Source organism: Pongo pygmaeus, chromosome 21 (genome assembly GCF_028885625.2).
Source record: "Pongo pygmaeus isolate AG05252 chromosome 21, NHGRI_mPonPyg2-v2.0_pri, whole genome shotgun sequence".
Lineage (NCBI taxonomy): Eukaryota > Metazoa > Chordata > Mammalia > Primates > Hominidae > Pongo > Pongo pygmaeus.
Genome location: NC_072394.2, coordinates 34,234,768 through 34,517,370, shown reverse-complemented (window position 1 = coordinate 34,517,370; position 282,603 = coordinate 34,234,768). Strand labels below are relative to the sequence as shown.

Genomic DNA, 282,603 nt, shown 5'->3' with positions numbered 1-282,603 from the left:
AGTGGGCTTGGGGGCCTGGGGTATGGTGTGGAAGTTCACTCTAGAATCCTCCTCATTGATTCAGCTGATACCCCAGTTAACTACAACTCCAAAGAGTGGAATCCCAGAGGTCACAGGTCTTTGGGGACAGAAGGACTTCGGGGGCCTTGAGTCCAGGTTGCAGCCGATGCCTCAGTCCTCTCATCCTGGGCGATGGGAAAAGTGAGGATTCTGGCTCTCAGCCCATGAGGTTCCCACCAGTCACTGTGTGTCTCTCCCTTTACCCGCCCCACCTCCCGCCTAGTCTGACATGGGTTTAGTTAGCCTTTTCATTTTTTTTTTTTCTTTTAGAGACAGAGTGCCCAGGCTGGAGCCCAGTGGCACAATCATAGTTCACTGAAGCCTCGAACTCCTGACCTCAAGCTATCCTCCTGCCTCAGCCTCTCAAGCACCTGGGGTTACAGGTGTGCCCCATTATACCAAGCTAATTAAAAAAATTTTTTTGGCCAGGTATGGTGGCTTGCGCCTGTAATCCCAGCACTTTGGGAGACTGAGGAGGAGGATCACCTGAGGTCAGGAATTCGAGACCAGCCTGGCCAACCCCATCTCTACTAAAAATACAAAGTTAGCTGGGCATGGTGGCAGGTGCCTGTAGTTCCAGCTACGGGCTGAGACAGGAGAATCACTTGAACCCAGGGGGCAGAGGTTGCAGTGAGCCGAGATCACACCACTGTACTCCAGCCTGGATGATAGAGTCAGACTCCGTCTCAAAATAAAATAAAATAAAATAAAATAACATAAAATAACATAAAATAAAATAAAATTTGTAGAGACAGTGTCTTATTATGTTACCCAGCCTGTTCTCAAAACTCCTGGGCTCAAGTGACCCTCCCACTTTGGCCTCCTAAAGCACTGGGATTATAGGTGTGAGCCACTGCACCTGGCATAGTTATCCTTTTTAAAAAAGTGTTTAGTTTAATTATATCATGGTTGGTGAACATGGTCTGTAGAATATATGTTCTTTGGAATTTGTTGAGACCTGCTTTATGACTGAGTACACGGTCAAGTTTTGAAAATGGTCTATGTGTGTGTTTGTGTGTGTGAGAGTGTGTGTGTGTATATGTGTTTTCTCCCTTCCTCCTTTGGATCTACAGACTTTTATTGATTTCCTGCTTATCTTCTTTTGGTTTAGAAATTATACATTCTACTTTTATTCCTTTAGTCATTACCTTTATTATTTATTTATTTATTTATTTATTTATTTATTTATGTTTTGAGACAGAGTCTTGCTCTGTCTGCCCAGGCTGGAGTGCAGTGGTGTCATCTCGGCTCACTGCCAGCTCCGCCTCCTGGGTTTCACGCCATTCTCCTGCCTCAGTCTCCCAAGTAGCTGAGACTACAGGTGCCCGCCACCACGCCCAGCTAATTTTTTGTATTTTTAGTAGAGATAGGGTTTCACGGTGTTAGCCAGGATGGTCTTGATCTCCTGACCTTGTGATCCTCCCGCCTTAGCCTCCCAAAGTGCTGGAATTACAGGCATCAGCCAACGTGCCCGGCCCTATTTATTTATTTTTTTGAGACAAGGTCTTGCTCTGTTACACAGGCTGGAGTGCAGTGACATGATCTTGGCTCACTGCAGCCTCAACCTCCTGGGCTCAAGCGATTCTCCCGCCTCAGCCTCCTGAGTAGCAGGGACCACAGGCTCACACCACCACGCCTGACTTATTTTTAAATTTTTTGTAGAGATGGGGTCTTGCTATATTGCCCAGGCTGGTCTTGAACTCCTGGGCTCAAGCAGTCTGCCCATTTTGGCCTCCCAAAGTGCTAGGATTATAGTCATGAGCCACTGGGCCCGGTCTAAATTTTTTTTTATCGAGTTATAACATACATGAAGTAATATGCACAAATCTTTAATATCCATTTTGCTGCAGCTTTATATATGTATATACCCTTGTAATCACCATCAGATTGGGCTGTAGAACACTTTCAGCATTTCAGAAGGCTCCTTTCTGCGTCCTTCCAGTTAATATCCCCTTACTTAAGGTGACTGCAGCCTGTGCATGGTGGCTCATGCCTGTAATCCTAGCACTTTCAGAGCCTGAGGCAGGAGGATCACGTAAGTTCAGGAGTTTGAGACCAGCCTGGGCAACACAGTGAGACACTGTCTCTACAAAAAATTAAAAAATTAGCTGGGCATGGTAGCATGTATCTGTAGTTTCAGGTACTCAGGAGGCTGAGGCTGGAAGATTGCTTGAGCCCAAGAATTGGAGGCTACAGTGAGCTATGATCTCACCCCTCCACTACAGCTTGGGCAATAGAGCAAGCACCTATCTTTTTTTTTTTTTTTTGAGACAGAGTCTCGCTCCATCACCCAGGCTGGAGTGCAATGGCACAATCTCGGCTCATTGCTGCAACCTCTGCCTCCCGGGTTCAAATGATTCTCCTGCCTCAGCCTCCCAAGTAGCTGGGGCTACAGGCACCTGCCACCACGCCCAGCTAATTTTTGTATTTTTAGTAGAGACAGGGTTTCACCATATTGGCCAGGCTGGTCTCAAACTCCTGACCTTGTGATCGGCCTGCCTTGGCCTCCCAAAGCGCTGGTAATACAGGCGTGAGCCACTGTGCCTGGCCGCACCTGTCTCTTTAAAAAAATAAACAGGACTGGCGCAGTGGCTCACATCTGTAATCCCAGCACTTCGGGAGGCCCAGGTGGGTGAATCACTTGAGGTCAGCAGTTCGAGACCAGCCTGGCCAACATGGTGAAACCCTGTCTCTACAAAAAATACAAAAACTAGCCAGGCGTGGTGGCAGGTGCCTGTAATCCCAGCTACTCGGGAGGGTGAGGCAGGACAGTCGCTTAAACCTGGGAGGTGGAGGTTGCAGTGAGCTGAGATGGCGCCAACGCACTCCAGCCTGGGCAGCAGAGCCAGACTCTGTCTCAAAATAAATAAATAAATAAATAAATAGGCTAACAGAAAATAAAGGTGACTGCAATTCTGACCTCTAGTGCTATAAATAAATCTTGCCTGTTTCTTTCTTTAACGGCTTTATCGAGATAGAATTCACAGACCATACATTTCACCTATTTAAAGTGTATAATTCCGTGGCTTTCAGAATATTCACAAAGTTGTGGATTTTAGAACACTTTCATCACATTTCCCTGCAAAAAACCCACAGAAGTCACTCCTCATTTCTCCCAACTCCCCACCGCCAGCTGTAGGCACCAATAATCTACTTTCTGTCTCTTTAGATTTGTCTGTTCTGGGCCGGGCGTGGTGGCTCACGCCTGTAATTCTAGCACTTTGGGAGGCCGAGGCGGGCGGATCACTTGAGGTCAGGAGTTTGAGTTCAGCCTGGCCAACATGGTGAAACCCTGTATCTACTAAAAATACAAAAATCAGCTGGGTATGGTGGTGCACACGTGTAATCCCAGCTACTCAGGAGGCTGAGGCACAAGAATCGCTTGAACCTGGGAGGCAGAGGTTGCAGTGAGCTGAGATTGAGCCACTGCACTCCAGCCTGGGTGATAGAGCAAGACTCCATCTCAGAGAAAAAAAAAGATTGCCTGTTCTGGACATTTCATAGGAGGGGAATTATACAACATGTGGTCTTCATGTTGGCTTTCCTTTAACAAAATGTTTTTAAGGGTCATCTGTGTTCTAGCCTGGTGTAGTACTTCACTCCATTTTATGGCCAAATAATATTCCATTGTATGGATGTATCATATTTTGTGTTTGTCTGTTCATCAATTGCTGGACATTAAAGAGCGTTGTTTCCATTTTTTGGCTATTAGGAAGAAAGCTGCCATGAATGTCCAGTTACGTGTTTTGTCTCTTTTAGAATTTCAAAAAAATGAAACCAAGTGGCATCTACTCTTTTTTTTTTTTTTGGTCTAATTTCTTTAATTTTGATATTGTACCTGTGAGAGTTACCCATTTTGGTGCATTTAGCATTGGTTTGTGCTTTTTTCTTTCTTTCTTTTGACAAGATCTTGCTCTGTCCACCAGGCTGGGTGCAGTGGCATGATCATGGCTTACTGCAGCTTCAACTTCCTAGACTCAAGTGATCCTCTCACCCTAACCTCCTGAGTAGCCACAACTACAGGCATGCGCCACCATGCCTGGCTAATTTTTTAAATTTTTGTAGAGACTAGGTCTTCCTGTGTTGCCCAGGCTGGTTTTGAGCTTCTGGGCTCAAGCAGTCCTCCAGTCTTGGCCTCCTAAAGTCCTGGGATTACAGGCGTGAGCCACTGAGCCTGGCTGGTTTGTGCTTTTTCATCACTGTGTGGTATTATATTGTGTGAATATACCACAATGTATACATCCATCCTCCTACTATGGACATTTGGATACCCTCCCCATTTTTGTCTGTTATGCACAAAGCTGCTCTTACCCTTAATTTCAACATGTATTTGCCTACTCCCTCTAAAATCTATCAGTACTTCTCAATCTGATCTAAAATCTCCTCAAAGTCTCTGGGTGAGACTCTAAAGTTCAGGACATTATCCAGAAGGATCCACCAAGCTCAAGAATGCACAGCTAATACTGGGGCAGACCCTTGCATTTTACCAATCGCTCTCACAAGTATCAACTCTCAACACTCACAAGCATCCAAATGGGCAACGTGGGGCTGCTTGGCAGCGTTCCCTACCTTCCCGAGCCGTGTACTCGTTGTCCTCAATGACCCGGGCCAGGCCAAAGTCAGCAATCTTACACACCAGGGATGCAGAGACCAAGATGTTGGCAGCTCGGAGGTCTCGGTGGATGTAGTTCCTCTGCTCGATGAAGGCCATGCCTTCTGCAGTCTGCACCCCAAACAGAGACACCTTTGTCCTCAGACCTGGCCTACGCCAAGATGGTCCCACCCAAAAGCAGCAGAGAGGTGTTCAAGTGAAGAAAATGCAAAATGTCTGCACCAGCCCTCCCTCTTGTGTCGGGAGGGCCCCAAGGCTCAGGGTGGCATTCCTCCATCAACCCATTCAGGTTAGGGGGATTCTTAAGGAGGCCTGGGCCAGTTTGGGGGATTCTCTAGAATTCCAAGACTTCCAGAGAGCACTTTGAAATGTTCTCAGGGAAAAAGCAATGGGACTATTTCTCCAGGACCTATTCTTCCAGGAGCACACATACACACACACATGCACATGCGCACACGCGCACACACACACACACACACACACGAACTCTAGGATACTATGAAGAGCTTTCACCTTCAACTCTCTTTCTGGGGACAACCCAGGTTCGTGTCATATTCTGCTATACCTCTCATATCTTCCTCATGCCCCAGCATGGGTAGGGAAAATTCACTTATTTATTCAACAGAAATCCACTGAGTGTCTTGTGGGTGCCAGACATGTTGCTTGAACAGGTGATGAGCCTGGCAAAGCCCCTGCAGGTGGTAAGTACCATAAAGAAAAGATAAAACAGGCCGGGCATGGTGGCTTACACTTGTAATCCCAGCACTTTGGGAGGCCGAGGTGGGTGGATCACTTGAGGCCAGGAGTTCAAGACCAGCCTGGCCAACATGGCGAAACCCCGTCTCTACTAAAAATACAAAAAGAAGATGAGCGTGGTGGTGCACGCCTGTAATCCTATCTGCTCAGGAGGTTGAGGCACGAGAATTGCTTGGACCCAGGAGGCAGAGGCTGCAGTGAGCTGAGATCGTGCCACTGCCCTCCAGCCTGGGGGACAGAGCAAGACTCTGTCTCAAAAAGAAAAAAAAGATAAAACAAAGTAACAAAATATGACCTGTACAGAGCTTTTTTGGATTGGGCGTTCAGGGAAACCTGCTTTGAGGGGGTGAGATTTTAGCAAAGATCTGAATGATGATAATAATAAGTGTGTCATATAAGAATATTCTAGGCAGAGAGAACATGAGGTGCAAAGGCGTGGAGGTAGGAAAGAGCTTGGTGTTCATGGAACAGCACAGAGGCCAGTGTGGCCAGCAGAGATATCACAGAGAGAGTGGGGAGAGTTGAAGTTGAGAGGGAGGCCGCCAATCATGAACTGTCTTGTAGGCCAGGAGAAGAGGGTGGATTTTATTCTGAGCGTGTTGGGGAGATATTAGAGGCCTTTGAGCAGGAGCGTGACATGTTCTGATGTACATTTAAAGATCACCATGGCTGCTGAGTGAATAACAGACTGCATGGAGGATTCTTATTCACACCAGGGGCCCTAGAAACCTCTGATGAAAACACAGGGATTATATCTTGCAGACATTTTTACTTACAAGGGTTTGGACAAACGAGGTTGAAGATGAACCCTCAGATGCCCAGAAAGCAGCACTTTTGGTTTACAAACTGGGCTTGAGCTCTTTGAGGCAGGAATGATCATGATCTCTGTTTTATAGACATGGAACCACTTGTTCCAGATCACACCACCAGGAAAATTCTGAATGTCAGGCTCAAACCAGTCTGAGGACTCCCAATCCAGTGCTTCCTGCTGCCTCTAAATAACCCAGCACTCCAGTGCTCCGGCAGACTGCAGCTGGATGCAGTCTGATGAAATTATTCTGGAAGAGAGGGCGTCTGACTAGACAGAACAATCAAAGCACCACCGGCCGGCTTCTCAAGGTCTGAGGCAAGTGGGTGGCGCACTTGCAAGGAGTGGACAGCAGGGGGCACCCGAGGCAGTTAGAATGGAGACCCATGCTTTGCTTTTTTCTTTTCTTCTTTTTTTTTTTTTCTTTTGAGACAGGGTCTTGCTCTGTCACAGAGTACAGTGGTGGGATCACAGCTTACTGCAACCTGTGCCTCCTGGGCTCAAGCAGTCTTCCCACCTCAGCTTCCCAAGTAGCCGGTACTATAGGTGCATGCCACTAATGCTAGACTAAATTTAAAAAGAATTTTTTTTTTTTTTTAATAGAGAAGAGGTCCCACTATGTGGCCCAGGCTGGGCTCAAAGGGTCCTCCTGCTTCAGCTTCCCAAAGTGCTGGGATTACAGGCCTGAGCTGTCATGCCCAAGGGAGACCCAGAGACCCCAATTTTTCAATAAAAACTTGGAAGAGACTCTGATTTTGTTTAGAATAGTGGAGGGTGGGGATGAAATAGGGATGAGGTTGCCAGGGTGGAGTGAGACAGCATCTTGGCCCTGGGAGTGTGGGAAATTTATGAGTCCTTAGATGAACAGTTAACAAAAATTATTATGCTAAAAGAAGGCATCATAGCTTATTTATAAGATGATACTTAAACACTTATGTGACATTTACCATGTGCTTTGGAGGAGGCACTTTTGCTATCAGCTCCATTTCCACAGATAAGAAAACTGAAGCCCAGAGAAATAGTTAAGTGGCCCCAGCTTACACAGCTTGCAAATTGTGGAGCCAGGGCTGGAGCTCCAAAAGCGCTGTTTGGGGTCCACGCACTTATCTGTTACTCGGCCCAGGTTTTTTGCCTTGCTTTTCTTCTGGAGCAAGCACTAATGCTGGTAGTTACCACTGTTTGATCCTCACTGGCAGATGCTCATATGCTACTGATTTTCACAGGAGCTCGATGGGGCAGGGATGACACCCCACTTAGGAGACAGCAGAGGGTAATTGCTAAATGGCTCTGGAGCTGGACCAACTCAGCTTGAGCGCTGCGGCTCTGTGATGTCAAGCAAGTTGTGTCATCTCTCTGTACCTCACTTTTCTTCTCCGTAATAGCACCTGGTTCCAAGGGGTCATGTGAAGATGAATCCCCTAAGCCTACATCAAGGGCTTAGTAGAGTGTTTGGCACATAGTTAAGTATTTATTTCAAGAGTGGCTCCCAGTGCTCCCAGTGGGGGAAAGTGGCACTCAGAGAGGTTAAGCAACTTGCTCGAAGCTACACAGGCAGAGCTGAGATCAAAACAAAACTCTGTGTGACTCCTAAGCCCAGATGCTAATAGTGTTGCTTCTCAAGGGTCTGCTGACTGAATGAATAACCAGTAGGTTTATTGGGCCCAGGTGTAAGCACTGTGGGTTGATAAGGTGGTGAGATTTCATGACCCCCAAATAGGGTGCCATGAGGTTGGGCATTGGAACTTGGGTTTGCTTCCAAAGGGTATCAGGGAGTCACAGCATCAGAGCTGGAAGGACTTGTAGAGCTCTTCAAACTGAATCCTATGGATGCCTCAGGTTATATGGGGGTGGGAGAGACAAAAGAAAGGCCACAGATAAGCCCTCCACCCTGCTTCAGTCAGAGCAGCTCTGTTTTGACCTGTTTGTATATATGCAGCTACTGCATAACATTTCATGTCACCCACAAAGCTGTGACTACAAAAACACCACATGTGTGGTCCAGTTCTCCACCTGCTGCTCCAAGCTGCCTCTCTGAGTCTGGAGGTGAAGACCAAAGCCCCAGGTGGGCTCCTTTCTGTCCCTGGGCTCTGAATCTACCTCTGCTTCTGGACAGATGAAGGCCCAGAACCTCTTTTCCTCCTTTGGTTTGTTTTCCTCTCTGTGAAACGAGCAGAGTGGCTCTTGCCCTGGTCGGTGACTGCTGCCCAGCAGGGTTTCTGCTAGCTTGAAGATGATAATTTAGCAACAGACCAGTCTATTGTCTCCCAGAGGACCTGGCCCATTGGAGTGAAAACACATTTCCATATGCCTCTGGCATTCCAGACTCCGAAAGTAGAGTCTTTTGTTACACTTTGTGGTGTCCTCTGGGCCCCTGAATTTGCATACTCAAATGAACCCTGCCCTTGGTATCTCCAGCAGGCCCAAGTGAGGCCCAGGCAGGGTCTCACTCAACTCCCACCACCCCTGGGCTCCTGCTGAGTAGGCTGAACTCCTTCACCTACTTTTGCACAGGCTGTTTCTTTTGTCCAAAAGACCTTTCTCTTTCCTCTTCATCTACTGAACTTCTACTCATCCTTCAGGCTCAGCCTAGAGGCCACTTCCTCCAGGAAGCATTCTCTGATTGCTCCTGGACCAGGCTAAATGCTCTAGCTATGCACTCTAATACCACCCCGTCCTTACACTCTGTTTTCCCATACATCAGAGAGAGCATGAGAGAGGACAGAAGTGAAAAAACTGCTTAGGCTGGGGGTGAGAGGAGCTGCAAGAGGCGTGGGGAACATGAGAAAGAAAATTAGGTTTTCAGCAGTGTTTCTGCGATTTGCAAACATTATTTACTTTGTTAGATACTGTACTCTTTTGATTCAGCCAGGACCACTTGGGTCATGGTCTCTAAGAGATTTGGTTATTTAATACTCATCTTCCCATCTGGACTGTGAACTCTATTAGGACAGGAACATTTTCATTTTGTTCACTGCTATATCCCTCATAATTAGCACAGTAACTTATGCAAGCCACTTAACCACACTGGGGCTCAGTTTCCACATCTGTACTTTACTTCTGCTCTATGCTTCAATTTCCTATTCTGTAAAATGGGATGATAATTACCTACTCTGTGGCCAGACTGTTACGTTGGGGGGGGTCCCTGGGATTTGTGTTCTTGGTCAGTCCCCTCCCACACTGATTCTGGGCATGGCTATGTGACTTGGCCAATGGGCCATTAGCAAGCCTGATGCAGGCAGAGGCTTAATGAGAGCCTGCTCATGAAGGCTTGGCCCCTGGTCCAGCTCCATTTTGGAACCCAGCTGCTGTGCCGTGAAGAAGCTCAGGCTGGGTGATCGGGTGGTAAGGGGCCATGTGGAGAGACCCTGGAGGCTGAGCCATGTCTTGGACATTCTAGCCTGGGCAAGTACCAACAGTATGCATCTGTACCTCACTTTACCATGACGAGCAGAAGAACCACCCAGCTGAACCCAGGCAACCCACAGGATCATGAGAAATAACAATTGCTGTTGTTTCAAGCTACTAGGACTTGGATGGTTTGTTATACCAAAATAGATAATAAAAATCCCAGCCTATAAAGCTTACAGGATGATTAAATGAATGAGTACATGTATAATAAAATATATGCAAAAAGCATAGTTTTATATTGAGCTCTCAATACATTTTACCCATTATTATTACTGCTATCATCATAGTATGTGGTCAGTAAATATTTGGCAAATAAAAAAATTGAATTCCTGTTTCCCTTCCCCGTTTCCTTGTTAGGCTCTCACCTGGGCTGAGAAGTCAATGAGTTTTGGCAATGGCTGCTTGCTGCCCTCATCACTTTTCAGAAAGTCCAGCAAGCTTCCTATATGGGGGAGAGGGGAGGAACATTTACTACTTTTACTATTTAATGGCAAAAACCACAATTACTTTTGCACCAATCTAGTACTTTAGTGTGTGGTGAAGATTTTTCATAGTAGTAGATTTAAATACGAATATTTGTTTGCAATTCCTAGTGTTTGAGAAAGAGAATTTGAGTTTTAGTGAAGTGACTTTTTGATTGCTAGATGGATTCTGTGACAGAGACAGCCCCTGAGCCTGGATGGCTGGGATCATGCCTTCACAGGACTGGCATAATTGCATAGTTAAAATGAAAAAGGCTTGAGGTTTCAAATCGCACTAAATGGGATTGTGTGAGATGATTCTGTTTATCAAAAAATGGGCAGAGTGGTTAGGCACGAGGCTCACGCCTGTAATTCCAGCACTTTAGGAGGCCGAGGTGAGAGGATCACCTGAGGCCAAGAGTTTGAGACCAGCATGGGCAACATAGCAAGACCCCATCTATAGAAGAAATTTACAAATATATATGTTAGGCCAGGCTCAGTGGTTCATGCCTGTAATCCCAAAGCTTTGGGAGGATCACTTGAACCCAGGAGTTTGAGACCAGCTGGGGCAAGATGGTGAGACCCTGTCTCTAGAAAAAAATTTTAGAAGTTGGGCGCAGTGGCTCACGCCTGTAATTCCAGCATGGTGGGAGGCTGAGGCGGGCGGATCACGAGGTCAGGAGATTGAGACCATCCTGGCTAATACGGTGAAACACCGTCTCTACTAAAAATACAAAAAAAATTGGCCAGGCATGGTGGCAGGCACCTGTAGTCCCAGCTACTTGGGAGGCTGAGGCAGGAGAATGGTGTGAACCTGGTAGGCGGAGCTTGCATTGAGCCGAGACTGCACCACTGCACTCCAGCCTGGGGAACAGAGTGAGACTCTGTCTCAAAAAAAAAAAATTTTTTTTAGAAATTAGCTGGGTGTGGTAGTGCATGCCTGTAGTGCCAGCTACCGGGGAGACTAAGTCAGGAGGATCCTGGAGCCTGAGAGTTTGAGGCTACAGTGAACTATGATCACGCCACTACACTCCAGCCTGGGCAGGCAGAGGGCAACCCTGTCTCTAAAAATAAATATGTAAATAAATAAATAAAATTAGCTGAGTGTGGTGGCATGGGCCTGTGGTCCCAGCCACTCGGGGGGCTGGGGTGGGAGGATCACTTGAGCCCAGGAGTTATGATTGCACCACTGCACTCCAGCCTGAGTAACAGAGCAAGACCCTGTCCCTAAAGAACAAACAAACAAAAAATGGCAGGGGTTGAAAATGGTTGTGAAACAGTGGCCTAAAAAAATTCCCCGAGAAATCCTGAGTTGTGGCAGGGTGGGGTGGGGGGGTGCAGAACTGCTGCTTTGCCAGCTCCCTCTCCCAGGGCGTTGGCAAGTACAGGGAAGGTGGCTGATGCGGGAGAGTGACACCCCCACCACCCGCGCCACACCCTGGCCTCTAAGGCTCACTGTGAACCATAAGCCCCTTCTCCCATTGCCCAGGAGTATTCTGGCCCCATTCCCTTCTCCTGGTAGCCCCTTGTTCTCCCTTCCCCTTGGTGACCCCTTAACATGATTTCACCCCACTAACCAGGAGGGCTGGATTGTTCCACATTAGATTCTCAATGAGTACTTGTTGGAAGAGCTCCTGGCCAGATTGGGGCCATCTCAAGGGCAAGAACCATGTCCAAGCCACCTTTGAGCCCGCAATTGACCAGTATAGGACACAGCCTGCATCCCCAGCCCCAGCACGCAGCACCTTTGGCCATGAACTCCGTGATGATGTAGATGGGCTCCTCGGTGACCACCGCATGAAGTTTGACCAGCTTGTCATGCTGCAGAGTTTTCATCACGTTGGCCTCTGCCAGGAAGGCCTCCACCGACATGCTCCCTGGCTTCATCGTCTTCACTGCCACCTTGGTGTGCTTGTTGTAGGTGGCTGGAGGGGGATAGAGAGCAGGGAAGGTGATCAGAGCCCACTGGTCTCCCGTACCACCCTAGAAGGCCTAGCTGCAGACCCGCCTCCTCCAGAAAGTCTTTCCTGCTCATCTCAACTCTCAGAGAGGGAAGCGAAATCATGGGCTTAGGCCTCAGACAAATGTGGGTTGAAAGGCGGGTTCACCACTTCCCAGCTGTGCACACTAGGGCAAGTGGCTTAACCTCTCGGAGCCGTGGCTTCCTCAGCTTCTTCATCTGTAAAGTGGAAATGATAAGCCTTGCCTTTGAAGTGCTGTTGCAAGGATTTAAAAATAGCTTTAAGTGGCTCACGCCTGTAATCCCAGCACTTTGGGAGGCCGAGCTGGGCAGATCACGAGGTCAGGAGATCGAGACCATCCTGGCTAACACAGTGAAACCCCGTCTCTACTAAAAATACAAAAAATTAGCCAGGCGTGGTGGTGGGCGCCTGTAGTCCCAGCTACTGGGGAGGCTGAGGCAGGAGAATGGTGTGAACCCGGGAGGCGGAGCTTGCAGTGAGCCAAGACTGAGCCACTGCACTCCAGCCTGGGTGACAGAGCGAGACTCCATCTCAAACAAACAAACAAACAAACAAAAAACCCAAACAAATAAAAATAGCTTTAAAACACTACTCAGGTTATGTCACACACATACACTGCCCACTTTAATCTTAACACTGCTTTTAAATAAATGCCAGACTCCCCAGGCCCTGCATGGTCCAGCCTCGTCCACCTCTCTAGCCTCATCAGCCACTAAACTCCCCTTGCCTTTTATGTGCCAGTCACCCTGCAGGTCACTCAGTCCCTCAAGCACTCAACTCCCCTTCCACCACAGGGATTTGGCACATGCTGTTCCCTCCCCTCACCCCACCCTGCTTCATTTGGTGGGTCCTGTCAATTTTGTAATTGCTTGTGTTTCCATTTTGCCTTGGCTTACGGGAAGCTCCAATCCAGAACCGTGGGCTTCCTGTAGTAGGAGTCTAGCGCCTTATATGACATTTTTGGCTTTCGAATCTCACCACTCAGCTCTGTCTTACCTTCCTCTCCATATTTTCTTTTTTGTCAAATTCTTTTTAATTTTATTATTATTTTTTAGACAGAGTCTCACTCTATCTCCCAGGCTGGAGTGCTGTGGTGAGATCTCGGTTCCCTGCAACCTCCACCTCCTGGGTTCAAACAATTCTCCTGCCTTAGCCTCCCGAGTAGCTGGGATTACAGGCTCCCACAACTACGCCTGGCTAATTGTTGTATTTTTCGTGGAGACGGGATTTCACTATATTATCCAGGTTTTTCTCGAACTGCTGACCTTGAGTGATCCACTCGCCTCGGCCTCCCAAAGTACTGGGATTACAGGCATGAGCCACTGTGCCTGGCCTTGCACGCAGCAGAATCTCGATAAATACAGTCGAAATACATGGATTTTAAACTTATTTTATCTGGCTGAGTTGTTTGCATCCCTGTAAGTTGTCTTCACTCCCATTTGGAATGCAGTGGGGTATTAACACAGCAGGCTGCCCCACACTGGGTTGGCACTGCATCTACCCCACAGCCCTGCAAAGCAGGCAATGTTGTTCTTAAGTTCTTGGGGAAAACCAGCAGGTGTGAGATGTGCCTTTCTGATTTTCCCACAAGATCCTAACAGTGCTGGGCACACAGCAGGTGCTCAGAATAACCTGTTCATCAGTTGCCTGGAAATCTCCAAGCTGCATTTCCCCATTCTTAATTTTCATCATCTGAAAAGATCTCTGGTCATCTCAATCCCAAACTGTTAGGCAGTCCCCACTCCGTATGAGGGAGGGACTCCTCATCCATGACACCTGCTTCCCAGAAGGAAGTTTTTGACCCCTACAGGACTGGTCTCAAAGGCAAATCAGTGTTTGCACAGCAAGACAATTTGGTTTGCTATCAGGGAACTGCTTCTTTATGGCTATTATTTAAATCTCCCCTTCTGCCTTGGGTAGCATTCCCGCTTTGCCATAAGGTGTTCCTGGAAGCAAGTGACCTCCCTCTCCCCTCCACCCTCTGGCCCTGTGGGCTCTGGCCCTGGGTCCTTACCCATCCAGACTTCCCCAAACTGCCCAGCTCCAAGTTTCTTCTCCAGCTTGAGGGATTCCCGAGGGATCTCCCAGGCATCTTTCTCCCAAGGCTTCTGGGGCTTGGAAGACATGCAGGGCACCGACAGTTTCTGGCAGAGCCCATCGTTCCCCTCTGGAACAGAGTCCCTGGTCAATTGAGAGCAACAAGCACCGAGCCAGCCAGAGGTTGCTCCTTGGAGGCCGCCCTGCCTGGTCCACTGGATGTCTCCAGTGTTCCACCTGGTTGCCACCATCAGAGACATTCCCAAGCAAGCAGAGTTTGACGGGGTGCCACCTCTACATCTGGGCCACCCCACCATCCTGCTCAACAGTCCTAAGCCTTCAGAAGCATCCAAAGCAACTATCTGTCTAGGGGATGGCCAGGAAGGACTCAGGAGGTCTCAGGGGCCACAGTGCATCCGTGACTAGGAGTCTCTGGGCCCATCGTGGTGGGGATGTCACCCCCGGGGTGGGACTCACTCTTGTAGTGGTCCACCAGCTCCTGCAGAGTGCTGAAGGTGCTTCGGGGGGATATGTAGAAGCCCCCGTTGTCTAGGGTCCGGATCTTGTAATGTTTCACAGTATCTCCCTGCCGAGGGTCGTAGTCTCGCACGGACAAAGAGTAGCTTCCTGAATTGACCAAAGAGAAACCCCTCAGAATGGCATCTTGGAGGCCTGCCACCTTGCCTTAGCACTCTGACACCCTGTAAGGCTACCGCTGGCACCGTCCTGACACCTGGGCAGAAGTGCCCGAGGGTCTCAGTGGGCTGTGGGAGCCAGGCATCCTGGGCTCTCATCCAGGCTCTACCACATCCACCCGTGAGACCTTGGCCACGCGACTATGTCACCTCTCTATGCCTCAGTTTTCTCATCTGTAAAATGGGAATAGTTCTCTTGCCACCCTACCTGATCCTATTGCCTGATGGCTAAAAGAAGTAATGCCTGTAAACTACTTGGAAACTGACCACTCTGCAAATGTTGGCTATCATCATCATCATCTTCATTATTTCTGATCTATTGTTCCATCTTTCTATCATCTACCCTACAAAAAGCCAAGAGAACACAGTATACTTTTTACTTTTTCATAAAAACTCAGGCTATGACTTTTCTGGAAAAAAATCCAGAAATCCAGTCCAGTTATTGAAATGTGAACATGCTGTGGTAGGCTGAATAATGGTCCCTCAAGATATTCATGCCCTAAACCCTGGAACCTGGGAATATGTTACCTAACATGGTAAAAGGTACTTTAGAGATGTGATTAAGTTAAGGATCTGGAGATGGGGAGATTATTCCAGATGATCCAGGTAGCCCCAGTGTAATCACTTGGGTCCTTGTTAGAAGGAGGTAGGAAGGTCAAAGTGGAAGAGGTGAAGACGGAAACAAGAGCTTGGACAGACGTCAGGAAGGGACTATGAGCCAAGGAATGCTGTAGCCTCTGGAAACTAAAAAAGGCAAGAAAATGAATTCTCCCCTGAAGCCTCCAGAAGGAACCAGCCCTGCTGACATCTTGAGCCCAGTGAGGTCAGACTACTGATCCCCAGAACTGTTAGAGAATAGATGGGTGTTGTTTTAAGGCACTAAGTTTGTATTAATTTGTTACAGCAGCAATGGGAACCTAACATACATATTAGGCTGGTGCAAAAGTAATTGCAGTTTTTGCTATCAAAAGTAGTGGAAAAAACTGAAATTACTTTGGCACCACCCTATATTATCACATAGAGCAGAAACACGTAAGTCTTTCAGCTCATGACCACCATTTTGCCATTTGTGAGCTGTGTGCCCTCGAGCAAGTTATTAGTCCCTCTGTCTCAGTGTTCTTTACCATGATGATAGTACAATGTCATAGGATTTGGGGAAGCTTAAACTTTTTTTTTTTTTTTTTTTGAGTCAGAGTCTCGCTGTGTCATCCAGGCTGGAGTGCAGTGGTGCAATCTTGGCTCACTGCAACCTCTGCCTCCCAGGTTCAAGCAATTCTCCTACCTCAGCCTCCTGAGTAGCTGGGATTATAGGCGCCCGCCACTACGCCCGGCTAATTTTTGTATTTTTAGTAGAGATGAGGTTTCGCCATGTTGGCCAGGCTGGTCTCCAACTCCTGAGCTCAGGTGATCCACACGCCTCAGTCTCCCAAAGTGCTGGGATTACGGGCTTGAGTCACCTCACCTGGCCAATTTATACTGTTGAATGAATAATAGCTTACCATACATACCAGGCAAGTTCAAAGCACTCTGGGTAAATGAACAATGAATGAATAAGAATAATATTCATTATAATGAATTATAACTATATAAATTATATTATTTATTCAATGAATGAATAACCTCATGGGGTAAGGGTTTTATAATATCATCATCCTCATTTACGGATGAGGAAACTGAAGCCCAGAGAGGTGAAGTAACTCACCCAGAGTCACACAGCTGGTAAGTGGCACAGCTGGGATTCAAATCCAGGCAGCTGGCTCCAGATCCCCTCTTAGCCACTCTGTCCCAGTCAAGGGCGAGACTGGCTTGGTTGCTGCTGGATGGGGTGTGGCAGGATCCAGGAAGCAGCAGGGTGGGATTCACGGGTCCCATGCTGCAACTTTTATTAAATCGGCTAAAATTCCCACCATGCCCCATCTCAGAGAGCTGTGAAAGCTGGACCAGGCTCATTTTCCTGCCCCACAGATCTGTGATGGTTTCTTTGATTCCTCTGCCCTTGTCTGCAGGATGGACTAGCCCAAGCCAAAAGCTGTCCTGGGCACAGCTAGAGAGGAGAAGCTCGGGGCTGTGCACAGCTTTGTCTTTTTATCTCCTTTTTTTTCCCCTGGGGGCTTGAATGGGGCTCATTGGGTGGGAAGAGACAAAGCCCAAGCATTCACTGAGCTGCCACACTGGTTGTGAGTAGCATTACCCTAGCCACATGAAAGCTTCGCCAATTCAGATAGCTGAGGGTCAAGTAGAAGGCCACATGGGGAACATGCCTTTAATCAATGTCCCCAAATCTGTTTGCTTCAGGGCATCGTGAGGTCACATTTTATACAACATACTTGGCTTATTTGAGTCAAGCAGTTGTGAACCTAAATGTATTAGTAAAAGTGCACTTAGCGCATGAAATCTGAAATCATAAGAATCCTACTGATGTTCATTCCTTTGAGGCAATGAGCCTTAATCAATGCCAGTTTGAGCTACACGATGTTTTCCAGGCCTGTTCTTGCCATCCATGCACCCAATCAGCATGAATCCATCCTTGCAGCACAGAAATTCCAGGAAGCTGGTCACCTGACATTAAAACTTCCAAAAGCTTCCAAGGAGCATTTTCAGCAGAGTCCCAGAGAAGGCTGGCTTGAGTCTCTTCTGGCGACCTCATCCTACCTCATTTCCTTATGGAGGGAGGAAAGGAGGAATGAGGCTTGTGGATAAGATACATTGTAATGGGTATTTTATTTTATTTTTTTAGAGACAGGGTCTTGCTCTGTTGCCCAGGCTGGAGTCCAGTGGCTCCATTATGGCTCGCTGCAGCCTTGAACTCCTGGACTCAAGAGATCATCTGGCCTCACCCTTCCGAGTATCAGGGAGTAGATGTGCACCACCATGCTTGGCTAATTTTAAAAATTTTTCATAGAGATGGGGTCTCACTATGTTGCCCAGGCTGGTCTCGAACTTTTGGGCTTAAGTGATCCTCCTGTGTTGGCCTCCCCTACTTGGTCTGTTATGGGTATTTAAAAAAACCAAAACAAAAACCAATCCTGACACTTTGTAATCCTGACACTTTGGAAGGCTGAGGTAGGCAGATTGCTTGAGTCCAGAAGTTCGAGGCCAGCCTAGGCAACATGGCAAAACTCCATCTCTACTAAAAAGAAAGAAAGACAGAAAGAAAAGATTAGTCAGCGTGGTGGCATGTACCTGTAGTCCCAGCTACTCGGGAGACTGAGATGGGAGAATCATTTGCGCTCGGGAGGCAGAAGTTGCAGTGAGCTGAGATTGTGCCACTGCAACCCAGCCTGGGCAACAGAGTGAGACCCTGTCTCAAACAAAACAAAACAGGCCGGGCGCAGTGGCTCACGCCTGTAATCTCAGCACTTTGGGAGGGCGAGAGGGGTAGATCGCAAGGTCAGGAGATCGAGACCATACTGGCCAACATGGTGAAACCCCGTCTGTACTAAAAATACAAAAATGAGCTGGGCATGGTGGCAAGCACTTGTAATCCCAGCTACTTGGAAGGCTGAGGCAGGAGAATCGCTCAAACCTGGGAGGTGGAGGTTGCAGTGAGCCGAGATCGCACCACTGCACTCCAGCCTGGTGACAGAGTGAGACTCCGTCTCAAAAAACAAAACAAAACAAAAACGAAAGCAAATGAAAAAACAAGTCAGTGAAGATCAAGCTTCAGCTGGATGTTCCTTTGTTTTCAGGACCTAAGCCACCTGGCACTAGTTCCGCTGACCTAAGCTGGCAGCTATGGTGGATAAGAAGGGCAGAGCCAGGCACAGAGCCTCAACCCTCCCCAACTCAGGTGGCCAAGAGCAGGAGAAACCTGGCAGCCGCCGCACCTGGTTGGGTTTTTCAGCCTTTCCCAGGGCATTTTCCAAGGGAAGGGTGGTGGCCAGTCCCACCTGGGGCACCTCTGCAGGGAGGACAAGGTGGGGAGGGCTGGTGTCACCTTTAGTAGTCTCGCTATCCCGGATCATGAAGGAGCCCAGCATGTTGCCGGGAGCCAGGAGTTGGCGCTCTGCGTCCTTCCGGCTGATGCCCTTGAAAAACCACCTGATGGAAAAGGGAGTGGACAAATGTGAACCTGGGGTCGTGCAGTCCTGTCCTGCCTACACAGGATGCCTGTGGCCATGCAGGTCCCAGGGGAAATGTCAGGCTACAGAGGGTCTGGCTTCCTGCAGCATCAGTTTTACTCAAGGATTTTTTGGGGGAGAGAAGGGGAAGGAGTCATTCTTTTGATATCAAAATAGACATTTTACCCGAGGTGAATCCTGTTTGCTGAGACTGAAGCCTATGCAATTTGGAGTGGGGGAACTTCCTTTAAGAAAAATAATACAGCATTACAAGTGCAAAAAGCTGATGGGTCATTCCAGTACCGCTCGCTGTGAGGGACAGGGAGATGGACAGGCAGACAGGGTGGAAACAGACAGCAGTCTTAACCAGCTGTGGTCAAAGTCTTACTTTTGCAGGTTTCACAAGCATACAAGACCACGGGGAAGATCCTTCTTGGGACCTTGGAAGCTTGTGAAGGGCCTGAGTTTTGTTAGCTTTACAACCAATCCTCCTCCGCATATACGGAGTTGAATATAAAGTTGGCATGAACTTCTAAGCTACAATGTGAGATTGGAAAGAATTTTATACTTAGGATCATATCCTGGGACATTTTCTTCATTCTTCCTGAATATTGGAGATATTTGGGTGGAAAAGTTCAAGCAGCAGCAGCTGAATCCATTCCCACCTTCACTAGGGTGAGGAGCAGTTGGAAAAAAGCCGCAGACCTGACCTCAGCCCAACTTGGCCCTGACACAAACCTGCAGTATGACTTTGAGCAAGTTGCCTTCCTCTTTGGCCTTTGGTTCCTCTGTTATCAACTGGGGAGAAAGTTAACATCTATCTTGCTATCCACCCAACAGCTCTATGGAGTTGTCACCTTTATCATTCCCATTTTTTTTTTTTTTTTTTTTTTTTTTTGAGACCGAGTCTTGCTCTGTCACCCAGGCTGGAGTGCAGTGGCGTGATCTCGGCTCACTGCAACCTCCGCTTCTCTGGTTCAAGCGATTCTTTTGCCTCAGCCTCCCAAGTAGCTGGGATTACTGGCACCCACCACTACACCCAGCTAATTTTTGTATTTTTAGTAGAGACGGGGTTTTACCATGTTGGCCAGGCTGGTCTCAAACTCCTGAACTCAGGTGATCCATCCACCTTGGCCTCCCAAAGCGATGGGATTACAGGCATGAGCCACCGCTCCTGGACCCATTTTATGGATGATGAAATTGAGGAACAGAGAGAGCAAGTAACTTGCCTAGAGTCACACAGCTGGGAAGTTGTAGAGGCAGGATTTGAAGCTAGGCAGTCTAACTCCAGAACCCAAGCTCTGAATCACCATGCTATGTTGCTCACCTACCTTCTTTGCTTTCATGTTGTAAAGTGACTTGTGCCATGGTAAAATATTCAACAATGTAAGAGTAAGAACTGTCTCCCCCGGCCGGGTGCGGTGGCTCACACCTGTAATCCCAGCACTTTGGGAGGCTGAGGCAGGTGGATCATGAGGTCAGGAGATCAAGACCATCCTGGCTAACACAGTGAAACCCCGTCTCTACTAAAAATACAAAAAAAAAATTAGCCAGGCATGGTGGCAGGAGCCTGTAGTCCCAGCTACTCGGGAGGCTGAGGCAGGAGAATGGTGTGAATTCGGGAGGCGGAGCTTGCAGTGGGCCAAGATCGCGCCACTGCACTCCAGCCTGGGCAACAGAGCAAGACTCTGTCTCAAAAAAAAGAACTGTCTCCCTGACAATTCTGCTCCTAGGAAGTTATCCCATAGATTGCACAAGGGAGAAATGACATATACACCAGGAGATTCGCTGCAGTACATGACTGGAAACAACTTAAGTGACCACTGTATAGGGCAGAGGTTAAATGGACGGTAGGACATCTACAGGACAGACGCCCTGTGGTATAAAAAGGAAGGAGGTGTCTGGGAGCAGTGGCTCACACTTGTAATCCCAGCACTTTGGGAGGCTGAGGCAGGCGGATCATGAGTTCAGGAGTTCGAGACAAGCCTGACCAACATGGAGAAACCCTGTCTCTATTAAAAATACAAAATTAGCTGGGCGTGGTGGCGCATGCCTGTAATCCCAGCTACTCGTAAGGCTGAGGCAGGAGAATCGCTTGAACCCGGGAGGTGGAGGTTGCAGTGAGCCGAGATCGCACCATTGCACTCCAGCCTGGGCAACAAGAGTAAAACTCCATCTAAAAAAAAAAAAAAAAAAAAAAAAAAAGGAACTAGGTGCTGCATGGAAGGTCTGAACGAGAGGTATGGAACAGTGTGTGTGGTATCTACCACTTGTGTGAGATAAGCAGGAAAAGATGTCTTTTCTTATATAAGGAGGAAGCGTCTGGGAGGACTCACGAGAAACTGGTTGCTTCTGGTAGGGGAAGTGGCTGGTTGGGGACAGGTTGGGAAGAAGACTTTTCACTCTCTCTTCTGCATGCTTCCCCACATTTGCATTTTGAAACATTTGAAAGTATTGCCTATTTCAAGGGGGCATGAGAGAAACTAAGATTCCGTCCCGCCCTGATTCCCAAGGTCCCAGTTGTGCTCCCCAGAGGCAACCTCTGTTAGCAGTTTCTTGATTCAGGCACAAGGACCCCTGAGTGCCCTGAAAGGACACATATGTCTATTCATTTTTTATTTTTATTGTTATTTTTTGAGATAGAGTCTCGCTCTGTTGTCCAGGCTGGAGTGCAGTGGCGTCATCTCGGCTCACTGCAACCTCTGCCTCCCAGATCAAGCGAATCTCATGCCTCAGCCTCTGAGTAGCTGGGATTACAGGTGCCTGCCATCACACCTGGCTAATTTTTGTATTTTTAGTAGAGGCAGGGTATCACCATGTAGGCCAGGCTGGTCTCAAACTCCTGACCTCAAGTGTTCTGCCTGCCTCGGTTTCCCAAAGTCCTGGGATTACAGGTGTGAGCCACCGTGCCTGGCCAGATATGCATATTTATATCAGTGGTTCCCAAGCTGGGTCCCTGAAGCAGCAGCAGCAGCAGCAGCTGCCTCACCCAAGAACCTGTTACAAATGCATATTCGGAATCTGACAGTGGGGCCCAGAAAGCACTTGTTAGCCAGCAATCCAGGTGATGCTGATGCTGCTCATGTCTGAGAACCCCCCACCCAGGTTATTTTGCCTTTGTTTGCAAATGATAACCCCCCATTCATGTTGTCTACACCCTGCATTTTCCACTTAGCAATTATGTTGCCTTTGAGAAATAATACCAGCCATGCCTCCTCCATGGTTGCTGCAAGGACCACATGAGGTGACCCAGGGATTCTGTAAGTGTTCAGACCTTGGAGTGGAGAAACAGAGCATGGGATGACCTAGGGCAAAGCCCAGAAGAAGGAGAGAGAAGCAGCTAAGAGCCCCCAGTTCCATGATCACTAAGAAGGGGTGGCATAATTGTTTTTATTTGTTTGTTTGTTTGTTTTTTGTTTTTGACAGAGTATTACTCTTGTCCCCTAGGCTGGAGTGCAGTGGTGTGATATTTCAGCTCACTGCAACCTCTACCTCCTGGGTTCAAGTGATTCTCCTGCCTCAGCCTCCCGAGTAGCTGGGACTACAGGCACGCACCACCACACCGGGCTAATTTTTTTTGTGTTTTTAGTAGAGATGGGGTTATACCATGTTGGTCAGGCTGGTCTCGAACTCCTGACCTCAGGTGATCTGTGTGCCTTGGCCTCCTGAAGTGCTGGGATTACAGGTGTGAGCCACCATGCCCGGCCAGACGGGGGTGACTTTATAATGGGAAAAGCCTAAGCGTTTTCATTTTTAACAGACAAGCATCCCAAACCCATAGTACCATCTAGCTAGAAAGAGGAGGTAGAAGAGACAAAACAATGGGGACTGTCATTTGTCAACTTTTGATTGGCTGGTTTTTAATGGGATATATTGCCACCCCACAATGTAGTCATCTTTTTACTCATCAACCTCATCCACCATACAGAGAACATCTCCAGCAGGGAGACCTATCTGAGTCATCTTCTGTTCCTGGAATAGGGAATCAACAGGTATCTGTTGGATGATGGATGGATGGATGGATGGATGAATGGATGGATGGATGGATGGATGGATGATTGAAGTATATTTTTAGAGTCAAGCTAGACCCAGGAAGAACCCACAGCCAAGAACGATGGGTTACGGAGAGCTCCTTGAGGGTAGGTATATATCTTATTTGTTTCCACAGCCCCTTAGGCTGGCACAGGGCTTGAAGAGTCATGAGCATGTGTTTGTCGAATGAATCAAATGAGGGATGGGCCAGGTGCGGTGGTTCAGGCCTATAATCCCAGCACTTTGGGAGGCTGCGGCGAGAGGATCACTTGAGCCCAGGAGTTTGAGACCAGCCTGGGCAACATAGGGAGACCCCCTCTCTACAAAAAATACAAAAAAGAAAAAAAAATAGCTGGGCATGGTGATGCCCACTTGTAGTCCCAGCTACTTGGGAGGCTGAGGTGGAAGGATCAACTGAGCCCGGGGAGGCTGAGGCTGAAGCGAGCTGTGATGGTGCTACTGCATTCCAGCCTGGGCAACAGAGTGAGACCCTGTCTCAAAACAAAACAAAACAACAAATGAGGGATGACTGGCCAGGTGTGAGCTGTCTCACCTCTCCAGAAACCCTCCTTGGTAAGACCATGTGGTTCATTCAACAATATTTATTGAGCACTGACTGCATGCCAGCCTGTGCCGAGGATGCAGCAGCAGACAAAGTCCCCGCTCTCGCCAGCTCTCTTCCTTGCAGGGCAGGCAGAGAATGCACGTGTAACCAACCAAAGAAACCAGGTCGTTTTGCTAGTAAAACATGTTCAGAAGGGATTAAAACAGGTTTCCACAAGACAAAGTCATAGCTGGGACCCACTTTAGCCTCTCTTCCCTGACCGGAAGGATGAAATCTGAAGGAAGAGAAGGAGCCAGCCGAGCCCAGAGCCCTGGGAAGAGTGTGTACCAGGCAGTGGTACAGTGTGTGCAGACGTCCTGAGTTGCAAACAAGGCTGGCTTTGCTCATGCCTCTTTCTGGAAGGTAGGAAATAGGATACTTACTCCTCTGTCTCCAGAGAGTCAACGCGGGCGACATAGTTGCTTGGGATGTAGCCCTCCTTCCCGGTGGCCAGGGATCGAGCCTTCCACCACTCCCCGGATCTGAGGGACAGGAGGGAGTAAAGGTGTTAGGGACAGAAGGATCATCCTCCAGTCTCCTCAAGCTGCCCAGCCTTGACCTAGAAAACTCCCTGCCTCCAGAAAGCCAGTAGGGTGAGGGACAGGGCCGTGAATATGTCAGCCCCAGCATGTGCCCATGATTAGGGTAGGGATCCTTACAACAGTTCCTGTTGTGCATCTGAGGGTCTGGAATCACCCTGTCCACAGCCCAGAGCCCTGGGTCTCTGGCTCCACTCCTTTTCCCTGGACTTGCAGCTTTGGTCTTATTAGCTATACCCATGGCAGGGTCCTGTGCCCATGGAGACTCCGAATAGCTCAGCTGGGGCTGAGAATAGGGGAGAGTGGGCTTGGGGGTCCGACCAGGCATGATCACTCCCGTTCTCGGGCTTCAGCACATCCTGGACACTATACCCACGATGGTGAAGGCTGTAGGAGATCGGAGGTGCAAACTCAGAGATCCAAGGATTTCCAAATGCAAGTTCAACTCGATGGGGCCTGGTCCACAGGTAAAGCCGGTGGCTTAATCACAGGAGCCCTAGAAAGGCTTCCCTGAGAAAGCTTCACCTGTTCATCCCAGGCTGGATGTACACTCTTAGTAAGTGCACAGTCCCCTTCACCCAGGTTGACAGCAAACCCTTCCTCCACTATTGTGATTAGCTTCTCATTAGACATTTATACCCAGGATAAGATAGCCCATCTATCAGGTTCTTTATGGAAGCACAAAAGAGCACGTAGTTGAGTAGAGGAGGCAGGTCTGTCTTAGGGGGAGTGGGATGGGGACTCACTCCTCTAGGACCACCATCTTGTCCCCCTTCTGGAAACTGAGGTCTTCATGGTGAATGGCCTCGTAATCATACAGGGCAACCACGATGATGTCCTCAGAGCCTGTTGGGAAGGGAGACACACGGAGGGTGAGGTTTCATCTAAGTGCATCCACAGCCCTGGGTGACCCTCACCCGGCACCTGGAACAGCTCCGCACCCATCAATATGTGGCTCCTAGTATAAGCAGGCATCTCACCATGCTGGGTGTGATTCTCAAGTTTAAAGCTAAATATGTTTTGTTCATGTTACTAAACAGCATTCTAGAAACACAATAGCCTGTGCAAAGTACTTCAGAGGAAATTTTGGAGATTCTCGACAGGGGTTTGACTGTTTGGGATTTATGCCTCAAGCTGAGGGAGAACCTAGCTGAACCCTCTGCAGGACATGTGACTCCACTGCATCTGCTCGTAGATACTTACCCTCCCTGATTCCTGGTGTGTTGCTGTTGTTGCTATTAGGCCCCTGTGGGGAAGAAATGGGAGAAAAGAATGAATCTGACCAATGTGTGGGGACCCATGGAAGGTCTGTGTTGAGAAGGATACCCAAGAGCATCTTACCCTAGCCCTGCATGTTGTGGGAGGAGGCCCACGTAGGGCAGGGGACATGCCTGGCACCACACAGCACATTAGGGGCAGAGCCAGCAAACAAAATGGTCCAGGTTTTTTGTTGTTGCTGTTGTTTGCGATGGAATCTCACTCTGTCACCCAGGCTGGAGTGCAGTGGTGTGATCTCAGCTCACTGAAACCTCCACCTCTCGGGTTCAAGTGATTCTCCTGCCTCAGCCTCCCGAGTAGCTGGGATTACAGGCACATGCCACCATGCCCGGCTAATTTTGTATTTTTAGTAGAGATGGGGTTTCACCATGTTGGCCCAGCTGGTCTAGAACTCCTGACCTCAGGTTACCTGCCCACCTCGGTCTCCCAAAGTGCTGGGATTACAGGAGTGAGCCACCGTGCCCAGCCAGGATCCAGGTTTCTTGAGCTGTGGCCTCAGTCTTCGGTCTTGGATGTACCGGGGAATCCTGCTTGACCCCTCCCCCCAACACACAGTGAAGGGGTTGGTCCAGATCAGTGTTTTCCGAACTAAGTTTGAAGAAATCATAGGCCCACCAGTGATTTATATTCCATAAACAAAGGCTCCGTTATATATGTGAAACAATCCAAGTGCCCATGCAAAGGGGAAGTGACACCTAAACTATGGTGTTCTAAGCAGCTCTTTCTTTTTTTTTTAAAGAGACAGGGTCTCCCTGTATTGCCCAGGCTGGAGTGCAGTGGCGTGATCATAGCTCATGCAGTTTGAACTCCTGGGCTCAAGCAATTCTCCTGCCTCAGTCTCCCAAAATGCTGGGAATACAGGTGTGAGCCACTGCACCTAGCCTGTGTTTTTATTTTCAAGAAGAATGTATTTGTGTGTCACACAATAGGATTATTGTGAGCATTAGGGTGCTAATAACCGTAAAGGCTTAGAACAGTGCTTGATTCATAGTCAGCTCTGTATAAACATAAAAGAAGTTGGTAAATACCTCTCCTAGCATGACTGCTTCTCTTTTTACAACTCTTGCTGTTGTTCCTGCTGCTACTCTTGGTCTTATACTCACGCAATTATGGTTGGTACTATTGCTATGACAATTGTTACTGTATTTTTGCGATGCTGCTGATACTACCATTACATTGTCACTTCAGCTGCTATTATTACTGGTCACTCATTACTCTCAGCACTGCTTTTGCTTCCACCCAGGCCGGAGGCCTGAGATGCTCACTCACACCTGTTCGGTGGAGCCCAGGCTAAGGGGCCAAGCCTGGGCTGCAGGAAAAGAGAGGTGACTTCCTTGCCCCTATGCATGCTGGTGCTGCATCCCGGAGAGTCGAGTCAGGGCACTGTTGGTAGCCAGTCAGCTCCCTTTCACCTCAAGCTCACCCTGCCCAACCTTGGGAGGACAGGAGGCTGTTAGGGCAATGTTGGGGCAGCATCCGGCAGCCCCCAGGGAAACCGGGACCTCCCGTACTCACTGGCTTGATGGTGGATGTGGGATCCGGCACGTACACAGGGCAGTGTGGGTTGGCGCTGGTTTCACTTTTTGAGAATGTATTGCTTCCGACCTGGAGGAACTTGGACCTCATGCACCCCATCCTGCAGCAGACAGAAGGGAGGTGAGCCCCGGTTACCAAGAGCCTCATGTGGGGAAGTCTTCTGATGCTGGCGTTCCAGGTCCCCTGTCCCCGGCTGGCTCCCACTGGCCTTCCCAGTCTTAACTCCCCTGCCAGCTTCATGCACCCTCATCCTCCCCACACGGCACCCACTCCATCCTTGCCCCCTCTGGGCTTCCCCATGTCCACGTGCCACAGCACTGGCCCAGGGCTGACAAGCTGTCATTGTCATGGGTACCAAGGACCAGCGTGATGGGTGTTTATTCAGAAGATGGCATGAGGATAACAGAAATGTAACAGGTAGAGCTGTTGGGAGGCAGAGCGGGTGGTGGGCACTGCCGGCTCTCAGGTCAGAAAGCCTCAGCTCATCCTTGGCCCCTCCACCCCACCAGCACCTCACTGACCACTTTCCTGCCCCCTACCCACCTCTCAGGTCTTCATCGGCAAAATGGGGACAATAATATGACCTACGGTGGTGAAATACTCAGTGCAATGTCAGGCTCAGAGCAAACACTACAGAAAAACTACAGTATTATCAGAAGATAAATTGCCATTTTTATATTAAATAACAAGATGAGGTCACATAACATGGCTCAAACAATCTAGTTTGTCAAGGCACCGTATTACTGGTATCAATTTATAAATTGCTTATAACTCCTTCCCTCCCTCCCTCCCTTCCTCCCTTCCTTCCTTCCTCCTCCCCCTCCTCCTCCTTCCCCCTCCTCCATCCTCCCTCCTCGTCCTCTTTCTTCCTCTTCTTCCTCTTCCTCCTCCTCCTCCTCTTCTTCTTCTTCTTCTTCTTCTTCTTCTTCTTCTTCTTCTTTCTTCTTCTTCCTCTTCCTCTTCCTCTTCTTCTTCTTCTTCTTCTTCCTCTTCCTCTTACTATTCCTCCTGTCTTTCTCTCTGTCTCTCTCTGAGTTATTTGGTAATTCATCCATCCATTTACACAGCCAGCATTTACTGGGCACTTTTCTAAACTGTGAAGAAGAGAAGCAAGTTCACGCCCTCAGGAACTCAACTGCAGCCAAATGGGAGACAGAGACAATAAACAGGCCAACAAATAAATAACAGGACAAATTGAGTTAACGAAAAGTGTGAGGACAATAAGAGAGGGTGCTGTGGGGAACAACAGGTCTGGCTCTTTTAGGCAGGGCATTTGGGGAAGGCCTGTCAGAGTAGGGGATACAGAACCTGCAGTCTAAATGACACAAAGGAGCCAGTGAGGGGACACTCTGGGGAAGAGTGTTTCAGGCAGAGGGAACAGCAAATGCAAAGTCCCTGAGGCTGGCATGTGCTTGGAGAGAAGTTGGAGGCACTGAAAGCAGGAGAGTGTGGCTGAAGCTCATGGGCAGGGAAGAGGGTGGTTGTGATGAGGCCACTGTATCCTGTAGGGCCAGTGAGGACTTTGGATTTTATTCTAAGGATGATGGAAAGTTTCTGGCAGGAGAATGATGGGATTCAATTTGCACTTTAAATAATCCCACCGGTGCCTGAGTGAGGCGGGGACAGTAGGGAGCAGGGGAGGGAGCCCTGTGAGAAATCTGCCGAAATTGTGCAGGTATGAGATGATGATGGCCCAGGGCGGGGTAGGGGCAGAGAGGAGGTAAGCACTGGACAGGTTTGGGGGACATTTTGGAGGTAGAGCTTGCAGACTTTGCTGCTGTATTCAATTAATTTAAGGATGCTTAAACAAAACACATTTACTCCAAGTAGAGTCAAAACATAATTGTAAATGTGGAAGAAATGTTTCATTTCTTTTCTCAAAATGTGCACACACATTTGCTGAGAAGGCAGGCTGTGACAACCACATAAGGAAGTGCTTGCTTTTCTCATCTCTGCACAATTGCCATTTTCTTCTAAAGCAGTTAGAACTCAGTTATACTTATCTTGTTAAAAATAAACATGTATTTGTGGTTTAAGAAAAAAACCCCCAAATTCCTAGGCTTAGATGAGTTACTTTTAAAAACGAAAAAGGATTCCTTTTATTTACAAGGATTTGCCTCTTCTGGTGGGAACTGGGAAAGATTTGCCACCTCAAGACTTGAGCGGTTTTGCTTTGTCTTTTGGAAATAAAATAAGGAACACATTCAGACTCTTGGAGTGCTGGATCATTAATTTGAAAAATTATCACAATTAAGCACAGATTTATAATGTACTTGCATGCATTTAAAACTGAAACCAGCATCTCTCTTTGAGATAAATGTGTATTACAGTTCTGGGAAATTAAACAGGCATCTTGTGTGGCATATATGACATAAAATTATATCACATTTCGTATGTTTTGGTCAGCATAAAGATGTTCTGGGAAGAGCAGCTCCGTGTGAGGTAGGGCAGCTCACTCTACCTCTCTGGGCACCCACTGATCTGCAGCTGTGAGTCTTGTGATTTCCAATTCACGTGTGTTGAGCACCTTACGTGATCAATGTACATATTCAAGATGGCCACAGGGTCCCGAGGGAGGGGTCTCAGAAGACCTGTGTTCATTCACAATCCAAGGCCATCTCTGAGAAAGGGTGACGAGGGTTCTACCTCACAGGGTGGTGGTGAGCACTGAGCAAGTTGATGAGTGTAAAAGTGCCCAGCATGCAGTAAGCGCTGCAGAAACATTAACCACAACCATTTCTGTTTACTGGCAGACATGACACTGCCCCGGATCATGAAGCAAGCACAGTTTGCAATTCCTCTGGCCCACAAGCCTAGAGATACTGCAACACTGGAGAAGTTCGCTTTTTTTAAAAAATAGGGAATTCCCATGAGTTCCATTTTTGCACAATAAAGTGTGATTTGTTTTCTCAGAGACAGTCTCGCTCTGTCACCCAGGCTGGAGTGCAGTGGTGTAATCATAGCTTACTGCAAACTCGACCTCCCAGAATCAAGTGATCCTCCCACCTCAGCCTCCTTAGTAGCTGGGACTACAGTTACAAACTACCATGCCTGGCTAATCTTTTAAAATTTATATTCTGAAGAGACAGGGGGCAGAGAGGGGGGCAGGTCTCACAGTGTTGCTCAGGCTGGTCTTGAACTCCTGACCTCAAGTGATCCTGCTACCTTGGCCTCCCAAAGTGCTGGGATATGAGCCACCATGCCCAGCTGAAAGTGTGATTTTTCTAAAAGTGATACACTGGCAGGAGTCAAATTTGTGTAAAATGTGATTGTCCCCCTAAATGAGAGAACCATGTCTACTGCCTGGTGTGGACTGGGCATCAGAAATGTCCATGTTCATGGTCACTAGGCCCAGAAATGTCATGTGAGCCACAAATATAAGTTAAAATTTTCTACAGCCAGGTTTTTAAAAATTAAAATGGAAACTTTATTTTATTTTTTCCTTTTTAAAAAAAATTTCTTTATTTTTATTTATTTTATTTTTATTTTCATTTTAAATTTCTTTTTGGTTTTTATTTTCTTAAATTTTTATTTATTTATTTATTTTTTTGAGATGGAGTTTTGCTCTTGTTGCCCAGGCTGGAGTGCAGTGGTGCGATCTCCACTCACTGCAACCTCTGCCTCCCGGGTTCAAGTGATTCTCCTGTCTCAGCCTCCTGAGTAGCTGGGATTGCAGGCACGTGCCACTACGCCTGGCTAATTTTTGTATTTTTTAGTAGAGACAGGGTTTCACCATGTTGGTCAGGCTGGTCTTGAACTCCCAACCTCAGGTGATCTCTCTGCCTCGGCCTCCCGAAGTACTGGGATTTCAGGTGTGAGCCACCGCGCTTGGCCTATTTTTCATTTAAAAAAATTTTTTTACATCCAGGTTTTTTAAAGTAAAAAGAAACAAGTGAATTAATTTTAAGATGTATTTATTTTACCCAATATATCAAAATTATTAACCTATAATAAATATAAAAATTATTAAAGAGATACTTTACTTTTTTTTTTTTTGTACTAAGCCTTCACATCTCAGTGTGGATTTTACTCTTAGAGCACATCTCAGCTATGACTCCATCTGTGCTCAGCAGCCGTCTGTGGCTCAGAGCTGCCATATCCAAACACGCAGAGAGAGAATGCTCCCATCACTGCAGCACAGGAAAGGCTGGTGCTCACACCTGCATTCCTCAGTGCTTAGCCCAGTGCTTCCTGGCACACAGTAGGAGTGTCATGCACAGTGAGTGAATGGCTGCATGCCTGGCGTGCCATGCTTTATGTAGTAGGAAGTAAAAGTGTCTGTCAGCACCATAAGACAGGGCAAAAAAAAAAAAAAAGTAAAAGCATCAGGACATTCCTGCTCTATGACTCAGTTGAGAAGGGGAGACTGGACACACAATTACATCCCGAAGCCACATACTAAGAAGCTATTAGGACATACAGAAAGTAGAATGGTGGTTGCCAGGGGCTGGGGGAAGGGGAAGTGAGGAGTTAGTGTTCAATGGGTGTAGAGTTTCAGATGAAATGAGTTATGGAGATGGATGGTGGTGAGGGTTGCACAACATTCTGAATGGATTGAATACCACTGAAGTGTACACTTGCCAATGATTAGGATGGAAAATTTGTTATGCGTATTTTACCACAATTTTAAGAATGAAAGAAAAATAAGCTACTAGGGAGTGCTAAAGATAGGAGGGGCCATGCAAAGATTGCTAAAATACTTAATGGGTGAAAAACACAAACTGCAAACATGTACATCAAACCACTCTTGTAAAATGAATTTATGTGCCAATGTGTATGTTAGTAAGTTCTTATAAAAAGCAACCTGATTATAATAATAATTGAGCAGCAAGATAATGAGTTGGGTTTTGAAGAACAGGGAGGATCTGAATAGATAAAGATTGGGGGAAAGTCAAGAATATTCCAAAGAAGAACCAACTTCCAAAAAGGATTTGAAGGAGCTTATAATATTAAACCATATACAGAGCACTGCAAGACTCAAAAAGTGTTACTCTACACCATATAGACGGGAAAGATTATTGAACCAGAAGCCCAGGGTGGGACTGCTACTACCATTGAGTACTAGATTTATCTCTGAGCTTCCTAGTAGCCAAGATAAAAATGGAAGCTTGTATAACATCACCATAAGATCCCAGGAAGCACAGCAATTTGTCTGTTGACAGAAACAAATATTTTTTGAGTATAAATTCAAAAGAGAATTTGTTCTGTGGCTCCTCATAAAAAGGTCACTGGGGCTGGGTGCGGTGGCTCATGCCTGTAATCCTAGCATTTTAGGAGGCTGATGTGGGTGGATCACTTGAGGTCAGGAGTTCAAGACAAGCCTGGCCAATATGATGAAACCCTGACTCTACCGAAAACAGAAAAAATTAGCCAGGTGTGGTGGCGCACACCTGTAATCCCAGCTACTTGGGAGGCTGAGGCAGGAGAATCGCTTGAACCCGGGAGGCAGAGGTTGCAGTGAGCCAAGATCGTGCCACTGCACTCCAGCCTGGGCAACAGAGCAAGACTCCGTCTCAAAAAAAAAAAAAAAAGAAGTCATTGGAGGGCACAATGGACAATTTCTTCGACTGTGATTTGTCAGCAGAATCTATAGTATGTTGGTGAGTGGTTGCCAAACAGATAGTGCTGATATTATTCGGGTGGGTTTGGGAACAGGGGATGGGGTGAAGGTGGGGAGAGAATGATGGAAGAAAGAGGTTTATGTAGCCCAGGGCCTCTCTGCAGAGTGCCTTGTGACAAAGTGGCTTGAGTGAGTTTAGAAATGCAATATGGTGCTCAGAGTGTGGCTAGCGTGAGAACCAGCAGCCTCAACCTCACAGGGGAGGTGTAAGAAATGCAGAATCTCAGGCCCCACTTCCCAAATCAGAATGTGCATTTTAACAAGGTTCCCAGGCGATTCATGTGAACATTCTAGCCAAGAAGGCTAGAGAACCTCTTTTGCTCCTGCCTCCTCAGCATCTGTCCCTCTTCAGATAACAGTACCTGGATTTTCCTTTGGAGAACCAGCTTTCTCCCACTTAGTGCATGAGGTTTGGTGGGGCCGATCCCACCCTTGCCTTCAGGGATTGGCAACTTGACACAGGCCTGGCCAATCAGAGAATCCCGTATCCTCTGGCCCCCTGGCTACAGAAATTGGTTCAGCTATAGGCATATACGTCCTCCTCACTGAGGCAGTCTGCCCTGGGATTTTGCTGGAAAAATTAGGGAAAAAGCACCCCCTTTCTATAAGGATTGTTGAGATGTAGGAACCTGGAGTTCTTGGAGGCCACCTCAACATCATCAAGGTAAAAGCTGCTTTAGAGTGAAGCCACCAGAGAGGACAACAGAGCTGAGATATGGAGATAAAGTAATTCCTGAAGATAAATTGAGCACCTGGATCCAGCTATGCCCGAAGCCTATACACCTCAGGATTTTTCCAGTCCATGAGTAAATAAATTATCAATTTTGCTCAAGCCAATTTGAGTTGGGTTTCTGCCATTTGAACTCAAAAAGTCTTCACTGATTCTTGCATATTGTTGGGTCACACTCTGGATTGAATGAACCAGTATCTGGGAGTGAGTGCCTGGAATCTGTAGTTCTAACAATTCTACAGGAAATTAGTATATACACTAAAATTTGAGATCCACCAATGTAGCAGAATGAAGGCTGAACTTGGGAGTCAGAATACTTGAGTTTGGATCGCAGTTCTGCCACTGACTGGGTATGTGACCTTGAGCAAGTCATTTGCCCTCTCTGAGCCTTATTTTTCTTTCCTGCTAAATAGGAGGCCTTGCTTCTCAGGCTTGGCCTGAGGTCCTATGTGACTAGGGATGTGAAGGACTGTGTAAAACTTCTGCATACACATTTCTCATCTAATGTGCTTCAAAAGCAGGCTCTGAGAGCAGAAGTAGCCTGCCTGCTTGCACACCCACTCAGAACTGCTGATCCCTGGTAAGGATACTTCCTCGGGCCACTGCCGACCCTGGGAACCTGAAACCTGCTCCTCACCACCTCAGCCTCTGCTGAGGGAAATGAGAGAGGTCAGCTAGCTTGTGCCTGGCTGCTTCCCAGGGTCACCATGCTGGCTACAGAAGCCTCAGAGTCTCGGCCTGTGCGCTCAGAGTCAAGCTCAAGGGGGAGAGGCCGGGGCCTGCCTGATCATCCATCCAGTGGGCTGGAGATGGTTTTCTGGGAGCTTCTATGCTTAAGCAGAAACCTGCAAGGGCTGAGGGTGTGAAGCCCTGGATTGTGGTCCCATCTCTGCCATAAGCTCATTGTGTGACCCTAGGCAAGTCTCAACTTGTCTCTGAGCCTCAGTTTCTCCAAATGTGAAATGAGATGTTGGATGAGACGTTCTCTGAAAGAAGAAGCTGCAGTTCTTTCCTGCATAGAATCCATTCCCCCCTTCTTCTAACAACAGTTCTCCAATTTTCCTTTGGGAATTACTCCTCCCCTAGTCTCAGTTTATGGATTGGGATAGAGTTGACTCCAACCCCTGGCTGTAGAGGTGGGTCTGTGACCAAATCAAGCCAATGAGAGTTGCAGTAATAGAAGCAGAGATGGGTGGATGGGCGCGGTGGCTCATGCCTGTAATCCCAGCACTTTGGGAGGCAGAGGCAGGTGGATCACTGGAGGTCAGGAGTTCAAGACCAGCCTGTCCAACATGGTGAAACCCCATCTCCATTAAAAATACAAAAAATTAGCCGGGCTTGGTGGCAGGCATCTGTAATCCCAGCTACTTGGGAGGCTGAGGCTGGAGAATTGCTTGAACCTGAGAGGTGGAGGTTGCAGTGAGCCGAGATTGCATCATTGCACTCCAGCCTGGGTGACAGAGCGAGACTCTATCTCAAAAAAAAGAAGCAGAGATGGGCATGTGATTCAATCCTGGCCATTGAGAGCCAGCCCTTGGTTTCTAGCTCGAAAAAAAGGCCTGCAGCAGCAAGGCAAACCCAAGAAATAGAGAAATACAGACTCCCAGCCTTGGATTAAGCCTTGCCTGAAGCTGATATCTCAGGGATTTTCCAGTAACCTCCTTCTTCTGCTTGAGCCAGTTTTGAGTTGGATTTATTCCCCCTTAAACATCAAAGAGTCTTGCCCAGTGCAGAGGGAATTCTTATAAGGGATTGTGATTTGCACTCAAGTGCAAATGGCTGATGGCAAAGACCTCCCTGATACCAGGTTTTAGTAGAAGAGAAGGTAAGATGGTACTAGACCTGTTAGAGTAGGTGAGGATGGGAGGAATATGGACCTCATTAAGCTGATGGCACTGAAGCCATGCCTTAAAAGAACCTGGTTATAGAGACTGGATGCAAGGGCTCATGCCTGTAATCTCAGCACTTTTGGAGGCTGAGGTGGGAGGATTGCTTTGAGCCCAGGAGGCTGGTCCTGACAACATAGCGAGACCATGTTTCTACCAAAAAAAATTAGCCAGGCATGGCGGCATGTGCCTGTATTCCCAGCTACTTGAGAGGCTGAGGTGGGAGGATCACTTGAGCCTGGGAGGTTGAGGCTACAATGAATTGTAGTGATGCCACTGCACTCCAGCCTGGGTTACAGAGAAAGAATGTCTCAAAAAAAGAAGTGCCTGGTGTCTAATAGGCCCTCCATACACATTCGTGTAATGGATATATTATGTTCTACTCTCTATGGGCCTCATCATACTTGGCTGAAGTCAACAGACCAGAATTATGAAGTTATTTTTCAGATAGGGAAATGGAAGCCCATGGGAGAGTGGGTCCCCCGGCTAGTCAGTGGTAGGTCAAACTGGCACTCAGCTCTCCTGCCTGTCATCATCCACTGAGGTCAGCCCCAGAGGCTGTGGGCGATGAAGGGGAAGGGGAGAATGAGGAACCCAAACAGAACTCTCAAGAAGGCAGACCGCTGGGGGCCCAGTGCTTAAGGCTGTTCAGTTACAGGAACTTTCCCTTCTCAGAACAGCTCAGCAATGGGGGTGGGGAAAAAGTATTTCCCCAACAGGAGCCAATTCCCTGAGCAGTGCCTTGGGGGTGCAGAGCCCAGCAGCTCCCTCTCCTCAGGTTCCCTGACTGTCTTCTGAACGAACTGTCTTTATCCCCGAGTGACTACTGTCCCTAATAGACAGTTAGGGGTCACTCCTGACTTCTCATGTCTTCCCTTTACTGAGCCTCAGCTTCTTTCTCATAGAGCTCAAAACTTTGATTTTGCAAACAGGAAGAAACTTGGGAGATCAAAATCTTCGTTGGACAGGTGGAGTAACAGCCCCAAGAGGCTGTGTGGGCCCTGGCTCACACGATGGCGAGCGACAGAGCAACACACTGAAGGAGAACTCAGGGCCTTTGATCATTTGCCTGGCTCAGCCATAGGGTTGGCTCTGAGATGCCTGTGTTCCAAACACTTATTCAACCACATATAAAACTCATAGCATGGTCAATGTTACTCTTGGGTCACTTGGTCAATTTCAGAATTCCAGAGCAACTGTGAACCTTCTTGGAATGATTTTATCTCTAAGGCAGGCAGGAGGCAGGGCAGTTTGAAAATAGAGCATGAGATTTGAAGTCAAATAGAGCTGGGTTTGAATCCTCATTCTGCCTCTTACAAATAAGTGAGCCTTTTAAAATGCAAGTCATCCTGGGCATGGTGGCTCACACCTGTAATCCCAGCACTTTGGGAGGCTGAGGCGGGCAGATCACCTGAGGTCAGGAGTTGGAGACCAGCCTGACCAACATGGTGAAACCCCATCTCTACTAAAAATACAAAAATTAGGCGGGCTTGGTGGCGCGAGCCTGTAATCCCAGCTACTTAGGAGGCTGAGGCAGGAGAATCGCTTGAACCTTGGAGTCAGAGGTTGCAGTGAGCCGAGGTCGCACCACTGCAGTCCAGCCTGGGCAACAGAGTGAGAGTCCGTCTCAAAGAAAAAAAAAAAAGGTAAGTCAGATCTCATTCCTTCTCTGCTCAAACCCCCCCAGGGTTTCCATCCCACTTGGAGTAAAAGCCCAAGTCCCCTCCAAGGTGGGTAAGACCTCCACAATCTGATCCCCTCCTCAGCCTCTCAGATCTGTCTCCTTCGAACTCTCCCTTGATCATTCCACTGGAGCCCTCCTTGCTCTTCTTCAACTTACCAACTGTGCTTATACCTCTGGGGCATTGCATGTTCTGTTTCTGGAATATTCTTCACCTTCACCCAGAAAGGCTCCATCACTTCCTTCAGTCTCTCTAATGATTGTACCTTCTTAGAGCAACCTTCCCTCATCACCCTGGCGAAGACAGGATCCTCTGCCCCCCAACTCCCATCACTGTCTAGCCTGTTCCCAGCTAGTCTTCATGCCCCTAATCACCTCTTAAACGTGGCGGCCATGAGGATGCACCTCTCAGATCTCCAACTGCAAGAGTACGATTGGAGAAATTAATCAGCGGCTCAGCTGCTGTGCTCTGAAGTCCATCACTGCTCTCATGGGCTGCTCCCAGGCAATGACTGAGTGTGGCAGGGAGACTGAAGCCCACCCATGTCTGGGGGACCTCTGTCAAGAGACTTTGGCCAAGGGCTCCTTAACAGCCTTGACAAACTTTCCTTAGAATGACATGGCAGCCGGGCGTGGTGGCTCACGCCTGTAATCCCAGCACTTTGGGAGGCCAAGGCAGGCGAATCACAAGGTCAGGAGTTCAAGACCAGCCTGGCCAACATGGTGAAACCCTGTCTCTACTAAAAACACAAAAATTAGCTTGGCGTGGTGGCACATGCTTGTAATCCTAGCTACTCAGGAGGCTGAGGCAGGAGAATTGCTTGAACCTGGGAGGCGGAGGTTGCAGTGAGCCAAGACTGCGCCACTGCACTCCAGCCTGGGCGACAGAGCAAGACTCTGTCTCAAAAAAACAAAACAAAACAAAACAAAACAACAACTACAAAAAAAAAACAAAAACAAACAAAAAAACACGGCATGGCAGTCCAAGACACGTCCTCCTTTTATTCCTTTTTTCTTCCTTCCTTTCTTCCTTCCTTTTCTTTTTCATTAGTGGACAGAGGTGCCCCACTATCTGATGGCTCTCCTGTCCTCTCCTGGTTTCTTCCCATTTTCTCTCATAGCCGTTTCCTCCAATAAATTTCTTGCACATTTAATGCTATGGGAGTCTGCTTCTCAAAGGACTTGAACTGTCTCAGGGTATGCTGAAGTTAAGTATAAAAAAAAGAAAAGAAAAAATAAAAAAGGACCTGGACTAACGCACCTAATGTATTACCTGTTGATTTGTTTATTATCCATCTGACCATTAGGATATAAGATATGACAGTAAGGACTTTGTTGTGTTCACTGCTATATCCCCAGTGTGTAAAACTAGAACACAGTAGGTGCTCAATAAATTCTTATTGAATTAAGTCCCCATTTAGCCTGCTGGATGCCCCCAGATTGCCCATCTAAACAATAGCTATAAATAGGCCAGGTGCAATGGCTCATGCCTGTAATCCCAGCACTTTGGGAAGCTGAGGCAGGCAGATCACTTGAGGTCAGCAAGCGGATCACCTGAGGTCAGGAGTTCGAGACCAGCCTGGCCAACATGGTGAAACCCTGTCTCTATCAAAAATACAAAAATTAGCTGGGTGTGGTAGTGGGTGCCTGTAATCCCAGCTACTTGGGAGGCTAAGACAGGAGAATTGCTTGAACTCGAGAGGTGGAGGTTGCAGTGAGCCAAGATTGCCCCACTGCACTCCAGCCTGGGCAACAGAGTGAGACCCTGTCTCAAAACAAAAACAAACAAACAAAAAGAAAACCAATAGCTATAAATATATGTTTAAACTGAGAAGGGTGATGCACGTTTGCTCGCTTCTGCTGGGAGAGGAGCAGTCTTTCCCTGGCTGCCGCTGAGTGGAAGTTTCCCCCTCCAGACAGGACACGGTGGCCAGTTCACCACCAGGGCCACTTTTCACTTTAACCTGCTGTGGTACTGAGAGGTCAGCTGCCCCCAAACCTGTCCTCCACAAATGGAATCCTCAAAGCCTCAGTAACACAGGCGCTGATCCTTTTACATTTTTTTAATAACTGACAAAGCTCCAGGTCTCAGTTTCTTTTAGTTTTTGAAGGGTATGTATTTTATTTTTAAAATGACCTTTTACCACCTAGTAAAACATTAGTACATCCTTCTTGTTAAAAATTAAACCATTAGAGGCCAGGTATGGTGGCTCACATCTGTAATACCAGCACTTTGAGAGGTCAAGACAGGAGGATCATTTGAGCTGAGGAATTTAAGACCAGCCTGGGCAACATGGCAAGACCCCATCTCTACCAGAATTTTTTTTAATTAGCTGGGTATGGTGGCATGTGCCTGTGGTCCCAGCTACTCAGGAGGCTGAGGTGGGAGGATCGCTTGAGTGCAGAAGGTTGAGGCTGCATGAGCCATGATAGCGTCACTGCACTCCAGCCTGGGAGACAGAGCGAGACCCTGTCTCAAAAAGAAAAAGAAAGAGAGAGAGAGAAGCAAGAAAGAAGAAGGAGGAGGAGGAAAGGCAAGAAGAAAGAAAGAAAGAAAGAAAGAAGAAAGAAAGAAAGAAAGAAAGAAAGAAAGAAAGAAAGAAAGAAAGAAAGAAAGAAAGAAAGAAAGGAAGGAAAAGAGAAAGAAAGAAGAAAGAAAGGAAGAGAAGAAGAAAGTGGAGGAGGAGGAGAAGGAGGATGGGGTAAGGAAAGAAGAGAAAGAAGAAAGAAAGAAAAGAAAGGAGGGAGGGAGGGAAGGAAGGAAGAAAGATTAAAACATTACAGATACACTTAAGACACTCTTGGATTACTCATTCTATAAGCCCTCCATGGCCACCTCTTTCCCCACCCAGATATCATCTGCCAGCATTTGGCCTCAGCCTCTGCCTCTGCATTTACACACATGTATGTTGAAGCAGAGGCTGTCAGTGCCCTGCCTCTATCACTCCGCCCTTTACCATTTTCGCACATTCTGGCTGGACTTCCAGCTGCCGGTACCTTCATCTTGTTGTCTGAGAGATTTCTCTGTGGCTGTTGGTGCCTGCTCTGCCCGTGGGCTTGGCAAGCCGAAAGTGCTAGAGAATTATCACATCCCCAGGAGTAGTTTTCAACAAAAGACAGGAGCGAGACCAGGGTAGACAAATACCCCTGTTCCCTCACCTCTCGAGCCTGTTCTACCCTGGCTCCCAGAGCTCCTCAGTGGGATTGAGCTCCAGGTGACCGCAGTGGTAACTGGGCTTAGAAGACACCTTTAATGACTGCCTCCTGTTCCCTGCCTTACTTCCTTACTCCCCTAGAAGGGTCCCTGGAATCAGCTCTCAAACAAACTATTTGCGTTTGAAACCTTGCCTAGGGTCTGCTTCTAGAGAAACTCAAACTAAGACATATATGCCATGATGGACTAGTGTGTGTGTGTGTGTGTGTGTGTGTGTGTGTGTGTGTCTGTGTGTTTTGACATAAAAGGAATTGTGCTGCAGGAATCATGAGTAGTATCCTTCTCAGTTCCCCACCCCCTTTTTTTTTTGACAGAGTCTTGCTGTTGTCGGCCTGGGCTGGAGTGCAGTGGCAAGATCTTGGCTCACTGCAACCGTGCCTCCTGGGTTCCAGCAATTCTCCTGCCTCAGCCTCCCAAGTAGCTGAGATTACAGGTGCCCGCCACCACGCCTGGCTAATTTTTGCATTTTTAGTAGAGACGGGGTTTCACCATGTTGGCCAGGCTGGTCTTGAACTCCTGACCTCAGGTGATCCACCTGCTTCGTCCTCCCAAAGTGCTGGGATTACAGGTGTGAGCCACCGTGCCCAGCCTCAGTTCCATTTTTTTTTTTTTGGATTTGGGAACTGAGGCGCAGAAAGGGAAGAAATTTGCCCAGTGCATCACAACCTGTCTTTGGCAGAGCTGGCGCTCAGACTCGGGGTCATCTACTGTGCTGTACCCACTGTTCTTCACTTCTGTGGTAGAGATGAGGCTGGGACTCCTGTTCTCTTGGCTGCATTTACATCTCCTGGGCCAAAGGATTTCAGGGTGATGCCTGGAACTCAGGGAGGTGACTTGAGGGGAGAGTCAGGAGCGCATGTCCTAGCACAGTGCCATCCAGAGGATGCAGCATGTGGGACCACAGCCGGGGGCCAAGACCAGGGCACATTTACACTTAAGCACAGGCTACTTCTGCATCATTACCCACGCCTCTGAAAGTACATTCAAACTCCCAGTCCTGTGGGGGAGGAAACTGGAGAAATGGGGTGGGGACAAACATGTGGTTGGTTTGTTTAGAAAGGCAGAAGTGATTGCTTGAAGACTTGTGGTATAAAAAAAGAAAAATAAACTAAAAAAAAAAAAGATGTAAGAAAGAAAGAGGCTGAGTGAGATTGTGCTACTAACTTGCTGTGTGACTTTGGGAAAGTCAATTACCCTCTCTAGGCTTCACATTCCTTTTTGTTTCTTTTATGAGACAGGGTCTTGCTCTGTCACCCAGGCTGGAGTACAGTGGTGCAGTCTCAGATCACTGCAACCTTCACCTTCTGCGCTCAGACGATCCTCCCACCTCAGTCTCCTGAGTAGCTGGGACTACAGCCATGTGCCACCACACCCAGCTAATTTTTGTATTTTTTGTAGAGACAGGGTTTTGCCATGTTACCCAGGCTGGTCTCGAACTCCTGAGCTCAGATGATCTGCCTGTCTTGGCCTCTCAAAGTGCTGGGATTACAGGAGTGAGCCACCGCACCCGGCCCTTCATGTTCATTTTCTATAAAGAAGGAAGCCTTGTCATGACCCAAAGGGTGGGGTTTGAAAACTCAAATGACTATAGGGATGTGGAGGGTTCTGCGGATGAGGAAAGTGGGCCTGGCAAGGGCTGTGCAAGCTGGACAGCCCAGGTGCAGCCCCCAGCGCAGCCCCCAGCTCCACTGAGGTTGTCTGAGGAGCACTCGAGTCGTGGGTTCTAGTCTCAGGGCTGCTAATTCTTCTAATGTTTTAGGAGACAGAAATCCAGATTATGTGAGCTCTCCTGAGTTTAAATGTTAGCAACTAATTAAAAATAATCGCTGTGGGTGGAGGGGTGTTTGGGGAGGGCAGCTGAAATATCTCAGGCAAGGGAGGGGGGAGGTTGTCCAACATTCATTACGTTTGTCCCATCAGTGTTTTTTTGAGGCCCTACTATGTGCCAGGTGCCAGATGTTAGAAGATACAGTGGTTTATAGGACAAACATGTTTGTGCTCTTGTAGAATTTACTTTCTAGAAGAGTTTAAAGTCCAAGCCCTAGCTAGTCCTTAGAATGTAGACAACTTTCTCCTTACTTTCTGAGGTAAGAGCCCTCACAGGGCAGCCTGGTTTGAATAAGATTGAGATTCATGCCTTCTGTACCCATTAGAATGGTAATAATAATAATAATAAAATATAAACATAGTAGGTATTGGCAAGGATGTGAAGCCAATTGAAACCCTTGTATATTACGGTGGGAATGTAAAATGGTGGAAAACAGCATCGCAGTTCCTCAAAAAGTTAAAGATAGAACTACTTTTTTTTTTTTTTTTTTGAGAAGGAGTCTTGCTCCGTCGCCCAGGCTAGAGTGCAGTGGCTCAATCTCGGCTCACTGCAAGCTCCGCCTCCCGGGTTCATGCCGTTCTCCTGCCTCAGCCTCCCGAGTAGCTGGGACTACAGGCGCCCACCACAATGCCCGGCTAATTTTTTTGTATTTTTTTAGTAGAGACGAGGTTTCACCATGTTAACCAGGATGATCTCGATCTCCTGATCTCGTGATCCGCCCGCCTCGGCCTCCCAAAGTGCTGGGATTACAGGCGTGAGCCACCGCGCCTGGCCACAAAGATAGAACTTTTATATGACCCAGTAACTCTACTTCAGGTATATATCCAAAGGAATTGAAAACAGGTGCTCAAACAAATACATGTATGCACATGCATGCTCATAGCAGTATTATTTGCAATAGTCAAAATGTGGAAACAACCTGAATTTCCATCTGTGGATAAATGGGTAAATAAACTGTGGAATATCCATACAATGGAATATTATTTGGCCACAAAAGGAATAAAGTACTAATAGTTGCCACCATGTGGATGAACCTTGGAAAACATTATGTTAAGTGAAAGAAGCTAGACACAGAAAGTCACATAGTATGCTTCTATTTATATTAAATATCCTGAATGAATTAATCCGTAGAGGCAAAAAGCAGATTGGTGGTTGCCAGGGGCTGGGGGGATGGGGGAATGGGGGTAATTGCTTAATGGGTACAAAGTTTCCTTTTTCAGGGGTGATGGAAATGTTTAGGAGCTACTGAGAGGTAGTGTTTGTACAACATTGTGAATATACCAAATACCACTGAATTGTTCACCTTAAAAATCATATAGTTAATTTTATAAAGTTATGTGAATTTCACCTCAACTGAAATATTTCTAAAAAATTTGAACTATATAAAAGATTGCTCTGCTAGAAAGGTTAAGCAAATTATAATACAGGCAAACAGTGGAATATTATGCAGCCACTAAAAATTTAAGAACATTTTAAAGACCTGGAAAATGCTACAATGTAATACTAAGCAAATAAATAGGATAAAAATAATCTATGTGTAGCATTATACTAATTATGTTAAAAGTGCATAGAAAAGACTACATAAAGATACATGAAAATATTGGTTATTGTTCCCTCAAAAGGTTCATGTTTCCATTTTCTTGAACACTTACTAAGTGCCAGGCACAGTGAATAAGGCAAATGAAGCACCTTACAGCAGAGAACATGAGGCCTGGAAGAAGGGCCATTGATCCAGAGACAGCTGGGAGATCAACAGAGCAACATTCTTCTCTCTTCTCTGCCCCAGAGTCCCTGGGTGACCCTTCTGGGCTACAGTACTCCTCTCACACAAAGGGGAGGGTGACAGGTGCCCTCTCTGGGGAGCCATCCAGCCTTTTGGTGTTTTCCTCAAGAAACACCTGTACATGGGCCGAAACCTACACATCCCGGATGCTCCTGTCAATATTGTTCATTGTAGTGAACACCTAGGAACAACTTGAGTATTTATCCACAGGGGAAAGAGAAATACTGTAGAGTGGTTACCTGCTGGGATATTCCACAGCAGCTGGAAGGAATGAATGAGGCCTCTATTTTCTATTTTTCATCCTGGGTAGATTTTGACAACTTAATGGTAAGATGGGGCAAATATGCTCCTCTGCTATCCCCATTGTCAGAATTGCAGAAAAGTCTCACAGTTAGATAGTTTGTTTGTTTTTTTTTGAGATGGAGTCTCTCTCTGTGGCCCAGGCTAGAGTGCAGTGGCACGATCTCGGCTCACTGCAAGCTCCACCTCCAGGGTTCACGCCATTCTCCTGCCTCAGCCTCCCCAGTAGCTAGGACTACAGGTGCCCGCCACGATGCCCGGCTAATTTTTTGTATTTTTAGTAGAGACGGGGTTTCACCGTGTTAGCCAGGATGGTCTCGATCTCCTGACCTCGTGATCTGCCTGCCTCAGCCTCCCAAAGTGCTGGATTACAGGCGTGAGCCACTGCGCCCGGCCTTTTTTTTTTTTTTTTTTAGGTGGAGTTTCGCTTTTGTTGCCCAGGCTGGAGTGCAATGGCGCAATCTCGGCTCACTGAGACTTCTGCTTCACTGGGTTCAAGTGATTCTCCTGCCTCAGCCTCCCGAGTAGCTGGGATTACAGGCATGAACCACTGCATAGATAGCATTTTTAAAGCACACAAAACAGTCCTACGTGTTGTTTATGCGTACATTTATATGCAATCCATTTTTAGAGGCACATCCTGGAAGGACTGTAACTCATGACAGCGGTTGCCCCTGGGGAGGGAGAGAAACAGGACTGAGAGTGATACAAGGTGGGGAGACTTCAATTTTTTCTGTTACTTTTAGTAAATTAATTTTTTAAAATCTGAAACAAACACAACAAAATACTATTATTTGTTAATTCTGGATGGTGGATTCTCAGGACATTTAATATATTATTATCTTCACTTTTCTGTATTTTAACCTGTCACCCCCTCCCCTAAAAAAAAAGGACCATAAAGAGGAAACCATGGGCTAAGGCAACTGATATGCATTGAGGCCTTTCTCTGTGCCAGGCATAGGCTACCCCAGTGGTTCTCAAAGTGTCCTCATTGGATCAGCAGCAGCAGCATCACCGGGGATGGAAGTTCTCACTGTCCTGCACAGAGCTACTGAATCAGAAACTCCAGGATTCGGCCCAGCGATCTGTGTTTTCACAAGCAGTCCAGGTGATGCTGATGTAGGCTAAAGTCTGAGAACGCGGGGCCATATGTCTAGCTAGGGCAATGTTAACATACATTAAGCCTGTGTACTGTCAGACAGCACTCTCAAAGCTTTCCTTCAGTAATTTTTTTTTTTTTTTTTTTTTTTTTTTTTGAGACAGTCTCTCTCTGTCGCCCAGGCTGGAGTGCAGTGGTGCCATCTCGGCTCACTGCAACCACCGCCTCCCAGGTTCAAGTGATTCTCGTGCCTCAGCCTCCCGAGTAGCTGGGATTAAAGGCATGTGCTACCATGCCCGGCTAATTTTTGTACTTTTAGTAGAGACAGGGTTTCACCATGTTGGCCAGGCTGGTCTCAAACTCTACCTCAAGAGATCCACCTGCCTCGGCCTCCCAAAAAGCTGAGATTACATGCATGAGTCACCCTGCCCGGCCCCTTCAGTATCCAATTAATCCTCTAAACAACCCTGTGAAGGAGGTACTATTACTCTCCCCATCCTGCAGTTGTGAAAACAGAGGCAAAGAAAGGCCAAAACCTCTACCCTAGGCCCAACAGGCAGTTTGCCCCTAGAAGCCCCCTCCCCTACCCACTAGCCTGTCTCTCACAGGCACCACCTCTCGCATACTCCAGTTTCCTGCATCCTTGCAAGAAAGACTTCATAGCCCCGTTTTACAGATGAGGAAACGAATTCGGAGACGGAGAATTCGTCCAACAAGGAGGAAAGTGACAGGGCATGCGTGCAGTGCGGTCTTGGGCCAGGAGGTTTGGGGGTTTGACCTAGACCTGTTGTGGGAGGAGGGGCAGAGAGCCGACCAGCTGCAGCCGTCCTGGGTGTGGCTGGCACGTCACGCCTCCGCCCAACTGTCCCCTTCCCCAAGCTGGCTGCCAACCCGGCGTGACCTGGCCGCCACCGGGAACCGTAAGGGCCTTCCCCCTCCCGGGCTCTGTGAAGCCCCATCCCTTCCTTCTTTTTTTTTTTTAAATTAACCCCCCCCGCGCCCACGCCTCAGAAGGGGAACCTGGACGGCCCAGAGAAGTGGTGGATAAAGTCACTGCACGGGCCCGAGCGTCCCCTTCCCCGGGAATCCAGCAGTCCGCAACAGTGCCGCCCCTCCCTAGGGCACCCTCCACCCGCTGTTGACCCCTCATCCCCCGGGCTACCCGCGGCTCCCCCGACTTTCCGTCTCCCCTCGCTGCCCCCAGCCGCACCCGTAGCCAGCCCTCCCCAGGCTCCTGTGCTCCCTCCGCCTCCTGGGACCCCTCGCGGGCCGGGTATTCCCGGTCCCCTGTGCACGGCACTCACCTGGGCGCCCGCTCCTCGTCTCGCGGGCAGCCCGGATCCTCGCAGCTTGAGCGCCCCCCCAGCTCGGCAGCCCCTGAGGTTCCGGGGTCCCAGTGCCGGGAAACTGACTTTCTAGAACTAGAGGCGGGGGCGACGCTCCGAGGGGCTTTGGTGCCGCGGGCGTTTCTCGTCCTGCACTGTCTGAGTCCCTTCCCACTCGCTTCTAAGCCTCTGATGTGCTCCCGAGCTGGGACCAGGGACGTGGTGGCGCCCGCAGGCCATCTGGGCGCCTTAGCCGCGCCCTGAGCGATGCTAACTCCGCCCCAAGTGTCCTAACACCTCCCCGAAGATTCAAACGCCACCCCAGGATCCTAACCGGCTCCCCGAGGGTCATAACCTCCGTCTCCCGCAAGAAGGGTCATAACCTCCTCCCAAACCCGCCACCAAGAGAGAAAAAAAATTAGCACCATCCGTCGGAGGTTTCTAACGCGTCCACCAAGGATGCTAACCCCCATCCTTTCCGCTCCACTTTCCCTAACACCTCCCCATCCCACCGCCCAGCGTCCTACCCCAGTCTCCAAAGGATCCCAAATCCCACTCCTAGGGATTCGAACCCACCCGTCTAAGAACCCCAGCACTCGCTCCAAGGCTCCCCAGATACTAACCCCGCCCCGCCAAAGGATTTTTAATCCCACCTTTGAAGGATTTTTGAACTCAACTTGCCCCCAAAGATTCTAATCTGCCCAATGGAAGGATCCGAACTCTCACTTCAGCGGATTCTAACCCTGTACTAAGATTTAGAACACTAACCCCAGGGTTCCAATACAGCTCCTGCTCCTGCGCGATCCAACCTCCCGCCGCCTAAGAGTTTTAATCCCCAGGGGTCTATCCCGCCGGTCCAAAGATTCCAACCCTGCCCTTCAGAGATCCTAACCCCACCTATCAAAGGATTCCTGCCACAGTCTTCAAAGATTCCAACCCCACCCTGGAAAGGCCTTACCCTACCCCGGAAGCATCGTGATCTCTTTTCCCCACCACTCCGACCCCTCCCTTCTGGCCCGGCCCTCCCCAACTCCCCGGCCCGAGACTTCCAGGCCGGTCTGTGGTCAGCGGTTTCCCTTCCGCAGGCCTGCTCCATTCAAACACTATGCAAAGTTCCTCTCTCGAAGGAACCACCATGGCCACGCGAAGTTCCTTGCCCGAAGGAAACACCCTGGCTTCCTGGCAGCTCAGAGGACTCCCAAGCTGGGGGAGGTGGTCGGGGGAGGCGAGGAGTCGGGCTGGAGGGTGACTGAGGCCCCAAGTGGATGGGATTGTGCCCAGCTCCAGGCAAGGGCAGAACACACCCTCTCTTGGAAAAGACAGGGGCTATCACCCTAAATTCTGTGTAACATACCTCCAAAATCTCCAAAACTACAAGAATTCTACCGCGTCTCTCTATTCCCGTTGCTACCAGCTGATCAGGACCACCGTCATTTCTTCATTCATTCATTCATAATTCATTCAGCAATGCTGTCCTGGGGGCTGGGGAATGCAGGGGTTCTTAAAGTTGGCACTATTGACATTTCGGCCAGGTAATTCTTTGTTGTGGGGGACTGTCCTGTGAATGATAGGATGTTTAACAGCATTCCTGGGCTCTACCCACTAGTTGTCTATAGCATCCTCTTCCCCAGTTGTGACAACAAAATGTCTCCAGACATTTGTAAAATGTCCCCTGGTGGGGATGGGGGGAAGAACCATGAATGAGAAAGACAATGACCCTACTCTTATGTTTTTGGTATATGTACCTGTATGGGCCTTTTTTCCTTCTCTTTAGCCTACAGTGCTAACTATTTTAAGGGGGTCTCCCATCCAAGTACTAACCAGGCTTGATCCTGCTTAGCTTCCAAGATCAGAGGAGATCAGATGTGTTCGGTGTGGTATGGCATAGACAACTTAAAAAAAAAATAGAGACGGGGTCTTGCTGTATTGCCCAGGCTAGTCTTGAACTCTGGGGCTCAACTGAACCTCCTGCCTTGGCCTCCCAAAGTACTGGGATTACAGGTGTGAGTCATTGCACCTAGTCTGCATGTGCTTTTTATAAAAACAGATAATGTTCTGATTGTATGTTTAATGTTACTTATTCACTTTTGTACATTCCCTCCCACCACCCCCATCACTGTTGTTAATATCCAGCCATGTTGCCAAAGGTAGCAGCCATACGTGTAGTCACTGTTTACATCCTTCACATTTTATTTATCCATTCTCTTAGTCATGGACACCTAGATCGCACACAATTTCCCACTACTGTAAATAGTGCCACAGTGGACATCCTCATACATGTCCCCTTATTTTCCTACATTAGAATTTTGTAAGGACTTGCTTTGCCAAGAATGACAGGTGTTTGCAGAATCGCCACTGCCCCACTCTTTCTCCCATCATTTCCCCTTATCTTTACCAACCCTTGGTATTATCCACTGGTCTTAATTTGAGTTCCCCAGAAGCAGACCCTGGACATGGATCCAAGTGAAAATAGTTTATTTAGGAGATGCAGAAGACACTGGTAGGGGAGTAGGCAGATGAGACAGGGAAGGGAGGGAAGCCAGTTAAAAGGAGTATCATGAAGCCAGTTAGCATTGTGGGCAACTGGAGTTCAATTCTGCAGGGATCTCCGGAGATATACCCACTTCAGAGTTACCCCACCTGTCAGGCAAGGGAGCTGGGGCATTTACACACCAACTCCTGTTGGACACCGGATGAGGGGTACTTCAGGGGTACTGACCCTCCAGCATTTTGGCCTCCCTGATGCATGCTTCAGTCACCAGAGGGTCTCCAGGAAGAGAAGTGCAGCTCTTAGTAAAGGCCCAGGGGGCATTAGAGGGTCCGCATTAGCATCAGCTACATCTCCTTTCAAAAGTTTGCCATTCTGATAGTAAAGAGCCAGAGAGCTGACACGTGTTCCTGTTCATGGACAGTTTCCCAAATGTTTTGTCCTGACAGTAATGCTGTAATTGAAATCCTTGTGTATGTTCCCAAACTTCTGTCAAGTTTATCATGGCATAATTTCGTGAATAAAATCTACCATCATAAATATTCAACTTGATGAGTTTTGGCAAATATATATACCTGTGTAACCACCACCCCAATCAAGATATAGAACATTTCTATCACCCCAAAAGATTCCCTTACGTCCTATTGCAGTCAACTCCTCCCACACTTAGGTAGCCTTAGGTAACCACCAATTGGCTTTTTGCCATTATACATTAGCTTTGTCTTTTCTAGAATTTCTCATAAATGCAGTCACACAGTATGTTTCTTTTGTGTTTGTCTTCTGTTACTCAGAGATTTTCCATGTTGTTGCATGTTCCAGTAGTTTGTTCATTTTTACTGCTGAGTAGTATTCCATAGTATAGATGTAACACTATTTATTTATCCATTTATTTGTTGAGAGACATTTGGGTTGTTTTCAATTTGGGGCTATATAAATAAAGCTGCTATAAATATTCATGTACAAGTTTCTGTGTAGGCATATTTTTATTTCTCTTGGGTAAATACTTAGGATTGGGATTGCTGGGTCATATAGCAAGTGTATGTCTAACTTGCAATACATTGCTAAATTGTTTTTCTTTTTTTTTTTTTTTTTTGAGGCAGGGTCTTGCTCTGTCACCCAGGCTGGAGTGTAATGGCGAGATCTTGGCTCATTTTAACCTTTGTCTCCTGAGCTCAAGTGATTCGCCCACCTCAGCCTCCTAAGCAGCTGGGACTACAGGTACACCACCATGCCCAGCACTTTTTTTTTTTTTTTTTTTTTGTAGAGATACAGTCACACCGTGTTGCCCAGGCTGGTCTTGAACTCCTGGGCTCAAGCCATCTACCTGCCTCAGCCTCCCAAAGTGCTGGGATTACAGGTGTGAGCCATTGTGCCTGGTCTAAATTGGTTTTTGAAGTGGTTACATCATTTTGCATTCCCTCCAGTGATTTATGATTTCCAGCTGCTCCACATCCTTGCCAACATTTAGCATTATCATTCTTTTCAATTAAAAAAAGTTCCCATCTAACCCATATTTGCATCAAAGAACATTTATACAATTACAAATTGTATTCTAAAATACCCCCTTACCAGTCTTTGGGGGTGGCAAACATTTTGTCTACTCAATTATTCATTCGTTCATTGTCATGGAGACCATAGCTGACCACAAAAGTGGTGCTAAGGGCCAGGTGTGGTGGCTTACACCTGTAATCCCAGGACTTTGGGAGGCCAAGGTGGGCAGATCACCTGAGGTCAGGAGTTCGAGACCAGCCTGGCCAATATGGTGAAACCCTGTCTCTACTAAAAATACAAAAATTAGCCAGGTGTGGTAGCGGGTGCCTGTAATCCCAGCTACTTGGGAGGCTGAGGCAGGAGAATTGCTTGAACCTGGGAGACGGAGGCTGCAGACAGACGAGATCGTACCACTGTACTCCAGCCTGGGCGACAAAGCAAAACTCCTTAAAAACAAAACAAAACAAAACAAACTGGTGCTAAATGCTCCATTGTAGGAGTCCAACTAGAGTTCAAACCTGGCACTGCTGTTACCAACTGGGTAATGTTGTGCAAAGAGGTGACTTAATCGTCCCCTCTTTGAGTCTCCGTTTCCTCATCTGTCAAGTCGGTATAATACTACTACTTACCTCAGTGGGTCATTTTGAGAATGAAATATAAGTGCTTAGGTATGCTATATATAGATGGTCAATTTCATTAGTACAGCCTAATCATTAAGATTTCAAACTGCTGCTTAGGCACTGATTCAAGTATAATTTGGAAATCACCTTTGTTACACTCTGCCTTGTTCCAAAGATAAAAGAAGGAGCATATGACTTTAAAAATGAGATATTGCCCTGGGGGTAGTGGACCTTTTTCAACATGGAATAAAAGGAACTCTGAAATGAGGGTGGACTTTGCTGTGACTGAAGTCTGGAGAACCAAATGAGTCCTGGGGCAGGAGGCCAATTCCGGATCAGGAGTAACAAGGCCCAGATTCTAGTGCTCCTTCCACCTCTAGACGTGTAGCCTTGAGCAAGCCATTTGATGTCTCTGATTCTCTCACTTGGTCAACAAACATAATAATGGGCACATACTGGGTGATGAGTCTTGAGTGTTAGGGAACACAACAGAGAATGAGGGTGCCGAAATCCCTGGCCTCATGGCATTTTCCACTTACTGGAGGGCATTCGACAAATGGTTGCACCAATAAGGGCAGGTTGGAATTTTGCAACAAGCACTATCGAGGGGTGGGGCTCCATACAGGGGCTTTGAGAGGTTAACAGGGGAAGGTAGGGAAGCCTCCCCAGAACAGGTAACATCTTTTTTTTTTTTTTTTGGAGACAGAGTCTCACTCTGTTGCCCAGGCTGGAGTGCAGAGGCGCAATCTCAGCTCACTATGACCTCCACCTCCCGGGTTCAAGTGATTCTCCTGCCTCAGCCTCCCCAGTAGCTGTAATTACAGGTGCCTGACACCACGCCTGGGCTAGTTTTTGTATTTTTAGTAGAGACAGGGTTTCACCATGTTGGCCAGGCTGGTCTCGAACTCCTGACCTCAGGTAATCCACCCACCTCAGCCTCCCAAAGTGCTGGGATTACAGGCATGAGCAACCGTGCCCTGCCAATAAATTCTTATTGTTTCAAGCCTTTAAGCTTCGGGGTAGTTTATTATGCAATGTTGATAACTAATACAATACACAAAGGCCTCAAGGAAAGTAGGTGCTTTGTGTGTCTGAAGAACCCCATTGTGTCTAGCAGAGGAGGGAGACCCAAGGTGAGGTCCATGAAATTGGCCAGGCCACTGAGGACCTTGCAGGCCTCTGTGAGGAGCATAGGTTTTATTCTAACATACACGGGACGCTGTTGGATGGTTATAAACAGGGGAGTGGCATGATAATTCATTCACTCAACAAATATTTATGGAGCACCTACTACGTGCCGTGTGCTATTTTTGATGCTGAGGATACAGTAATAAACAAAATTAATTCCTTCCTATGTGCTTAGAATTTACATTACTGAGGGGAAGATGGATAATAAACAGATACTGAAAACTCATCCCATGTTTGGGAATGATATGGGTTATAAGAAAACTAGGGAGGTCAAGGGGAGAGGTAGTGGGATGGAGAGGAGCGATGGTATAACTTGAGACAGGGTGGTCAGAGAAGGCTTCTCTGAGGAGGTGGCATGTGAGCAAGACCTTTTGAATTGGAGAGATAAGTCATGTGATAATCTGGAGGAATTGTGTTCCAAGCAGAAGCATCAGTAACAGCAAAGGTCCTGAGAGGCAACAGCACATGGTGTGTTTAGGGAATACAAACAGCCCATTGTGGCTGGAACACAGAGGGTGCAGACAAGAGTGATGGAGACAGTGTTGGAGAGGTAGTGAGTGGGGTCATATTGTGAAGGCCGCAGACATCTTGGTATCCATATTAAATTTTAATTAACACAAGATGGGAGCTGTTGGAGGGTTTTGTTTGTTTTGAGACAGAGTCTCACTCTGTTGCCCAGGGTGGAGTACAGTGGCGCAACCTCAGCTCACTGCAACCTCCGCCACCTAGGTTCAAGTGATTCTCCTGCCTCAGCCTCCCAAGTTTCTGGGACTACAGGCACCCACCACCACACTTGGCTAATTTTTGTATTTTTACTAGAGATGGGGTTTTGCCATGTTAGCCAGGCTGGTCTCGAACTCCTGACCTCAGGTGGTCCGCCTGCCTCAGCCTCCCAAAAGTGCTGGGATTACAGGTGTGAACCACCACGCCCAGCCCCGTTGGAGGGTTTTGAACAGAGGAATGAGCCAAACTAGCTTATGTTTTCACAGGATCTGTCTGGCTGCTGGGTAGAGAATGAATTGGAGGGGCAAAGGGAAAGGAGGGAAACCAGTGAGCAGGGAGAGAGTCATCCAAGGGCAAGATAATGGGAGCTTGGGTCAGAGTGGTAGCAGCTGATGACTAAAGGAGCTCAGAGAGAGAAAACATCAGAGTGCCTAAGAGAATTCATAGTATGTACTGGAGAATCATCGCAGCACTTCTTTTACTAGGAAAAGACAGAAAATAACCTAAATGCCCATGATATGGGATGTGGGAAAATAAATCTTAATAAAATAATTGAATACTAAGCAGTTGTCAAAAATAATAAGGATACATAACAACCAATCGTACCTGGGCACGGTGGTGAAACCCTGTCTTTACTAAAAGTACAAAAATTAGCTGGGTGTGGTGGCGGGCGCCTGTAATCCCAGGTACTCAGGAGGCTGAGGCAGGAGAATCACTTGAATCCGGGAGGTGGAGGTTGCAGTGAGCCGAGATTGCACCATTGCACTCCAGCCTGGGCCACAAGAGCGAAACTCTGTATTAAAAAAAAAAGGTATCTCTGTACACTAGTAATAAACAATCTGAATATGAAATTAAGAAAACAATTTTATCTATAATATCACCAGAAGAATAAAATACTTAGGAATAAATTTAACAAAAGTAGTACAATATACTCTGAAAGCAAGAAAACATCCTTGAAAGAAACTTAAGACCTAAATAAAATCATCCCATGGGTTGAGAGAGACATCTCATGTTCATGGATTGGAAAACTTAATAGTGTTGATGATAGTACTCCTCAAATTGATCAATACAATCCCTATCAAAACCCCAGTTGCCTTTTTTTTTTTTTTTTTTGGAAGGAATAAACAAGTTGGTCCTAAAATTCATATGGAAATGCAAGGGACCTAGAACAGCCAAAATAATCTTGAAAAGAACAACAAAGTTGCAGAACTAACACTTCCTGATTTCCAAAACTTACTACAAAGCTACAGTAATCAAGACAGTGTGATATTGGCATAAGACTAGAAATATAGGTCAATGGGACAGAATTGAGAGTTGAGAAATGAACCCTCATATTTATGGCCAATTGATTTTCAAAAAGAGTGCCAAAACAATTCAATAGTGGAAAAAAATAGTATTTTCAACAAATGGTGCTGAAACAACTCAATATTCACGTGCAAAAAATGAAGTTGGATCCCAAAATGGATCGTAGATCTAAGTGTATGAACAAAAACTATAAAACTCTTTTTGTGCGTGTGTGTGTGTGTGTGTGTGTGTGTGTGTGATGGGGTTTCACTTTGTCAGCCAGGTTGAAGAGCAGTGGCGCGATCTTGGCCACTACAACCTCCACCTCCCAGGCTCAAGAGATCCTCCCACCTCAGCCTCCTGAGCAGTTGGAATTACAGGCACACACCACCACACCGGCTAATTTTTTGTATTTTTGGTAGAGAAGGGGTTTCGCTATGTTACCCAGGCTGTAAAACTCTTAGAAGAAAACGTAGAAGTAAATTTTCATGACCTTGGGCTAGGCAAATTCTTCTTAAATGTGATACAAGTGACAAAAGGAAAAAATAGATAAATTGGACTTCACTGAAATTAAAAACTTGTGCTGCAAGTGATACTATCCTGAAAATGTAAAGACAACCCACAGAATGGGAGGAAATATTTGCAAATCACAGATCTGAAAAGGGACTGGGGTCCTGAATATATACATAGGATGGCTCAATAATTTAAAAATCCACAATTTAAAAGTGGGCAAGAGATCTGAATAGATAGTTCTCCAAAGAAGCTATACAAATGGCCAATAAGCACATGGAAAGGTGCTTAATATCATTAGTTATTAGAGAAATGCAAATCTACCCCACAATGAGATTCTACTTCACATCCATTAGAACTGCTATAATTTAAAAAGACAGATAATAACAACTGTTGGTGAGAATATGGAGAGAATATGGAGAGATTCCACCTCATACAATGATGATGGAAATGTAAAAGGAGCAGCTGCTTTGGGAAACAGTCTGGCAGTTCATCAAAAAGTTAAACATAGAATTACCATATGACCCAGCAATCCCATGCCCAGGTATATACCCAAGAAATTTGAAAATATATGTCTACACAAACATCTGCACATAAAATCTTCATACCAGCATTATTCATAACAGCCAAAAAGTGGAAACAACTTCAATGTCCCTCAATGGATAGATGTAGCATATCCATACAATGAAATATTATTTGGCAATAAAGAGGTATGAGGTACTGATACAGGCTATGATATGGACGGACCTTTGAAAACGTTATGCTAAATGAAAACAGCTGATTATAAAATACCACATATGATAAAATCCAATTTATATGAAAGGTCCAGAACAGGCAAATCTATAGAAACAGGAAAGAGGTTGGGCACAGTGGCACATGCCTGTAGTCCCAGCCACTCTGGAGGCTGAGGTAGGAGGATCACTTGAACCCAGGAGTTCAAGACCAGCTTGGGCATCTTGCTGAGACCTCCATCTCTACTTAAAAGAAAAAGAAAGGAGATTATTGGTTGCACTGGGCTGGGAGCTGAGGAGAAATAAGAAGTGACTGCTAATAGGTACAGGGTGGTTTTGGTGGGTGGGTAATGAAAATGTTCTAAAATTGATTGTGGTGACAGTTGCACAACACTTGAATATACTAAAAACCATTGCATTGTAAAACTTAAACAGGTGAATTGTATAATACGTAAATCTATAATTCAATAAAAATGCTTTTTACAAAAGAAGGAGGAAGCCCCTTATGTACTAATAGAGAACAATGCAAAACTATAGCTGTAAATAGGGAAGAAATTGAGGCGTCCAACAGCTTCTATTGTATTTCACTATTTGTGCAGAATAACAGAACAAACACACAGCATATGGCTGGGCCAAGTCAAGAAGGGCACACATAGCAAACAGCCCCAGTGGTTTCTTCCAGAAAGGGGAACTGCATAGTATCTTTTGTACTCTTGAATGTTGAACTACTTAAATGTATTAGCTATTCAAAATCAAGTAAAGTCAATTGAAAATACAATCAGAGACTTCATGGATGAGATAGAATTGACACTGGCTGGGATTTTTAGGGGATGAAAAGTCAAGAAAAGTGTTCTGGGTGTGCACTTGACTCTGGGGCCAGGGGTGGAAGAGTGTGGGAGCAAAGGCACAGAGGCTGGACTGACCTCCTCTCGCTAGCTGTGACTTTGGGCAGGTTCTCTCTGCCCATTTCCTCCCCTGCATAGTAGAATAAGAGTACCTCCTGTACCAGGTGGTTGCCCCCACTTACATCATCTCATTTTCTGTCTTATAAGTAGGGATGACTATAAAAGGGTTGCTCAGAGAGGTAAAGACAATTGCCCGAGGTCACACAGCCAATAAGTGCCAGAGCTGGGATTTGAAGAACCCACATGGACATGCCTCCAGTGTACCTCTGACAGCTGTGTTTGTAACCATTACACAAAATGCAGTAATTGTGCCCAGGAAGTTGAGGAGTATAGAGAGAGATGCAGAATGCAGGAAGGGACCCAGGGCTCTGTCCCGGAAGGAGGGCAGGAGCTAGAACACAACGTAAGCTTCGCTTTACAGTGGGTCAGAGGTTGGCTCTTTCAAAAATGTATTTTCCTATTTCCAGAGATCATTTGCATTTCATATTTCAAATTCTTTGGGATCACTGTTGATTGTTCTATATTCAAAACATGTTGAAGGATGGGAGAGAGAGCCACAATCATTATTTCAGAGCTCAACCATTTCCCCTTTTATTTGTAAAGTAGCCAGCGCTTATTTCATAGCTACACCCTCCCAGGCAGGAGCTCACTGCTCCCCACCTTTTCTAAAAGGGTCAAATGAAAATCAGAGGAGACTAACCCTTGAGAAACGCCCAACAGCCCCTAGGAGGTCCCTGACCCCCTTAGAAAGCTCCTCCCTCCTCTAATCTTCTTTAACTCCCACTCGGCCTTATTTTTCTCCAGAGAATTTGTTGCCACCAGGCACTATGGTACATATTTGTATGTTCACCTGTTGATTCTCTGTCTCCTCTGCTATATTGCAAATTCCATGCAGATACTATTCACATCCCCATTTTACAGAGGAAGAAACTGAAGCTCAGAGTTTAGGAACAGCCAGTGAGTGATAGTGACAGTGCTGGCATCTAAACCCTTCATTCTTTGATTAATTCCATTAATACGTATTAAGGGCCTACCATGTGCATTTCTGCCAAGGTCTGGGAGCACAAAAATGGATGAGAGGGTTTTGGCCCTCAAGCAACTTTCAATCCAATTATGGAGACAATCATTTAACCAATAACTTAGATACAGAGTGGAAAATGCTGCTAGAGCGAGAGAGAGATAGGTCCATGATATTGTAGGACCAAGTAGGAAGGACACTGAGTGCAGCAAGGACTTCTTGAAAAAGGTGATATGGGCCAGGCACAGTGGCTCATGCCTGTAATCCCAGCACTTTGGGAGGCCGAGGTGAGCGGATCACCTGACATCAGGAGTTAGAGACCAGCCTGGACAACATGGCAAAATCCTGTCTCTACTAAAAATACAAAAATTAGCCAGGCGTGATGGCGGGCACCTGTAATCCCAGCTACTCGGGAGGCTAAGGCAGGAGAATTGCTTGAATCTGGCAGGCAGAGGTTGCAGTGAGCTAAGATCGTGCCACTGTATTCCAGACTGGGCAATGGTGTGAGACCTGCCTTAAAAAAAAAAAAAAAAAAGTGATATGAGTTGAGGCTTAATGGATGCCAGTGGAAGATCAGGGCAAAGGGTGTTCCAGACAGAAGGGACAACCTGACAAAGGCTTGAGAGGGAAACAGTCTGACCTGTTTGAGGAACTGCAAACATTTCCATGTTGTCAGTACCTGAAGCCCCATGCAGATACCGTATTTGGAAGAGGAGGCTGGAAGAGGCAGCAGCAGCTGGTAGGCACTGGGGCCAGCTCATGTAGGACTCGGGCAAGACTGCACAAGGCTGGCCTATGGATGCCTTCTAAGCTTACCTACCCCAAGTACCATCCTAGAGGCAGCAGACCTCCTGCTCAGGGGCAGGGTGAGACTGGGTGGGGACGGGGGTGGGGCGGGGGCGGTGCTGGGGGAGTCCATGAAATTGTTTTTCTGCCCCCAGCTGCATGGCCACCCCCAGCTGATGGGTCCCCCCAGGGGGGTTGGGGGACTGTAAAGTTTCACAACACCCCCTCCTCTTCCCCCAGTGTCTCTGGAGGCTAAGAAAAGAGGAAGCACTTTGCGGACTTCCTCCTGAGTCCGGTGCACCCAAGCCCAGGCTAGTCTTCTCCCAGGGGCAAGGCTGAACCTGCCCACTGTATTCTGCCAGAAAAAAAGGGCCTGGGCGTGGCCCTGCCCCTCATTCAGTGGTGGACACACTCAAGCAGGGTGCGCCCAGGCCTGGGACTAGGAGAGTAGGTTGGAGTCCCAGCTCTTCTAACTTGCTATGTGTGTCTGACAAATTCTTCTCTGAGCCTGAATCTCAAAGAGGAAGACACATCCTTACTCAGCAATTTGAAACTGGGGAGATGTGTATGAATTAACATGGAGAGATCCCCAAGACATTCTTTCAGAATCGCAGAGTACATTCCTTTTTAAAATAATAACATGGTTTTGTGTTTACCTCTACATGTATATAAATGCATAGATAAAAGTCTGGAAGCTAAACAGCCAACAAGAAGCAGAGGTTGTCACTGAAGAGGAAAGGAACATTGAAATTGGTGGTAGGGAAGTGTTTTTCTACGTTTTTTTTTTTCTTTCTTTCTTTCTTTTTACTTTAAATTCTGGGATACATTTGTAAAATGTGCAGGTTTGTTACATAGGTATACATGTGCCGTGGTGGTTTGCTGCACCCATCAGCCTGTCATCTAGGTTTTAAGCCCCGCATGCATTAGGTATTTGTCCTAATGCTCTCCCTCCCCTTTCCCCCCGTCTCCCAACAGGCCCTGGTGTGTGATGTTCCTCTCCCTGATTTTTTCTTTCTTAACTAGAATGCATTGTTTTTATTTATGGAACTAAAATAATGATAATAAATGAGGGAATTGGAATATATCGTTACCAAGGGTTGCTCCTTCTGAACATTTCATTATGAAAATGTCCAAATACACAGCAAAATCGAAAGACTTTGGCAACAAAATACCTACTCCCACCACCTACATTCTACCATTGACATTTTACTTGCTTTAACCACGTTTGTCCATCTATCTGTCCATCAATTCATCTTTTAACATGCATTTTAAAGAAATTACCTCAACACACATATTATTAACTGGAGTTCAATTTCAATATTTGTTTACAGTAATTTTCTTTTAATATAAATTTACAGGCAAAGGGCAAAAGATTACGTGTTCATTTGCTGAGTTTTTACAAATGCATATATATTTATGTAACTTAAACCCCATTAAGAGATACATTTTTATCACTCTAGAAAGTTCCCTCTTGTCCTACAGTATATATACACATTTTTTTTTTTTTGAGAGCAGGTCTCGCTATGTTGCCCAGGCTGGCCTTGAACTCCTGGATTCAGGTGATCCTCCCACCCCAGCCTCCCAAGTAGCTGGGACTACAGGCCTCTATGGTGTATTTTAATTGCTGACATCCTATGGGTCAACAATAAGCACGGAGCCAGGTATATAGTAAATGCTCAATAATGTTGGTTGAAGTAAGGAATGAGTCTAGGAATGAATGTGCAGGTGGCTTGCTCCCCTAAGGTCAGGACCATGTCTTCTTCTTTTACAATCACCATGGAATTGATACACATCAAATGTTTAATAAAGGCTTATTGATTGTGCCTGGGCAGGGTGGCTCACACCTGTAATCCTAGCACTTTGGGAGTCTGAGGTGGGAGGATTGCTTGAGCCCGGGAGTTTGAGACCAACCTACACAACAAAGTGAGACCCCATCTGTACAAAAATAATAATAATAATTTAAAAATTAGCCAAGCATGGTGACGCATGCCTATTGTCCCAGCTACATGGGTGGCTAAGGCAGGAGGATTGATTGAGCCCAGGAGGTCGAGGTAACAGTGAGTTGTGTTCACCCCATTGCACTCCAGCCTGGATGACAGCACGAGATGGTCTCAAAAACAAAAACAAAACAACAACAAACAAAAACAAACCTCTGGTGATTGTATTAGTTATATACTGCCATGTAACAGATTACCCAAAATTTAGCAACTTAAAACTGTATAATTATACAGAAGGAGCAGGATTGAGATTTAAAAAATTGTAACTATTAAAAAAATAGAGACAGGGTCTCACTATGTCACCCAGGCTGGTCTGGAACTCCTGGCCTCAGGCAATCCTCCCACCTTAGCCTCCCAAATTGCTGGGATTACAAGTGTGAGCCACTGCACCTGGCCAACATTTATTATCTCACACAGTTTCTGTAGGTCAGAAATGTGGAAGTAGCTTAGCTTAGTGGTTTTGGCTTGGGATTTCTTACGAGGCTGCAGTCAACATGTCAGCCTGATGAGAAGTCATCTGAAGGCTGGACTGGGGCTGGGGGATCTGTTTCCAAGATAGTTCACTCACATGATTGCTGTTGGCAGGAGGCTCTGTGCTGGGTGCTGTGCTGAGCTCCAGGGAATGTAGGAATGAGTCAGAACCAGCCTCCCTTTCCAAGATTCTCTCTCTCTCTCTGTGTATGTGTGTGTGTGTAAGTGTGAGTGTTGGGAGTAGGGGTGGGGTTGGAGGGGTCAGACAGATATGGAAACAGATGGTGTCTATAGAGTTCAGTAAATACCACAATACTGGAATAGTGGTTTTTGAAAAAATTGCTCTGCTGTAATTCATATTCATGACATAACATTTAGGACACATCATGCAGAGAAAGTCTCCTTCCCTTCTTATTCTATAGCCACACACTCCTCCAGCTCAGGGGCACAACAATAACTTGTTTTGTGTAACTTCCAGAACTATTCTACACTTATAAGACATTTCCTGCCTCCTTAAACAAAAAGACAGCACTATTCAAAGTGCGTTGTTCTGTACTTTGCCTTTTTTTTTTTCAATTACTCTATCTTGGAAATAATTCTGTATCAGTACACAGAGGTACCTTGTTCTTATTTATGGCTGCATGGTATTTTATTGCCTGCATGGACCACAGTTCATTTAACGAGACTCCTATCACTGAACATTTGGTTTATTTCCAAACTCTTGTTATTAGAGACAAAGCTGCAATGACTCTCCTTGTACATTGGTTTCCACTCGTGTGGGTATAAATGTCGGAGAAATTCTTGGCAGTGGAATTGTTGCATCAAAGGGCTCATGAATCCTGGTAGATGTTGCTCAGTAGGGTTTAAACCAACTTGCTCTCCCACCAGGAATGTGTGAGAGTGTCTGTTTCCTCACACCTACACCCACATAGTGAGTGATCACACTTTTTCAAACTTTGCCAGTCTCTTAATTGAAAAATGGTTGCTCGGTGTTGTGTTAATTTGCATTTATCTTATGAGTGAGGTTGAACATCTTGTCACACGTTTTAGAGCCGTTTGTATTTTCTGTGAACTGCCTGTATAAATAATTTGCCTATTTTTCTATTAGGCTGTTGGTCTTATTTACTTGTAGGTCTTTACACATCAAACGCACTACCCCTTTGTCCGCATGATAGGCTTTGAAAATTTTTTTTTTGAGGAGAACAGGCTGCTTTTAGATATAAACGAGAAGTTTCTACAGATTGCATCATTTTCTGCACATTGCTGCAGGGCTGCCCAATGGCTGAGGCATCAGGAATACCGTGTAGGGCTCTTAAAGGTGATGTTAGAAGCCAGGTGGGGGCCCTGGGGATGGCGGGCAGGGAGTTGGGGGACAAGGAGGTGGATGTTAGCTCTTGCATTGGATAGAAGGGGCTGTCACAGGAGACAGTGAATTCCCCAAGGTAGGAAGTGGGCAGAACAGGCTGGCCTGGTTTTAAGACCCCTCTGCCCCTGCTCTGAAATACCTGAGGATAAGCAACAAGTCAAGTGGGAGGACCCACCAAGAGGGCCATCAATTTCTGGCCATTTAGGCCTGATTGGGTGGTTACTGCATCTGGAAGCTCCTAGTAACATTTAATAGTAATATAAACTCCTAGAATGTAAACTCCAAGAGGCCAGGGTTTAAATGCTAAATAAATGGTTGTGGAATGAATGAAAGAATGAATGAATGAATGAATTTGGTCAAAGAATGTGAGGGGCTACTATTTCTGAGTAGGGATGGGGGTAGGCAGAGTTCTCTTTCTCTCCCTTCCTCTTTGAACCTACTCTCTCCTCTTCCTTCCTCTTACCCCAGCTCAGTCAGGTCTTAGCATCTCTCACGTGGTCCTGGTTCCAGCCTCCTCCCCACTTCCCTGCTTCCAGACGCTCCTCTGTTTTCCTATTGATCCTCCTCTCCAGCAGCTTGATTCGTTTCAAGAAAATGCAGGTCCCCTGGCTTGTTCCCAGGCGGGGCACCGTTGTTCACGCCTGTAATCTCAGCACTTTGGGAGGCTCAGGCAGGTGGATCCCTTGAGCTCAGGAGTTCAAGACCATCCTGGGCAACATAAAAAGAGCCCCGTCTCTACAAAAAAATTTAGAAATAGCCAGGCGTGGTGGCGCACACCTGTAATTCCGCTACTTTGAAGGCTAAGGTGGGAGAATGGCTTGAGCCCAGGAGCTGGAGGCTGCAGTGAGCTATGATTGCTCCACTGCACTCCAGCTGGGTGACAGAGTGAGAATCCGCCTCAAACAATGATAACAAAAACAACAACAACAAACATTAGATTGCCTCCCATTGCCTATGCTTCCTAGCCTGCCCTTCAAGGGCTTCTAATCTATCCACTTGTCTGGTTTCCTCTCCTGCAACTCCTACCCACCCACCTTGTCTCCCACCTCACACACTCTGTGTTCCTCCAGCTATCACAACGGTCACTAATTGAGCACTTTCTACATGTACTTTTACGTGAAATATCTTGTTTAAGACCCATAACAATCTATGGGATCTACAAGGGTGAGGCTATTGTCAACCCCACTTTACAGATGAGGCAACCAAGACCCAGGGACATTTTAGGGGCTTTCCGAAGGTCACCCAAGAAGCAGATGGCAGAGTTCGGATTCAAAACCCTCTGACCCTCTGGCCAGGGAGCCTAAGTGCTGCACGAGTGCTAACCAGTTGCCAGTCCTGGAGCACGCCATGCTCCTTCAAGCTCCTCTGCCTTTGCTTGTGCTGGGTCCCCATCTGGAGGGCTCTCTCTTCTATTGTTCACCCACCAAAAACCTTGTCCTTCAAGCTTTCACTCATGGGTCACCTCCCCTGTGAAACCTTTTCCGGCTTCCCCAGAAAGAGCTGGTGTCTCACTCTTTGACTTTACAATTGAGAACTTTGTGCTGTGATTATCTGGGAACTGTCTTCCCCATCAGTGTGCCCCTCAGTGGGCAGACTGTGCTGTATCTCCCTCTAGTGTCTTGTGCAATGCCTGGCACACAGCAAGTGCCCTCTAAATGCTTGGCGGCTGAATGACAGTGGCCCCAGGACTCCTTCTCCTGAGCACATAGTTGGGAAGGACAGCTGGGAGCTGCCAGTGGAAGTGGGGAGCGGGTAGGAAGTTTCAGGGCCCCACCTTGGGAGAGGCGTCCATCTACGGCAGCTGGAGACAATTTTACCACTCACATTTGGGCCAAGACTGTCCCCAGGGGATCCAGCTGGTGGGGAAGTTCCATACTTGCACTACCCCTAGAAGTCCTCGGGAACCAGCTATCCCACCCCTAGGGGGGTTTCCCCTCTTGTGATGTCAGGAACTGAACCAACAAGGGAAGCAATTCTTGGCAGGGTCTCTGGATGCTACAGGAGGTAGTGTGGCCAGAGTCTCCAGGCTCAGTGCCTGGGTTGCCCCAGCCAGTGTCCTTTGGGCCCCAGGAACTAAGGGGTTACATGGCTTTGGTAAGAAGGTAGTTCCGGAGTGGGTGGGGACTTCCTTGGGGTGTGAGGGAAATTACCCCATCCCCAGAGCTGTGGGGTAAGAACTGTCTGTCCCAGTGCCTCTCAGCAGCCCTGTCACTGTGCTGTGGCTAGGACTTTGGGCAGTTTCTGAGCTTTTCTTGGAAAGCCCCAAGGCCTTTAAGAGGGACTTCTATATCTTTGGCCCCTGTCCCTACCCAACCAACTATTCCCTCTCCAGTTGCCTTGCTCAGGAACTTACTAAGGCTCCCTGTAGCCTCAGGTCCGAATGCCTCAGGCTACGGCCACTACATCCCAGAGTCTCAGAGACAGGACAGTAGAGAGGCTAGGGACATGGGCTCTGGGTTAGCCAGATATGAGTCCAAAGCCCAGCTCACTGTGTGACCTTGGGGTATTCACTTCACCTCTTGAACTCCAGTTCCTTCATCCAGAAAATGAAAATAAATAAAATCGACAACCTCAAAATTAAGGAATTTGCTCAATAGAACAAGTTTGCCCAATGGAAGCCATCACAAATCAGTTGTTCTCAGAGCGGTCCCTGGACCATCAGCATCACCTGGGTACTTGTTAGAAATGCAAATTATTGGCCGGGCACAATGGCTCATGCCTATAATCCCAGCACTTTGGATGGCCGAGGAGGGCAGATACCTGGGGTCAGCAGTTTGAGACCAGCCTGGCCAACATGGTGAAACCCAACCTTTACTAAAAATACAAAAATTAGACAGGCATGGTGGCGTATGCCTGTAATCCCAGCTACTCAGGAGGCTGAGGCACAGAGGTTGCAGTGAGCTGAGATTGCATCACTGCACACCAGCCTGGGTGACAGAGCAAGACTCTGTCCCCCCAAAAAAGAAAAAGCAAAATTTCAGGCCCTTCCCCTTCTCTTATGGAGAATCTCTAGGAGTGGGGCTCAGACATCTGTGTTTTAGCAAGCCTTCCAGGAGATTCTGATGCCTGCTGAAGTTTGAGTACTGTCACAGATAAACTCGACAGAAGGCAAATATATTAGGTGAATATACCTGGAACGTCAACATCCAAAAGGGATTAATATCTAAAATTTATAAACTACTCTTGCAAATCAATGAGAAAAAGACAAGAAGCCCAGTAGGAAATGAACAAAAGATATGAACAAGGAAGTCACCGAAAGGAAAGCTCAAATGGCTGACAAGTATAGGAGGAAGTTATAAATTTCAGGATTAACAGAGAAATGCAAATTAAAACAACTTGCCACCTTACACCCACACTGAAGGCAAAGTTATAAAATCAGATGATGAAAAACCTGATGAAGATGTGGGGAAACAGCATCCTTCACTCACCATTGATGAAAGCCATTCTGGAAGAAGTTAATGAAATTTAAAACCTGCCCTGTGATCTAGTAATTCCACTCTTGGGTTTAGAGCCCAAACAAATGCTCACATAGGCCCATAAGTTTCATGTACAAAAATGTTCATCACAGTGTTGTTTGTGGTAAGAGGGAGTTGGAAGCAACCTGGGTGTTCATCTCTGGGGAGATGGATAAAGAAAACAGCAGATGCTCAACTTGAAATATTTTGCAGCAGTTGGATGCAACAGCAAGATTTTTCAACAGCTACATAGGTAGGTATTTAAAACATTATAGGGTGGCTGGGCTTGGTGGTTCACGCCTTTAATCCCAGCACTTTGGGAGGGCGAGGCGGGAGGATCACTTAAGCCCAGGAGTTCTTGCAGTGAGCTGTCACTGCACCATTGCAGTCCAGCCTGGGCGACAGAGCAAAAACCTGTCTCTAAAAATTTTCTTAACTTTTTTTAAATTAGAAAAACATTACAGAGTAAGAGAATGAATAGAGTGAAATCCTTATATAATATCATTTATACAAACACACACACAAAGCACTGTGTAGTTTAGGTCCAGGGACATATATCAGCACATAGGGTTAGGTGCTCATAGTAAAGAGGGAAAAGGAGTGTGGGGAACATGTGGATCGGGAGAGGGTAAAATAAAACATCAGAAGGGTCCTACATGGACCAGTGATGAAGGGATGATCATTTACCACAAACCAAGTATGAATGATGGAACTCTTTGGACCTGGAGCCCTAATAATATTTTTTGAAAATTGCTAACAGTACCTATTTTATGGTGTGCACAATGTGTCTGGCCATGGAAGCCTTTGCAGGGTTTTACAAACACATTTTGGCTCTCTTATGTGAGTCTCTGGCCTCCTCTCAGGCCTCATCCCTTTTAGCTTTCCAGCCTTTACTCAGGCTGTGCTGAATGCTGTCCTTATCCTGACTTCTCTACCTCTCCAACCTTTCCTTCCCATTTCTTTGACTATCCCAGACTCCCAGATGGCTGCCTGTGGAGTCTTGGCTACTTCTTGTTTGGGACTTGAGCACAGAGCTAGGCTGTAACAAGGCTGCAAGGGGACAAGTACTGTTTCTTCTTCCCAAACAGTGAGCTCCCCTGAGGGTCTTCTGAATAGCTCACCACCACCTCATTTGGGGTAGGATGCACCCAGGCATCTTTTGCTTATTACCAGGCAAGAAAGGTAAACTGAGTCAGAAAATGTTTGATGTGGAAAGGAACAACATTTATTGAGCACTTATCGTGTGCTAGACCCAGTTCTAAGGTCTTAACCCTCAGTAATCCCTATGGCCACCCTGTTAGGTGGATGGGGGCTGAGCTCACTGGACAGATGGGGAAACGGGAGGCACACAGAGGTTATGACACTAACCAGATAGAGGCTCCAGATCCTGGAGCTGAACAAACCCTTGTTTGGGGTCTTAAGGCCAGAATGGGACCCAGATCATCCCCCTGAGTCAACCCTGGGTGGAGGAAACCGTCTACTCCACACTGACTGTACAAGTCAGGCATCAGGGAACGGGAGACCCTGACATTTAGGGCCTTAAAAAGACCTTCTACACTATTTAGTATGGTCAGTTTGAGGTCATATAAGGAGAATCAGGACATTCCCTCAAGCCCCTTCCCCTCTTCTTGAACCATAGTTTCTCAATCTGTAAAATAGGACCGAGCTCTGGAAATTCTTTTCTCAGTCTGCCAGCAGGTGGAGCCCACTCTTCATGCCTTCCTCAGCCTCTAGAAAGCTGCGGCGTCCCGGCGAGGAGGGTGTGTTCTGGGACTGATCCTTCTGGGCTTCCGGGACAAAGCAGGATCGCTGCCCAGCCCGAGCCCGCCAGAGCGGCCCGGGAGCCCCGGGTGACTGCCCCGGACTTTAGGGCCCGGCTTCGCTTTCCCCCTGCAGGACACTGTCGGTACTGCATGGCCCCGGGCCCCAAGGGCAGGGAGCGAGACCCTGGAGTGAAGACGCCCCCGGCCCCGCCAGGTGTGATGGGGGGGCCCTGGGGATAGGTCCCCGAAGCAAAGCTGAGACTCAGAGGTGGGCTGCGGGGCCACGCCGTCCGCAGGGGCGGTGGCTACAGGTAGTTGTCTTCGGCGGCGTCGCTCCCGCCCCTGGAGCCCCGGGGCTCATCCTCGTCGTCGTCGTCATCATCGTCGTCATCGGGGGCCAGCGCCTCGATGTCGTGCGTGATGTCAGCCAGCAGCCGGTGGAAGGCCTGTGCCTCGGGCCGCTGCGCCGCGCCATCGTAGCTGCGCACTGCGGAGGCCGACGTGGAGCTCATGCTGCGCTTGATGCGGCCGAAGCTGTCAGTGAGGATGCCGCCCTCGCGGATGCCCACGCCCTCCAGGAAGCCCTCGAAGTAGCCGATGTCCTGGTCCGGGATGAAGGGCCGCATCCCTGCGAGCCGAGGGGCGTGGTGAGTCCCCAGGGCAGGTCCCCTTTCCCTCCCACAGGGGAAGCGTCCTCTCTGCAGATCTGGGTGCAAACCCCTGCTGTCACTCACTGGCTGTGTGGCTTTGCCCAAGGTCCTTAACTCTCTGAGCCAGCGAATAACGACACAGCGCTCAGCACACAGTGAATGCTCACTACATACTAGATTACTGTACTTTTATTATTATAGCCTCCGCCTCCCGGGTTCAAGCGATTCTCATGCCTCAGCCTCCCAAGTAGCTGGGATTACAGGCGCACACCACCACGCCCTGCTAATTTTTGTATTTTTAGTAGAGACAGGGTTTCACATTGGCCAGGCTGGTCTTGAACTCCTGACCTCAAGTGATCCGCCAGCTTCCCAAAGTGCTGGGATTACAGGTGTGAGCCACCTCGCCAGGCCTATTTTTGTTGTTATTATTAGTACCATCATTATATTCCCATTGATTAATTATGTTGAACCTCATTTTCCTCACCTGTAAAACTGAGATAATTGCACCTGTTCTCTGGGTAGGGACGTGAGGATTAAATAACAAGGTACTCAGCACATACTGAGCGCCCTGTAAACAGTTTGTTTTATTTCCATTCCTACTTACTAGCTATGTGACCTCAGTCCTTTACTTTGTAACTCTGAGTCTCAGTTTCCTCACCTGCAAAATGGGGACCAATAATAGCATCTACTTCTCAGAACTGGGAAGCATCATTCAATGAGATGATGCTTGGCACAGGGTAACTGCCAAGCACATGTCAGCTTATTTGTATTATTCCTCCTGTTATTATTAGCCCTCCTTACTAGCTGTGTGACCTTGGACATGTTCCTTAGCCTTTCTGAGCCTCAGCTTCTGCGTGGGGTAAGATGGGAAGAATCAGTCCCTCTCCCAGCTTTGCTGTGAGGATGAAATGGCCACACCACTGCTTAGTTCTTCTTATCAACAGTGTCTCCCACCTCTGACAAGTCCTTTCCCTACTCTGCACCTTGGGCTCCTCATCTGCCCTGCGAATCTCATGATCTGGGTTTCATCAGAGGCTGAAAGATAAGGAGAAAACATTTGCAGCCTGGTGCCTAACTGGGATGGCATGGACCAAGCAGGGGCCCTAGCTGACCTCTGGGGGTACAGCGGGGGCTCACCAAGGAGGAGGAACTTGCGCCGGTCTCCGTAGAGCTTCAGCAGGCCTGTGCAATAGTCCTGGATGGGCAGCCCCAGCCGGTACTCCCGCAGCAGCAAAGCAAACTGCTGGATCTCGAGGGGCCCCAGCTTACTCCGCAACTATGTGGGGGACACCATTCGAGATCAATCCCATGAAGTTGTGCCACCCAACCCCTGCCTGAAAGGCCCAGAGCCTTCCCTAAGGGCATGTTTGGCCCAGCTCTCCTCTGAAAACCTTCCCATGGGCTACTCAAGAGGACATCTAGATCCCTTAGGCTGCATTTAAGAATAGGATGTGGACTCAAGCTGCCTGAGTGCAAATCTTGACCCCTTCACTGGATCAGCTCTGTGATCTTGGGTAGGTGACAACCTCCATGATGCTTGCTTTTCTCATCTGCAAAGTGAAGATAATGGTGGCATTTTCTTCTTGGGGTTGTCGAAAAGATTAAAAGAAATAATGCATGAAAGGTGCTTAGAATGGTGCCTGGTATACAGCAGGCACTCAATTAATGCCAGCTGACATTAGTTAAGGCCTTTCACAAGCTGGCCTCAGTTTACTCTCCTAACCTCATCTTCTGTTCTGACCTCTGATGTCTTCTGCTTAGGTTATGTCCAAAGCAATGTGCAATTCCCAAAATGTTTACTCCAGCCTCCAGGCTTTTGCTTGTGCCATTCCCACGACCGGCCCCAGCTCACCGTGACCATGTAATCCTGTAACTGCTCCAAGCCCAGACCGCTGTGGTCGCTGCCGCTGCAGTGGGAGCCGTGGAAAGAAGGTGTGGACGTGCCGCTGTAACATGCTTCAAAGGTGTCCTGGGAGCCATTGCTGCAGGCATGGGAAGAAGGGCCTTCACTCGCCTCCCTCCAGCTCCTCGCCCTCAGGCAGGCTGAAGGTAGGAGGCCTCATCCTAGACTGCATGCTGGCCTCCAAGGCTTTGCACACCCTGGCCCCTGGCACCTCTCAAGTCTCATCTCTCACTGTGCTTGCCCTTGCCTTTGCTCTTTGTGCTTTGCGCCCCCCACCCCCCTTCTCCTTCTTCCTCTACTATCTCCTTACCTCTGGATGTTTGCACCTGTTGTTCCCTCTGCCTGGATTGCCTCCTTTCCCCTCCCTTTTGCTCAGCTAACTCTTACTCATCCGGTGATCTTAAATGTCATCTCCTCAGGAGAGTGTTCCCTAATTCCCCTAGGTTGGGTTAGAACCTCTGTCGAACGTGCTCCCTCAGTCCATGGCCTACCTGTGACATGCATGGCCTTTCCAGGTGCCCCCAAGCATCCTCTCTGACCACTCTCTCCCTCACACCATTTGCCACAGCCACAGTGGCCACCTGCTGCTCCTCAAACCCACTAAGCTCTATCCTGTTCAGAATTTTTTTTTTTTTTTTTTTTTTTGAGACAGATTCTTGCTCTGTCACTGAGGCTGGAGTGCAGTGGTGCGATCTTGGCTCACTGCAGCCTCCGCCTCCCGGGTTCAAGCAATTTTCATGCCTCAGCTTCCTGAGTAGCTGGGACTACAAGCATGTGCCACCCAGCCAATTTTTGTATTTTTAGTAGAGACAGGGTTTCACCATGTTGTCCAGGCTGCTCTCGAATGCCTCACCTCAAGCAATCTGCCCACCTCAGCCTCCCAAAATGCTGGGATTACAGGCATGAGCCACCACGCCTGGTTAGTTCAGGATTCTTACATTTGCTGTTCCCTCTACCTGGAACACTCTTTCCCCTTTCATCCTCCAGGCCTCAGTTCATGTGCCATCACCTCTGAGAGGCCCTCCTGACTCTCCAGCTGAGTTGTGGTCCCCCTCAGCCTCTCTTATAGCACCCTGAGCCTCCCTTTAGTACTTATTACCATTAATGATTGTTACTGTTAAATTGTGATTTCATTGCCTCCCATGCTAGACTGTAAACTTGACAAGAGCAGGGACTTTGGTTTTTTTCATTTGTTGAACACCTACTACGTGCCAGGCCCAGGTTTTGCCCTCTGTCTTGTGTCCATCTGTATCCCCAGCACACAGCACAGTGCCTGGCACATAGAAGGTACTCAAGAAATATTGCTTAATAAAAACTCAACCTTGGGCTCCTGCCTCCTTGTCTCTAAATTGTTCCAGAACCATCCTCCATTATTACCTACAAAGAAGCAGTGTAGCTTTGTGGTTAAAGGACTGGATTCTGGAGCCAGTCTTCTTCTGTTCAAATCCCAGACCTAAAACTTACTAGGTGCTTGACCTTGGGAAAACTAAACTTAATTTCTCTGTTTCTCAATTTTTCCATCTGTAAAATGGGATAATAATAATTAGTGTCATCATGAGAATTAGAGGAGTTAATATTTGTAGGACACTTAGAATTATGGGCTATAAGCAATAAACAGTAGCTGCTGTAATGTTACTATGTTGATGAAAAAATAAAGTGCTTTATGGAACAGCACTTAGTACATAGCAAGCTCAATGTTCAAATGCTATTATCACTATTTTACCTCTTCAGTAGATATCTGGTTGTTTAAAGACTAGCCTAAGGGCATACAGTATGAGGAAGGCAAATCTATTGCCACTAAAAAGGAAAAAAACAGTAAGGCATATATCACTGGCAGAGACTGCTACATGCCAAACCGAAGCCCTTAGTAACATGACTAGGTGATCAACCAGTAACCCAGGACTTTCCTGGTTTTAGCACTGAAAATCCCATATCCTGGGGAACCCCTCATTCCTGAGCAACCTGGGACGGCTGGTCACCCTAAACAGAACCCTGGGTGATGTTCCCAACTGAACTGTTTAAAATTTTATTTATTTATTTATTTATTTATTTATTTATTTAAATAGAGACAGGGTCTCCCTATGTTGCCCAGACTGGTCTCAAACTTGTGGGCTCAAGTGATCCTCCTGCCTTGCCCTCCCAAAGTGTTGGGGTTACAGGCGTGAACCACCGCGACTGGCCTGAATTTTTTTTTTTTTTTTTTTTGAGATGGAGTCTCGCTCTGTCGCCCAGGCTGGAGTGCAGTGGCACAATCTCAGCTCACTGTAAGCTCTGCCTCCTGGGTTCACGCCATTCTCCTGCCTCAGCCTCCCAAGTAGCTGGGACCACAGGTGTGCGCCACCATACCTGGCTAATTTTTGTATTTTTGGTGGAGATGGGGTTTCGCCATGTTGCCCAGGATGGTTTGGAACTCCCGGGCTCAAGCGATCCACCTGCCTCAGCCTCCCAAACTGTTGGGATTACAGGTATGAGCCACTGCATCTAGCCTGAAATATATTTTTTGAATCCTAAATTTTCCAGCTTTGCTTGCAGCTAGTGATGGCTATGTGACCAAGTTCTGGCCTTTGAGATATAAGCAGAAGTCATCAGGTGGGAATCTGGCAAAACTCTTTAAAGAGGCCCCTTAGCATGCTACTGTGATGGCTGGATGTACAACCACCATCTCGGTCCATGAGGTGACCTTGAGGATGGCTGCAAGTCCTGAAGAGGGTAGGGAAGGAAAAGAGAAGCCTGAACTCCTAACAACCATGAAATGTTGAATTGCTGCTCTATTTTATGTCAAAGATAAGAAAAAAAAGTTCTATCTTGTTTAAGATACTCTTTTTGGGGGTTTTCTATTACATGGAACCAAAATTAAGCCAAAATAATTTTTTTGGCATGTAGCTATGATTTTGGTTTCTGCAGACCACTGTGCCTGGATGACTGGGAGAGAACCACAGGACTGTGTGGACTTACATCTGAGTTCTGGTGTCTCCTGGGTCTCTCAAGGGTCTGGATCCTGTGAGTTTCCAGAGTCAGGGAGCTCAGTTTACCTCCCCCTCTTAGTGCCCAGTGTCTCAGCACACATCAAGGTTGGTTCACCTTCTCCTACCCTCTCTAGTCACCCTGTTTGTGCAGGGGTAGGGGAGGAGGGTAGAGTCCCTGACAGGGGCTGTACTCACAAGGAGCTGCAGCAGCTGAAGTCAGCGTCATAGGCATACGTCCCATCTGTGTGGCAGCTCTCACCTGGGACCAGCAGACAGAGGGACTGTCAGAGGCAGCAAAGCAGGGATCAGCATCCCCTGCTCCCTGAGGCCCCACCCTCAGTCTCAGCCTGAAGTCTAGTCCTGCCCAACACCAACACACGGCAGACCCTGGGGAACTCCCCTCCCCTCTCCTGATCCTCAACTTCCCTGACATGGGGACAATACCACCCCCTGCCTACCTCATGGGGGCCTTGGGAACAGCAGATGAGGAAACATGTGAGGGAATATTTTGTAAACTGTGTGTTTCAGGCAAGACAAAAAAAAAGAAAAAAAAATTGTGGCTCATGCCTGTAATCCCAGCACTTTGGGAGGCCAAGGCAGGAGGACTGCTTGAGCCCAGGAGTTCAAGACCAGCCTGGACAACATAGAGCGACCCTATTTCTACAACAACAAAAAAATTAGCTGGGTGTGGTGGTGCATGCCTGTGGTCCTGGCTACTTGAGAGGCTGACATAGGAGGACTGCTTGGGCCTGGGAGGTCGAGGCTGCAGACAGCCGTGATTGCACCACTACAGTCCAGGCTGGGTGACAGAGCCAGACCTTGAAAAAAAAAAAAAGAAGAAAAGAAAAGAAAAAGAGGAAAGGAAAGGAAAAAAGAAAGAAAGAGAGGAAAGAGGAAAGGAAAGGAAAAAAGAAAGAAAAGAAAAAGAGGAAAGGAAAGGAAAAAGAAAGAAAGAGAGGAAAGAGGAAAGGAAAAAAGAAAGGAAAGAAAAAGAAAAAGAAAGAAAAAGGGGAAGGGGAAGGAAAAGAAAAGAAAAAGAAAGAAAGAGAAAAGAAAGAAAGAAGAAGAAAGAGAGAAAGAAATTTGTGAAGGGGAAGGATCTGAAAACCTTCAGAGCAAAGAAACACCAAGTACGGAGAGCCTGCGCTCTTCCAAGTCCTGTTGTCTCATTTAGCTGGTTATTAGCCCTACCCTTTCTGATCTCTGATCAGTGTCGCTTCCTTACCCTCCAGGTGGGGCCAGTTCCCCATTATACATTCTCCCAGCACAGTCTGTGGTTATTTATTTATTTATTTTGAGACAGAGTTTCGCTCTTGTCGCCCAGGCTGGAGTGCAGTGGTGCGATCTCTGCTCACTACAACCTCCATCTCCCAAGTTGGATCAATTCTCCTGCCTCAGCCTCCCAAGTAGCTGGGATTACAGGTGCCTGCTACCACGCCCAGCTAATTTTTGTATTTTTAGTAGAGATGGGTTTTCACCATGTTGGCCAGGCTAGTTTCGAACTCCTGACCTCACGTGATCCACCTGCCTTGGCCTCCCAAAGTGCTGGGATTACAGGTGTGAGCCACCGTGCCCAACCTGTGGTTGTGTATTTATTTGTGTACTTATTTAATCACTGTCAGCCTGCCTCCACTAAGTAAACTTCATGAAGACAAGGCCACCTCTGGTTTTGCTCACCAGAATAACCTACTGATTAGCACTGGATCTGACCTACTAGGTGCTCAATAAATATTTGCTAAATGAATGAATTTGTTGAAATATTTGTTGAATTATCTCATTTATTTGCCTATCATCCTTGTGAGAGTTGAATTAACCCAGCTTCCCAACAAGCACAGCTCCCACAGATGCGAGGGTCTTTGGAAGAAAAGAATGAGGACTCTGTTGCTGGTACCACGCTGCGGGAGACAATGGCTGGGGGAATTCACCCATTGGCCTGAGGACAGCATAGGGAGTAAGGTTGTTGCTGATAGAAGCTTCAGAATCAGACAGACCTGGGTTTGAATCCTGACTCTGCCACTTACCAGCTGTGTGACCTTGAGTAATTTATTGACTAATCTGAGCCTTAATGTCCTCATCTGTAAAACTGGAATCCTGGCCGGGCATGGTGGCTCACACCTGTAATCCCAGCACTTTGGGAGGCTGAGGCAGGCAGATCACGAGGTCAAGAGATCCAGACCACACTAGCCAACTAACATGGTGAAACCCCGTCTCTACTAAAAATACAAAAATTAGCTGGGCGTAGTGGAACACGCCTGTAGTCCCAGCTACTCAGGAGGCTGATGCAGGAGAATCGCTTGAACCGGGAGGCAGAGGTTGCAGTGAGCCGAGATCGCGCCACTGCACTCCAGCTCAGGCGACAGAGTGAGACTCCGTCTCAAACAAACAAACAACAACAACAAAAACCAACCAACCAAACAAAAAAATGGGAATCCTAAGGCCTCAGAGAGTTCTTTCATCCATTCAGAAAAAATACTTCGTGAGTATCTGATGTACCCAGTCTCGTGCTAGGCACAGGGGATACAGTGACAAAGAGGACAGGCAAGGTTGCTATGAGGACATGGCACATTGGTACGGTGCTTGGCACACAACTGGTGCTCAACAAATGTCTCCATTAGTCTCATTCTCCTTCTAGTCCTTGAGTGCATCCAAGGACCCATCTGGAAATCTTGGTTTTGCGTTAGGGTCCTAGTGGGACAAATGGCTCAGTAAGCAGACAATACATGTGCTTAGGTTGCTGCAATACAGGGACACAAAAACAAAAGGGAGAGAGAAGAGTTCAGCTCTAGGGGGCTTGTTCTGAATTTGACAATCTAAACATCTTTGAAGAAGCTAAGTTTGAGATCATCATGAAAACTGATGGCTGGGTGCAGTGGCTCACGCCTGTAATCTCGGCACTTTGGGAGGCTGAGGCGGGTGGATCATGAGGTCAGGAGTTCAAGACCAGCCTGGTCAAGATGGTGAAACTCTGTCTCTAATAAAAATACAAAAAAAAAAAAAAAATAGCTGGGCGTGGTGGCACATGCCTGTAATCCCAGCTACTCGGGAGGCTGAGGCAGAGAATTGCTTGAACCCAGGAGGTGGAGGTTGCAGTGAGCCGAGATGGCGTCACTGTACTCCAGCCTGGGCAACAGAGGGAGACTCTGTCTCAAAAAAAAAAAAAAAAAAAAAAAAGAAACAGAAAAAGAAAAAGAAAATTGACATTTCACCTACAATTGTGGGGTACACTGTAATTATGGCAGAGATCAGGAACCCTAAATACCTTCATCAGCCCCAAGTCCTGGGACATCTTCCCTCCCCTGGCCTTTTTGGGATGTTTCACAGGAGGGGAGGCCAGGAGTTCTGGTACTCACTGCGGCTGCAGAGCCATGGCCGTTCAGGTGTGGATGTGTAGTGGTAGCCAGCCCGGTCCACACACTCAATACTCTGGTCCCCGTAGATGATCTGGAAGACCTGACAGATGAGTGCGCAGGACTCCTCTGCAGCGTCCTGGCCCAGGGAGGAGGAGAGAGAGCTCAGGTCCTCACCAATGACCAAGATGTTACCCTGCTTCCTAAAACACAGTGTGAAAATGCGCACAAAGATACACACCTATAGAGCCCTTTAAATTGGCTTTCAAGACTTTTTCCATCAAAATTCTATGGCTACTCTCTGGATCTTAGAACCCCTTTATAGAATTCAGTGACAACTCTAACTCTTGTGCCACGAAAAATGTACCCCAGATTTGTGGAGGATTCATCAGCCTTCCTGATGCCCTTCTAAGATAAGTCCTAACTTAGTTTAATGTATAGTTACGGAATCTGAGGCCCAGTGAGGGGAAGTGATTAGTCAGGATTAGAATCCAGTTCTCCTAATACCTAGTAGGAGAAGGGATGATTAAATGTATCAAAATTTTAGGCTCAATATAGTTACTAATACTGGAAGCCATATTTAGATATGAGCTTCCTAGCATTCAGTGTGAAAATGGAAGCAGGATAAATAAAATTCAGTCTCTGATAGAAGGAAGGAATTTAAGTTCTTGGGTAAAACTTTTTTGAGACTGCAAATGTGAATAGGAATTTAGCTCTTGAATTTACCTCTTTATGCCTTAAGCAAGACACACAGAAAACCAGTAATTGATGAAGAGAGTGTCTTTATGAACCTTTTCTCTGTGTTTGTCTCTAAAAAGGCCCAAGACAATGGATGGTTGGATACAAAAAATAAAAATAAAAAAGCCCAAAGAATAAATTAAAATGTAACTCAGGATAGGCATTTTGGGATAGTAGGTGTGTCCTAATAATTAAACCAGGTGATCCTTACCATAAACGTACAAAATGGACAGACAAAGAGGATCCTTGTTTTATAATCAAAGATGCTGAGACTTAGAGTGGTTAAGTGCTTTGCCTAGGCTCACACAGCAGGTTCATGGCATTAGTACCAGCACCCAAGTTGTTTTTTACTCTAACTCCTATATCCTTCTTGGGACCAGGCAACCCTGGAAAGCAACTTTTTTTTTTGAGATAGAGTCACACTCCAGTCGCCCAGTGGCACAATCATGGCTCACTGCAGCCTCAACCTCCTGAGCTCAGGTGATCCTCCTACCTCAGCCTCCTGAGTAGCTGTGTGACAGGCACACACCGCCACACCCAGATAATTTTTTGTATTTTTAGTAGAGACGGGTTTTGCCATGTTGCCCAGGCTGGTCTGGAACTTCTGGGCTCTAGTGATCTGCCTGCCTCAGCTTCCCAAAGTGGTGGGATTACACTTATTTACTCACTCCACAAATTCCAACTTAGTCCTGTTATGTGGCCAACACTGGGCCAGGTTCAGTACCCCAAAGCCTTCACAGTCCAGTGGGATGACTGTTGACTTTGTCTGGAATCCTATTTCCAGCCACAGAGGAAGTGGGCATGGTGGCTGGAGTACAAATGGCCTTGTAAGCAATTGTAAGGATGTTAGCTTTTACTTGCAGTGAAATGGGAAGCCACCGGAAGATGTGGAGTAGTGACATGATATGACTTTCATGTTAATGGGACCACTCTGATTGTGTGGAAGAGACTGTCAGCAAGGGCTGAACTAGTCAGAGGGTGACCACATGATTCAGGTGAGAGAAAATGGGGCATGGACCTGGGTGGGTACAGGGGGAGGGTGGGGAGAAGTAAATGGATTTTGATGTTTTTTTGTTTTGTTTTGTTTTGAGACGGAGTCTTGCTGTGTTGCTCAGGCTGGAGTGCAGTGGCATGGTCTTGGCTCACTGCAACCTCTACCTCCTGGGTTCAAGTGATTCTCGTGCTTCAGCCTCCCAAGTAGCTGAGATTACAGGCACCCACCACTATGCCTGGCTAATTTTTGTATTTTTCGTAGAGACGAGGTTTCACCATGTTGGCCAGGCTGGTCTTAACTCCTCAACTCAGGTGATCCACCTGCCTCGGCCTCCCAAAGTGCTGGGATTACAGGCTTGGTTATGTTTTAAAAATAAGAGCCAACAGGATTTATTGACAGAGTGGATATAGGGTGTGTGTGGGAAAGAGAGAGATAACGAGAGCCAGCCAAGGCCCACAGCAAGGTTTTGGCCTGACCAATGTAAGGACACAGCTGCTATTAATTGTGACAGGGAAACCCAGGTAGTGACGGGTTTGGGGGAGGAGGTTGGAGCTCAGCTTTGGATGTGTTGGGTTTGAAACAGTCGTTAGATCTTCAGATGCAGATCACCTAGAAATGGGTAGAAGAAGGATAGATGGAGGAGGGAAGAATATCAAGGACAAAGTCTGGGGCACTTCAACTTCTGGAGAAGAGGAGGAACCAGCTTGGTAGGAGAAAAGTCTGGAGAAAGTGGAGAGCTGGAAGGCAAGTGAGGAAGCGTTTTAAGGGGAGAGAGACAGCTGTGGTGTCTGAGTTTACTGGTTATTATCCGCCTCACCATCTAGACAGGAACTATGTCTGTTTCGTTCACCACTGTTTTTATAGAGGGATCTGGTGGTCCAAGATCAGAGGAAAAGGTTAGAATGCTCAGAACTTGAAGGTGTCTGCTCGACTGTGAGCTCCCTAAGGGTGGACACCAGATGTCTTTTTCACGTCTGTATCCATAGCACCTAGCCCATTGCCTAGCCCAGAGCTGGCACTCAAGAAACATGGCCGGATGAATAAAAGCAAGGGTGAATGAAGAGGATGGGGGAGGCAGAGGGGAAGACGGAGGGGAAAGGAAGAATGGCAGGAAGACTTCTGCCTTGGGTGACCATCTTAGTTACCAAGAGTACTGGTTCTGAACTTCCTGGATTTGAATCTTAAAACCACCACGTGCTTCCTGTGTGACCTTGCCTATGTTACTTCACCTATGGATCTCGGTTTCCTTCTCTATAGAATGAGAATACAGTAGTTGTAATATTTGCCTCCAGAGGTTGCTGTGAGAATTAAATAAGTTGATGCAGCCCTGTGTCTGGCATGAGCTGGCCCTCGATTCACGCTGGTGATTAGTGTCCTCGTGAATGTTACTGTGGTGAGGCCAACACTGACAACGTTGGAGAAGGAACGGGCTGGAGGTTAGATCTAGTTTGTTTTGGCCATTTTGAGAGTTTATCCCATTGAGGGAGTCAAGGGGAGATGCCCTGGAGGTGTCCAGGTCCGGAGTTTAGGAGCCATTAGGTGGGGCAGGTGCAGGGAGAAGGCAGGGGCAGATCCTAGGAACCTGGTGGGTGGGGCGGGGGCAAGGTGGGCGGGGGGAAGCAGCGTTCCCAAAGCCCGGCATTGGGCGCAGGCTGCCCTCGGGCTCACCCTGTTGGCTACAGCCAGGATGACCAGGTTGCAGTAGGCGTCGGGACTGGGGTCCTGCGGGTCGAGCGGGTTGGGGCCGGGGTGGCGCCGCTCCCAGCTGCCGCCGCCGCTGCCCGCCTGCCTCCGCTCCCAGCTACCGCCAGGCTTCCCGGCGCCGCCGCCGCCGCCGCCTCCGTGCCGCCGCTCCCAGCTGCCGCTGAACGTCTGCCGTCGCTCCCAGCTGCCCGACGCCCGCGCCCCGGCGCGTTGGCGCTCCAGGCTGCCGCCCCCGCCTCCCCCGGCCCGGGCCTCCGCGGCGCCCCCACCCCACCCCATCCGCCAGTCCAGGCTGCAGATGGTGTGGCGCCGCTCCGCGGTGCCCACCCGCCGCTTCTCGGGCGCCGCGCCTGGCGGGCCGGGGTCGCGTCCTGCGCCGCCTGGGCTGGCGTCCATGCCGGCCGGCACCGGGTCCACGCCCAGACCTAGGAGAGTCCGGGGGACAGTCAGCCGCGGGGATCGGGACTCGAGACCCCCTCCCGAGGCCAGCCGGCCACCTGACCTCGCGGCTCTGGGGTTCCACTGCCGCCTCCCCCCCGGCTTTAAAGTAGTGCGGCGGTTCCCCGCCCACTCCGCTTCCATACTTTCGGGCCCGCCCCCGGCCTCAGTCTCCACCCTTGGCTTCTGAGTGGTGTGGCCAGGTGGCTTCCACGCTCCCCACGACGCCTGCGCCCCTGGCCTCAGACCTGCCCTCTGAACAGAGGGTGGTGGTCAGGCTGTCCCCTCCAGAGGGAGCCTTAACTGGGGACCCAGTCCCGGGTTTCAGGGACCGCCCCCTTGGATTCTGACTTCCCGCCTCTCCTCAGCCCCGCCCCCGGACTCAGGCCCCGCCCCCAGCCCAAGGGTCCACTCTAGCCTCAGAGCCGGGTGGTAACTGCGGGTCCAGCCCTGGCCTAGGTCTTGGGCTTCTCCACCCTCTCAGTGCTCCACCACCTGGCCTCAGTGTAGTGGCTCAGGCCACCCACCTTCATCCTCAACCTCAGGCCCTATCTGCTTTCCCAGAGCCTCTTCGGCCTGCCCCTAGTCTCAGGGTAGTATGGTCACACTTTTTCCATTTCCTCCGCCCCCGCCGCAGGTCCCTCTCCTTCTCTACCCGCACACCTCCTGCCCCTGCCCCGCCCCCACCCCTCCCCCTCCCGCCGCACCGGTCTTGAGCACTAGCAGGTGCAGCGCGTCGTCCTGCAGGTAGGAGGCGGCGGCGATCTCGTGCGTAGGGATTCGCAGGATGAGCTCTTCATTGTCGCGCCAGGTGAGCAGCAGGCAGCGGGCAGACAGGCTCAGGATGCTGTCCTGCTCCGCCGTGGTCTTCAGCGGCAGCTCCTTCAGCTGCTGCAGGAAGGGGCAGATCTCGAGTTCCCGAGGTCCGCAGGTAGAAGAGGGAGAAGGGGGCGAGATCCTGCCCTCCTCCCTCCCCAGAGTCTCACCCTGGCGGTGTCTAGCAGCTGCAGGAGCTCGTCCCGACTGGATGGGTTCAGCGAGGAAGTCACCCAGGTAAGGTGGCCCAGGAACTGGATGGAAATCGGGGTGAGAGAAGGACACAGAGATGTCACCCTGAAACTTTGAAGAACCCTGGCCTTCTCATTGATGCAGTGCGGATAGATTGAGATAGAAATACGTGAATTAATATAACCTGATAATAACTTTTACTGAGCCCTTAATAGAAGCTAGGCACAGTTCTGAGCGCTCTATATATATTCACTCATTCACCCTTGCTTTAAGGATGAGAAAAACCAAGGCAGGGTGTGGCTAACTAAACAACTTGCCCAGGATTAGATAGCTAGAGAGGATCAAACTGGGATCCACATACCAGAGCCCACACTCTCAAATGCTGGCTTATATTGCCTTAACACATAACCATCTAGCTATAAGATTCCATAGGGAAGCAAAAGTTATTATAATAGCTTGAAAGAACTGACCACCTGTAAATTTCCTCTGGCCTGAGTGGCTCTCTCTACCCCAAGCATCATTGTCAAAGGAATTGCAAATCACTTGCCTTCCTTATGGTATTGTTGCAGAAGTCAAATGGAAAGGGAAGAATGTTGGATCGAATTACAAAATTACCATTTTGTCAGGAAAAATGATGCACTAAATCAACAAATTTTTCCTTTACTCTTATATCCTAATGTTAGCACTTAAATGTTATTCAATATAATAATTAACTTTTTTTTGAGACAGAGTCTCAGTGTCACTCAGGCTGGGGTTCAATAGCAAGATATCAGCTCACTGCAAGCTCTACCTCCCGGGTTCAAGTGATTCTCCTGCCTCAGCCTCCTGAGTAGCTGGGATTACAGGCGCGTGCCACCACGTCCAGCTAATTTTTGTATTTTTAGTAGAGACGGGGTTTCACCATGTTGGCCAGGCTGCCCTCAAACTCCTGACCTCAAGTAATCAGCCTGCCTCAGCCTCCCAAAGTGCTGGGATTACAGGCATGAGCCACCATGCCTGGCCAACCTTTAAAAAATTATTTTTAGTTGTATTCCTCTAGGTGAATCCACCAATCAAACCTTTTCTCTTCTTTTTATTCTTTATCAAATTTCAGTCCTCAATTTTTAAGCAGATTTATTTGTTAGTTTTTCCCTCCATATAGGGTTGCCAGATAAAATATAGGATGCCAGTTAAATTTAAACTTGAAAACGACAATTTTTTTGGGGGGGTGGGGGGACTGGAATCTCGCACTGTCGCCCGGGCTGGAGTGCAGCAGTGTGAGCTCGGTTCACCGCAGCCTCCGCCTCCCAGGTTCAAGCGATTCTCCTGCCTCAGCCTCCCGAGTAGCTGGGATTACAGGCGCCCACCACCACACCCAGCTAATTTTTTGTATTTTTAGTAGAGACGGGTTTCACCATCTCTACTAAAAGATGGCCAGGCTGGTCTTGAACTCCTGACCTCGTGATTCACCCACCTCGGCCTCCTAAAGTGCTGGGATTACAGGTATGAGCCACCGTGCCCGGCCATTGATCAACAATAATTTTTAAGTTGTTTAGTATTTTTAGTCCCTTGCAATATTTGGGACATAATTATGCTAAGAAAGTATTCATTGCTTATCTGAAATTCAGATTTTACTAGGTGGCTTGTTATTTGCCAGTTCGGACAACCCTACCCCCATATCAATCTTCTTAGGCTAAATGAAGACCCATCATTGCCTCTTCATGGTGTTCATGCCAGGTGTGGTGGCTCACACCTGTAATCCCAGCAATTTGGGAGGCCAAGGTGGGCGGATCACCTGAGGTCAGGGGTTTGAGACCAGCCTGACCAACACAGTGAAACCCCAGCTCCATTAAAAATACAAAAAAATTAGCCGCATGTGGTGGTGCATGCCAGTAGTCCCAGCTATTAAGGAGGCTGAGGCAGGAGAATTGTTTGAGCCCGGGAGGCAGAGGTTACAGTGAGCCAAGATCGTGCCACTGCACTCCAGCCTGGGTGACAGAATGAGACTCTGTCTCAAAGAAAAAAAAAAGTACAGCTCCTAAGTGGTGGAAGTCCTTTGTGCCTTGCTGTTAATCTGGACACTGTCCGAGTAACAGCAAGGTCACTGCAGTAAAATCTCATGGGAAATGTCAAAGTTGTCAATCAGAATGGAGTCACTTGTGTTAAAAAAGTCCTGACAAATAGGAGGGAGGATTCTCTTGCATGAACGCCTGATAACAAGAACTGTCAAAAAGACTGTAAAAACTACAACTTTGCACAAAGGCCATCACAATCTTACACACACACACATATTCCTGCAAGGACAGCAACTGCTCATCCAACTTGGAAATGGTGCCATCCTTGTTATTGATCCTTGCAGCCAGGGATAATTATCTGAAAACAATTATGTAATCCTCCTCACTTTTCCTTTAAAAACCTTTGCGTTCATTTACCTCCTGAATACGCAGAGTTTACTGTGGCACACATATTCCCATTGCAATGCCTATTCCTGAGTAAACATCATTTTCTTTTAGTGAGTCTCCCTTTCTGTTATGTCAGTTGACAAAAGATAGGACTTTTCCATGCACAGAACACTCTCCCATCCACTCTCCACTGGGGGTAGGTTTTGAGCCTCATGTTGAGATGGGAACACTGAGGAGATTCAGCAGATGGAGGTCACTTGCTGAAGGTGGGGGCAAGGCTGACATGAACCCGGGCCTCTTTCCCATGAGCCACAACTTCCCCTTTGTGAGATAGGGCTGATCAGAACTTGGTGTCAAGGAGAAGTGAAGGTCTCCTCACCCCCAGGTTTTCCCACCCCTTCTCATCCTGCACGCACCTTGACCTCTTTCTCCAGGTAGTCACACAGCAGAATCTGGGGGTCGATGAGGTAGTCAGGGGGATAAAGGGGCATCGAGTGCAGGGGCCGGCGGCTCACGCTGCTCCTACAGGCTGCCCGGCGCCCGGCCTTGGGGAACACCAGCCTTCGGATGGGGGATACAAAGCCCTGGGGAGGAGAGGAGGAATGAGAGTGATAACAGTGGCTGCTTTTATTGAGCTCTTACTACGCTCACTTTTACTTACATTACCTAATTTAATTCTCACCAAAATTCTGCAGAAGGGGTACCTCTCTAAGTCCCATTTTACAGATGGAGAAACTAAACCCTAGAGAGGAACTAACTGATAAAGTCACCAGCTAGTAGTGGTGGAACCAATAGTTCACCTTGGGCATTCTGGATCCAACGACCTTCTTTCTAAACACCCAGGTGACAGTGTAGCTCCTGCCAAACAGGTTTGAGGAATGAGTCTAGGCTGGGGCAAATACAGAAAAATGTTAGGATTCAAGGTCAGGCGTGGTGGCTCACACCTGTAATCTCAGCACTTTGGGAGGCTGAGGCAGGTGGTTCACTTGAGGTCAAGAGTTGGAGACTAGCCTGGCCAACATGGTGAAACCCTGACTCTACTAAAAATACAAAAATTAGTCAGGCGTTGTGCCAGGAGCCTGTAATCCCAGCTACTCGGGAGGCTGAGGCAGGAGAACCACTTGAACCCAGGAGGCAGAGGCAGAGGTTGCAGTGAGCCAAGATCGAGCCATTGCACTCCAGCCTGGGCAACAGAACAAGACTCTGTCTCAAAAAAAAAAAAATATATATATATATACACATATATATATATAAATCATATACATAGATATATATAATATAGATTAGGATTCAATGTGGTGGAGTGGTGGTGGGTGCATAGCTATTTCTTAGGCTATTCTCTGTGCTTTCCTAAAAGTTATAAATTATTAATAAGTACATTTAAGTAGAATCCAGAGGCACCTGCATAAAAATGGCCTGGATCAAGGTTAAAGGTGCAAATTCTGGGGCTCAGCCCAGACCAGCCATCTGAATCTCAAAAGAAAGTTTGAGTTCCATCTAGAACAGCATTTCTCAACATGAGATTCCTGGACCAGCAGCACCACCTAGGAATTGAAAGAAATGCAGATTATTGGGCCCCATCCCAGACCCACTAAATTAGAGACTCTGGGAGTAGGGCCCAGCAATTAGGGTTTAACAAGCCCGCCAGGTGCTTCTGATACATGCTCAAGTGTGAGACTGCATTTAGAGCAGTCGCTCTCAGCCCTGGCTGTCCTTTAGAACTACCTGGGGAAGGCCAGGCGCAGTGGCTTACGCCTGTAATCCTAGCACTTTGGGAGGCTGAGGTGGGAGGAGAGCTGGAGCCCAGGAGTTCGAGACCAGCCTTGACAACATGGTGAAACTGTCTCTACAAAAAATATACCAAAAAAAAAAAAAAAATTAGCCGGATGTGGTGGTATGCACCTGTAATCCCAGCTACTTGGCAGGCCAAGGTGGGAGGATCACCTGAGCCTGGGAGGTCGAGGCTGCTGTGAGCTGCGATTGCAACACCGTACTCCAGCCTGGGTGACAGGGTAAGACCTTGTCAAAGAAACAAAACAAACAACCCCCCCTCCTCACACACACACACAAACTACCGGGGGAGCTTCTAAAACTTCAGATGTCCAGGTTACACTCCCAACCAAATGAATAGGAAATTCTGGGACTGAGACCCAGGCATAAAATTTTTTATTTTTTAATTTTTTTGAGATAGTGTGTTGCTCTGTTGCCCAGGTTGGAGTGCAGTGGCACAATCATAGCTCACTGCAGCCTTGATCTCTTAGGTTCAAGTGATCCCTCTGCCTCAGCCTTCCAAGTAGTTGGGACTACAGGTGTGTGCTACCATGACCTGCTAATTTTTTAAATTTTTAGTAGAGATGGGGTCTCACTGTGTTGCCTAGGCTGGTCTTGAACTCCTGAGCTCAAATGATTCTCCTGCCTTGGCCTCCCAAAGTGCTGGGATTACAGGTGTGAGCCATTGGGGTTAATGAGCTCGGTCCATTAAGATTTTTTAAGCCTTCTTAGGTAATTTCAAAAGGCAGCTCAGCTGAAAACCACTGAGTGAATGTGTGGTGTGATTACTTAATTGTGTAATGAGGCAAATGTGAGTAAGACAACCTCCCTGCCCGCAAGGAGCTCACATTCTTTTCAGGTAAACAGAACACAAGTCCACAAATACATCTGTTCATTTACTCATTCATTCAGTAAACATTTACTCACACCTGTATGGCTGGACTCTGCTGGGTGCTGAGGATTCAGTGGAGACCTGGACCCTATCCTTGCCTCCAGGGCTTGTGATAAATGACCTAGACTAGAGAGTTTCCAACTTTATCTTCCCTGGAGTTTTGATTCAGTAGGGTTGGGCTGGAGCCTGAGACTCTGCATTTCTACCAAGCTCCCATCTGGTGCTGATACTACTGGTCTGTGCACCACGCTTTGAGTAGCCAGGATCTAAACCGGTGGTTCTGAAAGTGTGGCCCCACAGCCATTAGCATAACCTGTGGGTTATTAGAATTGCAAATTCTTTCTGGCTCACCTCTGCCTCACAGTAGCTGGGACCACAGGCATGCACCACCACCACACCTAGCTAATATATATTTTTTAAAGAGATGGGGTCTTACTATGTTGCCCAGTCTGGTCTTGAACTCCTAGGTTCATGCAATCCTCCTGCCTCAGCCTCCCAAAATGTTGCGATTACAGGCATGAGTCACTGTGCCTGGCCAGAAATGCAATTTCTTGAACCCCATCCCAGGCCTATTGGCCCAGAAACTGGGGGTAAAACCCAGTGATCTGTGTTTTAATCAGCCCTCAGGTGATTCTTATGGGTACTCAGCTTATGTTAGAACCAATATCATGGAGCCAGGATGGGGTATGTAGCAACTTTAAGGAATGAGAAGAAACTATCAGGGAGAAAGCATGCCAAGCAGAGGGCACAGCATGTGCAAAATTCTGGATGTCTCAAAGGCTGGATGAGGGTGAGCCTGGAGAAGCTGTGTGCAGTCAGTCTGCTGTGGCTAGGTTATGAGATGAGCATATCTTGAATGCCAGCTATGGAGCTGGGACTTTGTCTTGCATATGTGTGTGTATTAGGGGTGGGGAGGGGTAAGTATTTTTGTTGGTGGCCCTGAATGGCTCAGCTCTGCCCACCTGTCCAGCCCCATCTGCCTCACACTTGTCCCCTGGGTCCCCACTACACAGTCCTCCTTCAGTCCCTCTGGCTTGCTATGTTACTTCCCACTGTGGGGCTTTTGCACATGCTGTTCCTCTGCCTCAAACACTCTTTCCTACTCACTTTCCTTCCACCTGTCAGCTCGCGACTCAAACTGATCAGACTCCTCCAGCGCTGAGTATGGGACCTCCTATGATTTTTTTAAATTTTTATTTATTTATTTATTTTAGACAGTCTCACTCTGTCACCCAGGCTGGAGTGCAGTGGCACGATCTCGGCTTACTGCAACCTCTGCCTCCTAGGTTCAAGCCTCAGCCTCCTGAGTAGCTGGGATTACAGGCATGTGCCACCACGCCCAGTTAATTTTTGTATTTGTAGTAGAGACAGGGTTTCGCCATGTTGGCCTGGCTGGTTTCGAACCCCTGACCTCAGGGGATCCATCTGCCTCGGCCTCCCAAAGTGCTAGAATTACAGGTGTGAGCCACCGCACCCGGCCCTTCTATGCAATTTTACATTAATTTATTTATTGCTTTAAAAAAAGAAATGAAATGCCTGGTGCATAATAGGTGCTCAGTAAATATCTGTTAAAAGAACAAACTAAGAGAAAACATGCACGTATGTCTTGGCTCCCTTCTGAGCCCTCTGTGATTCATGTGGGCATCTTTTAGAACAGCACGGACACATGTTTCTGGTGGGGGTGGGGTAGAGCGGAGGGTGGAAATGGGGGTAAGATGGAAGTTAAAATCAGAGCGGCTCCCTGAACTCCAAAGACAACCAGGTGAGACACCCAGAAAAACATACTAGAAAACTTCAGAGTCAGAAGGGGTGAGGATCTGGGGGTGGGGGGAATGGCTTCTGGCTGACGCCTTACATAGGCCCTTGTAGAAAGGTGGGAGGGGCAGGGGGGCAGGTGGGAGACTCAAGCCTGGGTAGGTAACCTCCTATCGGAATTGCCCTGACTGAGTCCTTCTGTCTAGGGCAGTGACGAGCAGGAGAATGGATCTGCTGGGTGTCTGTCTGTCCCTCTGTCTGAGAGGCTGCAGGAGGGAGCTGCGGGGAACACCAGGGAAGCAGGTGTGGAGAATCTCCCAAACTAAGTCCGTCTGGCCAGGTTTCCTGGGAAGGTCCCTGTCTGTCCGTGTTAGGGATGCCAGAGGCCACTGAGAGTGGAGAAACAGGGAGTTTAGAGCCTGAATGTCTGGCTGCTCAAGAGTGGGAAGGAAGTTACTTCCAAATGAGAAGAAAGGCTCCACTTATGCCCCTCACTACCGACCCCCCACCCCGCCCCAGTTTGCCCCCTTCCCCAGCTTTGGGGACATTCCTCTCCCTGAGTCCCTCCCAACCTCCCACCTACCTTCTTCCCTTTCTTGACTTCATATTCCATGGTGAAATGTCCCCTCTACTCCTGCCACCCTCCTGGCCATCCCTTCCACCCCCCCACCCAGTTCCTTTGTTCTTTTTCCTGCCTGGTCGGAAACTCCACCAGCCCTGGAGTTCCTGCCCCTCCCATCTGATGGGGAGGGCAGGGGGTGTGGAGGACACAGACTTGGGACCCTGCAGCTGAAGGGTGGAAGCCCAGGCAGAGCTGACCTGAGGAGGGAGGCTCAAGGCCTCTAGCCAGAAGGCAGGTTATTGGGGGAGCTTGGGAATTGGCCAAGGCTGGGGAAGGGCCCTCCACATTTGAAGTCCTAGTTTGGAAAATTCCAAGTTCCAGCCCTACTTCTGCCACTGACCTTGTTGTGTGACCTTGGCAAGGCAAGTCAGTTCCCCCTTTCACAGCCTGTTTCCCCCTCCCCTCTATAAGTTGGGAGTCAACACTGCCTCCCTCCCTAGGCTGCTGTGGTGAGAAATGAAAGAGTGGGTGGAAAGTGCCTTATAGAAAGTATTGTAGCCAAGCAAGTTGTGATTTTAAAAAATTAATCATTACTATTAAGGGAGGCAGTATGCATGGGCTTTGAAGATAGGCTGCTTGAGTTTGAATCCTGGCTTTGGCACTTACTAGGGTTATGAACTTTGGGAAGTCCCTTAACCACCAGTGCCTCAGTTTTCCCATCTTTAAAATGAGCATAATACTAGTTTAACCTCATAGTGACCTTGCGGAGATGAAATGCACCTAGAAGAACTTCTGGCACATATTAAGTACTCAGTAAGGCTGGGCGTGGTGGCTCACACCTGTAATCCCAGCACTTTGGGAGGCTGAGGCAGGCGAATCACCTGAGGTCAGGAGTTCGAGACCAGCCTGGCCAACATGGTGAAACCTCATCTCTACTCAAAATACAAAAATCAGCTGGGTGTGGTGGCACATGCCTGTAATCCCAGCTACTCGGGAGGCTGAGGCAGGAGAATTGCTTGAATCTGGGTGGTGGAAGTTGCAGTGAGCTGAGATCGAGCCATTGCACTACAGCCTTGGTGACTGACTGAGACTCCATCTCAAAAAAAAAAAAAAAATTGAAAAAAAATAAGCGCTCAGTAAATATTAACTGTTTACCTGCCTAGTCGTTGTCAAATTAAAGAACAAACAGAGGCTCTCTAAAATAAAAGATATTTCACTTAGGAATTAAGCATTGCAGTGGGAATTACCCATATGCCATAGTAAGCAATGCGCATTTTCAGGAAGGTGGAGGAAGACAAAGATTTTTAAAGGAAAAAAATAAGGATTACGTTATTGTTTTTGAAATAATTATCCTTGACTACAAAGATCAATAGCAAGGGTGACGCCAGTCTAAAGTTGGACAGGCAGTTGCTGGGCAGATGTCCTTGCGGAAGTATTTTTTGTGCAAGGTTTCGATGGCCTTTGTGCAAGGTTGTGATTTTTGTAGCCTTTTTTGTTATCAGTCTTTGTTGTTATCTGTTTTGCTATCAGTCTTATTTGTTATGCAAGCATGAAAACCCTCTATGGCCTTCCCCAGCTGTATTTGTCAAGGTTTTCTTAACATTAGTGACTCCATTTTTATTCTGACCATGTTCATAGGGTCTTGAGCTGTTTTACTCTCTTGGGAGTATATTAGGGAGGCAAGGTCCCCTTTGCGGTTCTGTGCTGAACACTTTACATATTTTAACTTACTCTCAGTGTTGAGTACCATGATAGTACCTATTATACAGATTTTTGAAACTGAGGCTGAAGTGCAGAGCCTGGTTCAAGGAGGTCACACGGTGAGTAAGAGGAGGACCTGGGATTTCTGGCTGGTCTGGATCTGAGCCTAGCGTTCCTTACCTCTAGGACCTATGCATTCTGCATGCCCCACCCAGGACGGATGGAAAGGTTCCGAGTGGCCCATCCACACCTTGCCAAGACACCTGGGTTCTGGAGACCTAAGCTCTGGAACTGATTTGCTGTATATGACCTGGTCTAGGTTGCTTATTGTAACCTCTCTTGGCGTCAGCTTTCTTATCTTTCCAATGGGAACAATAATTTCCCAAAGCCCTGCCCTGCTCTGCTCTTCAGAGCTGTGGCCAGAAAGACACAGGCCATGGATGGAAGAGCAGTTGGAAACCGTAAAGTACCAATGCACTGGATTCTACTGAAAGGCTTTTTCTGAAAGCCTGGTGTTCAATATCAGTGCCTTGGAGGGAGGGTCAGAGCTCCCCAACACTTCTGGGTGTGAGAGCTACAGGAGACTCCTACCCACTAGCCCTTCCTCTTCCTACCCCTCCCTTGGAGGGGAAATGGCCCAGGCTGCTTAGTGCTGGCTCTCAAAGCCACTCCCTCCTGCTCCCCTGCATCCTGCCAGTCACCTCCCAGCTCAGGAAGTGAGATCTCCACTCAGCCTGCCAGGGGAACAGGAAGAGGCCAGGGTGTGCTAGCCAATTCCTGACTGTGCTCTGGATGTGAAAGCTCCAACTTAACCCCTTGAGCCAGCCCAGAATTCCCACCCTTGGAGCAGCAGCAGGGCATTAAAGATGTGTTCTCTTGCTCTGGCATCTCCATGACTGGCTTTTGCAAGCCTTTTCCTCTCTCTGGGCCTCAATTTCCCTGTCTATAAAATGGAAGCTTATATTATTCCTGGACTAGCTCCAAACATCACTGAACTGCTGGGAATCTCAAATAGGACAATAAGTGTTTTGCATGCTACTAAAATTAGAAAACTATCTCTGTATTCCCTGCAGTGCTCCCTTCAGAGCCATAACAGATGAAGTGCTTAGTAAATGTCAGCGGAAGTGGTCAGAGATGGTGGATGTAGGCTCAAATGTATATGACCTTGAACACATTACCTCATCTCTTAGCGCCTCAGAGCTCTCACGTGTCAAAAGCAGGATAATGGCAGTACCTGCCTTGGAAGGCTGCTGCAGGGACTGAATGGGAACAGAAGTACACAATGATAACATATTATTAAAATCAGCTTGTGAATCAAAGAAGAGTTGAGCAAAACAAAGTCCCTGCTCTCAAAGACTTAACAATTGTGGCAGATAGGATTCATCTCTTTTGAGCCACCTCCAGTTGATTGGCAGGGGCTGCCTGGAGGGCTGCGTAGAAGATTATAAAAACCGGATCTACTCCCAGCAGGAAGAAGCGATTGATTATCAATGCCTGCCATGGGCAGGAGTGGGGAAATTAGCAGCAGGTGGTCAGTGCACATGCTGACCGTGATCTGGTTAGAGACAAAGACACACAAGCCAAGAACTCTGGTATTAGGCCAGCAACTTGTTTGGGAAAGGCAGAATCAGGAGCCATTCCCCAGGCCGGTGGCATTCAAGCCAAACCTTGAAGGGTGAATGGAAGGAAAGTTACTCTGGGCAGAGGGAACAGCTTGAGCAAACACAGTGCCAGAGTTCTGCCTGCAAGGAACAGACAACCCCGCCAAAGGTGGCTTAGACAAGAAGGAACATTTATTCTCTCTTAAAACAAGTCCAATAATGAGTGTTTTCAGGTTATTTGAGCAGCTCAACACTAGCATCAAATTCCTTTATATTTTTTACTTTGCTGGTGTTATTGTGTCGCTCCAATTTATTTGTTGAAGCCCTAACCCCCAGTACCTCAGAATGTAACAGTATTTGAAGATAGGGTCTTTAAAGAGATGATGAAGTTAAAATGAAGCAGTTAGGGTGGGCCTTAATCCAATCTCCCTGGTGTCCTTATATGAAGAGGAAATTTGCACCTGTAATCCCAGCACTTTGGGAGACCAAGGCACGCAGATCACCTGAGGTCGGAGTTCGAGATCAGCCTGGCTAACATGGTGAAACTCCATCTCTACTAAATATACAAAATTAGCTGGGCATGGTGGCACGCACCTGTAATCCCAGCTACTCAGGAGGTTGAGGCCTCCTGAGACTCACTTTAACCTGGGAGGCAGAGGTTACAGTGAGCCGGGATCACGCCACTGCACTCCAGACTGAGTGACAGAGTGAGACTCCAATAAAAATAAAAAAAGAAAAGAAAGAAAAGAGGAAATTTGGACACACCGAGACAGCAGGGTCACTTGTGCACAGGGAAAGGCCGTGTGAGAACACAGTGGGAAGACGGCCATCTGCAAGCCATGGAGAGAGGCCTCAGGAGAAACTGTCAGAAGTGTTTGAACCAGAGCAACTCCATCCTGAATAGAAGCTAGGTAGAATGAGGCTGAGACCTACTGGGCTGCATTTCCAGACAGTTAAGGCATTCTAAGTCGTAGGATGAGACAGGAGGTCAGCACAAGATACAGGTCATAAAGACCTTGCTGATAAAACAGTTGCAGTAAAGAAGCCGGCTAAATCCCACCAAAACCAAGATGGCCACGAGACTGACCTCTGGTCATCCTCACTGCTACACTCCCACCAGCACCATGACAGTTTACAAATGCCATGGCAACATCAGGAAGTTATCCTATATGGTCTAAAAGGGGGAGGCATGAATAATCCACCCCTTGTTTAGCATATAATCAAGAAATAACCATAAAAATGGGCAACTAGCAGCCTTTGGGCTGCTATGCATATGGAGTAGCTGTTCTTTTATTCCTCTACTTTCTTAATAAACTTGCTTTCCCTGTACTGTACAGACTCGCCCTGAATTCCTTCTCGTGTGAGATACAAGAACCATCTCTCGGGGTCTGGATGGGGACCCCTTTCCTGTAACAAAACCAACTCTGCCAACGCCTTGATCTTGGACTTCCAGCCTCCAGAACTGTCAGGAAATAAATTTCTGTTGTTTAAGCTGCCCGGTCTGTGGTATTTTGTTATGGCAGCCCGAGCAGACTCACGCACCTGGCAAGATGGCTGCAGTGGCCTTGGGAACGGCACATGATGCCATCCCGAGATAAGCCCAAGGGTTTCCCCTTCTTGTGTGTCTTTCTTTCATGGAGAAAAACCTTTCCCAGGAATCTTCAAAAGATTTCCCTTAAGAAGCCAGGGGCCAGATGCATTCGCCAGGACATATTTTGGCTGCATCAAAGACTGAATAACGGACCTAAACAGGAGAGTTTCTCTCTTCTTCAGTTAACAGTCAAGGGTGGGTGTGGCAGCTCCCTGGGTCCTGGACCTTGAAGTCTCCTATTTCGTTGTTCCACCAAGCAGTGGTTCTGCTATCAACTGCAAGATGGCTTTCTCCACCCAGCTGGCAGTCCAGCCAGTAGGGTCAACAAAGCAGAGAACATGATCTGTCTCTTTAAGGTGATGTAAGCACAAATTTCTTCTTGGCCAGAACTTGGTTCATAGCTGAGCCTAGCTGCAAAGGAGGCTGGGAAATGTCGTCTTTTATTCTGAGTGGCTATGTGCCTAGCTAAAAACTCTTTATAGAAAAGGAGGAACATGAATACTGGGGGACAATTAGCAGTCCCTACCTAACCAGAATTGGGTCACATGCCCCTGCCCCCATCAATCCCTGGTCAGGGGAATTATCTTAGACCAATGGTCCTCAAACGTAGGCATGCATCAGAATCACCCGGAAGGCCTATCAAACAGATTGCTGTGCCCCATCCACATGGTGGCTGATTGAATAGATCTGAGGCCTGAGAATCTGCATTTATAACAAGTTCCCTGGTGCTACTAGTCTGGAGATCACAGTTTGGAAACCACCGTCTTTGGTCAATCATGATTTGCCTCCTGAGGACAGGTCAGGGTTACATTCCCTGGGCACTTTGGAGGGGGACCCTTGAAAAACTGGGGCTCCACCTGCATGCAAGCATGGTGAGAAAGCCTGTTGGATGGCAATCAGGAGAGTCTTATGGAAACAGGAAGATGGGTGGTTTGGAGAGGCTATGGGGGCCAGGTGGGGTATGTCAGAGATGAGACTCGAGGTGGTTTTAGGCCCAGTTTCTAAAAGTCAGAGTCTGGCAGAAGAGTTTGACCTTTATCCTGAAGGCACTGGGGAGCCATGGGAGGTTCTAAAGCAAGGAAATGCCATGATCAGATTTATGAAGGGTACATTAAAGTAGTGGTCCTTGGCTGGGTGCAGTGGCTCACATCTGTAATCCTACCACTTTGGGAGGCCAAGGCTGGAGGATTGCTTGAGACTATGAGTTCGAGACCAGCCTGGGCAACCTAGGGAGACCCTCATTTCTATAACAATGTTTTAAAAATTAGCTGGGCATGGTGGCATGTGCCTGCAGTCCCAGCTACTCCGGAGGCTGAGGCGAAAGGATTGCTTGAGCCCAGGAGTACAAGGCTGCAGTGAGCTATGATTGCATCACTGCAATCCAGCCTAGGTGACAGGGTGAGACTCTGTCTCTGGGGGGGAAAAAAAAAAAAAAAAAAAAGATCTGCAAGGTCCAGGTCCTCAGATCTGCTTGCACCAGAATGCAGGATTCCCAGGCATGTTCTTTAAACATGTCTGAAGAACTTTAAAAATGCAGATTTCCAGGCATGTTCTACCTATTCCCTGATTACGGAGGTGGAAATATGCGTTTAAAACATCCCCTCTTCTCCAAGTGATTCTCATGCACTTTGAAGTTTGAGAACCACTGGATTAGGATGGAAGCCCTGGAGACAGAGGCCCTCTTAGAGGCAATACCCCCTAGGATAGGATGTAAGCTCCTTGAGGGCAGGGACCTTGCCTGTTTTATATCTTTCTTGTTCACTATGCCAAGAACTGCCTGGCACCCAGTAGGTTCTCAATAATTATTGGTTGTAGTGGAGTTAGGAACTTCAGTCTGGGCCCTGATTTTGTCATGGACTCATTCTGTGATCTCTGACAAGTATCCCCACCCTTTATCTCCCCCCACCCACTTTATCTGTAAAATGAGTTTGGAGATAATCTGTAGAACTTTTGGCCTTAGGATTCTGGTTGATTGATTGAAACGCTGTCCAATAAACGGGAGATGTTATGTAATGTCCCACCCTCTCCCAGCCAAAGGCCTTTCTCTCTTAAGCCACAGAGATTGTGGCAAGTGGTACCCTACCTATCCCTCCTTCCTCATCTCCTTCCCCTGGCCCAGAACAGCCAAAACAATAGGACACAAGCAGCACGTACTGAAATGACTTTTAATATCTCATGTCGCAGCAAAATTAAAAATATACAAAAAGTTTGTGGTGTACAAAAGAGTCTCAGTAAAGAGGCCCCAACTCGGGGCCCCCTCCCCCTCCCCCTCCTGGGGGAAGCTCGGAGGGTGAATGGGGGTCGGGGGGATGGGGGATGGCACAGATGTAGTAAATACCAGGAGGTGGGACCAGGAAAAGGAAACAGAAGAGGACAGCGGTGAGGGCCCGTTAGGGAGGAAGAGACGACAGGGAGGGGAAGAATCACTCGGAATTGTGCTGACAGAGGGAGATTAGCCCCTCAGGCATGGCTAGTGATTCCTAGAGTTCCAGGGGCATGGAGGGGAGGATCAGGGCTGGGGATATTCTGGTGGGACCCTCAAAAGAACTGGGTTCTGGTCTCACCCTGCCACCAACTTGCTGTGTGACCTTGGGCTGGCCATCTCCCATCTCTGGGCTTGCCCCTTCAGTAAAATAGGATGCTGGATGTCTAAACCATTGATTCGCAACGTGGGGTCCCAGACCCTGAGGGCCTGTGAAGGCAGGAATGGGTGCCCACGAGTGCTTTTGAGAATTTTGTATTAAGCAACTCAATAAAATACATATATTCCCCCACCTTCAAGCCCTAGAAGTTGACTTGAGGCCTTGGAAGCATTTATCAGCAATCAGAAGCTCAGCTTGAGTTAATTTAATATGGGAAAATGAATTCTTCAAGAAATGAGGCTGGTTTGGGAGATTTTTCTCCCAAACCACAGGATCCTCAGGGAAGAAAATAATGAGGGAGCCATGGGAACGGTTCAGATACCTTCCAGCTGTTTCATGATGGGTTCGGAAAGCCAGTGGGGCTGGGGGCTATGTTTATATGAGGCTCCTCCAAGTTCGGTGGTTTAGCCCAATGGAGACCAGGCAGAAAAGGGTCAGATTGGATCTGGGGGGATTTGGGTGAGAGAGAGAGATGGAGGAATTGCCTTTTCCCCCCTGGCACCTTCTGTACCCCCTCTTTGTCCCAGGATACCCTCCATTCTGAGATTATTGCAGGTGCCCCGGGACAACCCACCCGTTCAGCCTGGCCAGGGGTGCCCTTGCAGTGGTTATGCATAGAATAAAGGCCAGGGTTGCTGAGGAGAGGGCAGCCTTCTCCTCCAGAGAAGGGAAAAGTGGCAGAAGCTAAGCACAAGGGGCAACCTCTCTGTCCCCTGGGGAGTTTTCTGTCTCCAGAAACCAGGCCAGGCCTGGACGGGGCCTTCCTTTTCCACTCCCACATCCCCCGCTCCAGAGTTTTTCCTCCCCATACCTCTACCGGCAGCAGCCAAGGACCCAGAAATATCCTATCCTCTCCCCAGCCAGAATGGCACATTGCAGCTCCTTTCCTCCCCAGTCCCGGGTCTCAGAAGCCTCTGTGGTTGGTTGGGAAGGGGGACTCAGACCCCAACCCTACTACTGCCCATGTGGCTTGGCACCCACTCGTTCCCTTCCATTGAGACACTGCAAAGCACTTTAATACAGAAACTGACAGCTCACCCTACCAACCTCTACTGCAGGCCCCAGCACAGCTTGAAGTGGGAGGGAGACAGGTGCCAAAGGTGGCAGGGGCCAGCACAGAATGGGACAGTTGGGTCCTGGGTTTCAGTCCACGTCCTGCACCTGGACTCCCCTGAAACCCAATGTAGATTCCTCCTAACCAGGGGCCCCCAAGCTGGAGAAGACTCCAGCAGCCTCTAACCCCCTGAGGCACTGGAGGGGCCTGTAGCCCTTATCAGATGATGATTCCCAAACCAGGGACCCTGTGGACCCCCAGACTTCCCTATTCAGCCAAGAGGGCAGTGGGCTCGTTCTCAGATAGCCAGGTGATGGGGATTTAGGGTTGGACTAGCAAAGTCTCAGAGGGAGCCACAGCCTCTGTCCCTGACTTCCGCTGAGGGGTTTCCAGACTCTGCAGGACGCTCCAGAACCTTCTCAACATTTTGAACCATAAGTCTCAAACTGGTGGCATGTGGGCCAAATATGAGTGGCCAGCAGTTTCCCAAACATTTGAATTTTAGTACCTACAGGCAGGGCACACACTCTCCTGTTTGCCAGAGTCCCCAACACTCCCTATTGTCCCCATTACTCTTATTTTCATTATCTCAAGGCATTTGAGTTTGCATCCCATGCAGCCTTTGTCCCAGAAAACCTTCTCCCTATTGTCTGAGGCTTCTGTGGACTCCAAGCCCACATTAATTCCAAGGGAAGAACCTGCAGAACTCGAGTACTTAGGAGGGTGTTGACCGCAAGCAAGACCTTCCCTGGATATTCCCAGCTCCCTCAGCCCTTATCCAGAGACCTGGACTTTCCCCAGGCCTCACCTTCCCTGCCCTCTGTCTTCCCCAACTCTCATGGGTGACATGCCTCTGTGGGACACAGGTGTAGCAGGGAGCTGGCTGGGGGTAAGGCAGATTTTGGGGAGACACAAGAATGAGGCAGATGACAGGAGGGGATCAAGCAAGGCTCCCTCATTGGGGAGCCCTCTGTGGGGGAGTGGGGAGGTCTGTGCTGTTCAGCTGGGGTGACAGTTACAAGACACATGGCACATCAGTGCCAGGAGGCGCCGTGATGTGGGCATGTGTGGTGCCTGCAGAGGTTTGGGGAACACAGTCAACAGCCTGGGGATCAGTTGTAAGAAAACAGGTAGACAGAAGTCTGCCCTGAAATGGGGACACTGGTCTCCTGGGGTTAGAGGTAACTGAGGGCAGGGCCTGCCATATTTGGTACCCAAAGCATTCCTGTTCTCTTCTGTTCCTGGCAAAATTAAGATGCACCCAACTACTTCTCATCCCCAGGGAAATCCTAACTGCCACTGACTTCCTGTGTGGCCTTTGGTGAGTCCTTGGTCCTCTCTGGGTCTCACTTTCTCCTGTCTAATGGATGTGGAGGGCAGGTGGCTTAAGGAACCCTCAGGGACCCTCTGGGCTGCAAGGACCCTGGGAGGATGGGAAGGACTGGGAAGGACTGAGCATCCAGACTGGGGTGGGGGTCAGGGGACAGGAGGCAGAGGACCAGGGGGGTCAGTTCTGCCAGGGGAGAGACTGGCTGAGGTAGATTGTGTCACAGAAAGAAAAACAAAACAACAGCTCTAAGGGGATGGACCCCTCCCTCATCTGACTCCTCTATCCCAGTGAAATGAAGGGACAAGCCAGTGGAGCAGGGGGCCTCAGGCCTGGTCCCGAGCTCCTGGGTGGAGAGTCCTTTAAGGGCTGAGACTCTTCTGAGGGTGAGAAGCAGGAGAAGGTGCCTGCAGCCCTCTCCCCGGGCCCCTTGTGCCCAGATGTCCCTGCAGGCAGAGGCCCTGAGGGAAGGGTGTGTGGGGTTGAGAAGAGGTGGGGAGTGGGGGTGGAGTAAAATCCAAAAATGTAGCCATGGCTTCCCTGCGAGCCTCAGACCATGCCAAGCCCTGCCAGCATATCCCTGCCCCTTGGGAGTCTCCTGGAGTGTAAAGGACCCCAGCTAGGACTTTTCCTCTAGAAGGCAGCAGCCAGATGGGCCACTCTGGGATACTGGGGAGGAGAATAACTTGCCAAGGGTGACCCTCATGCTACCTCTCTGGGCCTCAGTTTCCTCATCTGTAAGATGGGTTGATAATACCTCTCTTGCAGGGATGTCGTGACCAGCGGAGAGTGTAAGTGAAACGACATGGGGTGAAAATTCCTGGCACAAGTCAGCCCTGGAGAAATAGTCTGTTTCTGGGTCTGGGTCCGCATCTTCAAAGCTCCTGTCTCACAAAGGCTTTGTGTGTGAATTCAGCCTCCGAAAATGGATTTGGGCAGAGAACAAGCAGGATGGATGAACCCAACAGAGCGGGCCTGGGTCAGCCTTGGGCTTTTCCCACCTCCCATCACCCTTGAGGCCTGGTTCCTGAGGGTGCTTAGCAGCAGAAAGAAGGAAAAGCACTCTTGCTGTGTTGGCAGGAGGGATGATGCACACACCATCTCGGCCTGTGTGCTGGTTGGGAGGGTGACTTGTATCATGGTTGTGCTTGTGCTTGTGTCTATGTGGGCAGTCTGGCCCTCTCTGCCTTTGGGGTTACCCTGCATCCCCAGCAATTCATCATTACCCATCACCTTTTGATGGGCAGCCCAGAGTCTGGGACCTTGAGAGAGTGGCTGCCACTCTGGGCCTCAGTTTCCCATCTGTAACCCAAGAGAGGCTGAACCAGGGAGGGCTAAGCACCCCTCTAATTTGCATAGTCTAGGATTCTCATGGCCCACCTCACTCCAGGATCAGGTTTGCATCTGTCCTTAACATCCCCTGCTGTCCTCTCCCACCAATCGCACCTAAGTTGCTGTGGGAGTGAGAGAGAGTGTATGTGTGTGTGTGGGGGGGGGGGGGAAGGGGTAGGGTTACCAGCTCTGCCAGAGGCTCTGTCTCCTCACCCCATGGAACTGCCTACTTCCCCTCTCCTATACGCCCCCTCAATCCAGCACTGGCTGTCCTAGGTGGGAGGAGGGGCCCTGGGTGAGTCCCCTGGGCACTCCAGGATGTTCAGGCCATGGGAATAGACCACAGGTCCTTGGGAGTCAACAGATCTAAGGCAAAACAAGTCAGTTTCCCAGATGCCGCCCCAGGGAGCCCCATTTGCAGGGTGGCTGAGAGCCAGGATTCATGTCACGTCCCCAGAGCTATTTTTTTTCCAGCTGGGAACCAGTTGGCAGCTGAAATGTCTCAGGGGTTCTGAGGACAATTTCCTTTTAGAAAGATGGCTATGGACCAAGGTAACAGGGGCCTAGAGCTCCCATGAGCCCCAGAAGTCTAGAATCAGAGCACCCTTTCCTAGAAAATTCCATTCACACTGGGCTCTAGAACCTCTTCTCCCCCACCACCATGACAGGTGCTAGAATCCCCCACAGCAGAGCAGCAGGGCTCCAATGTCCTCCTCCTCACAACAGAATACACAGATCAGAGTGGCTCCCTGGGACATTTTATCAGCCTAGCACTCTAGAACTCAATCTAGAACTAAGCGTGCTTCTGGATCAGTTCCTCTGATAAATGTGCTAAAACCTCACCTGCACTTGAGCCCAGAGATCTTTCCAGACATCTTATCTGCTGTGTCGAAGACCTGTATCTAGAAGCCACGTTCCAGGTGCTCATCTAGAACAAAGAATGGCTCCTTCAAACATTTCACCCGAGGCTTGTGGAACCTCATCCTTCACAGAGCCCACAACAAGAGACGTCTCCTGAGGAGTTCATTCTTGTTCGCTATGCTCTGGATTGCAGGTTCCCCTCCCCCAAGTCTTCCACCCCTCCATGCTTCTGCCAGCCTAGACCCGCCTAGTTCTTTCTCCTATCCATCTCCAGCACTGCCAGCCCCCCACCCCAACACCCTGCCCCACCCCAACTCCCTTCTTCAGCTCCCTCTTGCCCTGGCTCCAGGCCTCAGATGCTACAAGAGCCATGCCATCCCTGTCCACACAATGCTCCAACCTCACCCCATCCCTTCCACGGCCTCCTCCATCCTTCTCAGAGATCTTTTCCCACCATAGAGGCAGCCCACTCTCCACAACCCCTGAGGAGCACAGGGTCTAGGTCATGGACCCCAGACAGTGCCCTTTCTCTGGCAAGTCCAGCAGGGGCAACACATGGGCAACAGCAGGCAGGGGAGAGGTGTGGAGGCCCCATGAAAGCAGGGCAGCTCAAAAAGTGTAGCACCAGATGATTCCCCAGGCCCTGGGTCAGGGGAATTTAGGGAATGGGCCACAAGGCTGAAAACGGGGCCCAGGGCTGGGGCCTCTGCAAGGCTGTCCCCTCCCCTGAAAGAACCCAAGAGTGGGGCCACTCTACCCTTGGACCAACAGATCCACTCCCCCTTAGCCTGGTGGCCCTGAAATTCGGGGCTCAACACTGTGGCCGATGTGGGATCAGCCAAGCCTGTCCCTTTTGTTCGGGGACACTGTAGCCTACACTGTGGTCTCATACTCCAGCAGCTCCTGGGAGGTCCCCACACTCCGGTACTGCAACCGGGGCGTGGCAGGTGAGGAGTACTCCAGTGCCAGGATGGTCTTCCGGAGCCGGCGGTCAATAAAATGAGCATCCCACGCCGGGTACTTCTTGCGAGGCAAGTCAATCCGGATGACAGGCCCCTCTGTCCGCAAGGTGCGGGCCACTGGTGTGGGAGGCAAGCCAGGCCGCACCTGGAAGACAGGTGGGGTGGGGGTCCCCGCACGCTCTCCCGCCGAGGCCCCATCCCGCTCAGCACCTGTAGTCCTCGGCAGGGACCTGGGGGGACTCGTGATGGCGTCAGCGGGTGGGCCACAGGGCTCCGAGGCCTTACGGAAGATGCAACCAGGTGCCTGGGGACCCAGCATGGGCCCGTTGGGGTGCAGGAGACAGTAGTAGACACACATGAAGAATATGCCCAGCGCAAAGCTGGAGGCCACTACGCAGACCATGATGAGCGAGTAGAAGTCGGTTGAGAAGTTGCGGCTGGAGTACCAGAAGCCGGTGAGCGCGGCGTTCTCCAGCAGGACGATGCAGTGGTAGAGGGTCATGCGGCGGCGGCTGCGGCCCTCCTTGACGTTGAACCAGCAGAAGATGTAGATGATGCCCACCACCATGTTGTAGATGATCTCCTCCCACTTGGACATGCAGAAGTCCGTCTCCCCTTGGATGACCCAGAAGGTCATGACGCACCAGTGGGCCACGATGAAGATGCCAAAATAGAGCTTGTAGACGCTGGCGAAGAGCGCGAAGGCCAGGCCGCGGGCGGCAATGCTGAACAGGTGCCACAGCACCTGCGCCACGGCGCCCTTGTAGGACAGCGGCCGCTTGTCGTCCCGCGAGTCCCGCAGCACCTTCTGGTAGGAGGCCAGCGTCCAGGCCAGAGACACGAGGGAGGCGGAGGTGGAGAGGGCTGTGGAGACAGGGCAGGGGCGGGATGGGCTGGGTTAGGGGCGGGCTCGGGTTGGGGTCTAGGGAGAGGCGGAGGGTTCTGGGTCAGGAGCTGGGTTTTGAAGAGGCGTGAGGAAAGGCGCTGCGGATCAGCAGGGGTGTGGGGAAGGTCTGGGAGGTGGGGAGCTTCAAAAGCCATGACGAGGTGTGGTGAGGGTGCACGGGACTGGGTACTTCTATAGGGTGGGAGCATAAAGGGAGACGAAGATGGGGGTTTGGCCTCCATCTAGGACTCTGGTGTGGGGCTGTTAGGGTTCAGGGGTCTTGGTGGGAGGGTGGGAAATGAGGGTCCAGGACTCTGGGAGTGGAAGAGGAGGTGAAGAGGAGGTCATGATTAGGGTGTGGAGCAGCCAGGAGGGGGCCATTAGAAGTCGTGGGCCACCAGGAGGAGGCCGGGCATGGAGAGGAATATCTAGAGCTGAGCTGAGCAGAGCTGAGGGGCGGGGACGGGGAGACCCAAGGTGGGAAGCATTGTGATTGGGACCCCGTAACCGGGCAAGGGGTCCCCAGGGCCCTGAGGGGTGGTAATAGTCTTTTGGGACACTGAGGATGGGTTGGGCAGGGACTGGTTTGGGAGAGCATGGAGTGCTTCAGGGAGACAGGGGGATGCGGTTTTTCTCTGATATTGAGGGGCTCTGTCATTATGGAAGGGGCAAGGTGGGAAATTAACAGGGCCTGTAGGGAGGAGGAGGCGATGGATACCAGGACTAGGCCTGGGAGGGCCCTCCGGGGCCCCCCAGTGAAGGGGTAGGCTCTCTGGAAACTGATGGTGATTGGTCAGGTCTATGAGGCAGGGGGTCCCCAGGAGACGCAGGCTGGGATCAGGTTGGGGAAGGAAGTGGGCAGGGGATTCCCCAGAGGGTCTAAAGTGTTTGGACGGGAGATGGGGTTTGGTTGGCTCTGGCAACGGGGAAGGGAGGAGGGCAGGAGCGCCCAGGAGGGCTGATGGGTGTCGAGGGAGTGGAGGGGCCAGGTCCCTCCTCACTCTGAGTGTAAGTGGGCCATCTAAGGGGACGCGGGGGTCTCGAGAGGCCTGGAGGGTGGCGAGGGTAGAAGGGGCAGGCCTCCCTAAACCCTGACTGAGTGAGCCCTGAGCTGGGGTGGGGAAGCGCACAGGGCATCCCCAGGGAGCCTGAAGCAGGGAGAAAGGCCCGGGGGGCGGTCCCAGGCGCGGAGGGTGAAGGGGTGGGCTCACCCGGCAGCAGGTCGGGCGCGCCACCGCGTTGCACCAGCAGGCTGAGCTGCAGCACTAGCTGCGGCGCGCTGCGCAGAAAGGTCTCCAGCAGGCGCAGCATGCTCACGTCGGCGCTCTCGAACAGCATCCGCCAGTAGAAGTGGCGCCGCAGCCGCTCCCCGCGCCAGCGGCTCTGCAGCCCCAAGTACAGGGCGCGCAGGTACCTGCGGGAAGGACGCGGTGCTCAGGCTCCCGCACGCTGGTTCCTCTCGCTCTGTCCCACCCGCCCCGAGCCGCTCACAGGCGCAGGGGGCAAGTCACTCCCTACGCTGAGCCTGTTTCCTCAGCTGTGAAATGGGCATTTCGAAAGGATCACCTTATGAGGTTGCTGTTGAGGAGCACTGAATGGACTCATTAGCTTAGAGAGAGGACTGGCACTAAGTAAAGCCTTTAATACAACAGCGGCATCGCCATTGTTCCTACAACGCTTAGGGCGTGCTTTCTTTGGAGGGTTACTGACACCTTGAAGTGCGCTGAGCTTACAATAGCCCTGTTACCCGACCCTTATTTTGTTTTATTTTACAGATGGGGTCTCATTCTGTCACCCAGGCTGGAGTGCAGTGGTGCGATCTTAGCTCACAGCAACTTCAAACTCCTGGGCTCAAGCAATCTTCCCGACTCAGCCTCCTAAGTAGCTGGGACTGCAGGCATGTACCACTACACCAGGCTAATTTTTAAATTTTTTTCTGGCTATGTTGCCTAGGCTGGTCTTGAACTCCTGGCCTCACCTCAAGCGATCATCCTGCTTTGGCCTCCCAGGGTGCTGGGATTACAGGCATGAGCCACCGCACACGGCCCAATCCCCATTTTGTAGGTGAGCAAACTGAGACCCAGAGAGGTATGTCATTTATCCAAGGTCACACAGCTAGGAAGCAGTAGAACCAGGACCCAAACCCAGCCATTCTGGCCTCAGGGCCGGCACTCTAACCATTAGGCAACACTGCCTCTGACTGTAAACCATAAAAAGTTTTGCTCACATAGGTTCCTTCCAGGAACAGTCCCTACTGCCTGGTGTCAGCCCCGGTTCTGTTGCCAGCAGCAGCTCCCTGGCCTGTTCCCTTCTCAGTGCCCAGCTGAGGTGAGATCCTCACAGCTCAGGGCCCAGCTCTCACCCCAGGGTGCAAGGAAGGTGCTCACAGACACTTTTCCTTGGCATCTGAAACTGCTGCTTCCTCTCATGCCACTTCTCCCAACAAACTCTATGGCTCTTCATGGCCACTCTGCACAGGTCACAGAGCCAGAGCTCACAATGTTCTCCCACCTTGCTGAGGAATTGTACCTATTGTTTCCTCTCCCTAAAACACCCTGCCCTATCCCCTAACCCCATCCTGGCCCCAACCCGCGATGACTCTTGCTTTTCTTCCAAGGCTCAGCTTTTGAACACAATTTTGTCCATAAAGCTTCCGCTGACCACCTTCCACCTAGGGTAAGGGCCTCTCCCAGGCTTCCATCTAATCTAGCTAGCACTTGTCACAGTGGGTTGTAACTGCCTGGTTATGTGCGCATCTCCCTCATGCTGTGAGTACCTGGAGAATGACTAGGCTGGCTTGCTAACTGCTGCATCCTCAGTTCTTAGCACACAGTAGGTGCTTAATCTATGTGGGCTGAATGAATGAAAGTGTGAACAACTGCAGGCTTGTTGAACTGAATGGAACTCTAGTAACCCTATAGGGGGTATACAAGGGACTCTGAAGTCCTGAGATCAATCCCACTTGGCTTCTAATTTACTGTGTGATCTTGAGCAAGACCCTCTCTGAGCCCTAGTTAATCCCTCCCAAAGTGGCGGCGAGGATTAAATGAATGAAAAGAAACTTTGCACACTGTGAAGTGCAGTGCCTATGTAGGGTGAGAGGGGACCTATCCACACAGATCTCTGGGTCTGATTTCCCTTCTGCCCTGGTTCCTTGCCCAGAAGCTCCACTCCTGCAGCTACAGACCCTGCCACCTTCCCAGCGCCCCCCACTCCCGCTGGCTCCCCAAAGTCTCTGATTCACGGGGCAGGCACACTCTTTGCTGCAAACCAGAGGACTCTTCCAAAGTGGCTTTCCCAGGAAACTGGGGGTGGTGTGTGTGTGTGTGTGTGTGTGTGTGTGTGTGTGTGTGTAGGGGGAACCCTAACACAGATTCTCTGAACCCGCTGCCTGGATCTGAAACTGGGGAGCCAGGGATTTGGGGTCTATTCCCAGGGTGAAGAGCTGGCACTTCCAGGATGTTGTTTGGGAACCAGGGGACTCACTCTATTCACAGCCCAAGGGAGGAAGTCACAGTTCTCCCTGGATGTGGGGCCAGCTGATACCAAGTTTCTTCAAATGAGTATACTGGTCTTACCAGCTGTGTAGCCCTCTCAAAGCCTCAGTTTCTCCATCTGCCAATGAAAGGGATGAGTTTGATGACTCTGGAGATCTTTTCAGAGTGAATATTCTGGGACTCTTTCTGCAAAATGAGGCCAGGAACATCCCATTTAGGACCATCCTCCCCATCCCTGGGTCATCCTGGCATCAGTCTATGGCGTAAACACACTGTCAACATAACACATGACAGGATTGGCAGCCAGGATGGGGAAGGGGGCTGTTCCCTCAGAAGCTGACTCTGGAGATGCAAAGCCCCCTCTGGCCAACTCTCCTGTGCCATGCTGGAATTCCTTCAGCCATTTCCAGCATGGTGCATCTATACCCACTGCTCACATGCTCCCCAGGACAGGGACCTCAGCCTGCTGCATCTATACCCACTGCTCACACACTCCCCAGGACAGGGACCTCAGCTTCTGAGCAGCTCCAGGGCTGGATTGTATTTCTTCTGATAAGCAGAAATTTGTCTCCCTGTATCTTCCATTTTCTGGACTCCTGCTTACCCCACACATAAGGATCCCTGCAGCCAGAATGATTCATTCATGTAGCAGGTGGATTTTGACCACCTGCTCTGTGCCAGGCTGTGTGCCCGTATGTATCTCCCAGTCCCATGGAAGAGAGACAAGATAGGAGGTAAAATAATGCTATAAGATGCCTTGGAAGGAAGAAACATTTGATCTCGGGTTTTTTATTTGTTTTTCGTTTTGTTTTGTTTTGTTTTGTTTTGTTTTGTTTTGTTTTGTTTTGTTTTGAGACAGAGTTTTGCTCTTGTTGCCCAGGCTGGAGTGCAGTGGTGTGATCTTGGCTCACCACAACCTCCGCTTCCGGGGTTCAAACGATTCTCCTGCCTCAGCCTCCCGAGTAGCTGGGATTACAGGCATACGCCACCATGCCTGGCTAATTTTGGATTTTTAGTAGAGATGGGGTTTTTCTATGTTGGTCAAGCTTGTCTCAAACTCCTGACATTAGGTGATCTGCCCACCTCAGCCTCCCAAAGTGCCGGGATAACAGGTGTGAGCCACCACGCCCGGCCTGATCTCAGTTTTAAAGCATGGGTTGGCATTTGAAGGCACGCAAGAGATGGAAGGTCATTCCAGGTGGAAGAATCAGCTGAAGCAAAGGCTCAGAGGCCTGAAAGAATTTGGCATTTTAGGGGAATGGCCAGAGGTTTGCTGGGCCTGGACAAGGGGTTTTAATGGGCAGGGACATGAGACTAGAATTGTGAAGGGCATGAAATTCTGGACTGAAGAGTTCAGATTTTATTCTCTATCTGAGTGCCATCCCAGAATCAGGGGTGATGAGCTTGGCTCAGTGGCTTAGAAAGCTTGCTGTGGAGGCTGGCTTGGAGGAAAGCCAAGAGAGGATGGGGGTTTGGTCCAGGTCTGAAATTACAGGGCTGAGCTAAGGCAGGGGATACAGGAAGGGCAGAGAGAGATCTAGAGATGGCCAGAGGTGGGGGCTGGGGGAGAAACCAAGATGGCCCTTAGAACTTCTGAGGGCCTAGAACACAGGCCATCTTTCCTAGCCTCCATCCCCACTGCTGCCACATTCCCTTCCCCTTCCCGCGGCTCTGGCTTTGCCTAGGAAGGAGAGACCAGCTGGTCCAATGTGAAGGGGCCTGGGGAGTTGGGGGGAAGGTGACACCCTGGAAGTTTCTCTCAGGCTGGAAGACCATCTGTTTCCGGGCCCGGGTCAGCATGAGAGAAACCCTGGCCCCCGGCCAGCATCCATCACTACCTGACGGGCCACCTGCCCACCTCCCTGCCCATTCCTGCCCCCTCCTCTGCCAGCTCCTAGCTAACCACAGACAAAGGGCTCACACAGCCCAGGGACACCGCGGGCAGGAGCAGGGATGGAGGAAGAGAAGAGAGGAGGCCTCTGAGTCCCAGGAATGTGGGGTCAGTGGGCAGTGTGGAAAGACCACACTGTGTTCTGGGGATAAAAGGCCTGGGTTCTGCCTCGCTCTGCCCCTTTTGGCAACAGGACCAAAACTGTGGCTGTTCCTTCCAGCCAGCACGATAAGCTCTCTGCCAAGGGCCTGTGAGATTTTCATGGGCCTAGGAAAATGTTTGAAGCCTGAAAAAAAAATTGGCTCCAAAACACAGGGAAAAACTACAGAATCAAAATTAATAAATGTTTAATTAAATGTGTGCAAAACAAAATATGATGTCAGCCAGTCAACTACAATTTGGCTTTTATCTGGTCATGTATAATTTACATGGGATGTTTGATGTAGCTGCATTTTAATATGCTTGATAGATGTGGTGCCCACAAAGGTCTTAAAACAGTCCATGCCCTAAAACAGGACATGCAACCTAATTTCCCTGGCCCTCAGTTTCCCTTCTCTAAAATGGGAATGGCACTTGCCATTCTGCTTATACATAGCCACGGGGGTAAGGATGAGGGAGGAAAGGTAGCAATGGCTGGCATGTGGGTTTGATTCCCAGCCATGTCCCGGACCTGCTGTGTGACCTTGGGTAGTCTCTCCACTTCTCTGAGCTTTATTTTCCTCCTTGTTGTGAGCATTAAATGAGTGTGATGGGGCAGGCTGCAGTGGCTCACGCCTGTAATCCCAACACTTTGGGAGGCCGAGGTGGGTGGATCTCCTGAACCGGGGAGTTTGAGACTCACTGGGCAACACAGTGAGTCCCTATCTCCACACACAGACACACACACAGACACACACACACACACACACACACAATGAATTTTAAAATAGTTTATAAACTATAAAGGGTGTCCATAGAGGGAGCAGCATACACTGGGCAGGGGCTGCTGGCTCCTTCTCACCACCAAGCAACCTCTCTTGAAACCTCCTCCAGGAAGTCCACCCTATCCCACATCCCACTCTATTTGAAATGAAGTTGAAAGAAGCTGATCTTCACCCAAGGGAAGAACACCACACCTCAGGGAAGGGAATCCAGATTGGGGGTGGTGTACATCTGATCTTCTCCAAAATTATCCCCAGACCAGGTGTGGTGGCTCATGCCTGGAATCCCAACATTTTGGGAGGCCAAGGTGGGAGGATCACTTGAGCCCAGGAGTTCAAGACCAGCCTGGGCATCACAGAGAAACCCCGTCTCTACAAAAAATTTAAAAATTGGCCGATGTGGTGGCGTGTGCCTGTAGTCCCAGCTACTCAGGAGGCTGAGGCGGGAGGATCGCTTGAGTCCAGGCGTTCGAGGCTGCAGTCAGCCATGACTGCACCACTGCACTCCAGCCTGGGTGACAGAGTGAGACCCCATCACTAAAAAACAACAAAATCCCCAGTCTGTCCATGTCTCCTCTGCTACCACCTGTGCAGGCCACAGTCATCTTGCCTGGGTGACCACGTCAGCCTTCTGTGTGGGCTGCCCGCATCCACTCCTGCCTCCCTACAGTCCATTCTCCACATGGCAACCAGCGGGATATTTTTAAAACCTGTCAGATCATGTCATTCCCCTTCTCAAAGCCTTCCAAGGGCCTCCCATCACACTTGGAATAAAACCCACGCTTCTCCCCTCGGCGTGCAGGCCCTAAACCATCTGGCCCTGCCTGTTTCTCTCACCTCATCTCAAACCACTGTCCCACTTGTTCCTGACACTCCAGATGCGCTTTGGGGGGCTCCTAAAACTCAGCCAGACTTGTCCCTGGCTCAGGACGTCTGCACTTGCTCTGCCTGGAATACCCCTTTCCCAGATCCTCCCGTGGCTGGCTCCTCATCAGCTCACACCTTCTCAGAGAGGCCTCCCAGGCCACGCTTGCCAACTCACTCTAGTCTACCACACCACCCTGTCTTATTTTCATCTTAACCTACACTATGAAATCACCGTTTATTTATTTATTTTCCATTCTCCCACTGTGAATCCATGAGGGCAGGGATCTCGTCTGTCTTGGTCACCCCTGTGTCCCCAGCATCAGTGCCTGTAGAATAGGCACTGATGCATTATTGAGTAGGCACTGACTATTTGCTGAATGAATAAATGTGAGTATCTGTGTGCATCACCCTCCTGACCTTACAGGGCTCTGGGGTGTCTCTGCTTGAAGTTGCAAAGAGCCAGGACACCTCACAGGCTCCTCCTGCCCTCGCTGACTCATTTTTGTCCTTCTTCCAACAGGAAGTCCTCCCTGATGCCCCTCTAGCCCAGTTAGGCCTCACTTTCTCTAACAGCTCTCAGGCTTGAACTGCGTGAAGCCTGAAGTGAGCCAGACACTGCAGTCCGTGCTGTTAACCTAACAGGCAACTTCTGCTGTCCCCATTTTATAGATGAGGAAACAGAGGCCCTCAGTCTGTTTGGAATCTAACTTACTGACCCCCAGTCTTGTGTTCAGAGAAGAAGCTTGTCCGGGAAGAAACTGGAAGAGCAGATGAGTGTACATCTCTAAAGTGTACAAGAGGGAGCAAAAAAGCCATACCTAGCGAGAAGAGTAGAAGCTAGAGAATGAAATCCCTCCTGTCAGGGACCCAAAAACCTGTCTCTTCTGAACCCTACTGCCTCCGTGAACAGGTAGCAGGGTCGAGAAATGAATAGAAGCTCATTCCCTTCTCCCCAGGCCCATACTACCCTCCTCACAGGAACTTTCCAGTGTCCCCCAGTCCCCCAGAGTTTGGGGGCTTCTCTCTAATGGGCAGGAGGGGAAAAGGACGAGGGGATCCCATGTTCTTGAGAAGCCAGGAAGCTTCTGGCAACGTCTGCATCACCTCATCTCTCTCCTGTTCTTTGTTCCTGAGTCACCCCAAGTCTCTGGTTCTAGGTCAGAGTTTCTGGCCTGCACCTCAGTCCATTCAGACAGTCAAACCTGGGCCCAAGCCTGAACCCATCCCTTTGACCTCAGATCCTGAGTCATTGTCTCTGTCTGTGGCTCAGATCAGCCTGTCTATTGTGTCTGTCCCTTGAATGCAGGGCCAGCCTATTTATCATTCCTGCATTTCTGTCAGGAGTCTGTTAGTCACTCAGTCTCACCCTGGAATCCTGGCTCAGTCCCCGGCTCAGTTCCAAAATCCTGGAATCCTGTCCCTTGGACTGTGGGTCACATAGTCTCTCAGATATTATGTCCTATTGGTCTGACCCTGTGATCCTGGGTCAGCCTGTCTGCCTGCCCTTAGAGGCCAGGAGCTTCAGTCTCTGTTCCTTGGATGCCAGACAGCCTGTCTATCCTGTGAATACGAGGTCTGCTTTTCTGTGTGTCTTGATACTGGGTCCGCTTGGTGGTCTGTCTGTCTGTGTCTTGAATGCTGGATCTGTTTGGTGGTCTGTCTGTCTGTCTGTGTCTTAATACTGGGTCCTCTTGGAGGTCTGTGTGTCTGTGTCTTGATACTGGGCCCGCTTTGTGGTCTGTCTGTGTCTTGGATGCTGGGTCTGTTTGGTGGTCTGTCTGTCTGTGTCTTGGATGCTGGGTCTGCTTGGTGGTCTGTCTGTCTGTGCCTTGGATACTGGATCTGTTTAGTGGTCTGTCTGTCTGTCTGTGACTTGGATGCTGGGTCTGCTTGGTCATCTGTCTGTCTGTGTCTTGGATGCTGGGTCGGTTTGGTGGTCTGTCTGTTTGTCTGTCTGTGTCTTGGATACTGGATCTGTTTGGTGGTCTGTCTGTCTGTGTCTTGGATGCTGGGTCTGCTTGGTGGTCTATCTGTCTGTCTGTGTCTTGGATGCTGGGTCTGCTTGGTTGTCTGTCTGTCTGTCTGTGTCTTGGATGCTGGGTCTGCTTGGTGGTCTGTCTGTGTCTTGGATGCTGGGTCTACTTGGTGGTCTGTCTGTGCCTTGGATACTGGATCCATTTGGTGGTCTGTCTGTCTGTGTCTTGGATGCTGGGTCTGCTTGGTGGTCTGTCTGTCTGTGTCTTGGATGCTGGGTCTGCTTGGTGGTCTGTCTGTCTGTGCCTTGGATACTGGATCTGTTTAGTGGTCTGTCTGTCTGTCTGTGTCTTGTATGCTGGGTCTGCTTGGTGGTCTGTCTGTCTGTCTGTGCCTTGGATGCTGGATCTGTTTGGTGGTCTGTCTGTGTCTTGGATGCTGGGTCTGCTTGGTGGTCTGTCTGTCTGTGTCTTGGATGCTGGGTCTGCTTGGTGGTCTATCTGTCTGTGTCTTGGATGCTGGGTCTGCTTGGTAGTCTGTCTGTCTGTCTGTCTGTGTCTTGGATGCTGGGTCCGCTTGGTGGTCTGTCTGTGTTTTGGATGCTGGGTCTGCTTGGTAGTCTGTCTGTCTGTCTGTGTCTTGGATGCTGGGTCTGCTTGGTTGTCTGTCTGTCTGTCTGTCTGTCTGTGTCTTGGATGCTGGGTCTGCTTGGTTGTCTGTCTGTCTGTCTGTGTCTTGGATGCTGGGTCTGCTTGGTAGTCTGTCTTTCTGTCTGTCTGTGTCTTGGATGCTGGGTCCGCTTGGTGGTCTGTCTGTGTCTTGGATGCTGGGTCTGCTTGGTGGTCTGCCTGTCTGTGCCTTGGATACTGGATCTGTTCAGTGATCTGTCTGTGTCTTGGATGCTAGGTCCACTTGGTGGTCTGTCTGTCTGTGTCTTTTAGTCCCTCAACTGCTTGGTCCATCTGCTGACTTGTTGCTCAGCTCGTGGCTTGGCGTGACTGCCAGTTTTCTGGCCATCCTCCCCTGCCTGCTCCTCCTCTCCCCGACTCTGGGTCTCTCTCTGTCTGTCTGTGTCTCTCACATCCTCAGCTCCTCCATCTGTCGGTCTCAGTGTTTCCGAGTGTGTGTTCTCGCCCCTCCCCACTCCCCCTCACAGTTCTGGGCCAAACACACAGCAGCTTCCAGCGGCTCCCCCGCTGCCTCTCCATCCAGGAACCACCCTCATGCTGGCTAGCTCCCTAGTCTTGATGCGGGCCAGGGTCTGCAGACCTCTACAGAGTGAACAGGGTGGGGCTGGGAGGCAGATAGGAGAGCCAGGGCTGATGGGCAGGGGCAGGACATCCCCCCAGCTGAGTCCATAGTTAGTCTGTAGGTCTGCAGGGGGACAGTGTGCAGTGGTTACTAATGAGGATAACAGCTCACGCTTACTGAGTCCCAACTGGATGACAGGCTGTGCTGAGACTTTTTATACATATGAACGTATCCATCCCTCTTAACAAATCTTTGAAGTGGGGACTACCATTATCCTTATTTCACAGATGAGAAACAGACCTAGAAAGGGAGCAGGACTTGTCCCAAGTCACACAGCAAGTTAGTGCCAGATCTAGGACTCAGCCCTGGCTCTTCATGGCCTCCTGAGCCAGAGCAGGGATGAGGAAGGACAAGTCTCATCCCATGGGATGCCCCTGTTGCCTCGGCTGCCTACGTGGCAGCTTCCCTCACGTGGAGGGTGTGCAGTATGGCTGCCCAGCAGGATCCTGATAGGACCCCGGTAAGACACAATGGACCTCAGGTTTCACTTGGGATTATATGAGTTTAGAGAAAACTGGGAGACAGGCAACAATAGTAAGTGGAGAGTCAGGAGACCAAGGTGATTCCAGGAAAGCCCAGCTCCTTGATGGGCCTCAATCTTCTTCTATAAAATGGGCTCAAGTAACTGATTCTTGTCTACATCAAGCGGTGTTCATCAAGCCCCTCCCCACCCATCCAACTCTGATAACATTAATGCTCCACAGCTATGTCCTGAACCCAAGTCCTTCTCTCTACCCTGGTGTCACCACCCTGGGCCAAGCCACCTCATTCCAGCAGCTTCCCTGGGGTGCTCGCTTCCATCCTTGCCCTCTTCAAGCCTGGTCTTCACACAACAGCAGAGGGATCTTGTAAACTCCTAGGTCAAGGCAGGCCACTCCCCACTACTTGTTTTTTTTTTGAAATGGAGTCTCGCTCTTGTCACCCAGGCTGGAATGCAGTGGCATGATCTTGGCTCACTGAAACCTCCGTTTCCCGGGTTCAGGTAATTCTCGTGCCTCAGCCTCCCGAGTAGATGGGATTACAGGCATGTGCCACTAGGCCTGGCTAATTTTTGTATTTTTGGTAGAGACAGGGTTTCACCATGTTGGCCAGGCTGGTCTCAAACTCTTGACCTCAAGGGATCCACTTGCCTCGGCCTCCCAAGTGCTGGGAGTGAGCCACTGTGCCTGTCCACTGCCCGCTGTTTATTGATTGATTGATTGATTGATTGATTGATTGATTGAGACAGAGTCTTGCTCTGTCACCCAGGCTGGAGTGCAATAGCACGATCTCGGCTCACTGCAACCTCTGCCTCCCTGGTTCAAGCAATTCTCCCTCCCTCAGCCTTCCAAGTAGCTGGGATTACAAGCGCCTGCCACCATGCCTGGCTAATTTTTGTATTTTTAGTAGAGACAGGGTTTTGCCCTATTGGCCAGGATGGTCTCGAACTCCTGACCTCAGGTGATCCGCCTGCCTCAGCCTCCCAAACTACTAGGATTACAGGCATGAGCCACCACGCCCGACCCCCACTACTTTTAAAATTAACTCTTCACCATGACCCTTGAGGCCCAGGAGGACACTACCTTTGTCCCTCCCGAGGACCCTCTCCTGCCACCCTCCCTCTCTCCCATGCTCCAGCTCCTGCTTCCTGAACACACCAAGTTCACTCCAACCCCAGGGACTCTGCCTAGAAAGGTCCTCACTAACGCCTGTCAAACTCTCATTCTCTCATCTCAGCTCAGTGTCACCTCTTCAGAGAGCTTTCCCAGCCATCCCCCTCACCACTGCCTGTAACCCCGCAAAGCACTTCTGCAGCCCCTCTGGTCACTTTCTGTCGTGTTACCCTGTGTTTTTAAGTAACACATATCACAACCTGAAACCATCTCATTTACTTGTTTACGTATTTATTGCCTGTCTTTCCCCTAGCACTGCAGGCTCCATGAGAGTGGGGACCATGTTTATGGTGTCCTCTGCTACATGCCCAGTGCCTGGCACATTGTTAATACACAGTCATTTGTTGAGTGAGTAAATGAATGAAGAGAGTGAATATACTTTATAAACTCTGCTTTGTAAACTCCTTAAGTAAAAGCAGCCAAGAACAGAGGGAAAGAACCCAGGTGAGGGAGTCAGGCCTGGGCTCAGATCCTAGCTCCATCTCTTACTATGTAGCCCCAGGCAAGTTGCCTCCCCTCTCTGGACCCATCAGCCCAATACCCATTTACAGGGTAGCTGTGAAATCAGAAAGTAGTAATGTGTGTAAAACGCCCAGCTCAGTGTTGGGCACTTGATCAATGGAAGGTTTCAAGGAGCTTTTTGAATCAGAGGCCCCATCAGTAAGAAGGAAGTTTCGTTTCTGGCACAGCTGAGACCCAGTCCTAGGATGGCTTTCCCCTGGTGCTCGTCGAACCTGTCCCCAAGGGACACTGGGTCAGAAAGCACCTTTGGGACAGGTTCACAGGGCAAGTATTCTTTGGGGTCTCCGTCTGCCCCCCAGAAAATAACTACCACTCATCAAATACCTTTTATATGCACTTTGCTAAAATCCTCACTGTAGTCCTGTGAGGTTCGTGGACATAATCTCCATTTTCCAGATGAGGAAACTTAGTGTCAGAAAAGGGAAGGTTCATTTGACATTTATTCACCAAGCCCTATTTTTTTTTTTTTTTTTTTTTTGAGACAGAGTCTCTCTGTCGCCTGGGCTGGAGTGTATGGCTCGATCTCAGCTCACTGCAACCTCCACCTCCTGAATTCAAGAGATTCTCTTGCCTCAGCCTCCCGAGTAGCTGGGATTACAGGCATGCGCCACCACGCCCCAGCTGATTTGTGTATTTTTAGTAGAGACAGGGTTTCGCCATGTCAGCCAGGCTGGTCTCGGACTCCTGACCTCAGTTGATCCGCCCACCTCAGCCTCCCAAAGTGCTGGGATTACATGCATGAGCCACCATGCCCAGTCCACCAAGCGCTTTTGAGTACCTACTATGTACCCCAAACTGTGCTAAAATGGCTCGTGGACACAATGGTGTGCAAGACAGACCCAACCCACCGGTGGAACTGAGTTTAATGGAGACCTGAAGATTAACTAAATCATCATGTAAACATGTAACAACAAGCATGTTCCGTGGGCTCCAGAAATGCTCCAAACAGAAGTCCCTGCTTCAGCACTGTGGATGGCAGTGCTATTGGAGGAGAGCCAGGCCCAGCTTGGGAAGGGTGTGGCAGTCAGGGAAGGCTTTCTAGAGGAGGTGACTACTGAGCCATGATCTGAAGCAGACATAGGAGTTAACCAGGTAAAGGAGGCAGGGAAGGGAGCCTCTGGCTGAGGAAACAACACAGGCAAAAGTCCTGAGGTGGGAGGGAGCGGTAAGTGGTCAGAATGGCTGCTGTCAGAGAAGGAGGGAGAAGGAGGGAAGAAAGCACGACATGAAGTGGAGACGTGAACCATGGTGAAGTATTTGGTCTTTATCTTTTGTTTTTTCTTTGTTTGTTTGTTGGTTTGTTTGTTTTTAGACAGAGTCTCGCTCTGTTGCCCAGGCTGCAGTGCAGTGGCACGATCTCGGCTCACTGCAACCTCTACCTCCCAGGTTCAAGCGATTCTCCTGCCTCAGCCTCCCAAGTAGCTGGGATTACAGGTACATGCCACCATGCCTGGCTAATTTTTGTATTTTTAGTAGAGACAGGGTTTTGCCATGTTGGCCAGGCTGATCTCAAACTCTTGACCTCAGGTGATCTACCCATCTCAGCCTCCCAAAGCGCTGGGATTACAGGCGTGACCCACCGTGCCTGGCTGGTCTTTATCTTTTTTGTTGTTGTTGTTGTTTTTGAGACAGGGTCTTGCTCTGTTGCCCAAGCTGGAGTGCAGTGGCGCCATCTCAGCTCACTGCAACCCCTGCCCTCTGGGTTCAAGTGATTCTTCTGCCTCAGGGGCATCCCAAGTAGCTGGGACTTCAGGCATGGGCAACTACACCCAGCTGATTTTTGTATTTTTTTTTTTGTAGAGACAGGGTTTCACCATGTTGACAGGGCTGTTCTCAAACTCCTGACCTCAACTGATCACCTCCCTATGCCTCCCAAAGTGCTAGGATTACAGGCATGAGCCACAGCACCCGGCTTTTTTTTTTTTTTTTTTTTTTTTTTTTTGAGACAGGGTCTCACTCTGTTACCCAGGCTGGAGTGCAGTGATGAGAGCACAGCTCACTGCGGCCTCAACCTCCTGGGCTCAAGCAATCCTCCCACCTCAGCCCCCTGAGTAGCTGGGAACATAGGCATATGCCACCATGCCAGGATGTATTTTTTTAAATTTTTAGTAGAGATGAGGTCTCTCTATATTGCCCAGGCTGGTCTCGAACTCCTGAGCTCAGGCAATTCTCCTGCCTTGGCCTCCCAAAGTGCTGGGATTACAGGTGTGAACCACCATGCCCGGCCTGGTCTTTATCTTAAGAGTGATGGAGAGCCATAGGAAGGTTTTAAACAGGGAAGTGACAAGATCAGATACCACTTCTGCATATTAGAGGAAGCATCCTGGCTGTGGGGAACAGATTGCAGGAGGACAAGGGTGAAAGACAGGAGACCAGTTGCCAGGTGAGAGGTAAGGATGGCCCGGACACAAGGGAATAGAGTCTAGAGCCATTAGAGAAATGACTTGCCCAAGGTCACATGGCCAGAAAGCATCAGAGTTGCAGCCCAAACCAGGGCTAGCCAACTCCCCCGTTTCACCATGGGGCATGGGAACCCAAATCTGGTCTATAGGTTCTCTAGGAAACATTGGGTTCCCAGCTGTATAGCCTCCTCACCTGCAATGAAGCCCAGAAGCTTTTGCGGGGGGTTAGGGGGATGGCCCTGAGGCCCCCTCCCCGTCTGCCTACCCCTTAATGTTGAGTGCTCCTGCAAGAATACAAAATAGGACCTTCCTGGGGTTGTCAGCCAAATGAGTCATAAATGTCAGTAAAGAATGTGATTTTACACGTTTGTCTCCCATTTCATGTGGTGCTGGGAGCTGGAGCTGGGCTGTCTCCCTCCTCCTTAGCAGCCCCCTACAGAGTCACAGCACCTCTTTTTTTTTGTTTCGTTTTCTGGGCTAAAGCCAAACATTTCCCAGCCACTAATTTTAGGCCCTAACTGAGAAGCTGAGACCCTCTCCCATCCCACTCACCCTCATCAGCTCCCAGCCAGTGTCCCTCTTTTGCACAGCAGAGGAATGGGCAGCCCCTCTTCAGCAAAGCATTTAGGGACTAGCTTCTTGCCTCCCACACCCCTCACCGTATGAGTGCAGCCAGCTCTCCTCTCCTCTCTGGACCTCAGTTTCCCCATCTGTGAAATGGGTGCAGAGCAGAGACTAAAACCCAGGACCCCATTCTCTAGCCCAAGGCCTTTTGTCCTCCTTTTCTCTCTTTGCTTGATATCCTCATGTGGAGTTGGTATGTCATAAGCCAGTGGGGGAGGGGGTTAGATTCCATCCTCCTGATGGCATCTGAAGGTATCACGGGACCAAGGCAGGGAGAAAACATCACTTCTATCTGCCCCTAGTCTGGGTGTGAGATTCTGCATGGTAGCCAGGGTCTCAAATGCCAATGCTTAAAGGGGCTCAGCTGCTATCATTATGAGGCACTGGGGAACTATGTGGCCTGTCTACAGAGGCAGCCACCTGTCAGTTCCAGCCAACTGATGCCCTGGGAGAATATGAGCCCAACATGGCTGGAGTTTCAATTTTTCAAGAATAGGTGGATATTAGGATATTTATGCAAAAAGAAAAACAAGGGAAAAATCTCAATTTGGAAATGTTCACAAGAAATTAAAGAAATACCATATGAATTTTTAAGAAATTAGGCTGGTGTAGTGGCTTATGCCTGTGATCCCAGCACTTTGGGAGGCCAAGGTGGGAGGATCTCTTGAGCCCAAGAGTTCCAGGCTTCAGTGAGCCATGATTGTGGCACTGCACTCTTGCCTGGGTGGCAGAGTGAAACCTTGTCTCTTTAAAAAAAAAAAAAGAAAAAGAAAAGAAAAAAAGAAATAATTCCATTTTGTAGGTGTGATAGCAGTATTACATATTTTAACAATTTTTTTTTTTTTTTTTTGAGACAGAGTCTCACTTTGTCACTCAGGCTGGAGTACAGTGGTGTGATCTCAGCTCACTGCAACCTCCGCCTCCCAGGTTCAAGCAATTCTCCTGCCTCAGCCTCCTGAGTAGCTAGGACTACAGGCGTATGCCACCATGCCCAGCTAATTTTTGTATTTTTAGTAGAGACGGGGTTTCACCATGTTGACCAGGCTGGTCTTGAACTCCTGACCTCAAGTGATGTTCCCACCTCGGCCTCCCAAAGTGCTGGGATTACAGGCATGAGCCACCATGCCCAGCCACTTAGCGATGTTTTTGAAGTGTATCTTTTTAGAGATGTTTGAGATTTGCTTGAAAATAACACGGAAGGGAAGGAAATGGGGTGGGGCCTGCAACTATGCTCTCCAACACCTACATGTTCAACGCTTGCCATGTATGATTATTTAGATTTTGATTAATTACAAGTAAATAATTACAAGTAAAGAATTTAAAATTTAGTTCTTCAGTCATACTGGCCACACGCCAAGTGCTCTACAGTGGCTACTATATTGGATAGTGCAGATATTGGACATTTTCATGACTGCAGAAAGTTCTACTGGATGGTGCTGCCCTAGATAAAACAAGGTTGGCCAGGAATCAATAATTGTTGAAGAGAGGTGGTAGGGGATCATTATCCCATTTCCTCAACTTTTTCATGTGTTTAAATTTTTCTGTAATAAAAGGTTTTAATAAAAAGTAGGAGAAGAACCAGCACAGTGGCTCACGCCTGCAATCCCAGCACTTTGGGAGGCCAAGGCAGGAGGATCACTTGAGCCCAGGAGTTCAAGACCAGCCTGGGCAATATAGTGAGACCCTGCCTCTACAAAAAAATTGTTTTAAAATTAGCTGGGCATGGTGGTGTGCACCTGTAGTCCTAGCTACTCAGGAGGCTGAGGCAGGAGAATCGCTTGAGTCTGGGAGGCGGAGGCTAGAGTGAACTGAGATCGTGCCACTGCACTTCAGCCTAGGCAACAGAGCATGACCATCTCAAAAAGCAAAAAAAATAAAAAAAAAAAAGTAGGAGAAAAAAATCCTTTGCGGACCAAACCAACACTCTTGAGGCTGGATTTGCCCAAAGGCCACTGATTTGCAACCAGTGGTCTGGTGGTTAAACATCATGGAAGCGAGTATCATAAAGTCCCAAGGATAGAGCTACAGATACTTAGAACTAAGGGGCTTTAGAGATCATCTAGTTTATCCTCCAGACTGAAGCAGGAGTCCCTGCTACAGCATCCCTGCCAAAGTTAGCCAATTCCATCTGGACACCTCTGCTGATGTGGAGTTCACACCCTCGGGAACAGCCTGATTGACAGTGTGTTCTTGCTTCTATTCCAAAAACTGTGCCTCCCTTTACTTTGAGTTCGCATCTGCCCTTACACTATCACTGGAGCCATAGAACAACTCTCCTTCCTCGATAGGGGGTCCGTGGGTGAGAGTTAGGACCCCTTATGCCCCTGTCCTAACCCCATCTTGTTACTAAGCAAGTAGGATGGGCTGTGACTTGGGCCAATAATAATAGTCATTGTAGTAGATGTTTTCTGGGCATACACTATGTGACAAGCCCTGTGCATTTACATTATCTCAAGACATCCTTATAAGAACCTTAAGATGCGGATACTATCACTATCCCCATTTCACAGGTGAGACAGGAGCTGTGGCTGGTGGAGCAACTTCCTCAGGGTCACGCAACTAGGATGTCATGGCTCCTTGATCTGCGCTGGTGCCCCAAGCTCTCAGCTACTCTGCTTTCTTGTCCAAGTCCCAGGAAAACTCACCAGAATTCTGAAGTTACTTTACAGATGGAGTAACTGAACCCTAGGTGGCGAAGTGACTTGTCCAAGATTCTGATCTCAAAGGTTCAATCCAGTTCACACCAACATTTATTGAGTACCTACTGCATACAAGGAACTTGACTTCCTCCATCTCCTAAGTCAGCCACATCTGTATCATTCTGCGAACCCAACCCAGGGTTGTTCCTATTACCTCCTCTTTCCTTAGCCTTAGGCCGTGGACAGTTTTAAAGGCTGTGGATGTAGGCCTAACAGACCTCAGTGCTGTGTCCACAACTGCAGAAAGCCCGCACATTCAGCACCCTGCACTTCATCCACAGAACCAAAGCCTGCTTCATGTTGCATAGACCTCACCAGAGCTGGCTGGGTACAAGACCACCAACAGTAACAGAGGATCCACTCTGGGCTAGTCACCGTGGGAGACAGAGAGAAAAAGGGACAAAGCCTCAACTGCCCAGGGGTTTGTGATCCAGTGGGAAAGCCAGGCAGGTGGGTAGATGATCACAACAGAATGTGATCAGCGCTGTGGGGTAAAGAGGAATGAGTAATTATGCCTGGGGAGGAAGTCTGAGGGGAAGAACCCAGAATGTTAACAGTGGGGACTTTACATTAAAATACCAATTTAAAAATACTTTTCTGGCCAGGTGTGGTGGCTCACGCCTGTAATCCCAGCACTTTGGGAGGCCGAGGCAGATGGATCACCTGAGATCAGGAGTTCGAGACCAGTCTGGTCAATATGGTGAAACCCCGTTTCTACTAAAAATACAAAAATTAGCTGGGTGTGGGGGCGGGCACCTGTAATCCCAGCTACTCGGGAGGCTGAGGCAGGAGAATCGCTTGAACCCGGGAGGCAGAGGTTGCAGTGAGCCGAGATCGAGCCATTGCACTCCAGCCTGGGAGACAGAGCGAGACTCTGTCTCAAAAAAATAAAAATAAAAATAAAAATACTTTTCTGATATTTTTTCTTCTGCTTTTCTAAACGATACATGATTGATTGTTTGTAAGAATACACTTAACTAGCAGAAGACAGTATAGCTTGGTGGTTCCACATGTGGGTTTGGGAGCCTGACCTCATGGCTTCAAACCCTAGCTTTGCAACCTTATGAATTGGAAGGCCACTCTTCTCTGTGCCTCAATTTCCACATCTATAAAATGGGGCCAATAATGCTAGCAAACACTAACTGAGCACCACTATATGCTGAGTACTGTGCAGAGCACATATATATTAATTGAATCAGCCTTCACAATGGAGACCTGGGTAGGGATTGTTACGACGCCCATTTCACAGATGAGAAAGCTGAGGTCCAGAAAGGTTAAGTGACTTGCTCAAAGCCACACAGCTCATATGTGGCAGAGCCAGGGTTTTGGGTCTACAGTTCTTCTTCTTCATCCTCGCAGTCTCTACCTGGCAGGATTGTCAAGAGAAAGGATCGAATCTAAGTCTTAATAAACAGTAAGTATAATAAATTTCATTTTTTATACTGATTTTTAAAAAATAGACAAATCTATACATGCATTTTTTTAGCTAATTAAAAACCAGAGGCAAAATCTTCAAGCAATGCAGGAAATATCTACTTAGTAAGTGGAAATCTCCCCTGACCTCACCCCTCCTGCCCCAAGAGATAATGAGCAGACGGGAATCTCTTTATGCCTTTTCTATATTGCCTGAGGTTTCAACAAGAATGTATAGCTTTTTGATCAACAGACAAAACAGCCAAACATTTTCCACTTTAGAACAATGACTTTTGCCTGGTTGAGCAAGTGGGAGGTGGTTTCTGGGGGGCAGAGGGTAGCATGTGTGGGATTTGTTCAGAGAAAGCTTCTTAGAAGAGATGGCATTTGAGCTCAGCCTGGAAGGACGTGCAGAATTTCACTGGGAGGAGACTGGAAACTGGTGTTGGGTGTTGTTGGAGGAAGGATGCAGGCAGTGGAGAGCAAGGGGGTGCGGAGCAGGTTGTCATGTGGGTAGAGCAGGGAGGAAAGACAAAAGATCAGGGGGCAAAGGGCCTCAAAGCCAGGCTAAAGCACAGGGACTTGCTCCAGGGACAGAGGGGAGCCATCGCTCTGCCTGCAGGTGGAGGCGGGATTGGGGGTTGGGGCTGATAACCGGAGGCTGATAGGATTTCCCAGGGGAGGAATTTGGATGCCCTAACAAAGGCAGGGTGGTGAACAGAGAGGCCAGAGAAGAACCCAACCATCCTCCCTCCTCTCCCCAGGGACCTGCACCCCAGCTGCTGGGTTCAAAGCCATTTCCTGGCAGCCCTCCGCCCTCCCACTCCCCAGAGCTTCTCCTGTGTGGTCTTTATAGATCAAACAGGGGACGCTGGGCCCAACCGCCGCCGCTGTGTCTGTTAGGAGCAGCTCTAATGGTCCATGGCAGCTGGATGGGCAAGGGGAGGAGGCAGGGTGGGGGTGGAGAGCCTCCTGGAGAGGGGTCTCCCAGGAGGTGAGTGGTGAGGCCCAAACTGGAACAACCCTACAAAGGCAGAGCAGGGAGGAACCTCATGGATGGTCACTGAGTTCAGGGGGCTGTAAACAAGTGTCAGCTGTAGGACAGATTATTCAAAACAAAATCTTAGACATGTAACCAACATGTCATAAAAGAGACATTCAGAGATACTTGGGTTAAAATGATGGAGACAGGGCTGTAAAACACAGTTTGAAAATGATGGAATCCAACCCCTGACCTGTTTTACAAATAACAATGGCTAACGATCATTGTTGAGCACTTCCTATGTTCCAGGCGCTGTGCTGAACACTAAACATTATTTAATTTTCTACTACCTCAAGCCCCATGCAATAGGTGCTATTATTAGAGTGTCCATTTAGCAGATGAGAAAATCAAGGCACAGACAAGTCATGCCACTTGTCCCAAATCACAGAAAGTGGCAGTTGCAGGATATGGCTGATTCCAGAGAGTGGATTCTGAACCATTAACTCTGGCCTCAGTGGAGAGACTGAGGACCAAAGAAGGAAAGAGGTCGCATTAGCTCAGCCTGAAGCAGACCCCCACCCCTGTTGCTACAGCTTGATCCAGTCTCCATTGTCTCTCTCCTGCATGTTTGTAGCAACCTCCTCATGCATCTCCAGGCTTACTCTGACTCCCTCCAGTCTATTCTCTCTCTTTTTTATTCTTTTTCTCTTGAGATGGAGCCTTGCTCTGTCACCCAGGCTGGAGTGCAGTGGTGCACTCTCGGCTCACTGCAACCTCCACCTCCCAGGTTCAAGCGATTCTCCTGCCTCTGCCTCCCGAGCAGCTGGGATTACAGGCGCACACCACCATGCCCAGCTAATTTTTGTATTTTTAGTAGAGACGGGGTTTCACCATGTTGGCCAGGATGGTCTCAATCTCTTGACCTCGTGATCCGCCTGCCTCGGCCTCCCAAAGTGCTGGGATTACAAGTGTGAGCCACTGAGCCCAGCTCCTCCAGTCCATTCTCCACCCAGCAGCCAGAGTGGACATTGCAAAACACAAGTCAAGATCATGTTCCTTCTCTGGCCAAATTCTCCTGGGCTCCCCATGTCATGAAGAGTAAAAGCCCTAGTCCTCGCCATGGCCTCTGAGGCCCTGCATGACCTCACCCCTGCCAATCTGTCCACCAGCGTCTCCGGACATGCTCCCCTCACTCTATTTCTGCCACACAGGCCTTCTCCTTGCCCTTCCCTTTTCCTTTGCCTGCAAAACCCTTCCCAAGACCTCTACACAGCTTGTCCTCACCTCATGCAGCCCTTTACCCACATGCCACCTCCTTGGAGAGGTCTACCCTGACCACCCTATCTCAAAGAGCCACACCTCTCCCTGGCACTCCAGTAGCTCCCTGCCCTGTTTCATTTTTTTCCCCATAGCACTTATCACGATCTGGCCCAGGTATTATATATCACATATAATATATATCATAGTTCTTTTTTTATTGGTTCCTTCATTAGGCTGTTGAGCTCCAAGAGGGCAAGGACTTTGTCTTGTTCACCACTCTATTCCCAGCACTTAGAACAGTGCCTGGTATACAGTAGGTGCTTAATAAATGTCTGCTGAATGAATGACTGCAGATTAAATGAATGACTGCTATGTCATTATGGCTTCAAGGGACTTCAGGACCCCCTTGCTGTCCTGCCACGTGCTCTGTGAACAAACCTTTGTTCCACAGGGAGCAAAGCCCAAGCTAATGCACTAATCATTGCCAGCAGCTTCTGTGCATTTAACGATGGAATGAGCCCTTTGCTGAACCCTTACACATTATCTCATTAAACCTTGAAACAACCCAAGAGGCGGGTGGGTACAGTTATGGTCCCTAGTTTACAACAGATGAGAGATTATTTGCCTTGTCAAGGTCACATATAAGAAGTAGTAAAGTCTGGATTTAAACTGAGGACATTTGAATCTAGAGTCTGTGCTCTCAACCGTTATGCCAAGAATGTAGTTTCCCAGAGGGGAAATCCAGAGCCTGATGTTCACTTCCAGTAGGTCACTAACTCATTCCAGAACTTCTCTGTCATATAGGGCTTCTTAGGTGACATAGAGTGCAGTGTCTGGGCCTACGCATAGAGAAGTCATTAGAGGGAGGGCCCCCAAATCCCAATTGCCTAATTTTCTCACCATTTTGGGGTTTCCAGATCCTGAGAGCCTGGCAGGAATCCCATGTCAGATCATCTCCCACTAATTGGCTTAGCAAACCATCCTTATCTGGGTGAAGCTGGGGCCCACTGAGTTCAAGATTAGGAAAAGCAGGATTCATGGCTTACTGCTCTGCTGCCTACAGGGTCAGAGGGGACAGGGTTAGGACTTTAATTGGCTTAAGAACCCTGGGCAGTTTAACAGCTCAGAGAGTTTAAAGGGAAGGGAGGGATGAAGATGCAGGTTGGTGTCCAGGCGACAGCCAGCTTCGTGCCCCGCCAGAGGATCTGTTTGCTGTTCTCTCAGAGGTTCAATCTGTCTGTGCACAAAGACATTGTTCTGGCATCTCCCAAAGTAGCCGGTGTGTGGTGTAAAAGATAGAGCTAGGTTTGGGACTGATCACCTTTCCTCACTTCCTCAGTGGGTGACTTTTGGACAAAGTTCCTTATCTGATAAATGGGTATATCAATAGTCACCAGCGGAGAGGGTTTCAGAGTAACATGAGATCACATGCCTGAAACACTAACACAGGGCCTGTGGGGACACGGTAGGTGTGCAGTGTCTGTGTATGCTTTCTCCTCCCTGCTCTCTTCAGAGCTTCATTTTATGTTTAAATTAGTAATAAAATCTTCTGTGTGAAAAGACCTTATCAATTTGAAGAGCTAAACCAGAGGTTACAAAGAAGACAGGCTAATAAATATGTTTCCTTTGGTTGACACTATTTTTAAACATTTGAATTAGTAGTTAAATTTTGGAGAGTTCACAGAAAAAATCCCAATTTCCCATTTCTCTTGAGAAATCAAGACTGGGTCCATGATTTCTCATGGCATGATCAGCTGGAGCTTCCCTTTTCCTCGGACACTACTTGCCCCCGAATGTCCTCTTGTCTGAAACCCCTCGTATCTTATGGTTTGTTACCTGCCTGGGTCCTCAAAGCATTTGCATTTTTAATTCAGCATTTCACAAGTCTAAGAAGTTGAAAAATATCTTCATGATTATAATTATTTTATTCAGAATTGAGGAAATGGGATCAGGAGGTGAGTGACTGCCTAGCCTCCTAGGTGTGATTCTGGAGGACTCAATCACACATCTCCCTCTTCATTACCCCAGGCCCCACCACTCAGAACATCTGTGGGAACATCTCACATGGTAAGCAAATGTGCTGGGCCAACATTACTTAATTTCTAGGAATGCCAGCCCCTGCAGCTTCTCTATACCTTCTCTGGGTTTTCCCTCCATTTATCCAGGCCCTTAGCCATTTTAGAATCCAAAGATTTTGGGGGCAAGGGCCCAGAGGCTTTTGCTTTGGCAATAGACCCAGAGTCAGAATTTCAGGAATGGGAAACTCTTAAGGTCATCACATTGAATCTCATTTCACACACAGGGAAACTGAGATCCAAAGATGGAAAGAGCCTTGCCCAAGGTCACCCAGCAAACTATAGTTACAAACTAGGATAAAGATGTCAGCCTCCTAACCAGACCACCCCCCAATCCAGCCTTTTCCCCACAATACACACTGTTCCCATCCTCACCTACATAGTTCAACTCTCTGCCCCTCTTTTCACATTCTTATCTCAGTGCAACAGAAGCCCTGACTTTCTATCATACTGGAATCTTGGCATCTCAGATTCATACTTCTTTAAGCTTGAGGGACACTTTAGTGGCAGAATTACAAGGTGGATAAATTGAACTCAGCCTTTAAATGCAGAGAGCCTGGAGTCTCAGCTCTTCAGGTTCCTAGCTGTGTGACCTTGGACAAGGGTGCCCCTCTCTGACCTCCATTCCCTCATCTGTCAAGTAGAAATTATAATGCTAACCACATGACAGGATGATTAGAAGGGGTACAGGAAATAAAGCAGGTAAAAAGGCAACCAGTAGGCTTGGCACAAAGTCAGTGTTTAATAAAATAATTGTTATAGAACTGTAAATTAGGGCTTTCATGTCTAAGTGAAATAGTACAGATATGATCAAAGGGAAGGATGGACAAATTAGAGCACATAGACTCTTTCTAAATTGTTACAGGATTGATACTGCTAGATCCAATTTTTTTAAACGGAAGCTACGACTCTGGGTTTTTAAAATACTATACAAGCCACACAAAACACTTCCACAAGCCACATTCAACCTAAGAGCTATTAGATTGTTATCCCTACAAACTTATCTCATCCCAGCCTCCTCATTTTGCAAATGGGAGATAGTAGAAATAGCTAGTCCTTTTATCCATATCCAAGAAACTATAGAGCTGAGGGGATCCTTAGGAATTCTAGCTACTCCCCTGAGACCCCACACCCATGGCCATTTTTGCCCTATTTGAGGGAAACTCAGTTTATGCTTAACAAAGAAGAGAAGTATTAGATTCTTGTAAGTGGATTCTGAATGGGGGGATAGCCAGTGAGTCGAGGGGCATCTGGCCCACTTTAGGCTGAAGGAAAAGGGGGATGAAGCTTGGCTACCAAGAATAGGAAGTTACCATTTCAGAATCTAAAAATATCTTTCACCATCTGTCCACTCGGGCACAGAATGATAAATGCAGATTAGTTCCTGGATGTAGACATGAATATTTTTATGTGTCACACTAATAATAATAACACCACCTTGTGTGGATAGAGCTCCGCCCCCTTTGTCCCCCAGGGTAAGCTAAGTGGAATATACACATCATCTTGGCAGGAATAGATAGGGAAACAAAGGCAGAGAGATTCGACAACACAACAAGAGTGACACAGCAAGTGAGCAGCTGGGACAAACCCTAGGAGTCCTGTTTTCAACCCTCAGCCCCAAACTGAATCTTCTGAGTTAGGCAGAATGTGTTAACAAGTAGCAGAATAAATATAACAACAGCAGTAATCACCCTTTATATCTCTAGAGTGACTTTTTCCATGCTTTCCCCACACTCTTAAAATGTTACAGTCTGCAGGGCCCTCATGCAGACCTCTCACCTGACCATCCCAACAGGTAAGAATACTGCAATGATAAGACAATGAGATAAGAGGAGTAGGGATTCTCCCTCATTTCACAGAAGAGGAAACTGAGGCTTGGAAGGAGGAAGGCGGCTTGCCTAAGATCATATAGTAAGCAAGTTCATTCTGTTAGAGCACAGAAGGGCCTAAGCTACTAAATAGCAATTCAGATTCAAGAGGAGCCCTAGGTTTAGAATTCCTCCTCTCTCCAGTTAACTCAGTGCAGCAGGCACCCTCAGTCCTGGCAGAGGAAGAAGACTGAAAGTGGGCAGCTTGAACAAAGCCTCAGTTTTGCCTTACCAGTTTGGGATTAAAGGGCAGCCAGTGGCCATCTAATCTCAGATTCAAGACTCCAAATCCCCTTGGCCCTGTTGGAAGGGGAGGACCCTTAGCTAGGGAAGAGGGGGTCATAGGAAGTAGAAGGAGCCTGAAGGATCCCCAGTTGGGTCCAGCATATCTTTCTCCAAAAAGTCCAAGAAGTTTAGGCGGGATATTCATTTAGCTGTCTCAAATTCTGTGACTCTCCTTGCAGGTTGCGAATGAGCTGCAATTCTGAACTGAGGATCTTTGAGAGCAGGAAATGACTTCTGAGATCTTTCCTGAGCCCAGGCTTGGCACTCAGGCAGAGAGGAGTGGGTTATGGCAGAATGGGGCCCTGTGGTCCTGTTTTAAGCTTCACATTTATCTTCATGAGCCCCGGGTCCTCCCCACTCACGCACACCCCTGAGGATCTCTTTCTCTCCTTTCTTGATCCATCCCCTCCCCTCTCAAAGGCCAGGTCAGACCGGGTGGCACTGGGGTTGGTCAGGGCTTGGGGGTAGAGGTCAGGCAGGAGCCGACTGAGAAGAAATTAGAGCTGCAATGGGGTGGGGGGTGGGGAGGTCAGGACAGGAGGGTAGCCCGGAAAGGTCAGATCAGGGCTGGGACGTCAGGTAGCCCTTCGCCACCCCCACTCCTCGGGCTCAGGTCCCTCCACCTGCGCTTCTCCTACCTCCAGACCTGGCCGAGCTGCAGGAGGTGGACGAGGGTCTGCAGCAGCCAGATGCAGAGACGGCAGCAGCGGCGGCGGTAGGCGCTGGCCGAGGAGGGTGCAGGCTGGGGACCCGGCTCGGGGCTGCCTTCTTTGGTCCGGAAGGCGCCGGCGCTGTCCTTGGTGCTGATGGCGGCTCCGCCGGCTACGCTGTCCTTGGTGCTGACGGCGGGTCCCGGGGACCCTGCGGGCTCCGAGTTGTCGTAGACGAACCAGCGGAAGCTCAGCAACTGCACGACCAGCGAGGGCAGGAGCACGAACAGCAAGGTGAGGCTGAAGTAGGTGTGTTTATTCTGCAGGTAGTAGGAGGCCGCCAGCCACAGGTCCGTGGCACCGTCGGAGAAGAACACGAGCAGCGCGCACAGCACCCAGCAGCAGTCCCGCAGCTCGTAGCGCGGCCCCGGGCCGCCCGCCACGACGACCCCCGGGGGCCCGGCCGCCGCCGCCGCCTCCCCGCGCCCGCCAGCACTGCCCCGGGCTCCACCGGCAGCCCCCTCCGGGTCCGGGCCGGCCGAGGCCGCCGCTCCATCCGACTTCGCGGCCATGTTGGCGGAGAGGGAGGCGGGGAGCGACTTCCGGGCGGCAGAGGGGGGTGCGGCGTGGGGAGGACCCTGCGCGGGCGGCTCCTCTTGCTCCTTCTCCTCGTCTTCCTCCTCCCCTCCACTTCAATTATTCATTCTCCTCAGCGCCGCCCCGCCCCGCCCCGCCCCCACCTGCCTGAGCTGCAGCCGGAGGGAGGCAGCCCCCGGGAATGCGGAAGCAGGGGAGGGGGGGCGCACCCCAGGTCACCCTCTCCCTCCTTCCTCGGAGGCCCGGGGCTCCAACCCCATGCTTTCTGTCTCTCATCTTCCCCCGGACTGCACTTCCTTCTTTTTTCTTTATCGCCTCCCCCTTCCCATTCTCTCCACTTCGTTTTTCTCCTGTGTTCACCTCCAGTGGCCTGGGTCTGACGGGGGGTGGGTATGGGTAGGTGGGGGACTTGGAAGAAAGGAGCTGGGGGACTTGGGCGGGCCCCCCAGTAACCCTTTAGCAGTCACTCCATGCTAACGCTCATTTCCAGTTTCCTGAGTGCTCACATATTGTTCCATCCCCTCCTTTGATCTTGAGAGGTCCCCTTTTCTTATTGTCTTCGTTTTGAAGCTGAGAAAGCTGCAGCTCTGAGTTGCTGTCTCTTCCTTACTCTCCCCTTTCCCTCTCTCGGGGACTGCCTTCATCTGGCTACAGCCCTAGTAGAGTAGGGGGAGGGAAGGGGACAACATCCAACATCAAGAGGAAAGGGATGGGAGGAAACACCGGGTGGAGGAAGGAGCAAGTGCAAAGGCCTGGAGGCCTGAGACTGGAGGGCATATCTTCAAGCAAGTCTGGATCTCACATCCAGGGGAGGAGAAAGATGGGGAAGATAGGGCTGCAGAGTTCTGAGGATGAGATCCTAAGGGACCAGAAAGTGGCCTTTATCCAGCAGGCAATGGGGAACCACTGCAGAATTTGAGCAGGGGAGTTATGTGGTCACATCAGGATTTAGAAAGAAGACCCAGCAGCCAGAGTAGAGAAGCGATCACAAGGAAGCAGCCTGGGGCTGGTGAGACCAGAAGGAGATTATAGCAGTAATCTATGAGAGGGGGTGGAGTTCCCACACATCCTGGATACCCCAAGCTCATCTCCCATCTCTGCCTTTGATCAGATTGGATGTATCCAGGCATTTATTATACAAACACCCATATACTAGTGTCTCTTTGCCTGGCACTGTCCAAAACACTACAATTACTAACTCATTCTACCCTCACAATTTGTGAGCTAGCTCCCTTTTTCCTCCCATTTTACAGATGCAGAAACTAAGTCACAGAGAAATTAATTTGTTCAGGGTGACACAATTAGTAGCTAGAGCCAAATTCATGCCCATCATCTGGCTCCAGAATAGGCTTTGCTACCCTTCAAGGGGAGGGAGAGAGGAGGGGCAAAGGGTAGGGGGTGAAGAAAGAGGAGCTGAGGAAGAGAAGTGGGAGAACCAACCTGCCTCAGAGTGGCAGGGAAGAGAGGATGAAAGGAGACAGCTGCCCTGGGTCAGGAAGGAGAAGCCAACTGCAGTCCTGCAGCCTGGCATCCTTTTCATGCCCAGGGACAGTTTTGGCCTCAGCATGCTTAGGAGGTTGAGGTATCAGCTGTTGCCCAAGGCTGAAAACAGAGGGGAAAGAGTTAGGGATTAAGGGAGTTTTCCAGGATGGATTCAAGGCTGACAGTCACCTATTGACAGGCATGTTTAGTGAGCAAGAGTGTTTGTGGGTCGGGCTGGAAGGTCTGAATCCCAGTGTAATTTAGAAAGGAATATCTCTGCTTTTTCTTTCTCTCCCACAACCCTAGGCGGCGAGACTAATGAAGTGCACAGAGCCCTGGATGGTAGTGGGCAGGGTAGAAACTCTGGCCCCAGCCACCCTGAGGGTCCTCAGTCAGTTCTTGTATGTGTCTGGATCTCTTCCTTTTCACTGGTGTCTGGATAGGATACGGCAAAGTTAGAGTTCCACTTTTGGGCCCCATCCAAGTGAAGGCAGCCTCTCTACTTCCCATGATGCTCTATATCCCAGGATTTTCCTATTCAAAGAGGCAGCAGAAGACAGGTTTTTAGGTCTGAGACTCCACAGCCAGGAAATCTGGGTTTAAAACCCATTCCATTCATCGGCCGAGCACGGTGGCTCATGCCTGTAATCCCAGCACTTTGGGAGGCTGAGGCGGGCAGATCACGAGGTCAGGAGTTAGAGACCAGCCTGGCCAACATAGTGAAACCCCGTCTCTACTAAAAATACAAAAATTAGCCGGTCATGGTGGTGCATGCCTGTAGTCCCAGATACTTGGGAGGCTGAGGCAGGAGAATTTCTTGAACCCGGGAAGCGGAGGTTGCAGCGAGCCGAGATCAGACCACTGCACTCCAGCCTGGGCAACAGAGCGAGACTCCATCTCAAAAAACAAAAACAAAAACAAAAACAAAACAAAATAAAAACCCATTCATCTCTTCCTGGCTCCATCACCTTGGGCAAGTCACTTAATTTCTCTTAACTTCAGAGAAAAGTAAAATGAGAGATAACCAGTGCCTTCCTTCTAGGGCTGTGGTGAGGATAATTAAAACTAATTATTAGACTAGGGTGATGTCTCCTGCAGGAAACCCTCCTGGCTCTCCCATCCAGCCATGCCCTGCTCCTTATCTCACAGAGAAGTCTCCCTGACACAACCCTGTTATGAGCTTCCATAATATCTTTGTTTTTTCCTTCTTAATATCAGCACACTGGCAATTTATCTTTGTATGTTTGCCTGTCTGGAATTGCCTGGGAGCTCCATGAGGGTTGGAACAATTCATCTATTTTCTTCACCACCAAATCTCCTTGTGCCCAGTGCTATGCTGGGCACTCAATAGGTATTCTACAAAAATCATTAAGTGAATGAATGAATGAATAAGTGAGTGAGTGATCACCCCTATAAATTCTGAGGCTGGGCATGGTGGCTCATGCCTGTAGCCCAGCACTTTAGGAAGCAGAGGCGGATGGATTGTTCAAGCCCAGGAGTTTGAGAACAGCCTAGGCAATATGGCCCCATCTTTACAAAATATACAAAAATTAGCTGAGTGTGGTGGCATGCACCTGTAGTTCCAGCTATCAGAGAGGCTGAGATGGGAGGATCACTGGAGCCCAGGAAGTTGAGGCTGTAGTGAGCCATGATCATGTTTCTGCATTCCAGCGTGGGTGACAGAGTGAGACACCATCGCAAAAAAAAAAAAAAAAAGAATAGGTTCTATAAGTTCTCTCCATTTTATAAACAAGGTAACTTATTCAGACAAGGGCAGTGACTTATGGAATTATTAAGCCTTTCTGTGTGTCAGGAGCTGTGCTAAGAACTTTACTAATACCATCACATGTTATCCTCAAACCAGCCATTTTTCAGGTAGAAATTGAAATTCAGGGAGGTACTGTCACAAGGCCATTTGTTAGGAAGTAGCAGAGTTGGCATTCAAGAACTCTATGCTAAAAGTTCAGGTGACTTGGGGGAGTGACAAGGAGAAGGATTTGAAGTGTGGATCAGGTATGGGGGTGACCCACCTGTCTGGGGTATTGTACAGGGGACTCTACCCTGAAGGGATTTGGGCTGGTGTGTTCCGAGTGGCCTGCCAGTTCAGAGATTCAGACAAAAACCAATAGGAGTGCACAGAGGTGATGTTCCAGTGGTGGGGGCCAGGGTGGGATCAACTTGGGCAAGCACTCTGCAATAGGATGGAGCGAGGCAAGTTCAAGGGCTGAGAAGAGGCTGAGTCTGTCTGGTGTGGAGACAGAAGGTGGCCACAGCTGGTCAGAACTGGAAAAGTCCTTTGGGATTTCATTTAGCTCTCCAAGCCCCTCTTTCATTTTACAGGCAGGGACTCTGAGGCCCAGAAAGAAGTCCCATATTTTGCAAGTGGCAGGAGCCAATCTGGAAGACTTTCCCTAGTCCCCCACATCCCTGACCTTTGTTGGGAATCACTCTTTATTGTTGCCTAGGCTGGAGTGCAGTGGCGCAATCATGGCTCACTGCAGCCTCAGACTCTTGGACTCCCACCTCGGCCTCCTGAGTAGCTGGGACTATAGGTACATACCACCATGTCCAGCTAGTCTTTAACATTTTTTTGTAAAGACAAATTTCGCTTTGTTGCCCGGTCTGGTCTCAAACTCCTGAGCTCAAGCAATCCTCCCGCCTTGGCCTCCCAAAGTGCTGGGATTACAAGCGTGAACCACTGTGCCTTGCCAGGAATCACTTTTACAAACAGACCTCATCATGTTTCCTTGCTTAGCCTCGCTTTGGGATCCTGCTGAGGGTTCAGCTCTTGCCCACTGCACCCTCTGCTTGAACCAGCTCCTAATAATCTTCCTTTAGTTCCGACTAAAATATTTGCACCTGTGCAAACTATACATGAGACCACTGATACAGCATTGTTTATAAAAGCAAATAGTGGGAATGACCCAAATGCCCATCAGTGGGAGACCAGCTAAATAAATCATGAGACTTCTGACAATGCGATGGCGTGTAGCAGCAAGCTCTCTATGTTCTAATACAGAAAGACCTCCTCAGGGAAAAGCAAGGCAGAGAATAGGGAATGAAGCTAGGTGAAAAGGGGAATAATAATCTATATTTTTATGTGTTTATATATGCATAAAGAAACTTTGGAAATTTACATGAGAAAATAGAGATTACTGAAGGGGGAACTGGGGAGAAGGGCAGGCAAGGATGGGAGGGAGACTTCATGTTATATGCCAATTTATGATTTCTTTTTGGAATCATGTGCATATATTTACTTATTAATGAAATAAAATAATAATAGGGACAGCTGCTACTCAGCTCCTGCTGGGTGTTGTAATTGGGAATGGGTGGTCAGTCTGGTCAGATTTTTTAATTATTCAAGAGAAGTCAGAAATTTGGATTTTACTGTAAAGTTCCTTGATTTTTAAGCATTGGCTCCAACTTTTCTCAAACACTTTTCAGGCCAAATAAAAAAGCCAGCAGGTTAGACGGGGCCTGAGGGTAACCAGCTTTCAGCCTCAGCCCTAATAACTTCCTGGAGTCCTCAGCACCCCAGGTTACTGAACCCCTGTGGGCAGCTACAGGACTGAAAAGTGTCTTGCCCTACTCCTCTTTTGCCACCCTCCAACCCATGCCCCTTGGAGCTGTGATATGTGGGGCTTTTAACTCAAGATCTGGAAGGCAGAGCAGGGTTATGAACTCTCAGATAATTCTCTCCCCCAGGGCCCTGCAGGCATCAAGGCCCAGCTGCTCCTGCCACCCACCCATCTGTCCCTGGGAGGTGGGGACAGGAGCAGGCTGGCAGGGAGGGGTGGGCAGGAGTCCCTGATCTAAGCCTCAGATCACTGGGGCTGTTCAGACCCAGAACCCACGGGGAGAAACCTGGAGATTGTGAGAAAAGAAAAACAGTGTGGCTGGCTCACCTAGTTGATATGTTCTGAGGTCGTTCACCAAATTCCCAAATCCCAAAGCTGCAAAGGCCCTAAAGGAACATCTTGTTCAACTCCCATATTGGACAGATGGGGACATCAATCTCTGCTCCCCACCACACTGCCCCAGGCTTGTCACCTCTCTCCAGGACAACTGGACTGCCCCTGCCTCCTCTCTGGGTTCCCTGCAGCCCCTCTTTCCTCTCCTCATGTTCAATCTCCACCTTCAACCAGAGGGGCCTTTTAAAAAGGGAAATCTCATCAGGTCCCATATCTGCTTAGAACCTCTGACTGCTTCCTGCCTCACTTTGAGCCAAAGTCCTCAGCCCTGTGTACATTCTGTCTCCTGGCCCTTTCTCTGACCTCATCTCCCACTGTCTTTCCCTTGCTCACTCTGTTCCAGCCACACTGTCTCCTTTAACAAGCCAACCTTCTTCCTTCCATGGGGCTTTTGTTCCTGCTTTGCTCCCAGGTATTCACAAGGCTCCTTCTTTCTCCTTTCTAAAATGTTGCCTCTTCAGAGGGATTTTTCTCAATCATTTCTCCCATTCCCCTACGTTCTCTATCCTTTCACTTGCCTGATTTTTCATTCATAGCATTGATCACTACCTGATATTATTATACATATTTATTTGTTTCTTGCCTAAAATGTAAGTTCCATGAAGGCAGCAGTCATGCCTATCTTGTTCACCGCTGTATCCTCAGCACTTAGTGGGGCCCAGCATATAGCAGATGCTCAGTGTGACAGAAAAGGGCACCGCACTACAATTCAGGTAATAGCCAGTCCTGGTTCTGCCATTACCTGCGCAGGTGACCTTGAGCAATTCACCTCGCCTCTGTAGGCCTCAGTTTCCTCATTCAGAAAAACAGGAATCACTAAGACATCTTCAACTCAACAATCCTGGGATGTCTTCTTCATCCCAATGCCTCTTTCTTCCCCATAGAGTCAGAAAGTCCTTTCAATAAACATAATTGTATTTATTTATCTAGTGAATGGTCAATATATTCACATGGTTAAAAACTCAAAGGTACAAAAGGGTCACATTGAAAAGTGTCTCTCCTACCCTATCCTCCAGCCACCAGCTCCCCTTCCCAGTGGCAATCAATGCTATTAATTTCTTGAGTCTGTCTCTCTCTCTCTCTCCCTCTCTGCCTGTCTCTTCTCTCTCTCATCTTCCTATTTGTATACCTACCACCACCATTTTAAAACAAATGATAGCGTAATTATATACAGTCCTATACTCTGTTTTCCCCACATAACAGCATTTTTGGAGACTGCTTCCTATCGGTGCATAGAGGGACCCTTATTCTTTCATGGTATGGCAACATTCCATTGCATGCATACACCACAATCCACTTCATCATTCCCCTAAACCACGGGCAGCTAGGTTTTCTCCAGCCTTTTACAACAATACTTCAGTGAATGACTTTGTGGACATGCCATTTTGGATATCGGTAGAATAAATTTCTAGTGATAGACTTGCTGATTGAATAGCATGTGTGTTTTATAATTTTGATAGATGCCCTCTAAAGGGGCTGTACCAATTTATCCTCCATACACCAACATTGAGTGAGGGTGCTTGTAAAAGGCCTTTTTAAATGGCCTGCAATAAGTCCTCAAGAGTCCTCAAGGTGGGTAAATCACTACACCTTGCTAAGCCTCAGTTTCCTCTTCAATAAAATGGGTACCCTGCTTCATAGGGTGGTGGTGAGGATGAAATGAAATAGTGCATGCAAATAGTGCATGCAAAGTGCTCAGCACAGTTCCTGGCACATAGTAGGGCCTCTATAAAAGTTAGCTATTCTTTCTCTGTCCCCAGGGAGCTCCGTGGGGACGGGGACTTTGTCATGTTCACTGCTATAGCACAGCCTCTGGCTAATAGTGGGCATCCAATAATTATTTATTGAGTGAATGAGTCCACTTTCCAGTTTTACTTTGCTGACCAGGGCTTTCTGTCTAACTTTACAGCCTCTCTTCCCCTTTTTTTCCATTCTCCTTGGACTCCAGACACACTGGTCTTCCCCTGGCTCCCTCCTGCCACAGTGCCTTTGCACTTGCAGTTCCCTCTGGCAGAAGCACTTTCTCTACCCCTGCCCCAACCCCCCACCACCCATAGCCTCTCCATTTGCTTAGTTCATTTCTACTCATCCTTAAATCTTGCTTAAATATCACTTTCTCAAGAAAGCCTCCTCCACCTCCAGTCCCTGATTTAGGGTAGGACCGCCCTCTATATAATTTCACTGGACTCTGAGCTTTTCATTCAAGCATTATCACAATTAGGAGGGTGCATGCATGGTGTCAATCTTGTCCCCATGGCTGAAAGCCTGTGAGGTCCAGGACTGGGCCTGTCCTATGTACCACTGGATCCCAGGGCCTGGCCGAGTGCAGGTACTAATAGCCATTGACCTGAGGGAATAAGTGAGGCCCACATCAACTTACCAGATGGGTGGAGCCGCCTGTGCCCACCCAAGAGAGGGGGAGTCTTGACTGAATGTTTCATCCTCTTTCCAGTGGAACCAGCTACTCCTGAAAGGTTCTGGTTGGTTAAGGGGTAGGGATGAGAGGCAGGAGAGAGGGGAGAAGAAGAGGGAGAGAGAGAAAGGGAGAATGGACCCTTAATTCCCATGATTAGGTCATGGCCTCAGTCATTCGACAGACCTCTCCTGAGCTCCGTCTGAGGGTCCTGAGCACCTTTGAGGAAGCCGATGGAACCCCTGGACTCAATGGGCTCTCGGGCTGGTGAGAAAGCTAAAACCATGAACAACAACAAAAAAACTGCTCTTGTCCAAAACAAGAAAGTATCTGATGCCAGGAGAAAAGGGAACGAAAGTCCCTCTGGGAGAGCTGAGGAAGAGCAACCCTCTTGGTGGCAGGGGTGGGGCAGGGCCTTCTAGGAGGAGGGTCCTTAAGGGAAGAGTAAACACTCAACAAAAGATATTCCTGGCAGAAGGCACAGCCTGAGCACAGGGAAAGAGCTGGGAAAGTTAGGATGTGTTTAAGACCTGGGGTTCAAGAAGAGTGGAGGAAGGTGAGGCAGAAAAGAAATTGAACTCAGAGAAAAGTACAAAGAAGCATGTCCCTGAAAGATGATTGCAGCAGTTTGTATCATCTGCAAAGGTGAAAACAACTTAAATGTCCACAAGAGACTGGCTGAGTAAATACGTTACTTACAGCCACCACACTGGCAGGCCATAGAGAGGTGGAAATGCCCAAAGTTGGCGAAGATGTGCATCACCGGTAGGAGTGAAAATGAGGAAGCCATCCTGGAGAGAAACGTGGCAGCATTTAGGAAAAAGAAGGCTGGGCACGGTGGCTCATGCCTGTAATCCCAGCACTTTAGGAGGCCAAGGTGGGAGGATCGCTTGAGTTCAGGAGTCTGAGACCAGCCTGGGCAACATGGTGAGACCTTGTCTCTATTAAAAATTTTAAAAAATTAGCCGGGTATGGTGGGGTGCGTGCCTGTAATCCTGGCTACTTGGGAGGCTGAGGCAGGAGGATCACTTGAGCCTGGGAGTTCGAGGCTGCAGTGGGCTATGATCAGGCCACTGCACTCAGCCTGGGCAACAGAGTGAGACCCTGTCTCAAAAAAAAAAGAAAGAAAAAAAGGAAGAAGAAGTGTGTGCGTGCCCTATGACAAGGCAATAGCACATAGGATGTCCAGTGTGGCACTGTGTGTGTTGATAGGGGCAGAAAGCAACTCAGGTGTCCATAATCAAGAGAGTGGACAAGTGAAATGAGGTAGAGGCAGCTCTGCAGTTCTCTGGAGCTGGAGGAGTAAGGAGCTAGAGGTACCTAGAGTGCTAGAGTGCATGGAGAGATCTGAGAAACATCGGGAGAGGCAAAAATCAAAAAAAAAAGGAGGAAAGGAACATGACTTACAACTCAATAATGTTTATGTGGATTCAAAACACATGCCCGGGGCCGGGCACGGTGGCTCATGCCTGTAATCCCAACACTTTGGGAGGCCGGGGCAGGAGGATCACTTGAGGCCAGGAGTTCGAGACCAGCTTGGCCAACCTGGCAAAACCTCATCTCTACAAAAAATACAAAAATTAGCTGGGTGTGGTGGTGCACGCCTGTAGTCCCAGCTACTTTGGAGGCTGAGACACAAGAATCGCTTGAACCCGGGAGGCAGAAGCTGCAGTGAGCTGAGAGCATCTCTGTGTGTGTCTTTGGGTACATGTAGGTATGCATTTCTATTGTGTGGAATTACACACAATGATAGGAGTGGAACTGTTAGGTATGCTCAGTTTTAGTTGATACTAATAAACCGGGTATGTGGTTTGGTATTTATTTATTTATTTTTATTTTGAGATGGAGTCTCGCTCTGTCACCCAGGCTGGAGTGCAGTGGTGTGATCTCAGCTCACTGCAAGCTCCATCTCCTGGGTTCAAGCGATTCTGCCTCAGCCTCTCAAGTAGCTGGGATTACAGGCGTGTGCCCCCACACCAGGCTAATTTTTGTATTTTCAGTAGAGAAAGGGTTTTGCCATGTTGGCCATGCTGGTCTCTAATTCCTTACCTCAGGTGATCCACCCGCCTCGGCCTCCCAAAGTGCTGGGATTACAGGCGTGAGCCACTGCTCCCGGTCCCACTAAGAAGTTTTAAAACACAGAAACACATAAAACAACATGATGCATTTTGCAAGAAATTATGAGTATTTAAGGACATATCAAACACAGTAGAGAGGGTTTCAGTGAGGTTAAAAGTGAGTAGAGGTGGGAGAAAATAATATAAACATGAAAGAGTCCTTGCAGACTAAATCATGACCATGTGCTAAGAACTGAGAGGCAGGAATTAACTCAACCCACTGTACTTCAGTGCATGAAAATGAAATGTAAATTTTAATGTAGAAGATGAGATAAACAAATGGACTATATGGCTAATATACTATAGAATATATATATATATACTACAGAATATATATTTATATATTTGAGGCAGGATCTTGCTGTGTTGCCCAGGCTTGAGTGCAGTGGTGCGATCTTGGCTCACTGCAACTTCTGCCTCAGCCTCCTGAGTAGCTGGGACTACAGGTGTGTACTACCATGCCTGGATACTTTTTGTTATTTTTTGTAGAGACAGGGTTTTGCCACGTTGCCCAGGCTGGTTTCGAATTTCTGAGCTCAAGTGATATGCCCCCCTCATCCTCCCAAAATGCTGGGATTATAGGCATGAGCCACTGTGCTGGCCTCACTATAGAATATTTTGCAGCTATTAGAAAAGAGAAAAGAGATCTAAATGTCAATCAAAGCTGTCCAAGAGCAATGCTGCGAAGCACTAGGTTTGTGTGCAATGCCCTCCACCTGCCTTCCTGTCCTACCATCTCACAATAGTCCTGTGGGTTTTCTCTGGGTTCATAGCTATGTCTTTAAATGCATATCACAGTTCTGAAAAGACACACCCAAACTGGGATACTAGAGGGAACTGAGAAGAGGGGGAGGGGGGGTAAAAAAGAGCTTAGTCTTCTCTGTAATGTTTTCAATTTCCATAAGAAGAATCCATTTATAGAAATTAAAATGAATGAATTTGGTATTAAAAGGTAGTAGTAAAAACCAGCTCAAGGAGGGCTGGAATGTTCTGGGCTTGCACTCTCTTTGGGATCACTTAAGATTTTTCAAGTCAAGCCATGGGCCATCTGTTGCCTGGTGAAAATGGAGGCGTGGGGAGTTGGGAGACATGTCCCCACCTGGTGTCCCCATCTGGCTGCATGACCTTGGGAGGGTCCCATCCCCTTTCCTAACCTCAATGTCCTCATCTGCCCAATGGGATTCAGATTTTGGTGTTACCGAGGGATGCGGGAGGATGAAGTGAGGGCACGAGGAGAATCCCATGAATGTAAGGGATTATTCTCAGGGTCAGGGAGGAGACAGGGTGGAAGCCTCTCTTCCACCCGCCAAGCCCACAAGGGTGCAAAGGAAGTGGAGGGAGGAGCTGGGGACCACCCAGGCGAGAACACAGCCCATCTGCAGCACAGAAGCATGTTCTCAGCAGCTGGGAGGCCCAGCCAGAGCTGGTAGGGCAGCCACCCAGGCTGCTTGGAGAATGCAGACATTAAAGGGGTTCCTCTCACTGCTCTCTCAGTGCAGCTCCAGCCCTGTCACCTCCCCGAGCCCCCATTTTCACCCTCCCATCCACTCAACACATACACACGTATCTCAGAGGAAGGCACCGCACTTGCCCCTCTTCACCCATCCTACCACCAGAGCCACAGGGGGCTTTCACAAGGTAAACCCAATCATATCTGTGCCTGCTCAGCACCCTCCAGCAGCTTCCCAGGATCTGAGAACAAACCCAATCCCCTTACTTTAGTGGATAAGGCACGATCCCAGCCCTCACCTTTAAGCATCTGGCCTCAGAGAGAATCTGCCTTAAGTAGAATTCTGACTCTGCTCATTCATTCATTCATTCATTCAAAATTGTTTATCAAGCACCTACTGTGGGAGCCAGGCACTGTTCTAGACATTTGAGAGACATCAGTGAAGAAATGAATGAAAGATTCCTGCCCTCAAGGAGCCTCTCTTCTAGTAGAGGGAGATGAACAATAACCATAAGTAAATTATATGGCATGCTGGGAGGTGACAAAAGTTATGATGAAAAGAAAGAAAAAGAAAAACTAGAGCAGAGGAAGTTGATCAGGAGTAGCAGGAGGGGCAGAAGTTGCATTTTAAACATGGCGGTCAGGGCAGGCTCCATTGAAAAGGTGCCATTTAAGAAAAGACTGGGCCAGACGCGGTGGCTCATGCCTGTATTCTCAGCACTTCGGAAGGCTGAGGCAAGCAAATTACCTGAGGTCAGGAGTTTGAGACCAGCCTGGCCAACATGGTGAGACCCCTGTCTTTACTAAAACAATACAAAAATTAGCTGAGCATGGTGGCACACACCTGTAATCCAAGCTATTTGGGAGGCTGAGGCAGGAGAATCACTTGAACCCAGGAGGTGGAGGTTGCAGTGAGCCAAGATTGTGCCACTGCACTCCAGGCTGGGTAACAGAGTGAGACTCCATCTTAAAAAAAAAAAACAACAAAACTAGTAGATGGTGAGGGAAGGAACCATGTAGATGTCAGGGAAAAGTGCAGGTGGAGGCAGCAGCCAGTGGAAAGACCCTGAGGCAGGACCATGCCTGGCTTGTGTGAGCAGCAGCAGGGAGGTGGGTGATGACCCAGAGAGGAGGACACTTTTCCAGTGAACAAGACAGACAAGGTCTCTGCGCTGGGGAGCTCATGACTACAAAGCAAGGTGTTCAGAGAACAAAGATGATATGGGAAGTACAGAGACAAGGGAAGTCCAAAAAACTGTGGGGGCCCAGAGAGGACTCTTGACCCTCAGGAGGAGGTAACCCCAAGCTGAGCAGTGGGGGATATGGAATAGTTACACATGAATAAAGGCATGGGAGAAAATTAATCCAGACTGATGGGGTAGTATGTGCAAAGGCCCTGAGAATCCCACCACTGGTCACCACCCCCACTGCTATCTCTTGGTGCAGTGGCCACCCTCTCCTGCCTAGATGATTACAGCAGCCTCCTCTTGGGTCTCTCACAGAGGGGCAAAGAAGCTAGAGTATACAGTCACTAACGCCTTTCTTTTCTTGGTAGGAGTTCACACTCGTGGATATTAATTCACTGCATTCCCCTCTCAACCTGCATCCATGAGCAGAGAGAAGCAGGAAGCCACAGGCATATGCAGCAGTGTCTGCAGGTGACCTCTGGGGAGGCCCTAGTAGATTTTCGGTGGGGCACTGCCAGCGCCTTCCACAGCCCTGTGTGCTCAACGTCTCCTTCTCCTCTCTGTCCTACCCTCTCCCCCTCACTAATTCTATTCAAATACACTGGCTGTTCCCTCTGCCTGGAATGCTCTTCCCCTAGATATCCACAAGGTTCACCCCCTCATATCCTCCACACTTCTGTTCAAATGCCATCTCCTCAGAGACACCCTCTCTGACCATCTTGTCTCAAATAGCCCCTCCATTATTCCCTCTCCACCTTGTCCTGTGCTATCTTTTCTTTTCTTATCTTTTCTCTTCTCCTTCCTTCCTTCCTTCCCTCCCTCCTTCCCTCCCTTTCTTCCTTCCTTTCTTTCCGTCTTTCTTTCTTTCTTTTTTCTTTCTTTCCTTCTTTCTTTCTTTCTCTCTCTTTTTCTTTTCTTTTCTTTTTTAGAGAAAGGGTCTCACTCTGTCACCCAGGCTGGGGTACAGTGGCATGATTGTAGCTCACTGCTGCCTTGAACTCTTGTGCTCAAGTGATCCTCCCACCTCAGCCTCCTGAGTAGCTGAGACAACAGCCGCACACCAATACATCCGGCTAATTTTTTTATTTTTATTTTTTTGGTAGATATGGGGGTCTTGCCATGTTGCCCAGGCTGGTCTCGAACTCCTGGGTTCAAATGATTCTCCACTTTGGCCTCCCAAAGTATTGGGTTACAGGTGTGAGCCCCCACATCAGGCTATTTTTTTGGTAGCACTTTTTACCACCTGACATATGATATATTTACTTGTTTTATGTTGATTGTTTCTCTCACCAGACTGGGAGATTCCTGAGAGCAGGGACCATGTCCAGTTTTGCTCATGACAGAATCCCTATCACAGGGCCTGGGAAGTCAATAAATAATTGTGAAATAAATGGCTCTGAAACTGAAATGCTCTCTGAGAGTCTTTCTGGCTCTGACCATTTCAAAGTCTTGGAAATGACTATGATTCCCCTCCCCAACATTTCCAGTGGCCAGGGGTGGCCTCTAAAGGCCAGTTACCGCCAAGAAGCTGCTAATGTGGGAGCCTCCCTCAGCCTCTCCCCATCCAGGCCCATGTGGTCGGGGTCAAGGGTCAACCTGGTCCAGCCCTCTGTGGGTCCCAAGGTAGAGGAGACGCAGTGCTGGGGTCCAGGCCGAGGGATGCCTTGTGAGCCCCATTTCTGCTTTGGCAAACATCCCCCTTTCCTTCTCAGGGCCTGTGCCTGCATTTCTTAACCAGAAGGTGTTTATACAAAACATCCTGGGTTTGGCGACAAATTCACCCTCAGTGAGGAATCCTTAATGAATTTCCCTCCTTCCCCACACCAGGTGGCTGAAGGAAAAATTAGCTCTTCCTCTGGTAGTTGAAGGCAGCCAAAGGCTAGGCAACACAGAGGTGCTGCTGGGGCTTCTGGGGCCACAATTTTGGGGGAGGGTTTTTTCAGGGTCCAGAAATGGCATGGACACCAGGCACTCCTGGCTTGCTGTGTGATGAGGCACTGCCTTTCTCCTGGCCTCAGTCTGCAGCTGTGAAATGGGGCAGTAATAATCCCATCCATACAAAGTTTGCTTTGACACTCAAGTAAGGCAAGGGGTGTGAAGGGGCTTGGTTACAAGAGGTCAAAAGGAGAGAATAAAAAGCTGGAATCAGGGAGGCGAGAGATCAGAGTGATAATATCAGTTCTGTTCTTCAGACTTTCAAAGTCCTTTCCCAGTGCCTTTTACAGCCCTGTGGGCTCAATGCCTCCTTCCCCTCTGACCTCCTGCCTGCTTCCCCCCCCGGCCCATTTGGTTCCACATATGCTGGCTGTTTCCTCTGCCTGGAACACTCTTCTCCTAGGCATCCACATGGCTCACCCCTCACCTTCTTTTCAAAGCCTTGCCTCTCTCTGAGGTTTGTTTTTTCCAGCTATCCAACGAGGAGTTTGGGCGTGAAGACCTCATGGGAACCCTCTGGTTCTGATGGTAACCATTTTCCACCTACCTGCCTTCTCTGGGAAGTCCTCCCAATCCTACCACCCACATCCACCTGCTTTTCTGAACTAGCATTTCACTGCTTACTGCCCATAGTTTTCAAGTCCTTTCCTTATGTATAGGCCAGCTACTCTGGACATTGGACCCAACACAGGGGCTCAAGTGAACTCTGGTTAAACGGAATTAAAAGTGATTACTGCTTCCTCTTTTTTTGAGACACAGTCTTGTTTTGTCACCCAGGCTGGAGTGCAGTGGTGCCATCATAGCTCAGGGCAGCCTCGACTCCCCAGGTGCAGGAGTTCCTCCCACCTCAGCCTCCTGAGTAGCTGGAACCAACAGGCGCGCCCCACCGCACCCAGCTAATTTTTTTTTTTTTTTTTTTGCATTTTTAGTAGAAACGGAGGTTTCACTGTGTTGCCCAAGTCTCGAACTCCTGGGCTCAAGTGATCCCCCCAGCTTTGGCCTTCCAAAGTACTGGGATTACAGGCATGAGCCACTGCGCCCAGCTGATTCCTGCTTTCTTCCGATCCTGTGGAGAGACACTGAGGCGGATTTTTATTCACCCCCTTTTTATAAATTAGAAACTGAAAGTGTCAGAGATTAAACATAAGTCACACTGCCACATGGGCCTTCTTGGTGTTTCTTAGCCAGGGGAAGAATAATATTTCCCAGATCCTAATCACTACCTGCCACGGTATATAAGTGTTTTGCCATTAATTGTCGGTGTTTCCCACTAGGATGAAGTTCCATGAAGGCAGGGATTTTGTTGTGTTCACTGCTGCATCCTAAGCACGTAAAACTGCTTGGCACATAGTAAGTGCTGAAGAAGCATGAACCGAGGGAGTAACGGGTCAGAGGCAGCCCGAGGACTGAGCTCTCTGAGCCTGTAGAGGGCGCTCCAGCCCCGCTCCCAAAGCTAGGCCCCGCCTCTCGCAGCCGGCCGTCGCACGAGCGTTGGAGCCTGCGCACCACCGTTCTTTTAACTGCGCAGGCGCGCCGGAAGCACCTAGAGAGCGGCGCATGCGCAGCGGGAGTCGAAGCGGAGACTACCCCCCCCACCCGCCCCCGAGGTCGCGCGAGAGCCGTAAGCGGGGTTGGTGGGCGCTATGCTATCACCCGAGGCAGAGCGAGTGCTGCGGTACCTTGTAGAGGTGGAGGAGCTCGCTGAAGAGGTGCTGGCGGACAAGCGGCAGGTGAGAGGCCCCTCCGCGGTGCTGGGGCCTGGCGGCCGGCGCCGTCGGAAAGCCCGCGGGGTCGCGGTGAGTTGACCTGGACAGGCGGTTAACGGCTCCGAGGCGACAGACGTGGGCCGATAAATATTCGGCCGCTACTAAGTGAGCGCCTGCGCTGTGCTAGACATTCCTCTCTCTTCATCCTTTCTCTGCCCCTTGCCATGCTCTCTGGATCTCGACCCATCATGCCCTGGGCCGTTTCCCTGAGCACCTGTTTCAAAATGCACTTCCCGGCCCCATGATTGATCTAGGGGCACCGCCCTGTAAAGGCCCTCAGGGGAGAGCTGGAATCGAAAAGAAGCCTGAGGGGGCCTTGTGACCGGGCAGGGGTGGGGACGTGGGGGAAGGTGGCGCCCTGTTTATGGGGTGCCTTGTTTTAAGTGCCAAGTTTTTGAGGAGAGTTCCTGGGAGAAGGAGGGTGACGTAATTGGATTTAGGTTTTAAAAGGATCCCCCTGGCTGCTGTGTGGAATACAGAATATAGGTGGGCAAGGGCGGAGGCAGGGAGATGGGTGAGGGGCCATTGGTATGGTCCAGACCAGAGATGGATTTGGACTAGGTAGTGGTGGTGGAGAGAAGTGAAGGGGTCAGAAATGTATTTTGGAGACAGACTCAGTAGGCCGTGATAGTGGCTGTGTAAAGGGGTGAGGGAGCCGGGGGAGTCGTGACTCCCTCTCATCTCCAGTTAGAAGGGTCAGGTATTTACTGAGAAGGGGAAAACCTGGGCAAGATCCTGTCAAATTAAATACTGGATCAGGGTGTGCTGGATGAGAATAATAAGAGCAGTTAAAGTTTATCAGCTACTTACTATGTGCCAGGTACTGTGTTAAGTCATTTAATTGCTGGCTTAACCTGTGAGGTAGGTACTGTTCGTAGCTCCATTTTGCGGAGGAGTAAATAGGAAGGTGAAATTACACAGCTTGAGGCAGACAGGAGGATTCGAACCTAGGTATTCCAGCTCCAGAACCAGCACTCATGCAGTAGACTCTACTACTGCCTCACTTCCTTAGTAGCTATTGTGTTGTTACCACTGTCTCAGTGGCCCCCTCCAGCTGTTCCAATCTAGTATTGTTGGGTTTCTCTTATTACTAGTTCAGAATCAGCTGGAGAAGTTTATCCAAAAATAAACATTAGGCCTGCTTAATCACAGTGTGTAGGGGAAGGGTTTCCACTCCCCTGGTGATTCTGATATGCCATAAAGTTCGAGTGGATAATGCAGAATTTCCCATTTAGTCAGCACATGTTTTCCCAGCATCTTCTCTGGGGAGAGGGCAGCTGCACAAAGCATTGTCTTTAAGACCAGGAAGCTGAGTGAGAGAAGAAATACTTTCACACATCAATCCATTTTAGGCAGGATGTTGGATGTAACCAGGAATAACGCATTGTCTCTGCAGCCCTTGTCTGTCAAGAGGTGACAGCTTGGGGCAAGAGATAGCTGAGTTCCCTCCTGTCCCTGTGGTTTTCAGATTGTGGACTTGGACACTAAAAGGAATCAGAATCGAGAGGGCCTGAGGGCCCTGCAGAAGGATCTCAGCCTCTCTGGTAAGTTGAAATTTTCTCAGTGCAGCCCTGGAGGCCTGTTCCGTTTTCCTTTAAGGCCTTTACCTTGTCCCTGATAGAGAGCAGGCAGGAGGTCACAGCTGTATAACTCAGCCTTGTGGGAAATTGAAACAGTCCGAGGAGTTGGGGGAGCAAATTTTGCAGTTCTGGCACAGGCTGTGGTTCAGGATTTTGCCTGCTCACTTCAGTGACAGGTCGTTAGCTCCTGGCTTATTGACGATGGCAGACACTGAGAGAGTGCTGGGGGTGTATAAAACTGATGGTTCCTGCCCTTGCGCTTTACAGATGAGAAAAACAACGTAAAATGCATGGTTGAAAATTGTAAGAAAGCCAGAGATGGAATTGGACTTGGGATGGGTGTTGAGAATATATATCCAGAAGAATGGGATGCTTTAGATGAGGCCAAGTGGCTGTGACAGTGGAAGCAAATGGGGAGTAAGTATGGCTGGAGAGAGGGGCAGAGACCAGGCCATAATGAAAGGTCTTGGGGGCTAAGGGAGGAAGTTGACATTTTGTTGAAAGTGCACTAGAATGTGCAGAATCTTCCAGTTGCTTCTCATCTCATCTGAGTAAAATCCAGAGGTCCTACAAGACTGAGTAATCCAGCCCCCATGAATCCATGAGTGTGCCAATATCATCTCTACTCCCCCCACCCCCCACATGACTCCACCTACACTGGTCTCCTTGCTGTTCTTTTTATTTATTTATTTATTTATTTATTTATTTGGAGACAGAGCCTTGCTCTTGTCACCCAGGCTGGAGTGCAGTGGCATGATCTTGGCTCACTGCAACCTCTGTCTCCCAGGTTCAGGTGATTCTCGTGCCTCAGCCTCCTGAGTAGCTGAGATTACAGGCGTGCGCCACCCCACCCAGCTAATTTTTGTATTTTTAATAGATACAGGGTTTCGCCATGTTGGCCAGGCCAGTCTCGAGGTCCTGGCCTCAAGCGATCCACCTGCCTTGGCCTCCCAAAGTGCTGGGATTACAGGCGTGAGCCACTGCGCCCGGCCCCTTGCTCTTCCGAACAACCCAAGCACACTACTGATCTTTGCTGTTCCTGTTTCCTCTGTTTGGCTTACTTTCCCCAGATGTCTGCAGGGCTCACACTCTCACTTTCCTTAGGTCTCTATGTAGATATCATATAATCAGTAAGGCCTTCTCAGACTACCTGGTATGAGTAACAAGGTCCTCCTCTGGCATTCCCTAGCCATCTTAGCCTGCTTTATTTTTCTCTACAACTCTTAAGGTCTGACAAATCATATCTTTATTTATTCTCTCTCCTCCACTGTAACATAAGCTCCAAGAGGGCAGGAACTTTTTCTTGTTCTGCTCTGTTGTCTGTATCTAAAACAATGCCTGGCAGATAATAGGTACTCAAAAAAAATTGTTGAAGGAATTACTATTTGCTCTTTCAGAAGATGTGATGGTTTGCTTCGGGAACATGTTTATCAAGATGCCTCACCCTGAGACAAAGGAAATGATTGAAAAAGGTAAGGCCTCCTGGGGATGGGTCAGGGATGCACTGCCTCTCCCACCAGCTTTGGTCTTAACCCAGAACAGGGAGTCAGGCTTCAGGCAGCTTAAGGAGAGGCAGCTCTGTCACAGGGTTCAGACTGCTGTGGGTTTTAATTCCACCTCTGCCACTGTGGGTTATTTCCTCATCTCTAAGAGGGGGATGCATCTATGTAGCATAGCTGTGCAATTGAGGTAAAACAATATGTGTGCCTAGCGTAGTGCTTTCTTATTAGTGAGGAATCAGTTGGGCTGCAGATAACAAAACCCAACAAATTGAGGCTTAAGGAAATATGCTTCTTTTACTCTTGCGTAAGAAATTGTCCAGAGGTGTGTACTCCAGTCCTGGCATAGCTGCCCAGCAGTGGCACCTTAGCATATTCTCCTGGTTGTTGTTTCATCGTTGCAGGCCTCATGTCCTCATGCCAGGCTGGAGGAAAGACAGTCTCTCGCCACGTAGAGCTTTGCCTTCTATTTTGGACGTAAGGCCATCTCCTCAGGGACTTCCTGCCAACATCTCATTGGCCAGAACTAAGCCACATGGTCACCCATAGCTGCAAGAGAGCCTGGGAGTGAGCCTTTCTTTTTCACATGCCCTGCAATAGAGAGTGGGTTGAAATGGAGGTTTGGGGAGATTAAACCTCTAGGGTCTGCCATAGCCTAGGCACTCAGTGTACTCAGTTTCCACAACCATAATCTGGAAGCTCTTTGGAAAACCATCTTAAAGCAAGTCAGGCTGCAAATGGATTATTGGCTAGAAAAAGAACAGGCTACACATACTTTTTCTTCCATAACCTCGAAAATGGCCAAAAGGACAAGCAAGGTTGCCTCAGTCCCTGAAGACAGGATGTCTTCATACCTCATGAAATAAAACTTTTTTTTTTTTTTCCCTTAAGAGAGAGTCTTGCTCTGTCACCCAGGCTGGAGTGCAATGGCGCTATCTCGGCTCACTGCAACCTCCCAGGTTCAAGCAGTTCTCCTGCCTCAGCCTCCTGATTAGCTGGAATTATAGGTGCATGCCATCATGCGCGGCTAATTTTTGTGTTTTTTTAGTAAAGACAGGGTTTCACTATGTTGGCCAGGCTGGTCTCAGTGACCTCAGGTGATCCGCCCGCCTTGGCCTTCCAAAGTGCTGGGATTACAGGCATGAGCCACTGCTCCTGGCCAGTGAGATAAAACTGCTAACAGGAAGCTATATCCAGCCTGGAGAAGTTTCCAGCTGTTGTGTTGAAAAAATACACTAATATTATGGTTATAAAATTAAACTGCACTTGGTGGTGGACTGGAGGCTAAGCTTTCAGAGAGTCCCTTGCCTGGGTTCAGGATCTTGTTGGCCCTTTTGGCCCCCAAATGTGGTCTTGTCACTGTACCTAGAGGGGTTCTGAGACATTATCAGATTTCTTGGGGATCAACACAGGCTAAACAAGCTCTTGGACATTGGGGTTACTCATTCACAATGAGAAACAGAACCAGGCTGTAAGGCTTGGCCATTCAGGGTTTCTCCCCATCAGAAAGAGTGAGTCTGTGGGGAAGACAGACTAGCCAGAATGTCACTCATGAGCAGGTGGAATTGGCTGGGTGAGTTCAGTCAATTGGTCAATCAAGCTTTGATAGCCACCTCTGTCATCACACCAACTCTTCTCAGGGGCAGTCCATGACACTAGGAGACCCTTTTCTGTTCACAATGGCTAATTAAGTTAAGCTTAAGCATTAAGCTTGCATGTTGATTGTTTACATCACATGTTTACACAATCATGTTTTTCTAAAACCCCCTCACCTTGATGGACTTGGGTTTGTAAAACTTCTTAGGCATCCATTTTCCAGCCATCTAGGGTGGGCTGAATCTAGAGATGCTTATTTTGTTTGTGCATTCAAATTTTCCATAATTTCATTGTGGGAGGGCGGCCTAAAGTCCTGATGTTGCCTTCTCCATCCACTGACCACCCCAAGGTACTTTGCATAATGCAAAAAAGGCCAGTGTAATGGGAGTCGGGACTGCTGTGTCCTGGGCTCTCTGAGTGGTCCTGAGCAGGTCATGTCCCTTCTAGCTTTTAATCCTTCCTCAGTTGGCCTCTGATGTCCCCTTTTCCTTCCTGAAAGCTACACGCCCTTGCTGGGGAGAGGCTGGCATCTCCACTCCTGGGGTCAAGTCTGTCTGGTACAATCTTATCCTCTGCTTGCCCCCCTCATTTTTTCAGATCAGGATCATCTGGATAAAGAAATAGAAAAACTCCGGAAGCAACTTAAAGTGAAGGTCAACCGCCTTTTTGAGGCCCAAGGTATTATTGGCTTAGCAGGGACTGGAGATGAGGAGGGGAGGGAATCATCAGCCTGGACTTTGAAGGGCAGGGATGGGAAGCCCGACCCTCAGAGATGGGCAGTGTCCGGGGCAGCCTGTGAGTGGCCCTGGAGGTGTGCACAGTGGTTGGTTGTAGCTGCCCAGGGACAGAATGGACAGGGGGATTTATACAGTCCTAGTCCTGTCACAGCTTCTTTTCCAGGTCCCAGGAACCACTTGGGGTGATCTCACGTTATACATCAGGGCATGGCATGGGGATCAGGTATCTCTGACTGAGGAAACGCAGAAGGCTTCAGTGAGTGATTGAGGTCAGAGCTGAAATTCTTGATAAACGCAAGCACTCTAGATTGGTCACAGGTCTTGGAAAAACCTGAGGTTCTTTGGGCAGCAGAGGTATGACTTTGCAGGCTCTTGGTGACACAGGAGCGGTGGTGATGCCTCATCCGGTGCATTGCAGAATTGGAGGCCCATCCCTGCCAGACCTCCAGGCCAAGTTTGGCAGCATTAGTGCAGCATCAGCCCCTTTCCTGGGCCTGGCTCCAGAGCCAGCAGGAGGCCTGACGTGCTGATGAATCATCTTCTCTCCTAGGCAAACCGGAGCTGAAGGGTTTTAACTTGAACCCCCTCAACCAGGATGAGCTTAAAGCTCTCAAGGTCATCTTGAAAGGATGAGACTCAAGAACCAAGATGGGGGACCAGCAACCCCCCAGGGTCATGGAGGACCCAGGACCCTCCAACCTTGACACCTGTAAGGACAGGATCTGCCCTGTAAGGGGACAGCCGTCATGAAAACCTCTTTGTAGTGCTTGGCTACTCTGTGATGGCAGGAGGGAACCTTCAGCCTGTCTGGCTGCTGGACCTGGACACCAGGGCTCAGTGGACACAAGATCTATTGACGGGCCTTGGTAGCCACCAGTGGGTGTGTGGGGCAGTGGTTGTGGGGGTGTAAGAATGACTGCAACAGGCACTTCCCAACAATGGCCTGCTGTTCACATGGACCCTGAGCAAGGAAGGAGGGAGGGAGGGGCAGAGTGGAGTTTCATTCCAGCATTCCTCTCAGAAGGGAGAGAGGTTTCCAGGCAGGTGCCATGCGATTGGAATAAAGCAGGAGGCTCATGGGTGGTTGCTGAATGAAGAACACAATCTTGGTGCTTTGTGGCTCACCACAGCCATCTGTGGGGCAGGCACACACACCTCCCGCCAGCTCCATTTTTGTACTTTTTCCCTGCTTGATTCCAAGAGTAGGTGCTGCCTAGCAGCCCTTCGTGGCCGCTCTTTACTCAGGAGGGCCTTGCAGAGTCCTGCACCAGGCCTGGGTGAGTGGGTGTGCTTCTTACTATATGACACGTGTCAAGAGTGCCCTTCCGCGCCCTCTGAAAGTGGGGCCTGGCCAGCACTGCTTGTTACTGTCTGCCTTCAGTGGTCTGAGGTCCCAGTATGAACTGCCGTGAAGTCAAAACTCTTATGTGTTCATTAAGGGCTCAATAAATGTTAGCTGAATGAATGAATAGCAGCAACTAGTCTTTATTTGCCTCATCTAGTCCTTCAGTGAGGGCACACCGCTCCATTTAGAATATAACGTATGAACATGGTTCTTGCCTTGAAATGAACCTGTGATTTGACAGGCAGGTGATAACAAATGGCAGCATGGCAGGGGCACACCTCTCCTGGTCCCCCCGCTCCTTGGCTCTGGCTCATAGTTACATAGAAACACAGGCTGTCATGGCCAGTTCTTAACGTTTTTTCAAGAGAAGCTAGACTATTTGGGTTGTGAAGTTGAATCTTTTAAATATTTTTGACTAATGCAGAAACTCTTTTAAAACGTGAATGTGGGTCACAGGTGTTAGCTCCAGCTACTGCAGTACCATACAACTATAATCAAGAATAAGGAACAAGTTCCAAGATACATCAAGTGAGAAAAGCAAGGAGAAGGCAGGTGTCTTATAAGCTAATAATTTTTATGCAAGCACAGTGTGATTCCCTCAGAACAGCACCTGCAGGGTTGGGGCGCACAGGTAGGAGGGAAGGAGATGTCACCCTATACCCTTTTGTAAACTTTGGATTTTAAACTATATGAATATATTGCTTATTTTAAAATGTAAATAAAGTAGGGAGTTGCAGAATTCACCTTGCTAGATGTTCTCCAGTGTGACTGCCTGATTCACAATTTCACCATTGGAAAATTGCCCCTTCCTCCCTGGCAGGGTGGGTGCTGGGCCAAAAAAAGCCAATCGCATTCCTTCTCCTGGAAATAGGGAACCTGGAGTCCATGCCTGGACCTGTCTGGGTTGGTTTGCCTCAGGTACAAGGATGAGTGGGAGAAGTCCTCATGCTCTGAAGGCAGAAGGTCCAGAGTAGCCTGGCTTCTGGCTTTCCTAAAGTCGGCTGGTTCACTTCTTGGATTTGTCAGTATTTTCCTTCCAAAAATCTTCCCTTTGGGCTTAACCTAGGCAGTCAGATTCCACCATTTGCAGCCAGAGAAACTACTCTGAAGCAGGTGGAGTGGTAGAGGGAGTAAGTCCCCCCTGGAGCAGTTACCCAACAGCCCCAAGTCTTGTTGCAACCCCTCTTAAACCAAGAGGAGGCTTAGGAATGTAAGATGTGAAAATGCAGAGATTTTTACTCACACTCAACTCCCGAAGCTGTCCTGCCCATGAGCCCAAGGTTTTCTGGTTTCTGGCTCAGCTCCCAATCTCAAACACAAGGCCTAGAGAAGCACTTAAGTCACCCATCTGACTTAGATAAATGCACCTTTGCAGAGACCCTCACTAACCTCTGCCTCCCTGGTCTGTCTTTTCCATCTGAGAAATGGGGATGCTCTGTCCCACTGGTTTTCAGATGATGGTCAGGGAGCCCCATGGGTTCCCCTGACATGCAAGGTCAGGGTATTGCAAGGAGAAGAGGATGTGTTTCGGGCTCAGTACTTCCCCAGACCCCCAATAAACACACAATCTAATAACTGCTTGCTTTGTAAGCATAGCTTAAAGACGAGTTCCTTAGCCTCCAAACTCTTGCTTCTGAAGGACCTTTTCAGCACTGACTTGGGAGGCATCCAAGTGTCAAAGCCAGGAGGACTTGGCTGCAGCCAACAGTATCCCCGGAACCAGGCCTGGTGCCCAGTGACTCCAAGTAGGGCCTGTGCTCATTTATTAGATATGATCTCTTGGGGTTAGCAGAACTTGCTGTATTTGTTCTCTTTGGGCCTAATTGCCAAGTCAGTTTGTCAAGGTTAAACCTCCCCCTGTCCCAGGGATTGGCTGTCTCCTGGTGCAAAGATGCCTGGGAATGGGCTGGAGGTATCCAAGGGGCCCAATTCAGGTAGTAAGCTGCAGCTGCTAAGCCAGCAAAGCTGGTGCCAGGCTGGAGGTGGGGAGGTGAACGCTGTGAGGTGCTGTGCTGGGATCTGGGACTGGCGGGGAGGCCTGGGTGGCACCTGCTAAGGCTGATTTCCTCCTGGCAGCTGGGGATCAACTGGAAGCTTTCTTCTGAACTTGAAGGGAGCAGAAGAGCTGCCTCAGTTGTTTCTTCCGATCGTTGACGCAGCCTGGAAAGGAAATGGGGTGTTGGGGGCTGGGATGACCTATGCTTGGGAGGAGTGGAGGGGCCTGTCCCCCCACTCCCTGCTGGGAAGAGGGGACAGCGGGAGTCAGACAACCACATACAGCCTGTGGTTTATATCCTGGCTCCGTTCCTAAACTGCCATGGCCCTCAAGCAGGTCAGTTACCCTTTTCAGCATCAGTCTTCTCATCTGTAAACCAGGATAGTACGGCCCACCTTATGGAGTGAACATGAGGACTGGGGGCTTACCTCAAGCCAGGAACTGCTCCAGATGCTGAATGTGGATGGATTTGTTTGGCCCTCACAGGAATGATGTGTAGAAGGGAAAACAGGCTCAGAGAGGTTAAATCATTTGAACCCAGACTACCTGGTGCCAGAGCCACACTCTTAACCACTACGCCACACTGCCACTCCTTCTGGCTTTGTTCAGTGAAAATGCATTTAAAGCTAGCACAGTGCCTGGCACCTCATAGCTGCCCAGTACTGTCAGCTTTCTTCCCTTACCCAACCCATGTGCCAGGCACAACTGGCTAAGAGATGAGTTTTCCGTACATGTGGCCCCCAATCCCAGGCAGTTCTTGCTGAGGCTGCCGTGAGCTGCTGAGACGTCTCTCCCAGGACATTCATGGTGTTACATGTTGGCTGTTTGCTCTCAGAGCTGATCCTTGAAGTAACTCTATGGTCATTTAATCTCATGCCAGGCACATTGATGGCACTCAAAAATGCTGCTTGAATGACTGAATCTCTGTGGCCACTAGTTCTGACCTGGGGGTGTCTGCCATCTTCCACATCCCCCCAAACCCTGTCCCTGCTTCCCAGACACTCACTCAGCCATTCACTGAGTTGAGAGCCTACGATGCACATCATCAGGGTTTTCCAGAGTGAGTTCCATGCAGCCCTAACTTAAACTCTATTTGGCTCATTCCTAACTCTTGAGTCTTCTTGTCCAGTGCAAACTTCTTGGAGTTCTAGACTCATCTCTGAGTTATCTGCTGACTCTTTCACCTGGATGTCCCTGAACACTTCCCTAACTCAGTTCATCACTACTCTTCCTACCCTAACCAGCTACCCTTGTGTTTACCACCATAAACCCAAACACGTGAAACAGGAATAATTCTACAGACTTCTAAAGCACTGGCTCTCCCAGCCTGGTCAATATAGTGCGATTTTGTCTCTGCAGGAAAAAAACACACACACAAAAATAAAATTAGCCAGGTGTGGTGTGTGCCTGTAGGCCTAGCTACTCGGGAGGCTGAGGCAGGAGTACTGCTTGAGCCTGGGAGTTTGCGGTTAGTTACAGTGAGCTATGATTGCACCACTGCACTCCAGCCTGGGCAACAGAGCGAGACTCCATCTCAAAAAATAAATAAATAAAACAGTGGCTCTCAACTTGGGCTGCATATTGGAATCACCTGGGAGCTTTAAACGCTACTGACGCCCACACCAACCATATCTTGATCTGGCAGGCATCAGTAGTCTTTAAAGCTCCTAGGTGATTCCAATGGGCAGCCAAGGTAGAGAACCGCCGCTTTCCATCTTTGCTACTCAAATGCGGGTCCAGGAAGTAGCGCATTGATATCTGAGGTGCACTGTTAGCAAAGACGGCTGCAACAATGTTCCTATATGCACGCCTCTGTGCAAGGTGACTTTGCTGCTCCTCTCATCCTCTCATCAAGAGGTGGGGTCTATTTTCTTTTTTTTCTTTTCTTTTTTAGACAGAGAGTCTCTGTCGCCCAGGCTGGAGTGCAGTGGCGCGATCTCGGCTCACTGCAAGCTCCGCCTCCTGGGTTCACGCCATTCTCCTGCCTCAGCCTCCCGAGTAGCTGGGACTACAGGCGCCCGCCACCACGCCCGGCTAATTTTTTTTTGTATTTTTTAGTAGAGACAGTGTTTCACCGTGTTAGCCAGGATGGTTTCGCTCTCCTGACCTCATGATCCGCCCGCCTCGGCCTCCCAAAGTGTTGGGATTACAGGCGTGAGCCACCGCGCCCGGCGAGGTGGGGTCTATTTTCTTACCCAGTGACTGGGCTAGACCAGCAAATGCTTTGATTGTAGCAGAATGACTTTATGGGACTTCTGAGTCTGGGCCGCAAAAGGCTCTGCAGTGTGTTTTCTCACCCTCTTGGAACCCCGAGTCTACCACGTGAAGAAGCCGGGGCCAGACTGTTGGAAGACGAGTGGCCACATGGAAAGAGAGGCCCAACTGACAGCCAGTGTCAACCCCCACACCTATGAATGAGGCTGTCGTACGCCCTCAAGTCTCCAGTAAATCTGCCAGGTGCCTGCAGCCCTGTAAGTGACCCCAGGAGAGACCTAAGGAAGGATGAGCAAATAAAATAGTTGCTTTAAGCTGCTAGGTTTTGGGAGGGCTTGTTACACAGCAATGGTTAATCAATAGAGCATCACCCAGGAGCTTGTTAGAAATACAATCTTAGACCCCACCCTAGACCTATGGAGTCACAATCTATAGTTTAAAAAGATTTCCAGGTGATTGTATGCATATTAAATTAAGCTTGGACAGTGTTATATAGTCATCTGAAGCCTTATACATTTAGAAAACTAAACAACCCATAGAAAAATGGATAAAGAGTATGGACAGCTTACAAAAGAAGAAATGCAAATTTAAAAAACGGAAACCTCACCAGTAATCAATGGAATGCACATAAAACAACAATGAGTCAGTATGTTTTACCTCGCCAGTTGGCACAGATTTTTTTTTTCTAAAAATTCAAATCTGGCAAATTCGTATAATCTTTCTGGAAAGCAATTTGGTTGTAATAATCCCATCCCTTTGGCCCAATAATTCCGCTTCTAGGAATCTGTCCTCAGGAAATGGCCAGAATTTCAGCCGAGCTTAATGTGAAAGGATGTTCATCATGGTATAATTTATAAAAGTAAAAAAATAAAATGCAATTTTGCCAAATGTCCAATTATAAGAAATTGGTTTAGTAAATTTTGGCATATGTACAAACTGAAATATTTTGCAGCCATATGGTAATTTTTTTAAACTCTGCCAAGAGGCAGGAGAGTCTAGCGGACAAGCACTCAGGTTTTAGAGCCAGGCAGATGGGAGTTTGAGTCCTGGCTCACCACTTATGGCCAAAACCTTCATTCAGCAAGTTACATAGCACCTGGATATCATTTCCTCAGCTGTAAAATGACAATAAAAATTCCTTAAAGATCAAATGAGATAATGTATGTAAAAGATTTCATCCGGACTGGACCAAAAAGTGCATTCAAGAGGGAGGCTCTTAATATGCTTGAATGAAAAATGCCAAGGGGAAAAGTGGGATTCAAAACTCTAGCCCAATGCCAATTTTATAAAAGAAAAAGTATGAATATATGCATTTTTTAAGAACTGGAAGGAAATACACCAGATTGTTAAAGATGGTTATGTCTGAATGTTTTTTATTTCTTTCTCTAGTTTTCAAATATTCTACAATGAGTGTGAATCCCTTTTTTATAATCAGGGAAAGTTTTCACTTTTTAGAAACCAAGTTTAAAAACGAGGAACAGAGGTTAAGTCCCTTGCCCAAGGTCACACAGCTGGTAAGTTGCAGATTGAATTCAAACAATCTAACCACTATCCCAAGCTGCCTCCTAGACTACCTGGTACCTCCCATGACCCCATCCCTTGTGCCCACTCCCCACCTGGCCCTACATACCGAGGTGTGTGTTGGTCACAAAGTTTCCCATTCCCGACAGGTCAGGAGCCCCCTCCTCTCTGCTAACAGGGCCATCATTCCACATGAGGTCAAAGCCCCCGACTCGCTTCTCCCTTCCCGTGAGCCTGGACAGAAAGGAGGCCCACAGGGTTAATGAAGGTGCACCTGGCAGAGCCCTAAGCCCCAAGTGAGGTCCCTGATCCCTCCCTGAGCCCGACTGATGTCCGTCCCTCAGAAGTCCTTTTTCCCAACCATTCATTGGCTGTCTCCCAGGTGCCTATGTAGGTCTCTGAGGGGTTGTTCCCATTTTTCCCCCAAGGCTCCTCCTACTTGCTCTTGGTAACATGCCCCTATTTGGTTTTTTTTGTTTTTGTTCTTGTTTTGAGACAGAGTCTCTCTCTGTCACCCAGGCTGGAGTGCAATGGCACAATCTTGGCTCACTGCAACTTCTGCCTCCCAGTTCAAGTGATTCTCCTGACTCAGCCTCCTGAGTAGCTGGGACTACAGGTGCACACCATCACACCCAGCTACTTTTTGTATTTTTAGTAGACAGGGGTTTCACCGTGTTGCCCAGGATGGTCTCAAACGGCTGACCTCAAGTGATCTGCCTGCCTCGGCCTCCCAAAGTGCTGGGATTACAGGCGTGAGCCACCACCCCGGCCACTATTTGTGATTTCTGGTTTAAAGTCTCCTTTTCTCCTCAGACCTTAAACTCCATAAAGGCAGGGACTAGTTCTGTTGTGTTCCTTACTGTGTCCGCAGGGTGTGGCACAGGGCCTGGTACAGAGCAGGGCTCAAATATTTGTTGAATGAATAGATGATGGTATGAATAGTGGATACCTGAGGTTTCTGCCTGCTCAGCATCCATTTCACCTTCTTTCAGTCCAAGAGTACCTTGGGTTTTCCTTTGAGAACCACTCCTCCCTCCCTCAGCCCATGGCTCATGTGGGGTTGACCCCACTCCCTAGGAGGTGGGCACAAGAACTATGCCTGGTCAAGCAGAGTCACAATGAGTGGTTTAGGAATGGGAATGTGTCCCAGTTCCCAGCAAGGAGAATCAGCCCTCAAACTTCTGCTGGAATAATTGGGGAAAAGCTAATACAGAGGAAAGAGAAGGGAGGGAGGGAGAGGGAGAGGGAGGGAGGGAGAGAGAGAGAAAGAGAAAGAGAAAGAGAGAGAATAGACCAGCCAACATTGAGCACCTGGATTCACCCATTCCTAAAAGTAGCTCTGGAGTTGTTTTTTTTTCTGCTATTGCACATTGTTAAAACAATAGCTTTGTATTGAGCACTTACTGTTAGCTAGGCACTAGATAGCAAATTATCTTTGTAAATTAATCTAACAACTCTGAGAGGTAGACATGGCATTTCCTATTTTGCAGATGAGGAAGCTGAGGCTCAGAAAGGTGATGTGACTAGTCCAGAGCCCCACAGTCAGGAGGTTTTGAGGAAATCCTGCTGGACTGTCTCAGAAAGCTGTATTTGGCCCTGCCCTGCCCCGGAGAGGTCAAGTCCTTGGGTCAGGACCCCACCTTCTGTGGACATCTCAGCTTCTCCATCTATAAAGTGGTGGGGCAGGCCAGAGCTGTCGCTGAGGGCCACTGAGGCCCCAAGGTTCTAAGCTCCCCCTCTTCCTTGGTGGGAGCCTCAGTTGTCATGTACAAGGACATGTGATCAAGGCTGCTCTCCCTCACCTCGCTTCCATGTCCACAACATGCAGGGTGTCTTCCAGGAGGCAGGTCTTGAGCTCATAGTCTTCCTGGCTGCTGGCTGTCAGTGATGGGGATGCATTGACCTCCAGGAGCCACCTGGGAAGGGAGGGGAGTAGAGAGTCTTAGGGTTACTCGGTCCCTGGAGCCCCTAGGATTTCACTGAGAGGCTAGATGGATGCATGGACCCCACCATCAATTCAATCCAGGCTACTCTCTCTACCTTTCTATTTAAAATTATTTTTATACAGATAGGGTCTTGCTAGGTTGCCCAGGCTAGTCTCAAACTCCTGGCCTCAAGTCATCCTCCTGCCTCAGCCTCCCAAAGTGCTGGGATTACAGATGGGAGCCACTGTGCCCAGCCCCCTTCCCTTTTTTTTTTTTTTTTTTTTTTTTTTCTGGAGAGGGAGTTTTGCTCTTGTCGTCCAGGATGGAGTGCAATGGCATGATCTCAGCTCACTGCAACCTCTGCCTCCCAGGTTCAAGCGATTCTCCTGCCTCAGCCTCCCGAATAGCTGGGATTACAGGTGCCTGCCACCACGCCCAGCCAATTTCTTTGTATTTTTAGTAGAGATGGGGTTTCACCATATTGGTCGAGCTGGTCTCAAACTCCTGACCTCAGGTGATCCACCCGCCTCAGCCTCCCAAAGTGCTGGGATTACAGGGGTGAGCCACCTTTCCACTTTGAAGAAAGGTAACTCAAATGTAGAAAGCTGGCATAGGAATGATTATGGTGCTTTCGTGGTGTTATTGTTTTCCCTTCTTCCAATAGAGATGTGAATGCAAGAAAAACTTCCCTTTCTTAGTGAAAATTTGCACACTGTAGGTGGCACCCAACCTGCTGTGTCAGGGATTGGGAAGCAGTGGGGAGGGGTGGAGACTGTGGTGAGCTGGAGAGGGCATTCCAAGTCTAAAGGGGTGGCTGTGGCCAGCCCCAGGAGAGTGCTGCCCTGTGGGAATGTGAGTCCAGAATTGCGAGATCATCTGATTTTTCCAGAAAAGCCAAAAGAGTCAGAATCTGGCTCTGTCACTCAGGCTAGAGAGCAGTGGTGCAATCTTAGCTCTCTGCAGGCTTGAACCCCTGGCCTCAAGTCATCCTCCTGCCTCAGCCTCCTGAGTAGTTGGCATTATTATTATAGGTGCTTGAGTCACTGTACTTGGTAATTCTGATTTTTATGTAAACATCTTCCAAATTTTAGAGCCTGTCAATAAATTAAAATTAAAAACAAAACAGTCTAAAGGCCAAATTCAAAGTATCTGCAGGCCAAAAGCAGCCCAAAGACCTCCTGCTAGCCACCTCTTGTCTTGTTCAACCCCATCCTTTTACAGACAGAAAGCTGGGGCCCAGAGAGGGAAGGGCTCACCCAGCAGGTCTGTGGGAGACCAAGCCCCTTTCCACTATACAGCAAATTATCTTGGTAAATTACTCTAACAACTTGGAGAGGTAGACATGGTGTTTCCCATTTTACAAATGAGGAAACTGAGGCTCAGAGGGGCGACATAGCCACCTGTGGTCCTGTGCAGCCAGTCCTCTTGGACCTGCAGAATTTTTGCCCACACGGAGGGGCACAGCCGGAGTCATCCTAATCACAACACTCAGGGCTGGACCCCTCTTGTCCAGGCCTAAGGGCAGCGCTGAGGGCAATTGTTTAGGGGTCTCAGCAGGCCAGGTGGCGATTAACTGAGGTCCCTCCCCTAACCTGACTACCCAGGCCCCAGGGCTGCAAGTGGATGCTCCAGTGCTTCCTGCAGTAGCTGGCGTCCAAGCATGGGCCAGAGCTTATTCCTCCACCAGGTCCACCTTAATGTCAGCAGTCACATCCTGCTGCAGGGGACAAAGGAGAGAGACCTGCTGGTGCCAGGACCCTGTTTCCGTTGAGCAAGGGCCTGACTTAGGTCTTGCTCTAGGGCTCCTCCTCCTGGCTTAGAAAGCCCCTCAACACTTACATGGTAACCCTGAATAGGGGGTTGGCTCCTGGAGCTGGCAGTGCTGGTGGGGAGCAGCTCAGCCCAGGTCCTTGGACCCTGGGCCTGGCTTTGCCCTTGACTTGCTACATGACCTCAAGCTCCCTGACCCTCACTGGGCTTCTGTGTCCTGTTGCATCATGTGAGGCCATCATGGTGGTCCCTGCCAGGTCAGGCTTGTTCTATTCGTCAGCTCAACCTCCTCCACAGGCATCTTGGGAGTGGATCAAAGTCTTGGCAGAGGTCGACATTGTAACGATATTCCACATGGCTCTTTGCATCTTCAAAGCTCTAAGACTTACAGAGGGGAAGTTTCTTGCTTGGTACAGGGGAGAACTCCTGACTCAGCAGATGATCAGGAAGGGCCTCCCAGTGCCAGGCTCTGTCCTCAGTGCTCTACAGACTATATCTCACTTACTCCTCGTAACGATCCTATAATGACCTATGGATAGATCCTGTCATGACCAACCCCATTTACAAATGGGCAAATTGAGGCACAGAAAATGTAAGTGTGCACAAGGTTATACAACTAGGAATTGGCAGAGGTGGGATTCAAACCTGGGCAGTCTGGGTGCCGAGTATGCAAACTATGACCTTCTGGCTCTCCCACCCACCCACTTACGGCTTGAGGTCCTGGTCGATGAGGATGTCGTAGCCGTACAGCTCGAAACAGTGCTTGTCACTGATGATCACCTTCTGCACACTCTGCAAGCTTTTGACAAAGATGTTGTCGATGTCCCTGAAGAGCGTCTCCACTGCCTCGGGCCCGTGTTTGGACGCCAGGTACTGCCGGAAGCGCTGCAGCATCCACTTGCAGCCCTGGGCCCCGGGCAGCCGGGTCGAGAGAGAAGACTCAGTTAGTCAGGACCTGGCCTGCTAGGACCCTTACACAATTGCTCTCAGTGTTTCCCTTAGACCTGGACAAGAGGGGCCCAGCCCTGAGCCCTGTAATTAGGATGACCCCAGGTGTGCCCCTCTTTGAGGGGCAAAAATTCTTCATGTCTAAGAGGACTGGCTATGCAGGACCCCAGAAGTCCCTGCCCACATGGCCTGCATAGGCCCCTTTTCTGAGCCTGACTTGCTAAGGACAGACCACACTGACTATGTGTGCATCCCAAGGCCAAGGAGTGACCAACAGGTTGCCATTTTCAGGGGTGTGTATGCACAAGGGCCCCACTGTGTGGGATGGAGCTGGGGAGGGAAGAGAAGGGAACAGGTGTGAGCTGGGGACCTGCTCTCCTGTGTCCCCTTGATCTGGCCCTTGACTCTGAGAAGTCTGAGAATTCTGTATTTGCACCTGGCCTTGCAGGTTATTTTACATAGATAGAGAGATCAAATATATCTGTATGATACATTACATTAATTGATTAATCCATTGACCAATAGAAGATATCTGTCAAGGTAGGAGGATAGGACATACTTTGTTTAGGTGTGTGTTAGTGTGATTTGCAACTTTTAAATACTGAGACACATGATATGTGGGCCTCCATTTGTAGTCCTGCCCTGAGCCCTGCAAGTGGGATGGGCAGGCCTGCCTCACTGGTGAACACAGGCTCAGACAGGCCTGTCCTGGGCTCCTTGCCACTCCACCCTTCCCACCCCGACCTGGCCCCAGAAGGCTGCACCCGTGCAGAGCCGAGCCCGGCTTCCTCACCTTCTTTGGGTGGTAGTCGGGAGATGTTTTTTGCACAGCGACATTGGTGAGGTGAATATCTGGGAGAGGGTGGTGGTCAAGGGTCAGTGTGAACAAAAAGGGTGAGCCCTGCCCCACGAAGTCCCCAGGACTGAACTGAGACCTTGCTTGGGAATTGAAGGGGAAGGCTACGAAATAGCTCCACCGTCGTGTGTGTGGGCTTTGGAGTCAGATAGGCCTGGGTTCAAATCCCGCCTGCATCTTTCCTGGCTGTGGGCTCCTGAAAAGCCATTTCACTTCCCTAGGCCGATTTCCCCACCTTGTAATGGGGGTACATAGCAGTATATTGACCTCACAGGATTTTTCAAAAGGTTAAATACTGTGCCTCTTCCAGTGCCTGGCATAGCTGATATTATACTACGGTTTTTCTTTTCTTTTCTTTTTTAAACTTTGTGTTATATTATGATTTTTTTTTTTAATTCAAGAGGAGTGGTTCTAACAAGTAAAGGAACCAAATACAGAACAACCATCTCAGGACACACTAGGCTGTCTGTTACTAGAGGGGTCCAGGCTGGGCAGCCACTTTGTAGGAATATTGGAAAGGGATCCAGCACTGGGATAGGGTCAGGGTGGCCTTGGAAGGCCCAGCCCTGAGATTTGGCCTCTCAGTACCATCACCATCATCACCACCAGTGACATCAGCAGCACTTTGCAGCTTACAGAGCATGTTTACACACGTTATCTCATTTTTTCCCCAAATTATTCCCATCTCACAGATGAGACCATGGAGGCTCAGAGAAGTTAAGTGACCACCATTCAGAATACCCCTTCCTCAACATCTTCACCCCACAGCTAAGCAGGATGACTTCCCCAAACCTCGTTGTGTTTGTTTGTTTGTTTGTTTTGAGACGTAGTCTTTTGCCCAGACTGGAGTGCAGTGGCGCAATCTCAGCTCACTGCAACCTCCGCCTCCCGAGCTCAAGCGATTCTCCTCCCTCAGCCTCCTAAGTAGCGGGGATTACAGGCGCCCGCCACCATGCCTGGCTGATTTTTGTATTTTTAGTAGAGATGGGGTTTCACCATGTTGGCCAGGCCAATCTCAAACTCCTGACCTCAAGTAATCCACCCACCTCGGCCTCCAGAGTGCTGGGATCACAGGTGTGAGCCACCACACCCAGTACCAAACCTCATGAAATGACCATAAGACCTGACTTTCTCCAGGACTTACTTGGGGCATTTCTCAGATGGGGAGGTAGAGGTTCTAGGTCTCTGACTCCAAGTCTAATTCCCCTAAATGTATGGTTCTTCCAGTTTGTGGTGTATTGAACAGAGTAGGGTGGTTTCAGCCTCTCTAGAAAAGGTGAGTATCCTCTTTAGCATCTTTTTCCTAGACGTCTTCTTTAGAGTTTTTTTTTGTTTGTTTTGTTTTGGTTTTTTTTTTTTTTGAGACAGGGTCTTGCTCTGTCACCCAGGCTGGAGTGCAGTGGTGCCATCTTGTCTCACTGCAACCTCCACCTCCCAGGTTCAAACGATTCTCCCGCCTAAGCCTTCCAAGTAGCTGGGACTACAGGCAAGCATCACCACGCCCGGCTAGTTTTTGTATTTTTAGTAGAAACAGGGTCTCACCATGTTGGCCAGGCTGGTCTGGAACTCCCGACCTCAGGTGATCCACCTGCCTCAGCCTCCCAAAGTACTGGGATTACAGGCATAAGCCACCACGCCTGGCCCAAATTTATTTTTTGCAGAGACAGAGTTTCAACATGTAGCCCAGGCTGGTCTCCAACTCCTGACCTCAAGCAATCCACCTGCCTTGGCCTCCGTGCTGGGATTACAGGCATGAGCCACTGCGCGCAGCCCAAAAATTAATTTTGAATGGACCACAGACCTAAATATAAGAGGCAAAACTACGAAATTTGTAGAGAAAAATAGAGGAATAAGTCACTGTGACCTTGAGTAGGCAGATCTTCTTAGATATGACACCAAAAGCACAGATGGCAAAAGAAAAAATAGATAAATTCAACTTTATCAGAATTAAAAACTTCTGTGCTTCAATGGAAATTATAAAAGAGTGAAAGAAAACCCACAGAATGAGAAAAAATATTTGTAAATAATGTATCTAATAAGGGACTAGTATCCAGAATACATACAGGATTCTTATAACTCAACAATAAAAAGATAATACAGTTTAAGAATGGGCAAAGGATTTGAAGAGATTTATAAGTGGCCACAAGCACATAAAAGGTGCTCAGTATAATTAGTCATCAGGGAAATGCCAATCAAAACCACTGCACATCCACTAGGATGGCTATAATGAAAAAGACAAATAATAGCAAGTATTGGCCAGGCATGGTGGCCGCGCCTGTAATCACAGCACTTTGGGAGGTCAAGGCAGGCAGGTCACTTGAGTCCGGGAGTTCAAGACCAGCCTGGACAACAGGGTGAAACCCTGTATGTACACAAAATACAAAAATTAGCCAGGCGTGGAAGCGAGCATTTATAGTCCCAGCTACTTGAGGGGCTGAGGTGGGAGGATCATTTGAGCCTGGGAAGTCAAGGCTGCAGTGAGCCGAGATCACACCACTGCACTCCAGCCTGTGCAACAGAGCAAGAACTTGTCTCAAAAAATACAAAATAACAAGTGTTGACGAGGATATAAAGAAATTGGAACCCTCAAACAATACTAGTGGAAATGTAAAATCATGCAGCACCTTGGAAAACAGTTTACATACAGGTTCCTCAAAAAGTTAAACATAGAATTATTATGTGACCAGCAAATCCACTCCTAAATATATACTCAAGAGAAATGGAAACAGGCTGGGCGTGGTGGCTCATGCCTGTAATCCCAGCACTTTGGGAGGCCAAGGCAGGCGGATCACTTGAGGTCAGGAGTTTGCGACCAGCCTGGCCAACGTGGCGAAACCTCATCTCTACTAAAAATACAAAAATTAGTCAGGTGTGGTGGCGCATGCCTGTAGTCCCAGCTACTCAGGAGGCTGAGGCATGAGAATCACTTGAACCTGAGAGGCAGAGGTTGCAGTGAGCCAAGACTGCACCACTGCACTCCAGCCTGGGGGACCAAGCGAGACTCTGTCTCAAAAAAGAAAAAGAAAAAGAAATGAAAACATATGTCCACACAAAAACTTGTACATGAAATTTTTATAGCAGCATTTTTCACAATAGCCAAAAAGTAGACACAACTACAATGCCATCAATGGATAAAATGGTATACCCACTTTACTAAATGTGATGTATCTATACAGGGAATATTATTTGGCAATAAAGAAATATGAAAGGCCAGGCACAGCGGCTCATGCCTGTAATCCCAGCACTTTGGGGGCCTGAGACGGGCGGATCACCCGAGGTCAGGAGTTCAAGACCAGCCTGGCCAACATGATGAAACCCTGTCTTTACTAAAAATACAAAAAAATTAGCCGGGCATGGTGGTGGGCACCTATAATCCCAGCTACTTGGGAGGCTGAGGCAGGAGAATCATTTGAACCCAGGAGGCACAGGTTGCAGTGAGCCGAGATGGCGCCACTGCACTCCAGCCTGGGCAATAAGAGCAAAACTTGGTCTCAAAAAAACAAACAAAAAGAACAAAAAGAAATATGAAGTACTGATCCATGCTACAACATAGAAGAACCTTAGAAACAAGCCAAGTGAAAGAAGTCAGACACAAAAGACTGCATAGTGTATGATTCCATTTATATGAAATGTCCAAAATAGGCAAATATACAGAGACAGGAAGTGGCTGCAAAGGCCTGGGAGAGGAGTCTAGGGAGGAATAGGGGATGATGGCTAATGGGTATGGAATTTCTTTGGGGAGATGACAAAAATGTTCTAAAATAGCTGGGCATGGTGGCTCACGCCTATAGTATCCACTACTCAGGAGGCTGAAGTGGGAGGATCATTTGAGCCCATGAGTTCGAGACCAGCCTGAACAATATAGGGAGACCCTGTTTCAAAAAAAAGAAATTTTCTAAAACTGATTGTGGTAATGGTTGTGTGGATATGATAAAAGCCATTTCATTGCATGCTTTAACTGGGTAAATTGTATGATATATGAATTATGTCTCAGTAAAGCTCAATATATATCTCAATATATGAAGATATTATGGCCAAATAAAGCTGCTACAAAAAAATAGGAGAAGAGAAGTCCAGGTGCAGTGGCCTGTAATCCCAGCACTTTGGAAGGGCAAGGCAGGAGGATTGCTTGAGCCCAGGAGTTTGAGACCAGTCTCTACAAAAAATTTAAAAATTAGCTGGGCATGGTGGTGTGTGCCTGTGGTCCCAGCTACAAGGGAGGCTGAGGTAGGAGGATCGCTTCAGCCCAGGAGATGGAGGCTGTAGTGAACCGTGACTGTGCCACTGCACTCCAGCCTGGGCAACAGAGCAAGACTCTGTCTTGGGAAAAAAAAAAAAGGAAAAGAGGATGCTAGGGCAAAGTAAGTTACTGGCTGAAGAGGGGGAATAGCTGTCTTCAGATGAAGGAAGCACAGCTCCCAGAACTTCACACTTCACCTACTGCTCCCGCCTGCTGTGGAGGAGACAGCGGGCCTCCTTAGGAGCCGAGGAGAAGCAGAGGCTAAAAGAAAGGGGTGAGAGATGGGTCAGCCAACCTCAGAGCCTCCCATCTCTAGAGAGGAACCTAAAACCAGGTCTCAATGGACCAACGGTCAAGTAGCAAAGTAAACATACAATCAAAATAAATCCACAGAGAAACAGAACTGATTCATTGTGAAATCTTTAGGAGAAAAAGACTTTTCTTAGTTTAGAAATGATGGTAAAAATCACAGAGGAAACCAATGGACAAGTAAGCCATCAAGCATGTGAAAATAAAAATGAACAGATGTCAATACAAAAATTAAAGAATCAGTGACCACAGAAAAGATGTGTAGCAAATGCAATAGTCTGTTTCTGTCACATGAAAATCCCACATGAATTAACAATAAAAAGTATGACTGTTTATTTACTAAGTAAAGGATACGGACAAACATAAAAGAGAAAATAAAGCTGGTAGGACCCCATCTGGGAAAAAGCTCAAAGTTCCTAGTAATAGAAGATATATAATTTCAAAGGCATGCAAATGGGGGAAAGTGAAAATTGGAAGAAATGCTAATTCTAAGGCAAAACTCTGCTTCTTCATCAAGTCAGTGGCATTTGAAAAATCTTTTCATTTTGAAAACTTCAAAACTCACAGAATATTTGCAAGAATCATATAATGAATGCCCCTATCTGCTTCACCTAGATGTGCCCAGTCGTTTCAGAAATGGCTGTTTAAAACAGTTGTCCCCAGGACTGGGGAGTTGGGATGAAATGGACCAGTCTATAGGAGGGTAAAAATATTTTATTTTTATTTACTTATTTTTGAGACAGAGTCTTGCTCTGTTGCCCAGGCTGGAGTGCAGTGGCACAATCTCGGCTCACTGCAACCTCCATCTCCCGGGTTCAAGTGATTCTCCTGCCTCAGCCTCCCAAGTAGCTGGGATTACAGGCACCTGCCACCACGCCTGGCTAATTTTTGTATTTTTAGTAGAGATGAGGTTTCATCATGTTGGTCAGGCTGGTCTCAAGCTCCTGACCTCAAGTGATCTGACCGCCTCAGCCTCCCAAAGTGCTAGGATTACAGGCGTGAGCCACCGTGCCCAGTGAGGGTAAAAAGATAAAAGGACTCTTCTGGGAAGCAATCTGGCCAGATGGGCTTGACTCAGTATTTACACCTTTGTGACACCATCTGAAGGAAAAATCTTAAATACTGTAAAAGGTTTATGAAGAAATATGTTCCTTTGCAGCATTATGTGTCACTATAGCAAGAAATGGAATACTTCCCAAATGCCTGCAGCGTGGGGGATTAGAAAACCAGGAAACCTACTCAGTGGAATATTTTTGTTAACGAAAAAAAAAAAAAGTCTACAAGGAAAATACTGCTGATAATGTTTAGTGCAAGAAAATGTTATATTTATACAGTGTGATCATTTATATATAAAAGGTGAATGACAACAAAATTCCCTACAAATGAGCCTGGAAGGAAATACACCAAAATAGTAAGAAATTTTTGCTAGAAAATATGCCTAGAGAAGGTTTCTCTTCCTTTTTGTACTGTTCTGCATTTTCTGATTTGATTTTCATGAGCTATACCACTTTTATTATAAAACTATATCCTTTCAATGTTTGATTATTTTATTATTAGAGTAAGGCCTATCCATTGTAGAAACAATTCATAATAGAGATGTATAAAGTTTAAAATAAATGTTTCCTGACCTGATTCTAATTCTCTGCAGTTTTCAGAGTTAATAGATTAGTGAGGCTGGGCACGGTGGCTCACGCCTGTAATCCTAGCACCTTGGAAGATCAAGGTGGGAGGATTCAAACTGTTGAATCAAGGTCACACTCTTGAGCCTAGGAGTTTAAGACCAGCCTGGGCAACATAGCGAGAACTCATTGCTAAAAAAAACAAGTTAGCCAGGCATAGTGGCATGTGCCCGTGGTCTCAGCTACACAGGAGGCTGAGGTGGGAGGATCACTTGAGCCCAGGAGTTCAAGGCTGCAAAGAGCTGTGATCCCACCACTGTACTCGATCGGGGGCAACAGAGAGGGAAACTGTCAATCAATCAATCAGTAAGATAGATTAGTGAATCATGAACATCCTTTCATACTTTTTCTTAAATGTAAACATTCTTCCTTAAAGGCAAAAATTGGAACATGAATATACCAGGTTCTCCATCTTACGTTTTGTTTTTCACTTAATCATCTGTTTTAGATACCTTTCTATGTCATGATATTTCGACGTATCTCATTGCTTTATTTCGACCTATCTCATTGCTTTCAACAGATGCACAAGATTACATCGATATTTTATCATTCATTTCACCATCCCTCAAGGGAGATTTAAGGGATCAAGGGTGATGACTGTATACTATTATATACAGTGTTTCAATGAATATTTTTGTTTTAGTGTATGTATAGACATACTATATGCAAATATATATTTGAATGATTATGTATAAACTATATATAATATATATAATAAAGTCAAGTTAAAAATGTTTATTATTTTGTGATCCAAAATTATTTTAAAAGTTGGTATGTAATATCTGATGCGAATATGATAAAATATTAATCTGTTAAATCTGGATGGTAAATGCATGGGTTGTTATAGTCTTTCCTGCAGTTTTCTATTTATAGAAAATTATTTTCTATTAATATTTCAAGATTAAAAATTTAAAACAATATAAAAGGAGGGATGGAAAATGTGTATTTACTCACTGTGAAAACAGCAAAGCCTCATTAACTAGAAACTAGCCCCGGGAGAGGGCTTGATTTGTTTAAAAAGTCCCCATGATGCCCAGAGCTGTGCAAACATTTTTAAGTGGGAGAGAAGGACCACTAACATTTACTGAGAGGTCACTCTGGGCCAGCCACTGTTCTAAGTGCTTTACATGTATTATTTAACTTTAGTTAAAAAAAAAAAAAAAAAAAAAGTAGGTGGCAATTAAACTAAACACGATGGCTTGCATATGATAAATGCTTGTTAGAATTACAAAACAAAATGAACGTCCTGGAAGTGCTGACGTTGGCAAAATAGAAAAAAACAAACTGCAAAAAATACTCAGAAAGGTCTAATCGCAGTTTCACATGCAGGCAATGCACATGCATCACCTTGGACATTCACTCAACTGAATGGGGAAATTAACGCAGAGAGATGCAAATGGGCTAAAAGCATTGGCTGGGTTGTCCACACCTGAAGCTGGGGAGCATCACCCCCATCTCCATCTTTCCCATGTGCAAGTCATCTGGTCCCGCCCATTTGCCTCCTAAATATTGCTGGATTGTCTACCTCTTTTCTTCTGAGGCTCAGGCCTAAAGATCTTTAAAACTTCTTTTGATGTGTCTATTTTGACCACATAATACATTCACATGGCTCAAAAGTTAAAATGCACAAAATGTATGTAAGGAAACATCTCCTTTCTACCTCTGTATCCACTTACATTTCTCTTCCCAAAGGCAACATCTATTTCCAGTTTCTTTTTTTTTGAGACACAGTCTTGCTCTGTCACCTAGGCTGGAGTGCAATGGCGTGATCTTGGTTCACTGCAAACTCCGCCTCCTAGGTTCAAGGGATTCTCATGCCTCAGCCTCCCTAGTAGCTGGGATTACAGGCAGGTGCCACAATGCCCAACTAATTTTGTATTTTTCGTGGAAATGGGGTTTCACCATGTTGGTCAGGCTGGTCTCCAGCTCTTGACCTCAGGTGATCCACCTGCCTTGGCCTCCCAAAGTGCTGGGATTACAGGTGTGAGCTGCTGCACCAAGCTTCTTGTCTGCTCTTCCAGAGATGTCTACGTACAGATAAGCAAACAAATATATATAGACAGAGAGAGAGAGAGAATTTTTTTTTGAGATACAGTCTTGCTCTGTCACCCGGACTGGCATACAGGGGCAAAATCACAGCTCACTGCAGCCTGGAACTCCTGGCTCAAGTGATCCTCCCACCTCAGCCTCCTGAGTAGCTGGGAGTACAGGCATGTGACACCACATCTGGCTAATTTATTTTTATTTTTATTTTTTTTCATAGAGACAGGATCTCACTATGTTGCCCAGGCTGGTCTTGAACTCCTGGCCTCAAGTGATCCTTCTGCCTCAGCCTCCAAAGTGCTGGAATTACAGGTGTGAGCCACATCTGACCAGATATAATTTTTAACATGAACGAGAACATACTTTCACACTGTTCCAGACATACTTTGTTTTTTCCCAATTAACAATATATCTTGGAAATTGTTTCATATCAGTACATAAAGCACTTTCCCATTCCTTTTTAACAGCTTCATAGTATTCCACTGTATAAAGGAGCCATTCATTTCAATGTTCCCTATTTTTTTCTCTCACAAACAAGGCTGTGCAGTGAATGACGTTGAAGCCTGTCTTGTCCTATACTGCAGATGTACTTGTAAGATGATAAAATCCCAGAAGGGGAGTTGCTGGGTCACAGGGCATGTGCATTTGTCTTTTAACAGATCTTTGACAGATTGTCTTCAAAGGAGTCATACCAATCAATCTACAATCCCGCCAGCAACATACGTATTCTCCCAGCCTCGCCAGGACAGTGTGTTATCAAATTTTTGGTCTCTGCCAATCGGATGGGTGAAAATAGCATTGTATTTGAATGAATGAGTGAGCCAATGACTAGGCACTGAAGAAAGAGGCACATAAAAGGATGCAAATGTTCTCCAAAGGGGCTAAAACTGTCCAACCCTAGGAATATAAGTAAATGTGAATGTTAGGCATAGCACCAAAACTATCATCAGGCAGAGCAGTTTGCGGTGAGCTGCTCTGAGCAGAGTTGGCCTCTCCCATGGAATCACCCCCACAAAACTGGAAGCTCCCAGAGGGAAGGGACCAGACCTATCTCATACACTGTCTCCCATGCTCAGACCACAGCAGGCATTCAGCAAACACCTGTGGGACAAAGGAGTTCACTTGGGACTGGCCAGAGTGTGGGAAGGGGTAGGTGTGTCAGGGGTGGTTAGCCAGGATCCCAGGATACACTGGTCATCAATGCTGTTCAGCGTGAAGCGGGTGTTGGAGAATCGGGCAAAGCCATCCCGGTAGAGCCAGGCCCGCAGCGGGATGTACTAAGGCAGAGGTGGGAACAGAGAGAGAGAAGGGAAAGGGAATATATACAGGCACTCTCACACCGCCTAGCTCTTGCACCTACCGTTTCCTCCACCCAAAGTACCCTTATGTCTTTCCCAAATTATCCTTCAGGCACCTGCTTTTACACCAGGCTTCTTTGATTCTATCCCCTCCTTTCTCCAGGTGGAGGGTGATACAGAAGGAAATAAAATGAAGGTGAAGTCCAGGAGGACAGGGGCGGAGTCTGTCTTGGACACCCCCGTATCCTGTGCCCAGCAAAAAGATTTGAACATTGGCTGGATGAAGGAATGAATGAATGGGTGGAGGGAATATAGCCACTCCCTGGTTAAGAGAGTAGGCTCTGAGGCCAGGCTGCCTGGATTTGAATGCCAGCTCTGCTGCTCACCAACTGTGTGACCTTGGGCAAGGTACACAACCTCTGTATCTGTTCCCTCATTGTAAAGGGAGGATAACAATAGAACCTGCCTCTCTGAGTTATTAGGAGGCCTGAATGAGATAAAATCTGCTAAGTGCCAGGGCCTGGTACTTAGTAGGTGCTCAATAAATGTCTGCTGTGGATAACTGAATGAATAAAGAAGGGCAGAGAGAGGGCAAATCTAGATTTTGGGGCATCTAAGATGGTAAACCTCAGATAAGTCTCCCTGCCCCCACCTATCCCTAGATGTCCCTCAGGGATCTCCCAGGGAGAGATAAAACCAGACAAGCTCACACAAGGTGCCCCCAGGCCTCTTCCCCCCATCTCCCTAGTCCAGCCACCCTTTCACTCCTGCTGGAGGAGGGCCCCCACCTTCGTTACTCACCGACATCACCAGCACATAGACACGCAGGTCAAACTTGCGGCCTGTCAGGCAAGGAAAAAATTAATTTGTGCAACAAATATTGATTGTCAGACATTGTGCTAGGTTTTGGGAAAATAGCAGTGGACAGACAGGAAACCCCGCTTTCATGAAGCTCCTGCTGAAACTACACAAGGGGCTAGGCGCGGTGCCTCATGCCTGTGATCCCAACACTTTGGGAGGCTGAGGCAGGAGGATCGCTTGAGGCCAGGAATCCAAGACCAGCCTGAGCAACATAGTGAGACTCTGTGTCTACAAAAAATTAGCCTTGCACGGTGGTGCACACCTGTAGTCTCGGCTACTCTGGAGAATGAGGCAGGAGGATCGCTTGAGCCCAGGAGATGGAGGCTGCATGAGCTATGATCGTGACCCTGCACTCCAGCCTGGGTGACAGAGCAAGACATGGTCTCAAAAAAACTCAACAAAAAAACTGCACAAGGTATAAAGGGAGAATAATGGGAGGTGGGAGAGGGGTGCGTGGGGGTCAACTTGGGGGGAAGTCTTGAAACTCAGTGGTCAAAGACTCCCATGGGGAGTGGTGACCTTCATGGAGAGAAGGTGCCTGCCCAGCCCAGAGTGGTGAGGACCTTGGGCAGAAGGAACTGGGAGAACAGTCTGGAGGGAAAGAGCTTGGGCCAAGGGCAGGGTGGAAGGAGATGAGGTCAGTTAGGCTGGCAGAGGTCAGGTCCCATGCAGTTTTGGGGTTTTGTCTCACAATCCATGGGAAGCCATGGAAGGGCGTCTCCTCTCTGGCTGCCACGTTGGGGTGGAGTGAAGTGGGCAGAGCAGCGGCAGGCACCAGCGAGGGGGCGGGCGTGGTTGTCTAGGAGGAAGAGGATGGTGACCAGGCCTGGGGTGGAGGTGAGAGGAGTGGCCAGACAGATTCAAGAGCTTGTGGGAGCTTGGTGAGAACCAGATGTGGCGGGGGAAGGGGGACACACCCAGAATGGCTCCTGGCTTCTAGCTGTGTCCCCGATGGAGAAGCTGAGGCATGGCGGGGGGATGGGAGGGCAGAATTTGGGATGTGTTGGGTTTGAGTGGTTGGCAGATGCCCAAGACGGATGTCACAGGCTGCTGGACGTAAGGATCTGGGGTTCAGGGGCAAGGTCTCGGCTGGAGTCACTGGCCTTTGGGTGGTGTTTAAGCCACAGACAGGATGGGGTCACTATGGGGAAGAGAGGAGAAGAGGCCCAGGGGCTGCCCCCTGGGGAAGGTAACTGCCAGAGGACGTGGGAGGAGACAACTGGCATTAACACTACTGCAATGATGTCAGGCATGCTTGATGTGCCTGTAGTTCCCAGAGCCCGAGTGAGAAAAGCCGATGTTGGTCTGCCTGGGGAAACCCGCCAAGGTTGCGGGGAGGAGGCTGCGTTCCACCTCAGGGCCTTTTGCCCTTGCGATTCCTCCTCCCTGCATTCCTCTCCCTCCAAATCTACCCACAGTGACTCCCAGTTGTCACTCAGGTCTCAGCTCACGTGCCCACCTCCTGGCCCCCATGTCACTCTCTGTCCCATTGCCCTGCTTGACTGACTTCATAGCACCCAGCACTGCATGGGACTGTCCCGTGGTTTGTATTCTGGTTTATTGCAGCCTGCTCATCGCGGGTGTAAGCTCCAGGAGAGCAGGGTGGGGGGCAGCCAGTATTCACGGCAGTGCTGCCACCAAGTAGGTGCTTTATAATATTTATTGGATAAATGCATGAATAAGTTGGTTTTTAAAGGAGGAGAATTTTCCTGAACCAAGAAGGGAGTGGAATGGACATGCCGGGCAGAGGGAACTGTACAGGCAATGGCTAGGAGGTAGGAGACTGCAGAACCCATCTCTTTCCATGCATCCCTTCATGCCTGGTGTCAGGCTGGGCCCTTGGCAGGCTGCTGGTCAAAGCTTGTTGACTGACTGTTTGATGACCATGCAATGGAAGAGCAGGAGCAGAGACAGCCATCTCACCTCCTATCAGGTAGGGATTTTCAATGTAACGCTGAGCCACATAGTTCTCCACGGGAATATCATCTTTCTGGTCGTCAGAGCTTCTTGTGTCCTAGTTGTAATAATAATAATAATTGAACATTTATTTACGGAACATTTCCTGTGTACTAGGTATTGTGTTAGACACTACTTTGGGTAGCTCAATGGATTTTTAAATCAACCCTATCAGGTAAGTACTAATGTTATTCTCATTTCACAGATTAGAAACTGAAGCACAGAGAGGGAGAGTAACTTGTCCAAGGTCACACAGCCAGTTAGTGGTTTGCTGGGATGTGAACCTACACGGTCTAGGCCCAGAGCCTGAGTGTTTAAACTCTAGACTGGTGCTGCCCAGTAGGGCAGTCACTGGCCGCAAGACGCCATTTACATTTACCTTGATGAAAAGTAAATGAAATTACATGCTACAACATGTATGAAATTCGAAGACATAAGGCTAAGTGAAATAAGCCAGACACAAAAGGACAAATATTGTCTAATTCCACTTAGATGAGGACCTGGAGTAGTCAAGTTCATAGAGATAGAAGGTAGATGGGGGTTGCCAGGGGCTGGGGAGAGGAGGGAATGGGGAGCTTGTGTTTAACAGTTACAGAGTTTCAGTTTGGGAAGACGAAACTTTCTGGAGACAGACAGTGGTGGTGGTGGTTGCACAACAATGTGAATGCACTTAATGTGACAAAGCCACATACTTAAAAGAGGTTACAATGGTAAATTTCACGTTACCTATTTTACCACAATTTTTTTTTTTTTTTTTTGAGAATGAGTCTTGCTCTGTTGTCCAGGCTGGAGTGCAGTGGCATCATCTCGGCTCACTGCAATCTCCACCTCTCGGGTTCAAGCAACTCTTGTGCCTCAGCCTCCTAAATAGCTGGGATTACAGCTGAGGGCCACCACGGTTAATTTTTCTATTTTTAGTAGAGACAGGGTTTCACCATGTTGGCCAGGCTGGTCTCGAACTCCTGACCTCAAATGATCCGCCCACCTCAGCCTCCCAAAGTGCTGGGATTACAGGTGTGAGCCACCATGCCCGGCCCATAATTTTTTTTTTTATTATACTTTAAGTTCTAGGGTACATGTGCACAACATGCAGGTTTGTTACATATGTATACATGTGCCCTGTTGGTGTGCTGCACCCATTAACTCGTCATTTACATTAAGTATATCTCCTAATGCTATCCCTCCCCCCTCCCCCCACCCCACAACAGGCCCCAGTGTATGATGTTCCCCTTCCTGTGTCCAAGTGTTCTCATCGTTCAGTTCCCACCTATGAGTGAGAACATGCGGTGTTTGGTTTTCTGTCCTTGAGATAGTTTGCTGAGAGTGATGGTTTTCAGCTTCATCCCTGTCCCTACAAAGGACATGAACTCATCCTTTTTTATGGCAGCATAGTATTCCATGGTGTATATGTGCCACATTTTCTTAATCCAGTCTATCATTGATGGGCATTTGGGTTGGTTCCATGTCTTTGCTATTGTGAATAGTGCCACAATAAACATACGTGTGCATGTGTCTTTATAGCAGCATGATTTATAACCCTTTGGGTATATACCCAGTAATGGGATGGCTGGGTCAAACAGTATTTCTAGTTCTAGATCCCTGAGGAATCGCCACACTGTCTTCCACAATGGTTGAACTAGTTTACAGTCCCACCAACAGTGTAAAAGTGTTCCTATTTCTCCACATCCTCTCCAGCACCTGTTGTTTCCTGACTTTTTAATGAGCGCCATTCTAACTGGTGTGAGATGGTATCTCATTGTGGTTTTGATTTGCATTTCTCTGATGGCCAGTGATGGTGAGCATTTTTTCATGTGTCTGTTGCTGGCCCACAATTTTTAAAAAGGATATGAAATTATAAATCCAGTCCTCAGTCACACCAGCCAGGTGGCAAGTGCTCAACATCCTGCATGTGGCTAGTGGTCACCGCATTGGAGAGCACAGATATCCACCATTTTCATCCCTCTAGAAAGTTCTGTGGGACAGTGCGGCCTACACCACCCATGGGCCCCCGAGGACATTGCTCCTTCTTCTCTACCTGCCAGCCCAGCTCTGGAAGACAGCAATGCGCTCATGCATCCGCACAGCACCTCACAGGCTGCAAACGCCTCTCCCACCTATTGTCCCCTTCACTCAAAGACAAGGGTCACACACTTGATTGGGTGACACAACAGCCCCGATAATGGCAGGCAGCACTGGCTCTCAGGGTAGACCTGCTTCACCCACCATTGTTCCCCACTCAGCTGTGTCAAGACAGAAGCAGCCAGGTCTTGCCTTCCTGGGACCCGGGCCCAGCCCCACCTCCACTCACATGACTGCCAGAGGGACTGACAGTGCTCCAGGCAGGCTGGGCCTCCAGGCTGCTGAGCTCTTCCCTGCAGTGCCCCGACAGTTTCATGGGAGGAGTCAAGACATTGAGCACTGCTGTGCGCCTCCTGGTACAGCAGGGGCTGGTCCTATAGGATTTCAGCCATCCTGCTCCTTCCACCCACCCTGCACCATCGTCACCACTCAGGTTCAGAGGGCTTCGGTCATTCTCCCAAGGCCACACAGCTGCCGAGTGGGAGAGGCAGGATTTGAACCAGGAGTTCTACTGTACTGTGTCTTGGGACAAGAATGGATTGGGGTTGGGAGGGAGCTGCCCCCGAGGCTCAGTCTAGGCCCTGAGGAAGAGTCAGCCAAACTCTCCCCAGCCACGTGAGCAGGAGGCCCAGATAAAGAATATGCATCGAGCGCTGAGTGCCAGGCACTGTGCTGGGTGTGTGGGTGTGTGTGAGAATGTGTGTGTGTGTGTGTGTGCGTGTTTGCTTATTAGCTCACTGCATCCTTAGCGGGTACAATTACCATCCCCATTTACTGGGGCACTGACAGGTGAAGTAACTTGCCCAAGGGCACACAGCTATTGAGTGACTGAGTGGCAAGATCAGGATTTGAACCTGGACAATCTGGCTCTGGAGACCCTGCTCCAATGGACAGACCTGTGGGCAGAGTTTCTCTGCCAGCCCTCTGAGCTTTGATTGCAGGAAAGAGCGGCCCCTCCTGCTGGCAAGGTCAGAGGAGGGTTCAGGGAGGAAGGGGGGAAGAGGCAGGCTCACCTTCCTCCAGTCCATGATGTCCTTCAGCCTGCGGAAGAGGAAGATGCCTTTCCCTTGCGACCGGGCTACCTGGGGTGGGGTGGGGGCAGAAAGCCAGCTCTTAGCTCTGCGTGGTTCCTTGTTGGCCCCCGTGGCTGGGGGCTCTCCCCAGCATATCTGTCTCTTTTTCCTTGTGAACCCCCAACTCTCCCCAGAGGAAGGCTAGCTGAAGGGGCTGGAACAGAGAAGGTGCTAACCCTGGCAGAGGGAGAGAGGGAAGGGAGGGGAAGGGGGAGACTGACTTAGCTCACAAAGACATACATTTGCATGAATAATGCAAAAGAACAGACAATTACAAAGCCATTTCTAACAGTCCCGGGAACATATCATCCAAATCTTTTTTTGGAAATCAATTTGCCTTCCTAATTAGGGTTTGCTTCGGCTAATACTGAAATCAGCCTGCCTTTACTGAACCCCAGCATGGATAATTCATAGCTTCACAGAGTCTAGGGGCTGAGAGAATCTTTGATCTCATATGGAGTGGTCCTCAACAAAGGCATTACTCCCCTTCTACCACTATAGAAGGACAGCAGTCCTCCTGCCTGGCCTTGCACACTCACAGTGCCTAGCAGCTCACTACCTCCCCCCACCCATGCCAAACACAGCCCATTTTGTTACAAGATAGCTTTGTTAAGTAGTCATCCAAAAGGTATATATGAAGTGCATACTGTATGTTGAGCATTATGCAATAACCCAGACCTCAAGGAATGTTCACAGCCTAACCTGTGTTGAGCTAAGACTGGTCAGTCTGGCTTTGGCTTTTAGGACCTCCTAGAACAAAGCTGATTCCTGGGTGCCAGAAGAGTCCTTTAGGTATTTGCAGCCACTAAGCAGATCTCCCAAGTTATCTTACCTCCAGCATAACTGCAAACTCTCATTTCCTTCTGTTCTCCTCTGAGCATGGCCCACCTGGCCCACCCGAAGCTCTCTGTACAAGATAGGGGCATGCAGGGCTGTCAGGTGTGGTTGTACAGGTTGTCTACCGCACAAAGGGCCCCTGCTCAGCCTGCCATGCTGTGCACCGTGGTTCAGGGTTGTGTGTGCCCAGAAGACTGGGTGCCAAAAACTCTATGGAGCACTGGTGGTGGCTCAGGGACAGCCAAATGTGCACAGCAATTTTAGAAAGCAACTAATAAGTGTGCATGAGGAGCTTCCAACAGTTCACGGCCTTGCAAAAGACTTGAACAGGCATTTTACGAAAGAAGATTACCAGTGTAAACATACAATAGGTTGGGCACAGTGACTTACATTTGTAATCCCAGCACTCTGGAAGGCTGAAGTAGGAGGATTATTTAAGCTCAGGAGTTCGAGACAAGCCTAGGCAACGTAGAAAGACCTTGAGATCTCATCGCTACTAAAAATAGCTTTAAAAATTAGCTGGGTATGAGAGTGCACCATTGTAGTACCAGCTATCTGGGAGGCAGAGGTGGAAGGATGACTTGAGCCCAGGAGATCAGGGCTGCAGTGGGCAGGGATTGCACCACTGCACAGCCTGGGCAACAGTGTGAGACCCTGTCTGTAAAAAAAAAAAAAGAAAGAAAGAAAAGAACAGGCACTCAACTTCATCAGAGGATTCACCAACAGAGAAGTGCTAATTGACAGAACAAGAGCACCTTGTTCTGTCATCTTGTCATCTCGGACAAACACGGCCACTTTAAGTTCCAGCTCCCTTTCTGGCCTCATGCATTTCAAGGAAATCACTTCTCTTCTAACTACAAGCAGACAGAAAGAGCAGACAGTAAAACACAGATAAGACAGCTCAGGCACAGAGGGAGGTGGGGGGAAAGTCTCTTGGGTAACTGCCAAACTTCGCCTCATACAATGGGCCCCAGTAAAACAGTGGATCTTAATAAGCACGTTCCTTTCCCTTCAGGTGCACTAAGATAGGGAAGCTACCGGGGAATATGCCTGCAGCTGCAGAAAGATGTATGGAAACAGACACACAACTGTCCCTCCCAGATAAGCACAACAAAGAGACACAGAAGCAGTCCAAGCCTCTAATAAACTCTCCCACCCTGAATCCTTAAAAACTGTTAGTCTGTAAGAGAGTGTGGCCCTGACCTAACTCAGCCAGAAGGTTCCTCTCAGGTTTGTTTTCTCTAAAATAAACCTGTCTTGACTGGCGAGCCACCTTTCGTGTTTCTCTCCTCTTTCTTTAATTCTTACACTAATGAAAATCACAATATGATACTACTATATACTACCTGAGAATGGTTAAATTAAAGACAGACAATACCAAGTATTGGTGAGGATGTGGAGAAACTGGAACTTGCACACACTGCTGGTGCGAGAGTACATTGTTTGGAAACTGGCAGCATCCACTAAAGCTGAACATAGGCATCCTCTATCCTGTGTCCCAGCAATTCCTCTCCTAGGGACCTACATGACAGAAATGTCTGCACATGTCACCATGGACATGGCCCCAGACACTCACAGCAGCACTATCATAATAGCTCCACCCTGAGACTCCCCAATGGATGAGTATTTAATCAATGGAATAGTATACAAAGCTGACAGTTAATAATGTACAATTACCCACATGAGCAGAATGAACTGCAAAACATGTCAACGGAGAGACACCAGACACAAGGTAGTCATCCTATAAGATTCCAATTATATAAAGTCCAAGAGCAGACAAAGCAAACCTATGCTGTTTAGTGCCTTGGGGGGTTGTGAGTGAGTGGAAGGGGGCCTGAGAGGGCTGCTGAGGGGTAGGGAACGCTCTGTTTATGACCTGGGTGCTGGTTATTTGAGTGGATTCACTTTGTGAAAATTCATACTGTGCCCCTATAATTTGGCTACTTTTCTATATTTTATTAAACTTCAATTAAAAGGTATCTTTTCAGGCTCATATGCTTTGATCTAGGAACCCCTATCCCCAACCCTGTTGGCTGCCTTCCCTATGGCCACTTTCCTTCCTCTTCGTCCTTGCTAGCAAAGCCCACCTCTCATGAGGGAGGCTGGAAAGGCCAGATGTAGGTTTTCCCAGCTTCCCTTGCAGTTGGTGGAAACCACATGACCAGTTTTGGCCAATCAGACCTAAGGAGACATTTGCTCAGAGATTCCAGGAAAGATGTTTCTCCTTGTTAAAAATATTAGGGAAGGAGCTGGGGAGAAAGGGGATCGGGAAGAAATATCCTGGCCTCCTTCCTTCTTTCTTTGAATGCTACAGTCTGCGGAGATGATGCCTGTGACTGCAGCAGCCATGTCACCTCCATGAGGTGACAAGTCTGATGACAAAAAGCCAGCACACAGGATGCAGAGTGGATGGAGAGAAGGAGCCTGGGCCTCTAGTGGCATCATCTAGCACATCCCCAAACCTGGATCTGCCTACCCTCAGCCTTCTTGTTCTGTGAGATAACAAAATGCCTTTATTGTTCAGGCCATTGTTAGTAACTTGACACGACTGTTCCAGGAGGTGCCTTCCTAAGAGACTAACCCTAAAGAATGAAAGATGAACCGCCTGCATGATGTTACGTCGGAGTTGATAAGATGGAAATCACCTAATACCTAGCTCCAGCAGATGGCAGTTTCCAAAAACAACCATGACAATATTTCCTGTCCCACATGTTCTCCAGAAACCTGTCAAAAGGTAAATCAATGTCCCCTCCCTTGAATCTGGAAGTGTCTCTACTAATTGCCTATGGCAGAAGTGATGTGTGAATTCCAATGCCAGGTCATAAAAGGCAATGTAGCTTCCGCCTGGCTCTCTCTTTCGGGATGGTTGCCCTCAGAACCCAGCAGCCATCACGTGAGGAAGCCCAGGTCACAGGGAGAGGCCCACCTGGAAGGCAACTGAGTCTTCCAGCCCTGAACTCTGGCTGAATTCCCAGCCAACAACCGGCACCTACTTGCTAGCCCAGCCAGTGAGCCAGCTAGGAAGGGGATCCTCCAGCCCTCAGTGGATGCTGGAGCAGCCTTCCTTGTCAAGCGCTGCCCAAGCTGGGGGCTCATGAACTAAATAAGGCATTATTGTTGTTTCAAGTCACTATGTTTGGGAGTGGTTTGCTACTCCGAAATAGATAACCGGAATACGAGCTTTAGTAGAATGGTTCATAACAATGGCAATACCAGCAGCTAATACTTACCAGGTGTTTACTCTGTGCCAGACACCATGATTTATACACGTTACCTCATTAAAGCGTGAAAAAAAATACACACCCTTTGACATAAACATTAATGTTATCCCCATTTTGCAGCCAAGAGAACCAGCGAACAGACAGGCCAAACACATTGCCCAAGGTCACCTAGCCAACAGGTGACAAATCTGAGATAGTTAAATCTGTGCTACACAAACCTGGGTCTCATATACCTCTTGAAAAGTGCCGGGGATACACAAAATCACAGGATAAACACTGCCAGTTCTGGGGGCAGCTCTATCTATTACCTGATGGTTTGGGAGGGAAATATTTTTATATTATGCTTTTTTCTTTGAGACAGGGTCTTGCTCTGTCACCCAGGCTGGAGTGCAGTGGCGGGATCTCGGCTCACTGCAAGCTCAGCCTCCCGGATTCACGCCATTCTCCTGCCTCAGCCTCCCAAGTAGCTGAGACTACAGGTGCCTGCCACCATGCCCTGCCAATTTTTTGTTATTTTTTGTAGAGACGGGGTTTCACAGTGTCAGCCAGGATGGTCTCGATCTCCTGACCTCGTGATCCGCTCGCCTCAGCCTCCCAAAGTGCTGGGATTACAGGCGTGAGCCACCGCGCCTGGCCGATTTTCACATTTCTTTCTATTAGGAATGCAACAAATCATAGGAGTGTTAGCCATGCCCGTGACTTTGCCATCAAAAGAGATCACAGTGATTTCGACATCACATTACAATTGTTGCAGATATCTCAAAATATTGTTTATGCTCCTCCTGACTTTGAAATTACGGTAGCTGTGAGGCCTGCTGTTAGATCCTCTTTAATTATTAATGAAAAGCGCACATATTTCTAGAGCACAAATAATTTTGTAATCGCTTGTGTGGTGGCCATGACAATGCACCTTGCAGACCTCCAACAGAGTAACTGACTGAGAGTGCCAGCGGCTTCCAGTTGAGGTCTAGCTGTGTTTGCCAGGGCGTCTTGCTAGGGCTGCTCCCAGTCAGTGACTGAGCCCCAGGGGATATGAAGACTGGCCATTCCTGAGAGACAGGGGACTCCTGACAGCCAACTTTGGCTGAGGCCTCCCAGGGGCCTTGATGAACTTTCCAAAGGCTGCTCAGCAATAGAAACTTCCAACCTTCCTCCCTCCCTCCCTCTCTTCTTTCTTTGCTTCCTTGGAGGCCTGACTTCTCTCCCAGCCTCACCTGCTAGCTCCCTGCCTATTTTTTCTCACCAGTCAAACTGTTTAATTTTGTCTTGGCATCCGTTTCTTGGGGAACCCAGACTAACACAGTTTGATAATGGGTTTTCAGTACACTTGCCTTATTTTATAATGGAATGTACTGTATTTTATGTTTTTAAAACCACAATATTTCATGGGTACATACTTATCTCCAAACTCATTAAGCTGTCTACATTAAATACGCACAGCTTTTTGTATGCCAATTATGTTTCAACAAAGTGGTTAAAAAAATACCACTATTCTGTGATAGGGTCCACACATTTCACCAGATGTCAAAGAGGCCCATGGCCTAAAAACAGTACAAAAGTCTTGCCCTGTTGTTTAAGCTACTGTTATTTGGATTTTCTATTATTCACTGAGCAAAGCATCCCGACTCTTAGAAAGTTTCAGTGAAAACTTCTGAGAAGCTCTGGTTGGGGTAAACTAGTGTGATGGAATGCTAAAATGTGGCTCTTCCTGCCTTGCAGTTTGGAAATAGGCCCCCAAGTCTGAGAACAGCCCCCTGGTTGCCAAGAACGCTCGCTGCCGTTTGTGAAGTGTTAGACCAGCTTGGTGGACACAAGGTGAGCAGATAGATAGGCCCTGTCCCTGAGCAGCTTGGGGGGCACACAGAGAGACTGACAGGCCCTGTCCCTGAGAGCCAAGCAGTCGCCTCCCCGCACCACGAGGCGGGCTGGACCCACAGTGGTCCCATGACCTGTGTCAGTGTCCTGCCCACCTCCCCACCAACCCTGATGGCCTGAACTGCTGGCAGGGGAGAATGCTTCCGTGGGAAGAAAGTTAAGAGCGATGAAATGTTTACACTGGACTTTTAAATGCCAGACCCAAGAGCCTGTTCTTATATTCCCCTAAAAGCTCCAAGATGGGCTGGGGCTCTGGCCTGGTGGGAAGACGGTCCCCACAGGGTGGTGTAGAGGGGATGATGCTGCCTGCTCCCTTCTGAGTCCTGGGCTGCTCTGCTGCCACTGATAAGGAAGATGAAGGCTCGCCAGACACCAGGAAAACAATGCAGAGGAGATGCCCGAGGGCTGCCCTGTGACTGGCTGGGCCACACCAACTATGCGAAAACTTTTGCCTGTGGGTGGGCAAAGATCAACCATGTCACAAAGACAGGCCTTGTGGGAAGAGTGGAGGGATTCAGGGGACTCTTCTCCCTCTATTCTCCAAATTTAGGGCAATGTTCTGTTTTTAACACTCTCTCCTCCTGAAAGGAATCCAAATAAGGTCCCGGAATTAATACTCAAACCCAGTGGTTCTCAGAAACTGTGGTACTCAGACCAGTAGCACCCTCAGAACCTGGTGTGATGGTTAATTTTATGTGTCAACTTGATTAGGCTATGGTGCCCAGCTACTTGGTCAAATACTAGTCTAGATGTTTCTCTGAAGGTATTTTGTAGATGTGATTAACATCTACAATTATTAATTTTTTTTTAGATAGGGTCTCACTCTGTCACCCAGGCTGGAGTACAGTGGAATGATCTCGGCTCACTGCAGCCTCAACCTCCTAGGCCCAAGCGGTCCTCCCACCTCAGCCCCCAAAGTAGCTGGCACTACAGGCACTCGCCACCACACTCAGCTAATATTTTTGTATTTTTTGTAGAGACTAAGTCTTGCTATGTTGCCCAGGCTGGTCTCAAGCTCCTGGGATCAAGCGATCCTCCCACCTTGGCCTCCCAAAGTGCTGAGATTACAGGCATGAGCCACTCACCTGGCCTGCAATCATTAATTTTAAGTTATCACCCTTGATAGCATGGGGGGGGAGCTTCATTTAATCAGTTGAGGGCTTAAGAGTAAAAACTGAGTTTTCCTGAAAAAGAAGCAATTCTGCCTCAAAACTGTAACATAGAAATCCTGCCTGAAGCTCCATCCTGCTGGCCTGCCCTGCAGATTTCAGACTTGCCAACCCCCACAATATTGTATGAGCCAATTCCTTAAACACACAGACACACACACACACACACACACACACACACACACTAATGCTTTCCTTTCTCTGGAGAACCCTGACTGCTATATCTGGGAACTTGCTAGAAATGCAAATTCTCAGGCCCCTACCAGGCTGACTGAATCATACTCTGCGGTGGGTGGGATGCTTGAACAAGCTCTTCAGGAGATTCTGCTGCACCCTCAAGTTTGAGAACCACTGCTCCACAATCTCGATACTCAAAATGTATGCACAGACCAGCAGCACTGGCATGTCCTGGGAGCTGGTAGAAATGCAGGTTCCCAGGGCCCACCCAGACCTGTGAATCAGGCTCTGCATTGCACCAGGTCCCTGGTTGCTGCACAGGCACTGTAGGGTTTGAGAAACACTGACCTAGTGCTTTCCAAGGGACAGAGCAAAGACACAGTGTTTCCTGGACTCTTGGAAATAACAATGAAAATGGTCAATTATCAGGCACCTAATGCCAAGCCCTTGGTATAATTTGTAAATTCATGTGTCGAACGTGTGTAACTTCACTGTATTCTCTCACAACCCTGTAAGGTAGACACACTCATTAATTCCATTTTACAGATGAAGAAATGACCCCAGAGGGACTTAAGGGGGTCGAGTGACCTGCTCAGGGTCATACAGCTTGTAAGCAGTGGACACAGAATTAGAACCCACACCAGAAATGACGAGAAGCACAGAAGCGCCCACTCTCCACCCCTGAGACAGGGCGCCTCGCAATTTGGGAGAGAGGACACACACACAGACGCACAGATGCACAGACACACAGAGCCAAGATGCCTCCTCTTAATTACAGCTGTAGCTGCCGTTGTGTCTGCTGCTAACAAAGGCTGTGGGCTGGGAATGGAATCAATTTAATATGCAAGTGCTGTTCCCAATTAGCACAAATTACCATTTGTCTGAGAGGATAATGCTGGGAGCTGGAATCCGCCCTGGTGGGTCACAGCACTCCGTGCTCATCAGCCTAATCCCTACTGCACCAGCCACGGCCTTCCTCACTGCGCCTTCCCTGGACACCAGAGAGGCAGGCTGGGCCAGAGGAAGAACCTGGGAGGCCTGGGTACACCCTGGCTTTGTGCCCGTTGGGAGCATCCATTGTTTTTGTCAGCCCCATGTCAGTTCCCCCTCCAAGCACCTGTGTTATTGGCTAAATCTGCATCAGCCAGCACCAGACACCAATCTTCAGCTCCACAGGAAAGGGCTGCTCCCTCCGCCCTCCCACTCCCTCCCTGGGGCCTGGAACATTCTCAGGCCTGGAAAACGTAAGAGGGCTTTGATGATGCCATTCAAGGCTACGGTGGCATGTGGCTTTGTGGTGAGTGACAGTTGTGGCACCAGAAAGGGCTGAGTGATTGGTAGGTGCGCTGTTGTCCTCACCTTTCTTCAGTTTCTTTTTCTTTTTCTTTTTTTTAAGATGGAGTCTGGCTCTGTCACCCAGGCTGGAGTGCAGTGGGGCGATCTCGGCTTACTGCAACCTTCACCTCCCAGATGCAAGCAATTTTCCTGCCTCCGCCTCCCAAGGAGCTGGGATTACAGGCACCCACCACCACGCCCGGCTAATTTTTGTATTTTTAGTAAAGATGGGGTTTCACCATGTTGGCGAGGCTGGTCTCGAACTCCTGCCTCAGGTGATCCACCTGCCTCGGCCTCTCAAAGTGCTGGGATTATAAGCATGAACCACCATGCTCGGCCCCACTCAGATTTTTGAGCCCCAATAGGCTGCCTCCTGATACCAAGACTTTGCACATGCAGTTCCCTCAGCCTAGGATGCTCTTCCCTATCTCTACTTTTTTCCAGGCAGACTTGTATGCATCCTTCAGGTTGCAGCTCAATACTAATTCTGATTATTATAACAATTCTCATTTATTGAGTACTTACTATGTGCTTTACCTGTGTTAACTCATTTAGTCCCCTAACACTAGGTGATAGGTATTATAGTAATCCCACTTTGCAGATGGGAAAACTGGAGCACAGAGAAGGTGCGTAAGCTGCCTGAGGCCACACAGCTAGTAAGTGTATCAGTAGTATTTGAACAAGGGGGTAGGCCTCAGAGTCCAGTCTCTCACTTCTTCAGAGAAGCCTGCCCAGCCAGGAAGAGCCTCCTGTGGATCCCTCTCCTGACACCATTCTCCTTAATAACAGCACAACTGCAACTGCATAGGTCTCCTTTGTTTGCTTATTGTCTGCCTGCAAAAAGGGCACAGACCCAGGCTGACTTGCTGAGGGCTGTGTCTTCAGCACCTAGGTCTGTGCCTAGCACATGGCACATGCTCAGTAAGTATTTGTGAAATGCTTGAATAAGCAAGCCTCAAGTTCTTCATTGCTAAAATGGGGCTGTTGATCCTCCCCCGAGGGCACTATGAGCATTGGGGTAATGCAGGTAAAGCACTTGGCATGTCAGGAAGACAGATTCCAAATTCCCTGCCCTGGCGTCCTAAACATCACTTGTGCATTCAATAAACACTCATTGAGCACCTACTGTATGCTGGCAGTCATAGCTGCTGGGTCCACACACTGCAGAGAAGAGGAGCTAAAGCTGGCCCTTCGGGAAGGCAGACTGCATCTAAGGCTGAATTCCCAGGCAGTGTCTGCACCTGATCCCTGCTCTGGCGCCTGGGACTCATTCCCTCCCACCCAGCCCCTGGCACTGGGCACTCACAGGCTTCATGATCCAGGTGATTCCTGGGTTTTTGCGAAACTCCTCTACAAACAGGTGGTACTCGCAAGGCATCTCAAAGGTTTTGGGGAAGAAGTCGCACTTGGCTGCCTCCAGCTTTCCTGCCTCACGCTCCAGCTGCTTCCGGAACCGCTTCAGGTTCTTCACCATGTAGTTTTTCCGGGTCAGCTGGGTGGTGGGAAGGACAGGCGGCCATTAGCTCCTGTTCACAGCCCCGCTCCCCTCCCAGCCCCACACATCCACCAGCCACCCTGCAGCCTCCATGCTCTGGCCCACAAAATAGCAACAATAAGAGTAACTTTGATCCAGAAAGAGCCTGCTAGTCAAGAATTATCCCCACTTCACAGATGAGGAAACTGGGGCTTAGAAAGATTAAGTCAATGGCTCAGAGCTATCCAACGAAGGTGCTGCACTGCCCCAGGATTTGACCAGGGCCTGTCTTGACTCCAAAATTCATGCTTTTGGCTGGGCACAGTGGCTCACGCCTGTAATCCCAGCACTTTGGGAGGCCAAGGCGGGCGGATCACAAGGTCAGGAGTTCGAGACCATCCTGGCCAACATGATGAAACCCCATCTCTAACAAAAATACAAAAATTAGCTGGGCTTGGTGGTGAGCACCTGTAATCTCAGCTACTCAGCTACTCGGAAGGCTGAGGCAGAAGAATCGCTTGAACCCGGGAGGCAGAGGTTGCAATGAGCCGAGATCATGCCATTGCACTCCAGCCTGAGGGACAAGAGCAAGACTCTGTCTCAAAAATAAATAAATAAATAAATAAATAAAAATAAATTCATGCTTTCAACCACTAAGCTACACTAACCTTTAAAAATCTCCCACCACTGCCTCCTCCAGTCCTGTCCCTTCTAGCCTCCTTCCCATCTTTAGACCCCAAACTTCTCAACTTGCCTCCACCCTGAAATCACCATAATCATTCATGCATCCTCTCCCTTCAGACCCTGCACCCTCAAACCATCTTGCTCCTCAAATCTTGGTGCTGAAACTCCAACCAGCCTGTGACCTCCAGTCCTCAGGCCTTGGATGCCTATACCCCGAAACCATTTGGCTCTCCATAGGTCTAGCTCGCAGACTTCCCACTCGGTGTTGCATCCCACATTCTAATACACTTTTCCAATACACTTTCCGTTCTGATCCTTGTACCACCTCCAGCTCATGGCCACACCCAGTGACATGAGTTGGTTGGCACAGTCCCCTCCCGCCTGCCCAGCTCACCTCATAGTGGTTCCGGAAGTGACTGATCCGCACATGTTCATCCATGTAGGTGTGGTCGAAGTTCTCCCGGAGCCAGCTGACGTCACACCAGTAGAAATCCCACTCCCCTTCGCTGGGGATGGGGTGGGGGCGGGGATAAAGGTCATGATCTGAGGACCTTGGCACTGCAGGGCCCAAGGAGGTGCTGCTGAGGGGGATTGAGGAAGGGTACGCAGCAGTGTGTCCCTCTGGAGTCTCTTGGAGGTGGCCATGGGTGCCACTGGCCTACATGTGCTTTGTTAGACCAGAGCAAAAGCCGGGGAAATGTTCCCACAAAAATCCAGGTGGTTGGCTTCCCTTGAGCTATCACTGAGCCCAGAGTGCCTCCTGGCACCAATTAGCTGGGCTGAGGAGCAGGGCACGCCCTCCTCAAACCACAGTCCCCACGACTCTCTGTGGCGTGACAGCCACTCAGCCTCACTTGTTCTTGCCAGTTGCCATGCCTGCAGCCCGCAGTGGAATGAGCTAACCTTTGCAAGCCCCTCCCAGTTCACAAAACTCTCCACTCACTAAATCCTCAGAGCAGCCCCCAAAGGTGATCTTGGATCATCCCCAGAACTCTAAGGCAAGATGGCCTTGCTCACTGAGGACATGGCAGCAGCAGGACCCACACCCAGCTCTGCCAGCTCCAAATTCTGATCCCATTCTCCACCACCATGCCAGGGAGAGGAAACCGGGCCAATCTACCAAATCTGGGTGCCAGAGCTGGGGTGTGGGGAGGAGGTGTTTAAAAAAGATGCCACAGGAAATAAAACACCATCATGGTTGTTCACAATTATTTTTAAGTAAAAAAGTACAGCTATAACTGAAGCCCCCTGTCTATCCCTGCCTGATTGTATCTCCTTCTCTTCTGCAGCAAAGGAAACCATCAACCTGAGTTTGATGTGTTATCATTTCTATGCAGTGGTTGTTTTTTTTTTTTTTTTTTTTTGAGACGGAGTATCACTTTGTTACCCAGGCTGGAGTGCAGTGGCGTGATCTCAGTTCACTGCAACCTCCGCCTCCCGGGTTCAAGCGATTCTCCTGCCTCAGCCTCTCGAGTAGCTGGGATTACAGGTGCCTGCCACCACAACTGGCTAATTTTTTATTTTTAGTAGAGATGGGGTTTCACCATGTTGGCCAGGCTGGCCTCGAACTCCTGACCTCAGGTGATCCACCCACCTCGGCCTCCCAAAGTGCTGGGATTACAGGTGTGAGCCACCGTGCCCAGCCTGCAGTGGCTTTATAGTTTCATCATGTATATATGTGTGTATCCATGCATCATGGCACATGGCATTGTTTGTCATGATTTTAAACCTAATGCTAATATTTACTGCTTACCATGTACCAGGCACTGCTCTAAGTACTTCACAAATATTCATTCGCGGATCCTCAGTGCAACCTGAAGTGTTAGGTTCTGTTATTATACCCATTTTACAGATGAGAAAGTGGAGGCAGGCACACAGAGAAACCCACCTAGTTCATGCAGTTAGTAAGTGGCAGAGCAGGATTTGAACTCAGGCCTCAGGCTCCAGAGTCCAAGCTCTGTGGTTAGAACCCCTCCTGTCTGTTTCTTTTCACAACATGCTTTTTTCCCACCAAACTTTTGTTTTGGAGATCGATCCTTTTGATACATAGGAGTCGAGTCATTCTAACTGCCATTTCCCATTCCACTGGGTGAACACACCACAGTATATCCATTTTCCTATTAAAAGGTGTTTGGGGCTGGGAGTGCTGGCTCACACCTGTAATCCCAGCGTTTTGGGAGGCCAAGGTGGATGGATTGTTTGAGTTTAGGAGTTTGAGACCAGCCTGGCCAACATGGTGAAACCCCATTTCTACCAAAAATACAAAAAATTAGCCAGGAATGGTGGCATGCACCTGTAGTCCCAGCTACTCAGGAGGCTGAGGTGGGAGAATCACTTGAGCAGGGGGGTGGAGGTTGTGATGAGCCAAGATCATGCCACTGCACTCCAGCCTGTGTGACAGAGTGAGACCCCATCTCAAAAAAAAGAAAAAAAAGGTGTTTGGCTTGTCTCCCTTTCCCTCCACCCCTTTTCTCTAATACAGACAAGTAGGCTGAGTTTTAAAAGACATCTGGAGGAGGTCTGAGGCAGAAATGGAGAAAAATGAAGAGACATCACCATCACCTTGGGATGATGAAGGAAGAGGCCCTGAACAAGACCAATGGGGAGGATGCAGGGGCAGACTGTAGTTCCAAAAGATTCCTACACTACATCCCTCATCCAGAGGCTGCGGGGCCATGAGGCCGCAAGGAGAACCCATGAGAACCTTCTTCGGCTGTCTGCCCTAGTGAGATCCCCACAGACAGCTAGCATCGACTGCCACACGTGTGAGTCAGATGCCCTCAGACAATTCCTGCCACCAAGTGACCACCAGATCTGGACTCTTCCCAGCTGATGCCCCCAGTGTCACAGAGACAAGCCAGTCCCACTGTGTCCTGTAGGAGTCCCTGACTCAGAAGCCCCGCGCCTAATGCAACGCTGTCTTAAGCAGCCAAGTTTTGGGATTTGTTACACAGCCATAGCAACTGGAACAATGGCCAAGCAGTTGGGCCTTGTGTTGTAAATGGAGCTCCCTTTGGAATTTTCTTCCCTTTTTTTTTTTTTTTTTTTTTTTGAGACGAAATTTCACTCTTGTTGCTCAGGCTGGAGTGCAGTGGCACGATCTCGACTCACCGCAACCTCCGCCTCTCGGGTTCAAGCGATTCTCCTCCTTCAGCCTTCAGAGTAGCTGAGATTAGAGGCGTGCACCACCACGCTTAGCTAATTTTGTATTTTTAGTAGAGACGGGGTTTCTCCATGTTGGTCAGACTGGTCTCAAACTCCTGACCTCAGGTGATCCGCCTGCCTTGGCCTCCCAAAGCGCTGGGATTATAGGCGTGAGCCACCGCACCCGGCCTGGAATTTTCAAAGAACTAAAGATTTAAATTGCTTCTCCTTGTGGCTGCTGGGTTGGTGTTTCTCCTGAATGTCACACCATGTGCAGAGGGGCTTTAAGGCAGGCAGACAGGCCCAGCCTTTCCCTGAGCTCAGAGATGTCCAGAGATGGACATCTGTGCACACACCGTGCACAGATGTGGTGACGTGAAGCACATGGTAATGGAATGACACTGGAACCAGAAATCTATGGTTTCCAAATTTTGTCCTAAGTTACTCATGAAAATCTGGGGCCTGGTCCTTCTCCAAACCTCCCTTGTGGCTGTGCCCTAAGCACAGTGGTTCAGAAGAACGGTTTCAAGAATTGATGGAAACCCACTGGAGAAGTGGCCGTGTGCTGGTTGGGCACGGTGGCTTATGCGTGTAATCCTAGCATTTTGGGAGGCCGAGGCGTGTGGATCACCTGAGGTCAGGAGTTTGAGACCAGCCTGGCCAACATGGTGAAACCCCATCTCTGCTAAAAAAAAATACAAAAACTAGCCCAGCGTGGTGGCAGTTTCCTGTAATCCCAGTTACTCGGGAGGCTGAGGCCGGAGAATCACTTGAATGCAGGAGGCAGAGGTTGTAGTGAGCTGAGATTGTGCCATTGCACTCCAGCCTGGGTAACAGAGTGAGACTCCGTCTCAGAAAAAAAGAAACTCTATAAACCCTCAGACACCATAGTGCCACAGATTCCCGGCTGGCTGGCTGGGGCTTCATCTAGATGCCCAGTCCCGCCTTTTCTCCACCCTGATGTTTGTACCAAGCCATGTCACGCAGTGCAAGGAGCACTAGACCAGGAGTCAACACAGGCACTGGCACTTACGTGACCTTGCCCTCTTCTCTGGGCCTCAGCTTCCTATTGGGAAAATCTAGGTGTGGTAACCTCTAGGCAAGATGATAGACTGCAATGAGCCAAACTGATACTAAATAATTAAATGAGGGACAGGAAGAGAAAAACTTTCTCTACAGAAGAATGCCACCTAATACATGTAGAAGGAATGACAGAGAGTAACCATTTTGCAATTATTGTAATAATAATAGATTTAGGCAAGAATCCTTAAAAAAGGCCAGGCACAGTAGCTCAAGCCAGTAATCCCAGCACATTGGGAGGCCAAGGCAGGAGGATCACTTGAGCCCAGGAGTTCGAGATCAGCCTGGTCAACATGGTTAAACCTCATCTCTACAAAAAATACAAAAATTTGCCAGGCATGGTGGCATGGGCCTGTAGTCCCAACTACTCAGGGGGCCGAGGTGGCAGGATCACTTGAGCTCAGAGGGTCAAGGCTGCAGTGACCCATGATTGTCCCACCGCACTCCAGCCTAGGCGACAGAGTGAGACCCTGTCTCAAAAAAAAAAAAAAAAAAAAAAAAGAATTATCAAAAAATGCTAAAACCATTGTGTGAAAGTTTGTTGGGAACAAGATATTTGCATAGTATCAGAGTATCTGCCCACAAGATACTTATTATTTTTTAAAAAGTTAATTTACACTGGAGAAACCTGGCAGACACCACCTTAATCTAATGGTCAATCAAGGTACTGTCACCAGTGATAAGACACATCGGCATCACAAACCCCCTGATGAGTTCCACTGGAAAGGGCACAGCATCACTTCTGTGGTATTCTTGCCAAAATGCATAACTTCATGATAAGAAAACATCAGACAAATCCAATTCAAGGGACATTCTACAAAATGTACTCTTCAAAAGTGTCAAGGGCATGAAAGACAAATAAAGACCAAGGAACTGAAATATATTTGAGGTAAAAAAGGTCAACTAAATGCAAAGTGGGATCCTGGATTGGATTCTGGAACAGAAAAAGGATGTTAGTGGAAAAAAACTGGTGAAATTCAAATGATGTCTGCAGCTTAGTTAACAGTAATATATCAATGTTAATGTCCTGACTTTGACAAATGTACTGTGATTACATAAGCTGCTAACAGGGAAAGGTGGTAAAACTGCTAAAAGAGGAAGCTATGTACGATTTTTGAAACTTTTCTGTAGGTCTAAAGTTGTTTCAAAATAAAAACGTTTAAAAATAAGTATTTTAAAATATTAAAGTTGGACCCCTACCTCACACCATATAAAAAATTAAATCAAAGATCTAGATGTAAGAGCTAAAACCAGAAAACTCTTAGAAGAAGACATAGGAGTAAATCTTTGTGACCTTGGATTAGGCAATGGTTTCTTAGATATGATACCAAAAGCACAAGCAACAAAAGAAAAAATAGGTAAATTGGACTTTATCAAAATGAAAAAGTTTTTACCTCAAAAGGCACAGTCAAGAAAGAGGAAAAATAATTCACAAAATGGAAGAAAATATTTGCAAATCATATAGAAGAATACCCTTATAAGATAGAATTATTATAACTCGAATATAAAGAGACAACTAAATTTAAACACGGGCAATAGATATTTCTTTAAGGAAGATTTATAAATTGCTAATAAGCACATGAAAAGATGCTAAAAATCGTTAGCCACCAGGGAAATGCAAATCAAAACCACAATGATACCACTTCATACCCACTAGGATGGCCATAATAAATGTGAGGGTGGGTACGGTGGCTCACACCTATAATCTCAACACTTTGGGAGGCAGAGACAGGAGGATCACTCAAGTCCAGAAGTTCAAGATGAGCCTAAGTAACATAATGAGATCCCATCTCTACAAAAAAAAAACTTAAAACATTTAGCAAGGTATGGTGGTGTGTGCTTGTAGTTCCAGCCACTCAGGAGGCTGAGGTGGGTGGATCACTTAAGCGCAGGAGGTCAAGGTTGTAGTTGGCTGTGATTGTACCACTGCACTCCAGCCTAGGTGACAGAGAGACCCTTTCTTTAAATAAATAAATAAATAAATAAATAAATAAATAAATAAATAAATGGATGAATAATAACAAGAGTTGGTGAGGACGTGGAAAAATCGGCACCCTCATACACTCCTGGTGGGAATGTAAAATGGCACAGCCACTTCAGAAAAGTCTAGCAGTTCCTTAAAAAGTTAAACATAGAGTTATCATATCACCCAGTCACTCCACTCCTATGTATACACCCACGAAAAGTGAAAACATATGTCCATTCAAACTCATACATGAATGTTCACAGCAGTATCATGTATAACAGCCCAAAGGTGGAAATAACCTAAACACCTATCAATTAATGAGTAGATAAATAAATGTGGTACTCCTACACAGCAGAATACTATTCAGTCATAAAACAGAATGAAGTCCCAGCTACTTAGAAGGCTGAGGCAGGAGAATGGCATGAAACCAGGAGGCGGAGCTTGCAGTGAGCCAAGATCGAGCCACTGGACTCCAGCCTGGGCGACACAGTGAGACTCCGTCTCAAACAAACAAACAAAAAGGAATGAAGTACTGATACATACTGCTACATGGATGAGCCTTGAAAACATTACTTTAAGTGAAAGAAGACAGGCAAAAGGTTACACATTGTATAATTCCACTTACATGTTGTGTGCAGAATAGATAAATAGAGAAAAGGCCCAAGACAGAGGCTGGAGGGAGGGAGAAATGGGAATGACTGCTAGTGGGTATGGGGTTTCTTCCTGGGATGATGAAAAGGTTCTGGAATTAGATAGTGGTTTTGACACAGCAGGTATGTGGGGAAAAAAAAAGTGGTGATGATTACACAACTTTATGAATATGCTAAAAGACACAAAATTGTATATATATACATTTTTTGGACTTATCAAAATTAAAAAGATTTTATATATTTTTTCTTCCAACATGTATGTGTTGAGGTTATCTCTGTGTCAGAGACCATGCTGGATGCCAGTGATACAGGAGGAAACAGAATACCTTGCCAGGTGGTGCACACAGTCTTGTGGGGAAGATTAACAATAAACAAGGAAACAGCTCTATAATGAAGAATTGTGAAGTGAGCTGCCACGAGATCCAGTAGAGGCCATGAGGTGGGGTAGTTGAGGGACCTATGCTGGGTGGAGTCACCCTGTGGAAGGGACCTTTCAGCTGAGATCTGAAGGGTAAGGAGGAGCAGCCTAGTCAAAAGCAATGGGGAAGGTTCTAGCAGGGGGAAGAGCAGGGACTGGGGCCCTGAGGTTGGGAAGAGCATGTTCGAGAACACTAAGAAAAGCCAGGGCAGAAGGAAAGAAGTCAGAGACGAAACTGAAGAGTTGGGCAGGGCCCAATCAAGCAGGGCCTTGTAGACCACAGTGTGGATTTCGTATTCTATTCTGATACCAAAAGTTCATTAATTTGCACACCATTTTCATGATTGTCACAATCAAATTGCTCTTAAATCACCCAGGAAGACATCAAATTGCTTCTTAATAAGGTCAGTGGAGATCCAGGTTCTTTCCACCTTCCCAGTCTCCGACCATCATAAATTATGCAATCGAGTTTCCCACATTGGAGAAAATCGCAGGGATCAGCACATCTGGAGAGCAATACATGAGCCTTGCCCTGAGAAAACCTCCTTCCAATCATGGCATTTCCCCTGCCAGGTAAGTATCCATTCTGCCATCCTTAACGTGTCCTCATGCTTATCGGGTAGGGGTCACAGTATGGTGGCTATAGTTCCAAGGCTTAATGTATCTTTCTCAGGGGGAAGCAAGGGAAGGGACAGCTCTGGCCACATCTGTTCTAAACTGACCTGACGGGTTGGCAGTCTGAACTGAGACCTGATTCTGTCTGGAAATTCCAGACCCAGCTTAGGTCCTAAAGGATGAGGCCTTGGATTTACAGAGCTGTGTTGAAGGAAAAGGCCCTGGCCTCTGGGCCCTTCCTGATTTAAGGATTCTTGAGACAATCTGGGACCAGCCATGGAGCATCCTGCTTCTGGGCTCCCACACTGTTAGCACCAGACAAATCCTCAGACTCTCTTCCTCTGCCCATTGAGCAGAGGCAGGGGAGGGGCAGGGAGTGGACAGAGGTCACACAGCAGGTGGGGACATTGCTGTCTCTCCCCTACACCACCCCCACCTGCCAGTCACCTCACTCTCTTCTAACTCTCTTCCCAACTTCCCCCAAGCACCTTTCATGACATCAGTTCCTCTGGATCCAGGGAAGGAAACCCTGTGCAGATATCAGCATGATCACAAGAGAACCAAGAAGGCAAATCCACAAAGACTGCCATCACCACATCCTCAACATCACTGTCATTGTTGTAATATTCCCCAAAGCCCTAAAGAGAGGACGCTGGTGTCTTGGGTTACCTGCACCACAGCCAACTCCTAATTTTTCATGGGATGATTTAGTAAAGCCTTCCCAAGCAGTGGGAATCACAGATTCATAACATCTGCTCATTTGTTGCTTCAATCCACTGAGAAGCCACTATAAGATGAGGCCGTGGCTCTGCAGACAGCAGACTCGATGCAAATCCCAGCCCAAGCCCTCACAAGCTGAGTGACCTCAAACATGGCATTTTCACTACTTTGTGCCCAGTTTTCTCATTAGTAAAATGGGGATGATGATAACACCTACCTGAAAGATTTGTTGGGATGATTAAAAAGGTCATGCATGCGAAATGCTAGAGTGTCCAGCAGGCTTAGCTAATGGTAAGCAGCAAATATTTCCTGAGCACCACACAGCAGGGCAGCTACCCCTCCTATCCCTTTTCCCCTTTCTCTACAGTAAAAGAATTTCAGCATTTACTTGGGAACATGTAGCCTGTATTTCCCTGAATAAAAACTATATTTTCCAGATTCGGCTGGGCGCAGTGGCTCACGCCTATAATCCCGGCACTTTGGGAGGCTGAGGCGGGCAGATCACGAGGTCAGGAGATCGAGACCATCCTGCCTACCATGGTGAAACCCCGTCTCTACTAAAAATACAAAAAATTAGCTGGGCGTGGTGGCGGGCACCTGTAGTCCCAGCTACTCAGGAGGCTGAGGCAGGAGAATGGCATGAACCTGGGAGGTGGAGCTTGCAGTGAGCCGAGATTGTGCCAGTGCACTCCAGCCTGGGAGACAGCAAGACTCTGTCTCAAAAAAAAAAAACAAAAAACAAAAAACAAACAACAACAACAACAAAAAACTACATTTTCCAGATTCCCTTGTAGCTGGGTGTGGCCACATGGTTAAGGTCTGGCCAGTGAGCTGTGAGAGACGCCTGGGTTGTGTCCTTCAAGGGATGGGCTTGCCTTTTCCTTCTCTATTTTTTTTTTTTTTTTTTTTTTTGAGGCAAAGTCTCGCTCTGTCACCTAGGCTGGAGTGCTGTGGTGTGATCACAGCTCACTGCAGCCTCGACCTCCCGGGCTCAAGCAATTTTCCCACCTCAGCCTCCCAAGTAGCTGGGACTACAGGCACATACCACCATGCCTGGCTAACTTTTTAAAAAATTTTTTGTAGATACAGGGTCTTGCCATGTTGCCCAGGCTGGTCTTGAACTCCTGGACTCAAGCGATCCTCCCACCTTGGCCTCCCAAAGTGCTGGAATTATAGGTGTGAGCCACTGCACCTGGCCTATGCCTTTTATTGCCTCCTGCCTACCTCCTGCTGTTTGGAATGTGAAAGCAAGGCTGGAGCTCCACCTCGGACTATGAAAAACAAGGACCTCACCTAAGGAATAGTAGAGTAGAAAGAAAGAAGCAGATGGATCCCACATTTCTGTGAGGCCCCCTTTTCCATCTCTGAACTTCCTACATATGGACTTCAATGAGACAGATAAACTTCTAGCATGTTGAAGCCTCTTTCACTTTGGGTTTCCATTGCATACATCCAAACCTTAGCCCTAACTAATAGCACCTGCTCTGTGCCAGGCACCACATGCTGGTTTGTCTCAATCAGTATCCCCAGAGGCCAGCGTGAAAGAAGAAAGGTAGTCTTACAGGTCAAAGTCACAGAACTAGCAAGTGGCCAGGGAAGAGCAGTCCTTGATCTGGACCCGTCAGTGGAGGATCCAGGCCACAGGTCTGTGGTAGCTGCATTCCTAGTTTCTACCGAAAGCCACAGGACACAAATGTGCCTGGGTTTGAATCCTGCTCTGATGCTTACAATGCTGTGTGACCTTAAGCAATTGGTTTCATAACTCTGAACATAATCTTATCTTACGGTTTAGTTGGAAGGCTTAAATAAGACAGAGATGATAGTGATAATGTGCCTGGCACATTGTGGGTGCTAAATAAATGTCACAGCCACTTTGGGACAAGTCCCAGTGGCCACCCAGGGGAACTGGGAGAAAAACAAAGGAAGACAAGGACCTGTGAGACAAAGGGAAGGAGGGACAAGGCTGGGGGGAGTATCTTACTCCTTCACTTCCACCCATCCTGGCCTGTGGCGAAGGACATCCATGAGTGTGTTCATGAGGGTGGTCTTGAACCGGATCGATGCTCTCTGCTGTCTGCAAGACAAGGCAATGAACATTTGTTCAGGATCAATGATTTTCCTAGGATGGCACAAGGAGAGGAAAAAAGTAGGAGGAGGAGAAGTCAAGTTCCATACCTGGAAAGTTCCACACTGTATTTCAGAATTTAGCATTAGAGCATGATAACAATTAGCATAATCAGACTGAGAATTATAGAATCTTCAAATCATTGAAAAATAATGATCATTGTATCCAAGCCTACTATGTGCCAGGCATGATCTGGTTGCTTTCCATGTGCTATGACTAATCCTTACATGAAACGATAAGTATTTGCAAAGCCCTCTCCTGGAAATCATCTGGGAAGATGAAGCAGATGTACTTTTTCCTATTCCTCCTACTGATACAACTGAAAACTCAAGATACTATCTATAAAACAAATATAAGACTGAAAGATAGAGAAGAAGGCAGACTGGCTGGGGATTTCAGGACCACAGGAACTACATGGTGGTGAATTCCCTGGGTTTCCTTTTTGTCTCATATAGTTCAGATATGGAGATGAAAAGCCACCAACCCAGAAATGCCAATGGGCACAGATGACAAAAGCTTCAACAAAAGGACCCCATCCTAGCCAAAGGACCAAGAAAGGAGCGGCCTAGCCGGACAGAAGACTTGGGCAATCACTGCTCTACTCCAGCCGGACCCCCAAGAACATATCTGTGGCCCACTCCCAGTGATGCCGGCAAAGGCCGAGTAGGGAGTCTAGACTTCCCCTGAGTTTGCAGCAGGGCACCCAACACCCCTACTCGGTGCTGTCAGAGAAGGCCACAGACAGAGCCAGGCTTTCATCCCTGCCAGGCAGTAATGAGCCTCCCACCCCCACTGCAGCAGTGGAGACCACGTTTGGAGCCTGGACTGACTCCCCAACCTGGCCGTAATGAAGTGCCCCTCCCACTCTAGGGTGATGTTAAAGGGGGCCTAGAGGAAAGCTGGAAATCAATAAAATCGAAAACAGAAAAACATTATAGCAAATCAGTAAAATAAAAGGCAAGTTCTCTGGAAAGATCAATAAAATCTACAAACCTATCTGTCAGCAAGATGACAAAGGAAAGACCCAACTACCCAATATGAGGACTGAAACAGAGAGCCCGCCGGTATCACAGCCACAATAAGGAAATGCTACTAACAGCTCTACACACCTACATTTGACAGCTTAGATGAAATGGAACAATTCCTCAAAAAGCACAATTACTACAACTCATCCAATATGAAATAGGTAATTTGAATAGCTCTATAGCTATTAAGGAAATTGAATTCATAATTCAAATCCTCCCAAAAAAGAAATCTCCAGGCTCAGTGGTTTCACTGGAGAATTTCCCCAAATATTTGAAGAAGGATTAACACCAATCCTACGCAATCTCTTCCAGAAAATAGAAGAGGAGGGAGAATTTCCAAATTCATTTTGCCAAGCTAGTATTAACCTGATATCAAAACCAAAGACAGTACACAAGAAGTAAACCACAGACCAATACCCCTTATGAATACAGATGGAAAAATCCTTAACAAAATGCAATCAAATAGAATTCAGCAATATATAAAAAGGATTATACACCATAACCAAGCGGAGTTTATTCCAGTAGGCAAGGCTGGTTCAATATTCAAAAATTAATCAATGAGCCAGGCATGGTGTCTCACGCCTGTAATCCCAACCCTTTGGGAGGCTGAGACAGGCAGATTACTTGAGGTCAGGAGTTCAAGACCAGCCTGGCCAACATGGTGAAATCCCATCTCTACTAAAAATACAAAAATTAGTCAGGCGTGGTGGTGGGCACCTGTAGTCCCAGCTACTCAGGAGGCTGAGGCAGGAGAATCGCTTGAACTGGGGAGGCAGAGGTTGCAGTGAGCCGAGATAGCACCACTGCACTCCAGTGTGGGCGACAGAGAGAGACTGTCTCAAAAAAAAAAAAAAAAAATGTAATCAGTTATATTAACAGACTAAAATGGAGAAATCACATGAGTATATCAATTGATGCAGAAAAGGCATTTGACAAAAATTAAACACTCATTCATTTAAAAACTCTGAGAGGAACTTCGTCAACTTGATAAAAGCATCTTAAAAAAACTCGAGCTAACACTATAATTAGTGGTGTGTGAAAGTTGTCAGATTCAAAATGGAATCACTTGTGTCAAACCCTGGCAAAATAGGGCCAGGGGGCCGGGCAAGGTGGCTCACGCCTATAATCCCAGCTCTTTGGGAGGCCGAGGAGGGCAGATCATTTGAGGTCAGGAGTTGGAGACCAGCCTGACCAACATGGTGAAACCACGTCTCTACTAAAAATACAAAAAAATTAGGCCGGGCGCAGTGGCTCATGCCTGTAATCATAGCACTCTGGGAGGCTGAGGCAGGCAGATCACCGAGGTCAGGAGTTCCAGACCAGCCTGGCCAACATGGTGAGACCCCATCTCTACTAAAAATACAAACATTAGCCGGGCATGGTGGCTGGCACCTGTAATCCCAGCTACTGGGGAGTCTGAGGCAGGAGAATCGCTTGAACCCGGGAGATGGAAGTTGCAGTGTGCCGAGATTGTGCCACTGCACTCCAGCCTGGGCAAGAGAGCGAGACCGTGTCTCAATAAATAAATAAATAAATAAATAAATAAATAAATAAATAAATAACCTTACTGTTCCAGAAGTCAGAGGGACTGAAATGGGTTGGCAGGGCTGCATTCCTTTTGGAGGCTCTATGGGAGAATTTGTTTCCTTGCCTTTCCCAGCTTCTAGCCGGGCGTGGTGACATGTGCCTGTAATCCCAGCTACCCGGGAGGCTTAGGCAGGAGAATCGTTGGAACCTGGGAGGCAGATCCTGTAGTGAGCCGAGATCACGCCACTGCTCTCCAGCCTGGGTGATAGAACAAGACTCCATCTCAAAAAAAAAAAAAAAAAAAAAAAATTAGCCGGGCATGCGGGTGTGCTCCTGTAGTCCCAGCTACCAGAAGGCTGAGGCAGGAGAATCGCATGAACTTGGGAGGCAGAGGTTGCAGTCAGCTGAGATCCTGCCACTGCATTCCAGCCTGGGCGACAGAGTGAGACTCCATCTCAAAAATTAAAAGGTAAAAAAATAAAAAAACAAAGCCAGGGAAGGTCATGAAAGGAGGATTCTCATGCATGATTTGCCAGATAATAAGAACTTTCACAAGAACATTTTCCAAACCACAGCTTACCACATGAGACAAGAGTACTGCTAACAGCACAAGGGCAGCTAGCAGCTAACACAAGAACACTAGCCTGACACTGTTTCTCAGGCCCAATCCAAAACTGCAAGGGCCTAACAAGAATTCTGAGACTCCAAGTCCTACCTAGCAACTACTGACACTCACCAATCTGCTACTGAACTTACCAGCTCTCATAAAAAACACTGCTAGCGCCAATGAACTTTCTTTTGAAACAACTTATGTAAATCTCCTCTTTCCCCAAGAGAACCCTAAACTTTTCCTTTGTTCTCAGACGTGTTGGGGGCCACCCTAGTCTATATGGACATCCTGCATTGCAGTTCTACTTCTTGTATATTATTCCCAAATAAAACCTTTTTACTTGGAGATTTGTCTCTATTTTTTTATGTTGACAGATGAAAAACTGGAGTTGGAGACCAGACTGGGCAACATAGTGAGACATTGTCTCTAAAAATAAAAATAAATTAAACAATAATCAGCACTGCAGCCCCACCTAGCTCAAATACTAACAAGCTCAAAATGGCAGTGAAGGAGATCGGATTGGAGTGCACGCAATTTAATTAAAGCTGCAGCCCAACCCATGTTGAACTCAGCTTTTGGAGGAATCTGAATGATCAGCCCCTAAACCTAACTGCTAGTCAGAGGAAGGAGCTCGCATACTCTATAAAGTGTGTGTACGTATGTATGTGTGTGTATATATATATAAAATGTGTGTATGTATGTGTATATATGTATATGTATATAAAGACTAAAAAATTATTATATATAATTGTTTTTCATACACAATATCCAGAGTGCAGTTCTAAAAATATAACACATGCAATAGCAAAGCAGGGAAATGTAATACATAATCAAGAGGAAAAACAGCCAATTGAAATAAACCCATAAATGACCCAGTTATCAGAATCATTAGAGAAGGAATTTAAAAATTATTATAAATATGTTACAGGATTTATGGGAAAAGATGGATACAATGTGTGAATAGATGAGTTATTGCAGAAAGGAACCAAATGGCCAAGTGGCTCACACCTGTAATCCCAATACTTTGGGAGGCTGAGGTGGGAGGATCACACAGGAGTTCAAGACCAGCCTGTGTAACACAGTGAGACCCCATTTCTACACAAGGTTTTAAAATTAGCCAGGCATGGTGGCACGTGCCTGTAGTCCCAGCTACCTGGGGAGCTGAGGTGGGAGGATCACTTGAGCCCAGGAGGTTAAAGCTGCAGTGAGCCATGATCGCACCACTGCACTCCAGCCTGTGTAACAGAGCAAGACCCTGTCTCAAAAAAAAAAAAAAAAAAAAGAACCAAATGGAAATTCTGGAAGGGAAAACATTAATATCTAAAATTAAAAGTTCAATGGATGTGCTTAACAAGAGACTAGGCATTGAGAAGGAAAAACCGTACATTTGAAAATAGTCCAATTGAAATTGTTCAAATTGAATTAGAGAAAAAATTTTTACATGAACAGAACCTCAGTGACTCGTGAGATAATATCAAGCAGTCTAACATACATATAACTGAAATTCAAGAAAGAGATGGGGAAGAGATAGGACAGAAAATATTTTTTGAAGAAATGATGGCTAAAAAATTTTCCAAATTTGATTAAATTATCAACTCACAGATCCAAGACACTCAATTAACCCCAAGCAAGATAGACACAACATAAACTACACCCAGGTAAACCATAGTCAAATTGCTGAAAAACAGAACAGTCTTTAAAAAAAAAAAGCCTGAGGAAAAAAGACACATCGCATAGGGGGGTGAGGGTGGTGGAGAGTGGGAGTAGAAGACAAGAACAGCTGACTTTGGCCAGGCGCAGTGGCTCACGCCTGTAATCCCAGCACTTTGGGAGGCTGAGAGGCAAGCGGATCACCTGAGGCCAGGAGTTCAAAACCAGCCTAACCAACATGGAGAAATCTGGTCTCTACTAAAAATACAAAAATTAGTCAGGCATAGTGGCAGGTACCTGTAATCCCAGCTACTCAAGAGGCTGAGGCAGGAGAATCCCTTGAACCTCGGAGGTGGAGGTTGCAGTGAGCCGAGATTGTACCATTGCACTCCAGCCTGGGTGACAGAGCGAGACTCCGTCTCAAAAAAAAGAAAAAAGAACAGCTGACGTCACATCAGAAACAACATAAGCCTGAAGACAAAGGAATATCATCTTTCAAGTGCTTAAAGAAGAAAAGATCAACCTCGAATTCTATATCCAGTAAAACTTTACTTAAAAAATGACAGTGAAATAAAGACATTTTCAAATAAATAAAAGCTGAGAGAACTTATTGCCAACAGATCCACACTATAAGAAACACTAAAGAACATTCCTCGGGCTGAAGGAAAATTATACCAGATGGAAATTCAGAAGGAATGATGAGTGGGGTAAATATGGAATACTTTCTTCCATGTCTTAATTAAAAAAAAAATACAAGTAGCTATTTAAAGCAAATATAGTGAGAATGTAATGAAGGGTTTATAACATATTTACAAGTAAATATATGACAAAAATAGCAGCACAAAGGATCAGAGAGGAGCAAACAGAAGTGTGTTGCTGTAGGGTTCTTAGTTGTGCATGAAGTGGTGTAATTATGCTTCAAGGTAGACTGTGATAAGGTAAGGATGCATATTGTAATCCCCTAGAGCCATAGGTTGTGAAGTGTGGTCTCAAGTATTCTTCAGGGTCCCCAACTCTTTTTCAGGGGTACACAAAGTCTTCCCTTTTCCAAATACCTATCTTTGTGAGGCTAGATTTTCTTCCTATCCTTCGACCAAAACAACCTATCACAACAGATTGAACACAGAAGATCTGGAAAGTCAAATGTTTTCTAATAAGCCAGACGTTAAAGAGATTCACAAAAATGTAAAACGACTACTACTCATCTCAGTACATTTTGGTGGGGAAATATAACTGTAACTCACAAAATGTTGGGCCGAACACAGTAGCTCACACCTGTAAACCCAGCGCTTTGGGAGGCCGAAGCGGGCGGATCACTTGAGGTCAGGGGTTTGAGACCAGCCTGGCCAACATGGTGGCCGTCTCTACTAAAAATACAGAAATTAGCCAGGCGTGGTGGCCTGTAATCCCAGCTACTTGGGAGGCTGAGGCACGAGAATCACTTGAACCTGGGAGGCAGAGTTTGCAGTGAGCCGAGATCACACCACTGCACTCCAGCCTGGGTGACAGAGTGAGACCCTGTCTCAAAAAAAAAAAAAAAAAAAAAAAAAGGCTTATGCTACCATGTAATGAGTATATTTTTGCTTTTTAAATGAATTAATAAGTATTTTAAAAATTTATCGGCTTAGGCCAGGCATGGTGGCTCATGACTGTAATCCCAGCACTTTGGGAGGCCAAGGCGCGTGGATCACCTGAGGTCAGGAGTTCAAAACCAGCCTGGCCAACATGGTGAAACCCCATCTGTACTAAAAATACAAAAATTAGCTAGATGTGGTGGCGCATGCCTGTAATCCCAGCTACTCAGGAGGCTGAGGCAGAAGAATTGCTTGAATCCCGGAGACGGAGACTGCAGTGAGCCAAGATCGCACCACTGTACTCCAGCCTGGGCGACAGAGTGAGACTCCATCTCAAAAATAAAATAAAATAAAATTTATCAGCTTAAATTTTTAATATGGTACACATTGTTAGATGTATGCCACATATGCAAAAGTCAATTGGGTTCACAATTATTTCTAAGTTGTAAAGGGACCCACCCTGAGCTTAAACTTTTAGAACCACTGCTCTAAAGTAACCATTTAAAAGATCAAATAGGCTGGGCACGGTGGCTCATGCCTGTAATCCCAGCACTTTGGGAGGCCAAGGAGGGAGGATCGCTTGAGCCCTGGAATTTGAGACCAGCCTGAGAAACATAGCAAGACCTCATTTCTACAAATAATATGAAAAAAAAAAGATAAAATAAGGAGGTTTAGCTAAAAGTCAATAGAGGAGACAACATGGAGTACTAAAAATATATGCAATAGACCCGAAACGACAAAGAGACACAATGTCAAAATCCATCAGTTTGCAGAAAATATTAAAAATCAGACAAATACCAAATGTTCACAAGAATGTGGAGAAATGACAATCATCTTACAATGCTGATGCGGTGCACATTGGACATACCTTTGGAGAGCAATTTGGCATATTACAACGATCAAGGACTATGTCACACACATCAGACTGGCAAAAATCTAAAGGTCCGACTTTTGGCAACAATGGGATAAAATGGAAACTTCTCCTCTGCTGGTAGAACACACTTTGCAGGGTCACCGGGCAGTTTTTAGGAAAGTCGAATATGCACGTACTCTAAACTCAGCAACCTGTCCTAGCTCTATACCCTGGGTTTGTACTCTGCATTTCTACCAGGAAACACGTGTGCAAGGATGCTTATCTATAATTGTTAATATTTTTTGTAGAAATAACATGTGGCATGCACTGTTGGTGGTCCACCCATATCCCTTTGGCATTCACCACTTCTGTGCATGCAAATCAAAGAGCTTCCCACTGCCAGCACCTTCGATGCTACCTGAAGGTTTTCCCTGGTCCCCGGAGTCTACTCAGCCAGCATGTGGAGCAGATTGGAAGTACCAGAGTGAACTGACCCTCTGCCAACAGCATACAACCAGTGACGACCGGAGTTGGTGGATAAATCCGCTAAGTCTCTCATCTCTCACTTAGGATAAGTCTGCAGTGCATTCTACGTTCTCCCAGGAATTCCCCGGGGGATTGGGCCCACTTGTCCACAGCAATTACGTGTCGATGATGCACCTTTTACTGGTTTCCCTCCTTAGCTGTCTTACTTCCCCACTTCCCTGTCAGTGCTCACTGGAATTACCTTCCAAATAAACCACTTGCTCTCACATCCTTCCCTCAGGGTCAGTTTCTAGTGAAACCAATACTTCATAAGTGCCTTTCCACAGGAAGATGGGTAAATAACATGCAATACACAATGAAACAGAGGTAGCAGTTAAAATGCATTCAGAGCTACATGTGCCAACATGGATAAACACCAAACATATCATTTTGCATGACAAAAGCAGGGTGCAGAATAGTAATAACAGTACAACGACACTTACATAACTTGTATTCCTAGCTACTCCTGTAGTTGGGGTGGCCATGTGACACAATTCTAGTCAATAAGATAGAAACATAAGACTCCTAGAAAGGGTAAGTTCCTGGGAAAGTTTTGCTCTTTTGATCAAAGAAAGAAAGAAAGAAAGATGTGGCTTGAGTCTTCCCTCCCCCTTCTTCCTGTCCTGATCATGACATGAAGGCTGGAGCTGTAGTGGCCATTTGGTCTCCATGAGGAAGAGGTCAAGACAATCATGAAGGCTCATGCCTGTAATCCCAACACTTTGGGAGGCCAAGGTGGGATGATCACTTGAGGCCAAGTTTTGGAGACCAGCCTGGGCAACATAGTGAGACCTCATAACTACAAAAAAAAAAAAATTTTTTTTTAATTAGCTAGGCCGGGTGCAGGGGCTCACACCTGTAACCCCAGCATTTGGGAGGCCAAGGTGGGTGGATCACAAGGTCAGGAGTTCGAAACCAGTCTGGCCGATATGGTGAAACTCCGTCTCTACTAAAAATACAAAAATTAGCCAGGTGTGGTGGCGGGTGCCTGTAGTCCCAGCTACTAGGGAGGCTGAGGCAGGAGAATCACTTGAACCTGGGAGGCAGAGGTTGAAGTGAGCTGAGATCACGCCACTGCACTCCAGCCTGGGCAACAGAGCAAGAGTCTTAAAAAAAAAAAAAAAAAAAATTAGCCAGGTGCACTGGCATGAGCCTGTAGTCCCAGCCACTCAGAAGGCTGAAATGGAAGGCTTGCATAAGCCTGGGAGATCAAGGCTGCAGTGAGCCATGATCGCACCACTGCACTCCAGCCTGGGCAACAGAGTGAGACTCCATCTCAAAAAAAGAAAAAAAAAGGCAATCATGAAGATGCTGGCTCTGACATTATTGAACAACTGTACCAGCACTCCAGACTCTTTTCTTCACTCTTTTTGAATAAAATAAATACAATTTGTTTAAGCTACTATTGTGGGTTTTCTCTTACTGGTAGTAGAACACATATCTATATGTGCCCTCAATAAGGCACATAAATAAAAAATATTTTATGGTAAATATGTGTGTGTGTGTGTGTGTGTGTGTGTGTGTGTGTGTTTGTGCCTTTATAAAATAAGTAGATGGGGCCTTGATATGGTTTGGATGTCTGTCCCCTCCAAATCTCAAGGTAAAATGTGATTCTCAATGTTGAAGGTGGGGCCTGGTGGGAGGTGGTTGGATCCTGAAAATGGATCCCTCATGAATGGTTTGGCAACATCCCTTTGGTGATAAGTGAGTTTTCACTCAGTTCACAGGAGATCTAGTTATTTAAAAGAGCCTGGGACCTCTCCCTTGTTCCCACTCTTGCCGTGTGACATGCCTGCTCCCCCTTTGCCTTCCACCATGCTTGTAAGCTCCCTGAGGCCTCACCAGAAGCTGAGCAGATGCTGGTGCCATGCTTGTACAACCTGTAGAAACATGAGCCAATTACACCTCTTTTCTTTATAAATTACTCAGTCTCAATTAGCCAGGCGTGGTGGCGGGCACCCGTAATTCCAGCTCCTCGGGAGGCTGAGGCAGGAGAATCTCTTGAACCCGGGAGGCGGAGGTTGCAGTGAGCCGAGATCAGGCCATTGCACTCCAGCCTGGGCAACAAGAGCGAAACTCTGTCTCAAAATAAATAAATAAATAAAAAGTCTCAGGTATTCCTTCATAGCAATGCAAAAACAGCCTAACACAGGCCTGTTAAGTGCTCTTTGTTTTGTTGGGATGGGGGTCAGCTGGGCATGTATGTTTAGGGCCAGGATCTGGAACATTGCTGAGTTGCACTACATAAGAGAGTGAGAGATTTGAAGTTGGTGGGACAGTCAGTATGGAGAGAAAGAAGGCAAAGAAGATGGGCACTGCACGAGGGAAGCATCCCAAATCACACATGTCCTCCTCAGTGGTAGTATAGCCAGGAGGGACTTTAGAAAGAACAAAAATATCTGGCTGGGTGCAGTGGCTCACGCCTGTAATCCCAGCACTTTGGGAGGCCGAGGCAGGCAGATCACCTGAGGTCGGGAGTTCGAGACCAGCCTGACCAACATGGTGAAATCCTGTGTCTATTAAAAATACAAAATTAGCCGGGCATGGTGGCGCATGCCTGTAATCCCAGCTACTCGGGAGGCTGAGGCAGGAGAATAGCTTGAACCCGAGAGGCAGAGTTTGCCGTCAGCTGAGATCATGCCATTGCACTCCAGTCTGGGTAACAAGAGTGAAACTCAGAAGAGAAGAGAAGAAAAGGGAAGGGGAGGGGAGGGGAGGGGAGGGGAGGGAAGGGAAGGGAAGGGAAGGGAAGGGAAGGGAAAAGAGAGAGAGAGAGAGATCTAATGAACCAGAGAATAGACTATCTAAAACATTTGCTATGTAAACTACCTCCTCTAACTTCCCACAAAAATCTTCAATAAAGTCTACGTTGCTCACTCCTCCTTTGTGCAAGTGGATTCTCTTTAGGAGATCCAAAGGGGTGCTGGGTTTGGCATGCAGGTTGTCGATGCAGAGTGAAGCAGAAGATCAGAGCACAGCTCACATGCAAGTCATCAAGTCATCACAGGGTTGTTGAAGGAGGCAGGAGAGACCAAAGTTAGACAGTGGGCCCTAGAGACCAACAAGCTCTGCCACTAACTGATCATGTGATCTTGAGCAAGTCACTTAGCCTTTTTGAGCTTCAGTTTCTCCATCTGTAAAATGGACACAATAGTAGTATCTACTTCAAATGGTTGTGGTCAGGATTCAATGAGCTAATACAGGTAAAGTGACAGGCCCAGAGCCTGGCACATGGTAAGTGCTCAATAACGGTTTAGCATTACTCCTTCTACTATCATTTTCATTATAATTGTTGAAGTAGAAAAGGGAGAGAGGGATTGAAAAGGGGAGGGAGGGCGAGAGGTTGGTTGCTCTGTGATTGTTGGATTGGATGGGACCACTCACCGCTCTTTTCCCTTTGACAATCCATGGCCCTTGTAATTTTGGTTCTGCAATGAGGAAAGGAAAAGGATGTAACTGGTTTTGTATATCTGCCCTGTTTTCCCAGGTTAACTTACTGCAGATATTAAAATGCCCAAACCATCAGACTCAACAGTGCCTAGGTTCTGAGACATGAAGGTCCAGCCTGATCAAGTTCCCACTGGCCACCATGTCCCCAGGAAATGGACCAGAATTTATCTGCTGTGAATGAACTCCCAAGTATCCAAGGTACCACCTTACTGCAGGTTTGTTCCACAGGTATGACCAGCATAGCAAATGCCTGGTTTTCAGTACTCCAAAGGTCAGCCCTGAACCCCAGTTTTGAAAGCTCAGCTCAATACACTCTGTGAAAAGGATCTGACCTTTTCATTGTTGTTGTTGTTGTTGTTGTTGTTTTTGAGATGGAGTCTCGCTCTGTCGCCCAGGCTGGAGCGCAGTGGCGCAATCTCAGCTCTCTGCAACTTCCACCTCCCGGGTTCAAGTGATTCTCCTGCCTCAGCCTCCCTAGTAGCTGGAATTACAGGCACCCACCACCACACCCAGCCAATTTTGTATTTTTAATAGAGATGGGGTTTCGCCATGTTGGCCAGGCTTGTCTGGAACTCCTGACCTCAGGTGATCCACCCGCCTTGGCCTCCCAAAGTGCTGGAATTACAGGTGTGAGCCACCGTACCCAGCCGATCTGGACTTTCTACTCTTAACTTGGAATGTTTGATTAAATTGAGGATCCCAGAAGGGGCTAGGTCAAAGACTCAGAGCAATGTTAATTCCTTTCACCCCAAAGGGACCTTTCAAATCCTCAATGGGTGGTGGGTATTGTTTCACTTCAACCATGTCCAAAACAGCTTGGCCCTCTGTCCTGGGAAGACCGATTCCTAAGGCACGTATGAAGAGAGAAATCGAAATTGGTCCTGTGCAGGATGACATTTGCAGCTGGGACAGACCTGCCATCTGCATTCATTTTCTATTGTTGGGTAACAAATTACCACAAAATCAGTGGCTTAAAATGATGGGAATCCATTATCTCAGTTTCCATGGGCCAGGAGCGTGGGCATGACTTAGCTGCATCATCGGCTCAGCTCTCACAAGGCCACAGTCAAGGTGATGGCTGGGGTTATGGCTCTCATCTGGGGTATGGGGTCCCCTTCCAAGCTCATTCAGGTTGTTGGCAGAATTCAGTTGCCTAGGGTTGTAGGACGGAGGTCCCTGTTTACTTGCTAGCTGTCTGCTGGGGACTGCTCTCAGCTCCTAGAGGCTGCCTGCAGCTCCCTGCAGTGTGGCCCCGTAGGCACTTCACAACATGCACATTTGTTTTCCTCCAGGCCACATGGAGCACGTCCCTCTGACTTCCAATCCTCCCCTCTCCAAGTCACCTATGATGGAGTCTTAAGTAATGGAAGGTAATCACCATAGTAACCATACCATCAAATTCACACACTCCTCCATGCTCAAGGAGAGAGAACTGTACAAGGTATGTATACTAGGGGGTGGGAATCTTGGGGCCCATCTTAGCATGCCAGCCTACCTCTCAAAGAGCGGCGGAGAGGAGTGGAAGAAACTGCTTTACAAAACTGGCAGAAGCAAGCCCCACTGAAACACAGTGAAATCTTGTTTCATTCTTCCATTCAAGCCCTTCCAGCTCCCCCAACACTAGTCAAGCTGTCCCCGTCTTTTTGTATTTTATCTTTAATCCTCTCTCATGCTTTCAATTCCATTTTCCATATGTTTATCCACTTGCTCCAGAGCCTTTGGTTAAAAAAATTTTCCTCTCCTCATTGAATTGCATTGGCACGTCTGTCACAATTCAATTGACTATGTGTATGTGGATCTATCTCAAGACTGTGTTTTTTTCCATTTACTTGTCTATCCTTATGTCACTATCATATTGGCTTAATTACTGCTGTAGCTTTCTAGTAAATCTTGAAGTCAGGTAGAGTAAATTCTGATTTCAAGATTGTCTTTGCAATTAGGGGTCCTTTGTACTTCAACATAAATTTCGGAATTGGCTTGCCAATTTCTATGAAAAAACATGTTGAGATTTTGACTGAGATTGCATTGAATCTACAGATATTTTCAGGAAGTGACATTATAAAGTACTGAGCCTTCCAATCCATGAATAATATGGTCTCTCCATTAATTTAAATCTTTTAAAAAATTTTTTCTATTTTCTAGTTTTCAGTATAGCAGCCTTGTACATTTTTAATTAAATTTATTCACAGGTATTTGATTTTATGATGCTATTGGATACAGTATTTTTAAATTTCATTTTCTACCTGATGATAGTAAATTGTAATAAGCAGAAAAAGGCCACCTCCAAAGATGTCCATGTCCTAATCCCTAGAACGTATCAATGTGTTACATTATATGGCAAGGGGGATTTAAAATTGCAGATGGAATTAAGGTTGCTAATCAAAGAACCTTAAAATAGAAAGATTATTTTGTATTTTTTGGGCAGGCCCAATGTAATCATAAGGATCCTTAAATGTGGAAAAAGGCAGAGTCAATGTCAGAGTGTCAGAGTCACCCAATGTGAGAAGAACTGCCTTTGAACATGAAAGGGGACCATGAAACAGCCTCCAGAAACTAGATAAGGCAAAAAAACAGGGGTTCTCTCCTAGAGCCTCCAGATATGAAGGCAGCCCTGCTAACACCTTGATTTTAGCCCAGCGAGACCCCTTTCAGACTTCTGATCTCATGAACTGTAAGATAGGGACCAGGTGTGGTGGCTCACACCTGTAATCCCAGCACTTTGGGAGGCCGAAGCAGGCAGATCATTTGAGGTCAGGAGTTCAAGACCAGCCTGGCCAACCTGGTGAAACCCCATCTCTACTAAAAATTACAAAAATTAGCTGGGCATGGTGGCACACACCTATAATCCCAGCTAATCAGGAGGCTGAGGCAGGAGAATCGCTTGAACCCAGGAGGCGGAGGTTGCAGTGAGCCAAGATTGCGCCACTGCACTCCAGCCTGGGTGACAGAGTGAGACCCCATCTCAAAAAATAAATAAATAAATAAATAATAACTGTAAGGTAATAAGTTAGTGTTTTCAAAAGCCATTGAATTGGTGACAATTTGTTAAAGCAGACATTGGAAACTGATACATATATAGAAGTATAAGTGATTTTGTACATTGACCTTGTATTTGATGCCCTTGCTGAATTATTAGTTCTGGTAGTTTGTAAATCCTTTTGAGTTTTCTCTGGATACAATGATGTCATCTGTCAATAAAGACAGACTTACTTACTTCTTTCTTTTCAATATTTATGCTTTTTATTTCTTTTTCTTGCTTTATTGCACTGGTGAAAACTCTAGTTTGTACAAAGTTAATTAAAAGCGGTAAGAGCTGACATCCTTATCCTGCTCCTGATCATAAAAGGAATGGATTCTCTATTTCAGCTTTTAAGAATGATACTGGCTGTAGGTTCCTATAGTTTCCTGTACTATATTGAGTAAATTTCCTACTGTTCCCTGGTTTTCTGAGGGTTTATCATAAACAGGCTTTTTTTTTAACTTATTTAAAACATCTTTTCTTATGTAATTATGCAATTACATAATTCATTTAAAACATCTTTTATTATATAATTATTATGTAATTTGACCATTATAGGAGTCAAAGATGTTTGACTCAGAGATGTTTAACATTTACATCTGCCTGGGCCCCCAAGAACAGTAACCCTTATGGTAACATTTTATTTAGCATTTCTCAGATTAGCCTGAGGACTCATCTAAGATTAAGAATTCTTGCTGGGCACAGTGGCTTACGCCTGTAATCCCAGCACTTTGGGAGGCTGAGGCGGGTGGATCACGAGGTCAGGAGTTCAAGGCCAGCCTGGCCAACATGGTGAAATCCTGTCTCTACTAAAAACACAAAAATTAGCCAGGCATGGTGGCGAGAAACTGTGATCCCAGCTACTCAGGAGGCTGAGGTAGAAGAATTGCTTGAACCCAGGAGGCGGAGCTTGCAGTAAGCTGAGATTGTGCCATTGCACTCTAGCCTGGGTGATGGCAAGACTCCGTCTCAAAAAAAAAAGAAAGAATTCTCAGGAGAAAGGTTTTTTCCCTACACTGAAGCTGACTAGCTTCCTAGTTGTCTCCCACTGCTGAAGGGTAAATTGGTTCTAATTACACCTTTACTAAGGGTGGGGGTCTCCGAAGGGTCCAGCTTTATGGTGAGGTCTCAGTTCCAACTCCTTGCCCACTGGGCCCCATGACACTCTCCAACTCCTGTTTGTGAGACAATCAATGTCTTCCCCAAGGAAAATGACGGATGAAGAATCAGTTAGTGACAATTCTTTTTTTATTTTCCTTCTTTGTGTGTGTGTGTTACGGTGGGGGTTCCTTGGGGATTTTTCTTCTACCAATCCTTACCTCTCCACATAAACGGGTCAGCTATACAGTTCAAAGGATGTTTGTTATATTTTGCCCAGCAGTTTTAAGTGTGTTGTGTTAATAAGCTTTTCAAGAAATCTCACCTGTCATATTGCCTGAAATAGAAGTCCTATTACTACTATCTTGACCCAAAAAACAGCCCAGGGATAGAAATACTTTCCCCAAACCACTAAAATAATGCATTTAGAAAAGACAAGGCTACAAGACTTTTTTAAAAAAATGATCTTATTGAGAAAATGATTCAAAAGTGGCTTAGTTGCTTGTATGGGCTACAAACAGAGAACTTTATTTCTCGTTGGTGCCATTCATAGAAGGTAGCATGAATGACGCCAGTTGGTGTTGAGTCAAAAAGAGCATAGGCTCGTGACATTGCCACCTGCCTTCATTCCTGCCTCTATTCCTGGAGTCCTGCTCTGAGCTTCCTGGTACTACCTACCAGGTGGAGACAGCCATGCTGAAACCAGTTTGCCACACCAGCTTACCCAAGACTTTGATTATCTAACCAGAGATCAGCTTCATTGCTTAGCTGGTTCCACTAATCCCAGCTTCATTCCTGCCTGATCCAATTCCTGATTTCCCCTTAGCTCTCTGGAGAGTTCCCAACATACCTCAGAGCTGAGGTATTGGCAACCATAACCTTGAGGAGATGAGGTCAAAGGTTGGAACACATGGTATTCTGACCTCTGGCCTTCTCTAGGCATATTTTTGTGAGGGTACACAAAGTATATCCTGGCATGTTCTCTTAAGGCTGACATGAACGTTCCTGCTCAAATTAGTTTATACTCTTATTTCCCCTGGATCATTTGAAAGAAACCACAAAGTCCTAAGTCAATATACAGGAGACCTTTCTTTCCCTTTCCAACAACAAAAACAAAATTCATAGTGTCACAAAGAAGTAGTCCACTATTTTTTTCCTTCATCCAACATGGTCTGCTACACCCATGTCTATACTATATTCACAGTGTAGACTGCTAAGAGTTTGTGCATTCTTCAGCAACCTGCAGTTCGTCCTTCCTTTCAAAGGAATCAGTCGGGTTCAAAGGACGGGACTATTTCAGTAGATGTTTGTTTTCTTTTTTTCTAATACCTTTATAAAGTGATATGCAGGAAGCTGAGGCAGGAGGATCACTCGAGCCCAAGAGGTTGAAGCTTCAGTGAGCCGTGTTCACGCCACTGCACTCCAGCCTGGGCAACAGAATGAGACACTGTCTCCAAAAAAAACAACAACAAAAAAAGTTATATGTATCCCAATCTGTGTATTTAAAGAGTATTACTTTTTAAAATTTGAGAGTTTGGTCATGATTAGCATAGTGGTAGTTGAGGTAGAGGAAAAAATAAATTCAAGACATATTTAGAAAGTTAAAGGAAGGAGGCTTTTATTGGATATGGGATGTGAGGAAGATGGAGGAGTCAACAGTCCCAGTTTTTTAGCTGAGCATCTAGACAGGTAGTTCAATAGTCATTCAATATGTATCAACTGTAGTCAGCTCTGCTGAGGACCGGGAATACACAGAAGAACAAGTCAGATTAGATCCCAGAGCAGCAGGTAAGACAGATGTTAAACAAATAGTCACATGAATAATGAATCGTAGTAAAAAGGCAAAGTTCAAGGCACTCTGAAAGCAGATAAACTCATTTTTTGTTGTGAGAGGGAATTAAAGAAATAAGAGGCTGACCAGGTGCAGTGGTTCATGCCTGTAATCCCAGCACTTTGAGAGGCCAAAGCGGGAGATGGGTTTGAGGCCAAGAGTTCCAGACAAGCCTGGGCAACATAGCAACACAACATTAGAGACTCCTCTGTCTCTACACAAACTAAAAAAGAATTAGCTGAGCATGGTGGCACACACAGGTAATCCCAGCTACTTGGGAAGCAGAGGCAGGAGAATCGCTTGAGTCCAGGAAGTCGACTGAGCCAAGATCACACCACTGCACTCCCTCCTGAGCAACCAAGTGAGAACTTGTCTCAAAAAAAAAAAAAAAAGGAAAGAAAGAAGAGAAATGAAGGTGCTATTCATGAATGAGAGCTGGGATTAAGAAGTAAGATGGAGGCCGGGCGCAGTGGCTCACGCCTGTAATCCTAGCACTTTGGGAGGACAAGGGGGGCAGATCATGAGGTCAAGAAATCGAGACCTGGCCAACATGGTGAAACCCTGTCTCTACTAAAAATACAAAAATTAGCTGGGCGTGGTGGCGAGCGCCTGTAGTCCCAGCTACTCAGGAGGCTGAGGCAGAAGAATCGCTTGAATCCGGGAGGCAGAGGCTGCAGGGAGCTGAGATCGCGCCAAGGCACTCCAACCTGGCGACACAATGAGACTCCGTCTTAAAAAAAAAAAAAAAAGTAGGTTGGGGTGGGGAGAGCTGGATTTTACTGTAATTCATTTTCCCTTCTTGACTTTCATTTTTCCCATTCTTAAAATGGGGGAGTTGGTCTGTGCCCTCTTGGAGGGCAGAGGTTTGTCTGATTCACCTGTGTCCCTTGGCCGGCACTGAGCTTGGCTTGGAAAAGACACTAATTAGCGTTGTTTTGAATGGTTGAATAAACGGATGGATGGATGGATGGATGGATGGATGGATGAACGGCCGGACGGATGGATGGATGGATGAACGGCCGGACGGATGGACGGATGGATGGATGGACGGCCGGACGGATGGACGGGCAGGAGGGTTTCGCCAAGTCAGGAAATCTGAAATTCTGAGGTTCAACTTCCCCGGGGGTCACGGAGCTTAGTATCCCACTGTTGTGCAAATTTCCCGCCAGTTGGCCGGGCTCGCGGGACGCGCGCAGCAGCTTGGGCGGCGCGGTGCATGCCGGGACTTGTAGTCTTTCCTCTGAGTCCGTCGGCTTTTTTTCTTCCTCTTTCAGGAATTCCTCCGCGAGAACAACCCACCCCGCCCCCCGCCCCACCCCCTACCCATTCCGCGAGGAACACCCATCCCCAACCGATTTTGAATCCCTCTGCGGCTTTCCTCCCTTTTTCTAGGGACGATAAAAGCATCTGGGTCAGGTCGACTCCTACCTTCGGTCGCGACATAACGCGATTCCTCAGGGGCCAGACCAAACCGCCACCGCGCGCCGCGCGTGCTTATGCGTCCCGTTGCCAAGGCGACAGAGCGGCGCCTGGATCCGCCGCTCTGATTGGATGAGCCAAGGGCACGCTCTCGGCGAAGTGCGCAGGCTCTGGTCCACCAGAACCTCTGGAAGCTCTTGGGCGTCCTGGCAGCTTAGGTCCCCCGACTTCCTCAACCTTTCTTTCCCAGCCCCGCCTCTCCGCGACCCTGGGGCAGTTCGTTCAGAGGCTGGCTCCCTCTGCCCCACGCCGCCTCCAGCTGCACTTTCCTTAAACGGAGAGCGCTGCATCTGAAAAGTTGTCAGCTTTCGGTAAATGTAATGGTACTGAGTTTCCTTACTTAACGAAGTTACTCACTAAGTTACCTGGTCAGTTGGTCAGTCGGTAACGCGGCCAGTCGCCTCTGCTATCCCAGCCGCTTTCTAATCTTAAGGTCTATAGCCTCACCAATATTTGATGTTGTCCATCTTTTTCATTTTAGTGATTACAGTGATAGCTCATTGTAGTTTTTTTGTTTGAGACGGAGTCTCGCTGTGTCGCCCAGGTTGGAGTGCATTGGCGCGATCTCGGCTCAATGCAGCCTCTGCCTCCTGGGCTCAAGTGATCCTTCTGCTTCAGCCTCCCGAGTAGCTGGGATTACCGGTGCATGCCGCCATGCCCGGCTAATTTTTGTATTTTTAGTAGAGACAGGGTTTCACCGTGTTGGCCAGGCTGGTCTCAAACTCCTGACCTCATGATCCACCTGCCTCGACCTCCGAAAGTCCTGGGATTACAGGCGTGAGCCACTGCACCCGGCCAGCTCATTGAAGTTTTAAAAGTACTGAGGGGTTGACTGGGAAGGACATGAAGGAACTTTCTGGAGTGATGGGGATTTCCATCTCTTAATAAAGATGTGGGTTACATGAGTATATGCATTTGTCAAAATTGACTAAACTGAAAACTTAAGGTCTATGCATTTCATTATTTGAATGCATAGATCTTATTAGATCTATAGATAATATATATAAGATATATATAAAAAGAGACAAAGTTATCATTTGCAGATAGCATGAGAGTTTAATTGTTCAGAGTTCTTGGTTACAAAAAACTATCTTTGATTAACTGAAATAGAAATAGAATTCATTGGTAGGCTATTGAATGAGTCACAGAGTTGTTGGAAATCAGAATTAAAAAATGGGGAAGGAATTCAGGGAGTCTATCTGATCAAAATTATGGTCAAAATCAGTTTGCAGAAACTTTGATTGGGGTGCCATTTCTGATTATTACTGGACATCCCACACCACTACTGGCATGACTGCTGCAAATAGTACTGGATGCTGTTGCTGGTACTAGCACCTATGCTCAATAGATACCACTACTAGTACTGGAAATGGCCAAATGAATACTCAATAGACACCTACTTTGTTGTACTATTTGCTTCAGATTTAAAGTCCACAAACTGCTTTAGCTGCCAGGACTAGAGTACCTGCCTCTTCTAGCTTCATACAGTAGTAGTGTGGAAGATGCTGCTAGTTGCCTACACAATATCCATTCTTCCCTTCTGAAATAGATACCCATCAGAACTGTCTGCATTTAAAAATCCAAGATAATCTACAGAGTATTAGAACAAATAAAAGGATTTTTTAAAAAAAATCAATCCAAAAATGACTCACTATATATTGAATTTCTATATACCAACCATAGCTGATTGGAAACTACAATAAAAATATATAGCAACAGAAATATAAGATATGTAGAAACAGATCTAATAAAGTATATGAAAGACATTAAACCACAAATTCTTATGCTTCTACTCTGTGTCCTGCTCTGTTCTTGACTCTAAAAATACAGCAGAGAGGAAAACTGATAAAGCATTTTCCCTAATGGAGTTTATATTCTCATAGAGAAAATTATAAAATATTATTAAAGGACATCAAATAAATGCAATGATATACCATGTTCATGGATGGGAAGGCTCAATATCAGAAAGATGTGTATTTTCCCCAATCCAATCAGGATTTTTGAGAAATCTTGTCAAAATCAAAAGAACAATGTGTATATGTTGGGGCAAGGAGACACTTCTCTGCCTACCAAGCCAATGAGGTGTAGAGCTTCAAAACAGACACAGGAGTGTGTGTGTGTGTGTGTGTGTGTGTGTGTGTGTATACTTGATGTATAATAGAGGTGGCATTATAAATCACTGGGGAAAAAATAGAGGACTCAGTAAATGGCACTGAGAATTTACTTTCCATAGGGTTGAAAAATAGATGCCTAATTAAATGGATTAAATAAATATAATAAATATTTAAGACATGTACATGTTATATTTATTATCTTGGGGTGGGAAAGGACTTCTTAGATAAACAATAATAAAGCACTACTCATAAAGGAAAATGATGATCTGTGACTACCTCAAAATTTAAACTGCCAGGCGGGGCGCAGTGGCTCACGCCTGTAATCTCAGCACTTTGGGAAGCCAAGGCAGGCAGATCGCGAGGTCAACAGATTGAGACCTGGCCAACATGGTGAAACCCTGTCTCTACTAAGAATACAAAAATTAGCTGGGTGTGGTGGCACATGCCTGTAATCCCAGCTACTCGGGAGGCTGAGGCAGGAGAATCACTTGAACCCAGGAGGCGGAGGTTGCAGTGAGCCAAGATCATGCCACTGCACAAAAGACATGGTAAATCTGATTAAAAGATAAGCTACAGACTGGGAGGAAACATCTACAACATATATAACAAAGGATTCGTGCTCAAGGAACTCCTTCAGACCGTTAAGGAAAAGATATCCCTACCCTCACCCCTACAAAAGAAAAGAAAAATGGGCAAAGGATATAAATAGGGAATTTTCAGCAGAAGAAACTCAAATGGCCAGTAAGCCAATTGAGAAATGTAAATAAAAATAATCGTATGATTTGAAATACATCAACTATACAAAAATAAAATATGTCCATGTTTTTTATGAGGTCAGATGTTAGTGAGGACATGGGGAAACGGGAGCCTTTACATGATATTCACACCTTGGGAGGCAATTTGGCAATATCTCATAAAGTTGAAAATGCACACACCTTACAACCCAGATATTCCACTACTAGACAATATCCTATAGGCCCACATCTCCATGGAATACCTTTCATCTTGTAGTTAATGTGCAAGGTGACAACCTTCCTAAAGAAATTTTTACACCACTCCATAGGTCATATGTATAAGGATGTTGTTTGCAATGTTCTTGATAACAGCAGAAAATATTAGAAACAATCTAAGTGTCCACTAGTAGGGTGATAGATGAATAAAATGGGATATATTCCTTTTTTTTTTTTTTTTGAGACGGAGTTTTGCTCTTGTCATCCAGGCTGGAGTGCAATGGTGCGATCTTGGCTCACTGCAACCTCCACATCCTGGGTTCAAGTGATTCTCCTGCCTCAGCCTCCCGAGTAGCTAGGATTGCAGGGACCCACCACCACGCCCAGCTAATTTTTGTATTTCTAGTAGAGACGGTTTCGCCATGTTGGCCAGGCTGGTCTCGAACTCCTGACCTCAGGCAATCCACTGGCCTCGGCCTCTCAAAGTGCTGGGATTACAGGTGTGAGTCACCACACCCGGCCAATATATTCTAATAATAAAATACCATACAGTGATAAGAATGATCCAGATTTATATTGTTATGTACATATCCCCAAAACCTATTGTTGAGTCAATAAAAGAAAGTTGTAGAATGAGAAATGTTTTTTAAAGGTTACAATTTGTGTTAATTATAAACACATATAAAAGTATATTTCATATTATTTTGTATGTATAGATAGTAAGAGTTTAAAAACAGACTCAAAAGATATGCACCATAGCCAATCCTCGTGAGTATAGTGGTGAGTATCCCTGCCTGTCAAAAGATATGCACTAAATTTATGACACTAGTTGGGGAGAGAGTGAAGGAAGTGGGGAGAGAAAAGGGAACTTAACTACTTCAAGTTTATTTAGAATGTTTTTGCTTTATTTAAACAACATAATTGAAGCAAATAGGTCAAAATATCCTTACCTGGATTTAAGATTTTTTTTTCCCCAATGAAAAACACACAGGCCATAGCAATAATATGATAGAGGAAGTGTAGCATGCTTTGGGAATGCATAGCAGTGGGATCTAAACAAGTCTAATAGGAGTCAGTAAAGACTTCCAGGAGGAGATGAGAGTTAGCTTGGTACAGAGGATGGGAAGAGCAATCCAGGCAGAAAGAACAGCATATGCGAAGTTGAAAGTCAGAGAGAGCAAAGCATGACACAGATCAGTAACTAGGAAAGAGTGGAGTAGAGGGGAGAGATGAGGTTTCCAAACCTGTTTGGTCTTGTTTCCTTTTTCACAGATGTGGAAACATAGCCCTAATGAAGGGAGTAGAGACAAGGGTTCCTACTCTGTCAATTGTTCCATGATGATAGTAATGCCAATGGTAATAATAATAATAATGTACTGTGTTCCAGTCTTTCTACTAGGTATTTGAAACCTGTCCTCTCATTTATTCTTACTACAGACCTACAGAGGGGGTTTTTTTCCTCCCTATTTCATAGATGATGAAACTGTGGCCCAGAGAAGTTAAAAAACTTGCTCAAAGTCAGTGGCAGAAACGACATCCCACAAGGCCTCCTCGTGTGCCATGCTAAGCAGGTTTGACATTTTCCTAAAGGTGTTGGTGAGTGTATGAATTTCCTGTTGCTGCTTGTAATCACAACAAACATAGTGACTTAAAACAACACAAATGTAGTATCTTACAGTTCTTGAGGTCAGAGATGTGAAATGGGTCTCTCTGGGCTGAAATGAAGGTGTCGGCAGGGTTGAGTTTCTTTCGTAAACTCTAGGATAATCTGTTTCCTTGCCTTTTCCACTTGCTTCCCTTGGCTGTGGGCCCCCTTCGATCTGCAAACCCAGCAATTCCACCACTCCCACTTTTGCTTCTGTCATCTCATCCCCTCTGATTCCTACTCTCCTGCCTCCCTCTTTCACTAATAATGACCCTTGTGATTATGTTGGGCCCCTCTGAATGATCCAGCATAATCTCCCCATCTCAAGATCAGCTGGCCGGGCACGGAGGCTCACGCCTGTGATCCCAGCATTTTGGGGAGCCAAGGTGGGTGGATCACTTGAGGTCAGGAGTTCAGGACCAGCCTGGCCAACACGGTGAAACCCCATCTCTACTAAAAATACAAAAATTAGCCAGGCATGGGTGGGCACCTGTAGTCCCAGCTACTCGTGAGGCTGAGGCAGGAGAATCGCTTGAACCAGGGAGGCAGAGGTTGCAGTGAGCCGAGATTGCACCATTGCACTCCAGCCTGGGCAACAGAGTAAGACTTCGTCTCAAAAAAAAAAAAAAAAAAAAAGAAGATCAGCTAATTAGCAACTTTAATTCCATCTGCAGTCTTAATTCTACCCTTTGCCATGTAGCATAACATTCACAGTTTCAAGGAAATAGAGTGTAAACACCTTTGGGGGGACCATTATTTTGTCTACCACAGTAATCCCCTAAAGGGCTCTAAGCAAGGGAATAACAGGATGAGACCCACATTTCAGCATCTTCCTATTATTGGTTTTGTAAAATGGTCATTTCATGATTTAAGACAGATTGGGCTTTGTAATAACTAATGCTTCCAAAGGCTGGACAGTACATAGATATTAAATATGTTAGGTCTAATAACACATATGGGCTTTTAACTTGAAAGAATTCTTTCCTACATGTAATTTGTGTCTTCCCCCTTAACACTCAGTGGGAGCACAAAGGACTGTTATAATTGCCCCTCTATGGGTAAATTAAGGGACATTGGCTCACCTGCCTAGGATCGCAGAGCTGCTAAGGCCAGGGCCATGGTAAGGAGCTAGTCTTCAGCCTCATTTATCAGTGTTTTCTTTCTTTCTTTTTTTTTTTTTTTTTTATTTGACAGGGTCTCGCTCTGTCATCCAAGCTGAAGTATAGTGATGTGATCACAGGTCACTGCTGCCTCAACCTCAAGCAATCCTCCCACCTCGGCCTCCAAGTAGCTGGGACTACAGGTTCGTGCCACCACATCCGGCTAATTTTTTGTTTTAGTTTGCTTGTTTGTAGAGACGAAATTTCGCCATGTTGCCCAGGCTGGTCTCCAACTCCTGGGCTCAAGCGATTTTCCCGCTTCAGCCTCCCAAAGTGTTGGGATTACAGGCATGAGCCACCACGCCCAACATCAGCATTTCTTTACAGCATCCATGGGTCGGGCATTTGGGGAAACTTAAGTCAGCACATCTTTGGCACAATTTTCTACATATACCTCAGTGCCCAATAAACATGTGTTGAATTGGTGAACACCCCTGCTTTCATTTCTGTGACACAGATAGTGACTTTCAAGGCAGGAAGCCTAGGGGCCATCCTAAAATTCCTTCCTTCCCCCCACATCCAATCAATCTGCAAGTTCTTTCAGCTGCCCTGCCAAAATATTCATATATGCTGAGTCCATTCCCTTCTTTCCAGCTTCTTGGGTCCCACTCTGTCCCAGGGCACTGTCACCTCTTACCTGAGCTGCTGCAGTGGCCCCCATAAAGGAAAGGGTCAGTGAGGGGTCGAAGTATTTGACTTAAATAAATAAGATGACGTGGCCTCCCAGGTTAAATTTTCCTGTTGGATTTTTATCAGACAGAAGAGAAGGAAAACTTTAACTCCCAATCATGGCCATATGTGCTCCTGCATGCTCCGGCCCTGAACCGTCCTCTTAACACCACCTGTAGCTCCCTCTACTCCAGTCCCACTGGCTTTTTACAGAGGCCAAGCTATTCCCATCGTAGGGCTTTTGCCCATGCTGTTCCTTCTGCTGGAAATACTCTCTCCACTCTTTTTCTTTTTCGTGTGTGTAATTTTTTATTTTTTTGAGACAAGGTCTCGCTCTGTCACCCAGGCTTGAGTGCAGTGGTGCGCTCATGGCTCACTGCAGCCTCCACCGCCTGGGCTCAAGTGATCCTCCCACTTCAGCTTCCTGAGTAGCTGGGACTACAGGTCCCGGCTAATTTTTTTTTTTTTTTTTTTTGTAAAAACAGGGTCTCCCTATGTTTCCCAGGCTGGTCTCAAACTCCTGGGCTCACACAGTCCTCCTGCCTTGGCCTCCCAAAGTTCTGGGATTACAGACCTGAGCCATCATACCCAGCCAAATTTCTTTTAGAGATGGGGTTTTAGTATATTGCTTAAGCTGGCCTCAAACTCCTGGGCTCAATTGATCCTCCCGCCTCAGCATTCCCATGTGTTGGGATTACAGGCATGAGCCACCGCGCCTGGCTTTCCACTCTTTAAACAGCTGGATCCTTCTTATATATCACCTCTCAGCTCAAATGCCACTTATTCAGAGAGGTTCTCCCTGTCTGCTTTGTTTCCTTCATAGAAAACTGGGACCATTTGTAAATAATTTATTTATCTGTTTGCTTATCTTGTTTGCCTTTCCTCCTAGATCTAAGATGTCTAATATGTAGCGACTAGCTGCATATGGCTAGTAAGCATTTGGAATGTGACTTGTCTGAATTGAGATGTGCTGTAAACATAAAAGACACCAGATTTTGAATAGTTAATACAATTTAAAAAGGATATAAAATATCTCATTTATAGTTTTAAAATACTGACTATATGTTGAAATTATATTTTGGATATATTGGGTTAAATAAAAATATTATCAACAATTAACTTGTTTCTACTTTTTAAATGTGGTTGCACATGTGGCTGGCATTATATTTCATTTGGACAATGCTGGTCTATATCGTTAGCTAATGAAGGTAGGAACAATCTCTACCCACTGCTATGTCCCTAGTCTCTATCATATGCTAGATGCTCAGTAAGTATTTACTGAATAATTTGGTATGTATGAGAACTCTGGGCTTTTATGAGAGCTGAGACAGGCAGCCCCATGTATGCTATGAACTTGAGGGAGGAAGAAACAGGAAAGAAACAGTTTTATTTTTCTCCAATCACTGTATTTCAAAGGGCTCTGTGGATTCTCTCTGTCCTGCTCTCTATCCACAATCCCCAGTCACCTACTACTATAGATTGAGGGGTGGGGGTGATGGCTGAAGGAACAAAGCTGGTGCAGCTGCTTCTATTTCAGTCCTATAGGAAGTGTCTTGATTATTTTACATTCTCCACCTTTGGTCCTAGAAGCCAGGAAGGGCTCACCTCAACATCCTCAGAAACACAGCGTTAGCTGGGGCTCACGGGGACTTTTCCAGGGTCATCTAGCAGGTCAGAGGTGAACAGGGCCTCAAACTTTGGTCTCCAGACCCCTTCCAGGACCCTGACCTCTAGCTATTAATACATCCTGATGTAGTCTCCTTCAGACTGGAACCCTCCCACAAACCCCTCTCCCAACATTCACCTGTAATTTCTTGGGGCACCTAATGGCAGTTGTGCCTGGTCCCAGCAGAGCTTCGCTGGATGGCACCATCCCTCCTAGGGGCCGAAATGGATGGAAGGAAGGAGTGAGAGGATGGAGGAATGGATGGAAGGAAGGAGTGAGAGGATGGAGGAATGGATGGAAGGAAGGAGTGAGAGGATGGAGGAATGGATGGAAGGAAGGAGTGAGAGGATGGAGGAATGGATGGAAGGAAGGAGTGAGAGGATGGAGGAATGGATGGAAGGAAGGAGTGAGAGGATGGAGGAATGGATGGGAAGATGGACGAGTGAATGAGTGAATAGGAGGATGGGAGAATGGATGGGAAAGGAGGAAGGCTGGTTGGTAGGGTGTCTGCACGGGTGGAGAGGATGTATCCGAAGGAATTACCCACTTATCCCGTTCCAAGCAGACTCTGAAGAGCAGAGAGCCCTTGGCGATCAAAGTCCAGCCCCGTCACGTTTCTGCTGGAAGCCGAGGCGGGAGAAGTTGGGTGCTTTGCCCCGGGGCCCGCAGGGACGTCCAGGCAGAGCCGGAAGGGGGACGGGAGTTTGCGGGCCGGCCGGGGGGCTCTAGGCGACATCCCCCCATCCGCCCGCGCCTGCCGGTGCCAGGGTGGGGTAGCGCCCCCGCCCCCACCTCCGGAGGTGGCGGCCCCACGCGGCCCCAACAAACTGCCGTTGTCCCGCGGGCCGTGGGCCCGGCACACTGGGGCTTTGTCCGGCCCCCCGCCGCGACCCGAGGCGGGGGCCCCACATGACCGAAGGGGTAGGAGGAGCCTTCGGCGGCGGCGGTGGCGGCGGCGGCTCCACCACCATTTCCCTCCCGGGCCGGGGGTCGGCGGGCGGTGGCGGTGGCTGGGCAGGGCTGGGCAGGGCCGCGGACGCCAGGCCCCCCGTTCCCCGCCAGGCTGCAGGCGTCGGGCCTGGGCCGTCAGGGCAGCTGTGACCGGATCGCTTCCCGGGCGGCGAGCTGGGGGTGCACCCGGACCGCCGCCCCCGTGATCATGGGCAATGGCATGACCAAGGTAGGGGGCGGGCCCCGCGCAGCCTCCCCGGCCCCCGCCCCGGCCGCCGCGGCCCGGCGCTGACCGGCTCGGTCCGCCCGCCTCTGACCTTCTGGTCTCGCCGGTCTCCGTGCGGCGGCATCTCCGTGTCCCTGTGACTCGAGACCGCGGCTGTCGGGTCTCCCCCTCTCTGACCCTGCGTCTCTGTCGCCGCTGTGTCCGCCCTTTCTCCGTGACTCTGTGTCTCTTGCTGTGTCTTGCTGTGGCTGTCACTCCCAGGCTGTCTCCCAGTGAGTGCTGCTCTCCGTCTGCATGTGTCCCTCTCCCTTGTCGCTGACTCCTCGCCTCTCTCCGGGGTTGTTTCTCCATCCTTTCCCGCCTCTGCCTGTCCCTGCCTTTCTGCCTCCCCAGCCCCAGAATTTCCATCCCTGCACTCTGCAAGTCCACCTCTCTCCTCTCCTCTCCTCCTAAGACCTGCCTTCCTCCTCTCCCCTCTCATACCCAAGCTGGCCTCCCTTGGTTCCCTCGGTTGGTTAACTGGCCCCCTCACCCACCCTCCCCAGAGCCCCAGACCCCTCTCACAGAGGACTCAGGGCCCACAGAAGGGAAGAGAGTGCTCCCTGAGCCCTGAGGTCCATACCCTTCTTGGGACAGAGAGGGGCTGTGGGCCCCCCAGCTGCCCTGGGGGTGGAAGGGGGTGCAGCCCCTGCCCCACTGACCCTTGCTTGTCCTTCCTCTAGGTACTTCCTGGACTCTACCTCGGAAACTTCATTGGTGAGCACTGCCCACTCTGTCCAGAGGCCATGGCACTCTGCCTGTCTCAGGCCTGTGTCCACCATTCATGCCCTGGCCCATGCATCTCAGGAATGGAGTTGGGGGCAGGGAAGCGGCCCCAGGCTGGGAGGGGGGAAAGGCTGATGGAGGACAAGGGGTGCACGTGCAGGTGAGTGTCCCCAGGCTTGAAGGGACATGGAGGGAGCATGCGGGCCTGACACTGACATCCCTCCCCGCCATTCAGCCTTCCCCAGTGTTCTACCACCAGACCAAAGGGCCAGAGCAAAGGGCTCCTGGCCTGGGCTGTGGACCTGAGCAAGTCTATACCTGCGCTAAGCCTCAGCGTCCTCCTCAGCACAAAAGGTCCACCAGCTGCTGAGGGCTCTTCTGGCCCTGAGGTTCTGGGTTGAGGTCTGTTTGCGAGTGCTGCTTCTAGCGGGGAAGCTGGGAACTCTTCCCCTCGTAACTTCCTCCTTGTCAGAGGAGAGGTCCCTGGAGATGGGCTGGGCCTTCTTATGAGCAGGGTCATGAGCACCAACCCTGTCGCACCCCAGAGCCCTGGAGCAGCTGGGCAGCCTGGAGCTGGAAGTTGGGGGGGCAGTGAGCCGGCAAGCTTTGCATTCCCCACTCTCTCATCCATTCCTTTCACAATCTTCAGTCAGGAGGAGGGGACACCCATGTATAGATACCTTGTTCTTCAGGGGCTTCCAGGCTGGTGGCAGGCAGGCAGAGCTGAACATAGACCTTGGGTAGAAAACATGCTGGGTAGAAACCATGCTAAGGGGGCTGGGCGCAGTGGCTCACGCCTTTAATCCCAGCACTTTGGGAGGCGGAGGCAGGCAGACCACCTGAGGTCAGGAGTTCGAGACCAGCCTGGCCAACATAGTGAAACCCCATCTCTACTAAAAATACAAAAATCAGCCAGGCACGGTGGCAGGCGCCTGTAATCCCAGCTACTTGGGAGGCTGAGGCAGGAGAATTGCTTGAACCCGGGAGGCGGGGGTTGCAGTGAGCCGAGATCGTGCCACTGCACTCCAGCCTGGGTGACAGAGCGAGACTCTGTCTCAAAAAAAAAAAAAGAAAAGAAAAGAAAAGAAAACATGCTAAGGGGCAGACTGATCCAGGGCTTGGGTGACCCAAGGTGGGAAAATCATTTCCATCTGCAGAGTCAGAGAAAGCTTCAGAGAGGGAGGGGCTCAGGTGCTTCACCCTCGTAAATCCTGGTCCCTTCCTTCCTGGGAGCTCCCTCAGCCGCTCATGCCACCTTGATTTCTGTGAGTATTTGGCCAAGTAAGGTCTGAACCCTCTGTAAGTGTGCAGGCCCCACAAGGGCAGGAGCCACGAAGCTGGCCCCCAGACCTCCAGTGCCCAGCCAAAGTATACACATGGTTAGCACTCGGTAAATGCTCATCGAATGAGGAAGTGGAGATAGAGGGGACATGTGTTATTTATTCTGAATATAAAAGATCTGCATACGCTGGGTATGCAGCCCCTAGAGAGGGCCACTGTTGGGTACATCCTTGTTCATATATCTTTGTAGATAAAGACATAATATTTAAAACAAAAGTGGAAGCTTATTCTGTGTCCTTAAAAATACATTGTGGGCATCAGCCGGGCTCAATGGCTCACGCCTGTAATCCCAGCACTTTGGGAGGCCAAGGCGGGCGGATCACGAGGTCAGGAGATCAAGACCATCCTGGCTAACACGGTGAAACCCTGTCTCTACTAAAAATGCAAAAAAATTAGCCGGGCGTGGTGGCGGGTGCCTGTAGTCCCAGCTACTCCGGAGGCTGAGGCAGGAGAATGGCGTGAACCCGGGAGGTGGAGCTTGCAGTGAGCCGAGATCGCGCCACTAGACTCCAGCCTGGGCGACAGAGCAAGACACCGTCTCAAAAAACAAACAAACAAACAAACAAACAAACACTGTGGGTATCATTGCACATCAGCATATAGAACTCTTTTTAATGGCAGCACACTGTGCCAAAGTATGCCTACACCATTAATCATCCAGTCCCTTTTTAATGAACACTAGGTTGTTCCCATGTTTCAACTATTTGTGGTATAAGCAGGACTGCAGAGAACATCATCCTCCACACACGGTTTTCTGTGTGAGCAAGCGCTTCTGTAGACAAGATTCCTAGAAGTAGGATTGCTGGGTCAAAGAATATGCCTGGGAAGGGTGTTTTGGATGGAAAGAACAGCATGAGCAAGGATGGGGATATGCTGGACTGTTACTTGTGCGTGCCCCAGAAGCAAGAGGATCAGGGAGCCGGCAGAGTGTGGGCAGAGGTGGACTGGAGGGGTGAGGGGGAGAGCTGGGCAGGCAGTGAGCTCCCTCTGCACTTGGCCATCAGGGACAAATAAGTCACACCAGCCAGATTGGCTCAAGCATCCTATTTCTTTCAGATGCCAAAGACCTGGATCAGCTGGGCCGGAATAAGATCACACACATCATCTCTATCCATGAGTCACCCCAGCCTCTGCTGCAGGTACTTATTACCCCCATCCCAGGGCTATGCGGGGGTGGGAGGTGCAGACCCGTTTATCAAATATCTGCTATGTGCTAGGTGCTATGCTTCCTTCTTGACTCATGTTAACTCATTTGGTCTCCACCACTGGGCCATTTTACATTATCATCCCTATTTGGCAGCTGAGGCCCAGAGAGGTCAATCAACTCACCTAAGGTCACATATCCAGGAAGCTGAGGAGTTGGGGTATGAACACAGGCCATCTAGCACCAGAAGTCTCACACTGAACCTTAAAATGGCCCCCATATGGGCTTCCCATGACCCAGCTGGATGGATGAATCCAAACGGATGACTCTGGGCTCTGTATCTTGCTATGCAACCTTGGGCTGTGACTTCACCTCTCTAAGGCTTTGATCCCTCAGCTCTGTCTGCCCCCAGGAGGCTGCTGTGAGGATGCAAAGGGACTGCAGGATGGTGAAGACGCTTTGCACACTGTAAAGCGTGGTCCCCTCTAGAGCGGTTGGTGCTGGTATTATCAAATCCTGGGAAAGGGGCACGAGGGTGTTAGGACCCAGCAGAGGAAAGTAATAAATCCAGACTACACGTGCTTATGTCAGGAACATCTTCACTGTTTATTCGCTCTATGACCTTGGCGACAGGACTTTGCACCCTCTGAGCCTCAGTTGCCTGATCTGTAAAATGGGAACTTTATAACAGTACCCACTTCACTGAGTGGTTGGGAACCACATAAATAGATGCCCAACAAATCACAACTGATACTATAACAAAGTTAATCATATTCTTATCCCATAAACAGAGCCTCTTCCCCCTTATCTATTAGAGTCTGTATCATCCACTGGAAAGAAAGAACCATGGGTGGGAAAAGGTCCTGGAGATCTGAAACGAAGACCCTGTTCTGCCATAGACTTGCTGTGTGATCTTGGCCAAGGTCCTTCCCTTCTCTAGGCCTCAGTTTTCCCACATGTCAGATTTGATATTCTCTAACAGCAACCTCCAATAATCTATGATTTTCAGTGTCATTCAGAGAAGAAATTTCCAGGCCATTGCAGTCTTATTTTGCCTCATAGGGCAGCCTCGTTTGGGAGTATTTGGAGTAAACAGTCACTAGATTGCACGGGGAAGGTTGTCAAGTCACGAGTGTATTTACTAATGAAATGACAGCCTACACAATGAGTCTCTGCTCCTACAGCCCTTCCTGCTTCTCCCAAGCATCTCTCCCTCCCCGCTCCATCAGCGAATTTACCAGGCAGGGTTTGATAGTACCACACAAACCCAAGGCCAAATGTGTTGCAAAGTGAAATTGCAAACCTTGCCAAAGATGCAGGATGTCATGACCTTGGGGAATGTGAGTGAGAGAAGGGCTGGAATCTCACACAAAGCCATGGACAAATGAGAACTGGCTGGTGGTCCCTTAGTTACTGCCAGTGATGGGCCTGGCCCCTGAAAAGAGCCATTTGAATATCAAAATGTTAAGACAGTTTCTTGAGAAAAGCAAGGAGGTCCTCAGGAGGCGGGCAAAAATAATCTTCATGATATTGTGTGGCTGATCAGGAACAAAGGCCATCACAGCAAGTTTGTTGGAAAAAATTCCTGACAATTTATTCCTTGATTATTCTCCTAATTAGCACATCATTTTATAACCATGATTCCTGAAATGTATACTTGTTTTCATGATTTTTGTTTCTTTTCAAGATAATCAAATCTGCTTTACCTTTTTTACGATGGGAATTTACATTGTAATTCCAATTTGGAGTGGAGTCCCTTTAAGTAGCCCTTTCCTGGCTACTTGATAAAGGTTCCTAGGTCCCTGTTGGGAGGGATAGGTGACATCATGCCCAAGTTGCTGATGGGGTTAGGAGACACCATCTGCTTAGAAGGTTCAGAAATCACAAGTGGTCACAGCTGGGAGACCTCAGAGATGACAACTACTTTCTTTGGACAGAGAGGACCATGGTGAGCCAGAGAGGGGCAGGAACTGGGCTGGGGTTATGCCCTGCCTGGGCAGCTCAGACCAGCATCAGGGAGGGTTGCAGGCAAGGTCCCCCGCCTGAGTATATTTTGTACTTGTAGGATATCACCTACCTTCGCATCCCGGTGGCTGATACCCCTGAGGTACCCATGTAAGTTCCCCGGGATGGACCCACAGATGGACAGACAGCTGCCTCCTGTGGTGGGGGAGGGGGAGGGGGTTTGAAGGAGGACAAAGTACTCAGGCCAGAAAGCTATCACAGATGTTCAACTCAACCAGTCCCAGGTTTGACTCTGTCTCAACCATGCCCTTGTGATAGGCCCTTGGCCAAGACTCTCCACCTCCCCGAGCCTCAGTCTCATCAGCTATGAAATGGGAAAAGGACACTCTGTACCTTGGGACCAGCTACACCGGCTGATTTGAAAGGGTCATGTTCAGCCTGTTCCTGGCCTTGGGGTTAAGACATCTGAGTTCCAGCCAGGCTTTGCCATTTACTTGCTGTGTGACCTTGAACAAATCACTTACCCGCTCTGAGCCTCACCTGTAAATCAGGAGTGCATGATCAGAGTCAAGGAGGCTTTCGAAGATCAGATGACACAGGTCAAGGATCTAGGATAGGGCCTGGAGTATAATTGAGCTCAGAAAACGAGATTTTTGTTTGTGGCATCAGCAGTAGTGCCTCCCCGCTTGGGATGGAGCCAAGCAGACAGTCCTGCCCCTTGGGAATCTTACTCCCAGTCTGCTGCTGCCCATCATTGTGCCCAGGTGCTCTGATTGCAGACCCCAGAGGAGTGGGACCCCTGTATTTCTTCCCACCCATTTCTTTGAAAGGCCACAATAAACCCACCATGAAAACAGGGTCCACAGGAGGAGTGCTCCTGCCTAGATGGTGAGATTTGCCCTGACTGGTCTCTCTCACTGCCTGAAATGCCACCATTCTTGCTTCACACCCACACACCTCCAGCTCATGCTAAGTACTGGCCCATATTCACTGCATGTGCCGGCTGACCTGGGGACCCCAGGGCTCTATGTCCCTTGCTATCCTGTAATTGGGGTGGGGGCGGAACAACTCCTGAGAGATCTGCCCTGCAGTGCTCCCTACCCTATTGCTTTCTCCTCTAGCAAAAAGCACTTCAAAGAATGTATCAACTTCATCCACTGCTGCCGCCTTAATGGGGGAAACTGCCTTGTGCACTGGTGAGTTAAGGAGAGGGGGATAAGGTGGGGGAGGAAGGAAGTGGCTATGCCCTCTGCTGAAGGAAGTGGCTATGCCCTCTGCTGAACACTCCCCCTATGGGAAGGCTGGACCTGTGAGGGATCTTCTCCAGCCTGTCACAGTGCCTGAGGGCCCACCATTCACTGGAGAGAGGCCAACCCGGGACTCTATTCCTTATGAGCTGTGTGGCCATAGCCAAGTAGCTGTTTCTCTCTGAGACTCAAAGTCCTCATCTGTAAAATGGGGAAAAGAAAGCTGACCTGACGGGACTGTTGGGAGGGATAGGTGAGGTCATGCAGGTAGCTCGTCACCCTCCAGTAGTTCTGGACCTCCCTCCTCCCCTCCAGGCCTTGGAGATGATGGTGCAGGGCAGTGGGGAACCCTGAGCTGGGAGACAGGAATTCTGGGTCTTCCCACGTGCCCCTCGCTGATGTCATTCATTCCTTAACTTCTCACTGAGCACCCATCCTATCCAGGCTCAAGCTGGCTCTGCTGGAGGCCCAGCAATGAGGCCGGTTTCCCAAGCCTCATTTCCTACCCTCTCCCTCCTTCCCCTTTCCAGCTGTACTAACCTCCTCCCCATCCTCCAAATCTACCAGGCTTATGCCTCATGGTCTTTGCACACACTGCCCAGAAGGTTCCTGACTAACCCTTATCCATCTTTCAAACTTCATTGATGTCTATTCCTTGGGAACCCCCCCCTTCCCTAACCCCATCCCACCTATACCTCTTCCTATGTGGATCTCCTAGCCCCCAGACTCATCCTCAAAGCTATTATCACCACCTGGAATTGATTATCTGATCAATGTCTGTCCCCCCCCCAGCCATACTGTAAGCTCCACGACAGCAAAGACCATGTCTGTTTTATACCCACTGCATCCCCAGTACCTGAAAAAGAACAGATGCTCAGGACATATTTATTGACTGAATGAATGGTGTTTCACTTAGGCTTTTGATGTGGGAGAACCCAGGGGATGCTCTAGACAGAGGGAACAGCATGGCAAAGGCCTGGAGGTGGGATGGCAAGTCCTGACAGGTCCCTTATGGTTGGAGCTCAGGAGGCGAGGGTGGGAGAGTTGAAGCAGGGTGGGGTGCCTGGGGGGCACGGAGGACATTGGATCTTACTTGAAACCTGAGGGGTCGTCGGGGATCCCAGCTTTGCAGGCATCTCTCGCAGCACCACGATTGTGACAGCATATGTGATGACTGTGACGGGGCTAGGCTGGCGGGACGTGCTTGAAGCCATCAAGGCCACCCGGCCCATCGCCAACCCCAACCCAGGCTTTAGGCAGCAGCTTGAAGAGTTTGGCTGGGGCAGTTCCCGGAAGGTAGGGATGGGGTCAAGGGCTGGGTTGGGCCAGGAGTGGGAGATTCTTCTTCCCACTCGAATTGATCACTGATTGGAACAATTTTAGCCTGTGCCTCAGATTCGGATTTTTCTAGGGTCTCAAACTCATGGCCTTTGAGCTAATCCAGCTCCTAGGTGTATTTTGTTAGACAGCCAGGTGTTTTCTTTTTCAATTTATTATTTGAATGCCTTTAGATCAGTGCGGGCCCTTCCATTTGACCAGGTCTTCCAGCCCTCCCCACTGCCTGCCCTACCTGGCTGGAACCTGAAGGATTTGAGTGTTTGACCCCATCGGGGAGAATTGTCCATGTCCTACTCCACCCCTGTGTCCTTGATGAGACCACAGCAGTTTCCCTCTTATACCTCTTGGGGAGATGCTACGTAGAAATGTCAGGAACTGAGCCTCCCTGGGAACAAAGGATGAGAGGGGGAGGGCTCTCAGCAGGTTGAGGGCGGTACCCAGAGGCTCATCTGCAGCACGGCGTTGGGAAAGAGTCGGGCAAGGAAGAAATCTGTGGGAATGGGGTTGTGAGCACAGAGGTGCAAAGTGGGAGGAGTTACCCAGAAGCGCAAAGCGGGAGGAGTGATCCCCGCTGGGCGCCTGGGGGTCACTTTAGCAGGTCCGGAAGCTGGAGTGTAAAAGGGGGAAGAGGGGTCAAGGAGAGGGAAGGGCCTCCTAGAAAGGAAGGGGGACTCAGTGAGGGGATGGAAACCCCGGAGAAGGGAGGCAAAGAAGACGCTCAGGAAGGGAGGGGCTCAGCGAGGTGTGGGACGCTCGGAGAAGGGCGAAGGTCGGGAGGGGGGGGGCGGGGCCGGCTGCCTTGACCCCGCCCCGCGGCCGGCCTTGACCCCGCCCACCTCACCCGCCCACCCCAGCTTCGCCGGCAGCTGGAAGAGCGCTTCGGCGAGAGCCCCTTCCGCGACGAGGAGGAGTTGCGCACGCTGCTGCCGCTGTGCAAGCGCTGCCGGCAGGGCTCCGCGACCTCGGCCTCCTCCGCCGGGCCGCACTCCGCAGCCTCCGAGGGAACCCTGCAGCGCCTGGTGCCGCGCACGCCCCGGGAAGCCCACCGGCCGCTGCCGCTGCTGGCGCGCGTCAAGCAGACTTTCTCTTGCCTCCCGCGGTGTCTGTCCCGCAAGGGCGGCAAGTGAGGATGCAGTCCCGCCGTGGCTCCCCACTTCCTTCCGACTGGCTCCCTTCGGGGGCTGTCTGCGCCTTCCATGCCCCCCAGGACGGGCCCAGAGGCTGGGGGAGCCCCGCGGCGGCCTGAACCCTGCCTCCCGCGCCCGCCCTGCTCGTCCGCGTCTGCAGTCAGCGTCCCCAACCTGTGCGTCTCCGTGTCTGGGCCGGCCTGCTGCAGCCACCTGGTGCCTTAGTCCTTGGGCTGGGGGAGGGGGCCCACCCTTAAAGGCGGCGGGAGGGGAGGGAGGGGGAGTGGAAGGTTTGACGGGCCTGGAGGGTATTAAAGAGACACAGAAGAAGCTGCCTGTCCGAGTGCCTCCCAGTCATTCAACAAAGGCGGGGCAGCCTTTGTCATTCAACTCCCAGTCATTCAACAAAGGCGGGATTCTGCCGGGAGCCAGCAGGACTGCCAGGGGCCAGCAGCCTGCAGAAAAGGGGATGCGAGGGAGCCTGCATCCCCTGGGGGCCTGAGGAGCCCACCACCCTCCCGCAACTGCAGTCTGCGGAGTTGCCTCCTGGGACCCCACCTCCTTCTCTAACATCTCCCCTCCCCCAAAGCCGCGGTGTCCCGCCTGACAAGGCCCAAGTCCCTCCTTCTCTCGGAACCCCTCTCCACCTTTCGAACCCCTCTCCACCACCCTGAGGGGCCCCTCCCCTCCCTTCCCCGTGCACAAATAGTAGCTAGGAAGGCGAGGCAGCGCCTCCCTCATCCTGACCTTTTACTGCATGAGTTCACTTAATCCTCAGGGAGGAAACAGAGGCTCAGAGAGGTCACGCAGCTTGCCCGAGCACATACAGCCAGAGCAGGGAAAGCTGGACGCTAGCTTAGTCAGTCTGAGTCCCATGGTGGTAGGTAGTTAGGAAGCAGCTCCTCTGGTTTGGGAGGTTCCTGACAAAGGAGGCTCCACCCCCAGCTAGTGGGAATGACCCTTCCTGCCAAGACTTTAAAGGCCAGGGCTGCCCATCAAAGCGGTAGCTGGCTCTGAGGATGAGTAGAAGTCACTGCAGCTGATATTTCCAAAACTAAAGTGAACCCAAAGTTGAGAGGGATCGAAAATAGCTATAACCCAATAGCCACTTGTATGGGGTTCTTAATATGCACAAATCACTGTGCTCAGGGCTGTCGGGGAGGCACCGATTCCAGCACTGGAGTTGGAGGATGGACAAAATAACCTTCAGCTGCCACCCCAACTTCCTACTCCTCATTCATTCAACAAATGTCCATTGAGTACCTACTGTGTGCCAGCCATTGTGCTTGGCCCTGGGTATACAGCAATGAGCAAAACCTCTGCTCATGTAGCTGACATTCTGGTCGGGAAGACAGCAGATAAAAAATATGCCAGGTGGTGAGGGAGTGGACCATTTGGTTATCTGGGGGAAGCATTCCAGGCAGACAGAACATTAAGGCCATGAGTTAGTAACCTCCTTGCCAGTAACCTCCAAAACCAGAAGGAGCTGCTTCCTAACTACCTACCATCATGAGTTAGGGTCTTTCCCTTCACAGTTCATGTGAAGAGCAAAGTGGCTGGACTCACCAGAGTGCAGGGAGCCTGAAGTCCTCCAGGCTGGTTAGTGGTGCTGCCAGACGCCCCATTTAAAACACCTTCTACCTCTGATGGTGTCTTCCCCTATTTAAAAGCCTCCATGGAGGCGGAGGCTGCAGTGAGCCAAGATTGCGCCACTGCACTCCAGCCTGGGTGACAGAGCGAGACCCTGTTTGAAAAAAGAAAAAAAAAAAGCCTCCATGGCCCCCATGATCTGTAGGACGGATCTGATATTCCAGATCAATCCTTCAGATGCTTCAAGAGCAAGGTGGCTACTAGAATATGGGAGCTGGAGGAAAGGAGGAGCATGAAGAAAGCCCTCCCAGCAGGTACACATCAGGAACAATGCTTCCAGTCTCTGGTCAATGCTGGCTGGGTGCCCAGCTCTGTGCCACTGCTGTGCAAAGGTGCAGTGAGTGGGGGGCGTTCTCTCTCAGAGCCTCAGTTCCATGAATACAGCAAGGAGTGGAGCAATCTGAGCAACTTGATCTCTTTCATATCCCACATCTCCTTTGACAATTTAATGAAAGATGCAAACCTCACCCCCCAAAAAATGCATAGACATGAAATTTACATTCACTTTTAGGGGGTCAGAGACCCCCACCAAGAATCCACAAAGTGCAGGTGTAGCTGTCGGCAGGCAGTGTGGGGCACTGCTTAGGCTCCCTGGCTCTAGGGAGCAGAGAGACACATTTTGGCTCCTGGCTCCACCACCCACTAGCTCTGTGACCTTGTTAGAGGGCTTTAACCTCTCTGAGCTCAGTCTTAACATTAAAACAGGGCATTATACCAACCTCATAGGCTGTTGTGAGAACCAATTGAGACACTGCAGGGAAGTGTTTAGCCAGGCCCAGCACTGTGATGAGCAGTCGGTAAGTGAGAACTCCTAATATTTACAGAAATAAGTGTGACCCCTGGACTACCTGCATCAGAACCTCACGGGGGAACTCATTACAATGTGAGTTTCCTGGGCTTCCTGCTCAGAAAGTCTGATTCTGCAGGTCTGAAAGGAGGTCATGAGTGTCCATTTGAAATGAGTTGCTGCCTCTCAGTTCTGGCAGGAGTTAGTTTGAGAAGCCCTATGCCTTTCCAATCTCAACAGTCCAGGTCCTGAAAAGAGACTGACAAGTATCCAGGTGGGCTGGGAAGAGCAGGTGATAGTTGCAGGGTGGGGCAAAGCTGTGTCTCTGGATGCTGCTGGGGGCCCACCTCCTGGGACCTGCCCCACTTGGGTGGATCTTGTGTCCCATAGCGCCTCCTGCCACCCCATAAAAGAGGATCAACACCCTCCAGGCTAGGCTGCTATGGGGAGGAGCAAAAGGAAAGGGCCTCCCAAGAGAGGGGACAAAACAGAAAGTGAAACCTGCCCACCCAGACTTTCACTTTCATAGCCTCCCAGCATCATCCAGGTGGCCCTTAGTCCCCAGGCCCACGTGGGTCGAGCCACTGCGAGCCCAAGACCTGGCCCCCGAGCACTGCATCCCTCATGGCCAGAAGGAAGGAAAGGTCCCCAACGGCAGGTGACCCATGGCAGAGCCAGAGGTTCCCTGTGCCTCTGGGACTGGGGTGGCACAGATTGAGAGTGGATGCTACATGGGGTTACGCTGGGAGGATGTGGGCAAGACCCTCTTTCGCCTCCCCTGGAAGCACGTAGTCAAGCAGGGCTACCAGGTGCAGCAGGACTCAGCGCTCTTCAGGGTAAGGGGACAGGGGACTGGAGACGCTCAGCACTGGGCAGGCTCTGGACACAAGTTGCCCCAGCACTGGGACTGACGGATAGCTGTGTGACCCTGGGCCACTTGCTGGCCTCTAGGGCTGAGGGTAATGTTCTCTACCTATTAGGGACTCTCAGACGCTTTCTTAAAACAATCAGCCAAGGCTGCCACGACCTGCACCACCCTCTCCTCTCAGAGGGCCCCTTCTCCCACTCCACCAATGCACTAATGGGAATTCCCTCAGCCTCCCACCCCCAAACCCACCAACCTCTGCAGCTCAGGAACCTTTTTGGTGCTCCCAACACCAGCCCTTCTCAGGGACCTCCTGCAGGAATGTCCTCCCTTTCCCCAGTCATCATTAACTTCTTCCAAACTGGCTCCTTTCTTGAGAAAGAGATGGTTAAGCTGAGGATGGTGGGAGCATGCCAGGTAAAGGTGAAGAGGAGAAGGTGTTGCAGGCAAAGGGAACTGAATGTGCAAAGGTCTAATGGAGATAAAGACATGAAGCATTTAGAGACGAAAAGAACTAAAGTGGGGGAAGAGAGGGAGTGGAGGCAGATGAGGCCCAGGAGGGGCAGTTCATGCATGGCTTTGAGGCCATCATGAAGAGTTGGAACTCTTTCACAAGGGCAATGGGGAGCTATGGTAGGGGAGGGTCAAAACCAGATTTGTGGCCAGGAGCTGTGCCTCAACTGTAATCCTACCACTTTGGGAGGTCAAGGCAGGAGGATCACTTGAGCCCAGGAGTTCGAGACCAGCCTGGGCAACATAGTGAGAGCCCGTCTCTACAAAAAGAAAGAAAAAAAAAAGACCAGATTTGCATTTAGAAAGATCCCCCTTGGAGGCCTCCTGGCATTGTGGAGGGACAGTTGCCATCATTTCAATTCTGGGCTCTCTTCCCTGAGCAATAAGCAACCATCCGCACATCCACACACCACCACCCCAAACACCAAAGTCACCTCCAGCCCCTCCTTCTGTGGCCTACCCCCTCCTTCCACAGTGGGAAGCACCTGGAGAGTCTCCTCACACCAACTCCCTCCCTCTCAGCCTCCCAGCCCCCCATGACCACTCCGGCTTCTGTCCCTCTTGATAATGCCTCTAGTTGCCAAATCCAAGCATATGTCACTGTCTTCATCTTCTTTGGCTCCTGGATGGGTTTGGGTGGGTCTGCATCTTGTAGGCCCTCCCTCCTCCTTGAAATACTCTCATTTGGCTTCCAGAATCTCTGCCGCCTGCCCTGCAACCCCTCCCAGGCCTTTGTTTGTCAACCTCCATCCTATCCCCTCCTCTGCTGGGGCTCCCAGCACTCACTTCTGAACCTACTTCCTCATGTCCCACTGTCCCCTTCCATGGCCTCAGCATGGTGGCTGCGGGTCTTCCTCTGAACCCCAAGCCTGCTCATCAAGCTGCCTGCTGGGTGCTGTCTCCTGGATGGCCCCCGAGCACCTCAAACTCAACACACCCCAAACATCACACTCATCAGCTCTGCCCCACAAATTTCTGCCACCTGGGTACCTGAACCCTGGCCACTCCCCACCTTCCAGCCTCATTCTACTCCATTACCAAGGCCTGCTGGCTCTCCCTGCAGAATGTCTCTTCAGTCCCTCTGCTGGAACCCATCTCCGTCAGCTCTCACAGGACAACTGCTGTGACCTCCCTGGGCTTCCTGCTTCCCCCATCCCTCAGCAATCCCCACAGTCCTTAAGAGGGATCTTTCTAAATGCAAATCTGGCCTCGACCCTCCCCTACTCAGAATCCTTCCATAGCCCCCCATTGCCCTTGTGAAGGAGTCTCAACTCCTCACTCACTACACCCTCAAAGCCATGCATGAACTGCCCCCCTCCCTGGCCTCATCTGTCTCTACTCCCTCCCCTCCCCAGCTGTAGCTCCTTTCATTTCTAAATGTTTCATGTCTTTATCACCGTTAAACCTTTGCACATGTGATTCCCTTTGCCTGCAATGCCTTCTGCTCTTCACTTTTACCTGGTCAGCTCCCACCATCCTCAGCTTAATCATCTCTTCCTCAAGAGAGGCTTCCCTGGGAGGTGAGGAATAAAAGACTACAAATTGGGTTCAGTGTATACTGTTTGGGTGATGGGTGCACCAAAACCTCACAAATCACCACTAAAGAACTTACTCATGTAACCAAATACCACCTGTTCCCCAAAACCTATGGAAATAAAAAATTTTTTTAAAAAAGAAAGAGTCTTCCCCGATGCATTCATTTATTTAATGCATTTATTAAGCTCCAACTCAGTGCTTCTTCCAAGTCACCACTGACTCCAAAGGTGAAGGCTCATTGAACAACTTTCCCTATGAATTTTAAGTGTCTGGTGTGAGTTTGTCTTCTCCAGCAGACCATGCGCCGCTTGAGGGTGGTGTCATCAAGCACTGTGCCTGGCACATAGTAGGTGCTCAATAAGTGTTGAATGGGTGGTTGCATGGCCTGTCCCTTAAGACGTATATGCTGTTGTTCAGAGGCAAGAGATTCTGGGGGCTGGCCTCCCCATCCTTTTGGCTGCTCTGGCCCATCCCTCAGTCCACCACTGTCATACACGTGACTCCTTAGCTTCAAACCCTTCTGGTGCCCAAAGCTCATGGAATAAAGCTTGGCCTTCAAGGACATTCATGATATAGCTTCAGCTTATCTCTTCCTCCTTAATTTCTCTTGCTCTTTCCCCCACCACACACAGTCAACCCTCATTATTCATGGATCCTGTAGTTGCAAATTATCCTATTTGCTGTAATTTATTTGTAATCCCCAAAGCAACACTTGTATCAGTTTCATGGCCATTCATGGATGTGCGCAGAATGGCAAAAAAGGTAAGTCGCCCGCCAACCACCCAGGAACATTCAAAGCTCAGGTCAAACAAGGCAATTCTCTGCCTTCTTATTTCAGCTCTTATACTGTAAACAAGTGTCCTTTTTACAGTCTCTTTAGTGCCACATTTTTTATGTTTTTGTGCCTCTTTGTTGGTGATTCAAAATGGCCCCCAAGCATAAAGCTGAAGTGTGGTCTAGTGCTCCTGAGTGCGAGAAAGCTGTCATGTGCCTTCTGGAGAAAATACAAGTTAAATAAGTTTCGTTCAGGCATGAGGTTTAGAGCTGTTGGTTGTGAGTTCAGTGTTAATAAATCAACATCATATTAAATAAAGTTCCTCAAACAGAAACACACAGAAAACAAGGTTATGTGTTGGTTGGTTGATGAAAATGGTATGACCAGAAGCTGGCAGGGACCTAGCCCTGTATTTCCCCTAGGAGCACTGCTTCCTTAGTCACTAATTTAGTGTTTATGGGAACTTTATAGAACATAACTAAACTCCCTCAACTAACGAGAGTTGACTGTATCCTCAGACACACACACCCAGCAAGGGCAACACCAGGCTGCTCACTGACCCCTGAGTGCACCACGCCCTTCCACACCTCCAGGACTTTGCTCAAGCTCTTCCCTCTTCCAAAAATGTCACTCCATCTGTCAACTTCCTACTGACCCTTCAAGGCCCAGCTCAGTGCATTCAACAAATACATACTGAGGGTGTCCTGTGTGCCAGGAACCATTCTAGTCGCTTGGAGACCACAGCCATGAACAAAACCAATACTCCTCTAGTCATGGTGATAGCACCCTCTGCCCTGTGCCCACGTCATCTTCGTGTTATTCTTAATACAATAAGTGTCACAATAAATTAGCAGTGTGTGCCAGGCACTTATCTAAGCATTTTACATGCACCAGCTCATCTTATACCTACCCCAACCTCGCGAGGTTGGGTGGTATTGACACCTACAGACATTTACAGACAATAAAATCAAGCCTCAAATAGTCTCACCCCTGGTACCCACAAGGAACTGTGGCTTTTCTGTTTTGGTGTCCATGTTTCCAACAAGACCTGGAGTCTCTGAGGACAATGATTGAGTGCAATTCATCAGTTAAATCCTCCTCAGTGCTGAACAAGAGAAATGTAGCAAAGCATCTCCTGATGGCCCCCTCTTTGACCACACTGGCCTTGCCTGAATTATCCATCTCTTTTTCACTGCAGGCCCTTTGCCTTTGCTGTTCCTTTTACTGGAACACCTTTCCCCAGCTGTTCATCAGGCTCCATCCAGGTTTTAGCACAAATGTTACCTCCTGAAAGAGGCCTTTTCTGACCACACTCTTTAAAGTAGCCTCCCAGGCTGGGCACGGTAACTCACACCTGTAATCCCAGTGCTTTGGGAGGCCGAGGCAGGAGGATCACTTGAGCCCAAGAGTTCGAGACCAACCACCTGGGCAACATAGTGACACCCCCATCTCTACAAAAAATATTTTACTATTAGCCAGACATGGTGGGGTGCGCCTGTAGTCCCAGCTACTTGGCTGAGGTGGGAGGATCACTCGAACCCAGGAGGTCGAGGTTGCAGTGAGCCCTGATCACCAGGCTGGAGTGAAGTGGTGTGATCACGGCTTACTGCAGCCTCGACCTCCTGGGCTCATGTGATCCTCCTGCCTCACTCTCCCAAGTAGCTAGGACTACAGGCACGTACTACCACACCTGGCTAGTTTTTATTTTTTATTTTTTTTAGTAGAGACAGGGTCTCACTCCTTTTACATTTTAAGAAATGTTCTCTGGCCCTAAAAGATTTTCTCCTACATTATTGTCCATTAATTTTTATCATTTTGTCTCTTACCTGTGGTTTTAAAAATCATCTGGAGTCCACTTTGTGTATGACAATAGGTAGGGATTTCGTTCTATGGCTCGGCAGATAGCAAACCACTGCCATGATTTTATATCCCATCACTCTATTTATTTTTTCTTTTATTTATCACAAACCATAATTTGGAATATAGCTATTTCTGTCTAACTGATTACAGCTGTCTTCTCCCATTAGGCTTGAGAGCAGGAACCATTTCTATCTTATTCCTCATTCAATCCCCAGCCCTAGCTGGGGTCCTAGTAGGAGCTCAAATAATATGTGTTGTGGGGAGGGAGGGAGGGAAAGGGAAGGGAAAAGGAGGGAAAGAGAGGGCAGGGGGCAAGGCAGATTCTCATCCCTCTGCATGGCCCAGTGCCCTAGCTATTCCTCCCCAAATGCCCCCCCAAGCCCCCCATCCGCCAATCCTCCAGGCCTGGATGGTGCACAAGGGCAAGCATTTGGAGGGCACCAACAAAGAGGCCCCTCCACCTGGAAGAAACGATTCCACTCTGCCTTCAACAAGAGCGCCACCTTCTGGGCTGCGAGAGTGAGTGCAGCCAGCTGGAGCCTCCAAGTTTTTTTTTTTTTTCTTTTGAGACGGAGTTTCACTCTTGTCACCCAGGCTGGAGGGCAATGGCGAGATCTTGGCTCACTGCAACCTCCGCCACCCAGGTTCAAGGATTCTCCTGCCTCAGCCTCCCAAGTAGCTGGGATTACAGGCGCCTGCCACCAAGCCCAGCTAATTACTTTATATTTTTAGTAGAGACAGGGTTTCACCATGTTGGCCAGGGGTCTCGAACTCCTGACCTCAGGTGATCCACCCACCTTGGCCTCCCAAAGTGCTGGGATTACAGGCATGAGCCACCGCGCCCCGCCAACATCTTCAGCTTCTACAAGACCACATTGTGTCTGCCGCTGTGGCCCAGGTACCATCCTGCCCCTGGAGGTAATGGTCAACGATGGCTGTCTGGCAACAAGGATCTCTTTGCTCATCTGTAAAGTGGGTGGTGGACTCATTGAGCTTAAACTCATGTGCTGGTCAATTTAGGACGCCTAGACCACACAGTTTCTCTCCCCACCAGAAAAGGAGGAAACTGGCTGGGTGCAGTGGCTTACAACTGTAATCCCAGAACTTTGGGAGGTGGAGACAGGTGGAGATCAAGAGTTTGAGGCCAGCCTGGCCAACATGGTGAAACCCCATCTCTACTAAAAATACAAAAAATTAGCCAGGAGTGGTGGCAGGTGCCTGTAATCCCAGCTACTCAAGAGACTGAGGTGGGAGAATCACTTGAACCTGGGAGGTGGAGGTTGCAGTGAGCCGAGATCACACCATTGCACTCCAGCCTGGGCAACAAGAGCAAAACTCCATCTCAAAATAAAAAAAAAGAAAGAAAGAAAAGGATGAAATTGAGGCTGAGAAACAGGTGGACCTTGCCTGAGGCCATACAATGAGCTGGGGTACTAATCTGGGATCGTCTAAATTGAGGAGGTTCCTCCTGGGGCCCAGGGAATAGCAGGCTGTCTCTTGCTTGATGCAGTTACCAGGGCCTGGGCACCCCCTGAAGAGGTAGGCATGCCCTTGGGTCTGCAGGAAGCTCCTGGGGAAGTGGCTGAGCCTGCCTGCAGGTCAGACCTGCTGAGTGTGTTCTTCCAGCCCCTGCAGCCTTGCCAGCTCAGTCGCCTCTCAGCAAGCCACCCTCTGACCCCACCCTCTCTGGCTATGACCTCCAGCACCATCATTTACCTCATCCCTCCAGAGCACCAGCTCCAGCCCTGTCCCCATGCTCCTACCCACTCCACCTTTTCCTACCTCTCCTGCAGCCCTCCCTCCATCTGCAGCGCCACCGGGCCATTCCCTTCACCTCCACCATCTTCAGTTTCATTGCCCTGTCTGCAGCCACCCCATCTTCTCCACACTCATTCCTCTGTCCTGCTTGGGTCCATCACTCCGCTCCCATGCACCCCATCGGGTCCAGCTCTGTCACCTCTGGCTCCCTCACTGTTCCCATCAGCTCTGTCTCCCTCATTCTGTCTGTATCACCCCTATTATCTCCACCCCATCACCTTTCCGCCATCGTTGATAGCTCATTGCTCTGTGCTCATCACCCCCAACCCCGCAGCAGCATCTGGCTCTGTCCCGCATACCTTTCATCTCCAGCTCCCTCACCTCCGCATTTACCCCCAGCACTTCTCTCCCTATCACAGTGACCCATTTCTGGCCCTAGTACCTACAACATCTTCATCAACTTTCTCTTTACCTCCATGGGGGTGGGGGAGTTTGAGCTCTGAAACTTCAAAGTTCTTTTCTCAAAAGCCCAGTGCCATAATATTGACTTCTAACACACTGGACAGCCAGCCCTTTTACTCAGTAACACTGTCAACCCCAGCTGGCCTTCAGTCCGCCCAGACCTCTCTCTGCACTGGTGGGGACAGTCTGGGAATTCCTGAGGAGTCACAGGCCTCCTCTTCCACCCTGACGGCCCTTTCTCCCAATGCTCAGGATGGCTCCGGATTTGCCACAGACGATGAGGACAAGGAGTGGCCCCACAGGCTGGCCCAGCAGGGTTCCTTACTACCAGCCATCCTCCTCCAGACCCTTTGGTTGACCACAGTAAGGACTGGGTCTCCTCACCCAGCCCTGCCTCCTCCCTGGCCTCCTCGTTCTCTATGGGTCTGGGGTCAGGGTGAGATGGTGCCTGACTGCTTCCTCTCCTTCGCCAGGGTGCCAGGCATAGGACCCCCAAAACCCCTGATGCCCAATGCCCTCTGATGACTTCAGCAACCTGGTAAGGAATCGAAACCCCCTCCCCTCCGACCAGTGTGCTGAACTGGGGACGGCCCCAGGGTGGGGCCAGCCCACCTCTGTCTCCCACCCAAAGCACCCAGCCCAGGCTCCCAATAATAGCCACAAGAGTCAACATTTCCTGAGGGCTTAGTTTATGCCAGGCACCCTTCCAAGCTCCCCACAGCCCCCAGATGCTGCTATTATTCCCATTTTACATATGCCCAAGCCAGGACACAGAGGTTAAGAAACTTGCCTGAGGTCACACAGCTAGTAACCCTGGGAAAGTGACTAACAGGTCACAGCTGCTAGCTAAGTGGCAGTGATAGACTAGAATCCAAGGGCCTGGCTGCAGAGCCCACAACCCTAACCACTGAGCAGGATTGCTGGTTTCTCATGAGACGCTGCTAGGTTGTTGTTATTGTTGCTGTTATGGTTATTTCTACCTGCATCAAAATCTTTGCCGGGAGGAAGCTCCTAGAATCCCAGACGATTTGCTGGGAGAGTCATGCCCTCACTGTACAGATGGCCCCAGCTTTTAACCACAGAGCTCGACTATCAGTTCGTTTATACTGGAAGCTATTATTTACTGCTATTATTACTAGAATTCTTATCATCACTGATAGGGAGAGAGCACCCAAAATTTCCGAGGTAGAGGCTGGGACGACCTCTGGGTCCGGCAGAGTTTGAAGGGGAGGGTAAGAAGGCAAGGGGAGCTGGCGCCGCCCACGCCCAGCCCGTGCACCCTCTCTCTCGCCCCACAGCCTGCTGGCTGCACGTGTGGCTCTTCTCTGGCGCAGCGCTGGTGCCCGAAGCCACCGGGCACACAGCCCAGCGCTGTCGTCTGAGTCCGCGGGCCGCCGCTGAGTGCCTGCTGGGGCCACCACCTCACGTTGCAGCAGGTTCGCTTCCCCAACCCACTGCCCAGCGCCCACGTGTTGCAGGGCCTGCTGCCTCACCTAGAGTGCCGTGTGCAGCTCTGGGTGGCTCCGGAGGGCATGTTCACCAAGCACCTGTGCCAGGGCCTGTACTGGCGCGGCCCACTCACCCTGCACCTAGCGCAGCCCAACAAGGTGGAGCGCGGGTGCTCCTGCCACCTGCTGAACACACGCGGCTTCCTCCAGGCGGTAGGACCGCTGGGGGAGTGGAACAGAGTGGCGTGGGCACGGGGGCATAAGGACGCGGTGGGCAAAGGAACATGAACAGAGTGGACACGTTAAATGCAGGCCCAGGGGGATGGGCCTAAGGGTGCTGGGCATGAGGTGGACATTGACACAAAGAATATGGCACAAAAGCACCAGGGATGGGAAAGAATACAGGCACCAGGAGGGCTGGGGGCACATATACGGATACAGGCGTATATGGGGTGCTGGCACGGGGCAGGCTTGAGGCATTGGGTGTGCAGCATAAGAATAGGGCTTCGGTACATGTGTTGGCTTAGGGCATAAGGTGGATGTCAGGTGCACCAAGCACGAGATAGGTATAGGTGAGTGGCAGTGGGCATGGGTTGGGCATAAAGGCATGGGGTGGGCATAGGGGCCAAGGAAGAGACATAAGACCTGGACATGGGCACAGATGTGGGACATGGGACAAGCATAGGAACGTGGAAGTGGGCCTAGGGCACAGGCACATAATGGGATGTGGGCGTATAGGACTTGGACATGGGAAATGAGCACAAGGTGGGCACAGTGGGTTGCCTAGTTCTTGCCCAGTCCCTATAGTCTCAGTGCTGTATAATTGTGTGTCCACCTGCAGGATGGTCACCCGGACCCAAAGTACCAGATCTGTCTGTGCTTTGGTGAGGAGGACCCGGGCCCCACAGAGCACCCTGAGGAGCAGCTCATCATGGCGCACATGAGTCACTCCTTCCACTCTAGCCAAGAAGCAAGCCCTCCAGTCCCCTCCAGACAGCCCTTCCCACACTCCCTCCAGTCCCAGCTCTGCCTCTGACCCTTCTAGCACCCTCGGGTCTGTAGGACCCTACCTGGAAAATGGGGGTAGGGATGCGGCTGTAACTAGGGCTGTGACTTCCCATGGGAACATCCGAGGCGGGAAATGGAGAGGGTCTGCTCATCGCCCCACCTGCCTCCGCAGGTGCAGGTGCAGCTTTGGCCTGGGAGCTCGTCCTGCACTCTAAGTGCCTCAACCGAGTGCCCAGATGGGTCCTCAACCCCTGGCAACCCCGATGGCGTCACTCACCTTCAACACAGCTGCCTCCGTCCTAAGCGAGCTGCTTCCTCCTCTTGTACCTGCTGAAGGCAGCCCCCAACAGGGGGGCTCCCTACTCCCACCCAACCCTGCCTACACTAAGCCCATGGACTTGGGGCCTCCCTCGGCACATCACCCAGGTCTGCTGGATAGCAGAGGTGGATCGCGGCCTTCCACTCCTCTGTCACGGGGCCCCGGAACTCGGGAGTAGGCCACACCGCCCCCCAGCTGGGCATGGGGCTTCGGCAGGAAACTGAACTCGATCTTGAGGCCCCAGAAAGGCAGCAACTGGGGCAGAAGCAAGACTTCATCTCTTGCTGACAGCCCAACTTGTCAATAGCGCTTTCCTCAGAGCCAGCCTTAACCTGCCATTGAGTCCATTAAAATGTTTGCTTAAAGTTTTTACCAATAATTAGATCATCAGGGTTGTTTAGTGTGGGATCAAGCCATAACAAAACTGCCTAGCCTCTCAGGGGCCTTGAATTTACAGACCCTTCCTCCTCCCTGCAGCTAGTCTCTCTTCTTTATTCTGGGGGCTGGGAAGGATCCCAAAACAGGGAACTTGGCCGAACCCTGGGCTTTGGATGCTAACCACTGAAGTACCAGCACCTGTAGGATGCTGTCTTTGAAGAAACTGCAGCAGACCTCCAAATGCAGCCCTAAGGCAGAGGCCAACGTGGAAGACCAGCCCTTCTCCAAGCCCCACTGGTCTTTGCAAGCTGTACGTTGTAGGGAATCTGAGAACTGGAAAGGGGGACTACAACCAGAAAGTTGGTTCCCCTGCCATGGGAATAAAGTAGCTGTTTTCCACCCCACATATCAGGCCTTTTATTCTTTTCTGAGTTCTGATTTTATTTATAGGAATCCTCTTACAGATGCCAATATTGTAAGTCTCTTTTAATGATACATTAATAAGCCACCTTCACGGGGGGAAAACTGTGATTCGATAAAGGACAGAAATCAATCAATTGCTGTTTGTTTAGTCATTTAGCAGACATTTCTTGAACACCTACTCTGTTCCAGGCCTCTGTTCCAGTGTCCAGTGTGTGACTCTGGGGGTACAGCAAAACAGCATGGTCTTTACTCTCTTGGAGTTCACATTCTGTTTTCTAGTGGGGACCCAGCGACTCTCCGCTACCCCTGCCCCTCACTGAAGAGGCAGTATTTAGGAATTACAGAATCCTAGGCTCATATCCAGCTTTGTCACTCACTAGATTTGGGACATCAGGGAATTTACTTACCTTCTCTGAGCCTCAGAGCCCTCATCTATTCAAAAGAAGCAATGAAGCCCTCCAGAGCAGGGTTGGTTGAAGAAGTAAGTGTAGGGTTGGGGAGGTGAGCTGGCCTGGTACAGAGTGGGTGAGCAGTGACGTGGGAGTGGGAGAGCAGAGAGGATGCTGTCCGCTCCTCCAGAAGGCCTGACTGTTCTGGGCCTGACCTGTCTGGACCTCCCGACCCTAGGCTGCAGCTTGGGTAGCCTCAGTTCAGAGTGACAATCCGCAGCCATGTTCGTATCCCTACTCCATACTAGGCTCTTGATGAGGGTGCTGCAGTCTGTGTAAGGGGAACCTGTTGCCTCCCCACCATGGCCTGGACAGCTGAGGAGTCACTAGCTCCATGTTAGAGATGGGGAAACTGAGGCTCAGCCAGGGTCTTGAGGTGCCTCTTGGGAGGGAGAATGTCTCTCCCCAGATAGCCATCCTTCCCACACCCGTCACTAGGGGGCGACAGGGGCTCAGCAGAACTGAATTTCATGGGCTCTCCTTACCATCCTAGGTGCCCCTCCCTGCAGACACCCCAGAGCTAGGAGGACGGGGTAGGAGTGGTGTGGCCCCAAGGCCTCTGCACAGCAGGAGAAGGCAGTAGACCACAGGCCTGGGAGGAGAAGAGGGAAAAGCAGGAGTAGAGGTAGGGATTAGAGAGGCCCCTGGGGCTTCTCTCACTCTGGGGGGACTGGGCTCAGGCCCTGCCTCTCTCTCCTCTCTCTCTATTCATTCCTTTCACTCCTTGTGTTTGCACCTGTGTCTCTCTGTATCTCCTTTCTCTCTGGCTTTGTGGATTTCCTTGTTTCTGCCTGCTCAGTGATTCTCACTTTCTTCGTATACTGCATGTGTATCTGTGTGTGTGTGTCTCTGTGTGTGTCTGTGTTTCTGTGTCTCTGTGTGTGTCTGTGTGTCTGTGTCTCTGTGTCTCTGTGTGTGTCTCTATGTGTCTGTGTATGTGCTTGTGTGTCTGTGTGTATGCCTATGTGTCTGTCTCTGTCTCTGTGTATATATGTGTGTGTGCTTATGTCTGTGTGTGTGTGTCTGTGTGTCTCTGTGTGTCTGTGTCTGTGTGTCTCTGTGTGTCTGTACATGTGTGTCTGTGTGTCTCTGTGTGTCTGTACGTGTATGTCTGTGTGTGTCTCTCTCTGTGAGTGTCTGAGAGGCTCTGTGTGTCTCTGTCCGTTGTGTCTGCCACTGTCTTATCTTTGTCTCTCCCTCTTTCTCCCTCTTGTGATGTCTTTACCTCTCTCTGTCTCTGTCTCTTTTTTCCCTGTCTCTGTTTCATATGTTTCTGCCTCTGTCTCATTTTGTTTTTGTCTCTGTCCCTCTCAGTTTCACATCCTGTCCCTCCCCAGCCACCACCACCCAGCACACATGGGCTGAGGGTCTCAGTCCCTTCCTTCCCACCTCCTCATCCCTGGCAGCTGCTCGGCTTCCCACTACTGGCCTCTCCTGCCCGCCTCTCTTGGGCCTTGTGGGAGTGGGGCGAGGGAGGAGGGGAGGATGGCTCAGCAGACCCACCCCTTTTTGCCTTTCCAGGCTGGGAGGCTGGGCCAGTGGACCTTTTAACCAGCCTGGGCAGGCTGTTCCGGACGCCAGCCCTGGACGCTGAGCCTGACCCAGCAGGTCCCAGCAGCCTGGCCAGCCCGGCCAGCATGCAGCAGCAGCCTCTGCCCGGGCCCGGGGCCCCCACAACTGAGCCAACCAAGCCTCCCTACAGCTACATTGCCCTTATTGCTATGGCCATCCAGAGCTCACCGGGGCAGCGGGCCACCCTCAGTGGCATCTACCGCTACATCATGGGCCGCTTCGCCTTCTACCGCCACAACCGGCCTGGCTGGCAGAACAGCATCCGCCACAACCTGTCACTCAACGAGTGCTTTGTCAAGGTGCCCCGCGATGACCGCAAGCCAGGCAAGGGCAGCTACTGGACCCTGGACCCTGACTGCCACGACATGTTTGAGCACGGCAGCTTCCTACGCCGCCGCCGCCGCTTCACCCGGCGGACAGGTGCTGAGGGCACCCGGGGCCCCGTCAAGGCACGCCGTGGACCCCTCAGGGCGACCAGCCAGGACCCAGGAGTCCCCAACGCCACGACCGGCAGGCAGTGCTCATTCCCACCAGAGCTGCCAGACCCCAAGGGCCTAAGCTTTGGGGGTCTGGTGGGGGCCATGCCAGCCAGTATGTGCCCAGCAACCACTGATGGCAGGCCTCGGCCACCCACGGAGCCCAAAGAGATTTCCACGCCCAAGCCTGCATGCCCAGGGGAGCTCCCCGTGGCCACCTCATCTTCCTCATGCTCAGCGTTTGGCTTTCCTGCCGGCTTCTCAGAGGCTGAGAGTTTTAATAAGGCCCCTACACCCGTCTTGTCCCCGGAAGCAGGCATCGGGAGCAGCTACCAGTGTCGGCTGCAGGCACTGAATTTTTGCATGGGAGCTGACCCAGGCCTTGAGCACCTCTTGGCCTCAGCAGCCCCCTCCCCTGCACCACCCACCCCTCCAGCCTCACTCCGGGCCCCGCTGCCCCTGCCAGCTGACCACAAGGAACCCTGGGTTGCAGGTGGCTTCCCTGTCCAGGGAGGCTCCGGCTACCCATTGGGGCTGACCCCCTGCCTATACCGGACGCCAGGAATGTTCTTCTTTGAGTAAAGGCAGCCTCGCCTCAGGCAGTCCCTGCAGGTCCCTCACCCTCTGGGCTGAGCCTGGCTCTAGGACCTGGAGAACTCTGGAAGGACCCAGCCCTGGTGAGCCAAGGACAACCACACAGAAAGCCAGGATTGAAGCGGTGCTCAGCCAGGCCCCTGGGGCCTCCGGACAAACTTGGGGGTGAGGGGAAGCGGGGCCTCTTGGGATTTACTCTGTGGCTCTCAGGGCCAATAAAGCCATGTGATGATGAGGGTCAGCTTGCCTGATGGCTGGGGGCTGAGGGCCAGGGTGCCTGCTTGTATGTGGGGGTGGCTGTGGCTATGGGGTTGTGCAGCGGGGGCAGAGACCCTGGGTGGGAATGTCTCACATCAGGTTTTCTCCTGCTGGGGACTTTCTCAGGGAGTTTCCTAGAAAGGGAGAGGAAAGGGAGGTAGGGAATGGGGAGTGGGGAGAGGAGGATACAGGCAAGGGAGAGACTGGGCAGGGGCAAGGCTGGGCTGGCCTGAGGGACTGATTCTCCAGTCTCAGATGCTGGGACTTAGTCCCCATAGGTGCAGTCGTCATAACCCTGACAATTTGTGACAGTGATCCTGTCCCGGGCTTGTATGTATCATCTCACCTGTGCAATTTGGAAGACTGGCCCCGTTTACAGTGGTGGAAACAGGCTCACCAGCCCCAACTCCAGATGGCAAATGGGTGGCAGAGGGTAAATCAAAACCACATCTGTGTGGCTCTACCCTCCAGCCTCTGACCTGCAGCTTGAGTGAGGACACAGGGGTGGAGAAGAGGGTCAGGGCAGAGCTGGTGGTGGCCCCCAGAGGTGGGAAGGCTTTGCTGCAATCCTGGAAGGCCAGGGCTAGAAAGGCACCCTTTACCCATTGTGCAGACAGGGCACCCAGAGTTCAAAAGGCAGCACCTATCCCGTTTGGACTTCCCACATTAATGGGGGAGCTTCCCTGAGCCCCCAGCTCCCTGAGGTCCTCTGGTGACTCTTAAAGACGGCATTGCTTGGGGCCAGCAGCATGGGCTGTGACTGTCCTAGGTACCATTCAGAAGTGACTGAGCCCTGACCTTTGACCTTCTCTAACTACCCCTTCGCGAGGAAGCAGGAGAAATGGGGATATTCTTGGTCCTCGTTAGAGGAACAGAGAAGGAATCTGAAACGTCGCTGTCCTCACAGACCCCAGTACTGGAGGAGCAGAGGCGAATGGCTTCCTCCCCAGAGCCTTAGTCCTCCTATCTGGATCATGGGCATAGGGAGAGGAGGGAGGGATGCTGGGGCACCCCTATTCTGGTTTTTGGTATGTGGTCTAGAGTGTCTTATGTCCCACAAGTTTACACCCAGGGGGCTGGAGGCCCCTTATTGGGCAGGCAGCCCTGTTCCCTCCAGAGGCCCTCCCTTGCCCAGGCAGCCCCGAGGACTCCAGCCTTTGCTGCTCCCTCCTCCCCCGACAGGTCCCCTGGGGCCTGGGAGGAAGCGAGCCCGGCTGGACAGCCCGAACTGTCTGGTTCCCACAGTCTCAGAGCTGGGGTGGAGGAGGACCTGCAGAGTGAGAGGGGCTGGGAAAACGCCTGGCCAGCTGTGGGGCCCCTCCCCACCATGCCTGCTGAACCCCAGCCCGGAACCCATCAAACAATGGGGAGAAGGAGCAAGGGTCTGTGCAGCCTCCTATGGGCAGCTTCATGGGGCAGAGGGGAGAGGAAAGGCCCTCTGTGTGCAGGGCATGGTGAGGAGGGGGAAGGAGGCTCTTGTGTGAGTCTGTACCACGGTGTGTGCCTGTATGGATCAGTGTGTCTCAGGCTGCGTGTGTGTATATGACAGAGAAAGAGAGAGATGCAGAAAGACAGACCCTGCAGAGGCAGAGACAGACAGATTCAAAGGGGTGAGAGTTCTTTTTCAGTTGGGTCAGGGAAGGAGGCCTCTGCTGGGCGCTGTTCCCGTTGCACATTCCTGTGGAGCCCTGGTGACCCCAGTCCCTTCCCAGCCTGGGTTCTGAGCTACTAGGAGGATGGGAAGCCGACTGGGCTGGGGGAGCCCAGGCCTCTGCCGCTGTACTCCCTAGCATCCCCCTGAACCAAGGAAGTTTAGCTCTGCACTAGGGTGGGGACTTGTGCAGAAGGAGGCTGAGTCTCCTGCTCATCCCTTGTCCCGAGGGAATGTGCGAAAGGGTCGCCCACATGCAGGCTCAGAGCCCCCTCTGCACATCTCTCTCTGGCCTCCAACATAGTCATGAAGTGAAGACAGGCCCCCTCAGTCCCAACCCCCCAAGCAGGACCCTGGACTCAGCGCATGCCTTGGACTCACTATATAAGCCTGGACCAGTGCCCACCTCTCTGCGTTTCACTCCCTTTGCCCAGTGGTTGTGGGGAAGGGCAGCCTGACTCAGGGTCTGAGTCCCAGGAATGGATCTGACCTGGGGGATGGCCTGGAGGAGGTCCCTTCTCTGGAGGTGCTGGGCAAGGAGACACCATGATCTCATGCACCCTTGGCTAGCTGCCCAGCCCAGGGACCCCACCCATGGGGCCTCCTGCCTTCACATTCTTTCCACGACCAACATCCACCTCCCACCTGACCGCCCTCTTCTGGACAGGGGTTGCGGGGACAGTGAATGCCTCTGTCGACCCAGATAGAGCCCCTTGGCACAGATGGAGAGACCAAGGCCAGAGAAGACAGGTGACATGCCCAGGGTCACACGGCAAGGCAGGAGCAGAGCCGCTTCTCAACCCATCCATGGCACCCCCTCTGATGCTTTAATGTAGCTCTGGAGGGGAGGGATGGGGCCATCTTGTTGGAACAAGGACCCTCCTCATAGGAAGCGTGTCCGTCTCTAGGAGGGAATTCCAGTCCCCCCATTCCTCCTCTTTAGCAGGTGAGAGCAAAAAAGGATATTGAGACCCTTACAGAGTTAGACAAATCAAATCCTAAAATGGGAGAATCAGAATCTGAAATGATTATTTCAGAATCTTCCAGAGTTTTTAATCATAGCAACTCAGATTCCTGGAATATCAGAGCTGGAAGGGCATCTCCTGCCCGATTTCTGAATCCTCTCTACATTAAAATGGTCGACATTACATGGGGTTCCAGGAACCGGGAGTCCACTGCCTTTCCAGGTGGCCGGCCCCTTCCCACAAAAGTGTGGCAGCTCTGAAAGACCATTACGAAGCTTCACCTGCTGGGCCTCGGCCTTTGTTCTCCCAAGAGAGGAGAGGACTCCTGGCCCCCGGGGAGGCCACCCTCACCCACCCACAGGGCTGGCCTTCTCAGCCAGCCCCTCTTCCCGATGCCTTATCTCCAGCCTGCTCTCCGCCCGCCCCCTTCCTTCCCTGGTTTATGGCATTCCATGGCCCAGAGTTAGACACTCCTGCCCACACCCCAGACAGTGCCTTGGCTGAGGGGAAGAAGACCCTCTCCCTTGGAGGGCAGGGCCCTGCAAGGCTGCCACAGTGATGAGAAAAAGCCGGGAGGTTGTGTCGGCCAGCCTGGCATGCCGCCTGCTGGGAGAGTATGCAATCCAGGAATCCAGGCCTCAGCCAAAACATCCCTTCCACACCCAGACTTCCATGGACCAGGTGCCATGTCCTAACTGTGTGACCTTGGGCAAGTTGCTTCCCCTTTCTGGGTTTCCCCCATCTGTAAAATGTGGAAGACCAGCCTGGCCAATAGGGTAAAACCCTGTCTCTACAAAAAATACAAAAATTAGCCGGGTGTGGTGGCACATGCCTGCAGTCTCAGCTACTCGAGAGGCTGAGGCAGGAGGATCACTTGAACCTGGGAGGCAGAGGTTGCTGTGAGTTGAGATCATGCCACTGCACTCCAGCCTGAGCGACAGAGTGAGACTCTGTCTCAAAAAAATAAAATAAGTGTTTGTTAAGTACAATAAATAGGTATGTGGGTACTGGACATGTCTCCCTTAACCTGATTTACGCCCCAGAGGAATGCCTAGCTGCTGTGGAGGCAGGAGGACAGGATTTAGGGAGAAGAAGGACTGTTACACAGACAAGGCTTTTAACTCAGTTCCTGGCATCTTCACTTCCTTGCTGTGTGACCTTGAGCAAGTGGATTCACCTCTCTGAGTCTCAGTTTCCTTATCGTAAAATGGAAGCAATGATTCCAGTCCCCAGGACTGGTATGTGGGAAGCCTTGTCCTGCACACTACCTGTGCAATTCAGTCAACAGGAATGAAATTAGAATTTATTAATAAAACAACTCCGTTGGAGGACCTCATGCCCTCAGCGTAGTCCTCTCCATCTCTCCCTTCACACAGGGCAAAACCCACATCTCCACAGGTCCAGTGGTGCCTAATCTCTTGTTCCCACCCTTCTGGTACTAGGTGGTGACTCAGGGAGGCAGCTGGTGGGGCAGAAGGAAACACTTCCTTGGCTAAAAACAGGCCACTGTCAGCCAGAACCCAGCCTGGTGTCCCGGGAAAGACCAGGGCTGCCTCCTCTTGACCACAGCCCTCAGGGCCAGTTTTGAGGTTGCCCTGAGCATACAAACAAGAGAGGGCTGACCCTCCCACTCCCTTAGGACACTCACCTCCCCATGAGTTTCTTTTCCATCCTCTAGGCCTTTGCAGCAGTTGTTCCCTTGGCCCCCACTGGCTGCCTCTCTACATCCACGACCCACATCACATCACCTTCTCTGAGAAGCCTTCCTGCACTTCCTTATCTGATTGGATGCCCCCAGATTATTCTCCCTCGGCATCCATTTATGTTGCTGACATAGCATCTGCTGCAATGTAGAATTACACATGTGCGCACGTACTCACGTTTTATTGTGTCTCTGCCTTAGAATGTAAACTTCACGGGCCAAGGGTTGGGTCTGCCTTATGCGTTTTGTCATCTTCCCTAACTCGATGACTAGCACATAGCAGTCCCTCCATAAAGGTTTAGGAGTGGAGTCATGGTCACCATTCATTAATTTGCCATGAATTAAATCTCAAGGCTGGGCACGGTGGCTCACGCCTATAATCCCAGCACTTTGGGAGGCCAAGGCTGGTGGATTACCTGAGGTCAGGAGTTCGAGACTAGCCTGGACAACATAGTGAAACCCCGTCTCTACTAAAAACACAAAAAATTAGCTGGGCATGGTGGTGGGCGCCTGTAATCCCAGCTACTCGGGAGGCTGAGGCAGGAGAATCGCTTGAACCCAGGAGGCAGAGTTGCAGTCAGCTGAGATCACGCCACTGCACTCCAGCCTGGGTGATGGAGCAAGACTCTGCCTCAAAAAAAAAAAAAAAAAAAAAAATTCTCAAAGCCCCCCCAACAAGGCTCCCTGTTTCGTTAACAGGCGAGGGCCACTGTGGTCTGGCCCCAGCTCCTCCTTCCTTCCCCCTCACTCACTCCAAGCAGTCTGTACGCTGGCTCTGCCTTATCTTCCATGAATGTCCACAGGCTTCACTCCCTCATATCCTCCAGTTTCTGTTCAAATATCCTCAGAGAAGCCCTGCCTGGCCACCACATTCCCCATTTCCCCCACCCCTAACACATTCTAAATTCATTATTGCCATTCAGTGTGTCTCCCCCACTGGCATGAAGCTTCACCAGGCCAGGAATTTTTGTCTATTCATTGCTTGTCTCCAGCACCTAGGGCAGCGTTTGGAACATAGCCGGGGCCGGAGAAATAGTTGTGAAACAAACATAAGCTCAGTAGCCTGTACCAGGCTCCACCTACAGATCCCATGTAACTTTCTCATTATCCTGGGAAGCAGGTATGATTCTTACCCCATTTTACAGACAGGAAACTGAGGCTCAGGGAGGGCAAATAAGTAGGTACGAACACTGTTCTGTCTGACCTGGAACCCAATCTCTCTGTCATCGGCCTATCTCTCTAGAGGCATCTCCCCCATCTCCTCCCCACAGTTCTTAACATCCTCTCAAGCAGACATGGCTCAGCCTCCACCGGGTGTCCCTGCCTCCAGCCTCTCTCTCCCATTCACTGACCTCCCTGGCTGCAGGGATCCTTTGTAAGCATGGATCTCTGACCTCCCTTCCAGAGCTCCCCATTGTCTCAGGTCAGCCTGCCATTCGGGCTCCCGCTAACTTCTCCAGACCTATTTCCTGCTTCATCTGATGCAAAAGCCCTACTGGCCGGCTCCAAGATGAGCTTATACTCAGCTCCAAGTCTCTGGACAGCAGTCCTCTCTGCCTGGAACACCCTCCTCACTCTCTTGTCTGGAAAAGCCCTGCTCCTTGTGTGCCCTCAGCTTGGGTGTGACTCCCACTGAAGAGAAGAGAATAGGGGTTAGCGTCTCCTTCCTGTTCTCATGGTTTCATGAGATTCCTTCCAGCTTCACCCTGATCCTCATCCTCCCACTGGGGTTCCAGAGGCTGTGAGCGCCCCAAGGGCAAGGGCCATGACTCATTCATCCCCAGGCTCTCACTGGGTGCCAGGCCCAGAGCCAGGCTCAACAAATGGTTGTGAAGTGGTTGCTGTGTGGGAAGTCAGATGGCCTGCCTCACATCCTGATTCCCCTATTCATCAGCTGGCACTTGTCCATACACTCCTTGTGCCTCAGTTTCCTCATCTGTGAAATGTTGATAATGAAAATACCTACTCATAGGGTGGGGACAAAATAAGTTAATTGATGGGAATCACTTGGTATAGTGCCTGGTGGCCAATAAATATTACCCATTAACATGAAGGAAGAAACGGGTGCATAGGTAGCTTCATAGGTAGGAGATGGTCCAGGTGGGCACATCCTTCAGGACAGCCCTGGCTCCTCCATGCCCTCGGCGCAGCCCTATCACTGGCTGAATCTTTACCCACCACTGTCTTGTTGGGTCCAAGGTGGCCAGTGGAATTCAAGGCCACTGGACCCAGACAGGAAAAGGCAGCGTCACCAGCCCTGATGTAATCCAAACCAGATGTGGCCTTAGTGGCTTCCAGACCCATGGGGGGTGGTCACTGTGGGCCTGGCTAAGGCCCTGAGGCAGGAAATGGTCTTGGAGGAAAGCTCTCTGGGCTGGGACCAACTGGGAGGAGCGCTCCCATTGACAGTGTTAACCCTTCTTAGCTCACAAAGAGGGCCCAGGACCCCGTTCAGGGGAAGCCCAGGCATAGAGGTGCCTTGCAGGGGAAGGACACAGCATCAGCGTTGAGACGAACACTGAACAGGAGGGGCCCATGGCCCTGGTGCCTGTGGTGGGCACAGCAAACCATGCAAGGGGCAGGGAAGCTCAGCCTGACACCCAGAGAACTGATGCCCTAGGAACCCTTGCTCAGTCCTGGTCCAGCTTGGCAATCCCAGACCAGCTATGGGCTCCCTCCCTCCATCAGGGCAGCTCCTAGCGTGAAAAATCTTTCTTCCTTGTAGCTGCCAGGGATGGGAGCATTCCTGAAAGCAGTGGGGCTGGGGCCTAAGCCTGCAGAGAGGCAGACCCAGCTCTCCATAGGGGCCATGGCTGCAGCTTTGCCCTGAGTGTGCTCTGTGGCCCTCAGTGGGAACAAGGTCTCTCCGAACCCACATTCCCCCTTCCATATTATCGAATCTATACTCTCTGCCTCTGGGGATGAGGGGAGGCCCAAAGGAAGCACCTGATGAACCATAAAGAGCTTTCTAAGGTGTGCTCCTGGGAAGGGGTGGGGCTGGGTTCTGAATGGGCTTCTTGCACAGGACATGTTAATTTGCTGTGTGGCCTTGGCCAAGTCACTTTCCCTCTCTGAACCTGTTTTTTTCACCTGTAAAATATGGTGCATGAGCACCCCATCCCGTCTCTCAACTCTCACAATGGCCCTAGGAGTGGCAGAGGAGAAAAGAGCTGAGGTTATCAACTTCATATTACAGAGGGGGAAACTGAGGCGTGCACTGGGAGTCAGGAGTCCTGGGTTCTAGTTCCAGCTGTTCCTGTCTCTGATGAGGGACCTTCCCCATCTTGGCCTCAGTTTCCCCAGCTGGATGCAGGCCCTGGATCTCTGCTGTGGCTGGACTTCATTTCCTTCCCTCCCCCCCACGGAGGTGACTCATCCCTCATCAACATGCTGTGTGGCCGAGGCTCAGCCTGGGTGGGAGCCAGGGAGGCCGAGAAAACCACTCAGAGGAAACCACAGGCCTGGCCCAGCTGGCAGGTGTCGGACGGGCAGGCAGGCAGGAATCCACAGCCCTAGGGGCCCTGCCCATAAGCGCACCTCCCACCAAGAGCCCAAGCCAGGTTCCCCAGGCCCCCCAAGCCCCAGACTGCGAGTCAGGCTCAGGCCTCAGAGTCACCCATTCACCACCCCAAGTGATATTGCTGCAACCGGACTCTGAACTCCCCGGCTCAAACAGGGTGGGGATCACAGTGAGGACCAGTGTTCATGGAGGCAGGAGAGAGATGGGATGAACTGTCAAGGTTTCTGTCCAAGGGCAAGCCTAAGGTTTCTCAGGAGGCAGGCAGTGGTGAAGAGCAGGGGCTCTGGGCCCAGACCATCTGGGTACAAATCCTGGCTCTGCCACTGACTAACTATGTGGCCCTGAGCAAGTGGCTGAACCTCTCTGAGGCTTGGCTCCCCACTCTGAGAAAGGGACACAACACCTCGCAGAGTCACCGTGTGCAGCCGATGTGATCGTCAACACAATGTGGTGCCCAGGGCCAGCAGCCGGCAGGTGCTTGATGCATGTTAACTGCTGTCTCTGCTCTTCCTGCTGGAACCTCTCTGTTCCCACAGGCCAGTCCCACTTCTCAGTCGTCCTCACAGCCAGAAAGGCTGCACTGTATCAGGGCTCAGCTCTCTTGCCCTCTGGGCTGCCCCCAGATGGAGCCTCCCCTGCCCCTCACTGCTGGCCTGTGGTGAGGTGGCCACTGGGAAAAATCAGAGAACAGTCCTCTCCCCTGAGGCCCTCATTGTAGACCCAGCAAAGGCATCGCAGGCCTGCCAGACCTGGCCTCTACCTGGAGACTGGACTCTCTGCTTACACCCTGTCCTGGTGAGATGCAGAGTGAACGCATGGGTAGAGCCTTGCTCTGGGAGACAGAAAAGCTCCTTTCAAGCCCCAGTTCCTGACTTGTTGAGTGGCATTCAAGTTCCTTCTCTCCTCTGAGCCTCAGTTTCTTCATATGTGGAGTAAGGATAAGAACATTATCGTTCCCTGGGCCGAGCACAGCCCTAAGTGCCTTACCTCAGTCTGACTGATGCTGCAGCCATGGCCCCACCCTATGAAGTAGATCCTAGCGCTGCCCACTCTCTCTGGCTCAGTTTCTCCCTCTGTAAAACAGGAATAATAATACCTGCCTCATGAGAATCACCTGAAGCCAGGAGGCGGAGGTTGCATGCAGTGAGCCAAGATCACACCACTGTACTCCAGTCTGGGTGACAGAGTGAGACTCCATCATAAATCAATCAATCAATCAATCAATCAATCCTGCCTCGTAACCTTGCTGTGAGGAGTAAATGAGTTAACACAGCACAGGCGCTTTAAGTAAAGCTGGGCACACAGTAATCACACACCCGGTGTAGGCTGTTGCTGTGACCTCCCTCTCACAGGTGAGGATACTGAGGCACAACATGCAGAAGCCACCTGCCCACATCATGTGCTGGGCAGACTGGCACCTGAGCCTGCATGAACCACCAAACTGTGAGCTGACGGATATTGCTAAAGTGTCCAGCACACAGTAGGTGGTCAGTGAACTGTGGTCATCAGCGACCTCACACCAGTGCAGGCACACACAGAGGGAAGAAGGCCACATCCAACCTGTACATTTATTTACAAGGCACAAGCTGAGAGCAGATTGGGGGCTGCCCCATGGCCTTCCTACTTCTCCTGGGCCTGCTGACCCCATCATCTGAGGCCATGGGTGACCCCCAAGATTGGGGCCCCGAGTGGTTGGGTTGGGCCGGCTTGGCCCTGAGGCAAGCTCAGGGGTGGTCTCCTGTGTCCCTTGGCTTCTCCCCTCCCCCTCCACCAGGCCTGGGCTGGGCGCCCTCTCTCTCACACAGAGTTCCTGTGTGTTGGTGGTCGCAAGGAAGGTGGGTGGGGGCCAGCCTGGGCCAGATGGTGTGGGCTCGGCCTTATCTGCTGGGAGTGGGGAGGCAGCGGGGGCATGGAGGTCCGCTCTCACAAAGCCTGCTCTGTCTCCCCTGGCAGCTGGGCCTTAGGAATCAGCGTTGCGGCCTTTCTGCCCCGCCAGGAGCCTCCCATCCACAACCACAGAAGCCCTACATGCTGAGACCCCCAGCCATGTCACTCCAGCTAGGAGGAGGCCCAGGCTGAGGACACTCCCAGTGGGGCAAAGCAGGGGTCACCACGGCGGCAGTTCAAAGACGGGGAGCTGGGGAGGGAACCGGGAGCGGCTTCAACGCGGGCCTGGAGTCTGGGGTGTGGCCGACAGGCTGGAGCCCTGTCTGGGGAGGCGCTAGCAGGATGGATCCAGGCCACACTCCGAGGCGGCTCACATCGGGGAAGCGGTCACTGCATGGGGGCGTGCGGAGCCCCGAGCTTCCCAGCCTGGCACAGCCTTGTCCTGGCGAGACTGCCCTGGGGATCTGGCTGCCTTCTCTGGCCTTCTGGGCTGTGTGGCCTCAGCCCTGGCCACTGTGTGGCTGCGTCCAGGCCTCAGCTGCGCCCAGGGCTCAGACCCCCAGAGCCATCAATGCCCCCGAGCTGCTGATCTTCTTGAAGCGGTTGGCAGCGCTGACAGCAATGAAGTTTTTCTAGAGGGCAGAAGAGAGGGAGTCCCAGTCAACACCAGGGCAGGGGGGCAGCTGCAGGGTGTCTGAGCACCCTGTAAGTCCCCTTCAGTCCAGGAGGGTCACAGGCTACGGAAGGTGCAGTGCCCAAAACAGCCACGGGAGGCGCCATGACACTGTATTGTCCAGGAGTCCCCTCACTCAACGGATAGGTCAGCCAGACCTGAACCAAGGACCGCTCTGCTCCAAACACTCCCATGGCTCCAGTTTTGCTCCAAGTAAAAGATAAACCCCTTGCCATGGCTGATGAGTCCCTCCACCTCCTGTCCCCCTCTTCCTCTCTGACTTCATTCCTTACCTCTTTGCTCACTCCACTCCATCCATACTGGCCTCCTACCTGTTCCTCAAACTCTCCAACCACACCTCTGCCTCAGGGCCTTTGCACTGGCTACTCCCTCTGCCTGGAATACTCTTCTCCCAGTATTGGCATGGCTCACCCCTCCCCACCTTCAGGTCTTTGTTCACATGCTTCTCAGTGAGCCCTTCCTGACCCCCCTATTTAGAAGTGCAGGCTGGCTCAGTGGCTCACACCTGTATTCCCAACACTTCTAGAGGCCGAGGCGGGAGGATTGCTTGCCTGAGCAACATGGCGAGACCTCATCTCCACAAAAATATTTTTAAAATATTAACTGGATGTGGTGGCATATGGCTGTGGTCCCAGCTATTCAAGAGGCCAAAGGAGAGGATCACTTGAGCCCAGAAGGTCGAGACTACAATGAGCCATGATAGCGCCACTGCACTCCAGCTGGGGAGGCAGAGTGAGACCCTGTCTCTAAAAAAAATAAAAATAAAAGTGCAACCTCTCCCCGACAGAAGGCCCTTATTTTTTTTCTAAAGCCTTCTTTAACCCTGCCTATTTCCCCAGGGCTCTAGAAAATGCCCCACCTCAGCCAGGCACAGTGGCTCACGCCTGTAATCCCAGCACTTTGGGAGGCTGAGGCGGGTGGATCACGAGGTCAGGAGTTGAAGACCAGCCTGGTTAACATGGTGAAACCCCGTCTCCACTAAAAATACAAAAATTAGCCAGGTGTGGTGGTGGGTGCCTGTAATCCCAGCTACTTGGAAGGCTGAGGCAGGAGAATTGCTTGAACCCGGGAGGCAGAGGTTGCAGTGGGCCGAGATCACGCCACTGTACCCCAGCCTGGGTGACAGAGCAAGATTGTATTGAAAGAAAAAAAAAAAGGGAGAAAATGCCCCACCTCTCACCAAAAGTAAGTCCACAAAGACTGAGATCTTTGTCTCTTTTGTCCACTCCTATATCCCAATGCCTAGAAGTAGTAGATGCTCAAGAAATATTTGAAAAATGAAGGAGGGAAGCCAGAGCCCCAGATGGATGGGGCTGGGTGGAAGGCCGGGTGGAGGTCTCCACTCTAGGACAGGAGCCAGCCCAGGGCAAAAACAGAAAAGTCAACCCCGTCTTCCAGACAGGGCCCAGCCTGGTCAACAGAACCTGCCAAGGCAGGGACGGTGGAGGCTGGGATCTGGTACCAGGAGCTCTTCCCACTAGAAAGCCCTCCCTCCCCAACCCAAATCCAACGGTACCTTCCAGCGCCTCTTCATGAGGTATTTCTTAAGCAAGATCTGGGACTTAAGGCGTCGGTTACAGCGCTTGGCTTTCTCTGCCAGGTTGTTGAGCCAGGGGTGGGCGAGACACTGGGCAGCATTCATCCGGGCCCTGGGGGAGAGGCAGCATGGTGACGGTGGGCTGCATGCTCGTGAGGCCCCAGGGGCTCAGCTGGCCTCTCTACCTGGCTCCCGCCCTGCCGGCACTCATACACGCTAAGCTTGCACACATACAGTTCAGGTTCTGGGGTGAGCCTCACCTCTGGTCCTTGACAATGAGGTTGGAGACAAAGTCTTTGGCCTCATCTGATACGGCCTCAAAGGTCTCTTCGTCAAAGTACCAGTTGCCAGACAGAACGTTGTTTAGGGTCTCTGTGTCATCATCTCCCAGGAAGGGGGAGAGGCCACTCAGCCTAGAGGGAGGGGATAGCAGGGGGCAGGGAGGTGAGACTGGAGGTGCTGAGTCACCTTCAGAGGGGTAGGGAACAGGGGCAGATCCTAGGAGGCAGCACCGTGTGCTGAAAAGACCCCCAGCCTCTCATGGGACAGACCTGGGTTTGAATCTGGCTGGGTGACTTTGGGTAAGTCACCTCCCCTCTCTGAGCCTCACTCTTCTCATCTGTAAAATGGGCATAATCATCCCAGCTTCCCAGGTGACAGTGAAGATGAGGAATGACGAGTGCAAGGTATGTGGTGAGCACATAGGAAATGTCCACTGCCCCTCTGCCCGCCCCAGGTCATCCGAGATCTGCTGTCCAGATGCTATGCCTTTATAGGGACCTTGGTTTTTCCATCTATAAAATGGGTACCACGTTCCCCTTTCCTGTTCTCCCTAGCACTCCCAACCCCAGTAAACCCCTGACTGAGGGATAGGGGAGGTGGGACCACCTTACCAAGACCCTAGGGCCAATCTTGGCCTCGGCCATTCGCCCCCATGCCCCACCAACCCCATAAACATGACCCGCCTCGGAGCTCACAGCATGTAGGTGATCACCCCCATGCTCCACATGTCTGTCTTATCGGAGATTTGGTCATAATTCACCACCTCAGGTGACAGGAACTCTGGGGTCCCAAAGTTCACTTTCAGCTTCTCGTTGGGGTTATACCTGGGGGTGAGACCAAGGGCTCAGAGCACAGCTCCTGGCCTATACCCATGCCCCCTCCACCCCACCCCTGTCCCCTGCCAACTCAGAGGCTTGTCTTGCCCTCCCCACCCACCCAAGGTGGTACCTCCGTGCCAGGCCAAAGTCAATGATCTTCACCAAATGCCCGGTGGTGTTGACACACAGGATGTTCTCTGGCTGAGGAGAAAGGGGGTGGCCTGGGTTGGCCTCTGACCAGCTCACCCTCCCTCTCCCACCAGGCCCGTGCAAACCCCAGGCTCCCTGAGGCAGAGGCCCAAGCTGCCAGAGTGGGCAGCTGCCAAAGACCCTCCAGCCGTGCCTGCTCTGGGCACAGAGAGATCTTGAGGCAAGTCCCCCAAGAGGGGCTTATGCGAGGCCTTGAAGCACAGGACCTGCCGTGATGGGTTCAGGTGGGATTTCCCTCCATCTAAGGCCATGAAAGAACACCACATTCTAGCAGTTCTGAGGATGGGGAAACAGAAGCCTGCGGAGAGGAGGCATGACAGCCCGCTATCCCCGCCCCTGGGCTGGGGAACCAGTGCAGGACGACCACCAGATACGTGAAGCTCCAGAGAGCAGAGAAAGAAGATGCCAGCTCAGTTCCTGAGAAGAAGCCTCTTGGGAACACGGGGCTTCACACCACTCCAGAGTCGCCAGAAGATGCGCTACTCTTGTCTCCCCAGTTAGTGAGGATGACGAGCTACAAAACATCAGGCCCAGTCCACTCACTTTCTCACTTTAGCTCCCCAGTCCTTCCCAAAGTTCTAGGAGGCATAAACTGTTACCTTGAGATGAAACTGTGACATTGAGATACTATTACCGTCCATTCCCATTTGGCAGCTGAGAAAGCTGAGGCTCAGACACAGAAGTGACTTGGCCATAGTCGCCCAGCAAGTAAGCGACGGAGCCAGGAAATGAACGCATGACTGACTCCAGGACTGGCCTTGTGATGTTCTGCTACCACCACTGATCCTGCACTCTGGGGTGAACATAACACTACAGGCTTGGCTCTTCCAGGCCAGGGATTGTCTTCTCCTGGCCTCCTAGGTCCCACCCTCAGGGTCTAACAAAGGCACCCAGTAGGGGCTCTGCCAAGTTAACGCATGGATGACGTTACTGTAAGCCCAGTTCCTCTCCACTCTGGGCCTCCGTTTCCTCTTCCTATCACACAAGGACACAGGACTAATCTGAGGTTGCAGGGTATAAACATTTTTAAGTTAACAATGGTTCAAAGGCAGGAGATTCTGCACAAAAACCCTGAATTCCAGCAGCTCCTAAAACACCGGAAGCCCTGTCCACATGGGCCATGTGGCTTGGAGCAAGTTGCCACTGACAGCCTGAGATGAGAAAAACGTCCTCCAACTCTCCCATGGTCACCACCACCCCCTGATCCCTCCCATTCAACATGTATTTGTTATTTGTCTGGGCTCTGTGGGCATTTGACTCAAGTCCCCTAATGAGATGCTTTCTGAAGGCTCTCTTACAACTGATAGATTCACTCAGAGCAGATACTAATGATTTTAATAGTTTGGCCTGGTGTCCCACAAAACAGGAAAGAAAAGAAGGGTCCCAGGGTACAAGCATTTGGGGAAATGAAGCAGACTCAAATCTCCTTTCAGAGGTTCTCCATCTACACACAGGAGGCCCTCAGAAGCCCTGCAGCCAAGAGACCCAGGACATGGCCTGTGGGCTGGGGTGCACTCAACCTACTTGACCGTGAAACACTTTTTTTGATGAAAAACGTATTGTTATCCTGAAAAAACACATTTTAGGATACAGAGGCTCATGACTGAGCTTCTTCCCAGAGCACTGCATTTTAATTGGGGGATCCTATTCTACCCCAAAGAAATCAGCCTTCACGAGGGAAAGGCAGGCTTCCAATGTCATCATGCAGGCACCAACTACCCCCAGCTCAGTGAAGGAGCCACCATCTGTCCAGTAACTCAGGACTCACCCTTGATCCTTTCTTTTCCTAACCCTCACACATGCAAACCCTCAGCACATCAGACTGGCTCTATTTCCAAAATGTATCGTCCATCTGGCCCCTTTCCCTCCCCTCTCCTACTGCCACTCTGGCTCAAGCCCCGGCATCTCTCTCCTGGTTTACTTACTCCATCAGCTTCTAAATTCCCTGCATCCACTCTGGCCCCACTGAAACCCACCTCCTCACCCTGTTTGTGTCCTCCTCTGTCAGTGGCAGTGATATTAACACACCTAACCCAGGGGACTGTTGGGAAGATGGCACCCTCACTCAGACAGTGTCGGGCACAGAGCAAAACTGGGACAGGTGCTAGAGGCAGCAACAGCATCTCCCTGCCTGCTTCAGACCCGTGCTGACTTCAATTTCACCCAGCGCGATTCCTCATTACTCTCGTGTATTTTCTCGTACACTTTTCATTGCTTAAAATGACCTATTTAGTTAGTAATTGTTTTATGAATGACTGTTTCCCCTGGAGGCTCCATGAGACAGGGACCATTTCCTTCATAGTCCCTATGCCTAGCATGGGGCCTTCCAGGAGCAGGTACCCAGCACGTGCTTATCGAATGAATTAAGGAAAGTACCCAGCATATGCTTATGGAATGAATGAATGAAAGTACCATCCACTTTGCTGATGGGTGCTCACGTGCCTCCACATAAAGATTCCATGTCCCGCCACTTAACGCACAGCATTAACACCTGCCATGAGGACTGCCAACCCCCTGCACTCCTGCTGCCCTTGCCTGCTCCACACCCAGAGCTCCACACTCAGCTCCAGACAGCCACTGACAACTGACTGGAGTTGCTGCAATGTATACACCTATCTGTGGCCAGGCACGGTGGCTCACACCTGTAATCCCAGCACTTTGGGAGGCTGAGGCAGGAAGATCACCTGAGGTCAGGAGTTCAAGACCAGCCTGACCAGCATGGCGAAACCCCGTCTGTACTAAAAATACAAAAATTAGCCAGGCATGGTGGCACACGCCTGTAATCCCAGCTACTTGGGAGGCTGAGGCAAAAGAATTGCTTGAGCCCGGGAGACAGAGGTTGCAGTAAGCCAAGATCACACCACTGCACTCCAGCCTGGCCAACAGACCAAGACTCTCTGTCTCAAAACAAAAAAAAGCAGATCTGCTCTTCCTGACCTACTATGTGCATGGTACTGAGCAAGGTCAGAAGAGGGATATCAGGCCGGGAACAGTGGCTCATGTCTGTAATCCCAGCACTTTGGAAGGCCGAGGTGGGTGGATCACTTGAGGTCTGGAGTTCGAGATCAGCCTGGCCAACATGGTGAAACCCTGTCTCTACTAAAACTACAAAAATTAGCTGGGCGTGGTGGCGGGTGCCTGTAATCCCAGCTACTCGGGAGGCTGAGGCAGGAGAATCGCTTGAACCCGGGAGGCGGAGGTTGCAGTGAGCCAAGATCACGCCACTGCACTCCAGCCTGGGCAAAAGAGTGAGACTCTATCTCAAAAAAAAGAAGAAGGATATCATCATTCTTTCATGAAACATTGTTGTTAGCGCCTACCTCATGCACATTGCCACACTGACACTATACTTCTTTGAGAGCTCCAAGATTGCAGGGATTTTTATCTGTTTGGTTCACCACAGGATCTCTACCACCTAGAGCATTGCCTGGCATAAAGTAGGCCCTCAAGAAATATTTGTTGATTTTGAATAAATGATCAGACACTCATAGTACCTATCATGGGCCAACGCTGAGGCAGGTGCTATTGCAACACTTATTAGCCACTTGTCTGTGTGATACACTGAGCTTGGGGCTCACAGGACTGCAAAAGGCCCTTTCAACAAATACTTAGTACTAGACTAGAAGTTCCATGATAGCTGGTACCATGTCTTTTTTTATTTTTCCCCCTTTCTCTCTTTGCTGTGCCCCCGGCTCCTGGCACTTGGTAAGTATTCCATAAACCCTTTCTGAATCTATGAAGGGAAGGATGGATGAAGGAAGAGAGGGAGGGATGGGAGGGCAGAGGGATGGCTGGTGACAGCACTGACCTCAGGGGGTCGGACGCTGCCCCTGACCCTTCCCAGGAGGCCCCAGTCTGGTACCTTGAGGTCCAGGTGCAAAACCCTCATCTTGTGCATGAAGAGGATCCCGTCACAGATCTGCCTGACAAACACCATGGTGTCCACCTCGGTCAGATGGTAGTCCTCATCCACAATCCTCTCGAAGAGCTCTCCGCCCTCGATGCTGTGTGCACAGACCCCTCCACGGCTTGCTCCGTGCCTGCTGGTACCCCCACCCAGCCCCTACCACTATTTCGGGCACTCACTACTCCATGAACAGGACGATCTCATGCGGAGTCTCGATGGCTGCGTAGAGCTGGATCAGATTGCGGTGGTTCAGCTGGTTCATGACCTCAATCTCCAGCAACACCATTTCCTGGGGATCAGGGAAGTCAAGGGTACCAGCTGGGCACCATCACTCCCTGCCACCCACCCTCCATACCCGCACCCTTCAACAGGCCTGCTAGCCTTGCCCAGATCACTGCTCAGCCTCCTCCTTGCCTCTCCTCTCTCCCCCACCCCCACATCTGTGGTCCTCACCACTCCGAGTCATGCCTGCTGGGACATCTTCCTTCTGCTGGCTCTTCTCCTGAGTACTGGCATGCCAAGGGCTCCATCCTCCTCCCTCACCACTTCCCTCTCTCTGCTCTCTCCCTGGGCATCCGCATAAAGTCTCATGACTTTACAGTTTATCCAAAGTCATCAATTTCCAAATATACATCTCAACCTCTGAGCACTCCATTGAATTCTAGACTCCAATATCTCCAACTGTCTACTTGCCTTAGTTGTCTAATAGACATCTCAAATCTATCATGTCCAAAATTAGACCCTAGACATCGTCCCTTCCCCACAATTGAGTTGCTCTCGGCTTGCCTGGCAGCAAAAGTACCCCCACGCTTCGCCCAAGGGTGCAGGACAAAAAGTTACGAGCCATCCTAAGTTCTTCCCTTACTCTTGTGCCCTCACACCCCACCTCTGACCCAACTCTTCAGCATCGTCTACCTTCAAGCTAGATTATACATCCAATCATTCGCACCTCCTCCACCACTGCCTTCCTAGCTTAAGACACCATTATTTGTCACTTTCAGAAAGTCGCAAGCTAGCTGTCACATTGGTAGGCTGATATATTGGCTATAATAGGAATACTTACACCATGAGAAATGGCAAATGCTGTAAATCGGGCCTCTCTCCACACCTGCCCTACCCAGATCCAGTGGTTAAACACTAACCCTTGTTTCACTGCCAGAATGGCTCCCCTTCTGCCTTTACCCACCCCTTCATTCAGTTCTCACCTCACATACCTCTTTCTCAGAGAGGACTGATCTCACCTCCCTATCTAAAAGGGCCCCCATCAGCCCTGTACCCCCTCTACCTTACCTGACTTTATTTTCCCTCCTAGCACTTCTCAGTACCTGATGCCAGGCCTTCTTTTCTTTTCTTTTTTTTTTTGCTTTATGTTTTAGTTGTCTCTCCCTCCACTCTAGCATGTCAGCCCATGAGGGCAGGGGTGTTTTTAGTTCACTGACATTTCCCCAGCCCCTGACCCAGTGAGTGGCAGAGGAGAAGTGCTCAATAATTATCAACTGATAACTGGCTCCAGTTAATTGAGCTGCAGGTAGGTACTGAACATCTATGCTGAGCCAGAGCCTGTGATAGAGGCCTGGGACCTAGGAGACAATAATATGGACCCAGGCCCTGTAAGTGGAAGAGATGAAAAAGGACATTGTCACATAGAAAATGCACTCCTTCCAGTGTGCTTAGAGCCATAATGGGGACCCAGGGCTGCAGCAACTAGAGCTGCTTCTCACGCTCTCGCTGGGATCGGGCCTGTGTCCACACTGCAGTTTCTGCCTGGGATGCCCAGAACCTCACTCCCCAGCACCTCCTGCTATCTCTGGCCCTCGAGCCTTTCCTCCCATAGTCCCCTCTGCCTGAAACTCTGCCCCGCCTTCTCCACTGGAATATCTCCTCAAAGCCCTCACTCAAAAGGCAGCTGGTCCAGGAAGCTTCCCTGACACCTCGGCCTGAGTCAGAAGCTCTCTTGAACCCCCACATGCTACCCCGCAGTTTCCCTGAGTGACAGCTGTGGTCACACGAGGTTGCTATTACCTCCTTACACAGCAGACTCCCTCACTCTACCTGCCTGCATCCTTTCATTCCTTCAACAAACACTGCTCATGGCCTCCTCTGAACACAGCCCAGGCCGTGGGTGCTAGAGGCAAAGCTCTAGGCCAGGCTTGTTTACCTTGGCGTCAGTTCCCTGAGGGTGGGGACCATACCCACTTCACTCCCGGACCCCCAGTGCCCAGCACAGGGCCTGGCCCAGAGCCCACACTCATCAGTGTTTGTTGAATTGAACCAGAGGGCATGAATATCCCATGCCTAAAAGGCGAAGTCCCCAGATAAGTTCACTAATTGAAGTATCAGGTTATGGGTAGGGTCGTCAGGCCCCTGCTGCAGGGCTGTCCATCCATCTCTCTGTCTGTGTAGTATTTTCACTGCAACAAACTCCCATACCAGGCCCCAGGTTCAGCAGCGCTGGTGGAGGGAGGCGAGAGGTGCCCACTCCAAGGATCCCCTCCCTGTCCTGGGCAGCCACCACCCCCCCACCTCACTACCTTGTCTTTGGGTGTCTGTTTCTTGATGACCTTGGCTGCCAGCTTGAGGCCTGTGGCTTTCTCCATGCAGGTACAGACTGCCCCAAACTTGCCACTGGAAAGAGAAGAGGCTGTAAGTGAGGGGACCCCAGAGCCCACCGGGGTCAGTGGCATCCTTTGCTCTGTTCCTAACTTGGTCCCAGACCCAGTGGTGCCTCTGGATCCCCTTTGGTGAGATGGGAGCACTCACCCCAGCCAGCCCTGACTCCCTCCTGAAGCTGTGAGCTGTTCTGCCAGGACAATGGCTGAAGCAGGTTCTTTGAACCACACAGACCACGTGCACAGGAAGGGCAGGCGTGTAGGGAGGATGGCCCTGGGATGCGACCCTTAGAGGTTTAGGGCAGGCAGGCCCCAGGCCCTGGGGGAGGACACCTTCAGGCAGAGGGAGGATCTGCAGAGGTATAAGACTGAGTCAGGGCTTTTTACAAAGCAGGAATCACCATGAGGGGGTCAGTGTGGTGCCTGGAGCTGAGACAGACAGAAAAATGCTGTGTATTTCCTACGGAAGCACTGAATGGCTGACGGTGCGTCTAAGTAAGTGACAGCAACACTGAGTGCACATCAGCATGTGACAGCTGCACACAGTGTGTGTCCCACACAGAGGTGAACGTGTCCACGTGGCCATGTCTCAGCGGGGTGTGTGTCTGGGCCTTGCACAGGGGAAATGTGAAGCCACAGGAGGCCGGTGCGCTCTCTGTCCATGAGTGCCCAGCTGGGGTCCCAGATCTCACCCTCCGAGCGCCTCCTTGGAGTTCATACTGAATTCACTGCTGACATTCCCAGTCCTCAGCTCCACCATGCGGTGAGGGAAGGGGGCCGGGGGTGGCGGGCAATCATCTGGGGGACAGAGCACAGCCCTCATGGTCAGTGCCAGGGGATGCTGAGGATTCCCCTTGGCACCACCCCCTCCTGCTGGCCTAGGCCCCATCTAGGGAAGTTAAGTTCACCAAGTGATACCTGGGGGACACCTGGCTCCAGGATGGGGGCTATGGGGCCCAGTTTCAAATGTCAGTTCTGCCACCAACACAACACTCCTATCAGGGAGGACCAGTTTCTCCTGGCAGAACAAACGGGATGGGAGCTTGGACTTTTTGGACCCTCTGCATTATAAGACACAAGGACTGCATCCCAAGCTATCTGCATTTCCACCAAAAACAATCAAACACAGCAGCTATAAAGCGGAATGCCAGGCAGTGGGGTTGCTATGTCTGAATAATGGGGTAGGTGGTGGGACCTGCCCACCCGCCATCCTAATAACACCACAATCTGGCCAGACCGCCCATGGCGGGGCGGGACCGGGGACCGGGCTGTTTGGTGGGGAGAGGTCGCCACCTAGCTGCAAGTGTGGGGAACCGCTCGCCCTGAAGGCTGGCAGGCTGGCAGGCCGGCAGGCGGTCATCAGGAATGGAAACCTCTTTATAAATAGCAAGAGGCGGCAGGGAAGCCGGGCTGGTGATAAATCAGACGGCCTTTGGAGGTGGTTCAGATCCTGTCACCCTAGGATGCGATTTCGGGGCGGGGCGGAGGTCTCTGCGGCTACTAGGAGCGGAGGCAGGGCTCCTGGCTGCCGCCCAGCCGCCAGGTCCTCCCACCCTGTCTGGGTGGCACGGTGCCGCTCACCAGGCAGGCTGGCGGGTCTCCCAGGGCACTTCAGCCTGGAGGCAGGGGGGTGTCAGGACACTCTGGGTTCTCCTGACCCCATCTCACCCCACCTCCAGCCCTGCCGCACCCCTGCCCAGGCCCTTTCCCTATTCACCTGCTGGCCAAGCTCACTCACACTCAGTGCTCTCTGCAGCCCATGAACAAGCCACAGGCTGCTTGTCTAATCATCAATGAAGGCCACTCCACAGTCCTGCCCCATTGCACATGCCCAGCTTCCTTGGTCACTGCTCCCACACACAGGCACCTGTGCTCCTCAGCTCATGAGCCCTCTATAGCTCCCATGACCCCACGCCACTATATAGTTTAGCTACTAAGCCTGGCATTTGAGCCCTTCTACAGATTGACTCCAAATTCCATTGCCCAGCGAGTTTGTGTTGCTCCAATAATCTGCCTGATTTTTCTTTTTTTTAACCTCATTTTAGTCAAAGTACAAAAAACTCAAAAGTGGGTTCTGGAGTCTGGGTGGCCTGACAGGTTCAAATCCTGTCTTCACTGGATATTTTTGGGCACTTCATTTTCCCTTTTCTGAGCCTTCCTTTTCCCATCTATCAAAAGGGAATACTAAATTTAAAAATAAAAATACATTTAAAAAAATAAGATTGAAAAAAGCCAGGTATGGTTGCACACGCCTGTAGTCCCAGCTACTCGGGAGGCCAAGGCGGGAGGATCACTTGAGGCTGGGAATTTGAAGCCAGCCTGGGCAACATAGCAAGACCCTATCTTTTAAAACAAACAAACAAATGAATAAATATACGTTAAAAAAGGAATACTTTCTGGAGTTGTGTGACCCTTAGATGAATGGGCCTGGGTAAGGCTTGGCTCAGGGCAGTTCAGACCTCTGAATAGGGAGACTTGGGACTGACAGCCCCCTTCCCTCCCTCTGGCCCCAGGGCAGCCCCAGCCCCCACCTGCCCCTGGCCTACCCAAAATCTGGAAGCAGTCCTCCTCCCTGGCTGTGAGACAGAGGGCCTGCCCCACCTCGGATTTCTCTGAGGGAACAGCCTGGAACTCGATCCCCCTCGAGGTGTCCCCTTGCACCTTAGCCTGGCCAGCCTGGCCTGGGGTTTTCTCTCCCACTTCCTTCTGGCTCTCTGCCAGGATGTTCTTTCCTTCTTCTGCCTTGGCTGGCCTGGGATCCGTGGGGCTGTGGGTCATGGGCACCCCTTCAAAGGTGAGCTCTGATGCCTCACTTGGGGGCTTCTTGGCCAGCAGCTTCTCAGAACTAGAAGGTGAGAACACAGAGGTGAAGCCCTCAGCGGCCACAGCCTGTGGCATCAGGCAAGTCTCAATGCAATCTGCAGAGCTAATCCAACCCCACCCCAAATGCATGGTGTAATACAGCCAAATTCACCTGGTACAAAATTGAGGGATGTTCATGGCTGTGGTCATTATCTTGACTACCAACACACTAATACATCATTAATAACTATTAATAGGATTGTTGATATGGTTAATCATCATGTGGATACAACTAGGGAGTTATGTAGCTCTTGATTCGTAAAATCTGTTGTGATATAATAAATACATAATTATCAAAGTGATATGGTAAATGTTATTATTGTGGCTTACAATATATCATTAATGACCTCATTAGCATTCAGGTAAGTATAACTGATTGCATCACACATGTGCTATATTATGGTTATGAAAATATTATCAATGATCCTCCAATCTGGTTATTAGTCATCTTTTCATATCTTACCAATAATTATATTAAGAAGAACAGGAAAATGCTGGATGTCCTAGGAAATACACAGCCTTTTGCCTGACACCTTTAGCCTTTCTGGCTGACATCTCAATCCTGCCCTTGGCTAGACCCAAGCCCATGGAGTAAGGGGAACTCGGGACCCCAGAAGCCTAGAGAAGATATGTTCAACCTAGGCGGTCTTTGAGGGTCTCTCTTACTCCAGCCTCGTATGAATTGTGGCAGGGTTCTAGTTTCTGCAGGGGACAAGGCGGTAGAGGCAATTCACAGGACAGAGGAAACTGAATGTCAGAACTACCCTCCCCAGCACTGAATGTGATGACAACCATGCCTAAGACAAGGGAATTAAGCAGGACCCCTAGGGACAGAACCACAAGACCCCTCCCCACTCCCAGGAGGGGATATTCACCTGGAGATGATGGCGGGACAGCTGGGGCTATGCAGAAAGGCAGGTGAGCCCCTCCTGGCTGCTGCTTGGCCCTCTGCTGCCTTCTTGCCCACCCTGGGCTTTTCAGGATCCTGGCTGCCTGAGGCTCCCTGCTCAGCCTTGGGCTTCTTGACGCTGGTCTCGGGTGTCGCAGTCTGCTGGGGCAGGGCTGCCGGGGGACCAGCACTGCCCTCCGCGGGCCCTCCACCCCTGTCACCCTCTCCTTTGGGGCCTTGGCTGCTAGTTGAGGGTTGGGCCAGGGTACCATCCCCTTTCTCTGAGGCAGGGGCTTTGGCATCTTTCTTCAGGGTGGGTGGACCAGGAGCTTTCTTTGGGTCTGGGGGGCCAGGGTCTTTCCCTGCACCCAGGGGTCTTTCACCTGCGGGACCTTTAGGTGCCTTGTCTGCAAAGGAAGTGAGACATCCATCAGGATCCACCCTCCTTTCCTTCCCTCCCACCCAGGCTGGGCAGAGACCAGCTCTGGGCCCAGGTTCCCACCCAGGCAACAACTTGCAAATGCTTGTCCCACTGAGTCTCTGGGGCCACTTGATGGCCCCTAGAGATGAGCTGCCATGACCTTGGAGGGCCTCTGTGGGAGGCTTCCAGCCCTTTGGGTGGGCCTTGGTGGCCCCCATCATCCTTTCCCTGACTGTTTAGGTGCATCCCCAGCAGCCATCCCTGGTGGCTTCACATTTTCCTGGTCTCTCCAGGAAGGGCTTCAGATAGGCCCTGGACCCAGCCCAACCCTAGCCAGAGATTCCTCTGATTTCTGGGTCCCCCCATGCACCATGCAAAGGCTGGGGCACAGAGCTCCCACTGAGGAACCTGCCCAGCCCTGGATTCAAAACCCCCCTTCCCAAGCTCCTCCCTCCATCTCCTGCCCCAGCTTGGCACCTGTTGATGGGTTCTGAATTCCCAGCTCAACTGCTCCATTTTCTGTCGCCATGAGGTAGGGAGGTGTATGCTGCTGCTTGTCTAATTCAAGTCTTTCTAGCTGCAGAAACAAGAGTAGAGTGTGTCAGGCTGTCCAATTTCCCCTCTCATCTGGCTGCAGTGAGACAGGAAGCCGAGGCCTGCTGAGGGGAGAGAGGTACCTGGAGCAGAGAGGGGCAACCTGGTGGCCGTCTGTCTCCCAGCGGCTGCTCAGGAGCAGTCCTGGGCAGTTGTAAGGGATTGGGCCGGGTGGGCAGAGGCAGAGGCAGAGGCAGGGGTGTGGGCAGTGAAGGCGGGGACGGAGGAGAGGATCTCTTACACCAGGGGCCATGCAGCTAGGACTGCCACCACCTGTCACTCTTGGCTCCCGTTCAGAGGACACGGCATTCTTCCCATGGCCCGACTGGGGAGAGAATGATGTTGGAACAAGAGAGAAAAGGGAGGGGTATCTGGGGCGCTGGGGGAGCAGCCCTTTCCCCAGGCCTTGCTCAGTATCCCTGACTTGGACAGGATCAGAGGGGGCCTGGAAGAAGGGGAATACTCAGGCAGGCCTGAAGGGCAAGAGTATGCCCAGGCTGAGCCCTGGTCTGCCCACCTGTGTGCCACATCTCCTGGGGCTCCCCAGAACCTGGCTAGAGCCACAAAGTCCCAGGGATAATCTCCCTGACCCTAGTGCCCAGCTCTGTGCCTCGACATCTGGACCTGCTTGCGTCACCTTTGGGTAAGGAATTGTCTCAGGGGCACTTGCTCAACATGTCCACAGGCCTGGAAACTTTTTCTTTTGAAACTGTCCTTTTCTGGGGCTCCTGGGGACAAGGAGGCTGCCCTGAGTAGCCATGGGAGATGGACAGTGCTCTGCGCCCCTCCCCCGAGCTCATCCAGTTCTCACCCATGACCCACGTGGAAGAAGGGGGCTGGCAGAGAGTCTTTTCAAGGATGCTCCACTACAGTGGTGGCCCGAGGGGCACTCTAGCCTGAGGTGTTTGAGATGGGATGGGGACAGCTATGATCCAAGGAGCCTTCCATCACCCAGAGCCTTTCTCAGAGGGGGCCCTTGAGAACTGGCCAGAACTGGGTGCATTAGAAGTAGCTGTAGAGGCCGGATGCAGTGGTTCACACCTGTAATCCCAACACTTTGGGAAGCTGAGGCAGGAGGATCACTCGAGGCCAGGAGTTGGAGACTGGCCTGGGCAACATAACAAGACTCCGTCTTTATATTTTAAAAAGGAAAATAAAATGAAGTAGCTGTAGAGTGGTTATCCAGGTTCAGGTCCTGACTGCAGCAAACCAGTCACTTCACTCCATGGCCTCGGCTCCTCTATCAAATGGGAGGCCAATGGAAAAACGCTTGATGAGAGAAAGGAGGGAGAATGCAGCCCCTCTAAGCGGTGGGGAAATAGGGACCTGTAAAAAAAGATTGAGGAAGCTGTTAATGAACTGACAAAAAGTGACCACCAAAGTGGGGGGAATAAAAAAAAGCAAGGTGCAAAGTAGCATGTAGAGTGTGCTATGCATTTGTGCAAAAAAAAAGGGAGAATAATATATGAATAATATATAATATTTCACTTTATACACATAAGAATTCATTTGGTAGGATAAGCAAGGAACTGGGGCCCAAAGTATATACATCACTGTATATACTTTGACTTTTCTGTTTGAACCATGAACTATGTGAACAGGCCACTATTCAAAATGAGTGGGATGTTTTGTTTTGTGAGCAAATCTCAAGGGTTTTTGGTATAAGCTGGTAAAAACTTAGTCTTGACTACTTTTGCTCTGCCTGGCCCTCCTCTCCAGGCCCGGTCCTCCTCTCCTTCATTTCTCCTCTTTAAGGTCCAGTTAACAGTCTGCCTCTTCCAGGAAGCAAAAGTAACAGCTGATGCCTCTACGGTACTGACCACGTGCCTGGCCTCGCTCTGCATGCTCTCATGTTGATCCACCCAAGTGGTCTTCAGAAGAACCCAGTGCAGTAGGTACTAGAGAGATGGGGAAACCAAGGCATGGAGAGGTTATGTAATTTACTCAAAGTCACACAGCTTGGAAGGGGTGAACTGAGCTCTGAACCCAGGTCCCCTGCAGAAAGGGAGCTCCCACTTGCTGAGCACCTGTCATTCGTTTTAGCCATCTTGCCTTTAAGCATCATCCTGATGATAACTCTGTGGGGAGCGCTCATCTCATTTTCTGCATGAGGATGAGGAGAGTTAAAGGAATCAGTAGCTTGCCCAAAGTCACTCAGCAAGGAAGGGAGTTGAGCTTGGAATGTCATTCTTCAAACTCCAAAGCCCTCTTCCCTTCCTAAAATGTCCCAGCCTGTGCCTCACCCCCTTCTCCCTGCTGAGTAACCCCTTTGCAGATCTTGCAGCATTCAAAAGGTTGAAATGTTTCCTGTCCTAATGCCGATCATTAGGACCTCCTGGCCCTCTATCTGGCCCAGAGCATGTTCTAGTTTAATTTGGAATGTTGGGTCCCCTGCTTCTGGCCTCCCCCCAGTGCCCCAGCTGATCCCACCATTGGTTGACACTGTCTGGGAGCCCCCTCAAGGCCAGGGGCTAAACACATCCCCAGCACAGAGTGGACTTGCCCATCAGTGTCTGATGAGTAAATAACTGATGGACCAGAAGGCTCCAGACTGGGGTTTGTGGGGTTACCTCCCTATGCTGGACCTTGCTGGCATCTCCTTGTTATTATTGTGGTTATCAATACCAGTCATTTATTGAGTGCCCACCAAGGGCCAGGCCAGACTATGCCAAAGATCCAGCTCCCTGGATCCTCAGAAGTGACTGTAGGGGCCAATGTTACACCATTTTAAAGGTGTGGAAACTGATGCTCACAGAGGGAAGTGGCTTGTCCCCACAGTCACTCGGCTAGTGAATGGCTTCAAACTACCCACATTCAAATCCAGAGCCACCTCCCAATGAGACCAAAATCCAGGCTGGGACAACTTCAGCGGCATTAGTGCTACTTTTGTTATAATTATTATTCCCAAATAATTACTCTTATTGAACTCTTTCTAAAATGGACCAGGCCCTGGG

The 282,603-nt window shown here is 49.1% G+C and overlaps 8 protein-coding genes and 1 pseudogene across 28 annotated transcripts in view; 3 read left to right on the top strand and 6 right to left on the bottom strand.

Moving 5' to 3' along the window:
* HCK (HCK proto-oncogene, Src family tyrosine kinase) overlaps nucleotides 1-46,594 on the bottom strand; it is a 49,711-nt gene extending 3,117 nt beyond the window's left edge. Inside the window, exons 1-11 of the mRNA XM_054466918.2 lie at nucleotides 46,315-46,594; nucleotides 26,849-26,969; nucleotides 25,259-25,301; nucleotides 24,802-24,901; nucleotides 23,900-23,998; nucleotides 18,757-18,860; nucleotides 14,602-14,751; nucleotides 14,102-14,254; nucleotides 11,851-12,030; nucleotides 10,010-10,086; nucleotides 4,630-4,783 (exon numbers count right to left, since the gene is read on the bottom strand). Coding sequence (XP_054322893.1) covers nucleotides 4,630-4,783; nucleotides 10,010-10,086; nucleotides 11,851-12,030; nucleotides 14,102-14,254; nucleotides 14,602-14,751; nucleotides 18,757-18,860; nucleotides 23,900-23,998; nucleotides 24,802-24,901; nucleotides 25,259-25,301; nucleotides 26,849-26,968 — 1,180 coding nt within the window. The 5' untranslated portion in view covers nucleotide 26,969; nucleotides 46,315-46,594. The remainder of the gene's footprint in view (nucleotides 1-4,629; nucleotides 4,784-10,009; nucleotides 10,087-11,850; nucleotides 12,031-14,101; nucleotides 14,255-14,601; nucleotides 14,752-18,756; nucleotides 18,861-23,899; nucleotides 23,999-24,801; nucleotides 24,902-25,258; nucleotides 25,302-26,848; nucleotides 26,970-46,314) is intronic.
* Nucleotides 46,595-67,436: 20,842 nt separating this feature from the next.
* On the bottom strand, nucleotides 67,437-88,325 carry CCM2L (CCM2 like scaffold protein). Of its 4 annotated transcripts, XM_054466916.1 has the most exons (11): nucleotides 88,261-88,323; nucleotides 84,662-84,804; nucleotides 83,677-83,844; nucleotides 80,858-80,941; nucleotides 80,579-80,762; nucleotides 79,398-79,858; nucleotides 76,001-76,136; nucleotides 72,846-72,909; nucleotides 69,634-69,763; nucleotides 68,919-69,057; nucleotides 67,437-67,837 (listed from the first exon to the last, which is right to left on the bottom strand). In XM_054466916.1, exons 2-11 carry the CDS (start codon nucleotides 84,665-84,667, stop codon nucleotides 67,437-67,439), a joined length of 1,773 nt encoding a protein of 590 aa, XP_054322891.1. In that variant the 5' UTR covers nucleotides 84,668-84,804; nucleotides 88,261-88,323. The 4 variants fall into 4 exon arrangements, with proteins under 4 accessions (XP_054322891.1, XP_054322889.1, XP_054322892.1 ...); XM_054466914.1 differs by lacking the exon at nucleotides 84,662-84,804 and having other exon boundaries at nucleotides 88,261-88,325; XM_054466917.1 differs by lacking the exon at nucleotides 84,662-84,804 and having other exon boundaries at nucleotides 67,437-67,759; nucleotides 88,261-88,325.
* Nucleotides 88,326-95,278: 6,953 nt separating this feature from the next.
* On the bottom strand, nucleotides 95,279-129,660 carry XKR7 (XK related 7). The gene is made up of 3 exons (XM_054467144.1): nucleotides 129,077-129,660; nucleotides 103,408-103,610; nucleotides 95,279-102,174 (listed from the first exon to the last, which is right to left on the bottom strand). Exons 1-3 carry the CDS (start codon nucleotides 129,658-129,660, stop codon nucleotides 101,222-101,224), a joined length of 1,740 nt encoding a protein of 579 aa, XP_054323119.1. The 3' UTR covers nucleotides 95,279-101,221.
* Nucleotides 129,661-145,519: 15,859 nt separating this feature from the next.
* PDRG1 (p53 and DNA damage regulated 1) lies at nucleotides 145,520-152,883 on the top strand. 5 transcript variants are annotated; one of them, XM_054466913.1, is made up of 5 exons: nucleotides 145,520-145,970; nucleotides 147,475-147,550; nucleotides 148,984-149,058; nucleotides 151,279-151,359; nucleotides 151,969-152,883. In XM_054466913.1, the coding sequence occupies exons 1-5, from the start codon at nucleotides 145,884-145,886 to the stop codon at nucleotides 152,049-152,051; spliced, it is 402 nt and encodes a 133-aa protein (XP_054322888.1). In that variant the 5' UTR covers nucleotides 145,520-145,883; the 3' UTR covers nucleotides 152,052-152,883. The 5 variants fall into 5 exon arrangements, with proteins under 5 accessions (XP_054322888.1, XP_063515192.1, XP_063515189.1 ...); XM_063659122.1 differs by having other exon boundaries at nucleotides 145,751-145,970; nucleotides 151,582-152,883; XM_063659120.1 differs by having other exon boundaries at nucleotides 145,799-146,036.
* A 5-nt stretch (nucleotides 152,884-152,888) lies between these two features.
* TTLL9 (tubulin tyrosine ligase like 9) lies at nucleotides 152,889-228,641 on the bottom strand. Of its 7 annotated transcripts, none has more exons than XM_054466897.2 (15): nucleotides 228,410-228,641; nucleotides 228,005-228,078; nucleotides 212,170-212,213; nucleotides 200,878-200,970; nucleotides 190,698-190,809; nucleotides 189,452-189,637; nucleotides 179,472-179,540; nucleotides 176,347-176,437; nucleotides 174,364-174,404; nucleotides 173,454-173,541; nucleotides 163,931-163,989; nucleotides 162,899-163,095; nucleotides 160,297-160,410; nucleotides 158,604-158,728; nucleotides 153,318-154,923 (listed from the first exon to the last, which is right to left on the bottom strand). In XM_054466897.2, exons 2-15 carry the CDS (start codon nucleotides 228,071-228,073, stop codon nucleotides 154,847-154,849), a joined length of 1,365 nt encoding a protein of 454 aa, XP_054322872.1. In that variant the 5' UTR covers nucleotides 228,074-228,078; nucleotides 228,410-228,641; the 3' UTR covers nucleotides 153,318-154,846. The 7 variants fall into 7 exon arrangements, with proteins under 7 accessions (XP_054322871.1, XP_054322872.1, XP_054322873.1 ...); XM_054466898.2 differs by having other exon boundaries at nucleotides 228,414-228,631; XM_054466899.2 differs by lacking the exons at nucleotides 228,005-228,078; nucleotides 228,410-228,641 and adding an exon at nucleotides 219,612-219,702 and having other exon boundaries at nucleotides 153,323-154,923.
* LOC129022206 (U1 spliceosomal RNA) lies at nucleotides 197,970-198,142 on the bottom strand (annotated as a pseudogene).
* On the top strand, nucleotides 228,617-238,300 carry DUSP15 (dual specificity phosphatase 15). Of its 8 annotated transcripts, none has more exons than XM_054466905.2 (7): nucleotides 228,617-228,787; nucleotides 229,766-229,799; nucleotides 232,206-232,288; nucleotides 234,359-234,408; nucleotides 235,380-235,454; nucleotides 236,630-236,801; nucleotides 237,698-238,300. In XM_054466905.2, exons 1-7 carry the CDS (start codon nucleotides 228,776-228,778, stop codon nucleotides 237,968-237,970), a joined length of 699 nt encoding a protein of 232 aa, XP_054322880.1. In that variant the 5' UTR covers nucleotides 228,617-228,775; the 3' UTR covers nucleotides 237,971-238,300. The 8 variants fall into 8 exon arrangements, with proteins under 8 accessions (XP_054322880.1, XP_054322882.1, XP_054322881.1 ...); XM_054466907.2 differs by having other exon boundaries at nucleotides 228,637-228,787; nucleotides 236,651-236,801; XM_054466906.2 differs by lacking the exon at nucleotides 228,617-228,787 and adding an exon at nucleotides 228,818-229,046 and having other exon boundaries at nucleotides 236,651-236,801.
* Nucleotides 238,301-252,753: 14,453 nt separating this feature from the next.
* FOXS1 (forkhead box S1) lies at nucleotides 252,754-255,078 on the top strand. The gene is made up of 2 exons (XM_054466895.2): nucleotides 252,754-252,826; nucleotides 253,723-255,078. Exon 2 carries the CDS (start codon nucleotides 253,839-253,841, stop codon nucleotides 254,829-254,831), a length of 993 nt encoding a protein of 330 aa, XP_054322870.1. The 5' UTR covers nucleotides 252,754-252,826; nucleotides 253,723-253,838; the 3' UTR covers nucleotides 254,832-255,078.
* Nucleotides 255,079-264,493: 9,415 nt separating this feature from the next.
* MYLK2 (myosin light chain kinase 2) lies at nucleotides 264,494-279,807 on the bottom strand. The gene is made up of 13 exons (XM_054466894.2): nucleotides 279,733-279,807; nucleotides 279,533-279,632; nucleotides 278,621-279,041; nucleotides 277,430-277,728; nucleotides 275,576-275,681; nucleotides 274,806-274,899; nucleotides 272,454-272,563; nucleotides 272,230-272,371; nucleotides 268,288-268,358; nucleotides 268,035-268,163; nucleotides 267,318-267,470; nucleotides 267,037-267,169; nucleotides 264,494-265,458 (listed from the first exon to the last, which is right to left on the bottom strand). The coding sequence occupies exons 2-13, from the start codon at nucleotides 279,582-279,584 to the stop codon at nucleotides 265,378-265,380; spliced, it is 1,791 nt and encodes a 596-aa protein (XP_054322869.1). The 5' UTR covers nucleotides 279,585-279,632; nucleotides 279,733-279,807; the 3' UTR covers nucleotides 264,494-265,377.
* Between the last annotated feature and the right edge of the window lie 2,796 nt (nucleotides 279,808-282,603).

What these genes read in the sequence shown, in the direction of transcription:
- CCM2L (XM_054466914.1), bottom strand. Translation starts at nt 88,290, where the DNA reads ATGGAATATGAAGTCAAGAAAGGGAAGAAG. An exon ending in AAGTCAAGAAAGGGAAGAAG is followed by an intron (nt 83,845 to 88,260) that starts GTAGGTGGGAGG and finishes TCTCCTCCCCAG; the next exon opens with GGCTTTGTATCCCCCATCCG. An exon ending in TCCTGGCTGTAGCCAACAGG is followed by an intron (nt 76,137 to 79,397) that starts GTGAGCCCGAGG and finishes TCCCTGGGCCAG; the next exon opens with GACGCTGCAGAGGAGTCCTG.
- XKR7 (XM_054467144.1), bottom strand. Translation starts at nt 129,660, where the DNA reads ATGGCCGCGAAGTCGGATGGAGCGGCGGCCTCGGCCGGCCCGGACCCG. An exon ending in CAGCTCGGCCAGGTCTGGAG is followed by an intron (nt 103,611 to 129,076) that starts GTAGGAGAAGCG and finishes TCCTTCCCGCAG; the next exon opens with GTACCTGCGCGCCCTGTACT. An exon ending in CGCGCCCGACCTGCTGCCGG is followed by an intron (nt 102,175 to 103,407) that starts GTGAGCCCACCC and finishes CTGTCTCCACAG; the next exon opens with CCCTCTCCACCTCCGCCTCC.
- PDRG1 (XM_063659119.1), top strand. Translation starts at nt 145,884, where the DNA reads ATGCTATCACCCGAGGCAGAGCGAGTGCTGCGGTACCTTGTAGAGGTG. An exon ending in TGCTGGCGGACAAGCGGCAG is followed by an intron (nt 145,971 to 147,474) that starts GTGAGAGGCCCC and finishes TGTGGTTTTCAG; the next exon opens with ATTGTGGACTTGGACACTAA. An exon ending in AAAGGAAATGATTGAAAAAG is followed by an intron (nt 149,059 to 151,278) that starts GTAAGGCCTCCT and finishes TCATTTTTTCAG; the next exon opens with ATCAGGATCATCTGGATAAA.
- TTLL9 (XM_054466896.1), bottom strand. An exon ending in CCGACTACCACCCAAAGAAG is followed by an intron (nt 163,096 to 163,930) that starts GTGAGGAAGCCG and finishes CCCGGGGCCCAG; the next exon opens with GGCTGCAAGTGGATGCTGCA. An exon ending in GTTGTGGACATGGAAGCGAG is followed by an intron (nt 154,924 to 160,296) that starts GTGAGGGAGAGC and finishes TTTCCTTTCCAG; the next exon opens with GCTGCGTCAACGATCGGAAG.
- DUSP15 (XM_054466904.2), top strand. Translation starts at nt 229,026, where the DNA reads ATGGGCAATGGCATGACCAAG. An exon ending in TGGGCAATGGCATGACCAAG is followed by an intron (nt 229,047 to 229,765) that starts GTAGGGGGCGGG and finishes TCCTTCCTCTAG; the next exon opens with GTACTTCCTGGACTCTACCT. An exon ending in CTACCTCGGAAACTTCATTG is followed by an intron (nt 229,800 to 232,205) that starts GTGAGCACTGCC and finishes TATTTCTTTCAG; the next exon opens with ATGCCAAAGACCTGGATCAG.
- FOXS1 (XM_054466895.2), top strand. Translation starts at nt 253,839, where the DNA reads ATGCAGCAGCAGCCTCTGCCCGGGCCCGGGGCCCCCACAACTGAGCCA.
- MYLK2 (XM_054466894.2), bottom strand. Translation starts at nt 279,584, where the DNA reads ATGGCGACAGAAAATGGAGCAGTTGAGCTGGGAATTCAGAACCCATCA. An exon ending in TCCAAGGAGGCGCTCGGAGG is followed by an intron (nt 274,900 to 275,575) that starts GTGAGATCTGGG and finishes TTCTCTTTCCAG; the next exon opens with TGGCAAGTTTGGGGCAGTCT. An exon ending in ATCGTCCTGTTCATGGAGTA is followed by an intron (nt 272,372 to 272,453) that starts GTGAGTGCCCGA and finishes CTGTGCACACAG; the next exon opens with CATCGAGGGCGGAGAGCTCT.